Source organism: Aquila chrysaetos, chromosome 16 (genome assembly GCF_900496995.4).
Source record: "Aquila chrysaetos chrysaetos chromosome 16, bAquChr1.4, whole genome shotgun sequence".
In the NCBI taxonomy this organism is placed as follows: Eukaryota; Metazoa; Chordata; class Aves; order Accipitriformes; family Accipitridae; genus Aquila; species Aquila chrysaetos.
Genome location: NC_044019.1, coordinates 5,131,572 through 5,356,659, shown reverse-complemented (window position 1 = coordinate 5,356,659; position 225,088 = coordinate 5,131,572). Strand labels below are relative to the sequence as shown.

Below are 225,088 nucleotides of genomic sequence, written 5' to 3'. Positions count from 1 at the left end.
TTGCTTGACAGACAAGTGCTCATAGCACGCAGGGAAAGTCTAGCACGGTGCCGCGCTGCACCAGGCACAGGACTATGCACCTCCTCTACAGCCATCCTGCCGCACCGGAGAGACAGGCACAAGCACCGGGATGCTGACAGTCTCCATTGAGACTGAAACCCCGAACTGCTGAACCAGGAGAGGATTTAGCTGGAGCGCTGGTTGTTTTTAAGTGTTATTATCCACTGATGTCAAGAGCCTGGCAAGCAGGTGAGAGCTCTCGTTTCAAGAGGCAGCCTCGGTCCTTCAACCGAAGGCTGGGAAAACATCTCCATCTCGCCCGGCCCTGCTACCATAAACAGCAGGATGGGTTTTCCTCACTTGAGCAAGTGGGGTGTACATTGGCAGACAAATTTACTGCATGCAGGTTGCAGTCCAGTAAGGTGCAGTCAGGAAAAAACCTTTACAGTCAAAGGTTCCCAGTCCACAAGCTTCAGCCCAGTGAGACGGGGATGGAGATTTGGGGTTGCCCTTTGCAGGTGGCTCTCTTGCAAAGCCACCTCCACCTTCTGAGCCATGCAGAGGATCCAGAGCAGCTGCAAGGAGCACACCCACGAGAGTACTCATTAGTATGGTGAACAGGAGCAGAAGAGATCTTAATTATAGGGCAGGGATCATTCCCTCTGGGTTCGGATGTCAGCAGCAGCCTCGCTGGGGCCGTGCTGCCCCACGGGACAGGCGTTCCTCGACAGAGCCCACAGCAAGTGCTGCCTTTGCCTGTACCATGTGCAGAGCCTGCGGTCAGCGGGATCCTGGTTAGGGCTCTGCGATGAGCTGCAGAGCCTCAGGCTCACAAATGTGAGAATCCAAACCAAGGAAGACTTCAGGTGTTGCTTGCAAAAAAGCTTCTGTCAGCAGCAGCCTGCACAGGTGTCTCTGGAGATGCTACTGCAGCCCACCGATAGGTACTGGTCCCCTGACTTTCATGCTGTATGCGAGTACCCCAGTCTCAGCAGCAGCTTCTGAAGCTCAAATCCGAGCTCCAGCCGTGGCGTTCACCAGGGCAGAGACTGCAGTAGCTGCTGGCAGGGCAGGCTTATACCAGTGCAGCTGCCACAACCTGGGGCAGGGCTTTTAGGGTGGCCAGGAGATGCTTTAGCACACTACCTCTCCTCAGACAAACGCAGCTTTCCTTAGAGGGACCTCAGCCCTCCAAGATGCCAGCCAAACCCATTACAGATCCTCTACGTTTGGGTTTGTATGCTGGAAAGCATTCAGAAAGGTCTCCATTTTCTTTTGCCCTCCCCCCTCCCTGCAGGTTTTCAGGACATGCCTCCAGGATAGAGCTGACACGTTGTTCAGGCCTCCTTGCCTGAGGATGCGGGAACAACTGTTCCCAGAGCTAATGAGGCTGTCCTGCTTTGACCCGGGGCAGTTTTCAGCAGACACAGAATAAACAGTCCTCTCCATGTTCACCTCCTGGAATAAATCCCAAGAGCTCCCATCTCCCCAGCCCAGGCAAGAACACAGATGGTCACGGAGATTAAAACATACAGAGAATTAACCGCCCCGTGCAAATGAGCTTCTTCATCCAGCCCAGCGCTGCAAGGTGGTTTGAGGTACAGCACTTGGATGTGATCATCACGGTTTGCTGAGCTCCGATAACAGCCTCGTATCGACCAGAACAAGGAGCCAGAAAGCTGAGAAATTTGAAGGCAGTTTGTAGAGGAGGCAAGATGCAAACTGCCAGAGCCAGGCAGCTGCCGTAACCACAGTTGCCTCCTGCTACAGCAGTAGAAGAAAAAAACAGCGGCACCAGGAAAAAGCCTGGCCAGCAGCACAGATCAATTCTGTGCTCAGCTATCTTGCGTATTTCCACCGAAAGGCAGCTTAGATGGATCAAGCACCACTGCAACCCCGACGTGAGCCATCTGCAACTCCGGACACTGCCCCAACACCTCCAACCGCTGCTCGCAAGGCACCGGGCACCCACGGGCTGGCAGCAGGCAGCGAGGGAAACCCACACCGGCCCCCGCTGCCTTTCCTAGAAGGCTGAAGTCTTGGCACCCAGCTGAGGCACAGGATCTGTCAGCACAGCACACCGGGAAGGATCCGACCGTCACACGGGGCCAAGAGACCTTCCCAAGGAAGGCAGGGCTTTCTCCAGGCTGCCTCGCAGGGAGGAACTGCACCCCAAAACCATGAGCACGTTAGCATCACCAGTGATAGGTTTAAACCTTATTTCATTTTTACTCAAAACCAGGGAAAAATTTCTGAAAGGAGTGGACTTCTTGCTCAGCCACATCCCAGCTGCCAGTTGGTATTTTTAAGGAACAGGTTTCACGCTATGCAATGATACAGATGACTGCGTTTGCTATTAAAAGCCTCCACTTTGCATCTGAGGAAATCCCCAAGCAGCACTGACCCCATCTGCCAGCCCGCGGCAAGGCTCCTCACAGCCGCAGATTGGCCAAGGCCAATCCCAACCATACGGGAGAGGTTCACCTCCACATCAGACGCAGGCACCTCCAGTACAACATCAACACAGAGAGAGAAAGTCACGTTACAGCCCAACATGGCTCAGGGCTGGGCCAGCGTCTGCCCTCCATTGCTCCCATGCTCAGCATTTGAGTTCACGCAGATGCAGGGAGGTCACTCGGTGCTGTTCTGTCTGAGGTTACTCGGTGCTGTTCTGTCTGATACGGACCCTCAATGTAGAGAAAGAGCTCCCCTCAAGTTTTGAGGTGCCCACAAACAGCTTACCCCATCTCCAAGGGTTTTTGGAAAGCAGATATAGAAATACAAGCCCTTAAAGGGCTAAACCACCACTGCAATCGGGGGACAGCTACCAAGCAGGGATCATCTCACAGAGGTCACATATAGCATGATAAATGCTGTAATGCATCAGCTGCGTTAACGCCCTGGCTACGATGATGCTTCAAGGCATCGGTCCACCCCAGCTCCCACCCGTGCCGAGCAGAGCTCAGCACCAACACCAGGTTCTCCAGGCTGTAAACAAGTCCAGAGTTTCCCCGCGTCTCCCACCCCATCGCTGCGATGCACTGGCACGTTTGCAACACCTACAAGATTGCTTTAACGCTGCTGCAGTCACAGCTTGGTCACTCCGAAGACTCCCAGCACACGTCAAGCCTCACACCCCCTTGCTCAAATCCAGATCAGGTCAACCGTGGCCAGATGTAATTACCTACATGAAAGGAGCTAGAAGCCGCCTCTAATAAGAGGATGTATTTGTGCCGTCAGGCCAGGGTTCCTCCTCCTCTTTTGCCGCTTACCAGGGTGCCAAAACTTGCCTCATATTAAGTGGACCAGCAAGAACTTAACCTCATTCCTTGCTACGAAACCTGGCTTTCCCAGGAACGGCAGGAAAAGGCAGGTTTCTTAGTCACTTATTTACGAAGAGGAGCGGAGAACATTTTAACAGGATTCGTTCATTTAATTGAATAGCGCACAGGACATCAGTGGCTTTATTTGTGTTGGCAGAAGGCTTTGGGATGAGCAAATGGAGGAGCGAGGGCAGGGCCTACACCCCAAAACACTTCCCGGGGCCAGGCAACACGCTGCCGTTGAGCCCGCAGCCGTCCGCAGGCCCGGTGTGGGGCTGGGGAGGTTCCCGACAGCCTCAGCATCCTCCCGGGTGCGTTTTCCCAGCTGCCTCCAAGTCACCAAGCTGCAGGAAGCAGCAGCAGACGGCTCTAGCTAAGAGGCACAGCAAAATAACATGACCCGAGTTCCCTTCCAGCCTCTCCTCCTAAAATGTGCGAGCGCGAGGCGGCTTTAGAGCCTTCCCAGAGCAGCAGGGTCCGACTCACATGAGGCTCAGACAACACAAAGCCATTTTGACCCGGCGTTTTGTGCCCCTGAGCAGACACTCGGGCCGGGAGCCCAGATGGTGCCTGTGTGTGCACTGCCCACAGCACCCCGTGCCTGCATGTCTGATATTTCAGGATTTTCTCGGGGGGCATCAGGAGGGGACTAGAGACAAACCATGCTAATTGGATAGACGAAGAGTCCTCTGCAGCCCTATAAAGCTGCAAGCAGCTGCTCAAAACCTCTTGTGAACCACAAAAATAGTTTCATCTAAGGAGCAGGCGTGGATTAAACGCCACAAACACCCTTTTCTTTTCTGTGTGCAAAGTGCATTTTTCCCCACTGCAGTCCCAAAACAAAAACCAGACCCGCAGATCAAACCAGGAAATTCAGTGAACTTTGAGCACCAACAATAGCAGGAGGATTTTCCAGACCTTCAAGCTTGTTTTGCAAGTCCCAGATTATGTAAAGCGCTGGTCTGCCATTGTCGGGGAAGCCACGCTGCCTGCTCGGTGCTGGAGCCAGCTGGCACCGCGCTGCCCTCCCGGCAGTGCCTGTACCTAGCAAAGGCAGCGGGGTCTTGTGCAACGCCGCAAATTCCTTCCCAGGCACCTTCCACTGCAGCTATTGCCACGCGGCAGCAACTGCCTTTCATTTTACACCTAATTGTTACGTGATTAATCATCTTCCCAGGGTCTGGGTTTGTTTTCCAGACTACAGTCCTGCCCAGGCTTTAGGTACTAAACCAGCTGCCCTGGAAGAAGAGTCTCCTTTGTGTCTACAGGGCGGCTTTACCATGCCATCACGGCTGTGCCCAGCGGTGAAGCATCCCTTCCAACGCTTCACTAATCCTTGGCTTTTCTGCCAGTTGGGATACGCCGGAGGGGTGAGGCAGTTATCGCTGCACACACGTCCTCCGGGAGAACAATATGAGAGGCTGAATTCATCCCGCATTCAGCACCCAGCTGGAAAAACCCCGTCAACACCCCTGAGGCTGGCGGGATGGGAGCCGGCATCCCTGGTACCCGGCTCCACGCATGATCCGTGTCCCCTGGCAATGGCCTCGCACACGGTCCCCCTGCATTTGCCTAATTAAGACCTAATGAAGCGGGAAGATCCATTGTGGGCCTGGCAGGGGAGCAGATGTGCCCCCTGAACCCGGCCGCTGCCGGAGGGGAAGCCCGCTGCTGTCTCCAGGGTGAATCAGCAGGAAAAAGCTCAGGCTGGGATGCTCAGCCCTGCAAATTCAAGACCCCGCTGCTCTGTCAGAGCCAGGGAAAGAAAAATGCTCTGTTCGTCAGCAGCCTCTAGTGGGGAGAAGCACGCAGACGGGCTGGCCGCTTCGGATGGACCCCACCAGCCCCAGAGAGCCCACCCTGGCTGTCCCCACCAGCTCAGCCAGGGCTGGCCCGGCACAGTCCCAGTGCTCACGGCATAAGAGACCCCAAGAGCCACGAACCAAACCCACCACGGCCTCGGCGGCACATCCAGCATGCGAGGCTGCTCAGAGGGGTCGTCCCCACACGCCGGCTGCAGTCCCACACCCAGCGCTGGTCCCAGGCTAAGCACAGAGAGCTGGCTAGAGCATCTCTCCGCGAAGCCTGACTCAGAGCCTCGCACAAAATCACTAGGTGAAGAAAAATGTGTAAAAGGGACAACTGACACATCCCCATCCTTCCTGGGCAGCTTGCTGAGAGAGAGATCTCCAGGCTGATGGTGGGCGAGTCCCTCCCCCCCACCTGAATCACACCTCAGACAGCTCCCACACCTCCAACCCGCAGCACCCAGCGTGGCCAAGAGCCAATGTGGACCCCAAACTTCCAGCCACCACGACCTCGAGCCTCTTCATGCTGGTGGGAACACACACAAAGGTGAAACGCCACTGGGCAGAGAAGGGAGGGTATCTGCCCTCCAGGGTAGGAACCCTCTGCAGTCTGCTCTCCTCCCCAGGCAACGGCTGCAGACGGAGCTCAGAAAAAGCTCCATTATACATTAAATTAGAGACATAACTTCAGAGTCCCCCACTCAGAGAACAGCTGATATTTTCCTTACCCTCCAAGCAATCTTCACCCACCAGCAGCTCCGAAAGGACCGTGCCAGTCCAGGGGGGATGCACGGTGCAGAGAGATGTGGCTGCAGGCAATTCCAGCAGCTGCCAGGCTGCGTGCCGGGAGGAAAGCCTCGTCAGAGCAGCACCGCCGCGGATGAGAAGGCACTTTCTCTCCTCGGCAGGGTTTCAAACCCTCTCAAGAAGGCCTGAAGTTTCTCTTAAGCGCAAGGCAAAGCCAAGAGAAGGGACGGGGGAGGCCCCTGCCGCCTGCAGAACAGCTTGAGCCCGACCACGGGGAAGCAGTTTGATGCACGGATGAACTTTTTGCTGCCGCTGACTCGCCGTTACCATCACGACACGCAGAAGCGGCACGTGCCCCGCTTCGGGCGAGAAACAGGAGGGACTGCCAGCACCGCGACGAGCTGGGGGAGACCCACATCTACGCACGCCCCGGCGCTCGGAGAGATGCCGCGCACCTGGGAGGGCACAAATTGCTCCACAAGTTTTTGTTGCCTCCTTTCGGGGACGGGCACGGCGTAGCTGCATCACCCACGGGCACATTTAGCACGAGCAAGGCAACGGCTGCGGAGGAAGGATTAGGCAGAACAGGGAACCTCAGCTCCGTGTCACCCAAAGCTCTGGCGCGGGTGCAAGTTACTCCCACAGACTAACCGGGTTACTCCGGCAGAAAGAGGACGCGGAGGGGAGCATGCGCGCCGCCGCCGGCAGCCCTGACCCCAGCTCTCGCAGAGCCGCGTCCGTGCCTTCGTTAAAGCCTTAGGAAGGGAACAGCAGATGGATGAAGAGGGTTTTGGGGTGCACCTTGCAAGAACCTGACTTGTTCCCACGCCCCAAGGCAGCTCCCCACTGGCGGGGCAGCAGAGATTTCCTCGCACCGACAGCCTTCCCCATCCCCGGCCATTTGCTCCGGCTCACCAGGTCTCACGGCACGTGTGAGGGTGCCGGGGGGGCCGTTAGTGCACCCCACGCCGAACCGCAGCCCCACGCACCTTTGCGCAGCCTGACCTCGCACGGGGCGTACGTTGCCTGACATCAGCCGCTGCCCGCCTGAGCTGGCAGGGCCGGCCAGCAGCCTTGGCAGCGACCCCACTGCAGGCAGCTGCCAACACCGCCTGACCCTAGACTTCAGCCCCACGACGGGGCCAGCCCCACAGCCCCGCTACAGACCCCACAGAGGACAGGGCACCCCAACACCCACTCCCGCAAACTGCAAAGCAAATGTTTATTTTTCCCACGCGGGAGCCTCGGCGTAAGGCAATCCTCGGGTGAGGAGGCGGCTGCCGGCAGCGCAGAGCCAAGGCACACCCCTCCATTGCAACACAGCCCTAAAGATAGCCGCTGTCCCCTGCAACTCCGGCCAGCGGCTCGGACCCCACGGCACCTGCTGAGCCCACCGGGAAGCGGGGAACCCCCCGGCGCAGCCCACAGCACGGACTAGCGAGCAGGTTTCACCGACCCCTCGTTCCTCTACGGCTGCAGGAGGGCGAAATTCAGGAAGGGAAGAGATTGCAGGAACCGCCGGGGACGCCGAGTCCCGCTGCACGCTCCTCTGGTCGCAACGTCAGCGCAAAGCACCCCGTCTGAAAGGGGATGTGGCAAAAGAAATCCCCTGCTCCCGCAGCCGCGCAGCGGGTAACGGTGCAGAAAAGTCGATGGCGAGATTTTTAGCACTGCTTGGTTGAGCACGGCATCAATCCGCACCGGGACAGGTATCGATGGGAGGAGGAGGCCCCCGCCACCGGCTTTGGAAACCGTCTCAGCAGGCGCAGACGGCGTCTTGGAGAGAGGGGACAGAGCGTGGCCGCCCCAAAGCTCCGGCTGAGCCGGCTGCGGCTCAAGCGCAACCCCAGCGAGCACCGGACACCTCCGGGAAATCACAGCCGGACCCAGATGCCAACGCGGGAGCTGCCACCTCCCAGGGAGGGACGACCAGCGCCGCTGCCGTGACCGCGGGGTGTGGGGGGGGTGGGGGGACCCCCACTCCCCGAGGTTGCACCCACCTTTTCCCCTCTGTTGCAGCAGTGGGAACAACACCACGGGGGGGAAAAACACCCCAGTCCCAGGGTTGGGATCCCGCTGTGGGGCAGGGCCCCCACGCCCTCTGTGCCCCCTTCCACCTCCCAAGCCTGAGCCTGCTGTGGGCCCCCTCGCTGCCCCCCCCCAGAGCACCCCAGCCCTCCCCACCCCATATCCTCCCCCTCAGCCCCACACACCCCCCAACCCCACTCGGGGTCCCTGCTACAGCCCCAGTGCACCCAATCCCCCCCCCCACATTCTCCCCACACTCACACCGCACCCTGCCTGACCCCACTGCCCCCCCCCCCCCCGCAGAGCACCCCACATCCCCCCTTCTGCCCCATATGCTTCCTGACCCCCTGCGGGTGCCTCCCTGGTCTCTCCCAGCCCCAGGACACCCCCCATTTCCCCCTCCCCCCCCCTGCCCCACACCTCACTCACTGTGGGTCCCCCACACCCAGCCTGAACCCCCCCCCCCAAAACCCCAGAGCACCTTAAAGCACCTCACATCTAGCTTGACCCCTATGGGTCCCCCTGGCTCCCCCAGCCCCCAGTCACCCCCCCCCCTCCCCTCACCCCACACCTAGCCTGTCCTCACCCCACAGCACTCCAGGTCCCCTCATAACCTCCGCACTCCAAACCAGCCTGACCCCCCCACGTGCCCCCAGAGCACCCCAAATCCTCCTATAACCCCCCACCCCATAACCAGACTGACCCACTACCGGCCCCTCCAGGGAGCCCCAAATCCCCCCATAGCCGCCCCAACCCCACAGCCAGCCTGACCTCACTACAGCCCCCCACCAGAGCGACCCAGACCCCCCTATAGCCCGCCCCCGCCCCATAACCGGCCTGACCCCACTGTGGGCCCCCCAAAACTCCCTGTGACCTCACCCCACCCCACGACCACGCCGGACCCCCCCTTTAGCCCCCCCACCCCACGGCTGCCCCGTGCCCCCCCCCACCCTTACCCGGGCCGGGGCCGCCGCTCCGCTCCGCACCGCGCTGCCTCCACCTGCACCGCAGGCCCCGCCCCCGCTGACGTCAGCGCGCGCCCCGCCCCCCCGCGCCGCCGACCGCGCCCACTGGCTGCCGCCACCGCCCGTCAGCGCCGCGGAGGGGGCGGGGCCGCCGGCGGCGCGGCGCTGCAGTGGGCGGGGCGGGCAGGTGACGGTGTGGCGTCACGGTGGGCGAAGGGGCGGGGCCAGGAGATTCCCCACCACCACCACCTCCCCGCGGGGGGCGCGTGACCTCAACGCTGGCCTCCGAGTGCCGCCGTGACGTCACCGCCCCATATAAGGAGAAAGTGTTCCCGCGGGTTCCCCCAGGCCCCCCCCCGGGCCGTGGGTACCCCCGGGCGTGTCTGGGTGCCCGGCACAGCCAGCAGAGCCCCAAATCCCCCCCCAAACCCGGCGGAATCGGCTCTTTTCTAGATCTTTACGCTCATTTTCACCCGCCTCCTTTTTTTGGTGCTTTTTTTTTTTTAGGGGGGGGGGGAAGAAAAAACACAACCACCCCTCCCTCCGCAGCGGGTCCCCGCACGGCTCCGGCTGCCCGAGAAGGCGGGGGGCACGCCCGGGCTATCGGTGCCGCGCAGGCGGCGGCTGCGGGCGATAAGGGGGGAGGGGGGGGGACCGGGACGGCCACGGAGGTGGGGGCGGGCTGGAATCGTTCCCCCCGCCCCGTCAGCACCAAGGGTCCCCCCGCCCTCTCTGCCAGCCCCGGCGGTGGCACTGGGTGGCCGGGGCCGGGCCGGGGGAGGGGGCTGCCCCCTGCCTCGGGGACGGGGTGTCCCCGGAGGGAGGTGCCTGGTGCCACCTAACGGCCACCGCCCTGGGGACACCGGCAAGGACCCCCCCCCGCCCAGGGCCTCCAGAGAGCGACGGGACGGGTCCTGCTCCGGGCTCAGCGCCTCGACCCCCCCCGCAGCTCCCGCTCGACCGGGGCTTGTCCCCCCGTGTGTCGTCGTCGTCGTCCCGGTCACCTGCCTCTCCCCAGGGAGCCCGAAGCCTTCCCCAGGGGAAGAGGAAGGTTTGGCGGGGGGGGGGGAGGAAGAGCCTCTCGCCCCCACCGCGATGCCGGGGGTGGGAGAGGGGGGAGCCCCTGGCTAATGTGATGAGAGGGGGATGAATCCGTAAGCTGTTAAGCCGCTGCAAAGCCCCTCGCGTTCTGGCCCCGTTATCGCCAACTTCTGCTCACATCTGTTCCCAGGGTTATTTTTAACCGGGTATTAAGGACTTCTGGGTCCTTAAGCAGGCGAGGGGGGGGCTCTGCGTGTCCCCTCCCAGAGGTGCCCATGAGACACCAACACCAGCCCCGCTGCTGTTCGGGAAGGGGAACAGCCCCCCCTCTCTCCTGTGGACCCCCCATCCTCTCCGCACCCAGCCATTGGCTTTGCAGAGGATCCCAGCACTGGTCCCAGCAGGCCGGTGGCACTGGGGAAAGGCCGGAGGGGAAGCCGGGCAGGAGCCTCACACAGAGGGATGCTGCCAGGGATATAAAAAATAAAGAGATATTTATTAGCGTTGAGTAAAGTGCAACCTCAGCGTAGTTTTACACTCAGAAGCCGTGTAAATGGCAGGAGAAAAAAGTTCAGAGCAGACCTGGAGGGCAAGGGGAGAAAAGGCCCCAAGCGAGGTTGTACTAAAAGGATACAAGAACTGTACAAAGGCCTTTAAAAAAAAAAAACAACATCAGATAAATTATTTACAGTTCTAATTGATTACAGGAGGCTGAAGGCTCATGAGCTTCCGCAGGCTGAGAGAGCAAGAAAAGAGGGGCTGAGACGAGACACAGGCCCCAAGCTGGCATTTCAGCGGAGTTACGAGCTGCAGGGCAGCGTTTATTGATGGCTGGGATTATCCTCCGGCATCAGGTTCTGCTTTGGGGTGGGAGTTGTGGTGGGGTAAAGCCTCAGTGCTGCAGCGTGACCCCTGCTCCTGCCTGGCCGGGACAGGAATCCATCATGATTTCCAGCAGTGAAAGGCCGGGAAGATTTAAGGAACGAGATCCGGCACTTTACCTGGATGTTTCTGCTAAAAATCAGCAGACATTAAACGCAACTGGTAAGACTTCAGAGACACCATGGAGCTGCCGAGGTGCACGGGGCTGCATCGCTGCTGGCTGTGCCAGCCAGGCTGGGGGCTTACGGGACCACTCCTGTGATGGTGGCCTCTCCCAGAGCTACGGGCTGGCCATCAGCACGTCGTTAACGGCAGAGAGACTCTGCACAGATTTGGGAAGAAGGGAATCCCAGTGCTGGAGACCCCAGCACCATGCAGCTTTCCGTGCCACTGCCTCAGTAACTCCATTTACAAATACGGGCATTTTTCTTGCCAGTGCCTTAAATTCCCTGGGGAGACCCGAGCTGAACTGCATTCCTCCAACTTGTGACCCACCAGCAAAGACTCCAGAGCCGAAACGTAGCTGCAGCCCCACTGTGGATGTGCAAGCCGGCGGAGTCCAGCCCCTCTCCCACCCCAGAGCCATTTCTGAAGAGCTTACCGAAAGGGACAATAGGACATGCTGATCACAGCACTAAAAACACTGCCCTGCCAGCGCCAGAGGCAAAGCTACAGCCTGGCCAAATCCTTTTTTCTAAACTCCTTCCTGGGCTCAGATCTTCTGGAGGAGGCCCTGAGCCACACTCCATCTCCTGCAGTGACACTACACAACTGGCTGTTTCCTTGTCTTCGCCGTCACCCTCGCTGGCACACGAGGCTAAAAGGAATTTAATGGGGGAAAAAAGCAAGCCCAGCCTTGAGCTGCCCGGAGAACAGGTCGCCCAGCAGATGATCCGGCCTCTCTAGGAGCAAACGGATCTGGAACAAAGCTGCTGACAGGAAAGCACATGGGAGGGTGAAAGGTGGGCACTAGGATGGGGAAGAGTTTTTGCCAACTTGTTGGATCGAATTAGCCAAAAATAGTTGAAAAGCTCAGCAGAAGCCCAGCACCGGGCCAGGACCACTTTCCTCACTGAGAAGCTTTGCATCAACACGCAGCAGAGCCCCACTCTGCTAGAAAGCAGGCCGCAGAGCTCGGCTTTAGCTCAGGCCTCCTGGGCTTCCCCTGTCTCATGCTCTGGGTTTGCCGCATGGTTTTGGCAGGCCAGTGGCCACGGGGAATCGTACCCGCTGTGCTCTCAGCTGGACACAGGCTGGAGCCACGCGGCTTTGATCCACTCTCCCATCTGGTCAGTGGGAACATGGATCAAGTTTGCGGCTCAAGCCTGTTTCTGGTTCCTTCACTGACCTTTGCACCACCACGGGTGAAGGTCAGGAGCCTGGAGCAGATGGGGCTGTGCCCCCACGCACCTCGGCTTGTTAGGAAGGCCACTGGGACCACTGGTGGCGAACGGTGCTGTTCTGAAGAGCACAGCCCCTCACAGAGGGGGAAGAGGCTGCATTGACCTGGGACACAGCCACGAAAGCGCTGCAGAGCCCTCTTGACACCTTGGCCTGTGGATCTGGCATGGAGAGGGCTACTGCCTCTCTGTCTTGACGTGGTCTCCAATCATCCTCCTGTGATAGGTGGCCAGAAAGATGTCGTTGTCTCGGGGGCAGTCGTAGTGGCAGGAGCACACCTTGATGAACATCATCTTCCGCTGGAAGAAGTCCCCCTCGGGGCAGCGGAACTCCACTTCCACGGTGCTGGTGACGTACGGGGTGCAGCAGCGGCCGTCCGTGCAGCTGCCGCAGAACTTGGGCCGGTAGGAACGGGTGCTGGTGCAGCCCGAAAACTCAAAGTGGAGGCTCTGGCGTGGCTTTGGGGTCCGCACACACTTCTTCCCCTTCTAGGGAGAGAGCAGATGGGTTAACAAGGACATGACAATCAGACGAAAGGTCCACCAAGGCCTGTGCTCTATCTCCGTCACTGGGCAATAAGACACAGAAAAAGTGGAAGCAGAGAGCAAACCCTCTGAGATGGGCTCATGCCTGACAAGTACCTAACCAGGTTGTCCCTGGCATTCACGGTGCTGTGTCCCCTCTCCCCAAGCCCAGTACCTTGGTTTTCTCCACGGGGAAGTCACAGGGCCGGACCATGCAGAGCCGGGTCTCCTTCTCCAGGCGGCACTGGGGGTTGTCGTTGGTTACTCGGGCAGAGATGCCCATGCCGCAGCTCTTGGAGCAAGCGCTCCACTCGGTGGTCTGCACCAAGCAGTTCTCCTGCAGGTTATTCAGCTCCGGCTTGTGTGCCGGATCCTCCCTGAAAACTGAGCAACACGGAAGAGACACAAGGCGAGGTTCAGGGCTTGGGACAAAATGTGGCAGCTCCATGGCTGCTCCCAGCTTGGTCTAACTCTTCAGGAACAGTAAGAAAGGTCTGATCCGTCCTGTGAGCTCCTCAGCCTCTCAGCAGGAGGAGGACGCAGGCGAGCACGGCGCCATTTCCTACCACGGCCCAGCTCCAGCCAGCTCTGCTGCGATACCAGAGGGTGTGCGAGCCTCCCCGCAGCATCACTAAAGTCTCACCTTAACGGGTCTGGAGTTCAACGCTTGGTACCCACACCACGGTGCACCAAGTAAACAGTCACCTCCAGTTCCAAACCAGACGTGACTTAGGGCCCTGATCCAAAGGCAGTTTGGATCCACCCTTATCCCCCAGCAAACAGCTCCCGGCGCTGTCGCATCTGCCCACCACTCACCCGCCATGGCTGTTTCGAAGCGGTTTTCCTCGCTGCCCTCCTCGCAGATCCACTCTTCGCAGCACTTATTGTGGAACTTCACCCGCCGCGGGTTGGGGCACTCGGGGGATGGCAGCCGCAGGTCGTCGGAGCAGAGCGGGATGCAGCCGATGGCCCCGTCCATGCAGATGCACTGCAGCTTGCAGGTGGGCTGGAAGCTCTCTCCGTTGTGGTAGATCTTGCCCAGCAGGTCACAAGTCGCGCCCTCGTGAGCTGTGGGAAGGGGGAAGAGGAGGAGGAGGAGAAGCTGAGCAGATGGTAGGGGGCTGGCAGCACGGCCTCTGCCTCAGGGGGTCACAGGGCTCCGGGTGGGGGACCAGTGCCCACGCGCAGACTCTCCCCTGCTCTGCCATCCCAGTGCTGGATGCAGCAGAAGCTGGCGCTTTTCATATTTGTCTCCCTGGACCCAAGGCTATTCCTGACATCGATTTTTGGAAGTTGGCTCCAGCTGTGCCAGACCTCCCAAAATTCTCTAGAAAAATCTCTTCTCCACTTGGATGAGCTACTAAGTGGGACTTTGTCTTTACAGCTTGTAAACAGCCTGTTCTCCAGTCAGAGGTCTTCCTGTCCAGCTCAGAGAGTGCCCAGGCAGCGGTGTTGTGCAAGATGCATTCCTGACGTGACACATGAGCCAGCGGCTTTGCTCCTCGTTACTCTTAGGAGACCAAAGGCAACATTCTCCTAAGAGCAGTTGGTTCCCCACATATCTAAAGGTATGTACAAAAGGAAAATAACACTTTGGGTTTATGACCTTTTTGGCTCCTCTGTGATGCATGAATCCTTCCAGCCACAACTTTTTCTATTTCTCTCTGTTCTGATCTCCAGATCTCTCATCTCCAGCCCTCCTATGAGTCTTTCACTCCTTCCCGATAAAACTTAAATGAGCAAAAAAGGAAATGCAACAATATCTGACACATAGGAGCAATCTTCAGTCTGGGAGTGCGAGCAACGCTCACAAGTTCTTACGTCTGTATTAGCCAAAATTTTTCCTGTGGAAGTTTTCCAGCAGAAAACTCTTATTTGATTAAGAGTTTTGCAGGCACAGATCAATGTCAGGAATGTTTTCAATGAGAAACAACTGAAGCATTTCAATTTGATATCAAAGATTTCCTTTATGCTCTTACAATAGCTCAACCAAAATACTTGTTGGACAGTATCCATAGGGGGAAGCATTTTGCTCGGGTAATTATTTTAGATACTATGAAGATCAAGATGAAACATTTTGATATAATGGAATTGGAAAGTTTTGACACAGCCAAATGAGTATTCTAAATAACTCATGGAAAGTTTTGAGATTTTTTTTTTTCTATTTTTTTTTTTCTTTCAGCCTGAAATGAAATGTTGAAATCTCAGAGTTGTTCACAGGACAGAAATCCTGCTTTTGGACAGTTCTCATCAGCTGCTGCTTTCTGCAATCCTGACCCTTAAAAAACAAAAAAAATCCATGCAAACCTCTATTGGGAAGTTACCAAAATGAAGGATTCTTGGCTGCTTGTGGAGGCTTACCAGGAAACCTGATCTATTTTCCCCTTACTCCTGCTCGCCCATGGAACATTGTCTCAGACATTAAGTGTTTGGACCAAACAAGGAGCAAGAGCCTCTTTCCATCCCACCTAGTCCTTGAGGGGACACAAATCCTTCCGGGCTGCTAGTGCCTTGTTTCTAACCAGAGCTGGATCTCAACTTGCAACTCTTTTCAATGCCATTGGTATAAAAATACTCCTGTGCTCCTACTTAGAAGTTTCAAAATCCTCACTTTTTCCATCAAAGTGGAAGCCATCCACTTTCCCTCTACACAACCATTCATACTTATTTTTAAATCCTCTTTCATTGGTTTTTAGCCCAAGCCCTCTCCCTTTCCCAATGAACTGATCGTGCTGTTCCCTCAGCAGCACTCCTCCCCACCCAAGGAATGGCAGCCTGCTCGAGGGTTTTATTATGTTTTCAAAACTCAATCATTTTGTCATGCCCTTCATTACCCTACAATGACCTCACTTTCCTGTTGACCTGATCCAATTAAAGCACCAAAACGGATTGTGCCAGCGGAGTGAGACGGCTCTTTCTTCACCAGCTCCGCCTGGCACCGCTGTCGCCTCCCGCCTCCAAACACCAGGTCCAGCCAAGGAGACTTTTGCCCTTTTCTGCAGGGAATATGGCAGAGCTCAAGTGAGCCGCTCCAGTGGCCGCAGCTCTGCCAGCTCCCTGCGCCCACCCAGGCCACCCTACCACCCTTAGGCTTTCCTACTCTAGACTTACTACGGGATCGTCTCTACCTTTCTGATACTCCAAGGTCTCTGCAGGAAGGGAAGAATTCCTCTGCAATACGTGAAATGCTACATACTGTGATTAACATTAAACAAATACACAGTAATTTTCACTCTGATGGTTCCCTTCCTATCTCTTCTGATATGGCCTTCAGGCTGGTACCCAACCTAGCAGCTTTTCCCATGACACCTGAACACCTCTCTGCTCCCATCACATCTGTCTTACTTGGATACCTGTAAATCCTCTCTTCTCTATTCACAAACACTGATCTTTCTCCTCATTCAATTCATCGCTCCACCTTCAGCTTCCTTCACTGCCTCCGGAATCCCCCATCTGCCAAGAGATCACTGTGGACATCAGAAAAATATCACCCAAGGACATTACATCCCAAAACTTCAGTCCAATTTAGGGAAGATATCCTGGTCTATGTTCATCTGGGAATTTTGCCATGGAAATCTTAATTTCTCATTTAAAGACAGGAAGGACAGTTGCAGTCTTCAAGTCTGATTTTCTACGCAGCAGGGATCTGGGACTCTGACTCCAAAATCTGTATCAAACCCATAAGTCATGGTGAATACGAAGCACTTTTATTAGACGGATGTCCAGTCTTCATGTGAAGTCTGAGATGGAGACTCCTCCACACTCCTGAGTAAATTGTTCCAGTGATTTAGCTACCTTTACTCCACAAACATACACCTCATTTCCAGTCTTAATTAGGCAGTCTACAGCTTACACCCACTGGATGTTATTACGCCTATGTTTACCTTATTAAGCTTCAATCATCAGGTCTTAGGTGTATCAATGCCTGCAGAAAGTACTAGGAAGTGCATGTGGCTTCTAAAGATCACAATAACTGGGGGAGGAAGACAAAACAACTTATAAAAACTTCTCATAAGAAAAGAGAAAACACCTTCTAAAAGTTAAATTCATTATTTAGATTTTAAAAAATTGTATGTGATCCTGGCACTGCAAAACAGTGCAGTTCCACCCCAAACCCCCAACGTCCCTGTCTCGGGGTGGTGTGAGTAGTGCGGTTGCCGGAGCATTTCCAGAGATGCCCCGTGCAGTGGCTGAACGCTTCCCAAAGCATTCACCTCAGCTTTCCAGTCCTCGTGTCTTCTTCACTATTTTGAAAAGCTTGGATTAAAAAAATGGTCAGCTCCTGGCAAAGACGGGGCAGAGGAGTCTTGTTTTTAAACAAAGAACAGGAGACTGAGGAAATACTTTTTTTTCCTCTACACCAAAATAATTTTTGCGTGCTTTAAAAATAGCTACTAAACAAAAAAAATCAAAAAGATTTTTCTTTTCTGGCTGAAAAGAGGCACCAAGAGAGAAAACAGGTCTGCATTTGTATTTACCTGGCTCAGTAATTCTTGTGTTCTACTTACACACTATTTTGCAAACGAGTTGTTCAGCTCTTTCCACCCACGTGCTACAGCCAGAAATATGGTATGCCTTTTGCATGTAAGCAGTCGAGTGCAGAATGCTAATCTCCAGTGCAAGGCAGTGAGATTTTGGGTGAGATTTTCCAAGCAACTGTACTTTCCAGTAAAAGTCCAGATTGCTAGTATTTACCCACAGGTGCTACAGGGTTAGAGGATGTCTCCTAATAATGTCACAGGAACAAAGGAGAGTCCCAAACCCCAACTCATGCCTTTGGAAACATCCTTCATTGCAGGAGGAAGTAGGTTGCATGTGTGAAGGTATCGGTGAATTTGCTGGCTCGCAGGGCTGGCACAGATCTCACAACGTGATGCTGGATGAAGCTCCAAGCGCTGCAGGAAATTCTGACGATGCCGTGGGTTTTCTGGGAGGTCTGAAGGGGCCACAAGAAAACCGCACAATAACAGAACATACAGCTCTCACCTAAGCAGATCCCGCTGCCTCTGTGGATTTTGGAGAAGTCGCAGTAGAGTCCCTTGTGATGATCACAGGGTTTCTGCAGGGAACAGAGCTCGCCAAGCTGCCTGGCACACACCTTGCAGCAACCACAGGCATCCAACACATGGCTGGTGCCAGGGGGGCACTGCAGAGGCTGGGAGGGACACTGGCATGGATACGTGCAGGCCTGCGGTTCTACCTGGAGGGCAAACAAGCCATGGAGAGAATGAGTCTCCCGCAAGCCAGCCAGGCAGAGAAATGAAAAACACGATTCTGCTTCAAGCACAGACACCCCGTCAAGAGGAGGGAAGACCAACTTCACCCTCCACTGGAGAGCCCTGCTGCAGAGGATGTGTGTGCAGCTCCCAAGGACTCGCAAGACTAATCTCTTCCTCATCCCTAACTCATCTGGAGCTCAAGGAAAAAAAAAAAAGATGCCTCTGAGAAGCAGGGCCAAAACAAACAGGACAAGCAGTAGCTTGGAGTCCCACATGCAGCTCAGCCCCCCACTTCTCTGGAAACAATAAAATAGTAATTATTAACAGTAAGTAATTCCCAGCTTTTACATAGCACTGCTCAGGAGAAGTTATCGAAGCACTCTGCAGCAGCACCATTAGACCCAGTCTGAAGATGGAAAAAGTGAGGTACATAGCGAAAGGACTTGCCCAAAGACAGCCAGCAGGACTGCAGCAGCGCTGAAAACTGACCCAAAGGCTCCTGAGTTCCATTCTGTCCCCTGGATCTCATACTTTCTTTGTTATTCCCAGAGATGCACCCTCTCCTCTCCCTTTTCCAAAGAACACAGTGCAACCGACCTTTCGTGGAACCTTGTGAATCTACAATTGCCTCACTTGATAGCAGTGCAGAAGTGCTGGCCACCTCTTGAAACCCACCTTTTGTGGCTTTTATGCCACTTCAGCAGCTAAACAGAGATCAGGCTATGTCTGAAGGAGGGTTACCTTCTCTGGAAAACCCAGGATGCTTCAAACACTCCAATAACTCAGTCTGTGGCATCCTTGTTCTGAATCAGTTTGGAGCAGGTACACCAGCCTCAGATCTGGATGTGCCCAGATTTGGGCAAGATGTAAAACCACGAGCTTGAAAGGTGCAGAGCATATGGTCTCTAAAGATCCTCTTATACCTCCTCAGAAACATCAGTGTGCCAACTCTAGCCTGGTTTTCTGTTCTGCCCAATAAAATTCTCCAGGTAGTTCAGAGGGATGCAAGAGCACTGCTCCAATTTGCAGTGCTCACATGCTGTGTGTTGCTAGATATGGGTCAGCTCCCACCCCAGGGGCAGCTGCTGCCGCAGGGCTGATACAACCCTTGCACGTAGATGATGCCAGCAAAACGCTTTGGGATCCTGTATTGCTGTGAGCTGGGTGAAGATGAAAGCACCTGACAGGGCAGAACCCTCACGGCTCCGCTGCCAGACCCGGCCACTGCCACCCAGGGAGAAGGGCTGCAGCAGCTGGAAAGAGCCTCGGGGCAGGCAGGAGGGGGGGACACCTGGAACAGAAGCCAAAAAAATATCTTGCTACAGCTCTGTTTGCACTTGTTATATCCCACCCAGCCCTCGCTTGTGAAACAGCTTCCTTGGATATTGTGTTTGTCACCAATAACAGTAGTAAAACTCTTCCAGCTGTTTTGACTGTTGCTCAAAACAGCTGCTCTGACTTTAGCTCACGTGGGGTCAGAAGATGCCAACTGCTTTGTACTTCTGTAACAGTCAGCACAGTATGGTGTAGGACAGGGATCTTAACTCACAAGTCCTCCAGAGTCTCATCCTGCTCAGCAGGAATCAGTGTAATTCTCCTTGAAAACTCCTAGCGCAAAGTATTTTGGAAACAAGCCTCTCCTGCCTGTAGCCCAGCTGTTCTCAGACGGCAGTCTCAGAGCCACTCGCTGGGAGCTGGCATGTCACAGGGATCTCCTCCCGACTGCTAAAGTGCATTAAAAGATGCTAAAAATACAGAAATGCTCTCCTACTGTTTTTCATGTATGCAACCGCTGTAGCTGCCAAAAGGACATGTTATTCAACCATTGATGAGTGGGTGGGGGGTACATGAGATCATAAAAGAGGCAAAGCATTCCTAACACAGGACCTATATTAAGATGCAATCCATGCACTTAAAAAAAATAATGACAACAAGCATTTTCCAATGCAGTGTCAGCCACAGGCCATATAAAGAAACACTCTCAAAATAGCTCTCCTACTGAAAAACAAACCAAACCAACCTCTTTCAGGATAACAGAGAATGCAATGGAATTAAACCCAACCGAGTTTTTCTTCTTGCCTTCATTAATCATTGTTGGTGCGGTTTATTTCATTTAATAACTCACCCGAAGAAACTAGACCACCTGGTTTTACCTTCTGTTCACAATCAGCTTCACTTCCTCATTATATTACGGCTGCTTTTCAGCACAAGAACATCTGGACTCAGATCTCCGACGTACCAGAGACCTGCCGGGTGACTCTGCACCCCTACCTCTGCTGTGCCTCATTTCCCCCACCTGTGAGCAGAAGCACAGCTTAAAAGGCCCAATTCATCCGTATTTGCAGGGCTCTTTTCAATACTTCAAGACTTTCTGATCAGTCAGCTCAGACATGCCTCTCTTCATCACCCAGTCCACCTGGCCCCAGGGTGTGCTGGGGCTCCTGTTTGCTTGTTTTATTTCTGAGTAAAGTCAGCTCGTGCTATTTATAACTCTCACTCCTCTCATGGGCCCAAGAGAGAGGAGAGAATAGGCTGAAATCTTTTTTGGCTCATGCACACTCAACAGTCAGCACTGAATAACTGCCTGGCAAGGGGAACTTCTTGAGCTGGGAACAGCTGGTAGAAAGTCAACGTTGAACCAACTTCCTAGAGTTCTCCATTACTTAATTTGCTTTCACAGCAATTTCAAAGAGGCTAAATAATGGATTATATTGCATTTGCATGGAGCACCCTCCACCCTGCGTTATTTTCAAGGACTGCTTCTAGGCGTTGTTTCAATACAGTGTTGAAACTGCCCAAAGTGTCCCAAAGAACTGCAAGGACTCACATTCAGGGCTTTGCTACAGACCCACACATAACACAAAGACCAGCATTTCCACATAACATGCCACTGACCTGGGTGCAGAGGGATTCAACCTGGAGAACATTTAATCTTCTTCCCTCTGCAGAAGGGTCTGTCCCCAAAACTACACTTTTACCATCGTTGAGCAGGACCCGAACTTCAAGTTCACTACAGCCTTGACCTTGTTGCTGTTGAGGTTAGCAGTGCATTTCTGTGAACTTTGAGAGCAGCAGAACAGAACCAGTCTTACAGAGATCAAGGCTATAGATTTAAGAAAGTGCTAAAGCCTGGAATATCAGCTCTCCCTGCTCCTGGCTTTGCTGGCAGCTCTCGTATCGATCACAATCACTACGTGTGCATCTGCCACTCCCAGGACCGCTGAGTGATGGCCAAGCCACAACAGGAGTGCAAACAGACTAGAGGACTCCCTTGCCTGTGCTCCATACATGCTCTCCACCACTGACTCCCAGGCCCCATCTGCTCAGCTGACAAGCCAGAACAAGCTTCCTCCCAACTGCCAGCACCAAACCCAGTTACCTGGGGGAAAAGAAAAAGTGAGAATGTTCTTCCTGCTTCATATCCACATAAAACCTCTTCCCCCTACACCCTCAGGAAGGCTCAAGTTGGGGGACACAAGCTCACACCACTGCAGCAGTTCTGTGGCATCGTCAGGACTTCTCCTTCCTGATCAGCCAATGTCCACATGAGCCCAGGGAACCAGCTAAGAGGGCCAAACCAAAGAGGATTTTTAAAATGCGTTTGGGCTCGTGACTGCATTCAAAGGGCTGGGAAAGGAGTGTTCTGAAGCTGCGCTAGCTGTTTGCAAAGTGCTTTGGGAGCCAGGAGGTAACACTGCAAGGTAAAAGTAATATAATAAACACGTAACTGGTTCTCTTTCACATTCCAAGACTGGCAGTAGATAAAGCAGCCAAAACACAGCTATTCACATACTCCAAACACTGAATTATTGTGGATAATACCTGCTCTCCCTCCACCACAGGCTCTCAAGGCACCTTCCCAAGGTTGCTGCAGCACATTGTACAACAGCATATTACAAGAGACAAGAATCGTTACCCCCATTTCACAGACAGAGAGTGGAGACGTGAAGACTGGCCCAGGCTGAGCCTGGCAGAGCTAAACATGACTCCCAGCAATCCTGGTTCTACTCTCACCTCTGAACAACACAGGAGGCAGACTCAGGAGTAACAGCTCTCATTTCCTTGCTCGATCCACTAAACACCACTCTCAGAGCTCAAAGAAAGTCAAAAGTCCCATTTCCGAGGCAGTTGGCAGGTTTAGGGAAAACGACATCACCTCAGAGTAATCACAGAATCATAGAATACCAGGTTGGAAGGGACCTCAAGGATCATCTGGTCCAACCTTTCTTGGCAAAAATAATAAATTTGGTAATAATAAAGTGTCACAGTGGTGGGATTCACTGCCTTCATTTATATGATGAATATAACGCTGCCAAAGCTGGGTTAGAGCAACAATCAAGATGACCATTCCAAATCACAGAAATTACCCTTAGATCACAGTAGTGTTAGGTGCACAGGACGCCTTTCCTGGCAGGAAAGGAGCTGCCACATGCTGGGTGCTGCCAGGAGCAATCAAACAGACCTCATCAACCAGAAGTTTATTGCATCTATCAGCACAATAAGCTGTGCAAGGCACAGTGGCTCTGTGAACCTGATTTCTTCACTGATCCAAAAGGCACTTACTGCAATTCAGGTACATTAATGACTGCAGCAATGTTCCTGCTATTACTGGCACTGTAATAGCACATAAAAGTCCAAAGCAGAATCAGCTGCTCTGTGAAGCACTTGTATTAACACAAAAACAGGCACAAATCCTGCTCTGGAGAGGCTGCAGTCTAATTTCCCCCTCGGGATCGCTGTTTTTGGGAACACATGGGTGGATTCAGTGGCAGCTGGGGAAGGATGGTGATGGTAAGGACCGGGGATACAAGACTTTTATTCCTTGCAGTGACATAAACTCAGTGACTTCACCTCTCCCTCTTGTAAACCAGGGCTGGCTTCTAGCTCACAAGAGCAGAGTGAAAAAAAAATCCATTCACATTTGCCAAGAGCTTTGAGATCCGTAGCTGACAGGCATTATGCGCGGTGCAGCTCCGAGCGTGATTTAGTTACACAGTGCATTTGCATTGTTCTGCTAACAGCCAAACTTCTCTCGGAAACCTTTGGAGGCAGGTGGCACCTGGGAAGAGTTATTCAGCCTAAAGCATTCGCATGCATCAAAGCAAGAAGCTGCAATGCCCAGCCAGCAAACAGAGCTGCTGCAGTGCAATACATACCCAGCCAGGTGCAAGGAGGAGGAGGAACAGGGTCCAGGTCACTGTCCCCAAGTTGCCAGACATCCCGAGTAAAGGGAAGGGAGGGGATTCAGGCTGCCGACTGACTCACTCCTCCTTCGGAGTTTCTCCGCTCGTTGGAGAAAGTTGCACACCAGCTCCTCTTTAAATAGCCTCCTGGAGGGGGCGTGCCCCGCGCTTGAGTGACAATCTGGAAAGCAAGCCGAAATGGGTGCAACAAAAAATGTCCAAATTCCAAGGAACATGAGCAGATTCCTGTGGCCCTGGTGGTTACGGGGCTGCCGGCGCAGCCTGCAGCTTGGTTAATTTCCACGTGGGTAAGTAAATCCCAGTAAAAGCAAGATTATTATTTTTTAATTTTCCTCTTTTTAACTCCAAAAGTATGAAGCTAGGGACAGCTTTCTTAACGCAACCCCCCTTTCCTTACCTACATCCATTCCTTTTTGGCTGCAAGAGCTGAGGACTTAAATAAGCACAGCTTTGTGGTGCTCAATGTTTTTCCTTTGAACAGGAGGGAGAGACGGAAAGTTCAGCGCTGTTAGGCGCAATTAGGTACCATAACTGACCGTGCATCACCAGCACTTGCTGCTGCCAGCTCCAAGAAATGAAAGTTTCATGACTCTAAAGGCTGCCATCTGAACTCCTGCAACTAGGAGCTGCTTGTTTTATGAGGCAATGAAAAGCTACGGGGTGAAGGTTATTGATAAAGGACAGCAATTCCCCATAGTGCTTTATTTGCGCCTCGGGATTGATGCAGGATATAACACATTTTTATCTCAGGGCATGATCTTTTTTGTTTGCTGCTGAAATACAGAACCAGGCTTCTCCACCGCCTGCACAAAAAGAGCTTTAGAATATGAAAGAGTTGTTTTGTGTATTAAAGAGTTGTTTTGTTTATTCCCAAACAGCAAGTGGAATGCTGCCATGGAAAGATGAGGAGAAGGAGTGCAGCAGAGGGCACTCTTAGTCCTTGCTGGCCTGGGGTGTGACAGAGCAGGTTGGGTACCGGACAGGAATCCTCTGTGCTGCACATGAAGTGGCCTTAAAAAGACTGAGCCGTGCCTTTGAGTCAGGACCTCTCCAGGGTAGAAGTGGTGCAAGATCTGTGTATTTACCTTGGGCCAACATAAAGCAGTGATGCAAGATCTATGTACTTACTTTGGGCCAACATAAAGCAAGGGGCAGGAGCATATGCAGAATGCACTGTGCCATACAGTCCCTACCACATCCCTGCAGAGTGTGCTGGGAAGTAGGAGAGAAGATGACGAAAAATATAGGGAGTGTGTAGTGGGTCATTTAAATTTGGCCTCCTTCCTGCCTGCCTCTAAGTGTAGGGCATCTTAGCTGGGAATCAAGCCCTGCGTTTTACTCAGGTCTTTTCAGGTCCCTGTGCAACGCCAGCTCAGCTTCCACACTCCCTACGCTACTGTTTGTCCACTGCTGAAAACAGACAACACCGACTTAATTAATTAGCACTCGGAAAGCCCCTTGAGATTTGACGCTGGAGAGCATTAACACAGTGCAAACCACCTCAGATGCACCTCCTTCTTCTCCCCTTCTATAAGACGAGGGATTTCACAATCATTTCCGTAACAGTTACCTCTACTAATGTCACAACAAAGGATTATGTCTCCACACAAAAGATTTAATGTACTGGAGGTGGCATAAACATCCAGTGCCCTAGAGCAGCTCAGAGCTAAAGACAGTCTAGCTGGATATACATTCCTCCCCTTTTGGAAGGCTTGGCACCTTAAACTGTGTTGTCACCTAAAATTAGCTGCTCACATTTCGCAGGACATTCTCCTACTGCTCATAAATAAGACAGGGATAAAATGCTACACACCTCTGTTCTCATTTTCTCACACAGCAAGAGTATAAACCACAGCTGAATTCCAAGCCATATGGAGCATCTGAAGGTGTTATATTTGTCCCTTTTTAAAAGGACAGTGCTTAACGTATGGCTTGATTCATACGTTGCTCCTTGTCCAAGAAGCAGCAGTTGCACCTGAAGCCATGATCTTCCAAATTCTGCTTTCAGAATTTCTTTTAACCTGCTGCATAACCTCAAATGAACTGTTCAACCAAAATCATAACGCTCACTCACATGTCCCGAGTTTTGTGGGGAATATTCAGCACTAAACCAGCATTATGATTGCTGATTAAGTTTTCAACCTACAACAAAAATAAAGAATAATTTGATTATAAAACATCCTTACCAAGCTACTCATCATCATCCACCTGAATGCTTTCAACTTCCAGAACAGTAGCATAAGTAAAACCTACAGAGGTGCAATCCTGCTCATCCCTCAAGCCACCTTAGCTCTGCCACGGCCAGCCAGCTGTCTCCCCTGCCTTTCCAAGAGATGAGTGTCTGGATCCACTCTAGCTCCTTTACTGGATAACAGAACCAACACCTTGCACCAGCCTCTTCACTGCAAAGCACCAGGAGCAGCACCAAGCCCTCCACATGAGTGTTTCTCAGGACAGAGGAGCCCAGAGCAAGTCTGCCACAAAGGCACCTTTTTACCATAAGCTGAAAAAAAGTAGAGGGGCAGCAGAACATGAAGGACAAGTGAGGTCCCTACACCCATGGTCCAAGATTTTCTTAGGGCACTGGGACAACCAAAACTACCCCTAATGCTAGCAGCTGAACTGTTCACCCCATTGGACATGCCACTTGCCAAGAAGCAAGAGAAGAACATGAAGGTTGAGTGACTCAGAACGATCAAAGGGAGGAAACACCCAAGTTAACACTGATTTGCATCTCTTCTTTTTGCCTGAGCTGCCTCAAGAGAAGGGATAAAGATGTCAACCCTGCTTAAAATCTCCCCCAAGCAAAGAATAGTGGGTGTTTAATTCACCTTGTTACGTTCTTCTGAATTCACTCACCATGCCCAACCAGTAGCTTTCCTGAATTTATAGTAATTAAAAAAAGAAGACATTTAGATAATTGCTGAAAATCATGTAAGGGTAAAAAATAAAATTAAGGCAAGCACACACACAGGTTTTTTGCTCAGCATGATCTCTCCCAGTGGCACTCTGCCTGCAGAAGCCAAAATAAAAAGCCGGCACAAACAGCATGTAGGGGGAATCATGCTCACCCAGTCCTCAATGACTTCAAAGCTGTCCCCTGTCTCAAAGCTGCTCAGTTGTCCACAGGACATGCCGGTGGCTCTCAGGACTGCTCTTTACAGGAAGTCTTTCATTCTCACAGCTGGCAAGTCTTGGCAAAAGTCACTGTTGGAGTAGATCACAGGCAATCACTCTAATCTGGCACTCTTTTAACTTTATAAGTCTCAACGAAATTATATCAAACACAAATTTGGCCCAGCAGAGATGGTGAGCTTCATTCAGCTAGATGGTCTGAAACACAGGAATTTCATTTAATTGTTCATTACCCGACTACTGATGCCTGCTTGATGCATCCTGCTCACATGCTCAGGCTAAACTGATTGCCAGATTTGGGACCATGAAGGAGTCCTGTCCCCTGCTTTTTGCTGCCTTCTGTAGTTTAAAGATAACATGCAATTCTTAAGATTGGCTGGGCACTTTCACCCAGCTTCTCCTCTGATGATACAAGACATAAGTGGCACTGTTGATTTCTCCATCTGTGGTATATTACTAATAAAAGAACGAAACCCATTAATGTCTATCAAGGACGTAAGTTTGCTGCAAGATGTGGAAGGAGTTCTGCAGGTCTCTGTGCTTTGGGGTAGGACAGGTTACCAGTCTCTGAGTGCTTTTGGGCTAAACATGGTTCCTAGAGACTTAACAGCTGAGATTCTTGCTCTTCCAGACCCCTGTTCCAGTTCAAGTTCAGTGCTAATTCAGCATCTGCCTAGAGGGACATTTGGGGTCAGGCTCATGCTATCTAATCCTTAGGCACTTAATTAAGGCATCTACATTAGAAGCCTAATCTCTCTAGGGTCTCTTTATAATCAGTGGAGAAGGACCAAAGCTCCTGAACTGCCTTCTGACAGTCCCTATCTCTTGCTCCATATGCATCAGCTGTATCACGTTGTTATTTGCTGTAAATTGTCAAGAAAAAGTGTCATATAAAGGCAACACCAGAGCTCAGCAAAGGCTAAATGCTACAGCATATCTGACTCCAATCTGGGTGGGAAAGGCTACCCTGCCCTAAGGACGGAAAGGGCAGGAAAAACCACCCCTCCCCACTTCAGCACAGCCTTGGGATGAAATCCTGACCGCATGGAAACACCCACTGGCTGCAGCAGAGCTAGGATTCCCCTCTCCGCCTGGCTTGCCAGATACTACAGCCCGGAGGGCACGCTGCTGTGCCCATCGTTTAAGGGATGTCAAGCAGGGAACAAATTTCATCCCTGGCTGCAGAGTTCACTAATGAAGTCTACAGTTATTTTAGTTCTAGGAGGAACACTCCAGTGTATTTGAGGATTTATTGTGAAATAGAAGCCTATCAAGGGACGCAAAACTTAGGGCGGGTGGGGTGCCTGTTGATGTCCTTATAAAGGAAGTAAATATATAAAAACAGTCTTGGCATCAGGAGTTCGGAAAGAGCCAGTGCTTAGACACAAAGCTTGCCAGAAAAAGCACACATTCTCTTCTGGGAAAAAAAAAATGCCCCCCTGGAGCTTGATTTTGGCAGGAGGCAAAAAGCCAGTTCTGCAGCTTACCAAAGAGCGTGCAGCCAAGGGCACCCAGAGGGGCTACCAGGAAAGACACCAAACCCCATTTATTAATCCACAGGATTCTCGTTTCAGAGCAGGTGAACAGTAAGAAAGTCAACACTTCTAAGGACGTATGTGCAACAAGAAGCCTTCCCAAAGCAAAGCACCTCAGGTGTTGAGCTCTTTGCAAAAACTAGGCCTTGGTTATGGAAGCAGAGCACTTGACAGTCTTCTCCCTCCCTCTTGCCCTGTTTCTGTAGTTGTGAGAAATCTGGCCTTTCACCCCAATACAGGGCATAGCCAGCTGGGAGGCTTTCAGGCCAGCTAGGACCACTCTAATTACCTAACCTGACTTCTTCCCTAACACAGGCTGGAGGATTTTGCCTAAATAATGCACAAGATCCTGCAACAAGGGCTGATGTGACCAGCTTCTGCATTCTGCCTCCGGGCAGGCTGCAACCAGCTCTGAATGTGGCGAAGAGGCAGAAGTCCACGCACGGACCAGTCCCTGGACTAGAGCTCCAGGGAGCCTGGCCTAACACCCTGGCCTGCCGCAGACACCCTGCGTGACCCTGGGCGCTCTGTAGCTACAACCCCTTCAAAGAGCAGTCGAGAAAGGTCTGTGAGCACAGCTTGTTCCCTGACCTGACCACAGCCTGGGCTGTGCAGACCTGTCCGAGGGCACACTCTGCAACAGGCGTGCTTGTGCAGGCAGGTGCCCCAGGATCCCTGGGGCTCAGCATCCAGGTTACTGGTCCATGCAGAAAATCAGACCTCGAGGGCAATGCAGACAAAGCTGCGGGCAATCGCACTCTGCCTCAAGGTTTGTCAAGGTGCGATAAAACAGTACGTGTTCCCTGCAGACCAGCACAGGTCTCCACATGGTAGTGTAATAGTGTGTGATCTTCTGATACCCTTAACAACTCCAAAATTTGGATACAAATGTGAGTCACCATCACGGCCAGGAGCATTTGTGCCAAAGCACTGGCTTGCACACAACTGCAGGAGGAACAGGCCCTGGGAGGAAACAGGCAGCTGCACCCACCTGTGAAATGGATGCTTCCGTGGGTTTTTCCACTTCTTAACTTACTGCATGCTTAATTATCCTGAAGGAAAACTGCTGGGAGGGAGGCTATGTTTAAGGTGGACCTGGGCAGGCTCATTTAAGGAGGCCTCCTGATCTACAGGACTCCTTCGGTGCACAGCTCTGATGTATCTGAATAGCACTCTATCTTTTATGGGATTTGGTCCTCACAACACCTGCACAGATGAGGCAAAAAAGGATGTGCTCAAGGTAATATGGCTTGTGAAAGAGAAGGGACTAACGTGAGGTGTCTCTAGTTATGGGCTACTCCATTAATCACTGGGATCTGCCACCCCCTGAATAAGCAGCCACTCTGCCATAATTACCAGGAGCTTTTCCTAGTGCATAAGCCAGGCACTGCTCTGTCTGTGCAGCCAGGTGCAAGGTTGAATCCTCCACTGGGTCCCATCTCTCCAAAAACCTCTGATATCACCTAAGCTCAAAGGCTCTCTGCCCTAAAATCCAGGACTCAGCCCCTCAATCAAAATAGCTCTGCTGAAATCAATAAGTCTTCCCTAATTTATACCAGCTGCACATCTCACACAGACTGAACAGGCAGCAACATGTCCCTGAGCTCTGCCAGGCTGGTAGGACCTGGAGGGGTGGGTGGCCTACCAGGACTTGTGTGTATGTCTCATTAGGGATTTGGGATTCCAACAGGAGCCTGCCCACACCTTTCCCATTCAGGTTTTGGAAAAATTCCAGCTCATTACATGGAATCAGTGAATAATTTAGGTTGGAAGGACCCCTAGGTCATCTGGTTCCTCCTGCAGCTGATCCCAGTGCAGAGGTTAGAGAAGAAGGGTAGACTTCAGAGACCAAGAGAGAAGTGCAGGTCAATGGGGTCTGCAAGTTCAGCAAGGCAGTGTTCTTGCCAGCTTGTTCCTGTATGGCACAAATGAATCTCAGCATGTGAATCTTTGATTAGCTTTCTAGCCCCTGCGGCTGTAATTGTGAGCCAGCCTTAACAAAGGGTTTGCACCTTTAGAGAAGCAGCGACTTCTCTCAGCTGACGGGATTGTTAACCTTGGAATGTAATGCAGACACCTTCGAAATTAGCTGTAAACCAACTACTTCACTCCTGGTTAAAGAACATGATCTTCCTCTGAAGGTCTGCACAAACTGCTGGAAGTTACAAACTGATGAAAAATAATTTGGGAAATGTTAAGTGTGAGACTTTCACTCACATGTTCTTAATTCTTTGTTTTTGTTACAGACACACATCTATGAGGTTGATCTTTCATATTTGTTTTTTTCATTTATTTCCTTACTAATAGATTTCTTAGAAGTTTCACATCACAAATGTTTAAGAAAAGACAAGTCCCAGGCTCCATGAATAGCCTTGTTATAAGAGTGGCATAATTTTACACAACATTAATAAGGAAATAGCCTGTATTTGCAGCTATTCTTGCTTTCAGACACACTGAACTCACACAAGCTGAAGAAGACAAAATGTTTCCGCAGGCTGCAACCTGCATGAGGTCTCTAGTGGGGCTTTCACGTGAGCAGAGTCAGTGCTGTGCTCCTGGGCCCCAGCAGTGGTCACCTGCTCCTCTGTCTGTATGTTGGATGTTGTGTGCTGCTTCTCAGCACCTGGTGCTTCTCTCCTCCCTTAGCCCCTTGTCCTAAACTGCCCTAGCTCTCTTCCCCAGACACTTCTGTGATGTTAGAAACCCTCTTGCTATATTTAGAGGTGACAGTTTTATTAGCTAGTAGTGGAACGTTACTAGTTCTGCCTACAAATGCTGCATTTTTTCATACCATTTTATGTACAGATACAACAGCATTAGTGTTACAAACCTGCTTAAACCACTTTAAGTTCAGAGCCTTTATTTTCAGTATGGCTTTTGCCACACTGTCTTTTAAATACCCTGCTGCTGGTAAACCAACCACTATGACAGACGACTAAAGCTTTTACAGTTTAGGCCATTTTACCCCAGAGATGCAGCAACAGATGTTTTCAAATAAGTTTTACAAAGCCTCAGTCTGCTGTTGTTGTTGCTGTTTTAAGGAAGTTATTTGAACCAATAATTTTCATCTCTATAGTTTAAATTGTTTCACCCTCTGAAGCATGATGTCATCTGGCAACAGAGGTGCACAAAGATGGGTTTGAAAGCAGACTTTAGGTGAATAATATTCACTTGTTTTTTTCCAATCTGATCCCTGCAATACAGCCATGAGTCAGGTAAAAGAAAAGCTGTAGCTGGTTCAATTTCTTTGCCAGGCAAATAGCCCCAAATCATCTTTACTCTAATGCCTCTTTATGCAGTCATTTCACAATGTTCTCCCTTGTGCATTAGACTGGAAATTAATGACCTGCCTGGCAGAGATAGGCCAATCTGCTAAGTCAAGAGGCTTTGTTAAAAAACAGTTATTGGGGATTCTCAAATTATTACAGTTTTGAGCCCAAGGTGTCCTGACCTCAAAAAAGGGGATAGGTGAAATGAAAACTATGGAGCCTGGCTATGTTTCAAGGAGGCAAGGAAAAAAGCCTTTTCCTGCCTGGGCAGCTCCTGGTCACTTGGCACTCAGCACCTTCAAAAACTACAGAAATGTTCTCGACTCTGGTATTAACTGTTAGAGCTCTGTGTGTCCCTGATGTTCCAAGTGGGGAAGTAACTAACCAGCTACATAGACTCACCAGCGTCATTGCCTTTCCACAAAAACAGTGAAACTCGCACTCTCCATGTGCAAGTCCTCTGGACCGGTGAAGTTCCTGCTCTGCTATGCTCATCTTCCTTCAGAGGAAGCAGTGAGGGCCAGGACACAGCTCAAATGCCTGCAAGCCCTGCAAGCCTGTTCATTCTGCCCCAAACAAGGAGGGCTGGCAGGGCCCTGTGGATCCCTTTCCTAGAACAAAGGAAACAAACAAAATTACTTCCAGCTTCTCAAATTCTTCTCAAAATAATATGTCAGCTTAGTCTGTACTGCTATCCTGTAAAAAGAATTTGGAGAAACAAAAGGAATGAGACAAATTCCCATGCTTGCACTGGGGCTATTCTCTTTACCAGAATGTACATGGGAAAGAGCTTGCGATGCTATTTTAAGCCCTAGGTGTATTTCAAGGGGATCTCAGCTGAAGAGGCCAGGGAAGAGGCCAGGCTGTGCTGAGTCAGAGGGGAATCCCATGAACGAGCCTCATGACAAGGATATAAGACCCTTTTTTGTCCTTCACATGGACTAAAATTAGAGTTGAAAGAAAGAATCTTGTGGCAGAAAAATCACCCGCAACAAAGGGACCTCAGGAGCAGAAGCATGAGGTTAATTTGACACTGCACTGATATAACGAAAGCCAGAACTTTACCCCTAGCATTCCTGTGGCAACTGCACAGTGATTATGCTAGTCCCTGCTTTCATCAGAGAATGATTTCAGCTGGCAGTGGGGCTCAAGTGATGTGTTCACTGCAGGATGAACTTCTGAGGTTATATACACAGCGCTGGCAATCATTCCTTCCCTGGTGATTTTGAGACTAACTTTATGGATAGTCATCCCACAGCTCAAACAAAGTGTTATGAAGTACAGAACATTTAAAGCAGCATTGTTGTGATCGACAAGGATTTCATGTTCCAAAAAGATTACTGAAACATTCTGCCTGGTCAGTGCAGCTACTGGCCATGTGCCTTTTCATCAGCACCAGCTGGTCTTCAAAAGAAGACAAAGGATCCCTGCTGAGAGCGAAGCCACGCAAACAGCAGGCAGAGAGCCCAACCCTTTCTGGAGAGGGGTTCCCACAACCCTGGTCCGCGGAGCCATGTTAGCACCAGGTTTTGGTGACCCGGTGTTAGATTCAGATCTGTGAGCTCAAGACCAAACCCATTCTCCCTTCTCAGTCTTAAGGCTGGAAATGGTGTTTACTGCGCGGCCCCCCACCAGGCTTGGCTGGCTGCTGGTGCAGCTTGTGCCAGTGTCTGCTCAGCTCTTTCCCACACTCAGAATCTCATTTTTGCTGTTCCACAGGCTACAGCATAACTAGCCTTTAGGGGAGACTTGTCAGTGCCTGCAAGCTCGGTCTCATCTGCTGCCATGAGCTCAGTACAGCCTCTCCTCCAAAGCCAGCACTGGGAGGTCATCGCTTGCCTTGGGTTCGAATGCCAGAAATACCCAACTCAGCAGAGATTTCTGGCTCAAAAGCTGCCACTTCCATAGGAGCCTCCAGGGAGGGGAAGGGATAGGCTTCACTTAATTGTTTTGTTTTTAAAGTAGCACTCCCTCATCCTATTTTTGTCCTACAGTTGTTTTAATTGGACAGCTCTAAAGCTCTTTGCAGCTCATTCAAAAGGAGGGAGAGAGAGCAGACCCTTCAGCTTTACCCCTTCCCTACAGAGGGATTGTTGCTGTTCCAAGTCTTCCCACCTAATGACTTATTGGACAAAAGGGAGAGCTCTTGATCTGTGCCAATGACTCCAAAGTGACGTGGGGCACAGCAGGGTTGGGAAGGAGACAGCGTGAAAGGGTTTTCTGTCCTCTCTCCTTGAGTTGCCTCCTGAAGTCATTGTGCCCTGTGAATACCGTTGAGGAAGGTGACTGGCATGGCAGGGAGGCAGTGATGTAGGATGTGCACACAGCATGCTTGGCAAGAGGTGGCTGACTTGTAGCTGGAAGACAGAATAGAGCAGCTCAGGAAAAGGGATCTTAAAATAATCTTGTCACTCAAATCTCTCAGGTGAGGCCATGAAATGAGCTTGGGGAACGGCAATTCCCATCTTCTTGCAAGGTTTATTATTTTCTCTGGTTGTGGTTGAGTTATTTTCTGAGCGCAGGTGTTCCTGTTTGCACATTCAGCAACACTTCCCATCAATTCATAGCAGAGTGAAGCTACGAGGGAACAACAGGTCCCTTCCCGATCTCTTCAGTGCCGCCATCACCTCAGCCTCTGTACTAGTCAAGTCTCTCCTACACGCAAGATCTGAGGTAGGTCCTTTCTATTTCCCGAGAGAGAGACACATCTGCACTGGGTCTCCTGGGAAGATGATTCCATGTAAAGCTTTTAAAGAGAGAAGCTCCTAATTCTGCAGTATCTGGGGTTGTTCCGCCCCAGGTGAGAGCTCAACGGGCACTGTGAACCTCTGGATTTTGGAGGGCATCAGCAGAGCCATAGCAGGAACAGTCAGCAATCATCAATCCCCATGTTTCTTCTCTATCAGACTCTCTCCTCAGATGACGAGAGGGACGAGGTACAGGGGAAGGTCTATTTTCATGTTGTAGATGCTGTAAAATTAAACTGGAGGGAGCGTGCTTGTGTCATGCAGCCTAATGAGCACCTCAATAGTAACAGCACTTCCCAGGTGTCATGTGCTTGCCCTTTTCTTAGGGAAAAAGGTTGTAGAAAGCATTGAGCAACCACAGACCTTGCACCAGCCTCTGTGCTGCCCCGAGCAGTCTGCTTGGTGGCCGCTGGAAAACACAGAGCATCTTCAGTGCTGGGGGCAAGAGCAGGTCCAGCTGCAAATCTTACCCCTACTTTCTGGATATACAGCATACCTGTCTCATAACACCTAGGGCCAGCAGCTAACATGGCTACAGCTCATGCTGGCTCTGGTGAGCCAGGCTTTAGTGGGAAAGCTGATATTCTCCTAGCAGGATTTGGGCTTTCCTCAGGGCATGGAAGGGAGGGCGAAAGCATTTCTCCTTTCCTTTCCTGTGCAGAATGGAGAAGCAGCACGTATCTGACCCTGCTATTTCAGTCCCAGGTAAGTGAAATGGTCATAAAAGCATCTGTATGAGATATGAGTAAATGTGAGGGAGGATAGGGGCTCTACGGCGGTTGTATTATCCTTCCACATCCTTTACAGGAAGATATTCACTCTGTAAATATCATAGGTTATGGCTGGGCCTGGAGTTCATGCTGAGTTTAATGGACTGTACTAAGCAAGCAGTGTGCATGTGAATCTGCATGTGTATTTCTTCTCTCTTGCTGGAGGGAAACTATTCTGGGTTCTCCTTACCTGACTGACAGCTCCTGAGTCAGGGAGCTCTGTGGCTCTCCTTAGGCTAAATTGCCATTTCAAAATAGTGCTGCTGTATTTAAGGAGGGGAAGAAAGGCAAAACCATCCAGTATCGATGAACATCAAGTTTATTCCTGAGAGCTACAGGAACCTGAAATCTGGAGAGAGCTAGAAAACACTGATTAGAGATAGGGCCTGGGAGGACCCCCACCAGTTTACACCAGTTGAGCATCTGACCTCAATTCCCTTTGGGGTTTTGGCACTCAGACTGCTAGGGTGCTTTTGGAAATAATTCTAAGCATTCGTCTGCATCTTTAGACCCCTAACTACCTCCAGTTCAGCACTGGATCTCAATTTCTTCTGGCAGCTAAGGTTGTTTTGATCAAGGTTTTGGCCTGCCTGAGGGCTCAGCGCCAATAGAGAAGCTGCTGTCGGCATCCCCAAAGCTCAGCCCCCTCCTCTGTTAGAGCATCCTGCTCCTCCACGTTCCTGTTGCATATACCTGGAACTGCTGTGACCGTGGCAGGATGACTGCCCAGTTATACAGCCACAGGAACTGTCCCTCTGCAGTCCCCCGTGGCATTAATCAACACGCTCCCTCCAAGGGTTCCTTCTTTGTTTACAAACTAAAGAAACCCAAATTCTTGCATTACTGAGAATTTCCGCTCAGCTGTGGGTCACATTTTAAGATTCCTGTTTTTCTTTCCAAGTAACAAATGTTTGTTTTGCTGAAGAAAAAGGGAGTGATCCTGTTCCACATGAATGGGTGTAAATCAGGAGTAATTCCACTGAATCCAAGGGGCCAGGAGCAGGGAAAACCCAGCATGAGTAGTGCATCCTGCCCATTCGTATGAGCATATGAAGGCCAGATTTTTTAATTCCTTTACCCCCCACTGCTTTTGTTCTCTTCCCACCCTTACCCTGTCTCCCTGTTAGAAAGAATGTCATGACTGGGATGTCAAAGAGCAGTTATCACTAGATGTTTGGTTGGGGTTTTTTAATAAATATATGATGTTCTCCAGATGCTAAAGAACCAAGTAGGCTTCAGATGATCGCCTCTGCTCTCATTTACACGGCTATAAATCCTGAGTCACTTCTCTTACTTCAGCAGACTAATGCCAGATGGAAGCAGAGGAACTAAGATCAGCATCCAACCCTGAGCTACTAAAAGCAAACTGACCAACTGCATTTCTTAGAGAAAGACTTTTACAATGATTAATGACAGACAGACAAACAAAAGAGGGGCCTTGGGACACATTTCTCTAAGTCACAACAATTTTCACTTAAACAACTGGGACATTTTTTAAAGCCCAAAACAAGAGAGACAAAACTATTTACTGTGCTGAACTGACCTAGTTTATTTTTTTCTTCTTTTTAAGAAGATACATGCTTACTGGGAACATGAATGAAAAGGTCCTGTTCACAACTTTGCCTTAACATTGCCTGAACTAAATGTCATTTGGGTTTAAGTCAACATGAGTCAGGCATCAGGCGAAAAGAATGGTTCCCACAGCCCCAGATCACGAATCAGTGCCCTTTAATACAACTGCTTCTGCTCTCAGTGGTGCCACGAGTCCAGGCAGAGTCAAAGGAGCTTTTCTAGGTTTATGCAGCTTCTGCAGAAGCCAGAATCAGGTATAGTTTTGAGGTCCACCCAAGTAACACAGCTTTTGCTCTCATGGTTGTGTACGATTAGTTGCAACTGCATTTTAGTTCGGTTTCAGCAGGCCAGTTGTAACCCTGGTTCGAGTTTGGGGTCTGAGGAGCACTGGATGGGAAAAAGTCTTGCAAGAAAGGCCTTGTGATCCTCCCAAAGGATGGCTGAGAAGCAGAGATTTCCATGCAAAATGTTCATCTTTGCACACTAATCCAGCTTCTCACAACTGCAAGATACACTGCAAGATCATTTGCACACTTTTTCTGACTAATTTAGGTTTGACATACAGTTAAGTCTCCTGTTTACGTCATTTCTGAAGTGAATCATGGACATTTGTGTTGTGTTGACACAAATTTATGGACGAAGTTATTTGATTCTTCAAATGGTTCCCAGATCCTGTTTATAAATTCTTTTATACTTTAGATCAGATGCGTCAGCATGAGCCAGGACACCTTTCATTGTTCTGGTAGTGCAAAGCAGCCATAAGCCTAGTTTAGTCAGCCAGTTAAAGTGGATTTACTGGTGCTTTGGACTTGAAGCTGCCCAGACAGCCAGAGGATATCAGTGAATACTGTCTGCATGTGGCACATTTCAGATGGATCCTTACAAAAAATGTGTACTTTCCTAAGAGAGATGTTTGTGACACTTTATGCTCTCTTCCTTCCGTAAACATAGCGCATTTTATTGAAAACAGCTGGATTTGCACCAGTCTCAAAGAGATTATGGTCTGTGCTGGTCTTGTTCTGACAGTTACAGGTGTCAAAGATGGTCAATAAAGAACTTTTTCCTTTCAAGGTACAAAATGGACGTGGCAAGAAAAGTGCATTTTAGACACACGTACAAGCTCTTATATCGGAGTGTCTGGGCATGTTAAAATCTTTTTCACATGGCTTAGTGTTTACTGGTGTCAGAGGTGGATAGCCTCAGAGCAGCTGTTTGGCTCATTAGCTCTCAGACATGGAGAATGTTTGTCCTGGGAACAGTATTTATAACCTTCCTAGGCAAATGAGAGCCAAGATATTTCAAAACACAGTTTGTACTGGAGTGATATCTCTCCTCCCAAATACCGCACCACAAAAGTTTCTAACTAGTCACTGGGATTACCAAGACAGCAGGGAATCTAGCGGAAAAAGTGTATTCTAGATTTTGTAGGCCAATCCTGCTTTTGGTTAGGGTAAAGAAAGAATAACTTTCTTGAGTTGACAGATCTGCGGTGTTACCTGGCCAAAAGCAAGTTAAGAAAGAATCAGTTCCCATTCCTCTTTTATGAGAAGAATGTGCAGTGGGAGAGTTAGAACGGACTGTTGGCTAATGCAGTCTTTTATGAAAAGAGTTTACAAGAAGGCACAGGTGAGGCTTTCTAAAGTACTTAAGTGCTGCAGGAGCCTATTTGCACCACTAAAGTCATTAGGATCTCATCAATAAAAACTTATGTGACAAGACAGAGAAGAAAAGGATTTTCTGCAGAACCAGTCACTTCCCTATATTTCCCTTGCCTTCTTTAAGATTCACGTATTTAAAACCTTATGGCCCAAAGAAGAACTAATTTCAAATAAACTGTAAGTATCTATTTGGAGATCTTCTGGCAAGTTTTACAGTATCACAGGGTTTCTTAAGAAGCTTTTCCAGCGCCTGGGAGCACATATTTTCTTTCCCCACAGAAAAGCAGCAGCTATTTGACATTCCACTCCTCAAGGTGCCTAGTTCCTATGTCTCTGAATGATGGATTTCTCTGACCAGCACAATCCAAATAAAGGGAGCCGCCAGGCTTTCCCAGAAACATGAAATGGCCACATTCAAGAATCTCAAAGGCAAGCAAATATCCTCATTTTCAGAGATGAGAGATAAACAACTATTCAGCAGAAGCTGTGAAGACAACATTTGACCCACATCCCTACATTTTCACTAGCAGCTGGTGATCTAGGGTATTTTCAAATCTTGTGATATATGATTTTTTTAATGCTAGATAACCATCTTGTGAAGAATCACCCTCAATTTAAAACCACTATCTTAAAAACTGAATCTCAAGTCTTTTATATCCTATTCCTTTCTCTATTCCACATCATTAGAGACACACTGCCACTCTGAGCAGAGACTCCAAATGTCCTTTCACATGCACCAAGACAAATCAGAAGACTCAGAAGACAACATAGCTATACTACAGTGAAATGGGTACAGTCATTTCCATGGGGTAATTACCACTGAATAGTCCTAGCTTGATTTCCAATCACACAAAACAGTCCGGTCACTTCACCTTAGTCTCACACACTCTCCTTTCGGTGCTTCTTGATATGTTAACTACATATGTGACTTTTTAACTCGATTGTAACTTCTCAGGATTATCAGGAATGGGATCAGATGGGAACAATCTGCTACTACTTCATCAGGAGGATGTGAGTTGCAGTGAGTCTGAGACTAGAAGGCATGATAAATGATAAGATAGACGGATTATAAGTTCCAACAAGGGATGCTGGAAAAGCCTCAAGAAGGAATAAAAAATTAAGCAGAAGAGGAAAGTCTGTTTTGAGAAAGCACTGGTGCCAGCTTGTTGTGTTTCTGGAGCCCATATGTGGATCTGTATATTTTTACATCAGCACCTGTCCAAGACGCACCCCTCCTTGTAGGTGCCCCCTTCATAGGAAATTTCCACAGACACACTAATTCACAGCTGCATGCAAAATGCTTTGCCATGTCCCTCGGATGCCCCTAACCCATAAAACACGATTTCAGAGCATGGCTAGAAAATCTTGTCAGTTCCCAGGCTGGTACATAGTGTTCAGGTGTAACAGGAATGATATGGTTACTTTGCACGGTCCTGCTGAGAACTACATCCCAGGTTTTCATAGGTTTAGGTTTTGCTTAGCATTTTCATTTTTACCATAGGACAATCAATTGGCTGCTTCAGATATGGAGAAATCTGAAAGTGGTTTCCATATTTACAGTGGGAGAAAACAATAGCGTGCCCTTAGGTCCAAGTCTCTCTCAGTTATTCCCACCTCCTGCCTCAGTTTAACTTCTGCAAAAGGAAGGAAGTCCATCAATCCAAGGGAACACATTTCTTTCCTATCTGCATGCCATGAGACTCGACAGCAGTGCGCAGAATGGAGCACAAAGGCGGCACCTTACACAGCACAGCTGAAGCACCATGGCCTCATCTGACTCCTCCTTTTACTACTTTAATCCTGAGTCCCCTACCTCTTGTCACACTCACACTGGAACCGCACTCAGTTCTTCAGTCCTCCACCCCTCTAGCCCAAGCCACCTCATGCAGCCATCACTGTGCCTGAAATAGGAATCACTGAGTAACAGAGCCAAAAAGTTGAACTCACAAAGCAGCAAAAGGAGAGAAAAGCATTTCATGTGAGAGAGGCCAAGCCTGCTCCAGTGTCATCTCTGATCATACCCAGCCAGCCTCTTTCTCTCTTTGCTTCATTTCTCATTTTCACTGGTGGCAAAAGAAGAACCTGTCTTGTAACAAGCTGACCTTTCAGCTGAACTTCTCAGCCCCTCCTCATCTTTTGAATCATATGTAAATAATTATACTAGTATTGAACATTTACCTATTCTGAACATAGTGCCTTCCCGCCACAAAGCACCTTGCAAAGTTTAAAAGCTTGGCCACAAATCCCCAGAGAAGCAGCTTTCTATCCCTGACCTCAATGTGCAACAGAAGGTACTACAGTACAGAGGAGAGAGGCAACTTGCTTGAGGCCACACAGCAAGCCTACAGCCGAGCCAAGAGCAAAAGGCAGCTCTGCTCACTCCCCGCGCTGAGCTTGAACCAGCCGGTGCTTTTTCATCGGCACTGACAAGACAGATATTCCAGTGATTTCAGTGAACAAAGAGGGCCCTCTCTGGGCTGCCGTATGCTGCCATGTGTTTCCCTGCTGTCAATGATTATCCATGGGATTCCCAATAAGGACCTACAGTCGCTGGCAACATCTGCTGCAGGGTTTCTCAAGGGGCTGAGGATGGGCTGTTTTTAGCCTTTTGTTTATTTGGACAAGTTCGTTGCTTGCCAGAAGTGCTCCCCCCACTGCATACACATACACACCCCCACATGCCCTTTCGAGCCAGAGCAGGGCACCTTCCATCCCACACAGGCTGCTTTGTAAGGCCCAGCTCTGCAGGAGGCCATTCGTCCCTTCTCCCTGGAGCCAGCTGCTAAAAGCAATGCTGAGATCAGACAAAAGATTTCACCCATCAGTTGGGCTGGGGAACACAGGGATTGCTGTCCCGAATCAGACCGTTGGCCTGATAAACCCAGCATCCTGCTTCTGGCAGTAACCACCCGCCCTCGATGCGTTAGAGGAATGCAATTTCCCCTTCCACAGATGCATCTAGCCAGCCATGCAAGGCCTGCTGTGGTGCACGGATAAAGGTTTCCTTTCCATACAGCCAACAAAACAGGAAAGACTGAGCTCCTGCTGTCCAGTTGTGTCCCAAAAGTTCCAAATACTGGTTTCAGATGGAGCCAAGGTAATGTGCTCAGAGCCGAGTGAGCTCTTGAGCTTCCACATGTACCAAAGAGGGCAAAGACCCAAATTCAAAGATGTTGCAGGATGTTGGAAAAGCCCCAGATCTGGGATCTGCTCAAGAGCTGGATACAGGCATCATACAGGATCTGTTCTCTATTGAATAGTGTGGACACTATTATCACTTAAAGGCACTTTATAGGCAGGATGCTGTAAGTGTGCTGGACTGCCAGCCCTGTTTATCAGTCCATTACAGGATCCAGTTCTCCTTTCACATATAGTAGTGTAGGACAAGGCTCAGACAGAAATCAATGAGAGCACACAAGACCAAGTCTGGCTAAAGGAGATGATTCATATAGGAGAAATGACTATCGCCCTGCTTTTCTTCCTCCTGTATGTTTTTACTCTGCTCCAAAGCTCTGTCTGGTGCACTTAGCTTTTCACTTCACTACTACAGTTACTAGCAAAGAAATTCGTTAAATGGCAAAGGAGAAAACACAGCTCCATGAGATTTTGTTTCCTCGGACAACTAAAGAAAACTCAAAGAGTCAGTTCACGGGTCTTCAGGGAACTCAAGAGCACTGTTTCCCTCTCACCTGTTTGCCAATTTAAAGTGGGTCCACTCACATTCACAACTAAATCCTTCCAATTCAGAGGTTTAGTTCATTTGCCCCTAGAACAGCCTATTTTGGAGATCTGGGCATATCTTGAGGTACTGAAGATAAATTCCAAACATCTCCAACTCATTGAACAAACACGTGCAGTATTTATGCAGTAATGCATAATTAGGGAGCAATGCTTTGTCCAGCACTCAATATGAGAAGGCTGGCTGCATTTAGATATATTCCAGGAGTATTTTGCAGCTCTAAGTCTTATCACATTGGGTGGGACCTTAACTAATATCAACAGTTAACTGGGGCTAAGCAACCAACAGATGGATACAAAATCTGACCTCTAAGGAACACTCACATGCTGCAGGCTTTGGTGCTGCCAGCTCATCACCAACAGACTTCCCAGTCACTCCTAGTGACTTCTGCAGCAGTGCAGGGCACGCTCCACGGTTGTCAAGTTGACACAGCAGTTACGAGTGAAACGAAGGTCAGCAGAGACGTCAGGAGAAAGGAAGCCTTGTTACGGGGTTGAGTTTGGTCCCAGGAGGGAGCTGCAGTTGCTCTCCCAGGCATTATGAAATCAGCAAAAAGAGAGATTCAGCCTGATCATAAGAAAAGAATGTCTCTGATTTCCCCCTCCTCAGCAGTGATACGCCACCCCACACAACAGAGAGGAAGGATGAGTAAAGTGAGCTCACAGCCCAGGCACCCAACAAAGACAATTGGTCCAGACCAAGAGAGCAACCCCAGGTCTGATCACATTGTTCAGGATTATGGATTCTCGCTCTGACTCTGCACTGGAAACAACGCTAGCTTGTATTCAGGGTGGCCATTCAGAGCTCATGTTCTGCTGCGGCTATTGTTCTACGTGACAAACACAAAGCCTACGGTAAGTGAAATTACATGTTGGGCTTATTTTTAAAAGCATTAACATTTAGGGAAAACTAGGAACTTGTACCACTTTGGGCTAAATCTGAACAACAGAGAAAATAAATCAGAACAGGCTTCATGCACATACTTTTCTATGAAGAAAGTTGTTTACAATGCATATTACCCTCCAGAAAAAATCTGGGATAAACAAAGTTGAACTCTTATTCTTCTCTGTCCTTCTTCCTGTGAAAAAGTCTTTTCAAGAGAGAACTAGCCCACCATCTACTCACCCCATAAGCCCTGTTTAACTCCTTGTGAATATCAGTGCAGACATTGTGGAGGACAGTCTTCTCACCCTGCGCACCACTAAGCTGTGCTAGTGTTTCCAAACACTCCTTCCCTTGCTTCACTAGACAAAATACACCTTTCTCCAAAGACAGCAGAACAGCTTGCCTATATGCCAGCTACAGATCTCTTCTGGCAGGCACCAAGCACCAGCAACTCCAGCAGAAAGCAGGAGATTAAATCATTAGTTTGCAGAAAGTGCTTAGCACATTTAAAAACTAGGACTTCTCTTCCCTGTATCTGAATGCTTGTACCCAAGATCTTATGAGAACAACATTGTCACCTGTTGGATCATTAGTCAGATACATCCAATATTCTGTCTAGGATGATGACCAGTTCCTTTCCTACATTAGCACACATTGTCATGTTACACAAAGAGGTGCGCTTTAAAGAATGAAAAGTATTGCACTGATTTTTGAACATGCAGAACTTACTTTAAAAAGTCACACTCCTCCTGATATGTAGTGAACCTAGCACTTTTCAATCTCCATATGACCTTCTTTTTCCTGCAAACCTAGAGCCAGTCTGTGAGCTTGTTGACCATGGCAGAGCTTTTATGCCCAACAAATAGCAGAGCTTTCTACCCAGTGACCAAACACTGAAGACACAAACTGTCTCCTTGGACACAAACACCCAACCACACACATATGTCTTGCTCACTCCTGCAGCCAAGACTCACTTTGAAGTCCTCATGACTCAAAGCAGGGCAAAATGGAGCCTCTCTTGGTCCAGGCTTAGCCTCCAGTTGCACAAGCATTCTTTTCAGTAGAAGCACTGGCTTAAGCAGGTCCCATATTTCCGCCCCTTGTCGCCCTTTCACTGTCTCTACAACTTGCTTCTGCAGCTGAAATATGGATTAGGGAACTGACCTGAAATAAAAATAACCTAACAGAAAGAAAAACAAAAAAAGGGGGGGATTTTGTTCTGTTTTCTTTTTTAATTGAGGTAATTCCCTAGCTGGGCCATCACACAGCCATGCAAAAGGTACAACAGGATGAGAGAGGGGAACAGGACATGCACAGAACGATCAGCCACAGCAAGGAGAAAGTGACTGTGTTCTGGAAGTGCACTGCTGCTGAAAAGAAATACTTGTGAAACAAAATCCTTCACTGTGCTAAGCCTGCCCCAGTTTGGAGCTATTTGTTTTGCACTGGAGACTTGAGAGCCTGTCCACTTCTGACTGAGAGCCTTCCATAAAGCGAAATCCCCACGTGGCTGCCCATTAGCTCGAACGGATCATTGTACTGCAATACTGCCATATTCTTGGGTCCGTCTCTAACTACTTTGAATAAAAACAACCAGAAAGTCTCAATTGAAGAAATAACTTCATTGACAGAAGAAGAAAAGCATAAACCTGTTAATGTAACTATTGCTATTAATAATCTTTAAACACCCAGGCTGAAACTTGGGTAAGGCCCACAGGAAGGCAAGAGGCAAGCTCCAGGTCCTTGTGGTTCACGAGAATTTCCTGTCTTGTCAGCGCGTGTTTCCTCTGCTTCGGGGAGGGATGGCATCCAAGGCAAACGGCATTCCTTTTACTCACCAGCCACGGCATCATCCGAAGGAAGGGGTGGCCGAGTAGCTGTAACACTGACAGATGGTGATTTAGAAATTGAACTGCTGGGAGACCCAAGCCAAATCAGATATGGGGCCTCAGGGATACCAGTGGTAACTCCAGTAAGGATGTGCAGCTATTACTCAGATTAATTCTGACTGCTGCTTTCCTAAGGAAGCTGTATCCAGCAGGGCGAGGAGCATTTCTGCACCCCCAGAGACAACCAATTGCACGTACTAACTAAGCTGATCATTCCCCACCTGCCTCTTTGCAGCTGCCTCTCGGAGTGCTGCAGTGGAGCCACAGCATTCAGAGCACGGAAGCCTGCGGGGATTACACGTTACTGCTGGGGAGCAGGGGGGAGCCTGTGAAATTGGCCAAGCTAAATGGCAGGATCCCAGCGGAAGGGAGTCCCATGATCCCTCTGTTTTCATAGTCCAGTGAGAAAACACTCCCCATCATGTTCCTTTTCATCAGCAGACAAACTTTTGGAAATCAGATCCTTTTCAATTAGATGCCCACACGTGGATTTAGGAATCTGGGCAATCAGGTTTGTAAATGTTTAGGGCAGGATTTTTCAAAAGCATTTGAAGCACATGCTTGTGAAAATCTGTCCTCTAGCAGTAAAGACCTCAAGGTGCTGTGGAAATGTTCTTTAATTAGTGCATGCAATTTGTGAGGTTGAATTATTTCGTTAGCCCCATTTTATAGATGGGAAAGCCACGGTACAAATGAGGCAGCATGTTTCCCAAGGCTACATAGCGTGCTAGCGCCCAAGCCAGAAACAGACCCTACTGCTTCTGACTCCCAGTTTCTTGCTCTAATTACCAGAAAATTCCTCTCCTCTATGGCACAGCCAACTGGTTCCAATAATAAATCCAAGCTGTTGCAAAGATCAAGTCCATTTTTTCACTGCTTAACCCAAAAAACCATTTAATTTTCAAAACACAGGTTTGGCTTTTCACCAGAGAAAGGATTTGTTTTTCATTATTCATCTGGTTTTTGTTTTTTTCTCTCTCTTTTTAAAAGCCAAACATTCAATAAGTCTGTTCAATATAGAGTTCCTAGGCTAGGAGCACTGCAACTATCATTACCCTATAAATCTTCATTATTCTTACTATAAATACACTTCTGTATTTTTCATTTTGTTATTTTTATGACTAAATGTGGCACCTTTAGCAAACCTCAAAATGCTTTCCAAAATTAAGAACTTTGAATCAAATCTTGTAGTCCTTACTTCTGAGAAGCAACGCTTTTTAAAAAAATGTAACATTCCTTGGTATATGTCCAAAGCAATAACATTAACCTATGGCTTTTCAACACTACTTTAATTATGCCAGTGTTTATGGTGGTAAAGATAATACTGCCTTACTCAGACACAGTCAGATTCTTACAATGGTACCTTATGTTACCTATTCCTGTATGCGAATAAGCTAAATCAGGATAAAATATATATATTTTTAAACTGTACCCACTCTAGGTATGTCAGAACAAAAGATTTGTGAAGAAGCTTTAATGTTAGTAGGTACTTCTCCGAGCATGTACAGTAATCACTGCTGGGCTAAAAAGAAGATACATGCACAAAAGAATGACATTTGTCCTTTTTTAAAAGTAGCAGAATATTATTTCTAGCTTTGCTTTTTTATTTATTTGTTTTCCTAACCCAGAAATTCAGATTCTGTGGAGCCTGAAAGATTCTCAGAGAAGTAGAAAGTAAGTGAAAATAGTTTTATCACAGAGTTTATGAGTGTAAAGACTGATCTGTTGAAAGGAGAAGCAAATGTTAATTAGATCCTTAAACTCTGTTTCTCATCCCCCATTTGGCACAAATGAGTAATTAACATTGTAGAGAAAGGATGCTTTTGTTAAAGAACTAAATCCCACAGACTCTTCCCACCTTGTCCAAGAACCAGTAACTCACTATAAATAGGAGAACAATAGAGTGGTTAAAATGACTGAATCCATCCGCCTTTTATCTCTGCTCTGCCCCCCCGCCCCCAGAACTATATCTGCTCATAAATCAAAGATCGACTCACTGGTCAAACTTCTCAGATGCATCTTGCAATAATACCTGTGATTCTCAAAATGGTGGAAACGATGGACCAAGATTTGCAGTTCTTTATAAAAAGGGCTGTGATTCCACTGTCAGCAGCACCCTGTAGAGTAACATGACCTGCATATTCTCCTTCACCCCGTAAGATGGGGTTGTCCACAGTTAATTTTGCAGTACAACAACAGGAGGCAACAGGGCTTCACCATGGGTAGTGGTAACTTTAAAACTAGATACCTTTATGGGGCTTTTGGTTCTATTTCCTTAGGTCTAGAGCCTTGTGCTGAGCTAACAGGTGTAAGCTCCAAAAGCAATACCACTCAATGGAGAACCAAAGAGCTTTAGGGCTTGCAAGCGGTTCAAAGGCAAGCGAGGAGATCAAAGTTGTTCAGCATGTTCCAGCTGCAGCGGTGGTGGCACCGTTAGCCTCTCTGCCACACAAAAGAAGGAAATTAATAATTTTTTCCTGGATGCTTGTGATATAGACACTAGCTCTCTTTCATCAAAGCCAAAGAATACCTGGAAAACCGCGTCAGAGGATTTTAAATTAACTCAATTTATCTTCAGTATGGAGAACACTAAAATAGGAGAAACTGGCTGGGCTGAAATTTAAAAATCAATAAACCACACAAAACTTTTGCTGCAAGACTCAAAGCCTATGAAAACCCTCACCTATTGAGCTTTTAGGCTGAAAAAGAGGGAACGTCCACCTTCCTTTAAGTTTGTCAGCTTTCACTAAAACAAGAGCAAGCTCAAGAAAAATTTTCTCATTGCATTTCTGTCCCAGTACCAAGACTTGCTGAAAACCTTGCAAACAGAAATAAGTAAACTACAGTTTACTTCTGGAACCATGCTACTCCAAGCCAAAGAGTTCAGATAGCAAGGCTTTATCCTCTCTCAACTTAGGAGAAAACTCTTCAAGATTCCCAACCTAATTCCCCAATCCATGTTTGTGGGAATCAGAGAAGCAATCTAAATGTTTGATTGATTTCTCTGAAATTTTCAGCAATCAACCATCTCTAAGAAAGAAGCCCTTCATAAACTGTACTGTTGGCAACCAAGAAAAGATACAAGTGGCTACAGGCTCTCTGCTCAATGAAATAATCAGTTCAGTTGGCCTCTGGAGCAGAACGTTCCCCCCCCCGACCCCAAAATGGGTACTGCTCCATCAAATCCAGAGAATTTCAGGCATTTATAGCATTTACTACACCCAGATACCCTCAGATCAGCCTTACAGATTTAATATACCCTGCACTATGCAAAAACACAGGGATCCCATCCTGGAAGAGGTGTGAAAATCATCTTATCTCCCCTCCCCTCCCTCATTCATTAGAACTGTTTTTTTTAAATATAAGGTTTAGATCCTTAGAAAATTCCCTTGAGATCATCTACCTAGTAATTGTAACTGTGATGGTCTCATTCACAAAAACGGGCAGTTTTTGGTTTATTCTGATTTATTCTGCATAGTTGGTTCCAGTGCTACATTGTAAACTTGAAAAATTACTGGAGTCAATGGGAGATTTGCGCATGGCATCCACATTTCTGCAAGCCAGCTCCCTGTATGCGAATGTACCTCTCCCACCCATTCAAATTTGCTGCTCCTCCATGTCACTGAATCTTGTTCCAAGCACAGAGGAACAGCAATCTTTCCCACCCCCAAAGAAATGATCCAGTCCCCCCACATGCATTATGAAGTATATGTATACCATATTCAGGGGGTTCTCTGATGTACTTATAAAAACCACACAAAAATTCCTATATGAAGCCTACTGCCTAATAAGAAGAAATCTCCAAAAACCACATTGAAATGTACTTTGCTGGAAGTTAAGCAGCCTTCTCATCCTGCCTGCAGCAGAGTTTAGAGGAGAACAGATTCAGCCCTCTTACCTTTCACTCATTGGAAGACTGTCCTTAGCAAACCCTACCCTTCATCTTTGATTTCTGGATTAAATAAATCCAGTTCCTTCAGCTTCCTCCCTAGGTCCAGAGTTTAGACCTCTGGTTGTTCTTCTTGCTCTCCTTTGGTCTCCAGTGTGTTCTTCTCTTCCTTAGTGCTCAAAGCTGGGAGCACCAATGCCTACCAGAGTGGCATGATTAATTACACCCATATCTCACGTGACTTTCCTGCTAATACATGCCAGAATAAAATTAGTCTTTTTTTACAGGTCACCAACAGTTGAATCATATTCAGCTTGTGGTCCACTCAAACCTCCACATCCTTCCCTGCTATGCCACTACTGAGCTATTTCCCACCCTTTATTTATAAACCCACTCCGGTTTTCCTTTCTGTCGGAAGAGTTGTCTAAGAGAACCTGATACACCTTTTCTGGACTTGTAGGAAGAAATGTACCAACAGTAAATGCTAATTCAACTGCAGAAGCTCCTGGAGAGACAGAAAAGACAAGTGAGCCCTGACAGTTACCCAAGAAGCCTCCTTGTTGGTTCTCCAGAAGCATCTGAACAATGATACGATTTGTAACTGTTCCAGAAATCAACCCATGAGTCCCTCACATGTCACTACTACATGAATGTTATTTTTCTGATCAATGACCATTTGGGGGGGGGTGGGAGGGGGCTGCGCAAAAGACATTTCCAGCAATCTCCAATTGCTGTTACGTTTTCAGTTTAGTTTTCAGGCTGCAGGTACCAGACAGCACGGAGTAGAGCCAGATATCACATAACTGGGACCAAATCACCACATGCTTCTGCTCTTCCACCCAATGCCCAGCTTTGCCACTGCTTCATGATGTGAGTGTGACACTCCATGCAATTCCAGATTTTAACTTACAGCAACAGAGTGCAAAAGACACATGCTCAATGAAGATTAAACTGAACACTTCGCACACTGCTTGGAGCTTGGTAAGACTGAAACCCATAGAAAGTGCTGTTATCTGCATTTTACAGAAGGGATTAAAACAAATGAACCCTGATTTAGTCCCTTAACTCCAGGCACCTGCTTGAAGTGCTTCAATTAGAAGTGAAGAGTGGATCTTCTCCCACGCATGCTGCAGTGCTCCACGTACACATAGATGTATCCAGCTGCATGCTGTGGAGTGCAGCAGAGAATTGTGCAAGCTGCTGCAGTGATGACTGGTCAACTGGCACTGCCACCTTCCAGCCATGCTGTATCCAAGATGAACACTCTGATGAGTCCATCACCTGTCCCCATTAGTGCATGATGCCTATGTCCCACACTGCACAGCCTCTACCTCCTCCCCTCTTTCCCTGCCAGCTGATGCACAGTGCCTTCCCCTGTGCTGGCTCCATTAAACAACACATTTGCAAGACCTACTGGGTTTTCTGTTGCCTTGAAATCAGACGGTAACATTTTAAACAGACTGGGGCTTCTGTTTTCAGCAACATCAGAAGTGTTTGTATTGAGTCATTAGCTGGAGCTTTTGGAGTTACACAGCATGCTCACTGATGGGGTAAAAAAGCCTATTTACTTATTTCACCTTAAAACATCATTGGCATAAGATCCCACAACTGACTGTGGGCTACAAATATCCTCACAGATACCCCATGAGCTACTCTCAATCAAATATCCAAACCCACAATTAAGTCTGTCCCATGGGATCCTTATGGAAGATGTAAACAAACGAGCCGTGCCAGCTAGTAAATTATTACTGTGAACATCCAGGACGCTCTTATTTAACCTATTGACATTTTCACAAATTCTCTGAGGGTGAATTCCCTGTAGTACCAACGAAGAAAATAAGAAACAGAGGAGTTCTTTTTTGACCCCATTCCTGGTAAATTACATCCACAATCCGAGATGGCCCTTGCTGAATCCTGGCTTGGTGAGACACAGCAGTCTATTATTTGATCCCTGTGGGGATAGATGAGGCCTCCAGAGAAATTTCCTCAGAGTAGTGAGTAAGGACATCCCTCAGCAAAGATATGAAGTGGATAAAAACTACAGAGAAACAGGGATCGACTGATGGTGTGGGAATAGGAATGCAAAACCAGCAAGGGGAGCACGTATGCTCATAGAGGGGAAAACTGACAGATCTGGGAATAAATTCCTCTAGCCCTGCTTGCTCGTTGATGTGCGTGGGTATTCTCCATGCTGAACTCTATACGTTTTTGCTCACAGCCATTCAGCTCAGAAGCCACTCAAGCTTGAAAGATATTCCTTTAAAGGAACAGGAATGGAATGTCCCTGTCCTATTCGATCTTGGCTTTGCTGGGGAATCTTACAAAACCCACAGTACCAGAGAAATATGAACACGGGACTATCACGTAAGTGTCTTCACTTTTTCTTAAATACATGGCAAGAGAGAACATCAGGTCTCTACCACTGCACTGTGTTGATATACGACAAACTGGGTTTGGATAAGAAAACTAGCAGGCACGTACGTATCAATAATGAGCTTTTACTACCACTTCCTTCAGAAATACCACTAGTAGCTAGAACTCAGTCAGAAATTATTTTTACTTGCTGTGAGATCAAGATAGGAACAGCAAGTCTTATCAGTAAATAAATAAGAAAGTCAAGTTTACAATAATTTGTAAATATTACATTGAAAAAAAAAATCCCAGCTCTCTATATCCCTTTAAGCTGCGTTATCTTCATCCTATAAAAAAAAGGGTTTTGATCAAATTTTAAGACATACCATTTCATGCAATAATGGAAAACAGATTTCATTGCATATTTTCTCCTGGATTACTTAAATTACTTTCAGAATGTCAGAAGCCATTCCAAGCTCAAAGTTTTGCTTTATGTATCTTTATTTTTTTTAATTTTATTTATTATTTCAATTACCCCCGGCCAAATTCATCCCTGATCTCAGTCCATTGGCTACAGTTGTCTAAGACGGAGGACGGACTTGGCGCCTGCAAGACCAACAATGGGGAAGGCTCTAACACTGTAATGTCCAGTTACTGAAGGCAGAAAAACTATTTCAGTTAGTTTCAAGCTCCAGCTAAAAATAGCAAATTCAAATTAAAATCTCCCAGGCCGGATTCTCATGCTCAAAAGCATTAATTTTAAAAGCTGAGACCACTCAGGGCCTCCTCCCAGGAGGTACTGAATGACCCTTAACTCCAATGAAAGTTACTGAGAGTTGAAAGAGCTCTGAAGCTCACAGGATTGAGCCCTTCAACAGGTTAAGGTCCTAGTGACCAGCTAAGAAACAGATTGCCAGCATTACCCAGTCCTGCGGGGGGGCTCACAGATCAGCCCTCCAGTGGATTCCAGTAAATGACAACTGGAATTTACTCAGCAGTTTTCAGGACCAAGTTCCTAGACCAAGAAATCACTACTGTCCCAGCAGAGGTGACAAGATATACAGATGTTTCATCTGCCAACTACCGACATTCATGCACAGGACAGAGGAATCCCCATGTCTTCCTATTATGAGCTGCTGCCTCTTTGCCAGTTCACAAATTTTTAAGGGGGAATAAACAGTTTTTCAGGTAATAATATTCTTCTGGCAGTGTTTTTGCTCTGTCACAAGGTTAGATGCATAAACAGCAGTCACTTCAGATATAACGCTGAATATAAAATTCTTACCTTCTCCTGGTCCAACACAATCACATGATCCTGGCTTCCTTTTGCATTTTCATTGCCCAACATCCATCTCTATGGATTATCCCAGGAAAAGCAAGTTCTGTATTACTCAGCTGGAAACAAAAATGGAAAGGAGTTATTAAAGATACTGGACTCACTTCATCAAATGACAAAGAACAAACTACTGGCTTTGAGCAGCTGCAAGGTAATAACAGAGAATGAGTGACAGCTTTGTGGGCTCTGCAAAGCAGAGCTTAGTGCTAACCAGTGGATGACTTGCCATGTTGCAAAAAAAAAAAAAAAAAAAAAAAATCCTGAAAGCTGACACCTGAAAGGCAGTCTTTGCAGGGACTCCAGGGGGTAAATTTGCAAGAGACCAGGTTGCCAGTGACACTGAGGCACAAAAAGTGCTACTTGACAACTTAACATCTTTATTCAACAGAGTTATCAGCTGTGGGTCTTGCTAGCTGTCTCGATTTTATGCCAGATTTTGCAATGTTGTAGGGAAGAGCTTGGAAAAATGACCTGAGGGTGCCCTAGGGACTCAAAAATCAGAAAACAAATAAACCAAACTGTAAATATGTTTTTAATCTTATGATTCTTGCACACCCATGATCGCTGAAGAGCTGATATTCTAGAGCAATCAGTACTGGCCATGCTGCAGAATGACGACAGAGATACAGATCCTGCCCAGTATGAAGATGAAGGATTTTCAGTCTCCTGCAGAAATGCAGCAAGGGTCAATGTTCATTGCACTTTTCATCCGCAGGAAAAAGCAGAGTGAATAACTTTTCATTCTACTCCTGGTCAGTTTCACACATTAGTCACTGGAATGAGGATGCTCCGGGGCAAGATTTAAGCAAACATTCACACATTGCTTCAGAAGAAGTTTCAGAGGATTGGCTCCATCGGGCGATGCTGCTCTCAACGCACTATTAACGATGCCCAATTTCACCACCTGAAAACCCCCAGCCAACAACCGGCGGCCTTGTGCTGCCCTCTCACGGGCTGCAAACAGCAGAGCAGCAACACCTCTGCTCGCCGAGACCCAGCAGCCACAGAGGGAATAAATAGTACGGAGGGTTTGGAGTGTCCCTGTCATCATCAGCTGGATTTATAGCATGCTGCAGTGACTGCACAACCACAGCCAGTGCTTTAGCAGCTCTGCTCCATGCCTGGTTTTCCATAAGTGGGTACAAGGCTCACAAAGCACAGCTCCCGTGACCAGAACTGCAGTGTTGGGCGATGCCAAAATACCAGCCAGCTCACAAGCACGCAGCCCTCGGTGCTCCGGGTCCACTCATCTCTGCTCCATCATAACTAGTGGTCTCATTTGCTCCAGGAAGTGCCACCCTTGCTGTCGAAGGCCTGGGGGAGTAAACAGGAGAAGAGGGAGGATTACACGGTACCCAATCCAACCCCACGTGCTGGGCTGACGACCCCAAAGATTCAGTCTCCTGCCTACCAAGTGAAAAGGCAGCAGTCTAAACTCAGAGCCGGGGGCAGCCCCAGTTTGGCTGGGATTCAGAGCACAGCTTCAGCCCCGTTGGGTGGAGGGGAGCAGGGATTACAGCCTCTCAGAAACCTCCTCATCCCAGTAAACCACACTGAGCCTTTGGCCTTCTGCTGACATTGCCAACAAGTGCCCAACTTTGTAAACCATGTGCCAGCACCGACAGCAGTGGTCCAAGTCACGCATTCCCAACAAAGAGCTGATAAACTTCTACGCAGCTTATTTCAGCACTTCCAACTCTTGCGAGAAAACCTTGAAGAGGTGACCAAAGTACTTTTAAAACACCACAACAGTAGGAATGCTATCCCTTTGCTACACCAAATTATTTGGGATACACAATGAGTTTCCACAATACTTATGCAGAGCACGGCACAAGCCTCTGTGCTACTATATGAAGCAATTAATTCTTTTCTTCATTTAAAAGCCTCATGTTTTTTTTTTAAGGCAATCCCATGATGCGCGGGGGCCTGGGTTGTCAGCTTGGAGTGCTAAAATGAATACAACCGCACCTCAGAAAACACAAGGATCTGTAATTAGGAAATTTGGGGTTTGTTGTATTTGTCTTCTCACACGTGAAACTTTGGAGTACGCAACAGGCCCCATTTTCTTGCCCCATTAAAGGGGCTGGAAACTCACTGTCCCTTTTCAGAAAGCCGAGATCCTCGGGCATGAGGTGACTCCAGGAACAGAGGCACTAAAGGAGACCCCAGCGCTGGCCCCCATGCCCTTCTCCAGGCCAGACAGACGCAGACACAGACCTTCTCCTGGGGTGGACATCTCCTCCCTGCCCTCACCACCCCCTTTCCGCAGGGCTCCTGCCCCAGGGGAACTCTCCTGTCCCCCACCCCGGTCCCCGCATGGCCTCACCCAGGCTTGACCTGCCTTCCCAGCCGAGTTTGCCTCATCCATCCCTCCGTCCACCCCCACTCCCCACGGCCCCTCAGCCCCCTCCTCCTCCCTGCCTCCCGCCCTGGGCCCCTCGTCTCACCCTCCCTCCACGCAGGCCTCCCCCTCACCTCAGGCCTCCCCGCGTCCCAAACCGCTTCCCACCACCCCAAACCCCCCTCCAGCGCTCCAAAAACCTCCTCAAGGAGCCCCCAAACCCAACCCTCTTCCCCCTCCTCACACCCGCCTCCATCTTGCGCGCTCCCCCCCCCACCCCCCGCCCGCACCGCTGGCGCTCCTCCTGCCGGCAGGGGGCGCTGCCGCGGGCCGGGGCGCCCGTGGCGGCGGGGGCGCCGCTCTCTCCGCCCGCCGGGCGCCGCGGAGGAGGCGGCGGGGCAGCGCGGCGGCGGAGCGGGCCGCGGGCTCGGCGTGAGGCGGCGCCGGCGGCGGCGGGGCCGAGCCGAGCCGAGCCGGGTAGGCGAAAGTCGCGGCCCCGCTGAACCCGCCCCGGGGCCTGCGGGAGCAGCATGGCCGCCAGCCTGTGGATGGGGGACGTGAGTGTCCGGCCGGGACCCGCGCGGGGCTTTGTGAGGCGGGCAGCGGGGCGGCCTGGCCGGCGGGAGGTGGGAGGGCAGCGGCCGGGGCGGCCGGCCCCGGGGCGGCCGCGGGCTGGGGCGCACTGACCGACTGACACCCTCGCGCCGACTGACACCCTCACACTGACTGACTGACGGACTGACACCCTCGCCCCGACACCCTCACGCGCTGACACAGCCTCACGGACCCTCACACACTCTGACACACGCATAAACTCCCGAACTGACTGACACTCTGACGCACACTCTCTCCTGTGCACGCTGGCAGGCTCGCACAGGCTGACACGCACACTCACACGGGCTGACACACAAACACACGCTCAGAGATGCTAACCCCAGCCCGGCAGGCACCTTTCTGAGCTGTTGCACGCTCGCAGACACATTAGACACACACACCCAGAGCGACCCTTGTTGCCTGCCCACGGCCAGGGTCACAGGCACACTCGTGGCACTTACACCAGTGTCCCGTGCTGCCTGCGCTCACGCTGGTGGGCAGGCACGCTCATGGACACTGACATGTTCTCACACTTCTGTGCTCATGCTCCATTAGGCACTTACACACTCACTCACATACTCACAAGCCTGTATGCTTGCATGCTTCTAGGTTTTATATGCTGGCTTATATACTCATGTGCTTGTAGGCACTTATGCGCTTGTGGGCATATGCTCTAAGGCACTTACACACTCACATGCTTGCACTCATGCTTGTGCTGCTAGGCCCATTTGCTTGTGCTCACACTTGTAGGCATTTGTGCTTACTTGCACTCGCATGCTTGTATGCACCTATCCAAGAGTATCCCTCACTACCTGCCCCACACACATGCACACCTGTGGGTATACTCACATGCTTATAAGAATTTGCACTCCCCTACATGCATGCACACTCGTAAGCACTTACGCACCCCAGTATTTCCCTCATTCCTGCCTGCATGTGCACCTGGCAGCACGCTCACAGATGCTTCTTCACCCCAGGGTGTCTCTTGCTGCCTGCTCACATGCACGCCATGGGCACACTCACACAGCAATACGCACCCCACAGTGCTCCTTGTTGTCTGCCCTTCACACACACTGCATACACCCTCATACTTGTGCACCCTCACCACTTGCTGCTGTACACACACACACATACTTTCATACACGCTCACGTACGTGTACTCACACCCAGCGTATTGTAGTGCTTTGCTACCCACACATGCCTGTATGTATGTGCTCATGTTGTATTGTAGTCTGCACTGTCTGCCACTTTTACACGGTCACATAGGCAATCCCACCGCTGTATTGTAGTGTTCTTGCTGCCTGCCACATGCTTGCATACACCTGTATATATGTACAGATACGTATATGCAGTTATACCAGCGTATCACAATTTCCATCTTGCTTGTTACTTGCACGCACATCTTTCTCCAGCCCCTTTCTTACAGACTCACACCAGCATATTGCATAGTCCTGCTTGCACACACACATGCACCCTGTGCTATTCCTCAGTCTGTCTCATCTGTGTGTGTACATACAACCCAGCACATCACTGAGGATCCCACTGGGTGCTTCTCTCTTAAACACACACTCACGCACACCAAGTTTGCCATTGCATTGCGTGCATACACTGACACATCAGGGATTCTTCCACTGCCTGCCACTCATGCAAGCAGACTCCGTGGAGTCTGCTGTCTCTTTCTTTTACTCACATAAAGGTTCATCTACCACCTCTCCACCATAAGGCCATGTTCTTTTTCAGTCACCTTTCTCACAAGCAGGCCGTGGCTCTTTGAAACACACATGTAAATATACAGCCTTTATGAGTCCAGCTTTCCTGTACACACGCACCATAGGATCACCCTCTGTGTGGCATGTCTGTACAGAGTAGTGCTACCTGCTGCTTCTGGCACATGTAACAGAGTCCTTTCTGCTCCACACTCCCACCTCTGCAGGGCATCTGCCACCTTTTGCACACGTGAGTGCAATATGGTCACCCATTATCAGATACTGCACAAGTCTGCACATTCTGTCACACACACAAGTGGTGGAGCCACCTGGTACCTGACAGACATACGAACACACTCGAGGGCTGTCAGTTACCACAAGGCCATCTGTCTTAATCACACAGGTACATATACTTATATATATGGAGCTCTATATATTTCCGACACACCCTGGCCCCGTGTTACTTGTCACATGTAGTGCTCCCTATCAGTATGTGTATTGCACAAAACTTTAATTTCAGTTAGTTCCCTCCTCCACTTTCTGCTACACAGAGAGGCATCCTCTTCCCTCAGTCCATCATATATTTAGTCCAAATTGCAGTGCCATTTCATACTTTTCAGTCACTTACACCATACAGACACCTGCCCTCCAGCGTGTTCACTCACACAGCAGCACTGCCCTGCACTTCACGCGCACTCTGACATGCACAGTGCCACCCTCTCACCTACGACATAAACACGGTCAGTGCACCCACGTGCAGTACAAAGTGCAGACCTACTGCGGGACGCGATTAGAGGTCTCCCCTCCAAGTGCTGCCCTGCATATCTCCACAGTTATGCAAGGTAGACATGGCTCTGCAAACCCCTACCCCAGCTCCATGGGGGCTGTGTTACCTGACGCATGCCGCCCGTTCGTCATAGCACCCCGGGCTGTGCCGCGACTGGGTACTGATAGCGCTGGCCCAACCTCTGTTTGCATACAGAGAAGAGCCTGCAATCTCCTTATCCCCTGCTCCGTGTAGTGAACGCTCAGTTTGTTGCTGTATGTTTCTGAGTGGCTTTTGTCCTTCTGTGAAAGCTCCCTGTTCTCTGAAATTCATGCTGTCTCTTGGGTTCCACTTTGCAGACTGTTGAGCCTGGTTCATGCATGCCTGCTGGTTTTGAGTGGCATCGACCCTCTTAAATGAGTCTTCTTTTTGAAGTGTAAGGGTAAAATACTTCTCAATAATGTTTTAACTGCTTAGGGTGACATTGACACATATATTCTCCTTTTTGTAGATGCCCTGGTCTGACTCTTTTTTTTTGCTTTTATAGCTGGAGCCATACATGGATGAAAACTTTGTTTCAAGAGCCTTTGCCACCATGGGAGAGCTTGTACTGAGTGTAAAAATCATTCGAAACAGGTTGACAGGGTAACTGTTTATGCTTGTTTTCAGTTTGTTCTACCAGTGCATTTGGATTGAACCGTTTGCCTTCTGTATGGCATCGCTGTGGTCCTGTCCAGATTAGAGTGATTTTCCCTTTGAGCTTTTCACCATTGCTGCCAACAATATGGGTATATTGATGATAGCAATGGAGAGGACAATTGCTGGCTCTTCGACCTCACCATCAACAAACCTCATGTTTGGCCCTCATCCTGCAGTGCTTCAGCAGTCATTCAGAGCAGCATATGTATGCCATACAGTCCCTCTGGGAACTACACCTCCCGGGCTGAAGGCTTCAGTGACTAGTCTGTGTTAATTGTTGCACTAGTGCAGCTACGTGATGCTGGCAGAGGTGGGAAGTCTGACTTAGAAAGAGCAATATGAGAACCTTTGGAGTTCATTTGGAATAAAATGAGTGACTGTAAAAAGAATAAAGTAGTTTCATATTCTTGTAAATGTTGTAATTTCAGTTTTCAATTGTTTAAACTTGGGTGGGAAAATTTATAGTCAATGAAAGTAGGAAGTAAACTAATTGTGAGCAAAACTATTTTCTATGTGCTTATGTTGACGTGACTTACTGGTAAGTAGGGGCTATCGCTTTCCTTGAGATGCAAGATTACTTTGCTAGCTTCTTTTTGGTAGCTAATGTTTATACTCTGAAAAAGAAATTGTTTTAAGTATTGCAACTATAGCAAATTTCCTACCAGTTATCTAAAAATATAATATTCCTCCTCAAATGTGTTTTGAACTGAAGTCTTTCTCTCTCCTCTCCTATGTCATATGTTCAGAATTCCAGCAGGCTATTGCTTTGTAGAATTTGCAGATCTAGCTACTGCAGAGAAATGTTTACACAAAATCAATGGAAAACCGCTTCCTGGTGCTACACCGGTAAGTAAATGAAAGCAGCCAGTTGAGAACCAAAACTGGGAAGGAATAGATAGTGTAGAATCTGTATTTTGAGTGATTACAGGCCAATTCCATAGTTGGCAAACTGGGATTCTTCTTTTCTTTAAAATAATGAACATAAAACTATTAGTGTTCTTGCTCATAAAATTGTTGAAAAAACCCACTGATTTCTATGTGAATGTCTGGATAAAATCCAGGTATAGAAATGTTGTGATGTGTTTTTTCATTTCTGACCCTGTCTACTGTTACCAAAGTTGGACTAATGAGAAACCAGAGAAGAACAAGGGAAAAATAGATTGAGTATACCTACCTCCGTCCTTCTGTCTCTCTCCGTTTGTAGTTCCATATTAATTTGTTACAGTGTGTATGTTGATACATATGTACAAGATGAACTTGCAAGTTCACACTGAGTTTTGAGTAACTTTGATTTGCCAGAGGAACATAATTTTTAAGCCTTCCATTGTTCTTGGCCCTTAGCAAACAAAAGTTATTCAAACCTATTTACAGTGGAGAAAGAGCTAGACCATTGTATAATTGCAATACATAACAAATATCTTGGATACATAAAAGCTAGGTAGTTAGGAAGAAGAGGAGAAATAGTCATAGAGGCTAATTTTAGGATGTTGACTCGAATGTTTAGTAGATTAAAATGGGACGGCTGACACAGCTGTCTGTTGTACCCACAGAAGTTGGCTGCAGTAGCTAGGATGACTGGTTCATAAAGCAGCTCTAGAATCACCTCAATTACGGTGTGATGTAGTAAGGTAAATTGATGCCTATTTCAGTGTAGTTAACACCCTGAGTAGGAAACCTGGAAGTTCAGGTTGAACTATTTGGTCAGCCTTCCTGAGAGGATGGTGTCCCCCATTAAAAGGGGTAGATGAGAGGCCTGGAGGTATCTGTTTCACCTGTCCTGTTTAATATGCAAATCAGAGCCCATGAGTAAGGGAAGCTAATCTTACTAGATGCCTTCTGTAGTCACTAGAGAGAGAAAGAGAGCAGCTCTTGCAAGGAGTAATATAATAATTGAAGTTTGATTTCGGGAATACCTGTCTTTATCCACGGTTTAATTTGAAATGTGGTATTGTGTAGAGGGATGATTTACATAACACATGGAGAGATTTACAGATGTCAGACACGAGATCCGATGTAGGCAGCCTAAATCAGTGCACTCAGCAGGCAGCTGTCCAGCTCATCTCTTGCATTTAGATACTTTCTCTCTTGTTTACACAAAACTGAGTGTGGCTCACTTTTATTTATTTTTAAATACTGAATCAGCCAAAGGAATAACAGAGAGCCACAGTGCTGTTGCTGTCTCTCTTTTACAGAATTAGTGTCCCCAGTTCCCATTTAAATGGAAGTACTCTTGGTCTTTCATTGATTTTAAACCCAAAATATTTCTATGAAGAGTGAGATCCAAAAAAAAGGTGAAGGTGCTTCAAAGTGCAATCTAAATTTTGTACTAGCTTGTAAATGGTCCACAGAAAGAGTTGTGTACCACTGTGCACCAGTGAATGCAAGCATGCAAGGAACATGATTATAGCCTAGAGTTAAGTCTTTGCTCTATTTCCCAAGAATTATTTACGCTGTCTCTGAGGCAAGAAAATACATCATACAAGGTGCAGGAGCACACTAGGCTCTCCACTATACTAAACAAATGTCCTGATCTCTATGTTATGGATTCACAGTAGGCTTGCTTTCTTTGGCCAAACTCCCCTTGAATTCTTGCTATGCCACTGTGTAGTGCAGACAGATATCTGCTTTGGAAGCCTGTTGGGAGATAGAAAAATGGTTTCGAAGCCCCTCAAGCTGAGAGGGGATCCAGCTTAGGTCTTACACTCTCTGGGTGAGTTCAGACACCAGTGTTCTTGTAAAGGAGTGCAACCCTGTGCTTCTTCCTGTCAGACATGTTTCAGAAGAAAATAGCAGTTACCATTGCACTCTGTAGTGAACCTGCTTGGGTTATTGTGTGCTAAGCACCATATAAGAATGCCCATGGGATTGAGACCCTTGGGATTTTGAGGCAGAAGATCAGCTGCTCCTTAGATCTTGGGCTAGACTTAAACGTGAGTTGGGTACAAGTTGTTGAACCCTACCGGATAGGGGTGGGGAGTTCCAGATGTGCCAGTTGGCACAAATCTAGGCTCCTGGGAAACTTGTTTAAAAAATAAAATCAGGTGCAGTTTAGGGAGACCTTTAGTGTCCAATGACAGGTAATTCTTAAAAAAAACCCTTAATTTTGGATCTTACTAAATGAGCACAACATCTTGAGCGAAGTATTTAGCCATACTTCCAGACTTGGGGGTTGATTCCATTTTCCTGTATGGCTGATTCTGGTCTGCCAGTATTCATGTAAATCGCAAATGTCCAGTGGTCTGTGCTGTCATTTCATTTTAAGACCTTAAAATTGAAAGTTATTTAATATTTGTCGTTGGTACCTCTGCTTTCCTGTCTTCCTTAAAGATACAAAAATTTGGTGCTATGTAAGGTTCACCTGTCTCTCGCTAGCTGTATAAACTGTTGAAATAAAGATAGGCCAAACTTCTCAGTGCAGGTTCTTTGCTGCTTTTCATTAGTATAGCTGTACTGATGTCAAATAAAAATGTTGTCCTTGATACCTTAACTGGCTGGCCTGATGGCATTGAACATCTGTCAGCATTAAGAAAGTTGTGTCAAATCAGCTTATTGTATTTTTTCCTAATTGTTTGGATTCACATGAGAACATTTGAATGTATGGATTCATTTTTGCCTTCTTTCAGGCAAAGCGATTTAAATTGAATTATGCAACATATGGAAAACAGCCCGATAACAGGTAAATGCTCAATATTTAAATATTAGTTTTGCCTGCTTAATGTCTCTTTATCAATTGCCTTGCAAAGAGTATTCAATATATGTAAACCCACAAGTTCATCATTGCCAGTTTTTAGCAGAGGGAGGGTGACTTATACTGCCTGTCAGTTTTATGCTTTGCCTTTTGTGTGGCACAGCATATTTGTCATGAGTGTCTTTTTAAGGTATTTAAACTTTGTAGTATCAAAGTATCTTAATTCTTATATTATAATTTAAGATCAATGACTGGAAATAGCAAATCTATAAATGAGACATTAATGTTTTCTTGCCATGTTAGAAATCCAGAGATATCCTGTGAGAAATAAGCAATGAAATTATCTTGAAATAAAAAGCAGTATTGAGTAGATTGGTTGTGCTGCTTGAATTAACTTGAAAAAGCAGCGTCAATAAAAATTTTAGTCACCTAAGCAACTTAACTGGCGACACTTTAAAGTATCCGTTAAATAGTCTTTTAATATCGCTTTTCTCTGAAGTCAAATGTTTAGGCTAAATGTTAACTGTCACTCAGCATGCCTCTTTTTTTTTTATGATTGTGCTTAAGAAGTTTTCTTTTGATTTCTTTAGTCCAGAATATTCACTTTTTGTGGGAGACCTGACTCCTGATGTGGATGATGGCATGTTATATGAATTTTTTGTTAAAGTTTATCCATCATGTAGAGGTGGAAAAGTTGTTTTGGACCAGGCAGGAGTATCCAAGTAAGTAATCTTTTATTCATTCTTTTCTTTCACTTCACATGCAGCAACAGGAAAGATATAATGCAGCAAGGGAAAAGGAATAGTTCTATCAGCTTAGATTTTAGTAACCTTAAAATACAATGTTCTCGGACATTCAGTCTACAGCATGCTTGGGTTTTGATAGTCACCACAGTGTATTGTCACTCCTCTGTCAGTGTGATGCCCTTTGTGTATTGGCAGTATGTTATTGCACTTCTGAAAACACTGAAAAATGTCTAAGTAATCTTGAAACACTGTCCTCCTGAACTCTCAAGATGGAATTGTGCTTTTACAGTCTTTAGGCTATCGAGTGTATATTTCTGTGAAAGCTTTACAGGTTTGTGTTTCAAACAGGGTAGGGCAAACAAAGCTATGATTCATTGTCAGGTACTTAGTAGCCGCCTTGTTCATCCTTACTGGAAATGTCTTGCCAGAAACAGATGTCAAAAAGTCAGATTTCTTAATGTTATTAAAACTTCTTCTAAATAGCAGAAAATTAAACTGTATTTTCCTAGAAGAGGGACCAGTTGGTGAGCACCCTTGTTTTCAAAACGGAACATGGCTTCAATGAAATACAATATTCTGATGTAATACCTATGAGAATGTTGTGATACAACTTAGACTATGGCTGTAGATCTCCCCTCTTTCTCACAGAAGGTTTCTCAGTCTTAGATGTGTTGGTTTGAAGGAACCTCTGGAGGTCTCTGGTCCAGCTTCCCACTCTTAGCAGGACTGCTGCCAATGCTAGATCAGGTCAGCCATGAATTGTGTAGCCTGGACAATGTTCCAGGATGGAGATAATACAACCTGTCTGGGCAGCCTGTTCCAGAGTTGCACTACCTCCCTAGTAATGAAGTTCTTCTTCATGTGCAACCTGAACCTCTTGCAGAGCTGCTCACTCACTCTCTGGCTGTTAAGCACTCATGCTGTTACTGCCACCTCACCTGAGACCAATATTGCCGGGGTGGGCTCCGGGTGCCTCCTCCTCCTCAGAGGTGTAAACCTAGCAGTTCTTCTTTTGCTGCACCTGCTTCAGTCTTTGCCTACAAAATGGGTGTTGGGTGATGCAGGTTGGGCCATTAGCTGGGCTTTGGGACCTGTTCGTAAGTGCAGACCTTAGGGGAGGAGAATCTGTGGCAGCTTGGGAAGGGAGGAAGGAGCAGGGATTTAAAGACCTATTGCTGGGAAGAGCACAGCTATCTCCCCTAGCAGTGCCAGGGTGTTGCTGCCAGGGGCTTTGTTGTGACTTGTGCAGTTACTCAAAGCTGAGGCAACTGCAAGTGTTAGTGTGATGCGAGAGAGGAACTTGGGGCTTGCAGATGTGCCTAGTGAAGCGCTGGCCCTTCCAGCCAGGGCTGGTAGATCAGGAAGGCCTCCTCCCAGCACCTCTTGTCCAGGCAAGAGGGGAGCTTGCAGCCTGATGCCATAGTGCTGTGCCTGCTTCTTTGCTTTCTGCTGAGGGTGCAGGCTGGGGGCTTCTCCTAACTGCAGGGACAAGACAGAATGTCTGCCAGGGAGGTCCTGGCCACAAAGAAATGATTTCTTAGTGGATTTTCTTCTGTACTAAAATCTGGTTTAGCCATTGGTACGAAAAAACTAAGTGTCTGGAAAAGTTGGAAGAATCACTGGCTTCCTTGCTGCACTACATCCAACTCTTTTTCTGTCCATCTCTATTTTGGAACGGCCAATATTCCCCGTTTCACTTAACCATTCCTGGTCCCATCCGAAATGCTGCAGGAGCCTTTGCAGCAGCTTAGAAACTTACACACTTTGGTGTGCGAACACCTTAAACTGACTTAAAAGTTGACTTGCACTGGTTTAATTTGCCACAGTCCTTTCACAGAGGGCAAGTTAAACAGAATGTGTACTGATGTAGAGTTTTGCTCTTGCTTAATTATCCAGTTTGTATATAAATAAGCCTGAGCTTAGGTTTGGTCTCCTGTATGTGAGGAGTACACATACATACATGCATATATGTATGAAGATACATATTTGGACTTGTGCGTATAGCTTGCTATGCAAGATACCGCATTTTATGGAGCACGAAATGCTCTGTAATAGCTTCCAGTGTGGACCTACTATGAATACTAGGTGATGCTGCTTTCAAAATAGCATGTTACTTGGTGTTAAGAGTTTCCACAGAATAGATATGCCGTAAATTTACACCCTTGCTTACGGCTTGTTCTTTTCCCCAGGTAGACAAGCCCTTTCCCTCCCAAACTCCTTCCTTCACCTAGATGGATACCTCTTTCCCTCCCACACCTAAGTCTTTGATCTTTCTGCTGCGTGAGGCGGCCCATCCCATCTTGGGATCCTGGCACTGCCGTCCTGGATGCTGTTGCATTGCTTCTGACTCACTACAGCATCAGAATCCCACACAAAGGACCTTTGGGGTTGGAGGGGAGTTAATATTTTCTGTCTGGCTGACATATAGTACTGCTAGCACTGCAGTGAAGGATTGCTACAGAGTCGAGGGGTTGCTGGCTGTGTGCTATCCTTGTTCAAGTTGTGCTATCAGACCAAGTTTTAGCAACTTGATGTTAAGAGCTTGTTTTCAGGTCCACTGTTGAGAATGCTGATGGGGCTGTGCCATTGTTAGGAATGACAGAAAGCCTATTTGAATATTTTCCTGTTGAAAAAAGGACTTGATTGGAAAGTGTATCTCAGTTGATCCTACAGAAAAGCAATGTTTTCCTTCACAGTGGGGCAGCTTTAGATATAAACAATACCTATGTCTTGTCAATCCTGTGCTGACTTGCAACTGTTTAGATTATCTGTATCCTCCCAGTATAGATTTGAGGCTTTGCTACTGTCTGTTCCTGCATTTCAACATGTCTTGTGTCAGCTCACTTCCAATTCCCCAGAATCCACTGGCACAAGAATTACTTTACTTTAGTCCAGCCCTTGAAAGTACTGCCGAAGCTTGGACGTACAGTTTCAAGCATTTTGCAAAAGCAGCTGGCAGGCGGAATCATTTAATCTCTACTAAAAGCAGGGACAGCCCTAGCCAAAGTGTTTCATTTGCTCTGTTTTTTAAAACGAATTTTGACTTCACTGTAAATATTTTTTTAAAAGTGGCACAGCTTTTTTGTTTTTGTTTTATATGAGTTATTCTGTATCTCTGTAGAGGTTACGGGTTCGTGAAATTCACGGATGAACTGGAACAGAAAAGAGCGCTGACAGAGTGTCAAGGAGCTGTGGGGTTGGGCTCTAAACCTGTACGCTTGAGTGTGGCTATACCAAAAGCGTGAGTATAAGAGCAGCCAGATGTTTGTATAAGAGGACCTTGATGTGAAATCACGTGTATTTTTAAATGTCTTTTAGTGGTTTGGATACATTTCCTGGATGTTTCCATCACAAAGTGAAGGAATACCCACAAATATAGTAAAGTAGCTAGAGTATCAGAATGCACAGGAATTAAAAAAAATTGTAACATTAGATCAAGACTAAGCATTTTGCACTGTTTTTAATTGTATACATTATTAAATACACACACATGTACACACACTGTATTTAAATATGATTATTTTTAAAGTATATGTTCCTTTGCATTAAACTGAAATAGTCTAAATCTGCTTATTGATTTCTGGATAGCAAAGCTCAATTACCTTGCTAATTCTATTATAATGTCTACTAAATATAAGTCTTTTGGGGCAGGGATTAACTTTTTTTTCTGTGTTTGTTCAGAACCTGATACAATGAGATCCTGGTCTGACTTGGGGCTCGTAGCACTAGGGTAATACGAATAATAGTAATTGCTCCCTATTTGAATAATATTTAGATTTTCAGCGACCTCAGAAGTCTTGGGGGGATAAGGAAGAGAAAAGCAGAAAAAGGGGGTGTATCGTGGTGAGAAGATTGATGTTTCCCTCTTCCTACTTCTCACTAATTTCATCATTAGACATAGCTTTATGTGTGACATATTTTCATTTTCAAACGATATTTGTCATCTCATTATTTCAAATCTTGATAACCAGGTGGGATTCCTAGTTCCTTGGGAATGCTGCCACTTTATGGCAAGGAATGGGAATTTTAGTTAGCTCACAGGCTACTTAAGTTTATTTTTTTAATTACTTGTAGTCCTTTTTACTTCATGAGCTCTTCCAACTATGTGCCTTGAAGACCACCCAGTTCAGTGAGAATGGGGACAACGGGTTGTTGCTTAGGCTTCTGTTCAGTAGTAGCAGAAGGGAGAGGTTTTTGTCCATTCTTACTAAAGAAAACCGCAGTTTCTTTGCAAGGCTCTAAATCTTTAACTCTTCATGTAAAGCAAGACTCAGTATCTTGTCTCAGGAAGCTGCAGAGTACTTAACTTCATCCTGTTTATCAGAAGGAAAAAGGGACCCAAGAATCTGGATCATGGTTCAGGATTATTCTAAACTGAGGCTCATAGTCCTGAACTCTTCCCTTCCCAAAGCCAGGAAGTGATACTATATTAACTCATAAAGGATGAAAGCAATGTTTATTAATGAAGATGAATATGAATAAGGAAAGGGCGTTAAATGTAAACCACTTCTTTCTTTCCGCAAATGTATGCAAATGATAACTACTGCTGCAGTAAATAGTGAATATATTTTAAAGACTTGAATTTGCATGTTAGACTAAGCCTTGTCTATGTACCATATTGTATCTTAAGCTATTTCACTGCTTTTTTTCATAATTGTTCTGCATTATTTGCAACTTATTCCTGCTTTATTTTTTTAAGTAATCGTGTGAAACCAATGGAGTACAATCAGATGTACAACTATAATTATAACCAATATTACCAACAATATCACAACTACTATGCCCAGTGGGGCTATGACCAGAACACAGGCAGTTACAGCTACAGCTATCCCCAGTATGGATACACGCAGAGCACAATGCAGGTAGGACAGCGCGATGTACTCGCTCTTCAGTGGTCTGTCAGCAAAGAAACATGACATAGCTTATAAAACGGTGATGGGCACATTTTCTCTTCAAGCTCTGGGGTCTTAATATAGCTACTTGATGAGGAAGCAAAATTCTTCAGCAGACCCTGGTGTGTACTGTTGCTTTATGTGGGGCATATTGCTGGGACTGGAGGGGTAAAAAGGTCTGGAGGACACAAAGCATCTCTTAATGCAGTTGTCAAGGTAGAAGGGTTCTCTTGATATGGGCAGTTGGACAGGCAGTGCTAAGACTGCCTTCTGGGATTCTTCATAAGCCTCATTTTAGAGGGTAGAACAGATCAGGACAGCCACCCAACTTCATCACAGGAATTTCAAGGACTGCTGCCTCTGTTAGAAGTTTAGTGTGGGATCTCCCCCATGGAGTCTGTTGGGAGTGGAACATGGGGCTTATGTGTGAAGAATTCTGTTGTAATCAGTCAGCTATAAAAGTTGGTAGACGACAGTAGTAATGAACAGGTGATGTTCGTAAAAGAGAAGATAAGTATCTGCTGTCCTAAGGGGTTTGTTTTTCCTTGCAGACATATGAAGAAGTTGGTGAGGATGCATTGGAAGGTACGTTTCTCGAATTCTATATTGGAAGTTGTCTATTTGTTCTGCACTGATTAGAGATAGTCTTTCTCAAATTGGCCCTTAATTTCAATGTATAATGTACCTTTATCTTTGAGTAGATCTGAGGTCTCAGAAAATTTTGGAGTCACTATCACCTAGCGCAATTGCATCCTTATTTCACAGTTGCTCTTCCTAGTCTGAACCTTATCAGGACTGAAACTAATTGACTTCACTAGCATTGAGATTTTAATCTTCTATAGTACTCAAGCTTTTATCCTTTTTTTAGTATTTTTCTGGTATGCTACAAAAAAATGTAGATACTCTGTTTTGCTGCAAAATCTTGGAATGTAGAGCCCAGGATACTTCACTGTGCTTTTAATTAAAAAAGAAATAGTTGACACACTGATAAAATATTTGCTTTAGCAGTCATTGCTTGAAATGGGCCACTAAACTATATTGGGGTTTTAGATATACATGCAAGCAGTTTTCATTTGTTGATGCAAGAAAAAATCATTTCATACTAGCAGTTCCAAATTTCTGTCTTGAGTGGAATATGCACTATGTAGTGTATCTTATTCTTCTGTTTAAAAAACTTTAAAAATCACATGCTAACAGTAAAAAGCAGCTGGATCCTTTACAGGATCCATAGGTATCAGTAATGATGTCAGTGAGAAAGCCCTTAATGGCTTTTAAAAGCATTACAGGAGAGCTTTCCTTTCTCTGAAACTAACACGCAAGTACTATAGTTAGAATATCTCTGGGGTGTCTTTTTCTCATTGATTAAATTAATATGTTAAAATTGAAAATATGGAATAATGTATTGCCGGTGTATCATTCCTTTTTCTTAATTCTGTTCTTCTGTGATGTGTTACAACATGACGTAGCTAAAACCAAACATGTTTACAAGCATTTTATTCCTGATGTGTTTTGTAGTTTTTCCATTCAGTCAGCTAGTTGCTTTGCACTCTGATAGTCGCTTAATAACCTATGTGATTGTGCTACTCTGATAACCTGAGCTTCAGATTGTGGGTGTTGTTAGGTGAGCTTTACATCCTACAAGTGGTTTGGGGAATATGATGAGTCAATTATTGCAAAATGTTAAGTGTGCATTGGTAGCAGCAGAATTGTACCTGCTGGGTTGCTCTCCAGCTCCAAAATGCTTTACAAACGTTTCTTCCAACTGTAAAATAAGGGACATATTCATACGTAATTCACTGGGTGTCTCTGGCACTTCTTTGGTTACTAACTGTGAAATGCTTTGAGATGTTCGAGGCTTTGGCAGACAAGCTCTGGTGACTCTTGTTGCAGCAGCGTAAGACGCTACCGTCCCCAGCCATCCACTCTGACCCTGTAGTGGAGGGAGCAGAACGGAACGTGTGCCTGCGCCTCCGCTCCTCCACTTTGCAGTCCGGTGCCTTAGTGCCAACCCACCTTCTTTGGCAGTTTAAGTGGCTACACTGGGCTGCGAGGTGCAGGTATGCGTTCTCTCTGTTGACTCTGCTATGGGGGCAATCACCACTGGAAAGAGGGACATATTTGGATGTAGTTACTTCTTAGCCCATTGCAGAAAGATTTATTAGGGCTAATCTAGTCAGGTTCATGATTGGGCAAGTGCTGGGAATGTTTTGTGACTCCCCCCACATTTGTTTTAGTAAAACTAACATGTTTACAGGGTGTGGGTTTTTTCCTAACACATTTGGCATGTGACCTATTTGTCTGTCTGTCTTTCCCCCTTTAGATCCGGCGCCTCAGTTAGACGTCCATGAAGCAAATAAACAGTTTATGGAACAGAGTGAAGAGCTTTACGATGCCTTGATGGACTGTCATTGGCAGCCTTTGGACACTGTCTCGTCAGAGATTCCAGCCGTGTTATAGCCTCGTTGCTGAGGCACTGTGTCTGTGTGACAAGCCCGCCAGTGCGCTCCAGACTGTTATGCTGCACCTGGATCCTGCAGTAGTGAGGGGTGGCCCTTTCTCCACCCAGGTCTGTTACTCAAAGTACAGGAGGACTGTGGCCTTTCCTGTACAGAATGAGTATCGTAGGAGCATCATGGTAACTTTTATTCATGGTGAAAGTTAGAACTGCAACAGTTTTATTCCTTTTGTCTTGAAATGAACTCTTAATACTTATTGGGAATTGTAATTTATAAACTTTCAACGAGATGGCACAGGGGAAAGACTCTACTCCAACGTACAATAAAAATGTTGGTCTTTTAAGTAAAATTACCCTTTGCATTTTGGTTCCTGCCCATCTTTCTGTTTTGCTGCCCATTTAACTGTCTTCAGTCGTTTGATCCAACTCTCATGAATGTGTTATTTTAAAAAATCATTGTTGGATACCACTAAAATGGCTCGAAAGCTTTCTAGTGACTGGGTAAGGTTGCTGTAACTTGAGCACAGGAAAGAACCATGTAGATGAAAGCTTACGTTCTGTTTAACCTAAGCTGCGATCTTGAGCTAGCAAGTTTATAGCTCGGTGTTCTTAAGCAACTACCTGAAGAGCATTTTGGAGAGTAAAGACAGAAAGGAACGTTAGAAAACCACTGCAGACCGATGCCTTCTACCTGATGATCTCTCGCACGTTTGGCTTGCTTCTCCACCTGTGTATGAGGAAATAATTCCCTATCAGTCAAGCAGTTTAAAACACTTTTACCAGCAACCTTGTTTAAACGTTATTTTGTGTATCATGCCTTTTTTTCATTGTGGATACATCTTGATGGTTTCATTAAGATGTTAAGATTTCATAGCGTCTTCCACTGTCCTGTCAGAGTGAATATGGTGAAACTGAAGATCTTGCAGCAAAAACGGGTCAGAGCAATCTAATCGATATATTGTGCAACAAATTGTTGCTAACCTGGAAAGCAGTTTTCTACTGGACGTTGTATAAGCTGGATGGACAAGCAATATATTTAAGCTAATATTATGTTGCATTAGAAGTGAAAGCAAAAATAATAGCACTTATGTACATGTTATAAGCCCTTTCCAGGCTTTTGTGCCTTAAACTCTTTGAGAAATAGGAACAGATAAACTACCTGTAATAAATGTCTATCCAAGGAATAGTTTGGTAACTGAAATTGCTACTGCAAAGCATTTAGTTGCCTCCATGCCCATGTTGATGCAGAGATTTGCCACAAAATTTAAATACTTTCATAAAGCCTACTTCTACTACACCTTTGTTTGTGTCCATAATTATGATATAATTGTCAGTCTGTGGTCTTTTTATCAACTGCAATGGTAAACGCACTGTGAATATGTGGGGAATGGTGACATATACTGGAGTTAGCGTATTTCTGAACAAGTAGAACTGGAGGACTACTGGACCCCTGCGTTCTCATCTGCTGTGAATTTTTTCCTCCTGCTGTGCATCTGACTGTGCTGTGGGCTGTTAACAGTGTCCTAAGCTTCAGTTACTCTGAATTTAAGGAAATGAATGTTCCCTGCGTGTGATGGTAGTGCTTCAGAGGCAGCAGAGAAGTGGAAGAGAGCAGAGTGCTTTTTTTCTTCTGATGCAGCTGGTCAGCTCAGATGATGCCCCTCTTCTTGAAAAGTGCCTGTTCAATATAGTGGCATTTCAGAGGTGATGTAAAGAAGGGGTGTTCTTTAATGTTCTGCTGTTAAACGCTTTGTAGATTGTTCTGTTACTGTGCTGCAACAGTGCTACCCTGTATGCCCTTCATTCTCCTCTTTTGGGCCTATCTTTCCATATCCCCCCAAATCTTAGCTTTTATAATGCAGCCCTCCTAATTTGCTATGGGAGGTGACCTGAAGCCACACTTACTTTATCCATATAAATTTATGCTGCTATTCTAAGGCTGGCCAGCACTGCTGTCCTATGTAATATTTCCTAATGCATGGATAAGCCATGTCCATCTAAGTCCATCTGTAAAGGACAGTGGAGCAGGTTATCACAGAGCAGCACCCCACACAGACAATAACGCTGTGGCAAAATCATTTTGCTCTCTGCAAAATGTTTTTGTGGCGGAAAGAAAGTTGGTAATGACTAGTCCAATCCATCATAATCCCCTAGTTTCTAGGAGAGCTATGTGTATACAGACCCTTGGGCCCTTACATGGAGAACAATTTGGGAGTACGGAGGCCAGCAAAGATTACCTGCTGCAGCCTGCTTACTGGTGCTGCAGAGCTTAAAATAGCTCACGCATTTCCTTTTAGGAGAGAGCTTGACGTGAGGCTTTGGGCCACGTTCCCTTGATGTGTGAGCCAGCCTTTTGGGGTTGTTTGTGAGAATCTCAGCTGATGTTCTGTTGAGCTGTTAATCTCTCTGCGCTTTTTTCTGTGTATCACTTACTCATCTTAATGTTCATTTTCAGCTCCCAGCCATTATTGCAGCATCTGAAGCACAGAGGAGACTTTCATGTGGAGCTACAAAACAGCCAGTCACCTGGATTTTGTAGGGTTTGTGTTTTGGAATCCAAGTTAAACAGAGTGTGGGATTTTGTTTCTCATGGACAGCTACAGGAAAAGCCCTGATTAATTACCATTTAGCGTAACACAAGATGAAAGACAAGGACTCCGTGTAGTAAGGTAAATTCTGCTTTTATCTTTATGTGCTAAAGGCAAGAAATCCAAGGCAGATGATATCATAGTTCACTGGGATTATGTAATTCTTGAAACTTGCATCAAAATCTGAGACTGAGATTATTAAGTATTCTGCCTTTCAGCATGCAATATTTACTAGTAATTACAAAAACAACTCAAACGTTCTTACTGTGTTACTTGATGAAGATGTGATGATCCAACTTAGGTTAAATTGCAGGGACTCTCAGATTACCATTTGAGTTACATAGACTGAAAAATGTTTAGCCAACTGCAGAGCTGGAAAGACGTGGGTGTTCTCCTGTTGGGCATGAAGTGGTGATTTCCAAAGCATAAGCTGCAAGGCTGCGGGGTGGCATGTTGCCATTAACATGTGTTTAATTAAAAGCTTGACAGTAAGCATTGGGGGTGGCCTGTGAGAAATTCTGACCAGCTTCCAATGGGATGAAGAGTTTGAAACCATTTCTTTAGCAAATGTGGGTCTGTACCAGCGCAGGCCCTTGTATGGGCTGAGGGGTCTGATGGGGGCTAGCGATGATGTTTTCTGTATGTGCCTGAGTAGAGAAAATTCCTGTTACTTGGACTGGTTTCAGGAGACGGGTTCATATCCCGCACACCAAGAAGTACCGAACACCCTTAGGTATTTCTCTGAATCCCTTTTGAGGAACAAAGATGTTTGACTCTGATCTTTGCATAGTCAGTTTCTCATTACTGGCTTGCTAATCCCCAGCTTCTGCTAAACAAGATCTGAGAGGAATTTTTACCTTCCAGCCTTGCTATCTCCCGGTGCATCTTGTAAAGCATACTGGATACACCAGTTTCTGGATTTAACTTGGGATTTGCTTAGACATGAAATTAATTCAATGGCAGGATAGGGTATGAATTTTAAATGCAACAGCCACATTTAGAAACTGATAGATGGAGCTAGTTCAGCAAATGTCACTCTGACAAAGCTTGCTTTACCTTTTTGCTTGGTTAGAGCATTTCTTCAGAAAATATCTCCTTTTTTTTTCAAGTTACTATGCTTTTCTTCCTTAGCAGTTATTCTCGGTCAAAAATCCCTTTTGTTTTTTTCCAAGTTACTATGCTTTTCTTCCTTAGCAGTTATTCCCCGTCAAAATGGTTTTACCAAGTGCAGTCAGTTTTGTAAGAAGGGTTTTGTGGTACTGCTTGGTACACACTCCTTTTTTCTCAGGTATCATGCTGCTTCTGCTGTAAAATTTCCAGGGTGAAAGCAACAGTAGATAACGCAGTTAAGGCGATATAGATTGAGAGCTTTACCTGGCCAGGGCTTGCCTTGTCCCCTCAACACATAGGATCCCTGAGGAGCCACAGGCACAGCAACCCACCTGGACCACTAATTCATACTTCCTTTTCCTTACTGTCACTTTATCACAGAGCGCTTCCCTGCAGGTTGTCTGCTCCCACCTGTCTGGTGATGGGAATTGCAGCCTCTTCCAGTATTTTCTCCCCATCTTGCGCTATGGAAGAGACTGATGTGAGGCCATACCGGGAGGTTTCATCAGGGCTTTGCTGACCTTGTGGTCGAGCATCCCAGAGATGCAGTGGGATTTTCTCTGCTTCTCTTTGGATCTCTGTCCATCTTCTCATGATGGGCTGAGGTCTACTGAGCATCCATTGGTTTTCGGTATTGCTCTTTGGGGATTCTCCCCGTTGAGCATTTGGAAGAATCTCTTCCCAAACACTTGATGTTTACCAAGGTTTGAATTTTGGGGGTGTTTTTTGGTTTTTGGTTTTGTTTTTTTTTTGCTACAGTGAGCTTCCAGTTTCTGTCCTGCCCTAGGATTTGACAGGGAGATTTCTAGGTTCATCTTGCATGAGTCGCTGTGCCAAGGAAAATCCAGGCTGTCCAGGGAATGCCTTGTGACTTGGCAGAGCAGCTGCAAGATCCATGGAGGACGGGACCAGCTGCTTTGACCTGTCCTGGGCCTGACCTAACCTGTCCCTGCTGACTTTGACAAGGGCTGTTTTTAGAAGAAGTTGGTCACGCAAGGTTTGGGGCTCACTTCCAGACTTACTTCTGCTTTAAATAGGTGCTGGGCTTATTTTGTTGGTAATGTGGCACGTCTGTGGTGGGGTTACCAGCTTGAAAGGGCGATTCCTGAGCACTGTGAATTTTTTCATTTGTGAATTTTGCTCAGAACAGATTAAAAACTAACTCTTCTTCTCCCTCACCGTTTTTGCACTTTCTCCAGGGCTCAGGGGCAGGAAGCAGTCTCGGGCTTTTCAACCTGATTTCTCACAGTGGCTGTGGCTTCAGCATCAGTACCTGCAGAAATTTCAGCACTCCCTTCCAACCAGTTGGCAAGTGCTCTCATTTTATCCACCAATTATGGATCGTAAGCCAGGAACCTGACAGAGGTATTGTTTTGGCAGATAGATTTTTGTTTCCAAAAACTTACCTTCCATTCCCTGAGGGTGGGGTGTTCCCCCCTGCCTTCCAAAAGGGAGGAAGGAGCAGGAAAAACGTGGCTGCTGCCTTCACCTTTTCGAAGAGCAAACCCTGACGCGCACCTTGCGGGGGGAGAGGAGAGAGAAATTGTCTTTGTGCCGGGTAGACTGGAGATTCATTTAGGTGGGATGGGGGAGCGCAGCTCACCCCCCAGCGCAAGTGGGAGGGTTGCAAATCGTGGTCTTGCTGCATGGGGGTGGGATTTCCCCAGCCTTCCCTGCTGCTGGCGGAGGAGAGGGGTGCGTTTATCCTTTGGGGAGTGGGGTGCCATGGGGTGTCATGGGGTGTCATGGCGGAGTCGGTGGGGGCTGTAGGCGGCGCGAACTACAACTCCCAGAAGGCTCTGCGGGAGGGGCCCGGCTGCAGCAGCCAATCAGCGCTCGAGCTGCCGCCCTATAAAAGGCCGCCGCCGGCTCACTTCCCCCTCTCACTGTGATGGCGGCTGCGGAGGGAGGTCGAAGGGCTGCGGAGGTGGGGGGACAATCCGCCGCCATCCGCCCTCCCCCGGGGCTCTTCCGCCGCTCGGCCCCGCCACATCGGTGCCCCGCGGGCTCCGCGCCCCGGCGGCGGCGCTTCGGGGCGGGTGCGATGGGCTGTGAAGGGCAGCGCGGCCGCGGGAGGGCCTTGCTCCCTCCCAGGCCGGGCCCGGCGTGAGGGGAAGATGCCGGCGCCGCCGTGGGTGAGTGACCTCCGCAGCGGGCTGAATTAAAAAACCACTCCGGGAGAGGCGGCTGCTGGGCGGAGGAGCCCTGCGGGCCTGCCCGGCCCTATCGAAGCTGCGTCTGTCTCGGTGGTGTGGCAGATGCAGTCAAAAAGGAGCCGAGAGCGAAGGGTTTTTCCTCGACGGTCGCCGCTCAGTTTGAGTCTCTGTAACTGTCCGGCAACATTTCAGGAAAATACATGGCCCAGGGCGGGGGGGGCTGGGCGTCGGTGGGCCCTGGCTGTGGGTGGAGGTGGTGCCTGGGGGTGCTGTCGCTGGAAGGAAGCAGCTACCCCGAATACCTGCTTCTGGGGTCGAAGTTGGTGCGCAAAGAGGCAGGAGGTGGTGGCTATCCCGGTTTTTGTGTTGTTTCTGTCATCTACGTGAAGCTCAAGAGTGTATTTTTCCCCAGCAGCATCTTGGCATGGAAGGTGATGCCAGTGTGTGGGATGGCTGGTGACAGCCTCAGCTCGGCAGCATTGGGCAGGTGAGACATGTGATCCAGGCTCTGGAATCTCCCCTTGCGCTGGGAATTTGATTGCCTTCATAGCCTCCCTTGGCCGGAGCAGCAAGCAGCAGTATTTCCTGGCCCTCTGCTAGCAGATACTGCCAGCGCGGTGCTTGTTCCAGGTGCTGCGGATCCTCTGCAGGGCTCATGCTTGGGCTTAGGCCCTGCAGAGGAGGATTTCCCGCTGGCAGGGCCCGTTACAAGTATCGATCCAGTCATGAAGAACTGCAGACTCCCCTTATTTCCTGCTGTGTTGAGATCATGTACGGGTGGGATAAGGGAACTTTCTCTCCTCAGCATCACTGGGCCTGGTTAGTGGCAGAACTGGGAATCAGATCCGATCCAAAGCCAGCAGATCACTCTGCTTTTGCTCCATCTGCCGCTCTGAAGCTGTAGCAGACTTTCCCAGGCGAGCTCAGTGGTGAATCTGCATGTTTATCCAAGAGCTGTGGCTCTGTGCAATAGCTACAGGTCTCCAACAACATGCGAGAGCAACGGGAAGGTCTTTGACTGCTGGGCCTCTTTTGCCTGTTGCTGTCACTCGCCCCTCCTATATATTTTCAGGAATTGGGGCGTTTCTTCTTGCAAGGCGCTGGTGGTTTCTGGGTGGGGTGTGTCAGTGACATGTAGTTGTGAGCCTGCAGCCTGCTGCTGACGTTAAGGGGGGTGTTGCGATGTCTTCCAGGGTTGCTTGGTGTTTTGGAGCTCGCTCAGCCGATGTCCTGCCTGCCGGATAGAGCCGAGGTGAGGACGTAACGCCTTTGTCAGAGCTCTGTAGCCTGTCCCTCCAGATCCCTTTCCCATCAGATCTGAATACCGATCTTGTGGTCGAAAAAGGAGGAAAAACAAAATTCAAACTGGTCTCGGCCTCTTTGCTGGTGCAGCCCTGCTCTGAGAGGGGCCAGTTGGAAGACAGTCTGTTTTGGCCTTGCACCTTTGGGAAGTCTGGGGTAGGAGTGAAACCCCCTGGTCAAGAGAGTGAATGAATGTTGGGCGTAGAGAGCAGAGGTGCTGTGAAGATTTGCAGACTGGGGTTTGCTTGGGCTGGGTTTGATGCGTTGATTCCTAGTGTACAGTGACTCATCAACTTTAGATACTTACCTGTGCCTATGGTTTTTTTTCAGGAATTACTTAGTGGAAAAGGCCGAGCGCTTATGAGCCCCTGTCCCCGGTGGAAGGATTGGGTTTGCTTTTCTTAGGGCCCGAATCGTGGGGGAAGCTGTGACATGGAGCACGTGAGTGTCCTTTGTGGGTACTTGCCAGGTGTTTGGTGTTTCATGAGTGGGATCTCGCCAGTCCTGGGTGATAGAGGACAGTTCAAGCTGACTGTGCCTGTGCTGGAAGTGGCCAGTCCCTAACCTGGGCTTTGCAGGTGGGAATGATCAACTTCATTAGTAAGGTTTTTAATTGGGCAGGCTATTATCTGTAGGGCAGAGTGTCTGTAGAGTGAGATCAATCACACCGCACCAGCCCTCCGAGCGTAGCCTGGTCCGTGATGACTCCTTTCTTTGGAGACTGTTGGATGAATCCTGCGGATATGGGGCTGAGGCCAGGCATGAACTAGCCAAAATCACTACCCAGTGCGGGCTGAGGGAACGGCCGGGAATTCCTTAACACAGGTGAAATCTGAAGCAATGCCTAGTCCAACCGGTCTTCATTCAGGCTGGACTATTTTTTATCCCCTTTTCAGGTCTAAGTCGAGTGTGGAGCCGAGATGAGCCGGTCCCTGAGGCTTTCGGTGCTGCAGTGCAAGACTTGGTTCTTCTCCAGCCCTCTCCTGGAAGCGGGAGCTCTGCATAGCCAGATCCTGGCTCCTTCCAGAGCCATGAGCTCCCCCAGGTGGGAACAGCTGCTTCTGTGCTCCGCTCCCCTGTGCCACAGGCAGAGGGAACTCATTTGGCTCCAGGTGCTGCTCAAGCTCTCGTTCAAACACTCTGCATGGAAGAAGGGTCCCTTTTGTGGAGTTTTCTCAGGAGAAGAGCTCGGGGCAGGGTCTGAATATAAAATATTTTGAGAGTTGAATAAAGGCAATCACTTGAAATCCTTGCTGTGTCTCCTGTGCTCGTGTTTGGGGTGCGTTGGGCCGGGGCTGGGGAGTGCTGCATCCTGCCCATGCCCTGCTGGGGGTGAGACTTTGCTCGTGAAATCTGAGCAACTTCTTCCACTGGAGGTTACCGATCCTTTAAGGTGAGTTTCTGTGGCTGTACCGGTGGGCTGGATCTCCAGGCAGCTGGTGCGTGACTTGGATGTGCTCTCGGATGTACTTTTTTTCTCCTGGAAGTACGTGTGTCTGACTTGTTTTTTCTGTCGAGGTCTGTGCTCCTCATAACGCGGAGTTAGTGCCCGAGGGAGCTGATGCGGAAGCCCTTTGCACACCAGAGCTGCGTTGACCAGGAGCCAGTCTTTCCCTTCCTCCAGACACTGGAACTGGTGCAGCAGCTACTGCCGGAGCTTCCCCCTTTGCAACCCCGGGGCGGTGGGTCCCTGAGAGCGCAGGAAAGCTGCGTGGGAAGTCGCGGAGGTGCATGGAACGGCTCCTGCCCGGGGAACAGCAGTGTCTTACAACGTTGCCAGCATCCTCTGCTGGAGCCCTGGTGACGAGTTGCCCATTTTTTCACGATGGAGAACAAGTTGGGGGTGGAAACAGCCCCAGAGCTGTTGGAGTGAGTCTGTTATTCCTGGTCTCTGCACAGCCGTCGGGAGGGGGAGGGCCAGGTGATGGCAAAGTCCCCACGCTGCTGTAGGTGACCTGGGCTGTTTGCAGAGAGCACCTTTGTCCAGGGGACGTGGAGTCGCTGCCTCTGACCCGTCTTCCCTTCTCCCTGTGGGGACTGGAGAGCCCTTTTCCCACAAAGCTCATCCCTCCCACCTCTCCCAGAATTTTGGCTTCCTCGGGGGCACCAGCCCCTCTGCAGCAGCGTGTTCGTACACCCGCAGCCTGGCTGTCCCTGTCGTTGTCACCCAAACCAGGCAGCGGGACAGAGCTGGGATGTGACACCACCAAACACAGTGTCCTGGGGACAGAAGGATGAGAACAGACCCGGTGGCTTCTCTCTCCTCCCTGGGACGGTTTATTTGTCCGCCCAGGTGACTTCGAGGCCAGAGCCCTCCCCAGGGAAGGTGCTGTGGGGTGGGGACAAGGGTGGAGACCTGTCCCCAGCCCCGCCAGCACAGCAAAGCCCAGCTGGGTCAGGATCTGCCAGCCTGGGACCAGTGAATCTGGCCTCGCCGGGCACAGCTGCCAGCATGGGGACGGTGAGGGGTCCCCCCCAGGACCCCGACCCCGGGGGCCACTACCAGTTTCGCGTCATCGTGCTGGGGGACGCGGCGGTGGGGAAGTCGTCGCTGCTGCGCTGCTTTGCGGAGGGTCCGGGTGGGGGGGGCGTGGGGGCGGCCGCCCCCTGCCCCACCGTTGGTGTGGAGTTTTACAGCCGCACCATCCTGCTGCCGCCCGCCGGCAAGGCCAAGCTGCAGCTCTGGGACACAGCCGGCCAGGAGAGGTTCAGGTGAGGTGGGGACGGACGCGGGGACACAACCCCCATGCGGGACCCCAGCACGCAGCTGACTTTACACGCTGGAGTGGGTGTAAAGTCCCTGGCCGGGAGTGCAGGGATGGGCGGCGATGGCTCGCTGCGACCCTGGTGCTTTAGGGGCTGTTGCAACCTTGTGCTGAGCTTGCAGGAAAGTCAGAGCTGGTTTTGGGGGGCAGGCAAAGCAGCAGGGTTGGGTGCTGGTCCTGGGGTGCCGGTGGGCTGGGTGATTTCCTTCTGATTGCATCATGCCGGAGCCGGGAGCTCCCAGAAGCCTGAAAGAGTCTCAAATGGGGTGTGAAGTGCTGAAGAGCTGGGTGCTGTGGTTGGAGCGAGGGATCTCGCGCTGCCCCTGTTCCTGGGAGCCCCAGGGTTGGTGTGGGGGTGCCCCATTCCTGTCCAGTGCTCAGCTCCATGGGCACCCACCCCTGGGTGCTGCCCCCATCCTCGCTGCACCCCAGGCTGTGGGGGGGATGGAGGGCCCATCCTCCTCCTCTCCTCTGGACCCCCCGAGTCTGGGGTGGGGGGGATGCCGAACAGAAAAGGGGGGGTGCAAACGGTCTGGGCAGGTTCTCCCCTTCCTGCTCCCGAGGTCCCAGCTGGGACCCAAAAAAATCCCCCGAGCCCCGTCCCAGGGAAGAAGGTGTGGGAGCTGGCAGGGTGCTGGGCTGCCCCCCCCAACCCCCCCCTCCCAATGTGCCCAGGTCTATCACCAGATCCTTCTACCGGAGCGCGGCGGGCGTGCTGCTGGTGTTCGACCTCACCAACCGGGCGTCCTTCGAGCACGTCCCCGAGTGGTACCGCGAAGCCGCCGGGGACCGGCCCCCCGCCTTCGTCCTGGTGGGACACAAGTGTGACCTGGCAGCCGAGCGAGCCGTCTCGGCGGAGGAAGCCGGGCACCTGGCTGCCACCCTGGGCATGGCTTTCGTGGAGACCTCGGCCCGCAGCAACCTCAACGTGGAGCTGGCCTTCCAGACGCTGGCGGGGGGCATCCAGCGGGCCCTGGGGCAGGGGGCCCTCACCCCTCACCGGGGCTGCGGCGGCATCAGGCTCATCCCCAGCCAGAGCCGCCGCCGGCCCCTGGCACGGGGGGAGCCCCGGGAGCGCTGCCAGTGCTGATGGTGACGGGGGGGGACGACACACACGAGGGACCCTCCACCCCCCGTGGGGATGTTTCTCTCCCCACGGAGCACTCCTGCCCTTGGGCGATGCGTGGGGCTGCGTCCCTACCCTGGTTTGGGTTTATTTCAAGCCTTAATTTGGGGGCTCTGAAAAAAATAATATTCCCCTGCAGGAGTGTTTTTAATAAACCTGAGGCTTTTCTGCACTAAATAAAGGCTGTGCCGAGTGCCGGACCCCTGGCAGGGACACGCTGCCGTGCTCAACCCGTGATGTGGGGGATGCTCTGCTTTGGGGAGGTCACTGGTGGGGTAACCCCCCCCCCCCTCCACGTGCCACTTGACGGGCCTCTTGTCCTGGAGCCACCCTCTGGGAAAATGGGACCAGGCACCCCCCCCCCCGAGTGCTTCCAGCTGGATGGAGCCAAGATAAAGGGAGCAAAGGGGCTCCGAAGGGGCCACCCAGCACCCATGGCGGGGCGGGAACGCCTCCTGGGTGGAGGAGCGGAGGCACCCGGTGCTGCCTGCCTGCCTGCCTGCCTGCCTGCCCGTACATGCGCCCGACGCGGGGGCGGCGGGTCCCAGCCGACGGCGGAGGCACCGATGGAGCCGCGGTGGCAGTACCAGTTCCGGGTGATCATGCTGGGGGACTCGACGGTGGGCAAGTCCTCGTTGCTGCGGCGTTACACCGAGGGTGTCTTCCTGGACGCCGTCAACCAGACGGTGGGGGTGGACTTCTACGTCCAGTTTGTGGAGCTGGAACCGGGGCTACGGGTGAAGCTGCAGTTCTGGGATACGGCCGGGCAGGAGCGGTTCAGGTGGGTCCGGCTCTGGCCACGGCGTGCGGAGGGGTGATGGAGCCAGGGAGGTCCCGGGAGTGAGTTGTTCCCCTGGATTTGGGGTGCTGGTGAGATGTTGTGATCCCAAACCCGGGGAGGTCCTCAATACAGCCGCGTCCCCACTGGTCCGCTTGCTGCAGGGAGTCCCACGGGTGAGGAACCACGATGCCCGGCACGGGGCGGGCTGCAGGGGCCCAGATGAGCCAAAGCCGACGGTGTCCCCAGGGAAAGAAGCCCTTGGGGTTGCCTTGTGAGCCCTGGCTCCAGCTCCAAAGTGGATACGAGACTCCCCAAGCAGCCCTCTGCCCCACCAGCTGCAGAGGGACAGGGGAACAGGCTGGGAGCCCACTGGGAGCTGGGCAAAGCGGCTTCCTCAGCTGCCAGGAGCCTGCCCACCTCACTGCTGGGGCTGCCCACCGCCGGCCAGGCTGGCTACTGGGGACGGGGGAGCTCAGGGGATGTGGCTGCCGGGCACGGGAGAGTTTTGGGGGCTGTGGCTGCAGGGGACGGATGAGCTTTGGTGGCTGAGCAGGGACAGAGCTGCCTGGACTGCTTGCTGATACAGCAAAAGGGCCAATTTTCCTCCTTCACATGGTGACTTGGAAGCACTGTGCCGGTTGACGGCGGGAGGACGTGGCTGGGGCTGCTCTGCAAGCAGGGGAGATGCTGCCCAAGGAGGTAGAGGGGAGCCCCGGGGGCTGCTCACCCCATTTCTCTTTGCGCCCCAGATCCGTGACTCGCTCTTACTACCGCAACTCGGCCGGGGGGATGCTGCTTTTTGACCTCACCAACCGCGCGTCCTTTGAGAGCATCCGGCAGTGGCACCGGGAGGTGACGGACACGGTCCAGCCATTCAGCATCGTCTTCTTGCTGGTGGGGCACAAGAGTGACCTGGCAGGGCAGCGGCGGGTGGGCAGGAAGGAGGCGGAGAAGCTGGCAGCCTCGCTGGGCGTGCAGTATGTCGAGACCTCGGCCAAGGATGCCAGCAACGTGGTCCAGGCTTTCCAGATGCTGACGTTGGCCATCTACCAGGCGCTGCAAACAGGGCGGCTGGCTCCCACCGAGGCGTGGGACGGGGTGAAGAGCAGCGTCCCGCTGCCGGCACCGCTCAAGGCTCGGGCACCGGAGAAGGAAGAGAAGCGGAAGAGATGCTCGTGCTAGAGCTGGGGACGCTGGCAGCCTGCCCCGGCGGGGCTGGGACACGCTGGGCTCTGCCCACCGCGATGCACAGGAGGTGAGGCAGAGATCGAGCAGCCAGGGTGCAGGCAGGAGCAGCAAGCGACTGCAAGGGCGCATTAAACACCCCCTGTTCACCTCTCCGCCTGCCCGTGTTTTACTGGGGAAGGGGAAGGGTGAAGTTGCCCGGCTCGATGGGGCAGCGGTCTGCAGCGAGGCGGGTGTCACCTGCCTTTCTCTATTCTCTCTCCAAATTCCCTTTCTAGAAGGCTGTCCCCATCCCCCCGAGAGGAACCACAGGTCCCCCCGGTCCCAAGTCAGATCAGTGCTGATCTGAAACCCCTTTTACTACCCGACCAGTTCACTCAGAGCTGATCTCTGCGCTCGGGAGGGCAAGGTGGTCTGGTTTGAACAGCAGCTTCTCCCAGGTACCCCCAAGCTAGAACAGCTCATGAACAACTCTACATCCCCCCCAGCAGCAGCCAAGTACAGCTGCGGTGCAGGAACAGCTTCCCTTCGCCCCGAGCACCTATCCGACTGGCCTTACCCAAGAGGCTGGGTGCTCTTTATCGTACTCCCCAGGCTCCTCAGACAGCACTGACAGGAGAGGAGAGAGCCCGTACCGGCTTCTGAATTACTTCAGCCAAGGCGGTTTCCCCCTGTAGGTTACCAGGAGGCCGAGGGCCCCAGCAGCAAGCCGGGCAGGGAGGACGGGCCCCACTCCTGCCCACGGGTCCACAGGAGCCTCCCTGTTGTGCAGGGGAATCTGCAGAGCTGCCGGCTCCTCTTCACCACGACAAACAGCCTGCGGCTTCTCCGATGGAGACCGAGCAGAGCAGGCAGGAACAGGCAGGGGGACGTGGCCTTTCTTTATGTCCCAGGGAAGCAGAGAACCAGGATCACTTTGATTTCTTGTCCTCAGTCACCACATCCCACTCCTAATGGTCTGAGTGTCCAAGCGATGGGCAAACTACTCATGCTGGGCTGGAGGTGAGGAGGGGAAGCCGCCTGCCCAGCCCTATCAGCATGGCAGAGGCCAGCCAATTCCTTCCACTCACTCTAAACCCCAGGGCAGGAGATCTCTTACCAGAACAGCACCACACAACGTGGTGTGTGGAGGCAACGTGGAGGCTGCCCGTTTCACTTGCAACCCCTCCGCGTGCTGTTTGAAGAGCACAAGACTGTGCCATGGTTTTAGATTAATAATTTCTTTATTCATGTAAAACAAACGCAAGTATTTATAGAAACACTGACATTACAAAGTACTGGAGCAGGTAGGGGCAGGAAGGAGGAAACAAAAACCTCTACAGATGCTTCTAATACTGTCCCACACAAGATCAAATGCTCTGTCCCTTGGATAATCACTTATACGATAAACCACTTTCAAGTCACAAATAAAAGTCTTTGTTTTGAGATACGTTGCACTCTTAGGGGGAATGAGGAAGGGGGCGTAGAATGTTTTTGGCAGATCTCCTCATAAAGTCAAGATATTGCTGCACCGTTAATAAAAAATATATGCTTCTCTGTAAAGCATTAAAAAAAATATCCCATGGATGGCATTGTGGAGGCTTCAGTGGAGAGGCAGATATCCCAAAATGCAGTGGCGTCTTCTCCTGGCTCTTCCCAGGGGCTATTTCTTGGTAGTTTTGCGAATCAATGCCATTCTCTGTAACAAGAAAGAGAAAAACGTGGGAAGCCGAGCGTCTCAGACAAGGTTACTGCAAAACAACCTGTCACCGTGCAGGAACAAGGTATCTCGGGTTCTCTCAGGACACTGCCTGACTTGTTTCCACACAGGTCTTTCAAGTCCATTTGAATCTTAATGGGGTCCCAAGCTGGAGCCAGAGTAAAAGAAAGCGTCTGTGCTCCTCTCCTCAGCACCCAGGGCTGGCAAGTGAAACACCTACACTAGTGAGGGGCAGTGGGATTAAACAGAGCATGGGATCAAACCCCACTTCAAAGCCTCCCCTCTCTCTACCCAGCAGTTGTTGCAGGAGCTTCAGGAGAGGAGATGCAGTATCATCCATGAATTGTGACGGCTCCCGCAGGGCAGTTCCCTCCCTGGCTCTGACCGTACACTTCAAAAGCGATGGCCCAATTCAGTTAAAGCAAAACTAAGGGGACAAAAAACCCAGAGCTGCTCAGCTCCAATCTACAGCTGAAATCCCAGGACAACGGTGTGCTCTCCGCTACACCTTCCCAGGCCTTTAGGCTTTTTGCAGCTATTTAAATTCTTGCGGTGGCGAGCAGCCCAGGCTCCCAATCCTTACACACAGACACGGCAGGTGCCGTACACTGCTCACAGAATACGGTGCTGGGCCGCAGACATAAAATGGCCCCAGGAACTTGAGCCACAGCCTGTCAGAGCCCTGTGGTTCACCTGGAACATCCAGAGTCCTGGAGCGGTTCGAGGGGCTATACCCACATTTAACCCCCCATGCCTGGGTATGGATTTTCTAGTGAACCAGAGGAGTTGTCAGTGTGTTTTCATTCCCTTCTGCACAAAAACGGAGCACAGGATCTGCAAGGGGGCAGCTGACAAGTTACTGTCTGCAGCATTCAGCTGTTTTTGAACCCTTCCAAGCTGGGCTACCCTTTAGACAGCGAGTACCGCTGCTTCTCTTGGGGCACTGAGAAGCCAGAGCAACCTCAATCCTCTCTGCACAAACAGGCGAGGAGACTCTGGAAGTTATTTCAAGTCCAAATCACTTGAAAGAGGCTACAAATTCACATTGTGCCAGAAGTCCACAACCACCCTCCCTGTGTCAGGCTTCTACCATGCAATTCTCAGTGTCACTGAGGGCTCCTTACCTGTTTGTGAGCTTCTGTAGTGCAGGCTTTTTTGTAGGGCCTGATTTCTTCAGAACCAAAGCCCGGGATCCACATGTTCCACTGACGCTCTGGAAGAGAGAGCGTAGGTCAGCACACTCTACCCCAACCACCCACTGCAAGAGCGGCCTCGTCATCACGAACGTACCGGCAGCACGCCCGCCTGGAGCCAGTGCTAGAGACGTGCTGGTGATCCGCACACCAGCTATAAAAGCTTCACAAAAGCAGAGTAGCGGAGGGCTGCACAGCATTAAACATGGTAAAGACGCAGTCCCCGTGCTAGGGACCTTCCAACACAGGCTGATGGACAGCTACAAACCGCACAACTGCAAAATTTGGAGAGGGGATGGTTCGGGGCAGCCACCCCGTTCATCCCCTGATTATTAAGGCATTATTAAGTAGCAATGGATCTGTAGCTACTCACAGGTTTCCACCCCAACCATGCCCTGACTTCAGAGCATGCACCCAGCTCTCAGCTGAGGGGAGGAAAAAAAAAAAAAAAAAAAAAAAAAAAAAAAATCACTCACCAAGATGCAACTGGACGTCTTTCACTTCCAGGGTGTTTGACTTGCGATGCCGTGCAAGCTGGCAGGCAGCCGTCACCACGCTCTCTATGAAATCATCGGCGATCTGCAACAGCATCTGTGGCAGAACAAGGACAACAACCAGTCTTATGAGTACTGAGCAGCTGAAATTATGCGGAAAGCATGAAAATGAACCCTCAGAAGCTAGTATTTCAAAGGCGTTTGCTACAATTGCTGTTTTAAAATCCTTTTTGACACTGGGATGCAGAAGCAGACACGGATGGCTGAAGGCTGCAGCGAACATGAGAATACAGAAGTGTAAAATGAACCAACCCTCCCCTCCTTGGACAAAGGGCCAGCGGTCCGTGAAAAATCCCAGATTAGCTCTTTCCACAGCCCCTGCTATGGGTTGGTACCTACTTCCTCCACATCTTCATCCAGCTGCTCGTTCGGATCCACCTCACGCACCAGGTCCTGCAGTTTCTTCTTGGTTAAAACCTGAGTGTGTGGGAGAAGAGGAACAATTGGCTGCCCTACTTTAGCAAAGCAGCTGCCCACACAGCCACAAAAGACCTCCTCCCCCGCTACACCGGAGGCCCAAGTCACACATGTTGACACAGCATATCAGTTCAGGAATGGCAGAGATAAGAAATATCAGGTGTTAAGGAGTCATTTTCAAGCACCAGTGGTTGCTCTGAACCGAAAGTGGAATGCAGCAGGCCAGGATAAATAAGTCTCCTGCACTAAACTGGCACTAAAATGCCACTGGCTGAAGTAAGGCGGCTGGCAAGAGGAGACAAAGGCAAAACTAGAAGTCTTAAGAGGCAGACAGCAAGTGCAAGCAACGTATCAGCGACTAAATTTGTGCTCAGGGCACAAAGGAAGTATTTCCATGGCTCTAGTGCTTATCAGCTTTAGTGTTTCAAATGGAAAACAGAGAGATATGGAGTGCTGGGTTATTCTAGGGCAGAAGGCAGCACCCTCTCAGCCCAAACATGGCAGGGAGCAGAAATTTTACTGCTGCTGAACAACAGCAGGACACTTAAGTCTTACAGGATATGGATGAAAGCTATCACCGCTGATCTGTCAGCCTGGTCAGATGAACCAGACACATGTGGGAAATTCCTGCCCTTCCTGGTTCCCTTACACCAATGGTGGAACTGCTGTGCATGTGTTTGTGTCGGGGGACTAGTACACTTCCCAGAGAGGTCACGGAGAGACGCGAAGCCCGCAGAGAGATCAGGGTGTATTCCTGGAGCACTCGCTGGGCAGCAATGTATTTTATGCACGTCAAAGACTCCACACCACAACAAGCAAACACGCAAGTCAGCAGCTCCTGGTAGCGATGCTGCCTCTTGCACCACCCCAGTAAGACAGAGGCTACAAACCTGCACTTCTATTTCTCCCATCTAAACCACATTTTAAAAGAATTTCCCAATCACACCCCCAATATACATTTTCCTGAGACCGAAAAAACCTCTACACCTACAGCGTCCATACGCCATCCAGCCTGAAAGTGCCTGGGAGGGAAGAAATACATGAAGGTGTTTGCTCACTCCGTAACTGATACTTTAATAGACACTAAGTTTTTGCCGGTAGTTTAAGGAAGGAGAGGAATTAAGCCACAGGCAGGTCTGAGCATCTCCCCCACTGTCCTAAAGTCAGGGATGAAATTACCTGGTTGCTTTCAGGGCTGAGCCTTCCTCCTCCGCTGGGCGTGCCAGGCATCTTTGCCACGGTGGTGCTGTTGGCCATGGAGCTCTGTGGGGGAGTGCTGGCTGGTTCCGGCTTTATCGAGGAGAAGTTGGAGAGGTTGATCAAGGTAGAAGGGCCAAACTGGTTCATAATCTGTTGGGCTTTAGCTTTTAGATCATAAAGCTTATCTAGGTCCTGCTTCTTCTTGGGGTTGTGGGGACCCAAACCAATCAACTGGAAAAGGAAACAAAAGCCACAGTTAGCAAACAGAGAAGGAATTCAACGGGGCAATCACATCTCTGTTCAGAGTAAGCCACAGCAACCTGACAGGGCCCAGAGGTTTATGGAAGATTGGGTCTCTCTGGATGCAGCAAGAAGGGAGGAGCAATGTTTAGAAGAAGAGAAAACATTCCCCGGTATATGGAATATGAAGTTTGCCTCGAGAAGCACAGCGGCTGCACGCACTGCACTGACAGGAGGCTGGAGCTCTGCAGCAGCACTGACCCGCCTGCTTATTCTTCGGGCTGAATCCCACACGTGTGTCCACCCCTCGCCCGCCGGTCAGGGCCTTTCTGAACACATTTCACTTGGACCACAAACAGCTTCGAGGAAGAGACCACACAAAGAAGATTTAACTAAAGGACGTGGCAGCAATGCAGGGGAACGGCAGGCACAGCGTTCGAGTCTTCATCTCCACACTCCACGTGCCTGAGACACAGGCCAGAAGACGACAAGGTTCAGGCTCCCTTGGGTGTCTGCCACAGGGTGGAGGTCTCGTTTTTGGCAACAGCACACTTCAAGCCCGGTCTGCAGCAATCCCTCAATGCGGGCTTGACAACATAGGGTTCGTTTTCAGGTCTGAGCGCGCAAGTCTTGGGTACTCAGAGGTAATGTTGACAGAGAAACACACGTGCACTCCCACACCTTTGATTTGTTCTTCCCACACCGGGCAACCGACAGCCACAGTAAATGAAGTCAGATTTACTGAGCTGTTATCAGTGAACTAGAAGTGAGTTGCGGCGGCTTAACTGGTTACTCAGATCTTCCAGGTTCACCCTTTGGTGCCTGAAGTTATTCAGGTTATTGGCCACTGAGCTAACACACAGCCTGACTGGCAACTACTATATTTCATGGCTGGAAGGCTCTAAACCCCAGACTTGATCAAGTTTTGCTCTGTCCTTACTGCTCTGTAAAAGGAAACTTGTCCAAACCCTGGACCTTCCACCCCCACAACCGCTGTGGGCAGTGGCGACAGGTCTGTCACGTGAAATGAGCATTTAAGGAACACTTTGATGTAAAAGCCCCTCACGCAGAAGGTGCAACAGCTGCTGTTGGGCCCAGAGATGGGTCAGAAGCAGCTGCTGAGAGCAGACGCCTCTTCTGAAAAGCCTGTGCGTCACAGGGTGAACTTACTCATGAGAGAAGAAGGGAGTTTGTTGGAACAGCTTTACACGTTCACATGCAGAGTGAAGAACAGAGCGTCTGCTACCTGAGGTACAAATAGACATTTTCCCCTCATCAGAGCAAGCTTTGTTAGTTTGGATTAATTCATACCAAAACACAAACCAGAAATCACACAGGAGTGCTTAGAAGCAGCTGCTTTAGTGCTTCATGCCAAGGCAGGCTCATGCACTGCCGCACCTACAGACACAGAGCCCTTTTAGGAGAATTTATATCCAAGACACACTTCGGTAGCAGCCTCAGCAAGTTTCTAGCTCAATTTTAACTGAATTAACAATGAGAAACCATTATGCGCACACCCTAAAACACCTCAGCTGGCATTTCTGGACAAGGAGCTCAGCACAAGATCAAGAGGGACTTCAGCGTGCTAGTCCTGGTTTTAGCTTAGGCTGATCTTGGGCTGTTCACCCCACACTTCACTTTACAAATCCACAAAGCAGGAATCCTTACCCACCATGCAGGGCAGAAAGCTCCAAAATCCTTGGGCAGAAAGCACTTTATTAGCATAAAGTTGTTTTGTTCATTTAGTTCTGGATCTTATTGCACCCTTTGCGTGCCGTTAAGATCACCAAACACAAAACTAACGGGATGCGCAGATTCCCAGGACAAATCCCGCATGCCGGCCCCACGGCAAGCCCCAGGTGGTTTACTTACAGCTATCTGAGTGTCTAGATCTTTAATTACATCAGCAACCGCTGTGGGGCCAGCGAACGGAGAGGCCATTTTCCAAAGCCTTCCCAGTACGTCAGCAGTCAGCGTTAACCTACTCTCGCTTCCTCCTCTTCCATATAACTCTCATTCCTACAGGAATACCAGATATTTTTCGTATCACCCACTCTATAATAAGATCGTGAGAGGAAACAGTTTCACACAAGAGAGCACGCGTTGTCCTTACTACGGCGCAAGAGGGTTTATCTATATAGAAGATATTACACGATCACCACGCGAGCGTACAGTGCTGCAGAGGATGAGGCATCTCCCAGGATCCTGACGTGGGAGCAGAAGTTTAGTCAAATTCCCTTTTTCTGTTAGAAGACAGAGTATCTTGGTATCTGCTGTCAGCAGCAACGTGGAGGTGAGCCTGGACCTCTGCAACAGCAGCCTCCCTCTGTGGCAGCAGTAGGTCTGGTGGCCGCAATTAGCACCACTACTTTCAGTGATCCGCTGTAACTCATAAGCGGTGGTACTACACACAGGGTTACAGCTGTAATTAAAGCCTACGTTAAAGCCAAACCAACCTTCAGCGCACTCCCTGGAGTGCTCAGGGGGCTCCTGCTTCCATTAAGACATAATGATTTTCACCAAGTATTTAAATAGGTTTGCGAAGGACTGTACGGTCCAGGCATCTCTTTATTGTTAATAGAGAAAACTGGTAAAGTTCTTGGGTTTTGCTTTAGTTATTATAAATGCGAAACAAAGCCCTCCCTTACGCTGCCAGAGGAAGCACCTGTTACAAGCACTTATCCATTGGGTGCACTAGCTACAAGGAAACCAGTAAGAAAGTCCTTTTTTTGTCCCCCCAGATGTGTTTGTTAGCTGCTGAAGGGTAACTCAAACCTCATTTCCTCCCCGACGCACAGCTTCCAGCTTTGCATTCTACCCCCGAAGCACCGACACTTGCCATCTAGAGAGGCGACAGCTCCACGCACGCCGCTCGTAAGAGTTTTTCTTCCAGCATCTTCCCAGCCACCAGCTTAAAGAGGTCACCAGCCCCACGACTGCCCACGGGGAACACCGTTACAGGACCGAACGGAACCTCCCCATATTAAACGTTTCCAGGGGCTGCCGGGGAACCGCGGTGAAAGCCGTCGGGAAGAGCCAAGGTCACCGACAGCCGCCCGGAGCCAACACCGTCCCGCACCGGGCCGGGCCCAGCCTGTCAGGGCTGCGGCGGGGGGGGAGGATCGCCCCTCAGGCCCCGGGGTCCATCCCTCGCCTCCCCCGCCCCGGCTGCTGACCGCCACACGGGCGAGCGGTTGGAACACCGGCTACAGGCCTGGCCCATCCCGGGAAGCGCTGGGGCACGGCCTACCGCGCCCACCCCCGGGCTCCCTCCCGGGTCCCTCCGTATTTTAGGCCGTAAAAACCGGTGTAAACCAACCGGAGCCTCCCACCACCGGGGAAAAGACACCCCCCCGACCTCCGAGCGGCCCCGCCGCCGTCCCGTACCTCCCCATGACCCGCGGGCGGACCGAGGCACCGCGGCCGGCTGCGCTCCCTCCACCGCGCACCCCCGAGCCCTTCCGGGGGCACCGCCCGCCGCCACCCGGAAACGCTTATCGGGCTACAGTGCCGCCAATCCGGAGGGAAGGTGGCTGCGCATGCGCGCCGCCCAAAGGCGCCCCCTCGCGTCCTCGGTGAAGGCGCGGCGGGGAGGCGCCCCAGCATGCCTCGCGCGATTTGCATATCGCTGGGAGGCCAGCGAGGCGGGGAAACGGCATTTTGGGGGGAAAAAAACGCAGAAATACGGGAAAGAAACGTGAAAGAGAGAGAGAAAGAGAGGACGAACTGGGATTCGGGCAGTGTCCTTCGGATGTGAAGGGCCCCTCGCCGTGATCTAGGAAGTACCCTGGCGCTTTCCGGTGCCGGCGGGGCGGAAGCGCAGCTTTAAAAAGGGCTTCTGCCGTGCGTGGCACGGGGGGGTCTTATGGCCGCCCCCGCGGAATCGACATCAAGAGATTTCGGAAGCACAATTTTTGAAGTAGGGGTCGCCGGTAACCGCTTGTTCCGGCGCCCCAGGAAGCGTGAAGGGTAGACGAGCGGTAGGCGAGATCGTGTAGAGATAGTTCGCTCGCGGGGTGAAAGCACGCGGGAGCGGCGGCGTTAAGGTTCAGGTGTACATATAGACAGATATATAGATATATATATATATGTATTTAAATAGGATTGATTGTTCTTAGAAAAGATTCACCCCCCTGGGACGCCCGGTAAGGTTCACGTTCGGAGCACGGTATCCCCGCCCCACCCCGGGACAGTGCCGCTGGGCTCCGTCCTCCCCTCGCAGCTTCACAAGGCTTCGTGGTACACGTGTGAGAGGGGACAGTCCCCCAGCTGGAAGCGGGAGCCCTCCGGAGAGGGGACGTCCCCAGCGGGGCTGGCAGTCCGCTCCGCCCGGGGGGTCGTGCAGGCCCCGCCGAGTCCCCAGGGAGGGAGTTCTCCGGTGGGCAGTTCCCCAGGCCGTGGTGCATCGTACCGCAACGGGAGGGAACCGGGGTGCCCCGTGATGCCGCAGGGGCTCCGGCGGGTGCCGGTGGGCTCGGGCTCGCTAAACGGCGTGGCGTACTCGGGCTCGGGCGGTAGCGGCTCCGCGTACTCGTGGTATTTTCCTGGAACGTCGTAGTGGCTCACGACCAGCGGCAGCGTGTAGCCCTCGTCTGGGAGAGGCTTGAAGGTGGAGGGACCCATCTGGCTGCTGGGGCTCACCTGTACCAGGTCTGGCTCGGCGTACTCTGCAACGGGGTTGCCGGGCTCTGAACTGGGGACAGCGGGGGGACTGTCCCCACAGCGGTGAAGGGCTCATGGTGGTGTTCCAGATGTGGGTGGGATGGGTGGAAAAAACGGGCACATCTGGACCCCCAGGGCTGGGAAAGCTGGGCAGAGGCATGTCAAAACCCAGCCAGGGCAGGACACCCACCCCACGGGGACGGGCATGTCCCTCTGCCCCAGCACAGAGCGGGACTCCTGGTGCCCTGCGACCTTCCAATGCCCACGCCTGTGTTTGAGGTGGAATAATAATAATAAAGATAAATAATAAGCCCTGCCAGGGTCTCCCTTTTGCACAAGACCATGATGCAGGATGGGGGTCGACCAGAGTGGTGCTGGGGGGGAGAACGGGCAACCCAGGGCGTCCCCAGGGTGCAATGGGTGAGACGCTGCTCTGGCTCTGGGCTGAGAGGCACCCGTTCGTGCCCCGATGTCCCCGTTACCTGGTGAATGGGTCAGGCTGAGGTCCCCCGGTGCAGCCGCCGTGGGGAAGGAGGCCAGCGTGGAGCCAGGGGGTGGCAGGCTCTGCAGGGAGCACACCTGGCTCGAATCCAATTTGGGGTACCCTGAGTAGAGAGCAGAAACCCTGGGTTGTCACATACTGTCTCTTGGGGACAGAGTGCCTTGGGGGCAGACTGGTGCCCCCAGGGGTGGGACAGCTCAGGGCTCAGCTGCAGCACCAGTTAAACCAGCTGCACCCCTCCTGATTTTGACCCTGAGGCACAGCAGGACCCCCGGGGAGGGGTTGGGGACCCTTTACCTTTTGTGATCCCACAGTTCAGCTCCGCTGCCGGCTTTCTGCCAAGGGGAGAGCGAGATGGGGGTGAGGGGTCCCAGCCACCCTGTGCCCACCACCACCCACCTCCTCGCACCCACTGCACGGGGGGCTGCACCCCCCAGTACCCGGCAAGCAGCCGAACGGAGCCACCGGGCTTTGGGGAGGCGATGCCGGGTCCCCCGGGGCGAAGCGGGGAGCAGGATGGGACCCACCTCTTCCTGCGGCAGAGGAAAACCAGCAGAAGGAGGCTGGAGCAGAGGAGCACGAAGCCACCAATGAGCAGCATCACCAGCAGCGTTGAGCCTGGGGAGGGAGGGCAGCGTCAGCCCCCGGGTGCTCCATCCCACCCCTCTGCACCCATGGGTGCCAGGAGCTCACCCGGGGCTACCAGAGAAGGAAAATCAACGTGTTGTCATGGGATGGGCTCGAGTGGGTCTGTTGGTGCCTGGAGCACCCACAAGATGATGCTGCGCCCCAGGGACAGCCCCCTCGTGGCACCCACCTGCCTTCTCCGGGTCCAGGGCGACGCCGGGGATGGGTGTGCGGCTGGCCGGGCGGCTGGTGGGCACGGGGACCTCCTTGGGGACACTGGGCACTGCAGGGCAGAGCGGAGTCCGTGAGTGTGGGACCACCACCGGGTGCACGGGGAGGCAGAGGTCCCTGGGGGACGTTTGGGATGTAGGGGGGTGTGGGGTGAGAGCTCCCACGGAGGGGCTCACCGTAGGGCCGGGGCGCACGGACCCGCGCCATCTGGCAGCCCACCAGGGCCACCTTCAAGGCCACGCGCTGGTGCCAGCTCTGGGGTGTGATGCGGACGTAGCGGGTGACGATGGGGGGGATGAAGGCATTGGAGACCTCCCCATGGCTGTCAGAGTTTCCTTCAAAGACCTGCCGGAGAGGGTGAAGAGGGTACCAATGGCCGAATGTCCACAGGCAAGGGGTCTGCAGCCCCCCTGTTGTCCCCTCCCCATGCCCACCTTGTCCTCCTGGCCACTGCTGCCTCTGTAGGGTCTCCAGTTCTTCCCATCGCGGCTGGAGGAGACCCGGTAGGATGTCACGTAGTAGTCGTACTGCTCGGAGGAGCCCTTCGTGATGATGCCTGTTGGTGCAGGACCAAGCCCCGGGGGGGGGGCCCTGCTGTCAGTCAGGGGGCTGGGGCTGGGGAATGGCTTGGGGGGGGGCCTCCATGTGCCCCACCGTGCCCCGTTGCATGGGGCAGAGCTTTCCCAGCTGGAATAATCCCCATCTCTGGGATACCCAAGTCCCTGCTGGGAGGGGACCGGGGGGCAGGACATGTGACCCCCCCTGGGGAACCCCCCCCAGGGGTTCCCTCTGGCCCTGGGAAGGGGTTTAGGTGGCAGATTCGAGTGTCAGACCCCCCATTCTGCCCCCAGGAGCCAATAACCTCCGGCCCCGGCTGCCAGCCCTGCATTCCTCCCTCCTCCAGCCTCCGGCCGGACAATGTCCCCATTTTCCTCCCCGCGGTCGCCAGCCGCTGCACAAAGCCCCCGCTTTCGGCAGGCTCCGGCCGAACAAAAGGCGCTCGCTGGCACCAGATGCAAGAGCATAATATTAACTTGTTCATCCCAGAAACGGCTGGGGGGGGGGGGGGGGGCAGGGACAGCAGGGACAAAAGGGGGACGGGGACAGCTGCGGGGGGTTGGTGCTGTCTGCATCCCAGTTTGCACCAGTAAAACCATGGCACAAGGAGGTCCAATGCCTCCTGGGAGTTATGGGGGGGGTCAGTGAGGCTGGCACCCATGTCACCACGGGAAGGACAGTGGTCAGGGTGGCACAGGGACTAGGGCAGCGGTTGTCTCCCCTCCGATGGCCGACACTCACCTGTGACGTTCCTGCGGGCGCCCAGGTCCAGCTCCAGCCAGGCAGCCTCGGAGCCGGGTTCAGCCGCCCAGGAGTGTCCGGTGGTGCCGAGCGCTGCCCGTTCGGCCGCCCAGGCTCGGTCCTGGCCCAGCGCGTCCACCTCGTGCCACCAGGATGAGGCGTTGAAGGCGGCCACCTCCAGCGCATCGCCGCAGGCTGGCAAGGGGAGAAGGCAGGCTGGGAGCCTGGGACCCCCAACCGGGTACGGTATGGGGGGTGGCACTGGGTTTGGCAGCCAAAACTGTGGCTTAATTTCAGGGGAAATGGCAAAAAAATACCTTTGTGGAATATGAGCCGCTTCTCAGAGAGGGATCCCCTGCAGGGAGGAAAGTGGGGGGAGCATCAGACAGGGGGTCCCCAGGTGAACAAACCCTGGGGGTCTCTGACATCGAGGGGTGGCAGGTCCCCAGTGTCAGCACGGATGGGTCCCACGGCTGGGTGTGGGGCGCAGCCGGGGTCCACAGCCCCTCCTCGCCCACCTTTTGGAGTGGAGCCCGTTGGCGAAGGCTGACTCGTAGAGCGTGATCCCCTTCTCCCGGGACAGGGTGACCTGCCCGCCCAGCTCGTCCGCGATCACTCCGGCATGCACGGCCGCCTTGCACAGCACCGAGGTCTGCGGGGAGCAGGGGAGGGCTGAGAGCAGACCCCCCCGGAGGGTGCAGGGGCAGGCACCCCATGGCCAAACCCATCCCCTGCCGTCTGCTGGGGGGTGACAAGCAGTAGCCACACGTGCTGGGGACCGTCCCCGGGAGGTGCACCCATGGGTGCCGACCTGCGCAGCGGGGTGCCCCACGGGGCGAGCCGGGCTCTGCACTTACATCCCGGTAGCCCTGGCTCGGGTTGCCCCAGATGTCCCCATCGATGTCCTTGCAGCCCGCGGGGCAGTACACACTGAAACACACGGTGAGGGGGGGTCAGGAGTCGCTCCCGTCCAAATCCCATCTGCACACCCACTTTGCTCCCCATCCCGCCTCGGCTGCACCCCAAGAGCCCTGGGGTGAGCGCAGCCCAAGCACCCGGGAGAGGGATGGGGATGAAACCGGGGCTGATGGGGACCGGCAGCGATGCCAGCGTGGGGGACGCCAAAGTGGGGACCACTCACACCCCCTGGCCACTCACCTGACGTGCTCCTGGGTGTAGTGGGTGCCTCGAACCAGGCAGGAGACCAGGTCTGCAAGGCAGGGACACCCCAGGGTGAGGGACCCCTACCCACCCGCCTCTGCCCCACCGCACCCCATCCCAGAGGGGCAGGGAGGGATGGCCCCTCAGTCCCTGCAACCATCGGCCCCACGCCAGCGGCTCTGCCTGATATTGGGGTCCCAGCTGACCTGGGGGTCCCAGCTGGCTGGGTAGCCTGGGGGTCTCCCATGTCGTGCCCCCAGCCAGGGAGAACATGGGTCTGCAGGGGCTTGGGGTGATAGGATACTACCCTGGGGTCAGCAAGGAGCTCCCTCCACCCCTCTGGGGGATGCTCCCCCCCTACCTGGGTGCAGCGAGGTGGCGTAGGACAGGAGGAGGCCTCGTCCCGAGCGGTGGCTGGTGCTGTTGAACAGGACGGTCACGGTGCTGGAGTTTGTCACCAGGAGCGGGGCGGCGGGACCGGCGTTCCTGCAGTATGGCCCTGCCGGCAGGGACGGGGCCGTGGAGAAGATTGGGGCTCCCTGGGGACAGGCGTGGGCACCCGGACCCCGGGGTGTCACCTCCCCTGGCGCAGCCCTCACTAGGTCTGGGGGGGGGCTCAGGTGTTTGGGCTGTGCTTAGGGTGGTCTCAGCCCCAGGGTGGCCCATCCCCAGGGTGGTCCCAGCCCAAGGGTGGTCCCAGCCCCAGAGCAGTTACATCCACACTATGGGGGGGACCTGGGGCACAGCCCCTCACAGCTCACCCTGTCCCCACTGTCCCCCACCTCCTCCCTGCTGCCACGCTGTCCCCCCGCAGCCACAAGCAGCACTGGGGGAGATGCACAGGGGTTGAAGCTGGACCAGGCTCCCGGGGGAGCACCCCAAGATGTCCCCACAACCCCAGGCGGGGACAGACAGACTCCTGGCTGGGCAGGGACCCCCCCCCACTTCTCAGAAACAACCCCCCCAGGGTCTTTTCATTCCACCATGGTTGGGACAGCACAAGTGGCCACCAGCCCTTATCAGGTGCCTGCCACCACGTCCCCCGCTACTGGGGCTGGCATGCACGGCGTGGTCCCACAGGACCCCAAAATGGGGGCTACATCCCCATCCCCTCCCCGTCTCTCCTTTCACAGGCACCGCTGAAGCTGCCTTCTAAATCCCCCCGTTTAATCCAAATTAATTTGCAGTCTCCATCTCCCTGATTAAAACTTCGGCTTAGCAGGCAGGCAGGTTCCTTGGGGACATCTCTGGTCCCAGCTAGGGACAAGAGGTGGCCCCAATCCCCGGACTGCCATCACCCCCCAGCCCTGCATCTCTCTGCTCTGCGTCATGTCCATCACCAGGGTCTCGGGGCACCCAGAGATGCTTTGAGCAAATGCCATTGTTGCCCTGGGGACAGGGAGCTGTGTCCCTGTGTCCCCAGGGTGCTGGTAAAAACACCGCCGTGGGGTCGTGCCGTGCCTCAGTTTCCCGAACCCAGCCCACACCCTCGCCCTGCCTGGGTCGTATTTAACTGAGAGGTCGAGCCCAGGGGATGTGGGACGGGGCGTGCGTGCAGGGATGTCACAGGGTCACAGACGTGATGGAATGGGGGCTCTGCATGATATGCAGATGACATGCATATAAGATGCAGATGACACACATGCACAGATTTCCCACCCACTGCCAGATGCCAGCGCTGCCCTGAGCAGATGTTGCCGCAGTGCTGCCACGTCTGGTACGGTGCCCACCCAGCCGGTGGCTCCGGAGACCCCCTGGGTGCTGGGGACCCCTCGGCCGAGCCGTGGGCTGGAGGCTGCCACCCCCGCGGGGACCCCGGCACGTCCCCAGGCAGGATCAGCCCGGGCGCCAGACACCGGGTCTGAGTCAGCAGGAGGGAACCCACAGCCTCCGCCTGCTCCGGCTGCTTCCCGAAAAACATCTGGGACTTCTCAAGGGCCAGCGTCAGCCGCAGGCGAGGGAGCGGGACCCTGGCCCAGCCCTGCGTCACCCCCCGCTCGCTGCCACGCACGGCCCTGGTGAAGGCACCTAAAGGGGCTGTGGGTGCCCGGCCACCTACCCAGCCCCCCACCGCCTCCGCCAGCCCCCCGGGAGCATCATCTGGGGGTTCTCCCCTTCCCACGTTGCTCTGGGACCCCTCAGCCTGGCCAGGCAGTCCCTCGGTTTTGGGGTCCCGGGAGATGGGGACAAACATGTCCCCGAGGTCACAGCAGAGGGGATGGGGACTGGGGACCTCACATACTGTCACCCCTCTGGGTACCAACCCGGAAAGGGTGAAAGTCCTGGAGAACAGGGAAAAATCCCGGTCCTGGGAGCAGTGCTGGATCCAAGCTGGCTTCTTTCCACCCCGTGTTTCCCATAGCATCCCCTGCCCAGCCCCTGCCCCTCACCAGGCCTCGGGGCTGCTCCTCCACCCTACCCCATCGACAGCCCAGCAGTGACGCTTCCCCCCCCCACCCCAAGACATCTCCCCCAGCACCCGCTGTGCTCCCAATGCTGTCAAATCCCTCCAAGACCATTAATTCTCTCCGGGAACATCCTGGAAGCATTTGGGCAGTGGCTGGGTGGACAGAATTAATTGGCGGCTGCATCTGGTCCCAATTAGGTGCCAACCCCTGGCTTGGCAATAGCCCCCTCCTCAGGTACCCCTCTCCTCGGATAGCCCCCTCCTCAGATATCCCTCTCCTTGGACACCCCCTGTACTCAGGTACCTCCATCCTCAGGTACCCCCCTCCTTGGATATCCCCCTCCTTGGGCACCCCTGCCCTTGAGTACCCCCACCCTTGGGTACCCTCTTCCTTAGATATCCCCCTCCTCAGATACCACCTTCCTCGGATACCCCTGTCCTTGAGTACCCCCCTCCTCAGATACCCCCCCCCCAACCTTGATGAAATCAGCTAAAAAGCCAGTTTTTCCCAATATTCTCCTTATCCAGGACTTCACATAATGTGCTATCACACACCCCCCCCGCCCCATCCGCACCCCCTCGGCAGGCGCTGCCTCAGTTTCCCCTGAGACCCCCCCCCCCCATTACCGTAGGCGGTGCCGGCCTGGGGGTCGGCGAGCAGCAGGGAGCTGCGGGCGCAGTGCTCGGAAGGTTCCAGGTCCACGTCCCCGAAGGCCAGGAGGAGGGAGGTGCCCGGGGGGGCACGCAGCCGCCAGCGGCAGGCCGTGTGGTTGGGGTAGGTGCCCGGGTAGTTCTTGGAGCTGAGGGTGCCGCTGTGGGGTGTCAGCAGCGTGTGGCCGCAGCCGTCCCCTGCGGAGAGACCGGAGCGGGGTGGGAGGGGGGGGTTCAGCCAGGCTGCTCCCTGCCTCAGTTTCCCCACTTGGCATGGCTCCAGGGACACCCCACGGGCACCTGCAGCCCCTTCAAATGTTTTCCTTGTCTGAAACATTTTTTTTTTATTTTTTTTTGCGGCTTTTCTGGCTGCTCCCTCCATCCGGGACAGTCCCAGGGGGATCCAGGAATGAAGGTGCCTCAGTTTCCCCCACAGCCACCCAGCGCAGAGCTGCACCTCCAGCTCCTCTCCATCCCCCAGGGCAGGAGGACCCCAATTTTTGAGGGGATACAAAAGGATGCAAGGAGGAAATATCCCGCCCCCACGGGACTGTACAGCACCGAGCAGCCCCCGGCAACCCCCGGCTGCAGCCTTGACCTTGAGGATGACCTTGGGCAGCTGCATCCCCATCGCCTCCTCCCCAGGGCGATGCCAGCACCCACCACAAAAGGGGCTTTTCTCCTGGCTCACCGCCCCCGGGCACGAGGGAATATCCTGGAAACTTGAGTTGAAAGCACCCGGTGTCAGGGACCGGCCAGGATTTCTGGTGGAGCTGGGGCAGGATTGGGGAATGGGGAAGGGCAGGGAGGGGGGAATGCACCACTCAGCCCCTCTGCATGGGCAGGGGAAATGTGGGGTCCATCGTTCAACACTCCCCCCCGCATCCCCCAAAAGCTGCTGCTCCTGCCAAGCATCATCCTGGCACAGCCAGAAAGAAAAGCGACGGCGGGCATGGCTTTGCCCCCGCCTTGGCTCCCCTCGCCGTCGCTGGGAGACGGCACAAAGCACCGGCGGGGGAAAATCCTGGAGGGATAAAAAAAAGGGGGGGGGCCAGAGGCGGAAGATGTCAGCCCCCCCACAGAGCCCACTCCTTCCCAGCCTGCGGAATGGGCTGCTGGCCGAACCCAGGGTGATTTATCCCCAGGCAGGGATATAAATCCCGTTTCCCTCCTGGCTGGGCAGTGAACCCCATTATGGCAGAGCTGGGAAGGATCAGGCCCTCTGGGGCTGTAGGGGGGACACCAGGGACAGGCTGGATGGGGGTAACAGCATGGGGGACCCCGGGGCTGCTGGAAAGCAGCTCCCAGAAGGGCTGCTGTGCCGGTGGGAGAGAGATTTGGGGTATTTGGGGGGAGTTTCTGGCAAGGAAGGTCAGAGGCATCAGGATCTGCATGGAAAACCCTCTCTGGCCAGGACAGCCTGGCATGTGCGCCCGAGCTGGGGGTCTTGGATGGCCCCCCCGGCTCCAACTCCATGCCTCTGGGTGTGGAGAAGCTGGGGGGACCCATCCTGGGAAAAACCGATCCCAGGAAAGGAAACCCTCGGTAAAAGCATCCCAAGTGTGGCCAGTGCATGCAGGGCAGGCATGCCAGAGATAAGCCGAGAGCTGCAGGCGCACCCGGGGATTTGGCTCCGAAGATGCTACCGAGGGGCCGGGAGCGGTGAAGGCAGAGCCACGGGGGGGCTGGGGACTTGCTCCCAGCCACGGGAACATCCTCCCCCCCCAAAAAAAATCAATTGCCAAAAAAATGGGAAAACTGGATTTCCGCTGGGTGAGGGCGAAGCCACGGCAGGGCCCCCGCTGGGGCCATCCCTGCCAGGGATTTGTTTGTTTTCTCACAGGATGCGGGAAAGACACAACAGGGCGATGCTCCGGGAAAAGTCCGGCACGCTCCCGCCTCTGGCACGTTGTCAGCCCCGGGAGAGCTCCCACGTGTCCACCGACGGGTTTGGGATCCGGTGGATACCCGCTGTAAGATGTCTCCCAAATCACACTTGGGGAACGCAGCAGGGTTCTGCCCACGGTGACCCCGTCCTGGCCTGTGCCTCAGTTTCCCCTCGCTGAGAACGGTGCTTTGGATGTCCCATCCTCGTCTCCTCGCTCTCGGATGAGTTGGGGACAAGCGGCACCAGGGAAAATCACATCCTCAGGATGAGGTTTGGCTGAACGTCTCCTCGGGGCCTTCCCGGACCCCGGCGGGTGCAAATCCCCCCAGAGCGATGCTGCTGGGGCCCGCAGCATCCCCAGGATGGAGCCCACTGCCCAGCTCTCCCAGCTCTTCACCGTAAGCTCCAGCGATCCTCTTAAACTGGGACAGAGTCGGGCCCCTGGGGATTAGGGATTCCCGGGGAAAGCCCTGTGGGCAGACGGAGGGGACCCCGGGACCCTGGCACCGGGAGCGGGGTAGGACAGAGGGAGCGGGGGCTGCGGGGAGACCAGGCGGGTGCGGGACCGGGGTGACGCGGGGGGGTGGAGGCGGCGGGGAGCTCGTCCTGTCCGGTACCGGAGCAGAGAGTTGGTGGGGACCCCGTCCCGGATCGGTACCGAGGCAGGTGGCCAGCGGGGACGCCGTGTGGTCCCGGTCTAGGGACAGCGGGATACTCGGATCGGTACCGGGGAGCCCATGCTGGTCCGAGCCCGGTCCGGACACAGTGAGAAGCCCGTCCCGGATCGGTCCCGGGACAGAGGGGAGCCCGTCCGGTCCCGGTCCCGGTGCCCATCCCTGACCCAGTCCCGGTCGCGGCACACGACCCATCCCGGCGAGTGAAGGGGAGCGCCGGTGGAAGCGGGACCCCCGGTGCCGTGTCCCGCTACGGTGTCCCCCGCCGCCGGTGCCCCGCAATCCCCACTCACCGTCCTGTCCGCCGGCCGGGCGCAGCCCCAGCGGGCCCAGCAGAAGGCAGCGGCGGAGCAGCGCCAGCGCCAGCGCTCCCCGGGCCGCCCCGCCGCCCGCCCGCATCCTCCTCCTCCTCCTCCTCCTCCTCCCGCCGCCGCCGCCGCCGCCGCCGGCGGCCCCGCCGCGCCCACCGCCCAGCGCCCGCCCCGCCGCGCCCATTGGCTGCCGCCGCCCGGCCCCGCGCCGCCATTGGGCCGCCTCGCTGTCAGTCAACCGGCACGGCCCGGCGGGGAAGGAGCGGGCGCGGCGCGGCCGGGGGGAGCGGGGGGGCTCGGCCGGGCCAGCGTGGGGGGGAGTACCGGGCAGGCCGGGCGGGGCGCGGGGGGGGGGACGGGACCTCGCTCAGGGTCTAGGGGACGCGGAGCCCCCGAAGCGGGGCTGCGGACGGTCTCGGATGCCCCCGGGGGGGGACCTGTGGGAGCTGGCGACGGACCCGCCGTGGGGGTACGGAGCCCCCGGGCGGGGCCGGGGGTGTCCGGTACCGCTTCCCCCCCCACCCGTGGCCCCCACTCCTGTCCCGGCCTCGCGGGGGGGCGAAGCCGCGGGGCGGTGCCACCGACCGCCGCTAGGGGGCAGCACGGCGCCGCCGTCGTCGATCGTCGTCGGCCCCTTTAAGGCAGGCGGCGGCCGGAAGTGCTGGCGGCCGAGGCCGCGGCGGCTACTGCGCATGCTCCCTTCTGCCCGGCCCGTTTCCCTCCCTCCCCCCCCCGTCCCCCCTCCCCCTTCTCTCAGCCCCCGGACTCGGCCGCTCGGCGACGGTAAGGGCCGGCCGGCGCCGCGCTACGGGAGCCGGGAGGGGCCAGGCGGCGGCGGGGCGGGGCGGGAGGGGACCCGGCCCGGCCCGCCGGCGAAGGGAGGGGAGGGGAGGAGGGGGGCGCCCCAGCGCGCGTCGCTGTACGTGCCGCCGCCGCGAGGGCGGACGTCGCGCGCCGCGGGGGGGGGGGGTGGGGGGGGGGGGCCGCGCCGCTGCGTCCGCCCGCGGGAGGGGGGGGGGAAGAGGGGGAGGGGGGAAGGCCACACCCCCCCCCCCGGGCAGCCCCGCCCCGCCGCCGCGCGCCGCCGGGGGGGGGGGGGGGGCTGCGTCTCGGCCCCCCCCCCCCCTCCCCGGCCGCCCTTGACCCCTGACCCCTCGCCTCGGAGGCCTTGTGGGGAGCGCTGACCTCTGACCCCTCGCCTCGGCGACCCCCGCCCTCCGGGGTGACCCCTTCCCGCCGCGGGGGGGGGGGGGGTCGGGGCCTCCCCTCGGCCTAGCGAGGGCCAGCGGCCCCCACCGGGGCCTCGGGGTTCCTTGGGGGGGGCGGGGGCCGTGCTGCTCCCGCGGCCCTGGGGGGGGCCCCACCGGCGCCTCACCCTGCCCGGGGTCCTCGTCTACCATCCCCCCCTCGCCGAGGCCAGGCCTCGGCCCGCGGGCCGGAGCCGGTCAGCGGTCACCGCCGGGGTTTCTCCATCTCCCGGCGGTGCCCCCCGCCCCCAGCGCCATGCCGGAAATCCTGAGGAAGCCGCGGCCCCGCCGCCGTCCCGCCGCGGGGGGTCCCGGGGGAGCATCACCGGGGAGCGCTGCCCCGGAGCGGGGGGGGGGGTCTGGCCTGCGCCACCAGCCCCGAGCGGGTGAAGACGTGACCGAGGAGGGAGGCCCAGTCACCCGTGGGGGGGGTGCGCGTCCCCTGGCTTGTCCCAGCTGTGGGCCACCCAGCGCACCGTCACCCGCTGGGGGTCCCCTCTGGACACAAGCGCTTCCCCAAAAGCTCCCAGGGGGGAGTGGGTGGGGGGGTGACCCTGACCCACGCCTGGCGCACGGGGCTGAACTCCAGCCCCACGGCAGTAACAAAACCACTTTTATTCCTCCCTGCGTAGCGGTAGGGAACAGCTCGGTGACCCCCCTGCGAGGATCTCCTGCGACACCGCACCTCTGCCGCCGGGAATACTGGCTTCTCTGCAGCCCGCGTGCAGCGGGAAGGGTCGGTCCCGGGCACGTTCCTGGTAGCGAGGGATCAGAGCATCCCAAGGGCGGCTGGAAGCGCTGCCAGCCGGAGGGGGAGAAGCTTGGAAAACCTTCTCGTGCTCTCACCAAAACCCACAGTGTGGGTTCGCTCGGCCGGCGTCAGCCTGCGGGGCCGGGGAGAGCCGCCGGCTGCTGCCGGCTCGGGAAGTTATGAGTGGGATGGCACTGGGGGGATCTGCCTGTGTCGGTTTTGTGTCGTCGGATGAGATGTTCCCAGCTATCGTGATCAAGAGGGGAGGAGAAATCCTCCTGTGTGTTGACAGGCGCTTGCCATCTCTCTCTGGTGGTGAATTTAAAATGCCTGGTCCCCTCTTTGGAACCGGAGCTTTGCTCTGCCGGCCCCTCGGTCCCCGCTAGCCCGGCCTTTGCTGCGGCGGGACTGGGCGATCATGCTTACACGCCGCTGCCTGTCCCTCTCCCTGCACAGGCAGCGGTGCTGCCGCGGAACAGACCTGCCTCTGCTTTGCCCTCTGCAGCACCGCGGCACCCCGCCACCGCCGGGCTTCATGTGAGAGATGGCGAATGCCGAAGTGAGCGTCCCTGTGGGTGATGTGGTGGTTGTACCAAGTGACGGAAACGAAGGGGAGAACCCGGAGGATACCAAAACCCAAGTGATCTTGCAGCTTCAGCCGGTGCAGCAAGGGTGAGTTGGATGGTACTGGTGTGTCTGGGAGGTGCGGGGTGGGACGTGGGGGGGTTCTCTGCAGGTTTTCGTGGTGCGGGGACCAAGTGTCTCTGCGTTTTCCAGGTCTGCATCGGTTTTGTGCCACGCACGGTAGAGAGAAAAATACAAGGCAAAAAAGCTTTTGTGTGTGTGGCTGTCACGGGGCCTCCAAGGACTGAAATTGTCCTGCGGGGACGTGTCCGCGCGATGCTATCTCTGGATCACGGCAGCCCGGCGATGGCCGTGGCAGTGGGGAGGCAGCGAGGTGGTCACGGTGCTGCCCCGGCCACGCATCCTCCCAGTCTCCCTCTTCCCTCTCTGGCCCCAGGGTGGGTTGTTGCCACACTGCAGCTGCTGTACGTGGTGGTCTGTGCCCGTGGGTCCAGATCCGCATATGCCTCTGTGCCAGCCTTCCCCTAAAATAATCCTCCTCTAAAAGACAATGAAGCTGGGATGTTAGAGGGAATTTTGTGGTCCCCTGGCAGCTGCTGCGGAGAAGGGGCTGCCACCAGGCACTTCACCTTAACTCTGGATCAATCAGGACGTAAATATACTGGCTCCAGTTTGATAATACTCGCAGAGCAGGGTGGCTGTAGGCCTGACAGTGACTCTTCCCTGCGTGATCACCCCTGCTGCAGTGTCACACAGGGCTGGAAGGGAAATCCTGGGGCATTGAGCTCTGCTTCCTGTTGTCGTGGGTAACTGCCTGTATCAGAAACCAGAGGAGAAGGCACAGGGAAGCGCGCTGCAGAGCTGCTTCAGTGGCGCTGCCAATGTGGAGGGTGCAATGACAGGACTGGGAACGCCTCTGCGTGTTTTGGTCCTTGGGATTATTATCATATTTTTGTATGTGCCAAAAAAATGCCTGTGACTGAAATTGTATCAAACGAAATCCATGTCCCTGGAGGACAAGCAAGAAGGAAACGAACTGAATTTTTAACCCCGTGCTATGAATCTTAATTTCCCATGATTTATACAGTTTGTTTATGGATGGCTGCTTTCACAACAGGATTTACCAAGAGGGCTCTGAGGCCAGCGCCGCCGTAGTGGCCGTTGAAACCCACACCATCCACAAGCTAGAAGAAGGGATCGGTGAGTTCCCGCTTGGCGTGGGCAGAATCCCCTCCTCTGCAGGGCTGGTCGCCGCTGAGCTGGTGTCTCCAGTTCGCTGGGCTTCCTTCTGGCTCTGCCCCTGCAGATGCTGTTTCCCAGGCATGGATGTGGGTGCAGGGGCTGGGCATACTCTGGACTAAGAGTCTGCTGTTACTGCTTGGTCTCAAAGTCCTGGAACTGAGATCCTGGCTCTCCTGCAATGAATGGTAAGGGCTCCCACGGGGTCCAGGGGAGCCGAGATTTCACCCTAGACTTGGTGTGCGACACTAGCAGGCAGGAATGATGGTTATAAGGATGGCAGTTGTGTCTGCACTGGCTGAGGCATCAGACTCTGATTGGTGGCTCTTTGCTGAACGAAAAGCCTGACAGTTTGGGTTGGATGTTCAGAAGAACCGAGCAGGTTGGCTCTGAGTGCTCCCTGCCATCCTGAGGAGTATGTGGGAGAAGGCTCCTGTCATTAGGTGCTGTCACTAGATCTTAACTAGTGTTCTGCTTCCTGTGTGGGTGTGGGTCTTTTGGCAGTATTAGCAGAAACTCTGCCTGTGAAGAGAATATATTATCAGTAAATATCTGATATCTCTGCTAAAGAGATACCAGAGCTCCAAGAAATCTGAGAGATATCTGTGCTTTCCACAAAGATTGTTCTCATTGACCGCTCCCCCCTTACAGATTTGTTGGATTTCCGATCCCATGTTCTCCTGATAGATGAGCTTCATTTTGAGTGTTGCTATATTAAAAAGCAGATGACAGTTGCTGTTAGAGCTAGTAATTGGAGAAGACTAAGGCAGGACTGATCCTGGACTGGGAACGGTCCTTCTTTTGGCATCCTCAGTGTAGGTCTCGCAACCTGTGAGCTTTCAGCTCCTGCCTCGTGGGATTTGAGCTTCTTGGGTGAAAAGTTTCATTTTCGCCCCTTCCTCTCTCAGACCCCAGCACCATTGAAACGAACGAGGAAATCGAGATCGCCTATCCCATCACCTGCGGGGAGAGCAAAGCCATCCTGCTCTGGAAGAAGTTTGTCTGTCCCGGAATTAATGTCAAGTGTGTAAAGGTAAGGGAGTTTTTGCAGTGGATTCCTTCTCTGCTCTCAAGGTCTGGCGCTTGACCTCCACCGGACTTTCTTTTTGCATTTCATCTTTCAAACTTTGCCTTTGCAGTGTGCTGGATTGTTAGTGCTAAAGTTGTTTTTAGCATGGGGAGAAGCCGGGGAAGAGTGGGTTAAGGAGTAAAGGCCTATCACCCACGTTGTATTTCGGAGTCGTATTTGGCACTTGATGAGGGACTTGGAGCTGAAGGCAGGCAGGGGATGTATACTGAGATCTGCCAGAGCTCTTCTTCCTTGTTTGTTTCCCCCGGTGTCCTGATACTCCACTCCTGTCACTCCCTCAGTGAGCAGGTTGCATCAAGAGAAATCTTGCTGTTACTTTTTCCATTTGAGAGTGTGGTAATGTAACGGCTGATGCGCTGAGGCTGAGTCCCTGTGTGCTGCTGCGGTGAGAGTGCTCTGTTGCTGACCCTCAATGGGAACTATCTTAGTCACTGGAGCAGGACAGAACAGATGCCTGAGTGAATACCTGTGTCAGCTAGATGTTGCTCGGCTATTTGATGTAACGGGAGTCTTCCGTGATGATCTGCAAGATGACTGTACATGCTCACAGAAGGAGCTAACTTGGTTCGTGCTTCATATGAAAGCCTTCAGGGCTGTTCCTGGCTAGAGCTGTGTGGTTCGAATGCCAATGGCTGGCAGGTCATCTCTGCAAAGATACCTGTTCTGGAGTTATAAGTTTTGCTGCACTGAAGGGTTCAAAGCTGGTAGGAATTTGAGAAGCAGCTCCTCTTTCTGGGTAAAAGTCGGGGCTTAGATGAGCTGTGGACTGAATGTGTTGGGTGTCCCAATACAGTCTTCCGAAGTGATATTACCCTGTTTGCTGAGCCTTTGTTTATCTCGTTGTCAGTTCAATGACCAACTGATCAGCCCGAAGCATTTTGTTCACCTGGCTGGGAAGTCTACCCTAAAGGACTGGAAGAGAGCCATTCGCCTCGGAGGAATCATGCTGAGGTATCTGACTCTGTCCAGCTTCAGGGCTTTGTCACTGCAGCTGCATGATCCCGAGCAGGCGTTTTGTCTGCTCTGCAGTCCCCAGGACATCTCTTGGAAGCTCACATTACCCGGCCAGCAGCCTCCAGAGATCCTGTCCCCGTGGTCTGAGGGGCAGGATTCCTCATCCTGTACAGAAGTGGCCTCACCTGGGGGACCTGGTGGGGGCAGAAAAGGGCTGGAGCCCTGTATGTGAAGCTGGGGGATGGCTTGTATTTGCCATTTGAAAGCCCTGCAGGAGATGTTTTTTTTGCAGAGTGGCACTGGGTCTCCCTTTCTCTGTCCTTCCCATGGCTGTAGCATTCCTATGTGGAATACTCCCTTTTGTCTTCAGGCTGAGATTTGAGCTGAGCCTGGTTCTCTCCCCACTCCCTGCACAGGAAGATGATGGATTCGGGGCAAATTGACTTCTACCAGCACGACAAAGTTTGCACCAACACGTGTCGAAGCACCAAGTTTGATCTCCTCATCAGCAGCGCCAGAGCACCGGTGCCGGGGCAGCAGAGCGTGGTGCAGACTCCTACATCAGCTGACGGTAGGAAACCAGTTAGCAATGCCATAGGAGTTGCCCTCTGACACTCCTCACCCTCCGTGGACTAATGAAATCAGGCTGACGCCACACACGCACACCTTACACCTTCTCCCCACGCGTAGCAGGGCAGTCCCACCATTTAGGAGACTGCTCTGGTTTCTGGGAAGGCAAATGCTTCTCCTGTCCGCTCAGAGAGGTCTCGGCACCATCTCTCAGGGTGCTCTGCTCTGCAGTAATGCGAGGGCTGGAAAGCAGCTGGTGTTAAGCAGTGACTAGAGGCAGCCTTGGGAGCCAGGGGAGGCTCACCTTGAAAGGATCCCTGTTCTGGGGTCACCACGTGAGCAAACACCTGAGAGAGCTCACACAGTGTTTTCTGATGTCTTTCCTATTTGAGGGTCTATTACAAAGGCACGAGATGGGCTAATGCTCAGGAATGACTTTAGGGATGCTGACCTCCTCCGGAGCAGCCTGCTCCACATCACCTGGACATCCATGAACGGGGTATGATGGCTGGAAACGATTTGATTGTCATTCCAACTGCAAATTCTCAGCGAATCCTGTGCTCCAGAGCAGAAAGTGATCTCTTTGCTAAGGTTAAGGGAGAAGACTACTCCCAACCATACTGCATCGTTCAGCTGGGCAGGTTACATTTTTCTAAGGCCCTGGGTGGGTGAGATGCCAGAGTTGTCCATAGGCTAAGGAGAATCTCCTGGAAAGCACGTGGTAAAACCTTACAATGGCTGCAGATTGGCTTAGTCCCAAATTCAATCCAGAAATTTAGGATTGAGTCCGATCCGCTTCCTTTTTATAAACCAGCTTGGACCCTGACCCCATCATTTCCTGAGAGATCAGAGCATCTCTGGGGCGCAGAGCTCCCTGTTGATGATGCAAGGGGAGAAGGGTGGCTGGGCTGAGGCTTATTTGTTCCCTTCTTCATTCTGATCCCTTTCTGATCTTTTTATGCCAGGACTCCAGTTTGCTTTTTGGAGGGCATGTGGTTTTCCCTCCAGAAGCCCCAGAGCCTTTCACAACCACAGTTCCAATGAGAAGCAGTAGTATTTGCTTTTAGCTAATTTGGTTGAAAGAAGCCAGGCACAAATAACCTGACGACGAGAGTGAAAAAAAAGAGCCTGGGAGGGGTGAAGGGGATGGAAAGCAAAGCAGGGATTCAGGGCTGGCACTCCAGGTGCCGCAGAGGGAGCTGATGTTGCCTCTCTGGCAGGGAGCATCACCCAGATCGCGCTGTCAGAGGAGAGCATGGAGGAGGGGATTGAGTGGAACTCGGCTCTGACGGCTGCCGTCACCATGGCCACTGAGGAAGGCATGAAAAAGGACACGGATGAGATCTCGGGTAAGCTCAGGCTGCTTGTTGGGTGTTTTCTTCTCCTCCCCTCGCCTGTTACATTCTGGAGACTGAAATCCTGAAAATAAGGAGAGTTTAGGCAATGACAGAGATGTCCCCCAGCCCCTTGGCTATCCCAGCATTTCCCAGGCATGCAGGGTCCCTGCCAAATGGAGCTCCTCACTGCTGCAGGCAGAGGGGGACTTCAGCCCTGGCCTTGTGGCTGGTGGATGATCCCCCAGATCAGTTGCTACTAGTTACAGTGAGGGGCTTTTTTTTTTTTTTTATTCATGCTAAGGATGTAAACACCTGCTAGCCTGAAGCTAGACTGAAACCATCAGTGAGCAGTGTCTTGTTAGTACCCCGTGTTAGTACCCTGTCAGCTCGCTTGGCTGTGTCTCACTGGCTGCAGTGCCTTGCCTTCCCTCTTAGGATCAGTACGGAAGCTTAGGCAGAATCTCCTCAAACAAAAATTTTAAGCTCTGCATCTTGCAAAGATGAACAGAGGCAATGAAATGTTGCCTTGGAAGTCATGGTGCTGCTTGAAAACCTGTTAGTGATTTGCTGTCTGGGTCCGTTTTTCTTCTTCTGGGTTTTTTTTTTGCATGTCATATCCACCCCAATGGCCAAATTAGAAGTCGTCTTGCAACGTTACTCTTGCCTGAAAGGTTTAAGGTAGCCTTGTGGGGGAAAATGCCAAATGCTTGTACATGTTGACTTCTTTTTCCCTCTCCTTGTGACAGAGGACACGCTGATGTTCTGGAAAGGAATAGCTGATGTGGGGCTGATGGAAGAGGTTGTGTGCAACATCCAGAAGGAGATAGAAGAAGTCCTAAGAGGCGTCCAGCAGAGGTTGGGTCAGTCTCCCTTCCAGATGACGGGTAGGTTGTGAGCCACAGCCTCTGGCTCTGCAGTGGGGAAGGATGCTGAAAAGGGCAGTTGCTGGCCAAAAAAAGTGACAAGGGTCCATCCCCACCGTTTAAAGCTGTTGAGTCAGGATGGTGAGCGAGTTACCACTCAGTAGCTGAGGTGGGGAGCTGGGTCTGGGTGTGGTCTCAGCCTGCCCGACTGTGAAGTGCATTTGCTTACACCACTGCGGGGCACAAGGACACAACGTGCCGCCCTGTTCCCTGAGCAAAATAACCCTGGCAGCTTGCTGAGACCATTGGGCAACTGTCCTCAGCTCCCGGCCCTCATGAAAGCCTGGCCAGATTCACTTCTCGGACTAGAGTTAGTCAAACACTTTTCTCCGTGACAGTGCAGGCTTGAACAGGTCCTGCCCCCTCACTTCTCATTCTGTCTTCACTTGTGCCAGAAAACCTGTTTTTGGGGCTGAACCAGATGAGGGAACTGATCTGGGTTAAAAATAACTCCCCTCGCCTCTTTAGGGTTATTTTTAACTTGGATCAGTTCCCTAATCCAGTTCAGCACATGCCCCTGTGAGCACAGGGTTTGAGAGCACCTCTTGTTGATGCTCTTGCTGAGAGAACATCCATGTAGCCACAAACTTCATTTTACCCAGGATTTTTTTTTTTTATTTTCTAATTTAGCATTGGGCTGGCGGATCTTTGTGTCTGGTAGGTGGCAGCTTTTGGAAGCTGTGAGTGATTGAAGTCAGTGGATTATAATAGAAATTTTGCACAGCTTTCAGTGGAGCTGGCATGTTAATGACACTGTCAGCAGCATGGGGTGATGATTTGTAGGTGGAGATCTCGTTTGTATCTCTGTGATTGCAAATTATGCTTTCATTTGCAGCAATTCTGAGCTGCTTGGGTGACACATCTCTGTTTCATTTTCTTTGTCATGTGAATGGGATTATTTAGTCCTTGGATGTCAGAAGGATGTGGGAGCTGGGTCTGCCCTTGTCAGCCAGCCCATGTGAAAGAACAGAGATAGTTTTACAAAAAGCAGCAGAAAATTTTTGGTGTAATACGAGCATCTTTTGAGTACCTGACCAAGTCCTACATGTGGGACTAGGCACTCATCCCATGCACTTTCCTTGCAGATGCTGCTGTCTTGAACAACGTTGCCCACACATTTGGCCTTATGGACACAGTCAAGAAGGTTCTGGACAACAGGAAAAACCAGACAGAGCAAGGAGAGGAACAGTTTCTTTACACACTGGCAGGTACAGTCAGTACTTAGTAAAGGCTTCTCATCCTGCTGCTGCTCTTGGGAACTGATGTGACTTTCCTTTGACATAACCCCCAGTGAACCATATTTTGGTTATTGTTCAATACATGCTGCCCCAAAACAAATGCGTCCCAACCCCTTTTCATCCTAGGACTTGAGTGGAATTTCCCCTCTCCCTTGCCTCGCAGGGAGCAGTTACCTGGGGCATTCAACAGCCCAAAGTCCGTGCCCTTTGCTGCAGCCAGGGTGCTGGGGGTGTGAGTCCGATTCTGTTGGCATTAGGAAATAGGTGCTGCTAGCTAAGAGCTGCGCGGCAGTCATCCGAGCTGCGGGCAGTGCCGTGCTGTGCCTGAGCTAATAAGCTTCTCTGTCTACGGGGTGCTGAGTTGTATGCTTGTCTTGGCATGGAGCTATCAGGTGTCTTGCACAGCTTCCCCTGAGCTGAAGCCAATAACCTGACCTGGATTCCCCAGAGCCGCTTGCTGGATTTGTCTCCCTCCTCACCGTGTCTGTAGGACCTGTTCTTATCTGGGATGTCCTAGTCCCCTACTGCCCTGGATAAATGAGATTACTGTGCTACTTCCGACTTCCAGTGTTCACACAGACAAGGGTTGTGGGAGGTGTTTCATTGACCCAGGCAGTCCTGCTCCCTGTCCCCAGTACAGGTGCTCAGCTCCTGGGGAGGGGACCCAGCCGAGCTCAGGAGGCAGTTCCTACCGCCTGGAGAGGTTTGTCCACTCTCCCTTGTAGGTGGGTCTCACCTGGGGAGCAGAAATGCCCATCTTCTCATCAGTAGGAGTAGCCAACTGCTATACAGCATCGCCTGTTCCTTATCCAGGTGCTGACAACCAGCCAAAACAGGCTGAGCAGGTGCAGAACATTGACCAGGTCTGTGTGGGTGGCAGGAGAATCTGGCCTTTTCCTTCAGAGCAGTTTGATCTTGAGTGAAATGCTAAGATCACACTAGACTGGGTGGTTAGGAGACCTCCTGTTGCAAACGTGGGGTGTAACGGTTATTTATGGAGCCCGTGAGTCCCCAGGAGCTCCTGCAGCATGCTGGCCCTCGCCCAATGCACTGCTTAGCCGTTCTCTTTGCAGAACTGGAGCGGCAGCTGGAAGAGCAGAAGAAACTTGCCAAGGACCAGAAGGCGAAGTCCCAAACCATCCAGAACGTGGTGCTGATGCCCGTCAGCGCCCCCAAGCCCCCCAAGAGACCCCGCCTGCAGCGCCCAGCCTCCGCCACTGTCCTCAGCCCCTCCACCCCCATCCAGCAGCCTCAGTTCACGGTCATCTCACCCATCGCTATCGCGCCTGTCGGACAGCAGTTCTCCGTGGGCAACATCCCGGTGGCAACTATTAGCCAAGGCTCCAGCCCGGTGACTGTTCATACCTTGCCATCTGGCTCCCAGCTTTTCCGATACGCCACCGTGGTGTCCTCCTCCAAGACCAGCTCCTCTGACACAGTCACCCTCCACCCGTCCTCCAGCCTGGCGCTGCTGAGCTCGGCGGCCATGCAGGACAGCGGAGCCCTGGCGAACGTGGCGGCCGTGGTCAACCCCGTGGAACTGGTGGCCATGGAGTCCGGCCTCACTTCCACCATCCAAGCCGTGGAAGGCACCTCGGATGACGGGCAGACCATCATAGAGATCGACCCGGCACCGGATCCTGAAGCAGACACGGACGAGTCGGAGGGCAAAGCTGTGATCCTGGAGACAGAGCTGAGGACTGAGGAGAAAGTGGTGGGAGATGTGGAGGACCACCAGCACCAGGTCCATAACGTGGAGATTGTGGTCTTGGAGGACTAGTGGGGGAAGGCAAGCGTCAGTTTGGGGAAGAGTTGGGAACTTGTTTTATTTTGGGCTTTTTTGTTAAGCATCTTTGCCAGCCACCCCATTTGTTTCCATGGATATTTTCATTGTACTGTATATAATATATATATATATATAATTTTTTTTTTTTTAAAACAAAAAAGCTGGATAAACACGTGAGACCTGGAAATGGCTCCGTCTCCGTGGAGCACTGAACAATACCGCCTGTTTGCAGGGTCAAGGAGAGACTGGATCTCTGCTGAACAATCCAACCGGGAGGAACTGGACGAGGGCTCCTGGCGCTGAGAGCGCGCCGTGGCCCAGCCGCGTGCATGGTGCTTCTGCTCCGGGCCTGCCCTGGCCCGAAATATTTTATTTCAGAGAGACAATAACCAGTGGCTGGAGCATTGATGTGACTGTGGGAAGGGGGTGATGGCTTTGGGGTGGAACAGGTACCTCATTTGTATTTTTATTTTTCCCGAGGGAAGGGAATTCTGTCAGACTCTTCACTGTCACCTCAACTGGGATTTTTTTATTATTATTCTTGCTTTGGGGAAGAGGACAGTAACCCTGCCTTTACTGTCCATATTCTCCTCCTCCACACAAATTGTTTTTATATCTATATTTTTTTGTATTTGTTTGCTCTTTCCCTTCCCTTGTCCAGATTTCCCAGCTGCAAAGCCCTGGGACCTACTCTCGCTGGTCTCGGGGTCCCTGTATCCCAATCCCTCCTCTTCCCGTGGCACTTTTCCTCCATCCCTGTCCCCGCCTGGCTAGGCTCGGTGCTGCAGACGCCGCTTGGAGACTCTGAGATCACTTCAGCCTTTTGAATAAAGGCAAAAAAACATCAACTCGAGCTTAAAACTACAACCTCCCCCTTCACTGCTCAGCGCTGCAGGGACCTTTCGGGGTGTACAAAGCATGTTGTGCTGTTGCTTTCCGGGAGAGCTGGACTCCGGATCGGGGCAGCTTCTGTTTACACTGTGTGCTGGGGCTGCTCCGTGCTTGTCGCTACTTGTTTGGTGGTTTTATTTTTGTATTTTTCTTCTTTCTTCCTGTAATCTCTTGGCAGGATTAGAACTGGCACGTTGCTGAAATAACGTGCGCCCCGCCGTTTTCCCTCTTTCCCTCTTTTTTTTCGGTGGCCGGAGGTCCCTTTGGGCTCCGCCACGGTGGGAAGGTGGAAGGGGGGATGCGCCGGGTGCTGTTAGAGCTGCGGAGGTTCGGGAGGGCTGGGAGGGGAGGGAGCTGCTTGGCTGGAAATATTAAGCAAAACAACAGCAAAGGAAACACACCTGGGGAGGGTGGGTGGGGAGGGGGAAGGAAGATGTGTTTGGCTATTTTTTTGCATTAAAAGGAAAAATTGAACTACTCTTGAATGGTTTATTTGTGGGTAGGTGAAAGGCGGCGGCTCCGTCACCCCGGAGGCAGCACGGGACGGGCAGGTATCCCTCTGCCCGCAGCCGTGAGGGGTGGTCGCTGCTGCTTGGACCCCCGGCCTCGGCCGGGAAACATCCCACCAGTTTTCCGATGGAGGTCGGAGCCAGGTGGCAGTGGCAGCTCGCAGCCAGTCCGGGTGTTGGGGAACAGCTGTGGGAGCCAGATCCCGTGGATTTTGGGTCAGGGGTCCACCTCCCTCCATGTCCAGCAGCCTTCACTCCATTCCCCTCCGGCTTGCCCCATGCAGGCAGCCCCTTTGCTGGGGAGGGACGAGGTCCTTTGGGGGGACACCCCCCCCCCCCCCCCCAAAACTGGGCTTACAGCAGGTCCTTCCATCTGCCATCCCTGCCCGAGCTGTGCCCCTTTCTTGGCCGGGAAAGGCTGCACTCCCGGCCCCTCGGGGGTCGGGGCCCAGGGAGCCCCTTGACTGGGGAAGGGGGGGGGTCCCCCAGGGTTGCGATGGCCCCTGGTTCCCCCCCACCCACACCCCCTGGGGTGCTGGGCTGGGGGCTGTGCCCTGAGCGCGGGGGAAGCTAAAATATCGGGGTGCGACACAGCAGAGCTGGGGGGGGGCTGCAACCGGGCCTCGGATTTGCCATTTTTTGCTGGAAAAGCGCAGCCGGACAGCGGGGGCGCCTGGCCCTTTAAGAGCGGCCCTCCTCCTCCTCCACACACCCCCCCCGCCTGCGCTCCCGCACCCGGCCGACAGGGGGCGCTGATTCCGCCGGTCCTCCGCCGGCCCGGCATGCACCGCGGCTCACCACCCCCCCCCCCCCCCCCCCTCAAGTCTCCCCCCCCCCCCCCCCCCCCCCCCCGCCCCGTCCCCCGCGCTCCCGCCATTGTGCCTGCGAGCGCGGCGCGCGCGCGCGCGAGGAGCCGCGTGACGGCCCGGGGAGCGCGTGTGGGCGCGAGGCGGCGGGCCCGGGCCATAGACGCGGGCCGGAAGGAAAGGCGAAGGGGGTTGGCTAGAGCGTCGCCCCAGCCAGGCAGCCGCCGCGGGCGAGTCGGAGTCCGCCAGGCAGCCGCGCCGCGCCCGCGCCCGGACAAAGCCACCGCCGCCGCCCGCCGCCCCGCCCCGCCCCACCCCGCCCCGCCAGCAGCCCCGCCGCGGAGCCATGTCGGCCAGCAGCCTCCTGGAGCAGGTAGGAGCCCCGCCGCCACCGTCCGGCCTTCCCCACGCCCCACCGCCCCCCTCGCGGCGCTGGGCCTGGCCCGCTAGGCGAGGCCGCGGCTCGGGGCCTAGTGGCGGGGGGCGCGGGCTGGGCCGGGCCGGGCCGGGCGGCGGCCGCGGCCTTCCCCCCCCCCCCCCCCCCGCCCCAGCGCAGCCCAGCCCCTCACACACACACCTCAGGGCCGCGCCTCCATTGTGCTGCGGCGCGGCCGGGCCTCCCCCCGCCGGGCTGGGCTGGGCCGGGCCGGGTCGGGCCTCCCCCCCCGCTCCCCGCCGGGCTCCCGCTCGCGGCCGCTTCTTCCTCCCTGACTCACCGCTCTCCCTCTCTCTTTCCATGCCGCGCCGCCGCGCCAGAGACCCAAGGGCCAAGGCAACAAAGGTGAGAGCCCGGGGGCGGCGGGGAGGGCTGGGAAATGGGGGATCCGGCGGAGTTGCGCCTTTGGGGAGCGTGTCCGCGGGGGAGGGACGGGGAGGATCTCCTCCGAAATTTGCTGGGCATGTCCTCGGGTCTCTGCGCCTTTACGCAGCGGAGCGGCTGGGAGAAAAACAATCGGTGGGCTGTGAAGCCCATGGTCGTTGCTGGGGCTGGGGAAAGTTTGCGGTTAAAGAGTGTTTGTGCGGTGGTGAAGCGTCTTTCCACTCTCTGCTAGGCTAAGCATGGTACGCTATGGCTGGGGGGGGTTAGTTATAGGGTTTGTTTTTAAATACTTTAAGTTGGCAAATGTTCGAGTTTACCGGCAGAGTTCTTTCTAACGCTCTCCATCTCTTCCTCAGTGCAAAACGGATCTGTGCATCAGAAGGATGGGTTAAATGATGATGACTTTGAACCCTACTTGAGTCCCCAGGCCCGGCCGGTGAGTAAGAGTACCTGGTAATAGGCAGGAAGCACCAAGAGCCCCGGGGGCTTCCTGCTGCTCTCTAACGAAGGCGTCCTTGCGTTTCCCCATCTCCACTGATGGCAGTTTGATGTTTGCCAGCTTCCCTACCGTAATACGCTATTTTATACACGCATTTCTCCAGGCAGAAAACGCTGAATGCCGTTAGATTGTGGTGGGTGAGGTACAAAGGTTTTAGTAACTTTTTGAGGGTGTAAGGACTTCTTACACTTGGTGTTCAGCTCTTTTTTTTTTTTTTTTTTTTTACAGCGTACCTGTCTTGAAGTTACCATTTCTGCTCTTTCAGTTTTACTGTTATGACTTTGTTTCCTTGCTGGTTTCTGACTCTTTACACTGTACGAGGAGATGCACTACACTGCATTGTGAAATTGCTTCACACGATGCAGTTACGCTCCAAGGGCTTTTGGAGGCTACTGTCAATGTTCTTATCTCTCCACCAAGTAAACTGAAAATGCGTGTCATGGGGTTTTCTCTGCTTTTCACCAAAAAACCCACAGAACACACATGTGATAAAGGCTGTTAAGGCTTTTTAGAACTTGAGTTAGAAGTTGAGCTGGAGAGCTTGTGATCAGCTCCTGAAAGTCAGACTTCCAGATACTTTTCCTCTTAACTTTCTATTTAAGATTAGGTCCACTGTTAACTGTTTTTTGTTTGTTTTTCTTAATGAGTGGTAGGAGAGTGACACATAACAGATGGAGTTCAACTGATTAGATGATACGAGTAAGCATTGTAGATAAACATCTGTAATAGGACTGGAGCAGTTAGTTCATTCTCTTGGCTTCTCTTTCCTCTCCACTTGTGATTAGTAAGCATAAGCTGTTCTGGTTCTCCCTTTCTGTATTTTTTTGATCATTTTCACTAGTCAGTATATTTATTTTTTCGTATAACAGTGATGCATGTTTTACTGGAACACAAGAACAGGTTTCTGTCTCAGTTGAATTTTCAACAAGTATTTTCCTAGTTTGTGCTAAAGATACGAGGCTTAATATTCTTTAAGTTCCTGTCAGTAGTTCATAATCTTCAGAATTCCACCTGTCCATTAAGATAACATTAAGCTGCATTCAGCTCCCTAAAAAGTTACAAGCCTAAATTTGACCTGCATAGGGCGAGAGAGTGTGATTACTTTCTCAAGTCTTGAATAAAACTGGCTACTTTCCTAGTAGCTATCACTTAATGGTGGGCTTTTTGTATCCCAGAAATTACCATCACCAATTTCCAGCTTCCTTCTTCTGAATGTGGATGTATTTCCTGCAAAGTGTAGTTTATTTAAATCTCCTAAAGAGAATGAAGGTTACTATAATGTTAGAACCAACATGATATTTTACCCTATTTTGCATGTTTCATGAAGAACTTCTGAATATTTAGTTTCTTTTTGCGTGTGTCACACTGGTAGAAGTACATTTTAAAAATAAGGAAGTGATTGGAGCACGCCCCAGGAGGTAGAGCAGAGCTGTTGCTCTAGAAATTCAGCAGGAGTGAGGTAAAACCACCATCTTAACTTTGAATGAAACTTTAGGGCAACTTTATCTCAGTTTCTCACTGTGCTGTGTTGCTTGTCAGCTCTCATCTGTGTTTTGACACTCAGTGTAATAGAAAACAAAACCCTAGGGTTCAGTCTGGAGAGGGCCACAGTTCTGCTGAGCCAACCAGCCAGGCTCAAAAATACAAAGGTATCAAAGCGTGCACCTCTTTTCTGAAGATGGGAAAGGGAGTTACAGATACGACTCTGAAAAATGAATTAAATGCAGCCCACTGCCGCAGAGTAAGGCAAGTGGTTTCTGAAATTGCTTTCTGAGCTTTCCACATAGGCATGAGGTAACCAGGTTGTAAAGTTTCATGGCTTTTCATTCAGGAGTTGCTATTTCAGGTGCGACTGTTGCTAGCTTGTCAGCCAAGTAAGTTAGGTTACTGTGTATTTTAAAGCTCAGATACACAGTAAGTGATTCTTCAACAGTTTAAAAAACAAAAGTTCAACAGCAACAATAAGGAAGCTTAAACCCTGGTTCTTGTCTGAGGTGAAGAGGAATAGTGAATTTGAGGAAATAACTGTACAAAAAGTCTTTAGTCATTGGAGAGAATTAAAAGCCAGTGAAGTTTTATTTGCATACTAATCAGTAACTGTGTCAGTTGTGCGAGTGCAGGGTAGCAGAGCGAGGTGGCGTGTTTGATAGTGAAGCGTAGTTCTAGACATTCAGGTAGTGAACAGCAGCGAGCCTGTCTTAAATCTGCTTTCAGCTGGCAGTGCTCAACTGTTAACTCCTGTGCTCCCTTCTTACTACATGAGTGTAGCTGGTGAACACTCTACAGGTAATAGCTTAATACAGAGTAAGTTAAAATATCTCATGAAGGTAAACACACAATGGCATGTAAGAAAATATTTTGAGGGGACAAGTTTTAATCTGCAAGTGATGTGCTTCGTGTGCTTTGAGGGAGAAGCCTGTGGAGAGGAAACCATTACTCTGCCTGCTGGGCTCAGGTTTTAGGTATGGGCTGGCATGTTTATGTTCCATTAAAGCTACTTTCCAGGAGAGTGTATTGTTACTTTTATAGTTGAGGGGATTATCTTCTGAAGAGACTTTGCTTGTTCAAAATAATATTTTTTTTTCTTTTTTTAAGTTCCTTCATTTGCCTTACAAATTAGTCAGTGTCAGTATTTGTGCTTTTGGACAGATTGAGCCCTAAAGACTGTTCATGGGTTTGGGTTTAGCTGGCCTGAGTTCCTCAGTTAGTAAAACCATACCCTGGATAAGAGTTAGTTTAGTTATTAATTTGCTTTTGGGACCCCTTCTTTGGGAAAATGGAAAGGATGGAGAGAGCGTCTCTGAGTTTTCATGCATTCACACCATGAAGTACCACAGAAAGCTTTTTAGCTTTTTTGTCTTATTCAACAAAACAAACCTTGTCTTTGAAAACAGTGTTATATAATTCCTATTAATTGTTGTAAAGTTGGGGCTGTGTTAGCCCCAAACCTGTTGCTTTCCTTTAACTCGGTGGAAGGTGGAGAGGCAAACCAGCTATTTCTGGAGGGTGCCAGAGCCATCTTGAGAGCCTCCATAGATTTCAGTATGGCATGAAGTCCTTCGGGAGCTGCACTTGGCACGTGAAAACATGATTCAACGAAAAATGGAGTAGAGCCTGCTGCAAGCCAAGCTTTTAAATGGGAACTGAATCTGACTTTCATCTCATCTGCATTGGGTTGGCATGTAAGCGGCTGTATAGCACGAGGCTGTCTGCACACAGGTTCAAATTACTGGATGATAATGTCCATTAGCGTGGCTTTTAACCGCTCCCTGGAGGGGGCATTGGTTTGAATGCAAAATGACAGATGTTTTTCATGTAAGCAAATCCTGGTGATGTCTGAGAGTTCCCTAATTGTAAAATTAGGCATTTGTTTTTGTAACCTGAAGGCTACTTGGATGTTACAAAGGGAGACCAAGGCATGGAGCAGCCTTTTTTCCTCTGAATTTGAAGCCTGCTTTCTTGAGCAGCTGCTGTCACCATGCTATAAAAGGCTCCTATTGAAACCCTGTTGATTACTCCTCATTTTCAGGTATTTTTTTAGTATGTGCCTGCAGCACTGGAGCAATTTGTGTTTTGAGGAGTAGGCTTTAAATCCCTGTTTCTTTGCAAGTTCTTGGAGTATTATGAGCTCTGAAACTTTAAATTGTGGGGATAAAGCTGTTTTCATGGGTAGTTCAGTTTAAGGCAGGCAATTAGGGACATCCATGATTTTGGCAGTGCACTTCCACGGGACTTTTCCTCCATATTCCACTTCTCTGCATCCTTCCCCCAAGCCCTCCCTCAGACAACAGAATAAGGGCTGATAAGTATGGTACACAGGCAAGAAAAGCCCTCTTTGGTAGCAGCTACAAAAAGTAGAAGATAGTATTTGGATGCTGGGTAAGATACTGGTTTTACAGCCTGAGCTGGAGCTCTGGGGCAGTCCAGTGTCCAGTCGCACATCATGCATCAGGAACACAGTGCGCTCCCATCTCAGCATGGGAAGCTTGCTAAGCCTTTGTGTTTAATCTTTCTGGCAATGAAACCGTTTTTAGAACACTTGTAACAAAGGAGGTGTTTCAAGGCTGGGCCTGTTTATCTGCCCAGCCCTAAGGTAGGGAGGGGTGGGGCACGGGAAGCCTAACATAGCTTTTATTCCTGGTCCCTTGAAATTTGTTCAACTCCTTCTAATTATTCAGTGCTTATTTTTTGGTTTGTTGTTGTTGTTTTTTTTTTCCAGAATAATGCATATACTGCAATGTCCGATTCCTACTTACCAAACTACTACAGTCCCTCCATTGGATTCTCCTACTCCTTAGGTGAAGCTGCCTGGTCTACAGGGGGTGACCCACCCATGCCCTACCTAACCTCTTACGGACAGCTGAGCAACGGGGAGCCTCACTTTCTCCCAGACGCGATGTTCGGGCAGCCAGGGGCCCTTGGCAGCACTCCATTTCTCGGGCAGCACGGCTTTAACTTCTTTCCAAGTGGGATTGACTTTTCGGCTTGGGGGAATAACAGTTCTCAGGGACAATCCACTCAAAGCTCTGGCTATAGTAGCAATTACGCCTATGCCCCTAGCTCGCTGGGTGGAGCCATGATCGATGGGCAATCTGCCTTTGCTAACGAGACTCTGAACAAGGCTCCTGGCATGAACACCATTGACCAAGGGATGGCAGCTCTGAAGCTGGGCAGCACAGATGTTGCAAGCAGTGTCCCGAAAGTCGTTGGTTCAGCTGTCGGTAGTGGATCCATTACCAGTAATATCGTGGCATCTAACAGTTTGCCTCCAGCTACTATTGCTCCTCCAAAGCCGACCTCCTGGGCTGACATCGCTAGTAAACCAGCTAAGCAGCAGCCCAAGCTGAAGACCAAGAATGGCATTGCAGGTTCGAGTCTTCCACCACCTCCAATAAAACATAACATGGATATTGGAACTTGGGATAACAAAGGGCCGGTGGCAAAAGCCCCGTCGCAGGCCTTAGTTCAGAATATTGGTCAGCAGCCAGCCCAGGTGTCCCCCCAGCCCGTGGGTCAGCAGATCAATAACAGCCCACCGGTGGCACAGGCTTCAAGCGGGCAGCAGCCCCAGCCGCTGCCCCCGCCGCCGCCGCAGCCGGCCCAGCTGCCCGTGCCGCAGCAGGCGGCTCAGCCCACCCGCTGGGTTGCCCCTCGTAATCGCGGCAACGGGTTCGGTCAAAACGGAGTGGATGGTAATGGAGTGGGACAGTCTCAGGCCAGTTCTGGTTCTGCTCCTTCGGAGCCGCACCCGGTCTTGGAGAAGTTGAGATCCATCAACAACTACAACCCCAAGGATTTTGACTGGAACCCAAAACATGGCCGGGTTTTCATCATTAAGAGTTACTCTGAGGACGATATCCACCGTTCCATTAAATATAACATCTGGTGCAGTACAGAGCACGGCAACAAGAGACTGGATGCCGCCTATCGCTCCATGAACGGGAAGGGCCCTGTTTACTTACTGTTCAGTGTCAACGGTAGTGGTCACTTCTGCGGAGTAGCAGAAATGAAATCTGCTGTGGACTATAACACGTGTGCGGGTGTGTGGTCCCAGGACAAGTGGAAGGGACGTTTTGATGTCAGGTGGATTTTTGTGAAGGACGTTCCCAACAGTCAGCTGCGACACATCCGCCTAGAGAACAACGAGAATAAACCAGTGACCAACTCCAGGGACACTCAGGAGGTGCCTCTGGAAAAGGCTAAGCAGGTGTTGAAAATTATTGCCACCTACAAGCACACCACCTCCATCTTTGATGACTTCTCACACTATGAGAAACGCCAAGAGGAGGAGGAAAATGTTAAAAAGGTAACTTGTTTGTCTGTCTCGGCGAAGTCCTGCGGGGCAGGAGATGGAGGAGGGCTGCCTTGTGCTGGACTAAATCTGGGGCCTGAAGCCATGGGCTTGTGAGGAAGCTTGGTGGGCATCAGTCTGCCTTTTGGCTAGCTGCGTGCTCGCACGTGGAACCCGCTACCCAAATGGCAGCCCAGATTTGGGGTGGAAACAGGTGCCGGCACCCCAGCAGAGCGGTGTGAGGAGGCTTGCCCTGGCCCTGCCTGCAATCGACTGCCGTTTGGTTGCTCTAAATCTCAGCCTTCCCCGAGTGCTGTATTCTAAACAAAATTTATTTCTGTGCTATTGTCAGCTCCTGGATCAGAACAGTTTAAAGTAGGAGATCAGTGGGGGGTTCGGGGAGTTGTTAGAAAACAGAGCCGGGTGTTTGAATAGCTGCCTAATCCACCCCCTACCCAAAGTGGGGTCAGTGTGACAGATGTTTCCCACCGCTTGTAAAACCTTCAGGAATGGCAGTTCCTGTCCCTCCCCAGGCAATCTATTCCTATGCTTAATTATCCTTCCTGTTAGAAGGCTTTGTCTAATGCCCAACCTAAATCTCCCTTGCTGCAATTTAAGTCCACAACTACTTGTCCTCTCTCTGGCGGATGCGGAGTGGGTCGTTCTGTTCCTCTTGGCAGCAAGCTTGGCTGTATTTGAAGCCGGTGGGCTGTCGCCTGCGTGGGCACTGCCTGCACTGCCCAACAGCCTGGCATGTGAGCTGTGCTTGCCGCCTGCCTGCAGCTGTGCCGGCTTGCCGCTTGGGTCCGTTGGCTCGAAGCTTGCTGTCACCATTGATTCGTTAATAGGAGGATTGCTAATTGAAAATTCTGCCCAAAATTCAGTGACCAGTGGGCCTTAAATCTTACTTGGATACAGCCGTGTTAAAGTCACCTGTGGCTGACCTTCCCCACAATAGGGGTCTTGCTTGTATTTGATCAAAATAGTAATTACAAATTAGCATTAGCAGAGCTTTCTGGTAGTTTGCCAAATTTTCTGATGATCTCTTTAGTTTCAGCAATGGGGTATTTTCCACCCAGCAGTTGAAGAACAGAATTGGGAGCTGCAACTGCTCACTGTGACAGTGAATGCAGTTTTTAATTTTTTATATATTTTACTTGGAGCATTGTCTGTATAAATAGCATCACCCATACACAAAGGTGGTCACGTTTTGCGACTGATACCCTAGCACTTAACGGTGCTTGAAGAAAATCTGTAAGGGAGGAATACATTGCAAAGTGTGGAGGTGTAAACTTGATTTTTGTGAGAACCTGAATATTTTGCGTGACTTCACGTTGTAAAATTGTTCCACTTGGTATCCAGCCTGTACTGAAGTGGTGATTTCTCTTTTACTAACTGAGATTTTGAATGCAATCAGAAACCTAGTCTGTGCAGGACATCTTAGGAAGTGGGAATTCTCACATGCTCCAGATCTGACTTTAGGAAGCAACAGTTTGCAGTGTGAGAGAGGCAGGCCTTGGCACAGTGAGAGAATGCAGGGCAGGGGGGGGTTGGATGATGAGAAGAGTTAATACTGAGTAAATGTAAGCAGGTAGCAAGCAGAAGGAAGAGCAACAGAGTGGAGAAGGCTGGGGGAAAAGTGGACAGACTGATGGTCTCTTCTGGAAAGCTGCTGCATTTGCAAGTTGTTTGTACTGTCTGAAAATCAGTAAGATATTAAAAATGTGGCTTAGCAATTTTCTTAAAACTGTAAACCACCTTTATTCATCTTTCTAATTGCATTTTGAAGTCTCCTCCCCTGCTTTCTTCAATTTCTTTGAGACGTGCTAGTGTATGAGGGTCAGAAGCAGAAACGGTAGCTGATCGATGTTCAATGTGCCAGCGCCTCCTTTCTAAATGATGTTCGAGTTGATTCAGTGTGGCACTCCATTGCGGAAGCGGTTGATTAGGAAAACATTTATTCTTTGAAAGGGAATTCAGTCATATGTCTCTGGAATTCATCGGCAAGGAGGGAGTCTTGTAGATATACAGTTGGTGTTGGCTTTTTACCATTGACTCACTCTTTGTTGCATGCTCAGGGCCCCTGCCCTGTAACATCCGGCACAGAGGAAGTGACTTGGTCTTTCTTTAAGCAACAGTTTGACCTCCTCGATTGCTTGCTGACGCAGCCTTGAAGATGGTTGAGGTTTCTGTAACTGCTCTTTCACAGTTTCATTGAGAAGCAGTCGTTTTTGCTCATGGAGGGTTTTTTTTTTCCCCTGGAGTGAATGCTGATGGCGACCCTGGAACTGCGGGTGGCAAAAAAAGCCCAAGCCATGCTATGTCTGCTTTGAAGCATCTCAGGTAATCACCTGGATTAAAAAATATACCAGAAACCAGACTTGAGGCCCTGGAAAGTTAAAATGCTGCTCTGGCAGCAGCCGGTGGCGCAGCTCCCTGCCTGCGGTCTGTCAAGCTGCTTTTGTGTCAGGGAAATCCCATCGCTACCAGCTCTTTGTCTCTGCCACCAGTCTTTGGATGGCGGCGATATGTTAATGTTCTGCATTCCTGTTCCTTGAAGCTTAAATGTCTCAAGGTTTGGCTTGTTTTGAACTTCTAGCAAGCTGTAATTGTTTCACTTGGCTTCAACTTGCCTAAACCTTTGTCTGATTTGCAGTTCGATTCCTGCTTGCTATCCGAGCAGATGGACGAGCTCTTGTGAAAGTCTGGGAACTCTTGAATGTTCTTTTATATTTCTCACTGTTAGAGTCACTTCTTCAGAATTCCCTAAAATAGTTCCAAGAAATCATAGGAAAAATGCTTTGCTTAGTGTTTGTGCTCTTCCCACTGGCTGGTGAAGGGGGGGTAAACTGTTCAGTGTTGAAAACACTGAAATCATGCTCTTGCTTGTCCTTTTCTGTTGCCTGTGCCCATCTTGTCATCAGAGACTAATCTCCATTTCTTTCGAGTGTCTTGCTTTTGCTCTACTAATCCAGTTTTTTAAAAGGTTTGGATGTTCTTCTGGCCCAAAATGATGAAGCTGACTCCCAGTGCGATCCTACCTGAAGCAGTTTAGGACTTCTTGAAACACATAACAGGTGCTTTTGAGGCAGAGCATGTCACCAACTTCTTCCCTGTAAGGACTGTTTTATCTTTGTTTAAAACAAACAAACAAACAAAAAAAAAACACCAACAAAAATCCCTAGCCCATAGTAATACACTTGTATTTCTAGGAATGTTGCAGTGACCTCAGTGTAAAGATCTTGGATAGTGATCTGCTTGTACATGAAAGGTTAACAGTTTGTGTTCATTGCAGCAAGAATGTAAACTTGTAAGAGAAGTTTATTTTGGTTCTTCTTCCTGTTGCCTTGCCCAGGGTTGGGGTACTCAGCTACTTGGGGGTTCCAGGGATTTGGGGGAGGCTATCCCATGAAAATCAGTCCTGTCCTGTCCCTTCCAGGGCCAGAGTGCTCAGTTGTCAGGTTTGCAGTTGATAAGAGACACTCTGCATTGGGACTTTGGTGGGTGTTGAGTCAGGATGTGCTGTGCAGGATGGGGTGGGTTTTTTGTGGGTTTTTTCATGCTGAGGTATGCTAGCCTTGAAACGGAAAGGCATGATTTGCCAGATTGGAGCTATTATTTCCAGAAATGTGCTGCTTTGTGTCTCAGCTGACACTGTCTGCGGGTTAAAGGAGTATTAATAGTGGCAAGTGTCACTGCCCCCCTTAGAAGATATGATTTAAGGGAAAACTAAGTGGTGTTATATGACCCCATTGGAAACTAGCACACTGTTTCACAGTTGCTGTAAAAAAGAAATGCTTTCCAATGTATTTTGCAAAGCTCTTTATTTTTTTTTTTTTTTTCTTTCTATTTTGTAATCTCGGAGGGGAGGAGAGAGCATATTTCCTATAGGATGGGCTAGCACTTTTCTTCCACTGTTACGGTCATCCTGGCTAGTGCTGCATTTGCTTTGGTTTTACCATATCCAACAGGACATATCCATATCCAAACAGTGTTTCTGACTATAAGATTTGGTTCCTGGATATTGCATATCCAGGCAAAGCCAACTGTTTCCTACGACAGGAAGGGAACATGGCTTGCACTCGCACATCGCGGTTCTTTTCATCCCGTGATCCCAAGGCTATTTGCGCTTTCTGCTCCAGATCCTGGCCATAGTGAAGTTAATTGATTGATGCACCAGGACAGAATCTCCTTGCTGCGAATACCCTCCACTGTTCAGCAGCGTACGTGGTTTCTCTCAGTTTATTTCCAGGCCTTTTAAATCCTATACATGTGTGTCTGTGCTTGTATATTTGGCCTGTGATAGAGGAAACAGAAACCATACTGCTTATTTTAGGAGTTTGGTACTGGCTGTTTGACATAAGGAGTGCCTTGTTCTTATGGTATCTTTAAGACAACACTACAAAGCACTGAGGGCATTCTTGCATATTTTTCGTTGTGTTCTAGCTTTGTTTAAAGGGAGGAGAAAATGGGAGGGGAAGGCTTAGATCTAGTTTTCTGCTGTAAGACAGGGGACTTTGTTTCCTTGTCTGTAAAACGGGAGCAGCTGGGAGCCATTTCACTGCAAGTGAAGTGGAAGTTGAGTGGTGGAAGAGTAAGCCTGTTGCACTTGCCCCATAGCCCTGCCTCTCACTGTTAATACCTTGTTAGCAGTCTTTAAAACAGTATTCTAATGTAACATTTTGTTAGTATTATAAAATAATAAAATATGATGTTATAAAACATAATGTTTAAAGTCAACTTGTTGAAGTTGGTTTAAGGAGCTGTCGAGATACACTGTTTAAAATTGTTTATCGAGGACTGGTAGTGGGATTCGGAGCTGTTTTCTAGTCACTGGGCCAGACGCAGTATGGGCCATACGCAGTAAGGCGGTTTTGCGCCTCTTACAGGTATGGCCTTGAGCAGGGGGAGTTTATTTCATGTCCTGTTTTTGTGAACTTGTTCCCAACTCGCTTGTTGCCCACGTGGTGTGGGCAAAGCATCATGCCCTCTCCCATCCACATTATCTTCACCTTGGCTGGGTGATTTCAGCTCCAAGTTGCAGAATACCCTGAACTGATCGTTCTTATAAATAATTAATTGCATTCACAATGAATGTACTAATGACTTCAAATGAATGTCTTAAATTAAAAAAAAGGTTTTCTTCTTCCTTCAGCAGTTGAGTTGAAATTGCATGTGTGTGGCTCGCAAATTCCCTAGAAACAATGAGGGTTTGGTATGTGAGAAGGGAGTGTGTAAGGTGTCAGCAGTGGTGGCTTTTTTTTTTTTTTCTCCCAAGAGTTCTGGGTAACTTACTGACACTGAGATTAATAGCTACTGACACAAGGCCTTGTGTTTTGGGTTATTTTATTAACAGCTGCTTCTCCATAAAAAGTAGTTTTCCTTGGAAGATAAGCGTTTGCCAGCCATTTTGCTCGGTGAAAGCACCACGGCACGGTCCTTTTCAGTTCCCTGGATTTCTGTCTGGTGCAGAAGTGCAGTGGGTCACAAGACGTTGCTGAAAGCTGATTAGGATCCCAGGAAAACTGTTGAAGTACATTGATACATGAGCCTTGTATGTATGCAATACATCAAGAATAGCTTCATGCACAATGTTCCTCACTTGTTCCTAATGAAAATGTAGTTCTGCAACAGTGTTTTGTCTGAAAGAAGTTCCTTCCTTCTTTTCTATTTCCTGTAAAGTATTATGTGACAGGTATTTGTTTAGGAAGCTTCTTGTTCTGTACTGCATGATCGTTTTTGCCGCAGTTACTAGAGTCCACTTGTTTTCCTGGATGCTCTTGTTTGTACCTGGTAGTAATTGTACTATCTTAGGGCTTTGTGAGTTAATAAACTAATTGCTTAGTGGTGCAAAATGCTGGATGCATGCCAGCTAGAACAGTGCCACCCTGCTTTTACTGTGGCGAAGTTACCCAGGGAGGTCTCCGTTAACAAGGATTGTCATTATCCAAGCTGATGACTGGGATAGAGAGTTGATTGTAGCCCCTTCCAGTGACTAGCTGCCCAGTGTGAGGCTTTTTAATTGACGTGTAAGTCATGTATTACTGCATTTGAGCAGTTAATAATAAAGCGTTTGGATTTTGTAAGCCGTCCTTCAGCAAGAACTTGGAAATGAACTTAGAACCATTTCTGGTTCCATATGATTAGAATTTTTTTTATTAAGAGGACAATGCTGAGCTCTCTCTTATTGTGGTTAACTGCAGAGCTATTTCTTGTAATGTAATACCAGTTTAGAAGACTTAGATAAAATCTACCCAAAACTCTATCTTTTGTTTCTTATCTTGGAGGGGGCGGGGGGGAGGAGAAAGAAACCACACTTTTAGTTTCCTTCCCTATGCGAATCTGTACATACAGGGAAGGCTCTGCTCTCTCGGCTCTGTTATTTGTAATGTGATGCCCTCTCCTGTAAAATGACTTCAGGGAATTTCCCATCGTCATCTGCAAACTTTTAAGAAATTGTGAAGTCTTGATCATCAACCTTTTGGCTGTTGCAGGCTAGCCTGATGTGGGGTTCAGCTGATTCGAGTGCTATGATCTTGGTACATTTAAAGGAGGAAACAAAAAAAGTTGAAATATAAAACTGTGTTCCAGTGAATACTGCTTTGTGTTCAAGTGGCAATAAAATGAGGGTACACATAAATGGCTATAGGGAGTGTTGGCTCTTTTACTTGAGCTTGTGAATTCAGCTCTTCATGGTTGACAGAAGTAGGCAAATAGATCTCCTCTTGTCCTTCCATAATACAGAATATTGTGGTGTGTTTTTCTTGTGGTGTGAAGTATTTTTTCTGCCTTAATTGGGATGTAGGTAGTATTTTGGTGGCAAACACAAGAACAACTGTAGTGGATCAGGCCATAAGTCTGTGTAGTCTAATGTTGCATCTCCTTTGGCTGCAAGATCTGCAGGTCTGCTGGACACGTAGAGAGACATTGCTCAAGCATCCTTGATGTCTTTTTCCAAGTAAAAAGCTCTGTGTGTAGCTAAACAATAACATGGTCAAGAGCAAATGCCTGTAAGGACAGTGTAAGGACACATATTTATGCATCTCTGAAGGTTTTCCTTGCCTTTAACAATTTGTGGCTCAGGAGTTCCTTTGACCCAGAGGATGTATCTTTGTCTTTAATAGCTCATGATTTCTCTTCATGCCCAAGATTTTGATGCATTCCTTGAGCATCCTCAGGATCCTGCAGCAGCAAGTTCTTCAGCTTAATTATGTGTTGGGTAAAGAAACACATCCTCTTGGTTTGCTTTGAGTCTGCCTCATGTGATGCTCCCTAGTTCTTGCACTGGAAGAGGTGGTGAGCAGTAGATTTCAATGTCCTCTCTGTGCCTGCTCTGCTTTTACAGTCGTCTCTCTTCCAGGCTCGAGACCTAGAGCATGGTAGCTCTGCAGATGGAAACCCTTCTGTCCTTTGCTCATCCCTGTTGTTCTTCTCTGACCCTTTTCCAGTTCTTCTGCAATGCCTGTAGAGATAGAGAAGAGGAGAGCTACGCACTGTTCAGGATAGAAGTGCAGCTTGGGTTTGTATAAAGGCATAGTGATCTGATCTATTCTGAATTATGTTTACTTTTCTTGATGGTAGGCATTTTCCTGGAGCTATAGATTGTAACCCTGAGTTCGTGTTTCCAATTGTTAATGGTCAGTTTGGAGCCTGTAATTTTGGAGTTAGGACAGTGCTTTTTTCCCATGTGCGTCATTGATTTACCTAAACTAGACAGACCAAATTTACTGTCATGTTCAGCTGCTTTTTCTCACAAAGTCTTCCATTTCTTCACAGTTGGCTGCTATTTTTATTACCCTGAATAGCTTTGTATCATCAGTAAACTTTGTCACTTTATTATTCACTCCTTTTTCTAGATTTTCTATGAATATATGGAACCACAAATTCCAGTGAAGCTCCACAGGTTTTCTCTGCACAAGATCATTCAGTCCTTGGCATTACGCTTGCGTAGAGTGACAGAGGACAGCACAAAGGCATTATTAACTCTACAGCAGTGAAGATTTTGAAACATTAATGTCGGGGTCCTTCATTTTTCTAAAGAATCATGTCTCACTCGTTTTCCAGTGCTAATACTTGCTGCATGAGCTATGATTTAAGATAACCAACATCATGAAACACATTTCATGTAAACCCAAATGAGAAGGAACACTAGTGTGTTTAAAAAAAAAAAAAAAAACAAAACAAAACAAAAAAAAAAACCAACCCAAAAAAACCAAGGCAAAACAAACCCTTACTGTATCTGGTGTAGGTCAAAACTGTGACATGATGCTCTGAGTGAGCCTCTGGTAAATGCTGTCAGTATTTCAATGCTATTTGCTTAAATTTTCACACTAACCATTCCCATTACTTTTCGTCCATGCTATTAACTTTCTTCCCTGCTCTGTGAGGATTTTGGTGTGGACAGATAGGTCAAAGCCAAGTGCCCCCCTCTGTAGTGGGGAGATTCAGCTGCCCAAATGGGAAGTGTTAGCAAACTGCAAAAAGAAACATGGCAAACTTCTCATCCCTTGTAGTGATGGGGAAGAATAAAGACTCTCTGGTTTCAGACAAGGAAGATTTTTCTTCCTCCTCAATGACTTGAAAGAACTTGTGTTGTTGTTATTTTACTTGTGCTCCAAATCCAGCAAGTCCAGTGCCAGTCCCTAGTTGGGAGCCCAGTCGTCCTCACATGGAATGCCAGTGGGAGTCCTCCCAGGCTGTTCTGTGTTGCTCTTTGCTCAAAATATTCATGTATGTTGTTAGCTTTTTTCACCGTTCTATTTCCTGCACAAGTTTTTCCCTGTGGGACGAGGCTCTCTATGGGAGGGTAGTTATAAATGTTTATGGGAATTGGGCTGCTTTATTCGTGCAATCAAATGTGATGTCTAAGCAAGAAGAGGTTCCTTCTTTGCAATTGGTTGCATCAGTTTTAAAGGTGCCTTGAAAGATGCTAGAGAACAGTGGCATGCCTGTCAGTATCTGGCAGCTAGGACCACCTCACTTGTACAAAACCCACTGCAGGGGGAAAGTCCTGGCACTCTTAGTGTCTTCCTTACCCCTAGCCCCAAGCTAGTTGCTCTGACGTGGAAATTCCATGTCTGATGTAAAGCACGTGGCCACTGTGGTGTTTTAAGTTCCCTGATGTTAAGGCATGTTTTGGCTTACAGCTGTACCTGAAGAATTGCATCTTGCTGTTCCTTATTTATTCCCCGTGACTTCATATCCTTCTGACTAAATGGTGAGGTGACTGGTGTGTAGCAACGCTGCGGTGTGCTCGGGTTTCAAGAGAAAATCAGAACTTCCTAACTGCCCAGCCATGGATGCTCAGTGTGGTGGCAGTGTGTTGCTTCCTGCTGCCTTCTGCATTTTTGGGGGCAAAGTCTGAACTGCAGGGGCTGACCAGGCACAGCTGCATCCCTGCTTGGCTCATGCTTTTTCAGTAATGCGAGTTTGCCCCTTTTGGGGTTGTGTGGATATTTGGGTTTGCTCTGTTAAATTTTGATCTGTAAAACAAAAGGTCTTTCCTGCTCTGACAAGGATTCACTTTTATTTGCATATCTCCTGTCTTCGTTCTTGGTGGTGAGCTCCGTTACGTGAACGGGAGGTAGGATGAAGGTGTCTGACTATAACCAGATCCCTGTATCTGATTTTTATCCCCTTTTGTAGGCAGACTAGGATGTAGCTTTTCTCTATAACTTTGGTGGCTTTCTAATGCTGACAATAGGAAAACCTCATATTTGGTTTGTAAATGAGTTAGGACTCGAGGCTGTTTGTAGAGCAGATGAGCATAATAAAGTGATGCATCGTCCATTGTTTGTGCTGACTGTGACCATGCATTGAGCTGATCCTGCTGGGAAGGCTGTGCTGGGTATGTCTGAGGCAACAGGCTACTGTAACTCCTGATTTCTAAGGCAAGTCAGACGTTTGCCTCAGAGACACGGGCACATGGAAATCCTGCTGTGTTGCTTTGCTAGGGTTGCATCCAGTGCATGACAGGCAGCGGGGTTGGGAGGAGAATTCAAACAGCAAAATGCCGCATCGTTGCAGCAAGCGTCGTGGGCTGAGTTGGGCTGTTGAGCAAGGTGTCTGATGAGCGAAAGTTGTGTGTGCGTGTCTTAAGGCTAGTATTTGATTGCTCGGATGATCTCAGCCCTTTGGAGAATGATACTGGTAGCATAGACTGTGCTCTAATGAAGTGATCTCCTGCTGTTCCTTTGAGGGCTCTTACTGGGTGAGTGATGTCTTTTGCTTGTAGTTCCTTTTCAGTTTGAAACTGAGACTGCTTCCTGGCCTGCCTGATGTCTTCAGGCTGCTACGCTGTGCTCCAGGTCAGACAGGTCCAAATAAACTGTGGTTTGTGTGCTGCACAGCTGGGAGCCATGCTTTTGGTTCTTCTCCAGGCCCTCCCTTTGATTATAGCCTTCTATTTCCCCATCTGTAGTGTGGCAATAATATCCTTACCTTTGCCAGAGGAGTACCGAGGTGGAATGTTTGTTGTTAATGAAGGTAAGAGCTTCTGAACAAATGTGCAGCGTTATCACCTATTGTCATCATTTCTTGGTACCAAACCCTTGAGCCTTTTGTTGTTGTTGGCTCCCCACAGTGTGACTAGGTAATGTAATCTCTCATCAGCCTTCTCTTCCAGCTCCTATCATTACTATTATCAGGACCTGACTTGTGACATTGCTGCAGCCCCCCCTGGGGACAGCAGTGATGTGACTGAAGTGGCTTAAGCTGGATGATTACAGAGGACTCCTACTTACACACGCTTGCCTTGTCTGAGCCTGGTGCTTCTAAATACCGCCAGCCCAGAAGCTCGCTCGCAGTGATATGTGGGTGTCAACACTTGATTTGAGCGATGGCATGTGTCTTTCTAGTCATCGGTGTATCACTTTGCACTTCAGCCATTTTGGTGCTGCCGCACTCCTGCCCCTCTGGTTGCTGAGCGGTTTGATAGATGGAGACGAGAGTCTGAGCTGGTGTCTTTTTCTTGCTCCTCCCACGTGGATCAATAAGACATAGCCCAGGTCTAATGAAAGCACAGCCAAAGAGAATAAAACACTTCTGATGGAATCTCTTTCCTCTCCAGGGACTACACGCCAAAGCAAAGCCCAGCATGTGCATGCAGATGCTGTTCTGCCTTCTCCTGGGCTGTCCTGTAGCTGGGTGAGCTGTGGGTTACACCATCCCACAGGCCATGATTTTGGAGGAGGATGAGCCAGGAAAGACGAATGTTTGCAACACTGCTAACCTTTGCTATGTGTTCTGGTAGATCTGTTTGCTTCTTTGCTATGATTTGACTGCTCACTTGTTACTCCATAACACCCCAAGGACCAAGATGCATTCATGGGATCTGCTGCAGTTTGGCTGGCAGATTAGACAGTGTAAAAATCCTTCAGGCCGTGGCTGCCCCCATTTCCCAGGAGGAGATGGCAAGAGAGTGGCTGTGAATCTCCCAGAGAAGAGCAAGAAAAGCAATATTGAAATTAGTAGAGAGCTGTTCCTTCCCTGCCATTGAGCCCTGGCAGCAGTGCCCTCAGCAGCGCCTGCTCAGCTGGGCAGAGCTCTTGGCTGGCCACCTCAGCATCTCCCAGGGTGGATGGAGGCTTGGTTGTGCCTAAAGCCTGGCTCTTTGCGGAGAGCAGGGCAGGACAGCCCAAGGTAGGTGTTGAAATCAGCCTCTCGAGAGCCCACAGCAGGTGTGGTTGGATGTCATGCTGCATTTTTCTGTGGTAAGCTTCTTAGGATACTGTTTGCAGAGGGGAGTGGGTAGTTCTGTGCTGGTGTTTTGAGGTTGAATAGCAGGAGGTTTTAAACAGAAGACTAGGTTGAGAAAAATTGGGCTATAATCCACCCTGAAATTAAGATATTCACTTCAGGCATGTCTCTGGACCCCTCTCTAGCTTGGGGACATCTGCTCTAGCCTCTCTTTTGGAGGTGGTGCCTTCAGTTCTGGCACAGTGGGATTTTGAGGCGGGATGGGGGGAGTGTCACTTCTGCACTGAGGCTGGGTCCTGTTGCCTGCTCCATGTGTTAACCATACACTGGCCTTGGGAGCAGCTTCACCTTCACAGTGGGGAGGAGAAGTGACTTATTGGGGGTCCATCTGGTCAGCTACTGGGGCGACATGCCCAGCAGGACCCTCAGCCGCCATCTGCAGGCAGCCCAGGACGCCGACCGTGGCTGCCGACAGAGAGGGGGAGCGATTGAACCTGGCAGCCGGCTGATCCCATGTCTGTGTTCGGGAAGACAGAGGCATTAGCTCAGGCAGTTGCGGCTTCTTCCCGAAGGAATGCGTCACGTTGCCATCTGTCCTTGTTTAACTTAACGTGCTGGCTGCTGAGCCAGGCAGCAGAGAAGGAACAGGGCTTGGCACCTTCCTTTTGATTTGTGGATTTCCCTGCAGCGCATGTGTTACTTCACGTTCAAGATTGGCTTTGCTTCCCACCATGGTAGGGTTTTTTTGCTGTTGTGTAATGGTGGCTTTTAGCAACCGATAGCACCTGCAACAGATTTGGGCAGACATACTGGAGAAGAGGAGAATTAAGTTGACTTATGTGGGGTAAATATTGTTGAAGAGAATGTGTGCCTTCATCTAATGCCTCTCCCCAGAAGACAATCTGTGCACGGTATCACATAGGGCTTGCTTTGTTGTCCAGCTCGTGCAGAGCAGTTCGAGCTGAAGCCTCCTTGGGTCACCATGTGCATGTGGCTGAGGGGCTGCCAAAGCCTCGGGTATTGTTTCAAGCTGGATGCAAGGCCTCCCTTTTTGGGAAGGTTTCTAAGAATAGATGGCTATACATGCTGTTAGCCTGGGATCGAAGCTTCTTGGAGATGAGCTCTCCCTGGATTTAGCAGTGATGGCAGAGGACATTGTTTCTTCAAGCAACCCACATGCTTCTGGCAGAGGTTGCATGCTCCCTGTGCCAGCGAGCCGCTGAGGTGGAAGGGAAGGTGCCTCTGATCACCGAGTTAACGTGGGGCAGGGCGAAGTGGGCAGGCAGCTCTGCTGCTGCCCTGATGTCGGGGAACACAGGCCCTGGCAGAGTAGCAGGCTTGCAGGGAAGCATCCTGAGCTGAAACAACCAGATATCAGGTTCAGAGCCCTAACGGTGTCTCTTCTCTTTAAGTGACATACCTTAACGCAAAGGAGAACCCACATTGTCTTGCTCTGCCAGCAGGCACCTACTGCAGGTGTTGCTTTGCCGTGGAGGTGGGATGGACTTGGCATCTCTCAGGACTGGCTTAGGTGGCAATTAACTTGCTCCACCACTGAGCGTGGGAGCCAGAGCCAAAACACCGTAGTGCCCTTCACACAGGAGACTGCAAGGACTTGCCTGTGCTTGGAGAAGATGCAGTTAAGAGGCAGGGAGGAGCATCAGCCAAGAGCCCTTTAGCTGTTGACAGGTTTTATTTTTGAGGTGGTGTCATATGATCTGGAAATGGCACTTTGAGCGTGGGCTGGGCAGCATCTTTTAACCCTTTGGGATAGTCTAGACCCACTTCTGTGCGAAGCTGCTGGGTTTGGGTTTAACAGAGAAGAAACTGTGGCATGTGGTGCTTGGCACAGGAGAGGATATAGTAGCCCTTGATGCCTGGGTGTATTTGGTCCTGTGCTGCCTGTTGAGCTTGGCGCAAATGTTTGTCTGGACAGTGTGTTCCTTCAGTGCTGGAGGAGAGATGTGGGTGAACATCGAGGGGGTGGTAGCAGCACTCAGTGGGAAACAAAAACCAACAGGTTCACAAAGCAAGTGAGATCCCATCAGTAGGTTTCAGAGTTATCAGGTGTTCTGCTGGTAGCTGTGGGCTGTTTCAGTCCCTGCAGACTGAGACAGAAGTCAGTACTCTCTAGGTTTGAGCTGCAGTCCACTTTGATGCCCACATGGGAATTCAGGTGAGGCTGCAAGGTCTGTGCAGCACCCATGGTGCCCAGAGAGCCGGGCTGCCCTGCTCTGGCAGCAGCTGGATGCAGGCAGAGCTGTGTCGTGGGCCCTGGCGTTTGTTCCTCGCTTCCCCTCCCTTTTCCCCGATGCAGAGGCTCTGCCTGATCCCTGCAGCACTCCCAAGTCCTGTTCCCAAAGCTGCCCAGGTCCCCAGCCCAGAGCTGTGTTTTGCCCCGGTGCTGGTTTCCAGCCTGGCAATGGCTGAGATGTCTTGTGGGTGCTGCAGGTGCGTGCCCAGGAGCGGGCAGCTTTGTCACCCCCACTCCCAGCCTGTACTGACTGCAGCTGCAAACTTCAGCACTGACCTAGACTCACTTCTTTTTCACCAATTTTTCCTCAGTTTGTCCTTCTTGGTTGTTAGGGTTTTTTTTTCCCCTGTTCCTCTTTATGCTGTTAAACCTCTGGCTTGGAGCAGCCTGGCGATGTCTGTCCCAGGGAGGGCCCGTAACTCTGCTGAAGCATGCTGCTGTGAGCGAGGAGAGAGGAAGAGGAGCAGAGCTGTGGTAGCAACGGCCCTCATTAAGGGGAGACCTGATGAGCTGGTAGAGCCAAGCGGTGTAATACGTCATCACGTTAGCCATACGCGGTCACAGTACCTCCTTTGCAAACAGAAATGTTCTTTCTCGGACTTTGCTTGCATGGGACAGGCTTCCATCGCAGATCCACATGTTGAAATGCTGATGTGTGAAAGCAGTGAATAAAATTTGCTCGTGGCTAACGTGTTCCTTTCTTTTCTTTTGCAGGAACGCCAAGGCCGTGTCAAGTAAAAGGCCATTCCTCCCACAGAGACTGCAGCAGAGATTGCATCCCAGCTATCTTTCAGAGAGAGAAAGAAAGAGCAAAAATATCCCAGAGAGAATTAGGACTTTTTTTTTTTAATTTCATTGACTTCAAAAAGACTCTTACAAACTTGCAGTTTAAAAAAAAAGTATTGGAATTTCACAAGACATAGACTTAAAAAAACAAAAACAACAAAAAAAATCCCTTCTAGGTAGAGTATAGGTAAAAACTGTCCCCTTTCTTTTGGCTTTGGTTGTGATTTCAGAGCATAAGCTTTGTTTTTTGTCTTTTTACTATGTTTTTTCGGATTTTAAAGTCCGTAAGTGGCATATGCCTTTTTTTTTCTCTGATTTTTAAACCCCGCCGCTTCCCTTCCTTCCACCCCCTTGCGCCTCCTTCCCCTGGTTTTGACATTTGCACTTGGAACACCGAGTTGTAACATCCACCATGGAAAGTGGAGTAACTTTTTTCTTTCTCCCCCCCTGGCCTGGAAGAGGAGGAATTCTACAAGGAAGTTGGGGTTTTGGCCTAAGAAGAATTGAACAGAAATTGTCCACGAGGTTGTGTCTTAAAGGTGGTTCATTTTTCTCTGACCCTTTGTTACTCAAAAGTCAAGTACTAGGAGTCCTAAGAAATGTTCTGTTCTTGTGCATTATACAGATTTACAGATTAAGTCTGGATTAATTTGATTTTGAAAGCTGAGAACAGTGGTAAAAACTTGTTTTGTTTACAGGAAAATGAATTTTGGACAAAAAAAAAAATATTGTAAAATGTGTAGTGAATATGTTTCTTCAGTTTCTTGTTAAGCCAATGAGGAATGGGCGTTGCCTTTCTTTTCACCATTAATCACTTCTCAATAATAAACGTGAGATCCTGTTGAGCATCACTGTTGTCTGCCGCTCCCTTTTCAGCGCTTGCCCGCTCCATGGTGTAGCAAGGACGTGCACCTCATTGTTTCCCCTCTGCATGGCAACTCAGGGGTTCGCTGCTATATTAATACTGTAAAATAATGAGTGAAGTCTGGTTTTTCCCTGGGTTTGAAGCAGGGTGGTGTGACCTGTCTCTGGGCATCCCGAGCTCAGTCCTGGCACAGTACCGGGGCTTTTTCCTGGCACATTGGGATTGGTTTTGCTCCTTGATGTGGGAAGATGTCCAGTGGTGTGGTCTGGCACCGGGCAGAGCCCCTGCTTGCCCCCAGCCAGCCCTCCCCACGGTGAGAGGGGCAGTGCCCAGCTGGCCTCGCTCTTCAGGACTCGCTCCCATTTCACAGGTAAGTTGGGGATTATCCAGCTCCTTCAGGTGTGTGAAATGCAGACACCTGCTCACATCCCAAATTATCTCCCCTGGGAAAACTGCTTGTGGTCAAGAAATAAAAAAATCCAGGTTTTCTTGTTTTGGCAGTTCAGAGGGAATAAAAGAGCCACAAATGAATCTACTGTCTGAGCCAGTAACAGTGCTTTAATTGTTGATAATGGGTTGTCGTCAAGGAAAATTGTGCTATATTGAAAATATCTCAATTATTACATCACAGTTGGGAAACATCTGGAAGCAGCCAGCTCTGCTCTTCTCACCTTGGGTGGAAAATTAGCGCGGTGAGCCTTGCTTTCCCATTGCCCTGTCCCTGCACCGCGCAGGACAGCGAATACTCACAAGCCTTGTATGCACTCACTGAAAAGCATGCTTAATTTTTTTTTTTTTTTTTTGGACTAATTCTTGCTTCTGAAAAGCAAACAAACAAAACCCAGCTCCAGATAGCCCGGTGTGTGTCGGGTGAGGACTTGGGCTGCTTCCTGCGGGGGGGTTTGGGCTGGTGTTTCTGCAGGTGTCAAAAGCAGTTTGTGGCCATTTGCATTTTATTGGGATATTTTACTTGTTTTCTCCGGAAGGATTTCTGTCCTTTCAGTTCTTTGATAGCTTTGGCCTCTCTGTTCACCTCTGAGCTGACTGAAAACCTAAATTCCTTGCTGGTGTCCTCCTGTGTTTCCAGAGGGAGAGTGTAAAACCTGTGTCATTTGCAAAGCTGGAGGAAATCAGGGCAGAAACTTGACTTGATTAAAAGCCCAAATTAAACAATTTGTCTTTTGAGAGAATCAGCTTTTCTGCCGTGCCTGGCAGGTGTTTGCGTGCTCGGTTTCACTGTTGATCAGACACTGTTCTCCATTTTGGTCTTCAAGGAATGACCCAAGAGAGAAGGGAGAGGAACAGGAAGATGTGATTTGAAAACCCCAAGGCTTCAGATGCAGGTGTAGTACCTGCAATTATTTTTACGTAAGGAAAAAAAAAAACTATTCGCAGGTCATATCTGTGTCCTCCAACCTGGGATGGCCCCACGCTGGCGTTGCATGCTGCTGCTTGAATTTCCCCTTGTGTTTAGCTGCATGAGAGCTAAAATACTCTTTTTTTTTTTTTTTTTTTTTTTTCCTCTTTTAAGGCAAAGCAGGTGAATTTCTGGGATGTCGCACTCATGTCGCCTATGTTCTCCACAGGATTTATTCTGCAGCGCCTTCAACCTTGGCATCACTTCCATGGAAACCAGTTGCCTCCGGGGCTGTGTGTGGGGATGGGAGTCCAGCGTGCCCAGGGACCTGAAACAGCCCCATTTCACCCCAAACCGGAGAGGGGAGAGAAAAATAGGTAGTTTTCTACATTGCTGGCTGGCTGCGCTCCTCCTTTCCTGTTTGGGAGACCTGCGGGGCTTCTGGAGGGGAATGGAAGGTATAACACCAAAATTGGGCGTAATGTAAAATATTAGGAGGTTGTTTTTTTAAAGGAAGAGGCCAAGTGCATGTCCTGGAGGGTAGAAATAGTCCTGAGAAAAAGGGGTAGCTTGGATGTGGGGGAAAAAAAGTGGGTATTTGATGCATGACCTAGATGTAGCTGCTTCTGCCGACCCTTCTGAGGATGCTCGAAGGGTAGGACTAGCTGGGAACTGCTTCAGTCTGGACCTGGTCCTGTTCTTGTCTAAACTGGGACAAAAATGGAAACTTCCTAGTGTGTCTGAGGAGGCTTCACTTTCAGTCAGCTGCAGTGTGTCTGTGCAGGGCAGGCTTCAGGATACAGGCAAAAAAACCCAACCCTTCCATAATTATAACTGAAGGCCATCTCCCTGTGAGCGTGGCACAGGTAAGAGCAAAAAGGTATTTATTACTGCTATTTCTTGGGGGGGGGGGGGGGGGGGGAAGAGGGGCAAAATATTTGCCAATGGTTCCTTGGGCTGTGTGGGGAAAGGGATCCCTGTCTGGATTTTTACCTACTGATGTCCTGCTCTCCCCTGCTTAGAGGGAGGTGAATTTCCCCTGCCCAAATCCCCTCGCTAGCAGGGTGCAGGGGCCGGGATGCTTTAGGACGCGGTGGCTGGGAAGCAAAGGACGGATGGGAGCCAGGAGCTGCGCTTACTGGGTACCACCGAAAGAAAAGCCTCTTTGCAGCTGCGGTTCCTGGAGTTGTATAAACCTGAGCTTGGCTTTTGCACAATGGCTCCGTGCAGGGACTCATTTGGGGTTTTCCAAACTGTTTGCAAACACCCCGACCCCCTGGAAGGGAACAGTTCAGCTGAGCCCTGAAGGCAGCAGAATCCAGGCAGGGGGGTTTGCAGGGCAGGTTTCTGTGCTGTGGTTGGGCACCCAGCGCTGCTCTCGCTGTTGGCACCATCTGCCGCTCCGCTCCTGGTTTATTTGCTTGGAAAAAGGAAATTGCCAGACGTCCCCATAAGCCTCAAGGCTTCAAATCCAAAAGGCGAAAGCAAAAAGCCCTGCAGTGGGTGCAAGCAGCAGTGCCTGGGAGGGTGCAGTGGCACAGCCACGCTGGCATCCCGCTGGTGCTGCGTGGTTATGTACTGCTGTGCATGGTTGTGCACCGCTCTGCAGCGTCGTGCAATGGCTGTACACGGCCGTGCGTGGTTTTGTATGGCTGTGTACAGCTGTGCGTGGTTGTGTGCTGCTCTGTGTGGCTGTGCGCTGCTCTGCACCCCTGTGCGATGCTCTCCCAGCCTCTCTGAGCCATTTTGGGGCTGCAGAGCACTGCAAAGGCTGGGAGGCAGTGGTACTTGCAGGGAAGGACAAGACACTTTTAAAATAAGTATCTGTGGTGGCTCCGGGCCGGGGCAGAGGCTGTGAGCGGTATGGAGGAACCTGGTGCGATGGCTGCAGCCCTCCCTCTGTGGCCTCAAGTCACCGAACGTGTCCTGCAGGGACCCCAAAATCTCTGCCCTGCCCAGCGTCCCTGGCAGACGAGGGGAAGTTGAGGGGGGGTCTGAGCATCCAGCTCCCGCTTGGGCGATGCCGAACGTGCAGCTGGGCTGGAGTTCAGCTCCTTCCCCAGGAGGAGGGTGGGCGCTGCACCCCCACTGCCAGAGCAGGGGCTGGAGCCTGGGGGGGGTGCAGGGACCCCTCCACGGAGCCACGGCGGCTCTGCAGACCTGGGTGCTCTGACAGTCCCCGTTGGGTGCAGCTCCTGGGGGCCCTGCAGCTCTTCCGATGCCCGGTGGATGCCTTGGGAGAGGGGAGAGACCAGTCCGATCCGCTGCATCCATGCGTACGAGGGAGCACCCGTGTCCTCGGACCACTGGAGATGAGTGGGGTGCAGGGGTGCCGAGAGCCCAGAGGAGTTAGCGTTGTGCCCAGAGCTGGCTTGGGGGATGGCATGCGTCCCTGTGCATTTACGGATGAGATCCTTTATTGACCAACTGGTCCCTTCCCCTCCCGGCTGCCCTGGGACAGCCCCGGCCCTGCAGGTCACCTCCCACCCCAGGGGCTGTCTGGTGGGGAGCCAAACAGCAAGACGCAGTCTGTCCCCCAGCTGGACCCTCTTTTTGGGGCTTGCAGGGTGTTTAACGGCTGTCGTTGGTTCCTTCATCCAGGCCTTGCTTTGGTGGCAGGGAGGGGATGGAATGCAGCACCTGGTCCTGCCCTCCCTGAGTTTCGGGTACCAGGGATGGGAATGCGAAGATCTGGGATGAGAAAGGAGCATGTTGCCTGTGAGGACATCCGTCCAGGTGCTCGGTGTCTCCGCTGCCCTTGCTGCTCTCCAGAGGGCAGGGGGTACCCCAGGCTGCTGGGGGGAACGGGGTGGTTGGGGCGCACAGGGCCCATGGGACGACAAGGATGCAGCAAATGTGGCTTCATGCTGCCGAGGCTGCGAGTGGGTCCTGGGAGAGATGCAGGGCTCAGCGCCGAGCTGGCCTGGCTGCAGGGACGCTGGCAGCTACGAGCCTTGGGTGAGACACCGACAGCAGCAAATCCTCGGTGGTGAGACGCTGGTCCTGGGCGAATTGCTTGGCAGGGGAGAGCAGGACATGGGGAAAAGTAGAGTCTCCTTGTGCTCTGTGCAGGAAAAGCAGCAAAAAGTATTCTCGGAGGGAGAAGATGTCAGCTCTGCTGCAGCCTGTGGTGATGAATGGGTTCCTGGATTAGTCCTGGGGGAGCTGTAATCCCGAGAGCCCAAAAAGCATCTTGCTGGGACAAACACGGATAAACCTGGAGCTGCAGGAAAGGCCAGCTGAGGTGGGCCGGGGCAGCGATGCTTTCCCTCCTAGGAGTGACTTATCCAGCCCTTCTTCAGCTCCAGGGGCTGCAGTGGGTAAAACCTCCATCTGAAACATGGCCCCCAGGAGCGTGGGGCATCAGTGGCTGCTCCGGGCTTGGAGTCGAGGTGGGAGGGTGTATGCCAGAGGCGGCTGGAAACACGGGAGAAACAGCGGCTCAGTGGGAATGCCGGGGCTGCAAAACCATCTGGGCAAAGTTTGGCTGAAAAAAATGCTGGAGCAGTCACCGTGTCTCTTCCCCCATCGGTGGGGAGCTGTGGGGAGCAGCCGGGTGGGAAGCTGGCGGTGCAGGGTGCGGAGGGGCTGGGTGGTGGGATGGGGACCGATGCTTCCCCGCTGCTCCTGACTTGCCAGGAGAAGAGCTGGGTCGATCGTTGTTCTTGTTCTCCTCTTCCCCGGCTAATGAAGGCTCATTAAGGGCTTTCAGCTTCTCCCTTCCTCCAAAATGTCCTCTGTCTGTGTTCCCCCTTCCCACACCATCAGTTCCAGCACCTCTGAAGGCAGCAGCACCCGCTCCTGGAGAGAGAAAATATTGGAAGGGTCCAGGTTTGGCGCTCTGTGGGTTGGGGGGGGGGGGGATTTGGGAGGTGCCCTGGGCCTGCACCCCCTCTCCTGGGCTTGCATCCCAGTCCCTGGCAGAGCTGGGGGGGGTCAGGATGGGGGGCAGCTTGGGGGTCCTGGTCTGCCCTGATGGTCTTGGGTGGGACTAGATGGAGTCGGGGGCAGCCGGTGGGCTTTGGGGAGCGCAAACAGGGCTGTAGAGAGTTGGCGGGGAGATGGGGAGGCTGGAGGGATCCAGGGGGAGGGGGGAGAGGATGGCTGGGGGTGCCAGCCCCCTCCCAGCCCCATTCCTCCCTGAGGGTCCGGCAGCGTGTTCCCTTACCGGCCCGTGGCAGCAGGGTGCTGCTGCTCAGGCTTTTTGGCATCTCCCCGCTCCTCCTTTGGCGAGCGCGCGCCCCCCAGCCCGGGCCAGCCCCCCCTTTGGCATTCACCATGTGCCTTAATTGTGTGACGTTAAATCAAGGTCCGTGGTGAACATGAAACGCTGGGGCCGATGGCTGGGGGCACGCAGCGGTGGAGGAAAGTCCTGGGGTCCCTGCTCCATCCCCAAACCCTCATCACCCCCCTCGGCCCCGGGACCTCCATCACCCGCCCTGTGCTGGGACCAATCTGTTCCCCCCCCGGAGCGGGCACTGGGGGGACAAAAGTCACAGCAGATTAGGGGACTGGGACTGCCCCCATCCCCTGTCCCTATAGAACTCTAGATGCATCCGTACCCCCCCCCCCAGACATGATCCCTATAGGGTTACCATAGGAGCCCTACACGATCCCTCTTTCTCCTCTGTGTAGACCCCCCCAGAGACCCTCTCTGCCCCATAGTGCATGGCCCTGGGGCTGGGATGAAATGGGGGGGCCCACAATACAGATGCACCCCCAGATTCTGCCCCATCCTGCATCCTTCAGGCCCAGCTGGGAGGTGGCTGCTTGACCCCTCTGTGCAGGATCTGGCCCCCAGTGCCAGGGCAGCTATTTCTGAATGAGATATAAGGCAAATCACCCCCCGCCCCAGCAGCCCCCCCATCCCCAGCTGTCCTCACCTCCCCCAGGTTTTGTCAAGTCATCCACACCATCCGAGCCATGGAAACCTGGGGGGGGGGTCTTCCTACCGGCTTAAACTCCTCAGCAGATCAGTCTGGGGGGGATATGGGGGGGCTGGGGGCTGCCTGGTTGCAGGGGGATGGTGAGGTCCTGGAATATCAGCTAAAGTGAGGTGAATTTGGGTGCATTTGAGTGGGTTTTGGAACACTGGTCCTAAAGGGGTTGAGGGGTAGAAACCCAGTAAACCCTCATCTGCTCTATTTCTACAGGGCATTTAGCATCAAAATAGTTGAAATGGCTGAAATTGCCTCAAATGCCCATCCTATGGCCCAGGCCTTTCTCTGCCCCCCCCCTCCAGGCCAGGACTTGGTCCCAAACAGCAGCAGGTAGAGGCCTCACAAACTCAGCACAGGTAATGCCCCCTCCCCACCAGGACCTGCCCCATCCCCTCCTGGGGACCGGGATGGAACCGGACTGGAGCGATGAGGGGGGGGGGACAGACCCCAGTTTCAGCCCTGTGTCCCCCCTGGGGGCCATCCCAAGTACACCCCAGTAAATGCCCGTTTCCACCCGTGGGTTGGGTGGGGGTTTTTTGGGGGTGGGAGATTTTTTCAGTTAAATATACCCCCCTCCCTCCGGCCCCCCCCCGGGGGTCGTGCCCGGGCAGCACCGTGTGTCCCCCGCTCTGCCCCCCCCCCCCCCCCGGGGTCACCCCTTGTCCCCTGCCTGGGGCCAGGCCAGCGGGGTGGGAGGGATGGGATGGGATGGGATGGGATGGGAGGGATGGGTGGGTGGGATGGGAGGGATGAGAGAGGAGGGATGGGATAAGAGGGAGATGGGATGGAGGAGAGGGGAGGTGTAGGATGGGATGGATGGGAGGGGTGGGATGGGATGGGAGGGGGTGGGAAGGATGCGAGGGGAGGTGTGGGAGGGGATGGGATGGATGGGAGGGATGGAGTGAGAGAGGAGGGATGGAAGGGGAGGGGACGAGATGGGATAGAGGGGTGGGGAGGTGTGGGAGGGGATGGGATGGATGGGAGGGGTGGGATGGGATGAGAGGGATGGGATGGTGGGGTGGGATGGGAGGGACGAGAAGGGATGGGAGGGGAGGGATGGGGTGAGAGGGGTGGGATGGGAGGGACAAGAGGAGAGGAATGGGATGGGATGGATGAGAGAGGTGGGATGGGATGGGATGGGTGGAATGAGAGGGGATGGCTGGGATGGGAGAGGATGGGGTCAGGGGTTAGAAGGATCTACCAAGGGACCACGCATCGGGCTGTCACCTGCCCGGGTCACGGCTGGGCAGTTGCGGGGGGGGGGGCTGCTTTTTGGCAAAGGCTCAGGTTGGGGTTAAACCCAACAGGTTTGGGGACAATTCCTCGCGTGGGCAGGTGAGCCCGAAGTGGGGATGGATTCGGATGCGGTGCCGTCTGCAGGCCCTTGGGCATCCCCGGCTGGAGATGAGCGGCTGGAACCCCCCCCCACCCCACAACCCCCTCAGCCCCCGGGGTGCTGTCCTGGGGACCAGCGCGGCCATGGGGGTCCGGAGCCCCACTCCTGAGGGAGATTTTGGTGGGGCAAAGCGGGGGGCTGGGAGGGACCCTGGACAAAGCGGAATGTCCCCTCCCGTGCCCCCCCACGGTGACCCCACTCCTGGAGCCAGGCTCTGCCTCCCCAGCCTCCTGCACCCTTCTCCCTCCCAGTGTTCCCAGTGCCCTTCCCAGCACCCACAGCTCCCTCCTCCCAGTCTGCAGGGGCAGCAGGCCTCGGCGGGACGTCCCGTCTTTGGGGGGGCCGTGGTGGGTGCCGGGGGTGCTCCCCAGCCCCGCCGAGGCTCTGCTGGGCAGAGCCCAAAGGCCGCCTGTGGCAGGTACCAGCACAGGCATTGGGCTGGGCTGGGGGGCGGTGGGGGACTCCCTGGGGGTAGGGAGAGGGGGGTGGCACCCTGCTGACCCCCCCCCCCACGCACACCCTTGTGTGTTTTTGGGGGGCTGCTCCAGGGGTGTCAGTGCTGGGGGATGTCGGTGGCCTTGTCCCCAGAGCAAGGAAAGGTCCAGGGCAGGGCCCCATCGCTGGGGTATTTTGATCCTAGTGGCCCCCCCCCCCTTCATGATCACCCGGACGTGTCTGGGGGTGCTGGGGGGGGGCCGGGCTCCTCTGTCTCCCCCCAGGAATGCTGTAACCCCCTGGTTTGCTCCCAGGGACCATCCTCGCAGGGAACCTGTGGGGGACACGGAGGGTCTGGGAGCCCCAGAAGGAGGAGGGTGAGAAGCACGGAGGGTTTTTGTGCTCCACAAGTGTCATGAGCAGCCAGGTCTCAGCTTCCCTTTGCTGCTGGCCGGGGGGGGATGTCTAGGAGATGGCAGCCTGGGGGGATGGATGCCCCCAGCCTCCCCTTCCAGCCCCCCCCCCCAACCCTGGGCAGGTTCCCCCTGGCCAAAGCATCCGTGGGGTGGGGGGTACATCCCTGGGGCAGGGGACATGCCCACAGGGTGGGCAGCACCAGGCAGGGCACGGGGTACCAGAGCATCCCCGGGGGAAGGTGACAGCCCCGGGACCCCCACGTGGGCCAGGTTGGGGTCAAGGTGACTATGAGAGGAGACGGGCCAGAAGCCAGGTGGGCCAAGGAGACGGAGGGGATGGGGACAGGGTCAGTGACCGCTTCTGGGGGGGGGACACAGGGCAGAGACAGCTGCAGTTCAGGATGAGCTGGGGGTCCTGACCCCATGTCCCCCCTGCAGCCACCCACGCCGTCAACGGGAACCCCACGGTCCCTTCATTCCCAGCGGAGACACAGATGGCAATTTTTGGTGAGTGGTTCCCCCGTGACAGGGAAGGGGGGTCCCGGCAGCCAGGGCTGCCCCCAGGACCCCCCCAGCCCAGCTCACCCCTCCCCTGAGCGAAGGCAACCAGCTGCCCGCTCCCTGCCTGTCCCCCCCACAGGCATGGGGTGCTTCTGGGGAGCGGAGCAGCTCTTCTGGAAGATGCCGGGGGTCTTCTCCACCCAGGTGGGCTACGTGGGAGGCTTCACCCCCCAACCCCATCTACAAAGAAGTGTACACAGGTAACGAGGGGCTTCTTTCCTTCTGTGCCACGACGGGCACCCCCCCAATGTCCCCCGCACCCGCAGTGGGTTGATGTCCCCATCCAGCATCGCAGCGTGTCCCACAGCCCCTGCCTTGCCCTGGCCTGGGCTCCCGTGGGATGCTCTCTGGTGTCCATCGGATGCTGATCCCCCTTGTCCCCCACCCCAGCCCCCCGAACCCCCCAGCCCCGGACAGACGGCTGCCCGGCTTAGCTGGGGAACATTTTGCGGAGGATTAGCTGTCTGCAGGAAATATTATTCCGGCTGCTGTCTCCAGCCAGGGCTTTATCCCAGTGCAGGGGTGGGGGCCTGGGCATCCCACCCCCACCAGGCACCCGGGGAAGGGGGTCCCGGGGGGTGAGCGGGTGCTGCAGCCCCTCCGTATCCAGCTCCCTCCCTCCAGCCCTGCCGACGCTCCTGCTTTGCACAAGTGTCACGAATTTGCCAGACCTCAGCTCCTAGCAGGAGGGTGCATCAGCCGATGGCCCCCCCCCGCCATCCCGGGGTGGTGGGATGCTGGGGGGGGCAGGAGGCCACGGTGAGGGGCTGCCCCTGGTAGCGCTGCAGGGCTGACGGGGCATGCCGAGGTGGTGAGGGTCATCTTCAATCCCTGGAAGCTCAGCTACAAGGAGCTTCTCAAAGTCTTTTGGGAGATCCATGACCCCACACAAGGTAGGGACGAGCTGCCGGGGCTGGGCAGCGGCCATGGGTCCTCCTGCAGCCCTGGGGCAGCCCCAGAATCCCGGTCTGGGGGTCTTAACCTCAAATGGGGTCCAACAGGAGGTCCTTGGCATCTCCATCCCTTGGTGCTGGATGCAGCCGGAGGCTCGCAGAGACTTCCCTCGCTGACCCCTTCAGCAGGACGCCTCCCCCCCCACCCCAGCTCTGCAGCTATGCCTTGCCCCCTGTGCCTCAGTTTCCCCATCCATGGGTGAAGGCAGTGCCCACTGCACTGTGCCCGGTGGGGCCAGAGGGTGCCCCATAACCCCCTCCTGGGTGCTGTTCCCCCCCCCCAGGCATGCAGGAGGACCTGAGCACCCAGTACCGCTCCGTCATCTACACGCTGGGCCCCCAGCAGCAGGCAGCTGCCCTCCGCAGCAGGGAGGTGTACCGGCAGGTAGATGGGGACACCGGGACCCCCCTGGGGACACCGGGACCCCTCCTGGGGACACCGGCCACCACCGGTGTCACCTGCCCCATCACACCCTGGGGGGGGGCCACTTCGTGTCCCCTGGCTTGTCCCCGTGTCCCCGGCATTGAAGGCAGGGTGGGCGCAGCGGCCAGCCCCACACGTCACGGCTCCCACCCCCCCATTGCCCTGTGCCCCCCACCCTGTCCTGTCCAGTCCCATGGGTGCAGCTGGGTGGCATGGGGGGGGGTCTTTGGGCTGGGAGGGGGCTCGCTGGGATGGGCAGGGACCCCCATGGGCCCCTGCCTGGGGGTGGCTCTGCCCCAGGGTGGGGGGCTAGAGGGGGGGAACGGGGGGGGGTATGGGAGGGACTGGAGGGTCCATGGGGCTGCTGGAGCAAGAGGATCTGATGGTCTGAGCCGGGGGGCAGGGTCGGGGGGACCGTGTCCGTGGGATTGTGTGGTCCAGGGAGCCGTGTCTGTGGGTCTGGGCAGCCCGGGGGGGCTGTGTCCGTGTGTCTGGCAGTCCGAGGGGGCCGTGTTCGTGTGTCTGGCGGTCCGGGGGGGGCGTGTCTGTGTGTCTGGCCGTCCGGGGGGCCTCTGTCCGTGTGTCTGGCCGTCTGGGGGGGCCGTGTCCGTGTGTCTGGCAGTCCAGGGGGGGCGTGTCCGTGGGTCTGGCGGTCCAGGGGGCCGTGTCCGAGTGTCTAGCAGTCCGAGGGGGCCGTGTCCGTGGGTCTGGCAGTCCGGGGGGGCCGTGTCCGAGTGTCTGGCGGTCCGGGGGGGCCGTGTCCGTGGGTCTGGGCGGTCGCCGGGGCCGCCGGCGGGCGAAGGCTGCAGCCCCGCGCTCTCCCGCCAGGGGGCAGTGCCGGGCCGCGCCCGCTCCCGGCCGCCAGGGGGCAGCGTCGGCGCAGGTAGCGCGCGCCTGCACGGCGCGTACCTACGGTACATACGGTACGTGCGGTACGTACGGTCCGTACTTACGGTACGTGCGTGCGCACGGGGAAACGCGGGACGCGCGGCCCGCACAGGTGCGGGTGGGTGACACACGGGGACCGAGGGCACAGGCGTGGGCGCGCACAGGGGCGTGCGGCACACGCGTACGTACACCTACGAGCACGCACAGGGCCGTACGGCTCCCATACGTACACATACGTGTGTGCACAGAGCCGTACAGTTCACATACATACACATACATGCGTGCACAGGGCCGTACAGCTCACATACGTACACATACGTGTGTGCAGAGGGGTGTGCAACTGGCATACATACACCTACATGCGTGCACAGAGCCATACAGTTCACATACATACACATACATGTGTGCACAGGGCCGTACAGCTCACATACGTACACATACGTGCATGCACAGGGTCATACAGTTCACATACATACACATACATGCATGCACAGGGCCTTACAGCTCACATACATACACATACATGTGTGCACAGGGCTGTACAGCTCACATACATACACATACATGTGTGCACAGGGGCATGCAACTGGCATACATACACCTACGTGCACGCACAGGGCCGTACAGCTCACATACATACACCTACGTGCACGCACAGGGCCATACAGCTCACATACATACACCTACATGCATGCACAGGGCCGTACAGCCCACATACATACACATATGTGTGTGCACAGGGCCATGCAGCTCACATACATACACATATGTGCGTGCACAGGGCCGTGCAGCTCACATACATACACATACATGCGTGCACAGCGGCGTGCAGCTCACATACGTACACCTACATGCATGCACAGGGCCATACAGCCCGCATACATACACTTATGCGCGTGCACAGGGGCGTGCAGCGCACACAGGTACCCACAGCACACGTAGGTACGTACATCGTGGCTGGGGGGAACGCTCTGTGGGGGCACTCACTGCCTTTGGGGGATGCCCTGGGCCACCTCCTGTCACCCGTCCCCAGGCCACATCCCTCCTGTCCCCCGAGTCCCCAGACCCGTGCCCCTGGCCTGGGCGAAAAGGATTTGGGGAGCACGTTCCTCCCGTGTCCCCTCGGCCTGGCGCTGCAGGGACAGCGATGAGGGACAGCCCCCGTGCTGGCTCCCAAAGGGTTAATGGTCCCCATGAGCCCAGTCAGAGCCCAACTGGCCCTAGGTGTGTGCTGGGCGGGGGGGGGGGGGGTAGGTAGGGGGGGGGGGGTAAGAGGGGGAGCAGTTGGGGGGGGTGCCCCACTGGTGGTGATGGAGGTGGCTGGAGTGGGCAGGTGGGCTGAGCGTGGCGTTGTGTCACCCCTGCCATGTCTGTAGGGTCCCTGTCCTTGGGGGGGTGTCGTGTCCCCCCCCACCCCCCCCAGCAGCAGGCAGCCTCCGTCTCCCCGCTTCTCAGGGGTGAGGGCTCCCAGTGGCCAAGTCCCACCTTGTCCTGGGCAGACTGGGTTTTGCAAGGGTGGAGGGACAGGGATATGGGGCAGGAAACCCAGATGGTTGTGTCCTTCCCCCCCCCCAGTTTTCCCAGTAAAAGCCCCCTCAGGCTCAACACCAAACCCTGCCCCCTCCTAAACCCTCTGCACCCCTCTGGGGGAGCGACCCCTCTGCCTGGGCACCCAGAGCCCCCCGCACCCCCTCCCACCCCGGGTGACAAGGACATCTGTGAGGCTCACCCACCCTTCCTCCTCCTGCCCTGGCTCCCCAGTGGGTCCCAGTCCCTTTGGCTCAGGGTACCCTCCTGGGTGGGGGTCCCAAGGCCACCCCCACCCATGACACAGGCAGCCCGTGGGCCCCACGCACCCACCCAGCACCCGGGAGCCTGGGCTGGGTCTGGCTGGGGACACCTCGGTGTCCCCAAGGAGGGTCTGTGGGTGGAAACCATCCCGCAAGGGATGTTTTGGGGGTGTCATGATGCGTCCCCCCTGGGGCAGGGGAGTCCCTGTCTCAATGTCCCCAACACAGGCAGATTTGGGGGCCGGGTTTGGCGGATTTACAGTGAAAAAGCTGACAAGAAATGAAAATAAAGCTGAAACGCCCCCAAAAAAGGTTGTCAAGGATGAGTGAAAGCAGAAAGTGAGATGCAGCTTTCGGGGGGGTTGCGGGGGGGTGTGACAGGGCCCGGGGGAGCCCCTGGGTGCCACAGGTGCCACATGCCGGGGATCTCATGACCGTCCCTTGGCCAGCGCTGGCATCCCAGCTGGGTGCTGGGTATCCCCTCCAATTCCAGGGATGGGGGCACGGCTGGGTGTTGTCCTATCCCCATGACACAGGGCGTGAGCAGAGCCCGGCATGGGGCTTGTCCCCAACCCCACGGTGGCGGGGGGGACACGGGGACTTTTTTTTTTTTTAGAAAGTGAAGTTCTCTGGGTCAACGGAGAGCGAAAAAAAATAAATAAAAGCAGAGAGAAAGCGAGCGCAGGTCGGCTTCCGGCACCTGGCCCCACAGCTGCCGCATCGCCTGGCTTTGAAGAAGGAGTTAAAGAAGAATGAAAGCCGGGGACAGGGGACAGGGGACCCTGGCCTTCAGCCTCACGCCCCCGCATCCTCCTCATCCCGCAGGAGGTCGTGGGCGCCTGTGGTGGGGTTTCAGGGGGGCAGATGACTGGAATGGGGAGTGCTCAAATCTGAGGATTTTTTAGTTATTCTTTTTTTTTTTTTTCTATAAATCCCCAGCTGCTGGAGTCAGGGGATGGGACGAGGAGAGGGGCCAAAAGGATAGGGAAGCATAGAGAGATGTCCCAGGGGACAGGAGGTGACAGCCACATCTCCCCGGGGTTTGTCACTTAGGCTGTGACAGGCACGTGGGCTGTGGCAGAGCTGAGGTGTCCCAGGGGACGGATCCTGCCCCCCCCCCCCGTGTCCCCATCCCCACTCGCCAAAGTAGGGTACGTAGCCGGGATCGCACCCACTGGCTGCTGCTTTGCGCCTTCCCCAGGATCCACCACATCTCCCTCCATCACCCCCCCCGGGATTTATTCTCCCCCCCCCCTTTGTCCCTTGGGGTGCAGGATGAGGACAGGAGCGCTGAAAGCTCTGGGAGGATGGGGTGATGTTGGATTCTCTGATGTCTATTAGGGTTGAGCCAGGTCTGAGCTGTCTATTTGTGTGTGCCTGTGTGGAGAGGCAGGATCTGTCCCCAGGGTGCTGGGGGGGGGCGGGTAGGGTGGGCAGAGCTGGGGGGGGCATAGGGGCACCCATCCCTGCAACAGGGAGAGACTCTTTGGGTCAGGCTGGATTTTGGGGAGGGGGGTGAGTGGGTGATGGGGGGTAGGGGGAGAGTTTGAGGGACCATAGTGGGGTATGTGGGGGGGCTATGTCGGGGTTTGTCCCCCCAGAGACTGAGGGACAGCATGGGGGGGTCCCACAGCTCCAATGGGTTTGGAGGAGCACTGGGACATACCGGGGGGGGGGACGACACAAGCCCCGTGTCCCCCCTTTCCTGGATGGAGCCCTGCAGGGATGCAGCTTGAGGAGAGGAGATGGGGGGGCCCCTTCTCATTGTCCCCCCCCACTGCCCCTCACCTGGCACCTGCTCTGGGCTGATGGAAACTCTGTGTCAGAGGAAGCGGAGAGGGGGCCGTGCTCCCAGCTGGGGCGGGGGGGGGGACACCCAGCTGTCCCCCCCAGCGCCTGTGCCGAGGGGCTAAGCTGCCCTGGCCCCCAGCACAGCTGGGATGAGTTGGGCGGGTCTCAGGCCATTCCTGGGGGGGGTTCCCAGCAGAGGAAGGGTACAACGCTCAACCCCCCCTTTGTCCCCCAGCTTTGCTGCCTGACACATTTCACCTCCTGCTTAAACCCAGCATGGCTGCGCAATCCAAGGACCCCCCCTGGAGGGGCGGGGGGGCCAAGCTGGGGCTCCCCATCCCCAAATCCCAGCGCTGACCCCATCCCTGCCTCAGTTTCCCTACTCAGGGTCTGAAAAGCATCTCCTTCCCCGCTCTGGGGCTGGAAAACCAAGATCCAGGACTGGAAAGATACGGTCCAGCCCCGAACCTCCGCCAGCATCCGAATCCTAAGGGGATGCTCGGATCCCATTCCGAGAAAGCAGGGTGACGGGGGCGCGGGGGCCGGATGAGCGGGGAGGTCGGGGAGGGGATGCTCACGTGTTATTTATACCAGGGGAGGTATCTGCAGGGCTCTTCGCCGAACGAACAAAATAACAATTCAGGCAGGTTTGAAAAGCGCCGAAACCACGACAGGAAACCCAAATTGTACAAATGCAGATGTGAGTGGAAAAAGCTCTTGAGCTGGTTGCTCTGGCTTTCACCTTCGCTAAAAATAAAGCTGCCTTATTAGGGGCCGATGGGGGCCGAGATAAAACATCTTTCCTCCCCCCACCCCATGTTTTTCCGTGGGGGGGGGGGGGGGTTGTTCCACGCGATGCCGTGGGACGTGGCTTTCCGGCCGTGCCGGGGGTGATGGGGATGGATGGCTGGGCCAGAGGCTCGTGCCATTTTTTTGGGGGAGGATCTGGGGGGTTTTAGGGTGCTGGGTGGGGAGGGTCAGGTTTTCTGGAGGGGGGTGGGGGGGACAGTGTGATTTGGGGCTGGGCAGCGCGGGTTGGGGGGTGTGATGAGTTGTAACAGTCTCTTTGGGTGTAATGAGGCAGCCTGGCAAAGCCACATCCTGCAGCGCGGCAGGACCCGGGGGGAGGAATCCGGGGGGCTGAGAAAGGGAGGGATTTGGGGGGGAACAGCAAAACCCCTCCTGGGACCTTCCCACCTCCCTCCCCGAAACAAGGGCTGGGGCTGCCCTTCCCCGTGCCTCAGTTTCCCCTCTCCGGACCATCCCAGGGCTGAAGCACCCCACCTTTGCGAGGGGGGGGGTGGGGGCTGCGGTGAAGGCTTTGGGTGCCTGTTGCCCCCCCCCTGCCACCGCACCCCGGCCCCGGGAGGATATCGTGGGAGGTGGGAGGTGCTTTTCTTGCCACCCCGGCGGTGGTGGCAGCGGGGCCCGGGCTCCTGTGAGTCACCAGTGTCCCCACACCTGCAGCGGCCGGGGGCTGCGATAGGGATGCTCGCACCTGCGGCCTTCGCACCGCCCCCCCCCCAGCCCCATCCTCCTCCTCCTTTTGCAGGGGAAATGATGGATGCAATGGGGGGGGGGGGGAATCAAGGGGGTGGAGGGAGAAGGGGGGCAGAGCAGGGGGGGGGGCTGAGCACCAAATTGCGGGTACACCCGCAGCGGTGGCACGGCACCCACCCTGCCGCGGGCACCCACATATAGCCGTGGATCCCCCCCACGCCTGGGGAGGCGGGGGGGCTTACATGGCACAAGCTGGCCTTACACCATGGTTGGCCTTGGCCCCGTTGGGGTAACATGGGGGTGTGATGCTCCAGCCCCATCACAGCACTGGGGATGCCCTAAAGGGTTTGGGGGGGGGCGGTGTGGGGGTAAGACCCCCCCCCCAGGGGTGCAGATGGGACATGCGGGGGCTGCTGTGGTATCAGGCCTAGGGTGGACATCGGGGGGTGGGGGGGGGAAGCGGGGGGCTCCGGCCGGCCTTGGGGGGAGGCCGTGAGAACGGCAGCCAGGGCTGGGGGGGGGGGCAGCGCAGGAAGCGCCGGGGGGGGCTGGCTGCTCCCGGCTCCCCCAGATGCGCCCGTGAGATAGGGCGGCAGGAAGCAGCTGCAGGGAATCCCGGTGCTGGGAACGGCCGCTGCCGCCCGCCTGACGCCCCCCAGGCCTGCGGGACCCCCCCGGCCGCCCCCCAGGCCTGCGGGACCCCCCCGGCCCCGCTGCCTCCCCCTGCGGCCGGGTACCAGCCGGGGATGCTTCCCAGTCTGCCGGCCTCTCCGCTCCGAGGGGTTGGGGGTACCCAGGGTTTGACCCGGAGAAGCAGCTCTGCTTCCCCGGAGGAAGCCACGGTTCCCTCTGATCCTGCCGGTGCTGCGGGGGCCGGAGCTGGAGCCATGGCCCTGCTCCTGGCCAGGCCTCGGAAGGGAGGAGGGGGTCTGGGGAAACTGAGGCACGGCTGCTGGCTGGGCAGCTGGCCAAGGCTGGGGTCATGGACCACCCCTTCTGAAGGGATGTGTATGCTCCTCTCCCTCCCCCAGGTGCTCTGGAACAAGCCTTGTGTTCACTCTGGCCCCTAATGATAACAAGCAGGGAGCGCCCTTTAGCCCGCAGTGCTGGATGCTGCCTGCAGGCTCAGTCGGGCCGGGCTCGCCCTGAGCGGCTGTGGGACTGGACGCTCAGTCCCTGCCTCGGGCACGGGGGCCGAGGGGGTCCCCGGGGCTAATCCCCTGCACAAACAGCTGCACATTCCCCAGGGCTGGATCCGGTCTCCTAGTGACAGGCTCGGCGGGGGGGGGCTCGCTGCCCCTTTTTGGGTGCCTGCTCCCAGCAGTGCTCCTCCTTGGTTCCCCCCCAGTTTTCCTCTCCATTTCCCTGCACATCTGGCTCCGTGCATGACACAGACCGGAGCCTCTGGTGCTGTCTGGCTCTCGCTGTGGGTCCCTGCGGTGGGTGAAGGGGTAAACTGAGGCAGGGGGCAAGGCGAGTGGCCGGGGCTGGGCTCCTTCCCACGTGGGCTGCAGTCAGCCTCGTGTCGCTGATGGATATCCATCCATGTCTGGCAGCTCCAGTTTATAATCCCCATTTATCCCAAAACACCCCAAATCTGGGACATCGTAGCCCAGGACGGGGCTGTCACCGCAGCCACGGGGACCCCGAGGGAGGCCGGGTTTACCAAACCACGCTGGGACTTTTCGGCACGTCCTCCGTTTGACCAACAGCCAGAGCGAGACCACGATGCCCATCCCTGCCCGTCCCTGCCCATCCCGGACCCGATGCCGGGTCGGGAGCACTCGGCCCTGGCGCAAATTGGGGCGCAGGGAGAGCCGGCACCCCGGGGAGGAGTGCGGTTACCAAACCTCACCGCGCGGCACAGCCCAGCGTGGCACCGGCTGCCTCCCCGTGCTGGATACGGCCCTGGGGACAAGGTGGGAAGGAGATTTCAGAGCTGGTTTAAGAAGCCAGAATCCCTTTTTCCCCTTGAGCATCCATCCGGATTTCTTCTCCAGCACCAAAACTCCCTCGGTCACCGCCGTGCTGTGCCGTGCCGTGCCATGCCGGGTGGGTGCCCGGGCTGGGTGGTTGGCTTGAAGCATCTCCAAAAATCGATGAATTAAAGCAGTCGCTCTGAGCTCTCACTCCCACGTTGTGCCGAGCCGGAGCACGGCTGACCAGGTCCCCCAGCTTCCCTTGCTCCCGAAGGATCCTGAGGGTCTCCGAAGATCCCAGGAAGACGGGATTTATACCCCAGCCCTATCCCGAAAGCGAATCCAGATGACCCCTGGGGAAGAGCCCTTCCCTTTGTAGCTGCCTTGGGCGCTCTGCCACGTCTCCGTTCCTCCCCTCTCCCGTCCAAATCCCTTCCCCGCAGCCAGCGCTTCCAGGCAGCCTCTGGCTTCCAAAACACAAGAAATTCCCCCAAAAACGCCAACGCCATCCCCCTGGGAACACCGGGACCCCCATGCTCGCCCTCCCTGCCCTGCGGCAGCCGGGCTGAATCCGGCCCTTTCCACTCGGCTTTACGTCCTTCACATCCTGCCACCTGTACCGACTTATTTAAGGAAAAAAAAATAAATATATCAAACCAAACCCAAGCCCGAGGGGTGGATTTTTTTTGGGGGGGGGGTCGGCTGCTTGTGAACCCCCCCCCCGAGCGTGTTGAGCCACGGGGACCTCCGCAGATATTTGCAGCGTGGGCAAATCGTACGGGATTAACGACCTGTCCCCGGGAAAGGGGGAAAGGTTGCGGGGAGCGACGGCTGAGCCGTAACGGGGGGATGACACGGTGACCCCCCCCCCGGGGACATGGGGAGGCTTTGCATCGTTTTGGGGGGGCTTGCCGAGAAGGGTAAAGCCCAGCTCCTGCTCCTCCTCCTCCTTTTATTTTTTTCTTTTAATAAAACACCCAGTGTGGGCCCTTTTCACCATGAAATCATCGCGCTCCGGAGCATTCGCGTTCCCTTCCTCCCCCCTTTTCCCTCCTCCGTGCCAAAAAATCCGCTCCCCCCCCAACCCAGACACCCCAAACCCAGAACCGACAGCCGGCCGGCACCCCAAAAGCGTGAGATACACCCCCCCTCCCTTAATTTGAAACCCCCAGGAGGTGCCCCAAAGCTGGGGTGATGGGCAGCTACCACCGTCCCCGCTCTCCCACCTCGCTCGCGCTCTCGGGGTACCCCACATTTGTAACAACCCCCCCCCCCCCTAAAAAAAAAAAAACCAAACCATTTTCAAAGCCACGCTCGGCGTGGCCGTGGCGGTGTGTGGTGGTAAGGGGGGGGGCGATGGGAGGGGGGGGGGAAGGTTGCCTTGGCCACGCATCCCTGTGTGAATGCATGACGTGCGCAGGGCTGGCGCCAGGCTGTCTGGGGCCGGGAGTTAGATCAACACAGCTGGAGGGCCCGGGCCACAGCTGGGCAAAGGCAGCGGGTCCCGCCGCCCAGGCAGGGCCTGTGGGAACCGCCGCCAACAAAACCCCCCTGCAAACAAAAGCTCCCCCCCCCCCACCTCCCCAAAGCAGCCTTTCAGCCCCCCCCCCCCCCCGCCCCGCTTCAGCCTCTTGGGAAATGGGAGGGGGGGTGTGCGGGGGGGGGTGCAGATGGGCATGGGAAGAAGAGGGGATGGTGGAGATGGTTGTTGGTTGGTGTTTTGGGGGGGGGGGGCCTTAACTGGGTAAAAGAGCGTTTTGGTGGTTTGAAAGGAGTTTTAAAATGTTTCGTAAAGGTTTTTTTTAGTTTTGTAATTTTTTTTTAATTTTGTAAATTTTTTTTATTTTGTAAATGTTTGTACTTTGTAAGTTTTTTATTTTGTATTTTTTATCTCGTAATTTTTTTATTTTGTATTTTTTTACTTTGTTTTTTTTTGTAATCTCTTATTTTGTATTTTTTATTTCTAAATTTGTTTTGTAATTTTTTGTTTTGCAATTTTTTATCTTGCAATTTTTTACCTTGCAACTTTTTCCCTTGCAACTTTTTCCCTTGCAACCTTTTCCCTTGCAGTTTTTTTATCTTGCAGTTTTTTACCTTGCAGTTTTTTTACCTTGCAGTTTTTTATCTTGCAGTTTTTTTACCTTGTAATTTTTTTTTTTAATTTTTAAAATACTTTAAAAAAAAATTTTTAATTTTTTTTTTTCTCATTTTTTTAAGAGGGGGGTCCTGGTTGTTGCGGCTTGCCCCGGAGCAGGTCAACAAGGGTAATTCTGGCTTTTCCCAAGCTGCCACCCTCCACACGGAGGCGATTTCCCAGGAAATTAGTGAGGAGGGTGGGGGAGAATAAAAAGGCAAAAAAATAATCCAACCCAAAAAATGGCTGGATGCTGGTTTTGGCGGGGGGCGGAGGAGGTTGGGGGCCATCGAGCAGCCCCCGGGCTGGAGAAGAAGCGGGGAGAGCGGCTGCCCCCCGGCCTGCGGCCCCCAGACCCCCGAGGGGGGGGGGGCAAAGGAGGGAAACAAAACCCAGCGCCACCGAACTGGGATTTGGGCAGATCTGGAATAAATTGCTGCTTTGGGCAGGCGTAATTTGGTCCAGGTGCCTCTGCCCCCCCCCCGGAACCCCCATTAGCTGGGACCCCCGGGTCCCAGGGTGCCCCCCACCCTCCGGGCTGTAACGTCCCTTTCCTGCACTCACCCCCCCCCCGTAACCAAAACCTATGGAAATTCCCCCAAAAGAAGACTGGGGGGGGGGGGGCATTGCCCCTTGATTTTAACAGGGATTCACAATCTGGGTGTCGTGGGACTGTCACCCCCCCCCCCAGGGATCCCTCCATGTGCCACCGCCACCCGCTGCGGTGACACCCATGGGCACCGACCACCCCAAATTGCTCCGGCTTCGGGTTTTTTGAGGCAGCGACGGTTTGGGGTGGGGGGCTGTTTGCCCTCATCCCCCCCCTCATCACTTCTACTGAAATACCCCCCTTGCCTATAAATCTCCTCTCCCCCCTCTCCAAAAAATAAAAATAATAATAAAAAAAACCAACCAACCCCAAAAAACCTCCAGGCCTCTCGCAGTCGCTGACCTAAATCTGGTTTCTCCATCGTAACCTCAGTTTTACCGCAATTAATTTTTTTCTGCTGGTCACAAGATAATTCCTGACGCCAGAAAGTCTGGAGGTCAGATGAGAAGCGGATTGAGGAACAGGGCGGCACTAATTTCCTTACGAGATCGCCCGGTAAAAACTTGGGGCGGGGGGGGGGGGGCAGAAAAAAAAAAAAAAAAAAAAAAACCAAAACCCCATCGTGCTGCCTAAAAATAAGGGGGGATTCATTAGGGGGGGTGGGCAGGTTGGGGTGTCCAAGGGGTTTAGGGGGGGAAGTCACCCCCCCCCGCCAAGGGGGTGGTTTGGGGGTCGGTTATGGGGTGGGGAACCTGCGTGGTCGTGTCGTCCCCGTCCCCGTCCCCCCCCATTAAGGCCACCCCGGCCACCAAGGGTCATTTTTTTTGGGGTGGGGGTAAGGGTGGGGGGGCGGCGCCTCTCGCTTCATTTAGATGCAAGGGTGGGGTTTACGGCTTCATTTACATAAAAGAGGTGGTGCTCCCGCCTCGTTTGCATAGAGGGGGCGTGGCCCCGCCCGCTGCCTATATAAGGGGCGGCGCGGGGCCGTCCCCTCCCCAGTGCGCCAGCGAGGTCCGAGGGTTCGAGACTCCGGGGGGGGGTGATAGATCCAGGGCTCGGGGGGGTCCAGGCTTTGGTGGTCCCGGTGCTCGGAGATCCCAGCAGAGCCCCAGCCGTCGCGGCACCCACCGACACCACCACCGGGCACTCTTTCTTCCCTCTTCCCCCCCCCCTCCTCCCCTTCCCCTCCCCTTCCCATCCTGCATCCCCAGGCGAGCTCTAACCCCACCATGAAAGCCATCAGCCCGGTACGATCCGTCCGGAGTTGCTACGAGGCCGTTTGCTGCCTCTCGGAGCAGAGTCTGGCCATCGCCCGGGGGAGCAACAACAAGAGCCCGGCTTTGGAGGAACCCATGAACTTACTCTACGATATGAACGATTGCTATTCCAAGTTGCGGGAACTGGTGCCGGGCATCCCGCAAGGCAGCAAGGTGAGCCAGGTGGAGATCCTCCAGCATGTCATCGACTACATCTTCGACCTCCAGATCGTGCTGGAGGAGGGGGCCAAGGGACGCGACCCCTCCTCCGAGGCCACCCTGCTCTCCCTTAAGGTAAGGGCTGCTTTAGGCTGGGGCGGGGGGGGATATGTTGGGTTTGGGGACGGGGGACGGGACGACGACACGGAGGGGACATGTAGGGCTGGGGTGGGTGATGCCCGGCCCCGGGTGCGTTGGGGGATGTGGGGGGGTCGTGGTGCGGTGGGGAAGGGGGAGGGCTGGGGACCCCCCGCCGCCGGGGTGGCCCTGAGCCCTGTCCCCGCTCTCCGCAGGCGGCCGAGCTCGCCTCTGAACTCTGCTCCAAAGACGAGAGAAGTTTGTGTCACTAACGGCTCCTCCATCAGGTGAGTGTCCCCCCCAATCCCCCATCCCACCCCCTAACCCCCCCCCCCGCACTCACCCAGCACCAACATCCCCAGGGGACCAACACCAGCCCCAATACAACGCTCTCCCCCCGCTTCGGGCGACCCCCAAATCCCCTTCCCCAAACCCCAAATTAACCCAACACTAATTCTATATTTTTTTTTTTCCTCCCTCCCCCCTTTCTCCTCCTCCCCCCCCCCCCCCCCCCGTCTCCCTTTTCTTCTCTCTCCTCCCGGTGCCAATTAGCAAACAGGCAGCGAGTGTCGGTTCCTGGTTCGTTATCAGCCGGAGGTAAATAGCAGCTTCCTCCGTGGCGCCGGGCTGTCTGCGACCTACCGGCCCCGGCATCGCCTCCCCCGGGCCCGGGCACCGCAGGCGGGGAGCGGCTGGTCCCGACCCCCCCCCATTCCTCCATCCCTCCACCGCCAGCATCCCGGCTTTAACAGGACTTTGGACCCGAACTTCAAGGAGATAACTTTTAATGATAGACTGATGAAGAGGCGGTTGTCTGTATATTTTTGGATTATAGCAGCGAGTCCTTTTTTTAAAGGTGTTTCGTGGGGTGGGGTGGGAGTGGGGGGGGGAATTAGGGGGTTTTGGGGAGGGGGGGGACATCCTCGAGTATGAACCAAACTCTCTGGGGCTGCGGCCTCGTGTATTGTGGAGCTCTATACTAGAGTATTAACGTTTTGTACCTTTTGTGCAGGAAGGTGAATTTCTGCGAACATGCCTTGTACTTGCTTTATAAACTTTTTATAAAAGTTACCATTTTTACATAATAAAAAAAAAACCCAACAGGTCGTTTTGAATGTTTTTCTCCATCCCTGGGGTGGAAGGGAGCTGGGGTGCGCCCATGGGTGGGAGACCAGCATCCTGGGGGTGGGAGCCCCCGAACCCTCTCGTCGATTGTAACTTCTAGGGTTACGGTAGGAATCTCATTAATTGTTTAATAGCTTTGAAATGTCAGCTCAGGTATGGGAGGAATTAACCCTAGGCTGCTGTCTCCCGGCTGAGGTGTCTGCCAGCTATTTTGGGTGCTGCTCTGCTTATCTGATATGGAAGGAGTGAAGAAGCTGCTGAGCCCCGGGGACCATCTGGAGGTGTAGCTGGAGCCCTGGGAGGGGGGGAAAAGATGCTTTTTCCAGCGGTTTCTACTCTCTGCCTTGCAAAAAAAGGGCTGCCCGGTGCCCTGGGGCTGGATTTGAGCTTCTCTTGGGCTGGAAGGGGTGATGCTGGTCCCCCAGGATATCCCCCCCGCCAAGGGAAGGGGAGTTTCTGGGCTGCAGCTGCCCTGGCTCTAATTAGGGTTGTTCCGAGTCTTGCAATTCCCCAGGTGGCATCCACACTGCACACCCCTGCCTGGCCTGGAACCCCCCCCGGGGGCTGAGGCCCGGGGGGGGCAGGAAGGGGGGGCAGCACCCTGGGGAAGGGGTGTTGGGAGCAGAAATGCCTTTCCCTCCCCTCGGATTAATGCTGTGGTTTCCCTTTGGCCCCGGAGCAGATGCGACCCGCCGGCCGGCTCAGCTGCGGAGCCCCGTGGCTGCAGCACAGCTGGGCCGGATCCTGCTCCCTGGGGAAGGTGCTGGCCTGCCTGCAATCAGGGTCAGGCCTGACTGCTTTCCCCCAGGGTTAAAATCCCCCCACCTGTAGCACCGTCTCCTCCATCCCCTGTGCTGGGCTTTGGCTTTGCTGCTGTGGGCTCGGCCAGGCATGGCGTGGGTGCTTGCCCCGTGGTATCGGGGTGTCCCCGGGGTGTTGCAGCCTCCAGGTGAGCTGGGTCAGGGGCTGCAAGATGGGAGGAGGAAAAAGGCAGGAGGGGTCTTGGAGCACAGGGTGGTGCAAACCTTCCTCCGCGTGCACCGGCTTCGGCCCCCGTCCCTGCGACGGCCAACGTGAGCTCGGGGTGCAGCTGGCACCCACCAAGCACCCCTTGTCTGTGGGCATTTCCATGGGGAAAAGCAGCACGTGGGCCATCCAAAAAGCAACAGCCGGTCCAACGGGATCACGAACCCCTGGGAACATCCCTCCCTCTTCCCAGCTTGTTGTCCCAAGGGCAGGTTACCCTCTGGCACCCACGGATGGGGTGACAGGGGGCTGTCCCAGTGCGGCTGGAGGCAGGTGAGGGTGTTCAGCTGGAAACCACAGCTTCTGGGAACCGAGCTGGTGTTATGCTAATGGCTAAAAATAGGCTTTTGCCATCTCCACTGGGTTTGGCCTTGGGAGGAAAAGCCGAGGGGTGGTTTAGGGGCGAGCATCCCCACGCTCACCCCAGTGTCGTGGTCCTCCAGCTAGTGCCAGTGCTGATGTGCCAAAGGGATTTAATTGGGGTGGGTGGGAAAAGCGCCCTGGGAATGAGCCGGGGCATGGGGATGGGTCTCAGTAGCTGCAAAATGGGGCTCCCCATGGTGTGAGCACCCCAGCTTGCAATGGGTCCCCCAGCTGGGGTGATGGCGGTGGAGATCCTGGACCTGTGGGAGCAGTTAATGAGCCCAGTTTGGGGCTTACTGGGAGAAGTGGGGACAGGCACTGGTGGGGTGGGAGAAACCAGTCCTGCTGGGGCTTTTTGGATGGAAACAGCACCAGGGAGGAGGAGGGGGACTCCTGGCCCAGGGGAGCGGAGGTGGCCCCTGTCCCCGTCCCCTCGCCGGGGGGGTCAGGGCAAGGGATTCCCTCGGCCAAGGCCGGGGGCTGCGGCTCCCCGGGGGCTGCGGGGTTTGGCAGGACGAGCATTTGGCACTGGATCCCGGGAAGCCTCCCAGGGCCGTCGCCTCCTCTCCCGTGGCGGATGGATCCCGGCGCCTTTCCTGGAACAGCCGCCCTGCTGTTCCCAGGCCCCGGGAATAGCTGGGGGGGGGGACACGACGGAGAAGCCTTGCCTGGACCCCCAGCCTGGGCTGTGGCATGATACCGATGCTTTCCTTGGAAACCCTGGTTTAAAAAAAAAAAAAAAAAGAAAAAGAAAAAGGGAAAAAACACAACTAAAAATAGATGCCGTTGCCCTGCCAGGGCTGGGATTTACCTTGCGGGGCAGACGTAGTGCAAGAAATGCCCCCCCCCTGCCCCCAGCCGAACAAACCAGGCTTGGCTTTTATCTTCCCAACTACATTACACGGGTGCAAAAAGATGAGGCAAGCCAAAAAATAACCCCAAGGGCGGGGGGGGGGGGGGGGGGGTGAAGGCCAAACGTCCCCCAGCCGCTGTGCCGGTGGCCGGCCAGGCCGGCTCGCTCGCCTCTTGGCAAGAGCGGGAGTCTGATGCAATCGGCTGCGCTGACGGAGGCCGCGGTTCCCCACCTGTATTTGCCATTGTGTGCCCGGAGCTGTTTGCAGGTGTTTGCTGGCGCCGTACTGTCTGAGCCGCACTTCCCTCCTCCTCCTCCCCGCTGCCTGCCCCGGCCAAGGCCTGGGCCCCCCCCCCCCCCGCTTCTCCGGCTCCCCGGCTCCCCGCCAGCCGGCCGCCGCCTCGCTGGGACGGATGCGACGCTCACACGCGTGGCCTCAGGCGGGCGCGCACGGTTGGGCGCGCTCACGCGTGGGATCGGGTGCACGCGTGCGCGCTCGGAGGCCGCGGGTACGTGTGCGGGGACTTAGCGCGGGTGGACGCGTGCGCCGGGGCGCACGCGGGTACGCACGCGTGGCTGCGCGCGCTTGCACGCCTGCGGGCACTCGCACACGCGTGCCCGCGCGCGCTTACACGCGCGCGCGCGCGCACGCATTTGCATGGGCGCGCGCTTATACACGCACGCTTACACACATGCAGACGTACGTAGCCCGATGAGGGCACGCACGTGTGTACACACGCACGCTCTGGCAGACACACGTGCACACACGCCCACAGCAAGGCACCGGCTGCACGTGTGCTCCTCCGAGACACGTGTGTGCGCACGTATATATGCACTAATGCCCATGGGCTGCAACAGGGGTGCAACACACATGCACCCACTCAACAGGAGCACACGCATGCACACACGCACATGCGCGCACATGCACACACACGCGTGCACACCCTGACCCAGCCAACAGGGACACACATCCACACGCGTGCACGTGCACAGCACCCCAAATCCAAACGCGCAGCCCCCCCCCCAGCACCTTGGCCCCCCACCCCAGGCGCCGTGGGTTTCCTTCCAGCTCAGGAAGCCGCTTTGCCCAGGGGGGGACCCTGCGGATCTTCCAGCTCCTCCCGGCCCCTGGCCTGGCTCTGTGGGTGGGGATGAGTCAGGGCTGCCGGTGTATTTTGGGCTCTGCTGGGGATGGCACCCAAACCAGCCCCACACAACCCATTGGCCCCATCCTGCCCAGCATAGGGCGTTCCCAGCGCCCTTGACACCCTGCTCATGCCTCGCCCTGCTCCGGTTCCCACGCCAGCGCTGAGTGGGGAAACTGAGGCACGCTCGGGATTTCCAGCGTGGGGAAGGGGTGAACAAAACCTCAGCCTCCCCCACCATCCTCCCAGAGGCCCCCAAATTTCCTGTGGCACCCTCCACCCCAGAGGCTCCTAATTGCCAGACCAGGAGGGTTCATCCTGCAAACCGAGCCATGGTGGAGCTCAGTATCCCCTTGGCTGGAGCTCCAAGGGGTGCTATGGGATTGGGGGGGGGCTGCTCCTGCCCCCTCCCTTTAACAGGGAACAAGCAGGGTTGTCCCCCCTCATTTTACAGGTGGGGAAAGCAAAGCCCCCTCCCCACCCCCCTGGAGACCACCCAGCATCCCAGCAGCCACCCCACGTACTCCTGCCAGCCCCTCGCCTTCCCTTTCCCACGCGTGACATTGGGGCTCTGTCCCACGGAGGGACCAGGGCTCCCCACACACCTGAACGCAGCCCCAAAATTCTCTGGGGCCAGGGCTGCAGGGAGGTGAAGGCTGGAGCAGAGAAAGGAACTCATTACTGCTGGGTTTTAATTAACGAGGGGATTTGGAGCATGGAGCTTTGTGATGGGCTTGATCACCCAGAGAGACGTGAACCACTGACACCCGTGGGGACACAGGCTCTCCTGGGATGGCCGTGGGTGAGGATGGGGTGGGTGATGGGGGAGCATTTGGGGGACGGATGTGATGCGAGGAAGGTCAACCTGGTCTTGGGACTGAATCAGCACAGAAACCTGGTTCTCCATCCACAAAATTTGGGGCCTTTGGGTCCCTGAACTCTCTCTGTGCCTCAGTTTCCCCATCTGTATAGCGGGAAGTGGCTGCAGCTCCAGGAAGCAAACTGGGACAGAGGAGGGGAGCTGCAGGGATAATTGGGAAAGGCCCATGGTGATACTGGCCCAGCCTGCCTCTGGGAGCTCTGGCATGTGTCCCTTGTCCCCTCGCTTTTCCCTGGCTGTGCAGGGGTCCTGAAGCCACCAGCGTCCCTCTGGTTTCAAACTGAAGGCAGACCAGTTTGGGGGACTGAGTCCCCATCAACCTCTCTGCCTCCACAACACTCCGCTGCTCCTTTCCCTCTTCCATGCCCTCCCCCTTGCTGGGGAGAAGCAGTGATGTCACGAGGCACGGAAGCATGATGTCACACATTCTGCTGCTTAGAACGGTGAGGTCACACTGCAGCGGGTCCCCGGGGGCTCCTGCCAGTATCCTGGAGGGTGAGGAGCCTCTGCCATCATTCTGGGCTGGGGGGGGGGACCCAGGTCTGGGGGGGCCGGATCCATTGTGGTGCCACCAGGGCCTGCCTGACCCTCTGTCCCCTCCCTGCCACCAGTGCCAGCGGGAGCCAGACGAGAAGCCGCAGTGGCTGCTCGCTGACTTCAGAGATGGGGTGTGCAGTGAGGTAGGGTGGGGTGGGAGATGGGTGCCGGACCCACAGCCCACCGGGACAGCAGGGACACCCTCTCTGGGCTCCCCACCCTGCCTCCCCCTCCAGGACTCCTGGGACCACAAGGAATACATGGCCAAGGTATGGATGGGCCACTTGCTCACCCACCCCACTGTCAAGCTCATCTTGTCTGTGCTTATCGCCATCAAGGAGGTGGTGAGCACCAGCTAGACCCCCACGATGCTGCCCTGGAGTGTGAGTGCCGGCCATGCCCACCACCGCCTGCCACTGGCCCTTCCCGCTCCCTTGGCTTTTCCTTGGCCCTTTTGCTGCCTCCGGGATGGGTCCATGAAACCCCGCAGCCCAGCTTGATGGCGGAGAGATGCCCCAATGTGGCTGCTTCCCTGCAAGCTTCGTGCATGGAGAGGGGGGGGGGGTCACCATTCTCACAGCTGGGCAGTGAATTCATCCATACTAGCTGCTGGAGAATCCACAAGGCTTTGTATTTTTACACCAAGTGTGGGTCCAATGAGAGAGCCTCAGCTGGTTTCCCAGTGGGCCGTTGCCACGTGTTCCTCAGTCCTGCCCCGGGCCCGGTGGTGCTCTCGCCTCCTCCTCTTCCAGTTCCAGTTTTGGCTGAGCTATATCATAGACAGTGTCGTGCTGGTGGCCCTGGTCACCGAGGTCCTGCTTAACTGGCTCAGAGGTTTCTGGCTGTACTGGAAGGTGGGACCTGTGGTGAGCTGGGCTGGAGGCCTTCAGCATGTCTCCCTCCCTGTGTCCCTCGATCCCTGAGTCCCTCATCCCTCCATCTCTGCATTCCCCTGTCTCCCTCCCTGCATCCCTCATTCCTTCCATCCTTCCATCCCTAATTCCCTCCATCACTCTGTCCCTCCATCTCCATGTCCCCATATCCCTCCGTCCCTCTGTCTTGCATCCCTGAGTCCCTCCATTCCTCCATCCTTGCGTCCCTCCATCCCTCTGTCCCTGCATCCCTGAGTCCCTCCTCCATCCCTCTGTCCTTGGGCTCCAGTGTCCCTCCATCCCTCCTTCCCCGTGTCCCTCCATCCCTCCCTCCCCGTGTCCATCCCTCCCTGCACCTCTCCATCCCACGCTCCCTCATACACTCCGGCTGCGGCTGCCCGGGGATGCCGAGGCCGGGGGGGGGGACCGGGGCGGTGCGGGCCCCGCGGCCGTGGCTCGCTGCTGCCGTCTCCAGGGCAGAGGAGGAAAAGCCGGCCCCGCGGTCCCTCCTCTGGTTCCCCACCCTGGCAAGGACCGGGACCTCCGCCGGTGTCCCCCCCCCCCAGGCGCAGGGATGTTTGGCATTGGGGCTGCTAGCCACCCGTGCTCGGCTGGTGGCCCATCACCTGCTACCAGGCCGGCTGTGCCCCCCCCACGGGCATAGCCATGGGGCACATGGACCCCCCCGTAGTCCCCTCTCCCCTGTGGATGTTCCTGGGGGAGGAATATTAGGGGAAGTGCCCTCATTTGGGGTCTACAAACGCAGCCTCAGCCCCCTGCTCCTCTGCCTGCTGGATATCTGGAACGGCTTCAACTTCTTCCTTGTGGCCTGCCTCATGGTGGGGGCCCTGATTCCCAAGTGGAACGTCCAGAAGGTTTTCCAGATCCTGAGGTGAGCGAGGGCAGGGGGTCCCGTACCCCAAAGCCCCCGGTGTCCCCATGTTGGTCTGAGCAGAGATGCTGTGGTCCGGGCGTGGTGGCCCCATCCCACATCCCACATGTTGGATCTGCACTGGGAAAGGCAATGTCATCGCTTGCTCGTCACCCTCAGTTTTTTACCCTGGTTTGGGGGCAGGGGGAGCAGTGCAGACCCTTCCCAGACCCTCAGGCCAGGAGGGGACCCAAGTCTCCTGGCTCCTTCCCCTGCCGTGGTCAGTGCAGTGATGGGCTCTCTCGCCTTGCCCCAGGGCGATGAGGCTGATGGTGATGAGGTGATGGTGCTGCAGGTCCGTGGGCTGGCCAGGATGCTTCAGGCCATCCTCAAGGTCATCCCTGACCTCTGTAACATCACGGTCATCCTCTTTATCTCCATGCTGGTAAATGGCTGGGAAATGCCCGCCTGGACTGGGAGCATCAGCCTGGGGAAGCATCTTGGCCACTGGGGTCCAGCGCTGGCCACGGCACCTCAGGGACCGTGGGGAAAGCAGGCACAGAGCCCAGCAGCAGGATGATCCTCTCCCACCACGTTGGTCCATCCCACCTCCCCGGCAGGCTCAGGCATGCTGGAGGCGGGGGCTCAGCTCCCAGCACCGAGGCTGAGGAGCTTGGCCAGACCCTGGTTATGCCAGGGAGCCCCAGTGCTGGGGGTTGGAGGATGCTGAGCATCCTTCCCAGCGTGGAGAAGGTGCTGGGATGCACATCACTGTCCCCATGCAGATCTTCTCGGTGCTGGGCATCATCCTGTTTGGCAAATCTGTCCTGGCCCATTTTGGTGGCCTGGAGAAAGCCCTGTACTCGCTCTTCACCTGCATCATGCTGGACGGCAGGCTGGACATCTACGAGACCTTCCAGTGAGCACGCAGCAGGGACTGAGCCCACCACGGGGCAGGGGGGCTCAGGGACGGCTGGGGCTGAGCTGTGTTGTCCCCCAACCCTGGGAGAGATGTGGGGCACATGGGGGGAGTCCTTTCCTGTGGATGCTGAGAGGCTTCCTCGGGGCTTGGTGCTGGCGAGGTGGCCACCACCAACTGTCAACCAGATGGCCCGTGTCCCCAACAGGGAAGAAGGGCAGACCCTGAAGATGAAGGTGGCCATTTACTTCACCATCTTCATCATGAATGAGGCCTTTGTTTGATAAAATGGGTGTTTCTTACAAAAAACACCAATGGGAGGAGGGGAGGAGCCTAGAAGTGGAGATCTTCCAGCAGTTTGAAGGTGGTTATAGCAGAGATCTGCACTTTGCACTCACCATCAGCATTTAAAGGCCAGGATTTCCATCTCTGTAGCGCTGGACTCTGGGCTTGGCTTGTTTGATGACGAGGGTCGGTCCTTGTGTGCAGCTGATGGAGGAGAAGACATAGGCACATTGCTGTGTTAACCCTTTCAGCTGGACAGCGGAGAAGTCAACATGGACCCTCAGCTCAGCCTGAAGGTGATAGGGAATGGGGTCTCCACGTTTGTCTCCCAGGACCTGTTCACCTACAGTAAGTTGGGCAAACTGGGCGAGGAGATCTTGCATGAAGTCCAGTGCCTCTTGGAAAGCAGCAAGGAGAACATCAGAGAGTACAAACAGATCCGGGAGGAGCTCAGGGTCTAAGACCTGCTCCAAACCTCCTGCCTCTTTGCTGGCTTGGTTGTAGGGTGGATGGGGGGGAATCAGCCCATTTATACACAGCCAAGATAAAACCTCTCTGGAGAGAGCTGTCCCTTTTGGGTTGGGGGGGAAGCTGGTGGCTGTCACCCATCTGGAGGCATTGGGGTCACAGGGAGATATCAGCCTGTGGCTTCTGGCATGGGAGAGTACTTTGCTGGTGGAAAGCCATGGTTGGAAAACCTGGAGAAGACTTATTGAGCAGGTATTAGGTACTGGGGCGGGGGGAGGATGGTCCTAACGCTTCCCTTGGCTGTGCCTCCCAGCACAGTCGAGGAGATGAGGGCCATTGAGTTCAACATCGTGCAGGAGCACAAGCGGAGGCTTTTCTACACCATCTCCTTCAACAGCCCCCACCCCAGCAAGGTCACATTGATGCAGCGTGGGGACGTCATCTCCCCTTTGTCCAAACTGGAGGAAGTAGGGGCACAACCCGCCAGCCCAAGCGCTCAGAACCCGAGCCCTCCCCATACCCCAATGTCCCTGTCCCTGTCCCAAGGGTCATGCAGCTGAAGCCAGCCCAAGGCAGCCAAGCGACACCAATTTATCCACCCAACTGGGCATGGCATTGTCTTTGTGTGCTGAAATAGAGACAGCAGTTGCTTTCTCCCTGTAGGGGGGGGGGGAAGATGAAGGTCTGGGTGGGTTGAGCTGCCAAGCTTGGCCGTGCTCCTGGCAGAGGGACACGGTGCCCAGCCGCGCCGTGGCTTTACTGCTGCCAGGCCTTTTGTTCTGCCTCAAAGCCCTTGTGTGGTGGGAGGCAAATGTCTGTCCTGGATCGGAGGCTCTTGGCAAATTTTTGGGTGTCCCTCGGCAAGCTGAGTTAGAGTCTGGAGGTCTGGTGTCCATCCTCATCCACAGCAGAGGCCACGGTGCTGGTGTGTGTGTCTGTCCATCTGTCTGTCTGTCTTTGCAAGGAATTCCATCTCTGCATCTGAACATCCCCATCCCAGGCCTGGGCATGAAGTTGCCTTTTGCTGGGGAGAACGATGGAGAGGAGAACGACGGAGAGGAGAACGACAGAGAGGAAAGAACAGATGGAGGGCAACCAGGTGATGGAGTGGAATCAACCACTGTGGCTCGGTCACCTCAGCAGAATTAAACTGTGGCTCAGCTCAGTGGCTGTGGTGGCCTTTTACTGGTCCCAGTAAGTGTCAGAGTTGCCCTCACTCAGGGGTTCACCATTGCCTCGGTGCTTTCTGCTACTGCTGCACCCTGAAATACCCCGTGGGCCAAACGGGGAGCCCTTCACCCCCTCTTTCTCCCTCCCCTTTCCCAGAAAGACCTCGTGTGCCCCAAGGACACGTGGTGGGTGGCCGATGGGGACAGTGGGTGGCAGGTTGGGTGAACTGCTGTCAGTGGGTGGCAGGTTGGGTGAACTGCTGTCAGTGAACCAGGGGCCAAATCTGCTCATGCTGAGTCCCTCTGAGGTCCCTGCCCCCCCCCCAAACAGCACTGACCCCTGCCTGCGGTGGGGGGGGGAGTTGCTGCCAGACAGCCTATGCTGGAGGACCCCCAAAAATTTTGTCTCCCAAATAGATGCAAACCCCCCCCAGTGCCCCGGGTCACTGCAGCTGGGGATGGGGGGGTGATGGGGACGGGGGGGGGGTGTCACAACCCCCAGCCTGGAACACACTAGACTGGGGGGGGGGGTGTCCTTTAATAAATAATTAACAAAAAAATCAATCCCAGTCCCGATCCCAACCCCAGTGACCCCCATCCCAAGCGCCCCCCCAACAGGTGGTCCCAAAGAGGCCCCGCCCCCTGCTTTGCATACAGGGCCCCGCCCTGCCCGCCGCCGCGCGGCCCCTTTAAGGCCCCTCCCGGCGCGACGCCGCTGGCTGCTGCGGGGGGGGGGAGGAGAGGGGCGGGGTGGTGGCAGCAGCAGCCAATCAGCGCGCGGCGTTTTCCGCGGGAAATCCGAATTTCGCGGGAGGGCGTTTGGCGCTTAAAAAAAAAAAAAAAAAAAACACACACACCCGAAAAAAAAAAAAAAAAAAAAAGGAAAGGAGCGATCGGGGCCGGGCGCGATCGGGCAGGAGCGGAGCCGGGCGCGGGGGGCACCGGGCCGAGGGGGGGGGCCACGGTCCGGGCTGCCCCGTCCCCATCCGGCCCGAACGCGGGTGATTTTGGGGCCCAAAAGCGCTTTTTTTCGCCCGGTTTTGGTGGTGCCGCCGCCGCTTTGCTTTTCTGCAGGTTTTTCGGGGGGGGGAGGGGGGGGCTTTTTGGAGACCGGCCGGTGTCAGCGCCCGGCGGACCCCCCCCCCCCCCCCCCCGCTCCTCCAAAATGCCACCGCTGAGATTGTGACCCCCCCTCCCCAGCCCTTGCTGCAAAATCGCGGGGTGCTTCTGCCCCCTCCCCCGGGCCGGCCTTCTCGGAAAGGACTTTGCAATGCTGCGGCTCCCCAGGGGAGTGTCCCCCGCCCCGGGGAGGGGGGGCACCGCCCTCCCGCGTCCCCCTCCCCACCACCACCCGAAGAAGGTCATGTCGGTGATGGGCTCCGTGGAGCGAGGGGTTTCCAGCCTGGGTAGCCCCCCGTTACCCACCGGCAGTTTCACTCAGGTCTACACGCCGGCGGCTGTCAGCGTCCCCGCTCCCCGGGGGGGGTGTCTCTACGCCACCCCCCAGGGGCCCCCAGCTCAGGACCCTCCGCTCGGCCTCGGTGGGACGGCTGCCGGTAAGGTGTCTGCACCCCATCCCTTCCTTGGGCATCGCTTCGGTGGGACGGGGGTCTGGGGGCTCTGTGCAGGGCAGGGAGCAAGAGGTGGGTGACCCCAGGATGGACAGCACCCTCCCCTTCCAAATTATGCAGCTTATATTGGGGTCTGCACCCCCCTAAGTTCTCTTTGGGGTGGGGGAGGGTAAGGGTTGAAATCAGAAGTCGCAGTGAAATGGCTCAAACGTTTCTCAACTTCCCTTCGCCCCTGCGTGCCCGCAAAGCTGGCTCCTGGCTTCCGCTTTTCAGCCTTTTTCAGCCTTTTTTTTGCCTTTCTCCGGCTTGCAAACAGTTCAGGTCATGTCTCAAAGCCCGGCCGTGGCACTTGAGGCTCTTCGCAAACCTCTTCCCATGTTAAGGTTGGGTGCAGGCAGCCCTCCTGCCTGCCGTGGGTGGGGGGGCACCCTCCCTGCCTGCTGGGTCTCCCCACTTTGGGCTGTGACCCCTGGGGTGACCCGTCACCTGGGGAGGTTTGGGGACGCAGGGCAGGGGTGGCTCAGCACCGCTGCCCAAGCTTGGTTCCTGCCTGCAGTTACAGCAGGGCTTGCAATGCCTTTTTTTTTTGGGGGGTGTGTGTGAATTTGAAACAGTCCCCATCCTCCATGGGACACCCCAAGGCTTTGGAGCAGGGACCCTGATACTGGGAGCCGTGCAGGTTGGCAGAGGGAGGGGGTTGCTGGCACTGGCTGTGTCCCTGTCACCGAGCCCCGGGGTCAGGGCTGCCCGGCACCCGCTGCCCTAACCAGGGAAACTGAGGCCCAGGTCGGGCGCTGGCCCCGTGCCCAGCATCGGGGGGTGCGGGTGGCTCTGCCCAGCCCGTCTCTCCTCCTTGAGGGCCCCTGCCGAGCCCCCGGCCGGTCGGCCCCGCTGGCAGCTGGCATTTAATTCCTGCCTGCCCCAGCCTGGGCGCGTGTCCAGCCCTCACTGTGAGCCTCTGTTCTCCCCGGGTCCTGGGAGGGATCCCAGACCCCACTAACTTCGATTTAGTTTTTTCAAGGCTTGATTTATTTATTTATTCCCCTCCTTTCCACGGTCCCTGATGCTTCGTCCCAGCTGGGGACATTGCCGCGGCTGGGCGAAAGGAGTTATCGTTGCTCCCCGCTTTGTGCCACGGCTGCGGGGCTGGCTGGGGCTGTTGTGAGTCCTGTCCCGGGGGGGGGCTCCGGGGCCACCTGCCTCCTCCCCAGCCTCTTTGTCTCTGAACCGCATGAGATGCTGCATCCTGCGCTGCCGGGCACTGTTCTTTAAGGAGAGACCTTAAAGACCCCCTCCCCTAAAGACATCCCACAGACTCACAGTCCCGTTTCCATGCCTTGCTGCGGAGCTGGTTTTGGGCGGATGGCTTCTTTGGCATCACCACCATCATCATCATCATCACCCACACCAGCAGGTGCTCAGGGTGCTCCTCCTGCCTGCAGCTGTCCCCTGAATGGGGTCTGGGGGGGGCTTGTGTGACACCTTGGCACATGAAGTGCTTGTCCCCAAGTGACACGTGGGGAGAAAGAAGTTTTGGGCTAAAGGCCTCTTTGTCATCACCACCCTCACCATCATCACCTATGCCAGGATGTGCTCAGGGTATTCCTGCCCACAACTGTCCTCTGAATGGGGTCTGGGGGGGCTCATGTGACACGTGGGGACATGAAGTGCTCCTGCATCCCCGTTGGTGGCTTGCAAGCAACGCTCCCTTCCGTCCCCATCCCATTCCCTGATGCCATGATCCCATTCCTGGTGCTGGAGATCCCATTTCCAACCCCGGTGTGACACTCGCAGCGCCGGCAGCTGGGGCTCCCCCCACCCCACACCCCGTTTATGGGCACAACCTTTGTGTGCGGATCCGAGGCAATCAGATAATGAGCGTTTCCTCCCAATTCCCGAGCAGGGCAATTGCTGCCGCTCCCACCTGCTTGCTGGATTTGTGCAGTATAAATGATCTGGGGTCACCTGGTCCAGCTGGAGGGAGCCCATCACCCCGAGTCCGGCTGCGGGAAAGCGGGATGGGTTGTGTCTCATGGTCCAAAAAAGTCTCAGATTTCCCTTAGTCTGATTTGAGGGTCTTGGAGTAGGTAAGTGTGTTTTTCCCCATGAAAAATGCATATTTCAGAGTGGTTTTAGCCAGTGCCAATCCCATCCTGAATATTTGCCCTGCTTCTGGCCATATGGGGTCTCTATAGGGGCCATGGGATCTCTATAGGGGCTCAGGGCTTTAAAGGAGCCCCGGAGAGACCGATGTTTCCCTGCCTCCTCCGTGCCGGGACAAGGGCGTTCAGAGTCCACCACGGTTTCGGTGCAAGCTGGCAGGGCTGAGCCACCCATGCAACGAGCACCCAGGGTGGCAGTCCCTGTGGGTGCTGGGCTGGAGCCCTTCCCAAGTGGGAGAACTGCTCAGCGGCACCCCGGATTCTTCTGGGGTGACCCAGGGTGATCCTGTTCCCCCTTGATCCCATCAAGGGTTTTTCTGCATGGGCAGGAGGGGGTTTTTTTGGGGGTGCAGGGAGCTGGGCAGGGGGGTCAGGATGGGTGGGAAGGTGGTGGCTGTCCTGTCGCCCAGAGGGGCTTTTTCTGGCTCCAGCTTTTACAGCCTCCAGCTCCTCTCCGGCCAGGCCTTCCCGCTCCGTCCGTCAGAGGGGATGGAGATGCCGGCTGCATTTCCGAGTGGGGAGCGGTACCCGGGATGGGGGGCACTGCCTTCCTCCCCAGTGCAGGGTGGTCTCCCCATCCCAGGGCCAGGGCCGGGGGTCAGCCTCCTTCCCCTGCCCACGGTGGGGCTGAACCCCGCCCCGACCCCCCAAATATGGGAGTTCTGCCTCCCCCTGTCCCCCCCCCCCCCCGTGCTCCCCTAACCCTCCGCCATCCCAAAGGCAGTGAGTGGGGGCTGCACCTGGGGGGGGGGGGGCCTGATCCAGCAGCCTCTCGGCATGAGCAGCATCCCCGGCATGGTGGCACAATGCCGGGGTGCCCCGTGGCACGATCCCAGGGTGCCCCGTGGCCCCCCTGCCAGCTCTGGGTGCCCATCCCAGGGCGCTGCATTCCCACGCCCCGGGCTGGGGGGGGGGTGGTGAGGCTGGTAGGGGGGGGTGGTGGTGGTGGTGGGGGGGGGGCTGGGGATGTGGGGGGGCAGAAAGGCCGGGCAGGGCCCGGGCAAGCCCGGAGAAGGCAGCGGGTGCTGTTGAAAGGAAGCGTTGGCAGGAGGAGCCCGCCGCGGCCCCCCCGGGGGGAGAGGGCTGCTCTGATGCTTGGGCTGGGTGCAGGGTGTAGCCCCTGGCGCCAGGGCTGGGCCAAGGGCTGCTTGGCAGGCAGAGCTGGCAGGGGGCCCAGCCTGCCCCCCCCCCCCCCCCTCCCTCCACTGCCTTACCCCCCCCCCCCCCCCGCAAGCTCCTGCCCTCGCCCAGGGCAGGGTCGAGTCTCCTTTCCCACTCCCAGCATCATATCGGGGTGTAACTGGTGTGTCCCCACATCGTGGGAAGCAGTGGCTGGGGGGTGGTGAGAGGCGTGGGGGGGGGGGGGTCCTGCTGTGCCCTGGAGGGGGGGGTGTCTTGGGGTTTGGTCCCTGTCCCCCCAACATCTGCTCTGGTTCATCCCAACCCCCCCAGCCCTGGCAGGGTACTGGGAGCCCCTCGCCGTGCCCCGCTCAGCTGTCGTGTGCCTAATCCTGCCCGGCTCGGCGCGGGGGGGGCGGCAGCTGGGACACAGGAGGGACCCCCTTGTCCATTGTCCCTTGCTGGTGTGTCCCAGCACCACGGGGTCCTGTCTCTGCCCGAGCCCACCGAGCTTCCCCGCTGCCCCAAACTGCACGTGGGGGAGCAGGGGGTCCCCCTGTTCTTGTGCATGGGGAGGGGTGACCTCCTTCGTAGCTGTGGCCCTGGGGGGGGGTGTTGGAGGTGGCTGGGAACACGAGGACCCACTGTGGGTTGCTTCTGTGCCTCAGTTTCCCCATTGCTTGGGCAGACGGGGTGCAGCTGACCCCCCCGCCCCATGCACGATGGGAACACATGGGTGCCCACTGCCATCGGTGTCTGGAGAAGCAAGGGTCTGGGTGCCAGCAGAAGGGGGGCCAGGATGATGCCCCCCTCCTCGTCCCAAATTGTGCTGGCAGATGCATGGGGTCTGATCCGGGGCAGGTGTTTCCCATGCGCTCGGCATTAACCGTTGGGGTGCCGGCAGCTCGGGGGCAGATCCGGGGCCGCGGGGCTGGGGATGGAGGTGCGTTCGCTGGGGAAAACCTGCTCGGGGAAGGGAGGGAGGGAAGAGATTCCCACAGGAGCTTGGGACCAACCTGGCTCCCTGGGGGGGGCGGAAAACAGCCCCCGGCGCCTCTTCTGCCGGGCCCCTCAGGTGGGAACGTAGCCGAGGTGCCCAACCCTTCCCCGCAAAGTGGGGTGTGCTCCCCAGGGAGCTGCTGTCGGAGCCACGCTGAGCCAGCACGGGGACCTGGGTGCCATGCGGGACGTGCTGGGGGGGACCCTGTGGGACAGCCCGGCCTGGGAGCAGGTACTGGGGGGATACGGGATGGGGCTGGGGGGGCTGCTTTCTGCTGCTGAGCCAGTGTCTCCCCAAAGCCCCCCTGCTCATATTTGGGGATGTGGGGGGATCCAGGGGGATTTGCATGCATTGAGGGTGGCGGTTTGGTGACAACCCCCCCAGCTCCTCTGTGCATCCGCTCTGCTGCAGCCCCTCCCGCCCTTCCCTGGGTCTCTTCTCCCCAGGTGATGCTGGGGGGGGGTCCCTTGGGGACGATTTCAAAGAGCCGTTTGCCCTGGCGAGGGGACTGTGTGTGCAGGGAGGTGTCCCCGCTCCCAGGACCCAGCACCCACCCTGCCTCCCCCCCCCCCCCGCCTCGCCCCAGTTTCCCTCCAGCTGGGTGCACGTGTCCGGGGCACCCACAGGTCCCCAGGGAGGGCTGAGCCCGGCCGGTCCCAGGTGCACTGGTGGCAGCTGGGTGCCCTTGGCTGCCTCCAACTGTGGTGGTGGTGGGGGGGGTGTGTGTGTTTGAAACCCTGCACCCCAACAAGCCAGCTGGCAGGGTGGGGGGGGTGAGGATCCGGCCTCGGAGCTGCCGCCGTTCCCAGGGCTCAGCCCCACGGAGCTGTGCCAGGAGCTGGGGGCGAGGGGAAATCCCGGTGGGTTCCCTGCGGATGCCAGGGCAGCGCCGGGGCGGGCTGGGGTGCTGTGTCGGAAGCAGGGAGGAAGCCACGGGGGGGGTACCGGGACCCCCATCTCCCCCCCCCCCAGCTCTCCCGGTGGCCCCTTGCCCTGCTGGGTGCTGCGGGACTCGTTCCCAGAAGGGGTTTTGCAACAGTATGAGCCTCTTGGGAGATCCCCCCACCCCAGGCTGTGGCACCCAGGGCTCGGCCAATGCCCCGGGAAGGGTTCGGGGGGCTCAGGGGGGTGTCTGGCTCAGCCCCGACATGGGGTTTTCTCTCTTGCTCCAGGCCAAGAGGAAGCTGGACCTGGAGGGCCCCGAATTTCGCACGCCCAAGGGGAAGGGCAGGACGTTAACGCAGGTCCCCAGCCCCAGGAGTAAGTGGTGCTGGGTGAGATGGGGTGGGGGGGAGCTGGGAGGGGGACAGACCCCATTTCTCTCCCCTCTTAGCTCTGCGGCAGTGTCCCCTCTAGCACCACCCAAAGTGACCCGAGGTGGCACCGTGGGAGCAGTGCCCGCTCCTCAGCCCCTCCTTGCTGCTGCTCAGCAGCTCTTTGAGCCGATTCAACTCACTGCGCTGGCAGAAGGCTCCCTGGGGGGGGTTATTTCTGGGTTATTTTTCTACCAGGTTAGGGATCGTACAGTGTTTAATTTCCCCAGCATATCCAGTCCCGTGTCACCTCTATCCCATGGCCCAGGCTAAGGAGAGGATGGGGGGGGGGTCTCTTGTTTTCCCACAGCCCCCAAGTCTCCCGGGGAGAAGACTCGCTACGACACTTCGCTGGGGCTGCTCACCAAAAAATTTATCCGTTTGCTGAGCGAGTCGCCCGACGGCGTCGTGGATCTCAACCGAGCGGCCGAGGTGCTGGAGGTCCAGAAACGTCGCATCTACGACATCACCAACGTGCTGGAGGGCATCCAGCTCATCCGCAAGAAGTCCAAGAACAACATCCAGTGGATGTAAGTGATGCGGAGGGGGGTGGACATGGGACATGGGGACGGGGCAGGGTGGGGGACAGGTGGCTCGGGGACACATAGGGTGTCCTGTCACTCAAGTGCCATCTCCGCTGGCAGGGGGACGGGGATCTTTGAGGACGCGGCGGTGACGGCGAAGCAGCAGGCACTGCGGGGGGAGCTGGCCGAGCTGGCCAGGACGGAGAGGACGCTGGACCAGCTCCTGCAGGACTGTGCCCTGCAGCTCCAGCAGCTGGCTGATGATGAAGCCAACCAGAGATATCCTTGCTGAGGGAGACGGGGAGGGATGACAGGGTCTTGGGGACGGGGGACAGGGTCTTGGGGACCCCTCTGTGCCCCTTCTCCTCCAGTTGGCTTCCTCTGGGCTGGGGGGAAGGTTGCTGCTGGGATGGGGGGGTTGAGCCGTCCCGCTCGCAGCCCCTCTTTTTCCTATACCTCGTCCCCGTCCACGCTGGCGTACGTCACCTACCAGGACCTCTGCGCCGTCAGCAACTTCCAGGAGCAGACGGTGATCGCCGTGAAGGCTCCCCCGGAGACGCAACTGGAGGTGCCGGATTTCAGTGAGGTGCGTGTGGGGCCGGGATCGGGGCCGGGAGCCATTCCCCCACCTTGCAGTGTGGTCGGGGCTGGGATGTGGGTGCTGCTGTGGGTGCTGCTGCATCTGCACCATCCTTGATGGGTTCATCTGGGGCGTCCCAAGGGTGCAGCGCAGCATGGCCCTGGGTGGGTTTGGGGTGTCTCCATGGGGCTGTTTGACCCTGAGCTGGTCCTTCAGGGGTTGCAATGCCCTGCCTGGACCCCACGCAGGTTGGGGGCAGCGGTGTGGGATATGGGTGCTTTTCTGGATGCCCCCCCTGAGCCTTGCTCTGCCCCCCCCAGGACAACCTCCAGCTCCACCTGAAGAGCACCAACGGCCCCATCGAGGTGTACCTCTGCCCGGAGGAGATCGCGGAGGAGAGCCCCACCAAGGACCACGGCGTCCCCTCTGCCACCGCCTCCCCACGGGACCACGCCATACCCCCTTCCCTGCTGAACAGCCCCGGCCCAGCCCCGCAACCGCCCCACGCCGTCCCCCAGAGCTGGGGGGGCACGGGAACCCCCTCCTCACCCCCATCTCTGCCTCTCACCGTCCCAGGAGAGCCCAGCTCGCTGCTGGAGGTAGAGGCTGGGCTCCTGGGCTCACCCCCGCACCTCCTGCAGCAGACGGAGGACCAGCTGCCCTGTGCCCTCTCCCACCTGGACTCGGGACCCTTCGTCACCTTCTCGCCCCCCCTGGAACAGGATGACTATCTCTGGGGGCTGGAGGGCGAGGGCGTCAGCGACCTCTTTGAGGCGTACGACTTGGGGGACCTGCTGAAGCACTGACCCCCAACCCCCCACCCCGTTGTCTGTGTCCCCTCAGGTCACTTGTGTCCTGAGTGCGTGGGGTCTCTGTGGGGCGGCTGGAGAGTGTGGGTGGGTCAGAGAGTGCTGGGTTTTCTGAGGGGGTGTGAGTGGGGGGGGGGGGGCTTTTGTCAGCCACCCTGGGTGGCTTCTCCTCACTCTCCTGGGTTGGTCGTCACCTGGGGGCTGTGTTTGTCACCTTGCTGGGCTCCGGGAGCACCCTGGGGAAGTGTAAGCCCCTGGGAAGGACCCAGCCAGGTCCCGTCCCAGCACTGGCCATAAAACCAGGGGGTGCCAGCGCTGATGACCCCCACCATAACCCACCACTGTCACAGGGCTGCTGGTGGACTGGAGGTGCCTCTGGATGCATGGAGTGGGTTAGGGGCACCCCTGGGTGGCAGAGAAACCCCTGCTCAGAATGGGCTGTGTTTGGGGGGGTGTCATGTTTTGGGACCACTCCAGTTGCTCCCCGGTTAGACTGGTTCTTCGGGGTCATGACGGGTCGTTTCAAGTGGTGCTTTCCCCCTGTTGCGGCTGGAATATCCTTAAAAAAACAATGAGGCAGCAAAGCTGAAGTCACCTTTGGGTGAAGAGAGGATGAAGCTCATGTGTGGGCACTGCACCCACAGCCTCCAAAACCAGCGGCTCTGGCAAATTCCTGACCAGGACACAGAGCTGTATTTCCTGGGGGGCTGTGGCCCCTCTCACCCAGTCCGTACCAGCTCCCTCCAGCCTTTCGGAGCTATTGATGCTGGGGGTATTGAAACTGGAGTGTACTGGGAGGAGGGATGCTATTGACTGGTGGCTGGAGCATCACCTGCAGAGAGGGGCTTGGGAAGCAGCGCGGGACGAGCCCCCAGACATGGGGCTGGATACGGCTTTTTATTGTGCCATTGCAAAATATATGTAATTATTGCACTGTATTTATATGGGACCCCCTTCCGGCACGGCGCCGGCTGGGGTCGGGTTGGTATTTTGATTTTTAAGCGAGTGTATTTAAGTTTTCTTCCTTGGGTTTGTTCTGCTGCGGTTTGGCTTGGAGGCGGCATGGGTGAGAGTGTTTTGGCGTGGAAAAACTTGTGGCACTTGATGTTTTCTGCCCGGCAGGGGATGAAATAAAATAAAACAAAACTTTGGAGTTATAAGGGGCTGTTTTCCTCTAAGCAGCAAAATGCTGCAGCGGTTTGGGAGGAGGAAGTCGTTGGCATGGTTTTGCTCCTGTTTTCAGAGTAAAAAAGCTGTTTTGGGGCCTTTTAACTGGCCAGACTGCTCTGGAAGAGCTGGTGGCGAAGGGGATTGAGATGAAGCTGTGGCTGGAGTGAAGGAAATGGGTCTGACCTGCTGCAGATTGGTGATTTTCAGCCCAAACCTGGCCAGGATGAACCTTCGCCCGAGCTTGAGCCCCTTGAACCAGGAGCGTGGGAAAAGCCCCGGGGCCAGGGGCCGTGTCCCTACGGGTACCGCTGGGACGGGCTTGTGTACCCGGATTTGTGGGCAGGTTTGGAGGCTGCAGAGCGAGATCCCAGTGGGGCTGTGTCCATGGAGGGTCCTTGCCCAGGGTGCTGCCCCAGGTCACCTGCCCCTGCCAAATCGTGCCGTGACCTGGTAATGCCAACAGTGCTGGTGGCATGGTGATGGCTGGTGGTACCCAGTGATGCCTGATGGTACCCGGTGATGCCTGATGGTACCCGGTGGTGGTCAGTGGTACCCAATGATGTCCGGTGGTACCTGGTGATGGTGTGTGGTACCTGGTGGTTGTTGTTGGTACCCAGTGATGTCTGGTGGTACCTGGTGATGACATGTGGTACCTGGTGATGTCTGGTGGTACCTGGTGGTTGTTGTTGGTACTCAACGATGTCCGGTGGTACCTGGTGATGATGTGTGGTACCTGGTGATGTCTGGTGGTACCTGGTGGTTGTTGTTGGTACTCAACGATGTCTGGTGGTACCTGGTGATGATGTGTGGTACCTGGTGATGTCTGGTGGTACCTGGTGGTTGTTGTTGGTACTCAACGATGTCCGGTGGTACCTGGTGATGATGTGTGGTACCTGGTGATGTCTGGTGGTACCTGGTGGTTGTTGTTGGTACTCAACGATGTCCGGTGGTACCTGGTGATAGCGTGTGGTACCCGGTGATGTCTGGTGGTACCCGGTGATGTCTGGTGGTACCCAGTGATGTCCGATGGTACCTGCTGATGTCCGGTGGTACCCAGTGATGTCCGGTGGTACCTGGTCACGTTGGTGTCACATCGCTCATTTGGTGGGGAGGAGGAGGAGGAAGAGGAGGAGAGCCGCGGGGCAGGTAAGCCAGGTGAGGGGCACAGAGTGCTGTAGCCAGGGTCCTGTCCCCATCCCCCGTGGGGCTGTGTGTCCCGGAGCAGCTGGGGGGGTGTCCCCGGGCCGTGTCGTGTCCCCCCCCCCCCGCAGTCCCCAGGCCGGCCAGGAGGTGGCAGGGCCACCCCAGCAAAGGGGCTGTCCCCAGCCCGGCGCCTGGAGGGACCCCGCGGTACACCGGGGAGAAGCGGGGTGTCTGGGGGGGGTCTTGGCCCTCCCCGGGGGGGCTGCAGGGTTTTGGGGGGGCCCGGCCCACGCTGCTGTAAGCTTCTGCCCTGGGCTGGCCCTATGGCTGCTCTGCTGAGGCCAGTGTCCCCCCCTCCGTGTTCCCCAAAGGAGGCTCTGGGGGTGCCTGTCTGCAGCGGGGGGTCTTACCCATCGGGAACCCCCAAACTCCTCCTGTTCCCCTCCCGCCTGGGCTGCAGCTTCTTAACCCTGTGTCTGCCAGAGCCCTGCCGAGGGAGGTGTCCCGGGACTTTGGTGGGTGCTGCCCGCCCCATCAAATTGGGGTGGGGAGAGTGCACCCCAAGGCCAAATCGTGGGCACCTCTGCTCGCCGGTGCCTGAAGGATCGAATCTTTCAAGTGTAACCGTTCACCCTACGGCCTGCAACGGCTCTTCCCCTGTCCCTGTCCCCCCCCAGCGCCCCAGTAACACGGGATTAGAGCAGGGCTTGGACCGGCTCTGCTTGGTTAGGCACAAACCTGAGTTTTACTGAACCCCGCTCGAGGCTCAGCAAAGAGGACGAGGGTCTGTCATCCCCTTATCTACCCTGGGTGAGGGGTGCTTGGAGTGGGGGGCAGGAGCAAGGGACATGGGGGGGGTCTGCAAAGCAACCTTGCACCCATGTCATGCTCTCACATGGCAAACCAGCCCGGCTGAGGCTTTTTGTCCCCTTCTTTCCAGTTTGCCACCATCCCCATCCCCACGGAGGGATGCGCTCAACGTGCTCGGCCTCAGTGCCTGCCTGCGGGGTGTCCGGGCTCCCCCATCCTCCGGGAAAAGCAAATAACCAGGGAACGGGACACTAAAATCCAGCTTCTTGGACCTGTGAAGGCCAGGACGGGGCGAGGGGCCTGGTGGCTCCAGGGGTCACCTCCGGTGGGACAACGAGCCCCCCGTGAAGAGCTCCGGGAATCGCTCCCTGCCCAAAGAGGGATCACCCCTTCTGGGTCCGAGGAAGGGCTGGGTGGGGACAACCTCCAGTTAAACCAGTGCGTTGGGGGGACTGGGTTTAATCCCAAGCCATCCCTGCGCTACTTGTGTGCCCAAGCTGGGCTCCGGGTGAGACCTCGCTCCCCTGCTCCTCTCCATCTTCCCACCGTGCCGGTGCTGCTCTTTCACCCGGTACATTGTCACCCATCTCCGGGGCGAGGGGGGTGCTGGGGGGGTGTCGGGGTGATGCTGGCGGGGGGGGGGGGGGCGCATCCAGCCTAGACCCCGGGGTTTTCCCTTCCTCTCACCGCCCGCACCCCGGGACCCTCCACCACCTCCCCCCCCCCCCCCCCCAGCCCCCGGTTCCCGGGGCTGTGTGTGTTTTGGGGGGGGGGGGGGGGGGTGCGCACACCGGGTCTCTTCGCCTTTAACGGGCGGGCGGGCGGGGCCGCCCACGTGATCGGCGGCGGCGGGCGGGGGGGGGGGGGGGAGGAGGGAGAACCTCCCCGGTCCGGCGCGGAGCTCCCGGTGCTGGGCATGGGGCGCTGAGCCGGGCCTCTCCGGCACCCCGGGGCGCTCCGCAGGGGAGCTCCCGGTGCGCCCCCCCCCCCCCCGCCCCGGTGCCGCCGCCGCCCCCCCCCCCGGTGCCGCCCGCACCATGCCCGAGCAGCTCAGCGTGGCCGAGTTCCTGGCCGTGACCGGCGAGGACCTCAGCTCCCCGGCCGCCGCCGCTTTCGCCTCCAAGATGCAGAAGTGCCGGGGGGCGGTGGGGGCTCTGGAGGAGGTGAGCGGGGCTTGCGGGGGCGGGGGGGGGGGACACGGGACGTCGGGCTGCGCTCCCCGCCTGGGAACACCCCCCCCCCCCGGCACCCTGCGCTGGGGCAGCTCCTGGCACCCATAGGTGCTGGTCCGGCACCCAGTGCTCACCCCGGGCGGGGCACCTCACTTCCTTGGGCTTCTAGTTTTTGGGGTTCCCCCCCCCCCCCCCCGGTTCACCCCCGGGAGGAGGCTGGCACGGCCTGGCTTGCGCTGGCAGTCACCCTAAGTGGGTGCTTTGGGACCCTCGGGCCAAGGGTGGCCGTTTGCGTCCTCCGAGCAGCCCCAGCGTGCACTTTTTTTGGGGCCAAGGCCTGCAGAAATGGGTAAAACTCTCCCTTAAAGTTTCTTTTAAAGGTTTTTGCCTCCAGGTCCAGGTGCCCCCCCAGGCAGAGCATCAGCCCCACAGCTCCGGCCGCTAGCGAATTCCTATGCTGGAGCCAGCCCTGATGTGATGTGGTGTCCCGGGGGGGGGTCCCACTTTGATTAAAGCCAGGGGAGTATTTTTAGCCTCCCCCCCCAAAATCCCCGGCAGCGTTTGCGGGAAGGACGAAGGTGGCGGGGTGCCTTCGTCCCCCTCCTCCCGCCTGGAATAAAGGCGGTTTCCAGCTGGTCCCGTGGCTTTTGCCAACTCCTCTTAGCGAAGGAATGGCTTTGAAGGAGAGCCAGGGCTGGCGGGGAGCGCGGGGGCCCCAGGTGCCGGAGCTGCCGGGATCCCCGGGGGCAGCGGGATGGGCGTCCCCAAGCTGGAAATCTGGGGATGCACCGTTGGAGCATCCCGGTCCCCACCAGCACGTGCTGGCCGCTGCCATGGATCTTCCTCTCAGCCGGGAAGGGGGAGGCAGCTCCAGCCAGGAGGAAGCATCAGGAATTTCATTTGGCTGCTCGGGAGAGGCTGCAGTTAAGGGGGACTGGGATGGGGGGAGAGGCGTCCCCCCAGAATGGCGGGGTTTGCTTATTAAAACTCCATTGAGCGTGGCTGAGAGCTGGGAGTCACCACTGCTGTTGTGCAGCACATGGGGGGCATGGGGCTGAGCCCCCCCATCCCACCGGAGGCAGCGGGGAACCCTTGTGGGGGCCGAACCGCTGCCAGGCCTTCGGCATCCCCATGCTCCAGGGTGAGGGGAAGAGGGAAATCCACCCAAACAAGCCCCAGCCCCCTGCCGCTCTCTGAGCCCTGATGGGGCGATAGCATCGGGCGAGGGAAATAAACAGCGGCACTTTTGGGGAGGGCTGGGGGGCAGGACAGACTCTCTGCAACCAAACCGAGCCTTGGTCTTCCCCATCACCACCGCAGATCCCGGGTGATGGCTTGGTGAGCGGGAGGGAGCGAGGGTTCCCGGTCTTGCTCCAGCGGCTGCTGGGTGGGAAGGGGTGACCATGTCCCACCAGGTCCCCAAGACCTTTGAGGCATGACTGCATGCACCCATCTCGGAGCTGGGCCCAAATCGGAGTGACAGGAGTGACGTCAGTGAGCAGGGCAAGGGCCAGAAGCTGGTGCTTGCCATCAAGGAAACATACTGGTGTGGGCTGGAGCTGCTCAGTGCCTCAGTTTCCCTCCTGGGATTAAAGAGGGCTCTCCCCTCCCAGGGGGCTCGTGTGACGTCGGGGTCCTTGGGGCTGCTGCAGAGGCAGCACCCGAGGTCTCTGGAGTGGGCTGGAAGGGTCGGATCCAGCCCTTGGTGGTTGGGGCTGGGTGGTGTGTAAGTGTCACATGGGACTGGGCACCTCCAGGCTGGGGCAGGGTGACATGGTAGAGGCCGCTGGCGTGTTCAGTGGCAGAGCTGGCAGCCGGGCTCCCAGCTCACCCCGTCACCGTGTAAATAATACCACGTCCCTGCCACGCGCTGCTCTTTGCACCCAGGGCAGTGCCGCATCCTGCTCCCGGCCCGGCAGCGCTGCCACCGCTCCGGCCCCTGGCACCCGCGGCGGCTCCTTCACCAAGCGGCACGAGCCGCCGGCGGCGGGGGGGAGGCAGAAGAATGGCCCCCATTGAGCATCCTGCCGGGGCCGGGCGGGGGGGTGGCAGTGGCCGCTCGGGGTCCCCAGGCTGCGAGCCCGGGTGGCTGCGGTGCAGGTGCAGATCCGTCCCTCCCTCCATCCCCACAGGGAATCCCTCCTGCTCCCATCCCTGCTGTGCTGATGTCCTCAGCTTCCCCCAGACCGGGAGCCCTCGTCCCCGAGCTGGGCTGGGGGGTGATGGGTGCTGTGGGGGGCTCCAGACATCGCTGCCTCCCGCTCCGGACGGCTGTCCCCATGCAGCCAAGGCCCATGTCCCTGGCAGCCAGCCTGGTACATTGGGGATTTCAGTGATCCCTGCAGCTGGGGCAGCCCTGTGCAGTGATTTCCTCTGCATTTGACACCGTGGTGCTTGGCTCTGCCTGCCCCATCCCCGCCGGTCAGCTCGTGGACCCCTTCCTGAAAGCCCCCGTGACTGTCCCCAGATTGTCCCTGATCCCTGCGTTCAGCCTCCTGTGGCTGTGAGCTGTCACCGGGGTGGGCTGCCCCATCCCGGGCACTCGGAGCAGCTTCTTCCCCCACTTGCATGGTGATGCATCCAGAGCATCTCATGCTGCCTCAGTTTCCCCTTCCTGAGGCTATGCCAGGTTTGCAAGCCTGGAGAGTCCAGGTGTCCAGCCTTGGCATCCCCCTCTGAGGCACGGGATGCTTCTGCCCCAGCCTGCGGCTCCAGAGAGCCTGGGGCACCCAGATTTGGTGCAGAGAGGTGGCATGGGGGGCTTTGGGGCACCCCAACATCCTCCCTGTTGTAGGTGCATTGCAAGACCCCTCTGGGCAGGGGGTTTGGCTCCCACCTCCACCCTGGTCCCCTCCCAGCCGGCTCATCCCAGCCAAAGCTCGTCCGCAGCATCCCTTCCAAGGAGGAGGGCCTTGAAGAGCAGCATCGAAGCCAGGCTGACCCCGCTGTCAGGAAATCGGCCTTGACATCAGCCCGAAAACCTTCGGCAAGAGCTCGAGCGAGAGAGCCAGCCTCTTTATTGTAATTCCTCCGCGGTTTCATCCCTCGCCCTTCTTGCCGTTCACGCCCTCTAAATATTTCCAGCCTGTTATCATGCCTCTGGTACCTGCAGCCAAGCCGCCCTTAACCCTTTCCTGATGGCTGGGGCCGGCGTGTGTTTGGCTACGATGCTGTGCGGGCAGGTTGGCATTGGGTTGGCATTGGGGTTGAGTTTGCCCTGGTGCTCGGTGGGGGCAAATGGGGGCTGCCTGCGTAGGGAGGAATGGAGCGAGGATGGGGGGGGATCAGGCTGGGGATGGGGAATTCTCCGAGAGAGCGCAGGATGCGGCTGGCGGAGGCTGCGGGGAGGTTCACGGTGCTGGGGGCCACGGCCAAGACCCTGCATGAGCTGGGGGGGTTGTGGAAAGCCGCATCCCCGGTTGTGAGATTTATGTGATTTAGGTCCCTGTCGGGCATTGGAGGGAGGTGGGTCCCGGTTTTGGCTCTGCCATGGACCCCTTCGGGGAGCTGGGCGCCCTTGAAGGTCTCTCCCACCGTGCCTGGCCCCGAGCCGTGGGGATGCGTGCTGGGGTGGCGGGGATGGGTTGCTGTGTTTGTGCTACATGATGCTTCATCCCCTCCTTGGTTGAAACAGCCCCTGCGGGAGCCAGAGAGGCATTTTCCGTGGTTGCTGGAAGCTGCCGGGATCCGAAGAGATGCTGGGCATGCTGGCTGAGCCTCTCATCTCCTGCTACCGTCTTGCTCGAACCCAGCCTCTCTGGGGGCAGCCAAAGCCCTGCCTGGCAGCCAAAGCCTCGGGGACCACAGGCCTGGCAGGGGACCGACTGGACGCTGACGCTCTGGTGTCCCCGGGATGCCTCCAGCTCCTCTCCCAGCCCTGGGAGCTTGGCCACTGCCCCGCACATCTGCATGGCAGAGCAGCCGCCTTTCCAAGGGCCAGCTGGGCTGGGGGGAGCGGCAGCCGCGCTTGGCAGGGCTAACGAGCTCCGTTTGTTTTCTTTCTTTGCTTTCGCAGAGCCTGGATGGGGACCAAGCCATACTCCAGAGGATCAGAAAATATGTGAAAGCCATTCACATCTCCGGGCTCAGTGAGTTGTGCTTCGAGAGCTGATGGGCATCCCCGGGCCACCGGCCTGGCAGGGTCTGTGACGGTTCCATCCTCCACCAATGCTGGTCACGTCTGTCCGTGGCGTGATGCAGCCGGACAGTGGGGTGGCCATGGGTGCTGGCCAGCGAGGAGTACGTGGGTGCTTGCAGCCAGCCAGCCTGGCAACATGATAGGGTGCCAAAAACTGTCTTAAAAAGATGCAAGAAGAGAAACTGAGAACCTTGGGGAGGTTGTTTAGGACACACCACTGCTGTCCTGCAGCAGGATCAGCCCAGCTTTGCTCTGGAGGGATGGGGAGATGGGTGATGGGTGCTGGTGGGACCTCATGATGTGACCACCTCCAGGGATGGGGTGCTGCAGGGTCACCCCATGTCCCTCACGGGTGTCTCCCTGTGCAGCCCACGTGGAGAATGAGGAGCAGTACAGCGAAGCCCTGGAGAACTTCGGCAACAACCACCTCTCCCAGAACAACCACGAGCTGTCCACCGGCTTCCTCAACCTGGCCGTCTTCACCCGCGAGGTCACTGCGCTCTTCAAGAACCTGGTGAGCTGCCCCGCATCCTCCCGGCACACTGCTGAGATCGGGGGGAGGCTTTAACCACCCGGTGGGGTTCACGGTGTCTCCGGTGCAACCTCAGGCTGTTCTCTGCATCCGGCTATTGCCAAGCTGTGGAAAATCTCCAGGATCCATCTAGATTTGGAAAAACCACTCAGTGCAGCCCCCCTCCTCCCAGTTTAGCCACCCTCCACTGCGGGCAGCAATCCCCAGCTCCCACCCCAGGCTCAGGGACATGCTCCCGGTGCTCCAGGACCATCTGATACCCCCATTGCTGGATTTACAGCTCATTGCCAGCTCCGCCGGGGATGCCGACGCTGGGATTCGATGGGCAGTTGGGGCTGCTATTTTCTTTTTTCCTTTTCTTTCTTTCTTTCTATTTTTTTCTCACATCAATTGCATCTCTGATCTCGCTTGCCAAGAAGTAAATCAAAGCCACGCTGAGCCGCGCAGTGGGGCCTTGGGGAGCCGTGGCCGCGCGGGAAGCAGGCAGGCAGGCAGGCATAGGCGGCTGCGAGCCGAGCCGGCAGCGCCTTCCCAACTACGGGAATGGCTCTGGTGGAGAAGTCAGTTCCTGGAGGAAGCTGGGTCTGTGCATGCCCAGCGGCGAAGCCCTGGGGGGTCCCATGCTGCTGGCCTCCTCTTTGGTCCCTTTTGAATCCCCCCTCTAAGGGGTGTTTTTGGCCGCTGGCTCTGCTTAAGGAGAAGATTTATTTCTGCTGCCCTTCCCCCAGCAAGAATTTCAGATTTCAACGTCTTCCTCTCCCAGTTACCCCAGTCTGGGCCTCCCCGCTCCTCCCCTTCCCTATCCCAGCTGTCCCAGCCCAGCCAGACCCCCGCGCTCTTGGGGGGGCTCTGCGGGAACCGTCCTGGTGGAGGAGTCGGACCGGTTCCCGGGCAAGCGCAGCGCTGGCCCCCCACCTCCTGCCCCACGTGCTGCTGGCGTGGGAACAGCCACTGCCGTGTTCCTCCGGATTATGTGCCGGAACCCTTGACCAGATCCGAAAAGCCAGGTTTGCTCTCCCAGAGTGCCCCCGGAGCTCTCGGAATCAGGGTACCCCATCCCCCTGGAGCTCTCAGAAGCGGGGTGCCCTGTCCCCCCTTGTTCAGGGCTGGTCCCGTGCCCTGGAGTTGGGTTTCTCCCCCTATGCTGCAGGGGACAAAACACCTCGGGAGCCTTTAAAAGAAATCTGGGTGCAGCAGGGAGGTCCCGCATGGGTGCTGGAGTTGCTCTCATAGCACTAAAATGGGGTGCTGCCCTGTGGGGTGCGTGGAGGGACACCAGGACTGGAGCGGGCTCCTGTGTCCCCACTGCAGACGCCAGCATGGTGCTGGTGGGGACGGCGGTGCCTGCATTGCTGTCCCTAAACCCCAGGAAAGGGGCACATTTTGGGAAGCCCTTTTGACGTCGGGGGGGGGGGGGGGCTCTTTGCATCATGAGGCCATGGAGGGGCTGGTAGCATCGCTGGGTGCTGCGCCATGGGGGGACGGGGACAGGGCCGGGGTGGCGATGGGGAGGAACAGCTTTGGTTTTGGCAGCCGCGGTGCTGATGTGGTTTGTGGGAAGGGCCCTGCGTCAGACATCTTGCAGCCAGCTCCGACAAGCCCCAGCCTGCCCCGTGCCTGGATCTGGCCCCACTTTCAGCCTCTTTAACCCTTCATGGCGCAGCGACGGAGCCGGGGGGGGGGGGGGCACCCCCAACGCTGGGAAGGACCTGGGGCTCTGACTCCTCGACCTACCCTGAGGTGGGGACCTCCACGGGGTAACCCCATCTCTACCCTTTGCAGGTGCAAAACCTGAATAACATCGTCTCCTTCCCCCTGGACAGCCTGTTGAAGGGGCAACTGAAGGACGGCCGCCTGGTGAGTCCCCTCCAGCACTGTCCCCAAGGCTCTGAGGCTGCAGGTCACCCATTTCGGGACGTGTTGCAGCAAGACCCCTGTTAGGGGCTCAGCTTGTGCCCATGGCCAGGAGAAGCAAGGAGCAAGTCCCCGGGGCTGGAGGGCAGCAGCGAGGGCTGGAAGGGACCAGAGCAGGGGGTGAAGACCCGGTGGGGACATCCCTTGTCCCTGAGGAGCAGGGCAGGGCGAAGCAGTGCAAAGCCCTCGGCCGTGGGATGCTGCTTTCAGTGCCAGCAGGTCTTTTGCCTTCCCTGACGGCTGCCATCCCCTCTCTCCTTTTACTGCAGGACTCCAAGAAGCAGATCGAAAAGGCCTGGAAGGATTATGAGACCAAAGTGTAAGGAACCCGCTGCCTCTGGCAAAATCCGCCTAATCCCACTCCGCACAAAGATGTTTTGTCCTGGGGCTGCAGCCGGGCACCAATTGATGCCAGTTTGCCATTGGGAGGGCTCCAGTCTAGCCTTTCCCAGCTAGAAGGGCTGGAGATATTTCTCCTGATCCTATCCCCACCGTAGCCCCCTGCATGGGACACCCCTTGGGGCAAGGCTGTCCCCAACCTGCCGACGTCCTGTCCCGCAGGGGGAAGATGGAGAAGGAGAAGGAGCGAGCCCGCTTGGCAGGGGTCATCCAGGCTGAGCCGTCCACAGCGGAGGTGGCCGAGGACATGCAGAAGGAGCGGCGGCTCTTCCAGCTTCACATGTGCGAGGTAGGGGCTGTGCCGGGGGGGACAGGGACTGTTTGGCCCCCGGGGCGACATAGGGGACCGCTCTGCTCAAATGTGCATGGGGACGTCAGAGCCTGTTCCCGTCCCCACCACTAAAGCAGCCCCATGTGGGTGCTGTGTGGGACCCTTGGCTGTCCCCATCCCATCCTGTCCCTGCATGGTCCTGGCTCAGGGATTCCCACCCTATCCCCAACTTGGGGTCCCCCTGGGATGCAGCTGTGAATGGCACCCACGGGTCACCCTGCAGCAAGGTGCCCGGGGGTTCCACCCGTGTCCTCCCCGCTCCCACCTCTCATCTGGAAAGCCAGAGGCTGGTGTTTGGGGCGAAAAGTGAGCCTTTTGGATAACATCCTTGAGGTTGGCTTTGCCGTTGTGCCCTATTCTCAAAACTGCTCTTGGTTTTGGTTAGTGGGGCTCATGAGCAGCCCCAGATCCCTGATGGTCCTGGGGGTCCGCGCTTAGGAGGCGAGATGTGAATAGGTGAAGGATGGAGACCTGATGTTAGAACCCCCCCAGCAAAGAGGGGACCCAGGTGTCCTGGCTCCAGACACCCCAGCAGCCCCATAAACCTCTTGAGAGTGACACAGAGCAGGGACCAAGTCCCCAGTGGGTTGTCCCAGGGGTCTCCAACGTCCCCGAGGGCCAGACAACAGCGTCGGAGCCTGGTGCAGCCCTGTGTCGTGTCCCCCCCCCCCCGCCGGCAAAGGGCAGGGGGTGCGGGAAGGAGGCTGTGCCTGTCGCAGTGGGACTGGGGCTGGGCATGGGGCCGGGGAGCTGGGACCCGGCCAGATGAGTCACTCCCTTGAATAGCACCACTGTGAAATAAATAACAGCACATGGAAACGCGGGAGCTGCAGCCCGGCCGGGGAGGGGCCGCTGCCGGCAACCCTGCAAAGAGCGGCTGCGTGTGAGCGGGCGCGCGTGTGTGTGCTGGCTTTCCTGGGGAGCCTGCCTGGAAATGGGGGGGCAGCTCTTCCAGGGGGCTGGCCGGGGCTAGGGCGGGTGTGTTGCGTGTAGGTTTATAGGTGGATGGTATTTGCTGCTTCCTGGGGTGGGGGCACGATCCGATTTCACCCCAGTGGTGATGTGTGGGGTGGTTGCATCTCCCCTTCGTGGGCCATCTCGCACCCCCAGGGACCGTGGGGTGGATGGGTGCAGCTGGGTCCGGACCCAGGCGGTACTGGGAGCGTCCCTTTGCTCATGGGTCTCAGCCAGTGCTGGCCGGGACCCTCCCCTGCCACCGTCACCCCAGGATGTGGGTGGCAGGGCAGGGAAGTCCCACGGGAGCTGGGCACACGTGGTCTTTTTCAGCTGGGACTTTGTTCGGAGGGTGCAGTCGGTGCCAGGCACCCCAGGGCTCTGGGTTGGATGCTACGTTAGCTTTGCATCTCCAGCTTGCACGGAACGATTTAACAACCCTCCCCAGCCCAGGTGACACCTTGCTGGGCAGGGGTGCCCAGGGCACCGGGAGGCTCCATCCCGGGGGCTCTATCCCACCACGGTGCTTCCCCACCATGGAAAGCCCCCAGAGCTCAGGGCTGCCTTCCCCTCCCCTCGCCTCCCGCTCGAAACCATCTTCCAGCAGCTGCGCTGGCCTGGAGAGGAGCTCGCAGGGGGAAATCTCTTCCCCCCCCTTACTTTGCTCGGGGTGAGCAAGGCTCTGGGTCTTTTCTTTTCTGCTAGCAGCTGATGGATGGGTTTGATGCATAAAGCTGAAATTCCCCATCCCGCGGGACGCATCCGCGAGGACTGCAGACCTCCGGGGCTGATGTGCCGCCGGCGCTTGTTGCTTGAAATCTGATTTTTTGGGAGCAAAGGGGTCATGTCTTAAAAAACATTTGGGCTATTTTTTTTTTTTTTTTTTTTTTTCTGAGCTGCCTTGAGTTTTGGTTATTTATTAACTCCAGAAGTAATGAGCAGCGGGAGAAGCATGCTCGGCTGGAAACCCCGGGGGCCTGCTTCGGTCCTTGAACTTTTCAGGGCTTGGAGGACTTCCAGAGCCAGGTTTTCTGAGGGTGGTCCCCAGTGAGCTGCCTTCAAATCCAACGTCGTGACTCGACTTCTTGAAACCCAGCCAGCATTTTAACCCTCCTCCCTTGTGCTGGGAAGGGAGGCAAGGGCCGGGCAGGCTCTTGCTCTTTCCTTTGGGATATTTCCAGCCAGTCCTCATCTCCATCACCTAACTGTGTGTCTTCTCCTCCTCCAGTACCTGCTAAAAGCCAGCGAGTCTCAGATGAAGCAGGGACCAGATTTCCTGCAGAGCCTCATCAAGTTTTTCCACGCTCAGCACAAGTAGGTGCTGCCCAGGTCAAGGTGGTTTGTCCCCAGGGTCGGTCGTCACCCCTGGGAGGTCCCACGAGGGTCTGGGAGCATCTTCTCCCATCCCAGCTCCATAAAGCTGTTGGTGAAGATGCTGGGCAGAGCCCGTCGCTCTTCGGTTGCATCTGAGGAGTTGAAACGTGCTTTGTTGGCTTGAGGAGCTGTAAACGTGTCCGTGGGGGCTGGGGGAAGGGGGTTGGCTCGGGATATATCCGATGATTTGGTTTCTGGGTAGATTTCCAGGGATGAGTTCAGCTGAGCGGCTCCGCTGTTAGCCATGGGGCTCGTAACGAGGGTGTTTGGAGCAAGGATTAACATCCCCTTGCCTTTCCCATTGCAATATGAGGCTGGAGTAGCAGCGTGTGGGTGTCATGTCGTCATCTCCAGCTCTCGAGTGAGGAAACTGAGGCAGGGAGGGGACAGTCGTGTTGGCTAAGAGCGTGCCCTTGACTGGGGTTGTGACCCAGAGACCCCAGGATCTGGCCTCCAGCAGGGCTGGTCCCCAGCAAAATGAGCTTGGATTGAACAAGAGGCCAATCCTGTATCCCAAACACCCCAAATATTTGGGGTATGCGGACACCCTGGGCTGGGTTTGGCCTTTGGTGGGGTCTCTCCAGGTCCCAGTAGCAGGGGAACCACAAAGCAAGAGCAGCTTCCCAGGGGGGTTGCTATGGTCTCCTGCCACGTTTTCTCTAAAAAACCTTTTTTTTTTCTTTTTTTTTTTTTCCCCCCCTCTATCCTCCCCATCTGCATCTTAATCATGTTAAATAAATGCCCAGTTTCTTCCAAGATGGCTGGAAGGCTGCCCAGAACCTCTACCCCTTCATTGAGAAGCTCGCTGTGTCTCTCCACGCGGTAAGTCCCCCAGCCTGCCATCCAACACCGCTCGGACGTGCCCCCCGAGATGCCACCCACCCTGTGCCAGCCCCTGAGAACGCCCGCATTCAGCGCAGCAGTGAGGGCAGCTGCCTCCCTTTCCAGCTCCACCAAGCGCAAGAAGAGGAGGTGAAGCAGCTCACGCAGACCCGTGATTCCCTCCGCAGCATCCTGCAGCTGGAGAGCAAGGAGGTGAGACCTCGGGATGGGCAGAGGAGAGCTGGGAAGGAGGGTCGGAAGGGTGCTGGGTTCTAAGGAGGGGTGAGTGCCCCGGGGTTAACTTGAGGATGGGGAGCAGCAGGGAAAGGGGAGCTGGGGACCAGAGGGGACATCCATGGGAGCAGAGCAGGAGACCTGGGAGATGCTCGGAGGCTGGGAGGGGACCGGGGGGTCTCTGGCATTCTGCTGGGCGCTGCACCCACATAAGGATGAGGTCGCTTGGTGGCAGCAACCACTTCTGTGCCTCTCACTTTGCTTTTTAAATGCTTTTTTTTCCCCGGTGAGCTCAGGAAAACCTGAGCAGGAAGAACTCCGGCAGTGGCTACAGCATCCACCAGCACCAGGGGAACAAGCAGTACGGGACGGAGAAGTCGGGATTTCTGTACAAGAAGAGCGATGGGTGAGGATAAGTATTATTTGCCCAGAGAGCTCCCGGCTCCATCCCGGTGTTGCTGTGGGCTGGGAGAACGTTGTGCTTGTGGGAGGCCCCAGAGCTGGGACATCCAGAGGCAGAACTGTTTGGGTGAGTTTTTTGGTCACTGTTAGACAGGTCTACAGGTGCAATTGGTCCCGTCTGGTCTTAAGCATCTATCAATGCTTGGAGAATGGGATTTTTCCCCAGGCTGGAGGAGACCCGAGAGTTGGTGGTCAGGTGTTGGTGGGTCTCCAACTGCAGCTGGGGAAGGAGGAGGTTTGGAGGTGGTGCAGGGGACCTTCTCCCACGATGGTTTGGTGTCATTGGCCCATTTCTTATGTGAAGGCCCCCAGTAGGCTCTGATGCCCAGGGTGCTTCTCCCACGATGCTCTCCTGGGTGGCTGGCTGGGCACAGTGGTTGGTGCTTTGTGGGTGTAGTGTCCTTGGATGTGGGTCTCCAGGAACAGCCGCCCAGTGCCAAGTTCCCTGCGGAGAGCTGTGAGCTGTGTGGCTGATGGGAGAAGAAGAAAGTCCTTGTTTCTTGGGTGTAGAGGGAGAAAGGATCCTGGTGGGATCATCTAGGGTGAAAAATAAAATCCTCAGAGCCGCAAAGAGGAGGTCTTCACCTGCTCAGTGGACCTCTGGGTGATGGGCACCAGGTTTTGAGTGGGTGTTTATGTGTTTTGCTGAACTGGGGCTACCAGATCTGTGATGCTGTTGGCCAGCATGGCCCATGGCCAGCCCACTCAGTGGGACATTTTGTGCTCTGTGAGTTGCAAGAAGCACAACCCTATGTCCAGAAAGCCATCAGGCCTCTGCCAAGGGCTGCCGTGGGCGCTTTGGGAGGCAGATGGTTGGGGGCGATCAGGGATGTGCAACGTGTCCTCACTCTTCCTCTTCCTCCTCCTCAGGATCCGCAAAGTATGGCAGAAGAGGAAGTGTGGCGTGAAGTACGGCTGTCTGACCATCTCCCACAGCACGGTGAGGAGCAGCGGGGGGCTGCAGCCCTGACCCTTGGAGGCACTCTTTGAGCATTGGTGTCCACTAGAATTCAGGTTTAGTTTTGCCCAAACTGGTCGCAAAGTTGCCTGGCTTAAAATTTAGTACGAGCTGGGACTCGACATACTAAATGGGGTCCCCCCTGTTTGATAGGTGTCACTGGGAGGGGATGGTGGGTTTGACCGGAGCAGCGAGATGAGCGTTGAGGTTCCAGACAAGACCAAAGGGGCTGGAGGGCGTTGGGAGGAGTGTGCTGCCCCCTGGCGGTGGAGGCTGCGAACTGCAGCGGGGACAGAGACTGTGACTCCGGGATGTCCCCGAGCCCCGTTCTCCTGCAAAAGGTCCCCAGAGGGTCCCACTCGCTTGCTTATCCCAAAAGGGACCATCTGAGAATGGTGGTTGTCCCACCGGCGTTGCCATCGGAGGTACGCGCTTGGTGATGCACGTCCCGACCCTTCCCAGTCCTTTAATCTGCCTCCATCCTCACACCCTGCAGATAAACCGTCCCCCCGTCAAGCTGAACCTCCTCACCTGCCAAGTGCGGCCCCACACCGAGGAGAAGAAATGCTTCGACCTGGTGACGCGTGAGTGCCCGGAGCGGGATGCCATGGCTGGGGTGGGTGTGTTTGACACGGAGGCGGCCGAGCTGCGGATGGGAACTCCCTTTCTGGAGAAGAACATCCCGAGTGGGTTTTCCCACTCCACAGCACCTGGGCACCCTTTGCCCTTCTAATCCGGCTCTGGGCATCTCCCCAGCTGCCTTTACAGAGGAAGGACCGACCTATCCAAGGAGATCTAGCAGGCTCAGGACAAAAAGAGGTTGCGACAGGGCTTGGGTTATGGAAGAGTGATGTGCAATGATTTAATTTTAAAGCAGCCCCTTTGGAGTAGTTTCAGCTCCTTCCTGCTGTCCTGGGCATCCCTAAATCCTCCCTCCTCACCTTCTCCCCCCTCTCCCCATCCCTGCAGACAACAGGACGTATCACTTCCAAGCAGAGGACGAGCAGGAGTGTGTTGTGTAAGTGCCGCAGCCCATCCCCGCTCCTTGCAGTGCCGGATCCTGCTCTGCTTTCCCCATCCTCCTCCTCCTCCTTCCTCCTGACGGGGCTCCCCCCCCCCGCCCAGGTGGGTCTCGGTGCTGCAGAACAGCAAGGACGAAGCCCTGAGCAACGCCTTCAAGGGGGAGCCCAACGGCGGTGGGGCGGCAGCGGGCGGCGGGGCGGACGGCGGCGTGCAGGAGCTCACCAAGCTGGTCATCAGCGAGGTGAAGAACATGCCGGGAAACAAGCAGTGTTGTGACTGCGGGGCCCCGGGTAGGTCGGGGCTTGGCGTGTCCCCCTCCCCGGGTGCGGGTCGGGGACCTGGGAGGGGGGATTGTGGCATCCTGCGGGGCTGGGTGGTGATTCTGAGCCCCGCGCTGCTCCCCCGGCAGACCCCACTTGGCTCTCCACCAACTTGGGCATCCTGACGTGCATCGAGTGCTCCGGCATCCATCGGGAGCTGGGCGTCCATTACTCCCGCATCCAGTCCCTCACCCTGGATGTCCTCAGCACCTCCGAGCTGCTGGTAAGCTGCTCCCTGAGCCCGGAGATCCTGTGGCCACTGGGAATCACCCTCTGCGGCTCGCAAACCTCCTGGGACCAGAGTTCATCCCTCCTTCTTCATCCCATCTGTGCCCAGTTTGCTCCAGGGCTCACAAACTTGCCTCAGTTTCCCCAGTGGCAGTTTGCAGCCCCCAGTGCTGTGGTCTGGGCAAGTGGGGGGGGGCTCTGCAAAGCCGCTTGCTAAGGGGGGAATGCTGGCAGCCCCCCAGGATTTGCTCCCTTCTAAAACAGACTTCCCCTGCCATGCAAGAGCATCATCCCCGGGGGAGATGCTGCTCTGGGAAGGTCCTGGGTGGATCCAGTGGATTCCTTCCCTCTGCCTCTGGGATGGGGATCTGGCTGGGGCAGGGGGAGCGTGGCCAAGAGGGCTCGTCTCCCCCCGTCCCTCTCTCGCTGCAGCTGGCTGTCAGCGTCGGGAACACCCGCTTTAACGAGATCATGGAGGCCACGCTGCCCACGCAGGACTGTCCCAAGCCCTCAGCCAGCAGCGATATGTGAGTCGGCCACTGGTCAGGGGACTCGGGGCGGGCGAGGAGGAGGAGGAGCGCACGGTGCGTGGTCCGTCCTTGTCCCCATGCCGCTGCCCATCGGCTCTGAGAGCCTGGGGATTGGGGCGGGGGATGATCCTGGTGTCGTCGCCTGGATTTTGGTGGGGATCTACGCCTTTTTTTGAGGTTTCCCCCTGATCCCAAGGCTTCGGGAGGAGGCAGGAGCCCACGGTGCCTCCAGCTGTGGTGGGGACTGGGCGGGGGGGGGGGGGTCTGGTCTCTGTGCCCATCCTAGCCGATGCTAAACCACCCATCCCGCAGGGCTGCCCGCAAGGAGTACATCGTGGCCAAATACATGGAGCGACGCTACGTGCAGAAAAGCAGCCGTGACGACCCCCACCGCCTCTGGGAAGCCATTCGTGCCCGCGACCTCCTGGCCCTGCTCCAGGCCTTCGCCGAGGGGCACGATCTGGCCAAGCCCCTGGCCAGCCCCGAGGGCCAGGTGAGCCCTGCGCCGCTGCGGCCGCCCCGCTCCCTCTGCCTGGCAGCGTAAATGGATTTTCCCCCTCTGGGTGCCCGTGCTCGGGGTTTTCCTGGCCTTTGGGTGGAAATGTGCCCTTGGGAAGATGAGCATCCTCAGGTCCAGCGCTCTCCTCCCCTCCATCCTGGGGGAGATGAAGCATCCTCAGGTCCAGCTCTCTCCTCCCCTCCATCTTGTGGCAGGACCCGGGCGAGCTGGCGCTGCACATGGCCGTGCGCCACGCCGACAGATCGTCCCTTCCTCTGGTGGACTTCATCATCCAGAACGGGTGCGTCCCCAGGTGCTCGCCACGTCCCCTGCCTGCTTCCCCATGGAAGGAGCGTACACGAGTGCGGGGGACTGATGCTTGTGTGCTCTTGAGCCTTGAATTTCTTGCCGGTGGCCCTGCGCAGGGGGACGCTGGACCGGGTGACACAGGACGGGAACACGGCTTTGCACTACGGCGCGCTCTACAACCAGCCCAACTGCCTCAAGCTGCTCCTGAAGGGCAAAGCCGCCTTCGCTATGGGTACGGGGTTGGGACGGGGGGGTTTGGGGCTCTCCGGTGGGAGCAGAGCGCCGAGGCTGTAACCTGGATCCGGCTCCTTTCGTCCCTCGGGCAGTGAACGCGGCAGGCGAGACGGCTTTGGACGTGGCGAGGAGGCTCAAGCACACCGAGTGTGAAGAGCTGGTAGGTGGGATGGGGGAGATCCTTGGGCTGGCACGGAGGTGGGGGGCTCCCAGGACCTGTCCCCCCTGTGCTGAGTCCTCTCTGGCCTGCCTTATCCCGCAGCTGGAGCAGGCGCAGGCGGGGAAGCTCTCCCTGCAGATCCACGTCGACTACGACTGGGAGCCCCCCCAGGAGTTCCCCTACGACAGCGAGGACGAGCTGGAGGAGAAGGTACCCGCCGGATGGTGGGGGGGGGACGGGACACCCCACGTCCCCAGTGAGGGGGCTGGGGGGGGGGGGGGATGCAGACCCTGGGGGGGTCTGGTGGCGGGGCAGCCCTGGAGCCGGGTGTCTGCCCCCAGGTGAGCCCCCTCCAGCGCTCCTTCAAGGGCACGTCGCCGCTGGCCGCCAGCCCCCCGCCCGCCTGCCCCCAGACCCGCTGGAGCTGCATGGGGATGGACATCACCAACAAGACCTACGAGAGCATCCTGGTACCCTCGCGCCCCATGCCCCGCCGGGCCCACAGCGAGGAGATCCCCCCGCCGCTGCCCCTCAAAAACCCCACGCGGGGTGGCTCTCGCCCCAAACCCAACCACAGCCCCACCGGTGAGTCGGGGCGTGGGGGGGGGGTCACCCATGGTGGGGCTGTCCCTTCCCCCAGACATCAGGTTTATTGTTCCCATCGTGTGTCCCCCTCTCCAGAACGCCCTGAGCTTCCCCGGCAGGCGTCGGAGCCGCACTTCCCCGGGCTGGCGGAGGCTCCGGCATTGCGCAGCCTCCCCTCTGCCAGCAGCGCCGGTGCCCTGGACGGCATCGCCGGACCCCCAGCCCCCGGCACCCGCAGCCCCACCGAGAGCCGGCGGGCAGCGTACTGGGAGACCCGCTCAGAGACGGACAGCAGTGGCACCCGGCGGGGACCAGAGCTGAGCCCCCCGCCTGGGCAGCCCCCGCCGGGTGGCATGGCCCCCGACATCCCCCCTGTCAAGTTCAGGTAGGGACGTCCCTCCCCAGCCTGGGGGTGCACTGGGTGTTGGGGGGGGTCATTGCGTGGTGCTGGCAGGTCGGCTTCAACCCCTGCCGGCCCCCGGCCGGGGCATGGGGAAGGGCAAATTGTCCCCGGGGGGGTGTGGAGCAAAGGGGTCCCCCACCCTGAGCTGGAGTCCCCAGGGGAGTTGATGCTGGCCCTGGGATGCAGGAGGGGACAAGGGCAGCCGTGGGGGTGCTGGATTGTCCCTGGAGAAGGTGCTGCAGATTATTTGGGGGTGATACCAAGACCCCCTACAAGTTATCAAATACTTTTTTTCTCTTTTTGGAAATTGTGGTGGGACGGGCTCGTTTGAGGGAGGATGAGTGCTGGGGCCCTTCTCCATCAGCATCTGGGGAGCTATGGGTGGGACCCTGGTCCCTTGGGGGACCTCGCAGGACGGGGGACAGGGGAGAAGGCACCAGCAGAGAGGGGGTGACGCTGTCCTCGCTGTCCCTGGCAGCTCGGAGAGCACCCGCTCATACCGACGCATCAGCGGCGTGGTGGGCAAAGCGGGGTCGGCCCTGTCCCCCCAGAGCCCCAGTGGCCCCGAGGACCCTGCTCAGGGCAAGGTGCCCCCCGTGCCCATGCCCAGGAGATTTGCTCCGGTAGGTGCCATGACTCAGGGTGGTCTCAGAGGGGCTGCGGTGGGGGGGTCACCCTTTGCATCCCCAAGCATTCCAGCTCCCCTTATCCTGGGGTAGCAGATGGAGGGATTGGGGATGTCACATCCCTGCAACCGCCTTGGGGGGGGGTCCTGTCACCCCCTCGCCTACCTGTTTGCAGGCCAAGGGGAGGCAGAAGCGGGTGAAGGCGGTGGCTGACTGCAAGGGGGATAAAGCACGGGAGCTGACTTTCTCCAAAGGAGAGGTGATCGTGGTGACGCGGGAGGAGGACGAGCAGAGCTGGGTGAGTGTCACTGGGGCATGGGTGGATGCTGGGGTCCCAACCCTGGTCCCTTTCCCCCCGCCCTCCACCTAGTTCTCTTCTGGAGGAGGCTGGATGTTCAGGAGGGGCATGGATAGATGCCCCCTGCCCCATCTGTGCATGGAGGAGGGCTGGTGGGGGCTCCCGCTGACACGTCACCACGGCTGTGCCTCTCTAAATCCCCCTGGGAATTGGGATATCGGCCCCAAAGCTTCTCCCCTGCCCAAGATGGGACCCCCACCCCCCTGACCCCCTCTCTCTGCACCCCCCCAGGTTGGCTTCATCGAGGGCGACGGCTCCCGCACAGGAGTCTTCCCAGCCAGCTTTGTCCACCTCTTGCAAGACTGACTGGGTGGCAGTGGTCCCTTTTGTCCCTGTCCCCTCGGCCAGGACCCGAGGCAGCTCCCTGTCACCCGGCGAGGGCTTGGGTGCAGCCCCAGCTCCGGGGGCTCGGCAGAGCCGGGCCATGAGGGACGTGTGCCTGGGACCTTGGTGTGGGACCATCCAGCCCGGCTGGACACCGCCTTCCAAGGGGGCTCAGAGACCCTCCATTGGGAAGACCACCCACGGACGGCGGCTGCAGGGAGCTGAAGGGCTGCTGCCTGTCCTGCGGGTAGGGCAGAGGACAGACACGCTCACTGCACTAGTGGGCTGAGGTTTCTGTGCTGGGCCCCGGTGTCCCCTGCTCCCGCGTCCCTCCCGTGGCCTCTGCCCATCCCCGTGGCTTTCTTCTCCCCTGTCTGCAAGGACTTGGAGATGGGGGGATCTGCCCTCGGTACCCCCCCCCACCTCCTCTGCCGGGGAGCCATTGGACCCCCCCCTCCCCAGCCTGGGGGGAGTGGGGCTGGGCAGTGGCCGTGTACCCCCTGTCCCCCTTCTCCACCCCAACTGTGAAGCCTTTGGGACGGACAGGGGATGGGAAAGGGCTTTTATTGACCTCGCCTGGGGAGGCTGGACGGTCTCTGGCCCCCCCAGGCTCTGGGAGCTGCCTGGGCTGCTGGGGCTTGGGGATGCTTCAAAGCTTCCCCAAAAACTGGTAGCGAAATGCCGTTCCCTGATTTAGGGGTGGGGGGGTTCAGGTGGCACCAGAGAGCCCCTGCCCCGTGGCCCTTGCCTGGGGTGGGTGCTGGATCACTGCCCCGGCCCTGGGGGGTCTCTCAAGGGGATTTTGCAGCTTTTTCTGGGACCAATGTCCCCCTGTGTCGGTGTCCCTTGGGAGCCACCTGCCTCCATCCCCGCCGCCCCGATTTACCCTCTCCTCTTCTCGTTTTGTGCATCAAATGTTTCATCTCAAAAAATGGTCATTTTTTTAATGTTTTCTGTCTCTGGTTTCTAATAAAGCCATCGTTTTTGTAAGTGCCTGGGTGCATCTGGGGGGGACAGCGCCTGCCCTGGGGCTGCCAGTCCCTATCCTGGGTGATGCTGGTGACATGGCCCCGGAGGCTTTCGGGCACTGGGGTCTCTGTGACCTGCCGGTGCCCACTGGGGATGTGACCCTGTGCTTTGGGGGTATCGTGCACGGGGAGTACTGTTTGGGGGGGGACTGGGTGGGTGCCCAAGGTTGGGTTTTGGGCAGCCAGGCTGCCATCGAGTCCTGGTTTTCCTGTGCTGGCCAGCGTTGCATTCACCCCTCCCGTGCCATGTGGGGCCAGGCTGGGGCACGGGCATCCTCCCTGCGCGCCGGGATGGAGCCAGCCCAGCCCAGAGCGGGGTGCTCACCCTATGGCCACCCCTGTAGGGTGGTGGAGCAGGGACAAGCGCGGGTGGCACACTTGCCATCACCCACCCATCCCGACCGCCTGTGCCGCTCGAGCCTGGGGACAGCATCGCCACCGTGGTACCCACCGCTACTACCCATTCGGCCAGTGCTTGGGGGGGGCTCCTGGTACCCACGGCGGGCTGGCACGCTGCGTACCTGGTGCTCCTGGGGGGGTTCAGTAGAGCAAACGCTGGTGCAGCCTTAGCACCTGCCAGGCTTAAAAGGCTGCGGGAGGTGTTGGGGTGTCATTTGTTATCGTAGCTTGTACTCGCTGCTGCAGGACACCGGCTTTGGCAAGAGCAAGCCCTGGGCGTGCAGAGCTCGCGCCGCGCTGCATCGCACCCGCGCCCATCGGGAAGCCCTGGCTGAGCCATCCCGGCGGCAAAGCCACGTCTCAGGCCTTCTCCTTGCCAACACCGGGCTCCAGCCCTGACGCGAGCAGCTCCTCCGGCCCCTCGGCACCCCTGGGCTCCTCTCCGGCCGGGACAGGCGTGCGTCCCGGTGCACCCCGGTACGCGCCTCCCCCCAGCTCCTGCAATCGTGGCCCTGCCCGGCACTCTTAGCTATATTTAGCCCTTCCCCGTGCTAGTTCGCCTGCCTGGCAGGAGTTTATAACTGGCCGGGACAGCCCCACCTCCTTTCTGCTTTCTCTCCCTTCCCTTCCCTTTCTTTTCCCCTTTTTTTTCCCCCCTTTCTCTGCTCTTTTCCAGCCCAGCTGCCGCTTCGCACCCGGCCGCCCTCCCACCCCTGCCCGAACCCCCATGCCGGCAGCACCGAGCTCTGCCCGCTGCCGCCTCGGTTTTGCTCCACCGACCGCCGAAGCCCGGCGAGCCGCGAGCCGCCGGCATGGGGCCTGCTGAGGAGCTGGTCCGGATTGCCAAGAAATTGGATAAGATGGTGGCCAGGAAGAGCACGGTAAGGTGGCTGAGCCCCTTGGGACGGGTGTGCACGCGTGTGCATATTTACACATGTGTGCGTGCGTGTTTGGATGTTGCAGCGTGGCTCGGGACAGGGGAGGGAGGGAAAGGGGGGGGAGTTTTGCTTTTTAACCCCCCCGTTGCTCGCAGTCCCAGAGGACCTGAGCGGGTCCAGGTGGTGCTGAGCACCCACCGATGCCACCAGCACCCCGGGGTGCTGCCTGTGCCAGCCCAGCCCAGCCTCGCAACGTCGGAGCCGGCACCCGGGGGTATTTTATTTTAGCTCCGATTTGGGGCTCTCCTGCACCCCATTGCTCCTGGCTGTTGGGAGTTGGGGGTAAGGTGGGGGGGGGGGGTCTGTCCCAGGGGTGGTCGCTCCCAGCACCCCTTGGTGGCGTGGGACCCCAGGCAAACGTGGGCGACAGGTGCTTGGCCACCGGCCCGGCCACCAACACCCGATCGGGTCCGGGGCCGGTGCCGTAGGCTCAGCCCCGAGCAAGGGAAAACTCCCCCCAGGGGGGAGCGGGCTGGGGGACACGACCCAGCCCCAGCCCCAGCCCCAGCCCTGCCTGTCGCACGAGCGCGTGCAAGCGTGCAAACGGACGGGTGGTGGCTCCAGGGTGGCTTTGGCGATGGCGTGCTGTGGGGGGGGGAAGCCAGGATCTGGCCCTGCCACACTTTGCACCAGGTGAGGATCCATCCGGGGATCCTGGCCGTCTGGTTACGCATGGGCGAGCAGAGTTGAGCCCGGCCCTTAAAGTTAATATTTGACCGTTTCCACTGGCCTTTGCCCCGACGAAGTACAGGCTCCCCAGTGCGGGGGGAGGGGGGCAGCACCGCCGTCCCCCCAGATCCGATATTTTTTTGGGATGCCAACACTTGGAACCGAATCAGACCCCGTGGGAGCCACCCGGGCTCTGTTCCCCATCGGGAATTACGCCGGGGTCGAGGGACTGATCCTGCCCAGCCCTCCCGCTCCACAGCCCCATGCCTGCGCTCTGGGGAGGGAAACAGAGTCAGGGTCCGGCCGCAGCGTGGGGATGTCCCCCGTACCCGTCGTACCCGGAGGGCCAGATCCAGCCCCTTATGGTGGGATGGGGGTCCAGCCCGGTGCAGGGCTGTGTCCCCTGTGGAGGGGGATACCTGGGAGCTGGCGTCTGCTACTGGGGCTCTAAAAATACCATGGAGGAGGAGGAGGGCTCCGTGCCGGGGCTATGTTTAGCCCTGCGGCCGCTGCATGCCTAGGGTCGGGCTGAAACCCTGCGGGTGGGTGTCCCATGGACCCTCACACCCCTGTGTGGGGACACTCAAGTGCCCTCTGGCCGTCCCCAGCTCCTGGCAGCCCAGAGTTTCCTTATGGAGGGGTTTTCCCGAGCTTTAAGGGAAGGTCCTGCTTCCCAGCCAGGAGACGTGACCCCGTGCCAGGATGATCCAGCAGGATTTGGGTTTGGGATTTTTCTATGAGTGCATCGCTGCGGAAGGTCAGGCGTTCCCCAGGGACCGGCCCAGGGCTGCTTTGTGTCCCCTTGGCGTCCCCTCCCCGGCACTGCCTGGTGCTGGCAAGAGAAAAGGGGGGATGCAGGCTGCCTCAGCGCAGCCCCCCCCCATTTCTCTCCGGCTCCTCAAGGGCCCCCGTGGCTTCTCCCCACCCTAGGAAGGGGCTCTGGATCTGCTCAAGTCCCTCACAGGCTACACCATGACCATCCAGCTGCTCCAGGTGAGGGGGTCTGGGTGGGGGGGCAGCAGTTGCTGGCGGGGGGACACCCCATGGGGTGGCTTGTCCTGTCCCTGCCGTGCCAACCGGCACATCCCTAAGGACACATCCCTGCCGTGCATCCCCAGACCACGCGGATCGGGGTGGCCGTCAACTCGGTGCGGAAACACTGCTCGGATGAAGAGGTGGTGGCCTCGGCTAAAATCCTCATCAAGAACTGGAAGCGGCTGCTGGGTGAGCAATGCTGGGGGGAAGCAGGAACCCCCCCCAAGCCCCAACCCTCCCCGGGCCATCCCAGCACCCCAAACCCCTGATGCTGTCCAGGGGAGGTCGGGGTGGGATCAGTCCCAAGCTGGGACGTGCAGGCTCCCATGCCTCGCAGCCGCCATAACTGAGTCCTGCCAGGCAATGCACAGACTTGATGGATTTTCCAGGGCTCATTTTTGCTCTGGGATGAAGTGGTGTAAATCAGTGTGTGCCCCCCAAGGGCTGAGCATCCCCCCAGCCATCCCCCCACCCTGGGATGCAGCTCCCTAGGTGCCCTGCACTGGTTTAGGCCATGCCTCTGACACCCAAATCCTTCCCCCAGAGTCCTCCACCACCCCGAAGAAGGAGAAGGACGTGGATGGGAAGAAGGAGAAGGACACGGATGGGGAGAAGGAGAAGAAAGAGAAGGGGCTGGATTTTCCCAGCTGCCCCAACGAAGGGGCAAAGCACCCCAAGAGCTCGGCTGAGAAGCACAGGGAGAAGCACAAGGAGAGGTGGGGGCTCCTGCCCGCTGTTGGGGGGCACCAGCCACACGGCCAAGGCATCGGTGGGGCCGATACGAGAACACCCTCTGCTCGTTCCTTACGAGTTGTTGGGTTTATCCATATCTGCGGGTGCTGACAGCACAGCTGGAGAACCAAAGGGTGGTTGCCTGCAGCCACGGCAGCACCAGGGCAGCTTTCAGTGAGAGGAGGGAGAAACGGCATTTTTTTATTTTCACTTCTTTAATGCTATTTATTCCTTAGGTGAGGGCTGTTTTAATGGTGCTTGTCTGATCCTGCCCCACTCTCTCTGTCCCTAGGAAGCCCAGCAAGTCCGGCTCTCGTGCCGTCACCCCCCGGGGCCACCCTGCCGACTCCATCTCGGAGAGGTACCTGCCAAAGGGCACACCGACCCTTGTGCTGGGCTCTGCCGGGCACTGCCAGCTTGGGGGAGGCTTTGCTGGCAGCCTGGGGGCTGCTGGGGCTCGGGGATGACTTGGCCGGGGATGGGGTGCGCGGATGGGCAGGCAGGATCTGGCTCAGCAGATCATGCCAGGGGATGCTGGGACTGGGCTCGCTGAGAGCATCTCTCCCTTCCTTTGGGTTTCTGCGGTGAAGAGAGTCCGGTGATGGCCGGAGCCCCACTGCGTCCTCGAAGAAGTCACCTCTGGATGGCAAGAAAGAGAGGTGGGTGCCTGGGCTGGAGGGAGATGGGAGAGGTCAGACCCCAGCCCCTCGCCGGGCTGCGGTTGGGGGTCTGGACCCACCGCCTGGTCCCTCTTGCTGCCTTCTGACACGGGGCTCGTCCTGCCAGGAGAGACTCTGCTGACTCAAGGTCCTCCACCACCTCGGCCGTCTCCTCCTCTTCCTCCCCGCAGAAGAGACCATCAGCGGAGAGGTAAGGAGGAGGTGTCCCTGGGCAGCCTGGGGATGCTTTGGGGATCCCCTTTGGGGATGCTCAGACCATGGGACCCGCATCCAGGGTGGGTAGAGATGGCCGGGAGCCCTGATCCTGCCATGGGCACTGGGACATTCCCCATGAGGAGCAAATCCTCCCACGGGGAGATTCCTGTTGGCTTCCGAGCGCTCGCATTGATATGCTGGTGCCGGAGGTCCTGCCACCAGCCCCTGCCCCCTGCCCTGCCTGCCCCGTCTCTGGTGTCATTCCCACTGTCCCCTTCCATGCCACCCCCAGGAGAGCCTCTGTGGGCACCAGCCCCTCGCCAGCTCCCACCGGCTCTCGGAGAAACTCCAGCGACAGCAAGGAGGAAAGGTAGGAGAGACCCATCCCACTGCCACGGGACCCCCGGCAGGTCCCCTGGGGCTGTGCCAGGACCCTGGTGCCTGCCTGTCCTCCCCGTGCACCCCTGCAGAGCCAACAGCAGCAAGGCCAAGCCAGAGACGCCGCGGACCCCCACCAGCCCCCCCTTCTCGCCCAGCCCCTGCCTCCTGGCCCCCTGCTATCTCACGGGGGACTCAGTGCGGGACAAGTGCATCGAGATGCTGACGGCCGCCCTCCGCATGGATGGTGAGCGGGTCTGGGGGGTGCTGGAGGCTAAACTGGGCTGTTTCTCCTACGGGATGGCCCTAATAGGAGCAACCCTACAATAACAAGCGAGGGTCTGCGTCCTGGGGCACCTGCAGCCCTGCGACAGCAAACTCACCCTGGACTGGCAAATAAACTGCAGCTCTAGCTCGTAGCTCAGCATTCGGCTCCAAAATGAAAGAAAAGGAGGTTGGTAGGGTCTCCAATAAGGGATTGGATGGGGTCTTCATAAGGAAGTTAATTCAGGGTTCAAGTTGGGTAAAAACAGGGCTTTTTAGAGGTGGGGTGTGTGGGACAAGTTGAGTGGGAGAGGTGAGATTTTTTGGTGGGGTTTCTCAATGCACAGTGAGACCTGCCTGGTTTCATGCCTGAGTCACCCCTCGGCCTCTCTGCCCTTTAGATGACTACAAGGAGTTTGGTGTCAACTGTGAGAAGATGGCATCGGAGATCGAAGACCATATCCTTTGGGGGGGCTGGGAGTCCCCAGGCTCCGTCTGTTGGGGGACGCACACGTGGGCTCAAGAGCAGTGGTGGGGACAGGACAGAGGGTGGTGGGGACAAGGACAGAGGGTGGCGGGGACAAGGACAGAGGGTGGCAGGGACAAGGACAGGGTGACAGACGGGCTTTGCTGTCCCTGTTGCCTGCAGAGGGAGCCCAGACCTTGGTTAGAGGCTGATGCTGAGCAGAGCATCCCCATGGCACCTGCCTTAGTCCAAGGGTCTGTGTGTGCCCCCTCAAATCCCTCTGTTCAGGGACCTGCCTTCATCCCTGTGGAAATAAAACGCAAACCCAGCCAAAGTCTCTTTTTTGAGCCTGCTGTGGGTGCCCGTGTCTCTTGCCAGCCCTGGTCCTTTGCAGTGCCCGGGCTGTGCCACACTGGCAGGGATGGAGCCACCTCTGTTCACTCCCAGCTCAAGGCTTGGGGGTCTCCTGGCAGCCCCCCGAGACTGGGACCAGCACCAAGGTGGTTCCTCCTCCTGGGTATGCTTTGATTTTTGGCGCATCCCAAATTCTGGCCATGTGTGCCTGGGGCCTCGCAGGACCCCAAAGCTGCCACCTCAGCCTGTCTGCCTGCATCCATGCAGGCAGCCACCGGCTGTTTGGCCAGCCTGGGAGGAGGAGAGCGGGCTGAGTCCTCTGCACCATGAACTCACGTCCCAGCACAGGGCTTGGTGACGGTCCCTGTGCCCCGACAGCCTTTGGGCGTCACAGCAGGGAAATGCAAAGTTGTTTTCCTCCCCACATCCCAAGCTGTGCTTCATCCTACTGAACCCAAGGAGGGGGAGACCCCCCCACATGGTCCCCCAAGGAGATCGACTGCCTCCACATACACATGGGCACTGGCCCTGATGGCAATCAACACCACTGAGCCCAGAGCAGCAGCGGGGGTGCCCACAGGGCTGTCAACCCCCTACCCTGCCTCCTTGATTCCTTGACGGACCCCACATATCTTCCAGGAGCTGAAGAGCACGGACATGAAGTATCGCAACCGGGTGCGGAGCAGGATCAGCAACCTGAAGGACCCCAAGAACCCCAGCCTGCGGAGGAACGTGCTGTGCGGGGCCATCCTGCCCAGCCTCATCGCCCGCATGACCGCCGAGGTGGGGAGCAGGGTGGGGGCACAGGGCTGGCTCTTGTGGACCACGTCCATGCTGCCTCTGGGGGGTCTGAGACCCCTCCCCAGCCCCCCAGCCTCTGCTCGTGGAGGTTGTGCTGGTGCCCAAGGGCTGGCTGGGTCTTGGCTTGGTGGCATCCACACTGGGCTTGTCCCAGCATCTCCCTGTCCCACCCTGGTGCTGGGGAGCATCAGGCATAGGGAGAAAGCAAGGGGCACTGCCTGGTCCACCCAGACTCTTGCAGCCCCCCAGCCCATCGCAGAGCCGGGTGTGGGATGTCAGACTGGCAGGAGTCAGGCTTGAGGGTCCTCATTCCTCCCCCTCAACCGGCGTCCCCAAATCAGGCTCCCGGGAGCGCAGCTCCCTCCGCAGGGAGCCAGGTCTCCGCAGGCAGCAGTTTAGGTTTGAGGATGGGGTGGTTTGTTTCATCTGGTTGGGCCTGAGCCCTCCAGCAAGCTCAGTGAGCGGTCCTGGTCCTGGTCCTGGAGAGGATGGGGAGGGTGCTGGACCACTGTGGCTTGCACCCTGTGCCGGCTTGGCTGCGAGCCCCCGGGCAGAGCCGTGGCACCACTGACCCTGCCGGGCTGGTGCTGGTGGCAGGAGATGGCCAGCGATGAGCTGAAGGAGCTGAGGAACGCCATGACCCAGGAGGCCATCCGGGAGCACCAGATGGCCAAGACGGGTGGCACCGTCACCGACCTCTTCCAGTGCGGCAAGTGCAAGAAGAAGAACTGCACGTACAACCAGGTCAGCCCTGCAAAGCCCCCGGGGCTCCCCCCTGTCCCCAGGGGACCCCGATTATGGGGAATGCCGGAGGGGTTTCTGCTGATCCGGCTGCCCGCTCCGTCCTAGGTGCAGACACGCAGCGCCGACGAGCCCATGACGACATTTGTGCTGTGCAACGAATGCGGGAACCGCTGGAAGGTCCGTGCCCAGCCGGGGGGGCTCCGGGCACCCCAACCCTTCCCCAGCCCGGGGGGATAGCAGAACCCCCTGAAACCATGCCGGGGGGGGGCCTGGGTGAGGACTCACCACCCACCCTGGGCTCTGCTTCTCCTGCAGTTCTGCTGATGGTGCCCAGTGACGGGGCTGGAGGGAACGTGGTGTGAGACGGGATGCTGTGACGGCCACATCGGGCAGCCGGGATGGGGAGGGAGGGTGATGGGGCAGTGCCGGTCCCTACGCCCCGGCTCCCTGTTTCCTTGCACTGGGCTCCCTCAAATGTCCCGGGGAGCCAGGCTCCGGCAACAGGCGGGTTTGCTTGAGAAGACCCTGGTGAATTCAAGCGGTTCCTCCCTGTAAATACTTGCCCTTTGCTTGGGGTGTGCTGAGAGCCCACTGGGAACAGAGACATCTGTGGAAAGGGAGACTGGTCTGACCTGGGCAGCTTGCCCTTCCCTGGGGGAAACCTGGACTTGGATGATTTGGGGACAGGAGGGACGATACCCTGTGGATGTGGGGCTGTGCCACTGTCCCGGGGATTGGGGGTGGGAAAGGGCCAGGTTTTAACCCAAACACCTTCTTCCTCACCTAAGTGCATGCAGTGGAAGGACATGGAGGGAGACAGGGTGGCTGCAAGGTGTTCGGATGCCGGTGGGATGCCATCGTGTCACTCTGCTCTGTGACACGTGGACCATCCATCCTGGCTTGAGGGCACTGTGTCCCCAGGAAAGAAGAAGGAATGGGGGGAAAGGAGTGGGGAAAACCCATTCAGCTAGAGCAATAAAGGTGTGAACTGTCTCTGCGGCACAGACTGCTTTCTGAAGCGGGGTTGGGACCTGTGTCTCGGTTCACACTCCCCACCAGCTCGAGCCTCGTGGTTCTCCAAGAGCCCCCACTCAGCTCCAGCATGTCTTGAATCCACCATCTTGAGATGTAACGGTAGCTTGATGCTCATCCATCACCTGCCTGGTGATTAAAGACCTTTAATTAAGGCCGGAGCAGCTCCCTGGCTGGGTCTGGATGCTGAAGGCTGTCCCATGGCAAGACAGCACCTCCACCGACAGCCGGGAGGGTTTTCCAGGGAAAGGGCATCGGGGACCGGCCGAGAGATGCACCTTTGGCTACAGGAGGTGCAGGATGGAGCCTCGTGGCACCGAGCCCGTCCCTCACTGCCACCAGCCTCTCCCAGCGGCTCCGTTCAGAGGCACCGAGATGTGACGGGGACACAAGTAAGGTCACGGTGACGGCAGGTGACAGGGAATGAGGCTCCTGCTCCTGCGCCTGCGCGAGCCGATGGGCAGGAGCGGAGGAGGACGGTGGAGCTGTTGGATTAATGGATCGTTAATTTTTTTATTCTTGGGCTGAGGTGTGAATTTTTTCCCCAGGCAGCGCTCAAGGCAGTTTGCACCCAGATTTGGGTGCTAACCCCTCAGTCTCTGGGGCTCCTGGCAGCCCAGGGAAGGGTCAGACACCCCTGAGAGCGTGCTTTGGGCTGTGGTGCTCGTTAGCACGCCAAAGTGATTAATAAGCCTCCAAGGCAATTATTTACACTTGCAAAGTGCGTGTGGCTGCAATTAAGGAATATAGTGGATTGTGGGGGATGAATAAAACATCAGCGTGACCTTGTGCGGCAAGGGGAGCGCAGGACGGGCAGCACCGCGCCAGCAGCTTGCAGGAGCGGGGCTCACGTGCTGTCCCCAGGGTGCAACAGGGCACATTTGGGTGGGACAAGGCTGAAACGGGGAGATTAGGACCTATATTTTTTGCAGTGCAGTCCAGTAAAGGTGTCTGAGCAATACTGGAGGGAGCCTGGCCCCAAACACTTTGTGATGGAGCTCGTGGCATCCCCATGTGTCCATCTGTCCTGCAGGGGACATGTCCCCAGGGGAAACGTCACCCCTCCACCCTACCTCTCACCAGGTCCCCTGAGAAATCCCAGCGGAGGAAAGGGAGCAGGGAAGGCAAACCAGAGAGCTGGGCACTGCTGAAGGCTCCCCTGCCATCCATGCAAGGGCCCCCAACACCCCGGGAGGGCTTTCCCACCCGCCTGGGGCCAAAGGAGCTCCTGGCCCTGAAGGATGCTCTGGCTCTGGGGGATGCAGGATCCGGCCCCCTGCGACACAGCTGGTGCGTGTCACTGGGGCAGGGGACAGCGAGGGGCTCTCTGGCATCCAGCTGTTTCCAGGGGTTTAAATGGGCTCTGGGTGGCTCTTGGGGACAGTGCCCCGGGCTGAGCTCCACGGGGAGGGCACAAACATCCCTCTGTGTGTGTGACAAAACCCCAGTTCCCAAATTTCCAGTCCCCAAACTGGGAGGACTGACAGCATTTGGGGTCTGGCTGAGCCCCCTGCGAGATCCTGCTGTCCCCTCCCCAGCTGTCAGCCCCATAGGTGCCATGTCCCCAGGGCTTTCCCCTCTCTCCTCCGCAGGTGACGATCCCCTCCTCCCCTCCGCATCCCCCAGCCTGGCAAGGAATGAGTGCAGGCAAGAAACCCGGCAGCTGCCTGTCTTGCCAGCACTCAGCCCAGGAGCTCACTCTTGAACTTTGGGGGAAGTGGGCACTTCAATTCTGATTTTTCATCAGTCCTCAAGAGGTGTAGCCATGGCTTCAAACAGCAAATGCTAATGCTGGTTCCTTCCCCTGCCCTTCTGCTGCCTGCACAGCCTCTGCAGGCAGGGAGGCTCAGCCGAGAGCCCTCTGGAGCTCCTTTGCAGCCCTGGGTTGAACTGAGCTCTTGGGAGCGGGTGGCCCGGTTCCACCTGGGGCTGTTCATGACCTTGCAATGATGGCGAGGCCTGTACGGTCCCTGCTAGGTGTGCGGAGAGCCCGGAGGGCTCCCACGGTGGCTTTGCACCCCTCCCAGCTCCAGGTTTGGGATGCTCTGAAGCTTCAGCAGAGGCTCCTGCCTCTTCCTGCCTGTCCCTGCCTTGCCCTGCATGAGCCGCTGAATCCTCGATGTGATGGAGGTGTTATTTGTAATGTACAACCTACAACGCTTCAAACAACCCCACAGCGTACGCCCCCCCCCCCCCCAGCCAAGTCCCTGTGCCACCGCAGTGACAGGGGACAGCCACCGCTGGTGCCACCAGACTGCATCCCTTCTCCATGCCTGCCCTGAGCCGCCCCCAAGGGACACTCTGTCCCACAGATGCAGAATCCAGCACACAGACACCTGAGCATCCACGTTTTGCTTTGCAATCCCGGCTTGCCCAGACTTCAAACCCCCAGCTCGCCTGCATCGTGGGTCTTCGCCACTGCCCTTCTCCCCCGCATTTTTTCCAGCCCTGACAAAAAAAATCAGCGCTTTGCTGTTCAGCGGTTTCCTTGGCAACCTCATTTCCCCATCCTCTCGCTCAATGCTTCGCTAACCCCCCCTGGCCCCGGTTGCTGGCCCCCCCCAAGGCAGGATGGCGGGTCCCTGTCCACAGGGGTGGAGCGGGAGGTGGTGGGTCCTGACCCCCCCACCCCGGGAGGGCTGGTCTTGGGGGGACCCTCGGCCAGGGCTCGCCAAGTACCTGGGCTTCTTGGAAAGAGGATGGCGTGGCTGGTGGGGAATCGTGTTGGAATCAAACCATATTAATGCAGTTCTGGAGCTGGCCTTTACCCCTCAGTGTGGGTCCCCGTGCTCCCCCCGCCCTGGGCAGCAGGACCCACCCTTAGCACAGAGGAAAGGGTCAGGCCCCTCTGGACCCTCTCTGGGGTGATGCCATGGGCTGCATGCCTCCCCAGGAGGCTGGCGTGTTTTGGGGGCTACTTCTGGCCCATGGGAGCTGGATCTGCCAATTAAACCCAATCCTGTGTATGCCTTGGGCCGTGGCATCGCACATCAGGATGGCTGAGCGCATGTCCATCGCCAGCAAAGCCCGGTTTTCAGTCCGGGGTGAGGAATCGGGGGGCAGCGGGGGACGGCGGGGCTCACACCGACCTCTCACCAAACCCTAGGCTGGGGCATCCAGTGCGGTGCAGAGCACGCGGCGCTGGGCTCACCCGGCACCATCAGGGCTTGCAGGCGAGCCCGGGACGTGGGACATGGCAGACCCCTCGACTCAAGGATGCGCCCAAAGAGCTGCGTTTGACGCGAGTCTGACCCTCGTTACGGCTGCCCCACAATTAGCCATCAGGTCCTGACATCCCCGGAGCCACCCTGCCGGCTCGTGTGCCTTGCAGCAGCTGGAAACCCCAGTGATATTTATCTGTAACTTCGTCAGCTGTTTTGTTTTCCCTCTTGTTAAAGGTCAGGAGGCTCTGCCTGATGTTCCCGCTGCAGAGCCATGGGGATTGCCCTCTCTGGGCACCGGTGCAGAGCAGCTTGTCCAAGTGACAACCTTACTCCTTACCCCAACATCATGGGAGCCATCCATGCACCCAACTTTTAGCCTTGTGATATAATCCTGCTTCGTCCTCCTTCACTTCAGGGTTCCTTGAATTTGCGGTGGGGGAAGGAAATGTGCATCAAATGGATTAAAGTGACCCTCCACTTGCTCCAGGCTCAGGGGGACAAGCTGAAGAAGTGCCCAAAGAAAAGATTTGCCTTCAAAAACCAGAACAACATGCCAAAGGGTGCTGCAAGGGCAGAGGGAAAACCTGAGACAGCATCAGCAGCCTCTGCTCTAAAAGGTAGGGGATGCACAAGGTGAAGAACAGACCCCAAATGCCCCACCCCGGCTGCCCAAGCCCCTGTTTGCAGGGACGTCTTTTCCCCTCCCAAGGGAATATCCCCACTCCTGTAGCCAGGAGGACTCACAGATGTTATTTCCACACCTCCAGCTCCTCGCCTTGTGCTAATGATGTCCCAGCTCTTTGGGAGAGCTGGGCAGATTCCCCCCTGCCTGTCCCTGTGCAGAGGTTCTTACTTTGCAAGCTCAGCAATCAATAGGTAATTATCCACCAGGCACAGGCACTCGTTGCCTCCCCAGACCTCAAAAACCACATGCAATATTTATCTGCCCGACAGGCACAGGATCTCAGCATGACCCGCTTTGCCGTTGTTAGTAGACAGGATTTGGCTCTCCTGGGAAAAACGCCACAGCTCCGCTGGCGCAGAGCCACATCGCTCCCGCCTTCGCATCGGAGCTGCTCCGATGGGTGACATCCCCAAGGTGATGCTTGGCATTGAGGGGACCGGTGGGGGGGACAGGGGAAGGGGCCAGCCCTCCTCAGGAATTGAGTTGATTTGCTTTAAAAAGCAGGAAAACTCAGTGCTGGGGTTGTTTTGGGAGGGCAGGAATGATGCTGAGGGTGCTGAGCAGGGTGGGGGAGCCCAGAAAACTCCCCATGCCCTGGTGAGCAGGGAAAGGCACCTGCCGTGCTCCCCAATACAGGGATGCATCAGAGCATTGCTGAGCTCAGGGACGCTAGCAGCTATTCCCAAAATCCCAAAGGGGCTGCTCAGTACCCCCAAAGCCGAGCAGACCTGGCTCCAGCCTGGGACTTGATGCTAGATGAAAGCAAGAGCTATAGAGGCCCTAAATTTTTTAGGGGTACCACATCTGCTGCATCTTCTTCGAGCCTTTCAAGCGCTCAGCTGCTCTGCTGGTGGGTTTTTTTCTGGCTCTTTGTTTTAATTAAACACCAAAGCTCTGGTTTTCCTGAGTACAAGGGGCATGGGAGGGTGGGATGCGTGGGGATTTGGGACTGGATCCCGTGGGTACCGTCTGTCAAAGGATGCGGAGGTGTGGTGGGTCCCTAAATACCTGGAGGAGCTGGGCAGAGGTGTATGGGGCAATCAGAGCAGGACACCCCAGGCACTGAATAACTTACAAACATCATTAAAATAGGGGAAAAAAAAAAAAATTGCTGAGCCTCTCAGTGCTGGCTCCAGCTCCAGGCTGGGATGCAAACTGAGCAATTTCCTTTCTCCTTCATTGTTCTGTGGTGATGGGAGTGAATCAGCTGCTTCGGAGCAGCTCCGAAAACAATACGGTGATTGCCCAAGCCAGCCCCACCACCCGGCCCAGCTCTTACCAGCCCGGCTCTTACCCGGCCAAGCCAAAATACTCGGAGCAAAGCCATGGATTTGGCCTGTCTGGGTATATGGGGTTTTTTTCCCTGCAAAACAAGGGGAAAAAAAATCAGTTTGTCACCTGCGATGTTTGCAATCCATTGATGGGAAATAGTTCTGCAGTGCCCTAAATCATCCCCCAACCTCCCCCCCGGCTTTTTGATGATTAGATGCATCAAATAAGCCCAAATTGGACCCAAACCTTTGCTTCTAAAATGAAACATGCTGCATGGAAAATTACAGAATATACTTTTCCTAAAGAAAAACCCATGCCCTTTTGTTTCCTGGCTGAAGAGGTTTGCTGAGTCTGCAGAGCACTTTGATCTCAGCCTTCCTAAAATCACAGCACTTGGCAGAGACTTTTTTCCCCTGCCTTAGCTGAACAGGCAGAGGAGGAAGAACTGAGCAAAGATCCCCCATTAAAAGCAAAAAAAAAAAACCCACAAAAACCAGTCTTTCCTGACATTCAGCTGGAACCATGCATGCTCTTCCCTCTCGGGGCCAGGACAGAGGAGATGCCAGGGAAAACACCCCAAGAAATGCTATTGAACCAACCCCTGCTCCCCCAGACCACATGAATTCCCATCCCCGCACTTCCCACATCAGTAAGTCGACCTAAATATTACAGAGAAAAAAAACCCACCACATTGGCTTTTTCGTCTGACACTTATTTTTCTCCCTGCCAGGAGCTCTCAGGCACTCGGCAATTAGGAGCAGCAGATTAATCTTGAGTGATATAATGAAGTGCCATGCGGCTTGAGGAAAGGGCTGGTGAGCAGGGGCGGTTTGCTCTCTGGATTAGCATGGTTTAGGCCAGGTTTGGGTGCAGGCAGAGCACCCAGTGTGGGAGGGCGGTGGGAAAGAGGAGGGAGCTGGGGAGCTCACCTGGGTGTTCAAGGCTCATCCCCATCCCCTGGTTCTCTGCATCCCACCGCATGGACTGGGCAGGGTTTGCGCTGCAGAAGAGAAATTATCTTTGCGCATTTTCTAACCCTGATTTGCTTGTCTGCAACGTCCCCAAAGTATCTTTCCACTCACTTTGCACCATTCCAGCGTGTCCCAGCCACATGCAGCTCCTGGCCAATGATTTCCTTGAGCAAAAAATGCCCCAGGATGGCAGGCTGGGGTTGTGCCCAAGCTCTGATTCACCCCAGCCATGTCTGTGCCTCCTTTCTCCAAGGTCCCCACGAGCCCGAAAGCTGAGAGCAGCTGGCACCAAAGGCCACATTCTTCCAACGAGCTGCCTTGTCTTTCCAAAGTGAAAATATAAATAGCTCGTCCTGTAACGAAGTGATTACCCAGGAGCCGTGCCACCACTGCCAGCCGCTCTTAGCAAACCCATTACCCACAGCAGCCAATTTACTCCCAAGTCTGGCAGGGTCAGCAACCGTCAGGGAAGCAAATGCTAATTAATTACACTCTGCAAAGCAGCCTGGCCAAGCACAGCGTGCAATTAGTGAGTTAACTGCAACGGCCACTGTGCTGGGATTGTGGCTAAAGGGGTGACGGAGCTGCCGTCGGCTGCGCTGGGAAGGGACCCACTTCAGCTCTGCAGCAATAACTCAGGGTGGAGGCAATGACTTTGTGTCGGGGACATGTGTGTCACACCGCAAACACGGACATTGGCGAGGCTGTGGCACTCTGCGTGTGTACATGCAACCCTTCGGTCCCTGCATCACCCGCCTCGGTCCAGCACCCATCTCCATCACGAGCAGTTCCCTCCATCAAGGGGACGTTTGCCCTCTGCCCAGCCATTTTGCAGGTAAACATGATATTTCCTTGGGGCAGGAGAGCTGCTCCGAATATAAAAACTCCTGGTGATGGGAGATGCTGAGCCCCGGGAGGAATCATGTGCTAATGCCCTTACATTGCTGCTGCGGTGAGTCATCCAGGCCCTCCGAGAATCCCGTCTGCGAGTGGATACGGAGGAAGGTAGAAGCACAAGGCGAGAGGAAAAATTGCTTCGCTCATAAGATATCTTGGCTACAGCAAGGAAAAAAAAAAAAGAAAGGCCCTTGCCATCCACCCACAGCTCCAGTCCCAAGGCCATGGGGTGGAGGGGGTTTAGTGTTTGCTGTTGGGTGGACAAGGAGAGAGGCTCGTTTAGGAGAGAAATGGGAGCACTTAGCCTGGGAACATTTCAAGTCATTAACAGAGCACAATTATTAGTGTTTTTTTCCCCCTGGTAGGTGGTATCTCTTTGCGGGTGGGAGGAGAATGGGTCTCTCCTTCAAGCTGGTGGGAAAAAATTCCATCCTGGGTTTGGGAATTAGATTAGAGCAACACCTTGAAGGTGGTTACGGGCAGACGCTGCCTCCCTCCACCCGCAGCAGCATTGCTCCCAGTTGCTCAGCCGCATCCATATGGACACGTGCATGTTGCTGCCTCGATGGGGACAGGAGGGTCCCCAGCTCCTGGGCACCACAGCCACCCCTGACCAAGCTTTGCACCCTGCCATGCCATGGGAGATGCACAGCCATGTTTGCATAGGAAAGGAGAGTTAAAAACCCAAACAACAACAAAAAAAATCCCTTAAATCAACAGCATTTTAGCTAAGCTAACACCTCCATGCACCAGGGCTGCTTCCCGACGTGGCTTTGCCTCCTCAGAGCCAAGGAGCGAGAAGGGATTTACACATCAAACACAACCTCCTCCCCCTCCCCACCCCCAAAACTGCTGCAGCCAAAACCTTGGGAGGGGGAAAAAAGTCTGTTTCCAGCCTGCTTTCCTCTCCCCCATAAATAAACATCTCCTATCAGCAGAGCTTTTCCTTCAGCCCAAGGGTTTTGTTAGGCATCGGTCATTTAATATTGCTTTTAAGTACTTGTGTTTGGCGCTCAGCCGCTTCACCTGGCTCTGAGCGGCGATGCTGGCATTTTGTGTTTAGAAAATATATGTCTATATTTAGATAAGCAGACAGTTAGATATGGAAGAAGAGCTGTTCCAATCATTAAACCACTGCTTTCAATTTTTCCTTATTACTATTCTTTATTTAACCACAGGCTGGGCTGGCCAACCGCTCCCCGGGGACAGGCCAGCTGAGACCTGCAGGTTTGCAGCCCTAAAATGCTTCTCCAGAAAAAAACCAACATCAACCCGATAATCAGAGAAGAAATCTTCCCTGCAGATGTCTTCCCAAGGCTGCGGTGTGCAGGAAGGGGACGGGGTTGTGGTCGGAGGGCCGAGGAGGGTGGCCCAGAGCTGAGTCTGTTGCCGGCTTTGTGCTGGACTGTGGTGGCTTTGGGGAGGAAGAGTGGGAGCGAGAGGGAGGAAGATCTTGCACATCTGTGAGATGTGGAAGGTGGGGTGAGGGGGGGGATTTTTGTGCCTTTCAGGAGAAGAAAGAAAAAGGGGAGACAAATCACCTTCTATGATCAGCTGCCACAGGTTTTGCGGGCTGGAGGAGGGGGAGCTGCCTTTGAAGCTGGGAGAAGCCCCAACAGGCGACACAGCAGCCTTCGCTGGCACTGCTCCTCTTCCTCTGGCCCCTGTCTATTCCCTGCCTTTTCCCAGCCCTGGACCAGCCCAGCGGTGCTGGCAGCCCACCCTTGGGACGGCCAAAACACCCATTCAGGGGTGCCCAGCATCCCGCCGGAGCCTCGGTGGTGCTCACATGTTGGGCTCTCACACTGCCAGGGATCTCCTCCAAGACCCATCACTGACGGGATTCAACTCGTAGTTTAAGCCACCCCAGCTTAGATGTGTCTGGATATCTCCTCTCTGCTAGTAAAGACTGAAACGTGGCTGCCAGCAACCCCCAAGGACCCCCCCCAGCCCAGCCCTTGCTGGCATTCCCACTCCTTTCCCCGACGCCGCTCACTTTTCCCTGGATAACACCATGACCACAGAAGAGCCGTGCCATCTCCCCGGTCTCCGGAGGCTCCCGGTACTGGCCGATGGACCGGGAACGCCAGCAGCGACTCTACCCCACGGCTCGGCATTGCTCCCGGCAGCGGTGAGGCAAGCAGGTGGCCTTCTTGGAAAAATACAGCATTGGGCAGCCACCATCTGTGTCCCTTTGGATGGAGGAGGTGCTGCCCTCCCCAGGTGCTCTCCCGAGGCCACCGGGACAAGCCAGGACAGATGGCAGCAGGCATCTGATTTTATCAGGCTGGGAACTGAAGCAAAGCAAAATCCCTCGTGCTGGCAAAAGGCCGGAGGATGAACCCGCCGAGGTAGCCGTGGCGGGGATGGCATCGCCGTGAACATTGACATTCACCTTCTGCAGCTCTCCGGTGAGGCTGGGAAGGTTCAATACCTTATTCAAAGCTTTGAGGGCAGGTTCTTGCCTGCTGCACCTCGCCAGGTGCTTGCACCGATTCACAGCACCCTGGAAAGGAGGAGGCACAAGTGCCGCCGTGAGAAACAGGGCAAACCCTCACCTTACGGCTGTGTTCAACAGCCAGCGGGGCTGGAGGGACCAGCACCGTATACACGCAGCTTCCCATACCTTCCACTGGTAGTTGCAGCTCTCAAGGAAGAGGCTGGGCACCTCCAGAGCCCCAGCCTGCAGCAATTTATTTGAAGACACAGGCAGGGTTCGTACCTATAGCCAAATGCTTTCGGCCCTCAGCAGCCATCAGGGAGACGTGCGTGGGTACAGAGTGGTCCTTGCACCTGCGTTGCTCCAGGCACCCTGGGGCTGAAATGCCTCCTGATGTAGGGGGGATATTTCAAAAGAAAACGCCCAACCAACAAGTGATGTTGTTGGCTCTTCTGCCGGAGACCCGGCTTGGACAAGCAAGGGATGAGCTGGGTGGAAAGTCGGTGGCTGGCTGATGACCAAAGGGCTTTGCTTGGGCTCTGGCCAAGCCTGTGTCCAGCCTGGCTCTGGCTGATCCCAACTCCCGAGGCCTTCAGAGCTCGATCAAAGTGTCAGGGAAAAATCCTGAGCTTTGCTGAGCTTTTTGGAGCGAGCCCTGCCCTGGCGTTGAACCGCCCGTCACCACTCCCGACCGAAGCCATGCAGGTGAGGGATGCTTCAGCCTGATTCCCTGCAGCAAGTCCTGCCTGCAGGACCTGCTGAGCATCTTTCAAAACCTCTCAGGATCCTGCCACAAACCTCAGCATCACTCCGGGACTTGCTGCCTGCAAGCCTACACTGTGGTGGGGACGTGCTGGCCCCCACATTGCCGCACAACCAGGCAGCTGCACTGCCAGGACTGGGCACTTGCTGGGTATGGCAAGCAGGCTCCCTTCCCTAAGGAAAAGACCCTTAATCACATGTATAAAATACCCTGTAAACCACCAGTGCTCAACCGTATGCCATTGCTTCCGCAACCTCCACATCTCAGTGCTCTGACCTGGCACAAGAACAAAGTGCCAGTCGGAGCCGGATGCCCCTTCCGCAGCTCCTGATGCTGATGCCTCCAGGTCCGAGCCACCCAAATCTCCATCCTTCAGCCCAAACACAAACCTTAGCCAAACCCTCCTGTATTTTTCCACCGGGTTTCCACCGAGAGGAGGTTTCCTCTCCTCTCCCAATCCCAAACCAACTCATCCCACAGCCATTTGGAGGAGCATGAACAAGTAGAGGGGAGAACCGAGCTCTGTGCCCGAAGCAAGAGGCACCAAAGCGGTGCTGGGCGAGAGTACTCAGCACAGCACTGGGCTCAGAGAGCAGCAGGATTGCAGCTGGGTTAGTGCTGACCTGGATTCCCAACATCAAAGACAACACCCGCTTCCTCCCCGGCAGCTCTGGAGCCCTCAGAGGAGGTGAATCAATGGGCTGAACGCCCACGCGTCCGTCCCATCCCAGCACCAGCTCCGCGATGGATGCGCTGGTGGTGGCTCGGCTGTGCGAACTGTGGGTCGTGGCGGGAGCATCCCCCCTGCCCCAAGCACTGTGGCAGGAAGCTAAGAAGCTGCAGAAAAAGTAAATACTTTATATGCTGAGAAAGAAAACTGCCTTCTCCAAGACCAGGGTGGTCGAAGGTGGCCCAGGGGGTCTAACCCAGGTCTGGCCAGGTCTAACCCCTGTCCTGCTGGTACAGCAACAGGTACCAGCAAATTCCCTGTCAGACCTGTGGGAGAAGGCCAAATGGACATTATTCTCTTAGGATACCTGGCCATAAAACATGTGGGTCTGCACACATGCATGTGCACATGGGGCCCTTGTCCCTCCAGCATGTCACAACCAGCCCCAGGCACCGGGACACACGGTCCCCATGTGTGCTGGTTTTGGCTGGGGTAGTGTTAGTTTTCTTCACGGTAGCTAGTACGGGGCTGAGTTTTGTATTTGTGCTAGAAACAGTGTTGATAACACAGGGATGTTTTCGTTACTGCTGAGCAGTGCTTACCCAGAGCCAAGGGCTTTTCTGCCCCTCACAGCACCCACCAGCGAGGAGGCTGGGGGGGGCACAAGAAGTCAGGAGGGGACACGGCTGGGACAGCTGACCCCAACTGACCCAAGGGATATTCCAGACCATAGCACGTCATGCTCAGCACATAACGCTGGGGGAAGAAGGAAGGGGGGGATTTTCAGAGTGATGGCGTTTGTCTTCCCAAGTCACCGTTCCACGTGCTGGAGCCCTGTTTTCCTGGAGATGGCTGAGCACCTGCCTGCCCATGGGAAGCGGTGAATGAATTCCTTGGTTTGCTTTGCTTGTGTGTGCGGCTTTTGCTTTACCTATTAAACTGTCTTTATCTCAACCCACGAGTTTTCTCACTTTTACTCTTTTGATTCTCTCCCACATCCCACCAGGGGGGAGTGAGTGAGCGGCTGTGTGGGGCTGAGTTGCTGGCTGGGGTTAAACCACGACACCATGTCACCATCAGTCACAGGCACCAGGACACGCAGTCCTCATGTCCCAGCCTCAAAGGACCT

The 225,088-nt window shown here is 54.9% G+C and overlaps 13 protein-coding genes, 1 long non-coding RNA gene and 5 other non-coding genes across 32 annotated transcripts; 15 read left to right on the top strand and 4 right to left on the bottom strand.

Annotated features, from left to right (window-relative positions):
• Positions 1 to 10,105: 10,105 nt before the first annotated feature.
• LOC115352048 (CCN family member 2-like) lies at positions 10,106 to 23,172 on the bottom strand. 2 transcript variants are annotated; one of them, XM_030039678.2, is made up of 5 exons: positions 23,095 to 23,172; positions 17,706 to 17,919; positions 13,536 to 13,787; positions 12,895 to 13,103; positions 10,106 to 12,683 (listed from the first exon to the last, which is right to left on the bottom strand). In XM_030039678.2, exons 1-5 carry the CDS (start codon positions 23,155 to 23,157, stop codon positions 12,372 to 12,374), a joined length of 1,050 nt encoding a protein of 349 aa, XP_029895538.1. In that variant the 5' UTR covers positions 23,158 to 23,172; the 3' UTR covers positions 10,106 to 12,371. The 2 variants fall into 2 exon arrangements, with proteins under 2 accessions (XP_029895538.1, XP_029895539.1); XM_030039679.2 differs by lacking the exons at positions 17,706 to 17,919; positions 23,095 to 23,172 and adding an exon at positions 17,228 to 17,482.
• A 2,540-nt stretch (positions 23,173 to 25,712) lies between these two features.
• On the bottom strand, positions 25,713 to 54,153 carry LOC121233858. The gene is made up of 5 exons (XR_005934142.1): positions 52,474 to 54,153; positions 51,868 to 51,977; positions 31,484 to 31,692; positions 26,214 to 26,349; positions 25,713 to 26,022 (listed from the first exon to the last, which is right to left on the bottom strand). It is a non-coding gene; the product is annotated as an uncharacterized LOC121233858 (long non-coding RNA).
• A 485-nt stretch (positions 54,154 to 54,638) lies between these two features.
• On the top strand, positions 54,639 to 78,213 carry LOC115351846 (tRNA selenocysteine 1 associated protein 1). 6 transcript variants are annotated; one of them, XM_030039207.1, is made up of 15 exons: positions 54,639 to 54,816; positions 57,873 to 57,970; positions 58,771 to 58,870; positions 61,648 to 61,700; positions 62,303 to 62,434; positions 65,580 to 65,699; positions 67,158 to 67,320; positions 67,902 to 67,935; positions 69,671 to 71,509; positions 72,261 to 72,474; positions 74,703 to 74,868; positions 76,072 to 76,146; positions 76,853 to 76,911; positions 77,292 to 77,402; positions 77,858 to 78,213. In XM_030039207.1, exons 1-9 carry the CDS (start codon positions 54,790 to 54,792, stop codon positions 69,805 to 69,807), a joined length of 864 nt encoding a protein of 287 aa, XP_029895067.1. In that variant the 5' UTR covers positions 54,639 to 54,789; the 3' UTR covers positions 69,808 to 71,509; positions 72,261 to 72,474; positions 74,703 to 74,868; positions 76,072 to 76,146; positions 76,853 to 76,911; positions 77,292 to 77,402; positions 77,858 to 78,213. The 6 variants fall into 6 exon arrangements, with proteins under 6 accessions (XP_029895067.1, XP_040985106.1, XP_040985108.1 ...); XM_041129172.1 differs by having other exon boundaries at positions 72,261 to 74,500; XM_041129174.1 differs by adding an exon at positions 57,685 to 57,761 and having other exon boundaries at positions 72,261 to 74,868.
• On the top strand, positions 75,719 to 75,863 carry LOC115352238. The gene has a single exon (XR_003927039.1). It is a non-coding gene; the product is annotated as a small nucleolar RNA SNORA16B/SNORA16A family (small nucleolar RNA).
• LOC115352242 lies at positions 76,595 to 76,725 on the top strand. Its single transcript, XR_003927043.1, has one exon. It is a non-coding gene; the product is annotated as a small nucleolar RNA SNORA44 (small nucleolar RNA).
• On the top strand, positions 76,950 to 77,067 carry LOC115352244. Its single transcript, XR_003927045.1, has one exon. It is a non-coding gene; the product is annotated as a small nucleolar RNA SNORA61 (small nucleolar RNA).
• Positions 77,652 to 77,722, top strand: LOC115352253. The gene has a single exon (XR_003927054.1). It is a non-coding gene; the product is annotated as a small nucleolar RNA SNORD99 (small nucleolar RNA).
• A 1,179-nt stretch (positions 78,214 to 79,392) lies between the features above and the next one.
• LOC115352001 (ras-related protein Rab-42-like) lies at positions 79,393 to 80,816 on the top strand. Its single transcript, XM_030039533.1, has 2 exons — positions 79,393 to 79,673; positions 80,402 to 80,816. The coding sequence occupies exons 1-2, from the start codon at positions 79,414 to 79,416 to the stop codon at positions 80,814 to 80,816; spliced, it is 675 nt and encodes a 224-aa protein (XP_029895393.1). The 5' UTR covers positions 79,393 to 79,413.
• Positions 80,817 to 81,386: 570 nt separating this feature from the next.
• On the top strand, positions 81,387 to 82,973 carry LOC115351956 (ras-related protein Rab-39B-like). Its single transcript, XM_030039447.1, has 2 exons — positions 81,387 to 81,633; positions 82,383 to 82,973. Exons 1-2 carry the CDS (start codon positions 81,419 to 81,421, stop codon positions 82,813 to 82,815), a joined length of 648 nt encoding a protein of 215 aa, XP_029895307.1. The 5' UTR covers positions 81,387 to 81,418; the 3' UTR covers positions 82,816 to 82,973.
• Positions 82,974 to 84,022: 1,049 nt separating this feature from the next.
• TAF12 (TATA-box binding protein associated factor 12) lies at positions 84,023 to 91,634 on the bottom strand. 2 transcript variants are annotated; one of them, XM_030038727.2, is made up of 7 exons: positions 91,509 to 91,603; positions 89,994 to 90,140; positions 87,861 to 88,112; positions 86,604 to 86,681; positions 86,187 to 86,301; positions 85,642 to 85,730; positions 84,023 to 84,496 (listed from the first exon to the last, which is right to left on the bottom strand). In XM_030038727.2, the coding sequence occupies exons 2-7, from the start codon at positions 90,060 to 90,062 to the stop codon at positions 84,461 to 84,463; spliced, it is 639 nt and encodes a 212-aa protein (XP_029894587.1). In that variant the 5' UTR covers positions 90,063 to 90,140; positions 91,509 to 91,603; the 3' UTR covers positions 84,023 to 84,460. The 2 variants fall into 2 exon arrangements, with proteins under 2 accessions (XP_029894587.1, XP_029894586.1); XM_030038726.2 differs by lacking the exon at positions 89,994 to 90,140 and having other exon boundaries at positions 91,509 to 91,634.
• A 314-nt stretch (positions 91,635 to 91,948) lies between these two features.
• LOC115352251 lies at positions 91,949 to 92,077 on the top strand. The gene has a single exon (XR_003927052.1). It is a non-coding gene; the product is annotated as a U11 spliceosomal RNA (small nuclear RNA).
• Positions 92,078 to 92,198: 121 nt separating this feature from the next.
• On the bottom strand, positions 92,199 to 102,672 carry LOC115351683 (discoidin, CUB and LCCL domain-containing protein 1-like). Its single transcript, XM_030038719.2, has 15 exons — positions 102,517 to 102,672; positions 99,638 to 99,859; positions 96,965 to 97,102; positions 96,601 to 96,652; positions 96,300 to 96,372; positions 95,961 to 96,094; positions 95,760 to 95,797; positions 95,443 to 95,637; positions 94,578 to 94,699; positions 94,320 to 94,488; positions 94,103 to 94,195; positions 93,813 to 93,903; positions 93,583 to 93,620; positions 93,266 to 93,388; positions 92,199 to 92,788 (listed from the first exon to the last, which is right to left on the bottom strand). The coding sequence occupies exons 1-15, from the start codon at positions 102,620 to 102,622 to the stop codon at positions 92,346 to 92,348; spliced, it is 2,037 nt and encodes a 678-aa protein (XP_029894579.1). The 5' UTR covers positions 102,623 to 102,672; the 3' UTR covers positions 92,199 to 92,345.
• A 211-nt stretch (positions 102,673 to 102,883) lies between these two features.
• On the top strand, positions 102,884 to 115,282 carry GMEB1 (glucocorticoid modulatory element binding protein 1). Of its 4 annotated transcripts, none has more exons than XM_030038724.2 (10): positions 102,884 to 103,317; positions 105,038 to 105,204; positions 106,235 to 106,317; positions 107,265 to 107,389; positions 108,294 to 108,397; positions 108,817 to 108,971; positions 110,191 to 110,319; positions 111,054 to 111,191; positions 112,316 to 112,438; positions 113,542 to 115,282. In XM_030038724.2, exons 2-10 carry the CDS (start codon positions 105,077 to 105,079, stop codon positions 114,246 to 114,248), a joined length of 1,692 nt encoding a protein of 563 aa, XP_029894584.1. In that variant the 5' UTR covers positions 102,884 to 103,317; positions 105,038 to 105,076; the 3' UTR covers positions 114,249 to 115,282. The 4 variants fall into 4 exon arrangements, with proteins under 4 accessions (XP_029894584.1, XP_029894582.1, XP_029894583.1 ...); XM_030038722.2 differs by having other exon boundaries at positions 104,989 to 105,204; XM_030038723.2 differs by lacking the exon at positions 102,884 to 103,317 and adding an exon at positions 103,611 to 104,517.
• Positions 115,283 to 116,544: 1,262 nt separating this feature from the next.
• On the top strand, positions 116,545 to 139,158 carry YTHDF2 (YTH N6-methyladenosine RNA binding protein 2). Of its 2 annotated transcripts, XM_030039523.2 has the most exons (5): positions 116,582 to 116,833; positions 117,217 to 117,241; positions 117,637 to 117,716; positions 121,999 to 123,585; positions 138,236 to 139,158. In XM_030039523.2, the coding sequence occupies exons 1-5, from the start codon at positions 116,807 to 116,809 to the stop codon at positions 138,257 to 138,259; spliced, it is 1,743 nt and encodes a 580-aa protein (XP_029895383.1). In that variant the 5' UTR covers positions 116,582 to 116,806; the 3' UTR covers positions 138,260 to 139,158. The 2 variants fall into 2 exon arrangements, with proteins under 2 accessions (XP_040985171.1, XP_029895383.1); XM_041129237.1 differs by lacking the exon at positions 117,217 to 117,241 and having other exon boundaries at positions 116,545 to 116,833.
• A 7,790-nt stretch (positions 139,159 to 146,948) lies between these two features.
• Positions 146,949 to 156,772, top strand: LOC115352068 (peptide methionine sulfoxide reductase MsrA-like). The gene is given in 9 exon segments (XM_030039724.1): positions 146,949 to 146,985; positions 147,161 to 147,283; positions 148,155 to 148,223; positions 148,357 to 148,445; positions 148,447 to 148,477; positions 149,066 to 149,170; positions 149,515 to 149,615; positions 150,369 to 150,577; positions 156,655 to 156,772. Coding segments are annotated over 9 exon segments (882 nt in total).
• Positions 156,773 to 161,208: 4,436 nt separating this feature from the next.
• On the top strand, positions 161,209 to 162,880 carry ID3 (inhibitor of DNA binding 3, HLH protein). Its single transcript, XM_030039864.1, has 3 exons — positions 161,209 to 161,776; positions 161,995 to 162,066; positions 162,332 to 162,880. Exons 1-2 carry the CDS (start codon positions 161,456 to 161,458, stop codon positions 162,049 to 162,051), a joined length of 378 nt encoding a protein of 125 aa, XP_029895724.1. The 5' UTR covers positions 161,209 to 161,455; the 3' UTR covers positions 162,052 to 162,066; positions 162,332 to 162,880.
• Positions 162,881 to 173,206: 10,326 nt separating this feature from the next.
• Positions 173,207 to 182,511, top strand: E2F2 (E2F transcription factor 2). The gene is given in 7 exon segments (XM_030039629.2): positions 173,207 to 173,799; positions 173,801 to 173,848; positions 179,317 to 179,404; positions 179,768 to 179,987; positions 180,102 to 180,260; positions 180,453 to 180,567; positions 180,882 to 182,511. Coding segments are annotated over 7 exon segments (1,353 nt in total). The 5' UTR covers positions 173,207 to 173,562; the 3' UTR covers positions 181,368 to 182,511.
• Positions 182,512 to 185,364: 2,853 nt separating this feature from the next.
• On the top strand, positions 185,365 to 204,372 carry ASAP3 (ArfGAP with SH3 domain, ankyrin repeat and PH domain 3). Of its 2 annotated transcripts, none has more exons than XM_030039628.1 (26): positions 185,365 to 185,656; positions 189,681 to 189,753; positions 190,172 to 190,317; positions 192,118 to 192,192; positions 192,519 to 192,568; positions 192,811 to 192,937; positions 195,162 to 195,247; positions 196,054 to 196,129; positions 196,256 to 196,342; positions 196,660 to 196,769; positions 197,696 to 197,765; positions 198,280 to 198,367; positions 198,753 to 198,801; positions 198,909 to 199,096; positions 199,216 to 199,349; positions 199,787 to 199,881; positions 200,197 to 200,377; positions 200,599 to 200,684; positions 200,809 to 200,924; positions 201,019 to 201,086; positions 201,189 to 201,296; positions 201,428 to 201,671; positions 201,768 to 202,056; positions 202,553 to 202,697; positions 202,876 to 202,998; positions 203,290 to 204,372. In XM_030039628.1, the coding sequence occupies exons 1-26, from the start codon at positions 185,531 to 185,533 to the stop codon at positions 203,362 to 203,364; spliced, it is 3,015 nt and encodes a 1,004-aa protein (XP_029895488.1). In that variant the 5' UTR covers positions 185,365 to 185,530; the 3' UTR covers positions 203,365 to 204,372. The 2 variants fall into 2 exon arrangements, with proteins under 2 accessions (XP_029895488.1, XP_029895487.1); XM_030039627.1 differs by having other exon boundaries at positions 200,599 to 200,696.
• Positions 204,373 to 205,376: 1,004 nt separating this feature from the next.
• TCEA3 (transcription elongation factor A3) lies at positions 205,377 to 213,058 on the top strand. 2 transcript variants are annotated; one of them, XM_030039800.2, is made up of 14 exons: positions 205,377 to 205,690; positions 207,347 to 207,409; positions 207,535 to 207,640; positions 207,996 to 208,167; positions 208,476 to 208,544; positions 208,774 to 208,842; positions 208,970 to 209,053; positions 209,351 to 209,428; positions 209,529 to 209,683; positions 210,102 to 210,158; positions 211,149 to 211,303; positions 211,919 to 212,065; positions 212,171 to 212,242; positions 212,381 to 213,058. In XM_030039800.2, exons 1-14 carry the CDS (start codon positions 205,622 to 205,624, stop codon positions 212,387 to 212,389), a joined length of 1,305 nt encoding a protein of 434 aa, XP_029895660.1. In that variant the 5' UTR covers positions 205,377 to 205,621; the 3' UTR covers positions 212,390 to 213,058. The 2 variants fall into 2 exon arrangements, with proteins under 2 accessions (XP_029895660.1, XP_040985279.1); XM_041129345.1 differs by having other exon boundaries at positions 205,379 to 205,690; positions 207,320 to 207,409.
• The last annotated feature ends 12,030 nt before the right edge of the window (positions 213,059 to 225,088 follow it).

Excerpts from the sequence above, each read along its gene's own strand:
- LOC115351956 (XM_030039447.1), top strand. The coding sequence starts at position 81,419 with ATGGAGCCGCGGTGGCAGTACCAGTTCCGGGTGATCATGCTGGGGGAC. Across the intron at positions 81,634-82,382 it reads GCCGGGCAGGAGCGGTTCAG|ATCCGTGACTCGCTCTTACT; the intron begins GTGGGTCCGGCT and ends TTTGCGCCCCAG.
- GMEB1 (XM_030038724.2), top strand. The coding sequence starts at position 105,077 with ATGGCGAATGCCGAAGTGAGCGTCCCTGTGGGTGATGTGGTGGTTGTA. Across the intron at positions 105,205-106,234 it reads CTTCAGCCGGTGCAGCAAGG|GATTTACCAAGAGGGCTCTG; the intron begins GTGAGTTGGATG and ends CTTTCACAACAG. Across the intron at positions 110,320-111,053 it reads GGACACGGATGAGATCTCGG|AGGACACGCTGATGTTCTGG; the intron begins GTAAGCTCAGGC and ends TCCTTGTGACAG.
- YTHDF2 (XM_030039523.2), top strand. The coding sequence starts at position 116,807 with ATGTCGGCCAGCAGCCTCCTGGAGCAG. Across the intron at positions 117,242-117,636 it reads CAAGGGCCAAGGCAACAAAG|TGCAAAACGGATCTGTGCAT; the intron begins GTGAGAGCCCGG and ends TCTCTTCCTCAG. Across the intron at positions 117,717-121,998 it reads TGAGTCCCCAGGCCCGGCCG|AATAATGCATATACTGCAAT; the intron begins GTGAGTAAGAGT and ends TTTTTTTTCCAG.
- LOC115352048 (XM_030039678.2), bottom strand. The coding sequence starts at position 23,157 with ATGTCTGGCAACTTGGGGACAGTGACCTGGACCCTGTTCCTCCTCCTC. Across the intron at positions 13,788-17,705 it reads AGGCAGCGGGATCTGCTTAG|CTCACGAGGGCGCGACTTGT; the intron begins GTGAGAGCTGTA and ends CCCTTCCCACAG. Across the intron at positions 13,104-13,535 it reads CTTCGAAACAGCCATGGCGG|TTTTCAGGGAGGATCCGGCA; the intron begins GTGAGTGGTGGG and ends CGTGTTGCTCAG.
- LOC115351846 (XM_030039207.1), top strand. The coding sequence starts at position 54,790 with ATGGCCGCCAGCCTGTGGATGGGGGAC. Across the intron at positions 61,701-62,302 it reads GGAAAACAGCCCGATAACAG|TCCAGAATATTCACTTTTTG; the intron begins GTAAATGCTCAA and ends TGATTTCTTTAG. Across the intron at positions 67,321-67,901 it reads ACACGCAGAGCACAATGCAG|ACATATGAAGAAGTTGGTGA; the intron begins GTAGGACAGCGC and ends TTTTCCTTGCAG.
- ID3 (XM_030039864.1), top strand. The coding sequence starts at position 161,456 with ATGAAAGCCATCAGCCCGGTACGATCCGTCCGGAGTTGCTACGAGGCC. Across the intron at positions 161,777-161,994 it reads CCACCCTGCTCTCCCTTAAG|GCGGCCGAGCTCGCCTCTGA; the intron begins GTAAGGGCTGCT and ends CGCTCTCCGCAG.
- LOC115351683 (XM_030038719.2), bottom strand. The coding sequence starts at position 102,622 with ATGCGGGCGGGCGGCGGGGCGGCCCGGGGAGCGCTGGCGCTGGCGCTG. Across the intron at positions 96,653-96,964 it reads CGCCACCTCGCTGCACCCAG|ACCTGGTCTCCTGCCTGGTT; the intron begins GTAGGGGGGGAG and ends CCTGCCTTGCAG. Across the intron at positions 94,700-95,442 it reads CGCCCGCAGGAACGTCACAG|GCATCATCACGAAGGGCTCC; the intron begins GTGAGTGTCGGC and ends CTGCACCAACAG.
- ASAP3 (XM_030039627.1), top strand. The coding sequence starts at position 185,531 with ATGCCCGAGCAGCTCAGCGTGGCCGAGTTCCTGGCCGTGACCGGCGAG. Across the intron at positions 195,248-196,053 it reads TTTTTCCACGCTCAGCACAA|TTTCTTCCAAGATGGCTGGA; the intron begins GTAGGTGCTGCC and ends ATAAATGCCCAG. Across the intron at positions 199,097-199,215 it reads TTGTGACTGCGGGGCCCCGG|ACCCCACTTGGCTCTCCACC; the intron begins GTAGGTCGGGGC and ends CTCCCCCGGCAG.
- LOC115352001 (XM_030039533.1), top strand. The coding sequence starts at position 79,414 with ATGGGGACGGTGAGGGGTCCCCCCCAGGACCCCGACCCCGGGGGCCAC. Across the intron at positions 79,674-80,401 it reads GCCGGCCAGGAGAGGTTCAG|GTCTATCACCAGATCCTTCT; the intron begins GTGAGGTGGGGA and ends CAATGTGCCCAG.
- TAF12 (XM_030038727.2), bottom strand. The coding sequence starts at position 90,062 with ATGGCCTCTCCGTTCGCTGGCCCCACAGCGGTTGCTGATGTAATTAAA. Across the intron at positions 86,302-86,603 it reads TGGATGAAGATGTGGAGGAA|ATGCTGTTGCAGATCGCCGA; the intron begins GTAGGTACCAAC and ends GTTCTGCCACAG. Across the intron at positions 85,731-86,186 it reads AGACGTCCAGTTGCATCTTG|AGCGTCAGTGGAACATGTGG; the intron begins GTGAGTGATTTT and ends TCTCTCTTCCAG.
- TCEA3 (XM_030039800.2), top strand. The coding sequence starts at position 205,622 with ATGGGGCCTGCTGAGGAGCTGGTCCGGATTGCCAAGAAATTGGATAAG. Across the intron at positions 208,843-208,969 it reads CTGGATGGCAAGAAAGAGAG|GAGAGACTCTGCTGACTCAA; the intron begins GTGGGTGCCTGG and ends TCGTCCTGCCAG. Across the intron at positions 209,684-210,101 it reads GGCCGCCCTCCGCATGGATG|ATGACTACAAGGAGTTTGGT; the intron begins GTGAGCGGGTCT and ends TCTGCCCTTTAG.